Source organism: Camelus dromedarius, chromosome 14 (assembly GCF_036321535.1).
Source record: "Camelus dromedarius isolate mCamDro1 chromosome 14, mCamDro1.pat, whole genome shotgun sequence".
Lineage (NCBI taxonomy): Eukaryota > Metazoa > Chordata > Mammalia > Artiodactyla > Camelidae > Camelus > Camelus dromedarius.
The window spans coordinates 62,599,770-62,888,127 of NC_087449.1; the positions used below are offsets into that span (position 1 = coordinate 62,599,770).

A 288,358-nucleotide genomic window follows, 5' to 3' on the forward strand; every position below is an offset into this window, starting at 1 on the left:
CAGCCTCCGCTTCCACAGTCCTAACAATACTTTCTTACAGGCAATGTTCCCCAGGCTGCTGAACCCAGCGTGTATACCTTACTTGACTTTTCAGCATCACCCAACCCAGCTGACTACGTCCTCTTTCTTGAAAATGGTCTACTTTTCCACCCATGTGTCCACAAGTCTTTCTTTCCAGTCTCCCCCACCAGCTTGCACTCCCACAGGCACCCACTAAATGCTGGTGGTCCCAGAACCTGGTCCAGCCTCCTTCTCCTCTCACTAGAATCGAATGGGCTCCCATCATGCCACACACTGCACGCCCGCAAGCCGCTTTGTCCGGTTCTGAAGTGCCTAGTTACCACCTCCGCTTAACAGGTCACTGACATCGCAAACTGAGTGCCCGTAACCTAAGACAATCATTGATTCATCTGACCTTCAACAAATATGCAACTGTCAGTAAATGGACACCAGCCATACACACCCGGCTCTTCCTCCAGTGTTCTCCCATCATGTAATCACATCACAGGTCACCCGGCTGTTTAAGCCGGAAACCTGGGAACGGCCCTTAACAGCGCCTTTTCCCCTAACCCCTCTACATTAGACCAGTCCTCCTGTCTCACCGACCTTTCCGTGAAAACATACCCCGGTCTACATGCCTCTGCGTCGCCGCTGCCCGCCCCTGGTCCACGCTGCCATCACTTCTCACCTGGACGACTGCGGCAGCCTCCTCCCGTCACTCATTCTTCCCCTCCTCCAATTTGCAGCCAGAGAGGTGTTTGTGGAGATGCCCATCTTACAGTGAAATTCTCGGCTTAAAACTCTTCCTACATAGTTTGCAAAGTCCGACACGACCAGCCCCGGCCCTGGCTCTGCAGCCTCACCTCCATGCACTGCGGCCGGTCTGGGGATTCTGGTCCCCAGTCTGCGGAGCGGCACCTCGCCTCCGGGTGTCACATGTGCACGGCCCCTCCCTCTTTGCCTCACTCATCCTCTCAGCCCTTCTAGAATAGACTACCTGCCCCTTCCCCAGTGAAGCTTTCCTGCCCCACCGAACGTCCAGTAGCCCACTGAGGGCAGTGACAGTTGCCACCCTACTCACTGCGCATCCTTGGCATCCAGTACTGAGCCTGGCTGGCCCCCGGGGATGCTCACGGCAAGGCTGGCTACGCCTCCCTGTTGTCGGAGGGACAGAGGCCTAATGACTCTGGAACCAGAGTCACCCGTGTTTTCTAGGAACACCCAGGGATGGGGGGGTCTCTGTGGACAAACCATGGAGCAGAGTGGAGAGCTGTCTTTCTGCAGGCGTGGCCCAACTCCCCAGAAGTCTCCATGTCCCCCTGAAGTTAAGTGCCTTAGGAAGAAATGCCCCACAGGCAGGCCTCCCCGCCCCCCCCCACCCCGAAAGCTGCCCTGGGAGTCATGTCAGCACCTCCACCCTGGCCTCTCCCCAACTCTTCCTGGGGCTCCCTTGTCCAGGGTTTCCAAGCGTCCAGTTGGTCTAGATCCGCACATTTCCTCCAAAGTAAGACGCACCCGTGACTTTTTTGTGCTTTTGAGTTGGACCAGAATAAGCATGAGGTGTGAAGTTTCACGACCCCCCGGGCACTGTTGACACTGGGCGTGCTGCCTGGGTGAGGACTGTGGGAGAACACGGCCTGGCTCGTCTTAGGAGCACGAAGTGGGCGGGCGAAGGGGCGCAGCTCTGTGGGGCCATTGCTCCAGCACCAAGTCCTTCTAAAGTTCCAACTGGATTACCTGGAGGCCGCTTAATTACGGCGCTGTGTTTTCTTCTCTCTCCTCTGTCCTCACTTCGTTTACTTTAAGCACTTACTGATGCTCCGGAGGACGGAGAAATCGCTGCTCTGGCCACTTGAAGATGCAGGTCAGGGCTCTCTCACAGAAAATAAGTAAACTCACACAGGATTGGATTAACACAGTCTATAAGCTTCTATCTATGAGTCTGTCTGTCTGTCCGTCTGTCCATCTTTCTACCTACCCACCTATCCATCTTTCTTTATGTGCCTGAAAGGGAATACATTTTTGTTTCATAAGCTCATGGAACATTTATAAAAACTAATCAAGTACTTGGACAAAAAGAAAACCACAACAGACTTTTTTTTTAAATGTAGACAAACTTCAGGTTACATTTGCTGATTATAATCCAATAAAATTCAAAATAGCTAATTTAGGGAGGATAAGTGTTTCTTAATATTTAGAAATTACAAACAGATTCCTAGGTAGCTCTTAGATGAAAGAAGAAATCAAAAGTAAAGACTGCGCAAGAGGCAATTAAAGAATACTTAATACCAGAATCTATGGGACAACGCTGTATTTAGGAAAAAAATAACCCTAAAATGTCATCATTATTCAAGAGGAAAGGTGGAAAAAAAAAAAACCCCAAAACACCAAAAACCTAAATACTTTTCTTAGAAAGCAAGAAAAGAACAGTAAAGATAAAACAAGCCAGGTAGGGGGAACAAAAGATTAAAGGTGTAGTCAACCGAATAATAAAAACCAGGAGCAAAGAGAAACAAACCCCAAACTGTTCCTTTGAAAAGAACAATAACTTCCTCAAAAACTTAGTTATGGAAAAAAAAGAAAAGTAAAACTATGCAAGATTAGGAATGAGGAAGGAGAAATAACCAGATACAGGAGGTATTAAAATAATCTTTAAGAGAATACATGCAGATGTGTAGCAACAAATTTTAGAAACCTAAGAGAACTGGAGGATTTTTAAAAACTAAATATGCTACCGAAACCGACCTGTGACGCGCAGGGAGACGTGACTAGCTAGTTCAGTTAGCAGAGGACGAGGCAGGGAGATGGTTAAAGGGAAACACAGAAAAGGATTCTAGAACCCGATGCGTTTGCAGCCTACTTTCATCTCACTTTTAAAAACTAGTGCAGGAAATTCTAATGTAATTTAAGTACTGCAAGCCACAGCAAATGGTGGAAAGTTCCCCAATCCATTGTATGAAGGCAGCGTAATTTTAATTCTAAAATTTGATTTAGATACTATGAAAAGGGAAAATTAGAGACCCCTCTCACTATTAAAGGTGCAAAGACTCAAAACACTGAGAACTAGGAAATGTAGCAAAAGAGTAATTAACAGATGATGAGCAAATAGGGTTTTCTCCAGGGACCGAGGGGTGGTGCTAACGGGGAAATCTATCAACACAACGGATTACACTTTAAAACATTAACGCCTTGGTCACCAGGGCACCCAAATCTGGGTACCAGTTGTGTTTCCTCAGGGGCACCCGATCCACAGGGGGTGATCAACGTGTTAAAGGAGAGGGAACAGTATGGTTATAACAGCGGATGCTGGAAGGGCCTTTGCTGTAATTCAGCAGCCGCTCCTGACTTAAACTCCTCCAAACGAACGAAAAGATGGTCAGATTCACATCCTGCAGCGCTGGGATGGCTTGTCCTCAGACATGTCCCCCTGTCCCAGGGGCCCCGGAAATACTCTAGCTGTGCCCTCATTTAGGGGTGTACGCCTCACCTCGCGGGCCTCGCCCACTCACAAGAGGCACGATCTTCAGATGCTGCGCTTCGGTTTGGAAGATGCAGCCCCTCCCTTTTCTAAGCGGTTGGATTCCTGTTTGACACTTTGTTCTGACTAGCACTTGTTGGGGGCAAATGGGCAATGGTGGATGGAGTATTTGAATGGGGCAGGGGGAGCATTTCCTGATTAAATCTAATTCTCGGCCTATTCCACGGTGAACCGCGCAGCTGAATCTGGCTGGAGAAAACGACCACCGGACGCCTGGTCTCACTTTAAGTTCATGATCACCAACCTCAAATGGGCCCACGTGTTGCCTGGCAGACATCCTGTCCCCCTCTGGTCTGTTCACTTCCCTATTATGCTAAATGACTGTCTTATGCCTTCTCCCTTCTCTCCAAATCTCCATCCCCTCCTGCCCTGGACTCCCTCTCTGCTGAGCTCCCTGGGAAAACAGAAGACACAGAGAATCTCCTGCAGCTTCCACCACATCCGCCCACCTTCTTGGCCAGCAGTATTATCACGCCTTCTCTCTCGGAGCGCTCATCGCTTCCTTCCTTCCGTTTACGGCCAGGTTACTGCAGAGAGTTGTCCACATTCATTTTTCCAACTTCTCTCCATTTTTCTCTTGAATCTACTTCAATCCAGCCTTTACGCTCAGCACCCCAAAACTGCTCTTAGAAAGTTCTCCAGGGACCTTGATGTTATGAATCTAACAATGTAACTGCTGATCCACACCCCACTCACCAGCGGCATCTGAGAGTTACTCTCCCTCCTCTCAGAAACCTTTCTGGACCCGGCGTCCAGGACCCACGTCCTCCTGGTGTCACAGCCGTCTCTGGATGGTGCCACTTTGTCTCCTTTGCTGTTCCTCTCTGTCTGCCTCAACTCTTAAGCTTCGGGGACCTCCAGGACTCGGATCTGGGACCTCTTTTCTTTGCTGCCCCCACTCACTGCTGTGGGGATTTCACGCAGGCTCCAGCTGTCACTTGTGGCCGACTCTCAGGCTTGCATCTTTGGTCAGGACTCATCTCTGGGACTCCAGACTCGAAGGCCCGCCTGCCTGCTTGGCCTGTCCAGTGATATCAAATAGGCACCTTGAACTTAATGTGTCCAAAGTGACTGCCAAACCTGCTGCTCCTGAAGTCCCCTTCTTAGAAGTGACAACCTGCCAGGTGGGCCCTCTGGCCAGGGCCTGGGCCGGTCACCTCAGAGTGGCGGGGTGAGCGCAGCAGCACAAAGCCTGGCCCTGGCGGATGCGCGGGAAGGGCAGCCGGGCCCCGGGTGCAGGGCTGGCAGGGGCGCCTCCCTGGCGTGAGGGGGACGGCGGCGTGCGACTGCGAATGAGGTAATACGTCTGGCATCTGTCATTGGCGGTGGTTCTAGAATCTATGGAACAGCAAGAAACCAGAAGGAAACAACATGTCTGGAAGTCAACAGAGCATTTTATTCCACAGGAAGAAAAATAACGACTCTGATATGAGAAACAGATTCAGGAGTCTCAACAGATCAGCGGCGGGAGCAGTGTAAACGGAGTGGAGACCCAGACATTTCATTTTCAGAATTTTATCAAGCAGCTACTGTGGTATTTTGAGGCACAAAGGATGCCTAAAAACAGGGTGGCCCAGGAACCGTCTGCACACCGAGGCGGGTCCCCGATGTGCGGCGAGGCAGCGACAGGGCCAGCTATGCTGGGCCAGGGGATCGAGATGGCTTGCTTTCTGCTCGCCCAGCTTCTCCTTGTTCAATTTGTTTTAGTTTCCTCAGAGAGGAACTGTGTACTTGAGGCAGCAAGAAAATCGGAAGAAATGATCGTCACAGAGTCTCAAGCCTCACCGGCTAAATACCAACCGAAAAGGAAACGAGGCCTCCGAGGAGCTAGGGCCGGGCCTGCTTCCTCCAGAGCTTTGGCTTTTTTCCTGGCAAACCAGAAAGCCATGTCCAAAGCCCCTGAAACCGTATCACCAGGCGCGGCACGAGGGCTGCTAGCGCAGAGGGGGCCAGAGAAGCTCCTAGCTGGTCCCCACCCCCAACCCCGCCCCACGGGTCTTTGGATCCCATATTACCATCTGCCTCTTCTAAGGCGCAAGTGTCAGAGAGGGGTTGTGCCATCGGGAGATGAGCAACCACTTCGAGAGCGGATCAACCTCAGGAGCCAGAGGCGGGCACCTGAACGCCTGGCTGGAGCACTGTCCACGGCGCGGTCCCCTGCCCACCTCCCACGGGCAGAGCTGCAGAGATGCCGGTGCTGTTGGGTCGAGGGCAGACTTCTATAGTCACACCCTGCTCCTCCGTCCACAACGGCAATTCCACGTGACTTCATTCCGGAAAGTGACGGAAGGCTCACTGATGCATTCAACCCTTCTGAGAGTCCCATCTTTAGGAGATCATGATCTCAGGCAGTGGGCTACTGATGACAAAAACCACGAGCCAAACTTGTGGGGTGCAGGGCGGGGGGCTGGTGAGGACGACGAGGAGGAGGCAGGGAGGCAGCACCTGGCAGCAAGATGACCCACCAGAAATCCATCCCAACCCTTTGAAGCCCAGGTTTCAATCTTGCAATCCATGAACTCAGAGTTCAGTGGAGACCAGACATAAACTCTGGAGTTCAAGATGCTCCTTGAAAACACTGTTTAGCCAAAGCACTAAGCACTTGTGTTAAAGCTCCCTTCCTGCTCCTTTGCACACGCGTGGACACACGTGGAGCAGGAGAGAAAGGCAGACTAGCTTCACTTGTGTCTTGGAAGGATTTGGGTTATGAGTTAGAAACACCACGACCTTCCACATGTGCACTGACCCACTGAGTCCCTTCAGATCTCAGCTGTGTGTGACGTGGTTGTAGAAACTGATTAGCTTTATCGAAATAAGAATTTAAAAATCGCAAGGCTAGTCATTCATTCTAGAGTGAGGCTCCCCCCACCCTCCCCGAGCTTGGTTCTTCCTTACAGAGAAGAGAAACAACAAAACAAGACCCAGAGAGGAGAGGGCGTTCACTCCAGGCCTTGCTACTGGCTGGAATTTAAAACCAAGGACAAGAGATGTTTTGGCCGAATCTTGGTTCCGTGAAAAACTTACAAAAACCGCTTTTTAATACTCAGATTTCATTCCCTTTTCTAAGACTCTCTCCCTTCTCGTGCCGGTGTTACTATCGCTGTGTCCTCAGGGCCGTGGAGCTGGGTGTCTGCCGGTGGCTTTATTAAAAAGGAGAAAGTCCTGGGAGCTTCTCCTTTGCCACTGCTCAGGAGGGAGAACGTTCTTACCGTGGATTTTGGATAAATTTGTGGATTTTTGATTTGTTAAACAGTTCTTCTATGGGATTCTTTTTTTTTTTTCACTTCTAAATTACCAGAGTCTACAAATGTTTCAAACTGACGTCTGTGATGATAACCCCAGAAGAACATACAATGCTGGTGTGTGTGCATGAGATTAACAGGACACACCTCAGAGTTTTACCTCCAAGTCTGGAAAGACTGGGCAGGTGAAAGCTAGATAGACAGACAGAAAATAATCTGTGACACTCTAAGAGCGATCTTGAAAATGGGGGTGAGAAATGAAAGATACATCTGAGCCACTGCCCTGGACCTCTCTAAGGGCCGGCTCTGGTTCTGGAAGCCTCTGTGCGCTGCTCCAGCCTGGACAAACGCAGGGCTCAACGGCACCACTGCTGACGTACCTGGGATCTCGCCTCAGTCCACCTGCCTAGGAACACTCTCCTTTCCAAAATTAGGATGTAACATTCTGCAACTTTCAAAAATCCCTTTTTTGACAGATAGTACCCTGAATTAGACGTGTAGATTTAGTGCAATAGAAGATCCAATATAGTTTTGTATTACTTTACAGTTAACATACCTTTACACACATCACAGGCCCTGCTCAGCAACGCTCCTATATATTTACAAACACACAGTTGTACATATATACATGTTAACAAAATACAGGGCAATCTAAAAATTAGATTAATCTCAGTACACTTTTTTTTAACGTTATTCACCCAATACCTTTTAAAAATTACCTCCCCATAATCTAAAGTAACCCCTGCCCCACAAATGAATATGGTTCCACCTGTGCTCCCTCATCAGTATTTCCTTTCCCTCATTCCTTGATATCATCCTCCAGACCTTCCGGTTTCCTCTAATTTAGGCCAAGCCCTCGGGCCTCTCCTCCAGATTGGTTCGGGGTCTGCGTCAGGGAGCATCTCTCCAGCAGCTGGGGGTTCTCAGGAGTCCATCTCCAACTGGTCTTGGTTTTCACTGAGTCTTAACATAAGTTGCTGTTCATAGTAAAGGCTCTTTGCATAGTTTATCTCTTGTGATAACTTGACGGCGAGGACCTCTGATTTCACGTGGACCTGAAGAGCAGAACAGAATGAGGAACCTGCCCCCAAGGTGCGGAACCAAACAGAATCCCAGGACACGGGCCGCTGATGTTCATCCAGGCGGCAGGTCCCAGCCTGGCTGTGGACCAGACCGTACAGATGCACTTTTAAGAAACGGGACTCCCAGGCCCTACTCCTAGTTGTGCCGATTCGAGGTCTGGCGTGGATCCCTGGAATCTGTACCTTTAAACTTACTCCCCAGGTGACTGCAGCCAACCCACAATCACCTGGCTTTAGGACTCCTTGTAACTGAGAACGGGCTTCAGCTCCAAGGGGGCGACATCAGCTGAGGGGAGACAAACAGCAAAAACAAAGACGGTGCTCTGGGGATTCAGTCTAAGGTCTGGCAAGGGTCAAAGTGGGAGGAAGGATCACACAAACGCCTTGAGGCCTTTCTTATCAAGAGCACTCACTCGCCTTGAAAGGGCGGGAGTGCCGCTGGGCAGGCTCCCCACCTCGGAAAGGAACTTGTGGAAATACTCAGACTTTCGGGTGTTAACTCGATTAGTCTACAGCCCTCACGTAAGCCGATGACCCCAGGGGAGGCTGCACAAGCCAAACCAAACCTAAGCGCATTCCTGGGCAGGGAGAAGGTCAAGGGAGAGAGGCCCAGCGGTCTGGTTGCTGTTTCTGATCGGTAGAAAGACTCACAGACAAGCAGGCCCATCACTCTCAGATGTGGGCTTGGAAATCCTCACGAACCAGGTGAACACGAGCAACACTAACCCCTGGGTTTCATGAAAAAATACCAAGTTAGACTACGGCTGGAGTCGGGGTTTCCTCACACCCACTTCTGCCGAGTCAGCAGTCCCTCTGACCTGCTCTGGGGTCGCACGGCACGTGGCTTTGAACTCCAGCCCCTTCCTTGACCATACAGCCTTGAGCAAGTCACCTGTTCCCGCCAAAACTCCTTACCAGTCAAGTGGGGACCAAGACAGTACCACACCAAACAACGCGTAAGAAGCCCTCAGCATCCAGCCTGGCACGTAGTACACCCTTAAGGAATGTTGGTTATTAATAGGAACGTTGCTATTTAGAAGTCCTGCCATGACAATATCTTGCATCCTTTGGAGGAAAACCATAAATTTATTTTCAAGTATTTATTGAGCTTTTACCCTGGGTGGGGCCTACCCGAAATTGCTTCTTTGTACAGAAAACAAGTCAGCTTCAAGTGTTACGCAGGGGAACAACGAACAGGCCGACGCGCGCTCTGACACCTTCTTAGATTAGACGTGCCAAAGAGTTGTCGAGCCGAAGAGTCAGTCCCCTCCACTGTAGGACCAAGCCCCCCGTGCATCATGTCAGCTGGTCCTCACAACCAACCCGGAGCAAGCACTACTGCCCGCACCATGTGGACGGGCAACTGGGGCACGAGGGCTGAACGAGGAGCGCTGGGGGCGGCATCATCCCTGTGACACACACAGAGCTCCTCTGGAGCTCCTCTGCATGTGGGACTGAGCGGCAGGGCCCTGGGGGTTAATCACAGCCCAGCGTAAGCCTAAAATGCTGAAACCTCTTCCTGCAGAGGAGCGAAGCAGCTAGAGGCGGGCCGCGCGGGACTCACCATGGGCTTCTGGTGGGCCGGGCCGGGGATGGACACGCCGCTGCTTGTGTTCACCGCCTTCTTGGTCACCTGCACGTACACCTTCCCGTGGTCTTTGGAAACCAGGCAGTGGTAGAGGTCGTCGTACTTGACCTCGAGGAAAATGGCCTCTCGGTCCACGTAGTCCCCGCTCTTCAGGAAGTACACGGCCTTGGAGGAGATGAGCACGCAGTAGCTGTCGGTGTTCTCCACGGCGATGAAGCTGCGAGGGAGAGGGCGATGAGACTGGCACCCGGGGCCCGACCAGAGGCCTAACCTCGGGCCCGGGCTCCCTCACTTACTAGGCCGTGGGCAGGAGGCTCACGCGCTCTGAGCCTCCGCCACCTCGTTAGTAAATCGGGAATCAAAGTGACGCTGGCCTCCCAGGGCTGCTGTGAGGTCAGTGGGGTTCCGTAAATGCCACCCCCTGCAGTCACCAGAGAAGGCATTTTATGGTGTTCCTTCCACAGCCTGAGGTTCAGGGAAAAGTGTAACAACGCCTTGTTGGGCAGAACAGAGGAAGAAAATACAACACTTTAAATGCTGACTGAAGTAGGGGCGAGAAGGTTCAGTGGGAAGGTGGATGGGGGAGAGCAGACACTGGGGTGACAGCGGGGGAGGGGGACAGTGGGAAGAAAGGGGTCACCAAACTGGACCATGGGAGAGGGTGGCGTGCGTTCTCGACGCACACACCTAAGTCTCCTCCTTTCCAGCTCAGTCTGCTCAACACCTCCAGGGACAGGGAACAGACGCATGAGGCCACCCTGTATTTTCAGAACTCCAACAGCTAGAAGGTGCCTTGTGAGAGAAAGCTGTAATCTTGATTTTCATAACTCTCAGTCATTACTTCTAGGGGCTTTAGGGCCACTCCGAAAACACTCTCCTCTTCTTCCCAGAGCTCCCAATTTAAAGTGGAAATTTATGCACGTCAAACCTCTCTGCTGGGCTACTGAATGAAGAGCAGTGACCCTTGGAAACCGCGGTGGCGGCTCCCCGGGGCCTGGCTGCCTCCACCGCATCTTGTGACAGCCTCCCACAATGGGGCGGCCACGTCGGGCCGGCGAGAATACTAAGAGCTGATGACAGGCTGGCGGTCCGGCTCCGGCCCCTGGGACTTGACATCCTGAGAGGAACCCAGGGTCAGCGGTCGCAAGATTCCGATGGGACGGAGCAGGCCTGCTCACCTCCGGGCTTAGCCAGCCCCTGTTCAGAACACACCCTGTCTCTCGCCCAGTCTAAATCCTCCCCAGCCCGAGGAGCCACTGGTTCCAAATTCTCTACAAAACGGCCCGGAAACCCTGTCCCTGCTTTTGAATGCTTAATTGCTTACCTTCCAGAGCACTGCCAAGCTCTTATTTGTTCTCTTTTTGTTTCCTGGATAGGTATTCAGCTGACTAAGTTGATGTAAGGGTGGGGTCCACACCCTACACCCCCAGGTCTCCCTGAGCACCCACCGCTGAGTCGGCCACCCCCTCAGTACTCAGTAAAAATCTGCCTGGTTCCAGCTGCCATTTTAATTACAGCCTCACATGACAAAAATTGGGGTTTATTGTTCTATTCTAACTGGTTGGCAATGCCAAGAATGCAGACTTGTAAAGCCTCAATGCCGAAATTAGAAATCCCCAGCAGCTTTTGGTGCTCAGGCCACTTAGCACAGACTTTCCCACATCCCGGGCTCTGACAGTGTCACTTGAGGAAACTGAATGGAATCCAAAATAGCTGGTCCAGGGGAAGAAGAGGTGACAGAGAGACAGAAAGACAGACAGAGATGAAAAAAGCTTCCTGGCAGGGAGGAAGCATCCCAGGGCCAGCTAGCACTTGCTGGGAAACCAGCTTAAAAGCTGAAAATATCCTATGCCTTCTGAGCACAGGTGGACGAGGCACGTGGTCACGGAGGCTGTGATGGGCTCTCGAGGGAGATCCCCAAAGCTGGCCGCTGAAATGAGGGCGAGGGCAGGATGTGCATTAAAAATCCAGTTGAGGCTGCTTTCTTCCCTCCGGTCCAGCACAGGAGGGGCACTTCTAACCCCCACGACCCAGCTCTCGCCCTGTGGGCACCCGCTTACGCACAGCCTCTAAAAGGGCCAAGGCCCTTCCACCCAGGCCGCTGCGTTCACACCCTGGCCGAGTGGCTGACATCATTCACGTCCTTTCCATACTGGATCTCCTTTATAGGCTTTAAAATAGACTCCCTTCCAAGATGCCACAGATGGGGCAAGTCCTCAACTGGGCCAGAACAACTTCCAATCCAGGCGGAAGGGTGGTGGGAGCGGGGAAGCGGGGCTCCAAGCCGAGATGCTCTACTGGAAAATGCTCTGCACGGAGGAGGAAATGCGGGTCAAGCAGGGAGAACCTGTTTAGCTGGGCAAGGGTTGACGGTGTCTCCATGCAACCAAACAGGCAAGCAGCCCGAGAGTCCTCCTCAACCCTCCTTTCACTCAGATTCTGGTCAGTCTAGTGACTGCACGGATGCCACATCCTGACACCTCTCTGCTCTTCCTCTGCACCTGTCTGTGCTCGGGCCTCCCTCCCTGTACCTGGATCACTCCCAGGGCCTCCTAAGTGGTCTCCTGCCTCCAGTCTCCCCAGCTCTGATCCAATTCTCTGTTGTTGTCAAAATCACATTTTTAGCACGTCATTTAGAATGGGATCCTCTTCAGAATCTCACCACTGCCTACAGGAGAAGCAAACCCAGTGTGGTCGTTGAGGCTCTCAGAGTCGGGCCCTGGAACCCACCTTTCCAGTTCTCTGACTCGTTCCTTCCCTCCCACATGTGCCACCACCACACATGACTGACTTGACTCCTCCTGAAACGCCGCCTCCTCTCCTGACCCCACTGGAGCCTCTGCCCAGCGCTCTCCCCACGGACGAGCCTTTCTCTCTTCTCCTCGTCCTGCAGGACCAGGTCAATGGCCCACAGCCTTCCTGGGCTTTCTAGGCACACATTAATCACTTCCCCTCGTGGTCCCCCTAACATACGGCTCACGCTTCTATTTTAAAAGTAATCACATGTATTGTCTGCTTGCCCTGCTAGACTGTGAACTTGTTGAACAAAGAGCAAATTTCTTACTTGTCCTGGCGCATAGTAGGATTCAATAAATTCCTGTATTAGGGAGTCTCAGAAAATAACAATGAATTTAACACTGCAGGGTCCAATGGGATTTGCCAGCACACAAGCACCTCTGGGTGTTGGATGTGTTCTGCCCAGTGGTGAAGTTAGAGAATTCTCTCAGAAGTCTTGATTCAACTTACTAAAGATTTAGCAAGCCATTAACTTTTATCAGAGTAGTCAGATAGTCTACCAAATGAAAGTTTTAATTTAGTGTCATATCAAAGAATGTCCAATTTCCTATGTGTCAATAGTTATTGACAAATTATTTCCTGGTTTAGAAAATGGAAGCCAATAAATTCTATCTCACTCCTTCAAAGGCCTGATCTTTTGTTTCTGTTTTGAGACTGTATATTACCATAGGTTTTTATTTATAATTATATGCTATTAGAATCAACACTATAACCTGTGCTCAAAAATTTTTCTGATTTCTATCTCTATCTGCAATTTCTCAAGAAGGATAGACAAGATATAAAATAGCATAAACAGCTGTTTACAAAGGGGGCAAGAAAGAAGAATTTTACTTTTGATTTTATTTCTTTCTGCATTCTTTGAATTTGCTAACTATGGACATGAGTTTATTTCATCCAAAAGAGAAAGGACTAATCTGGCTGGTGGGTTTATAGTCTATTTTGTTTTCCCTTTTAGACTTTTCTGTATTTAAAAAAAAAAAAACCTCAATAAAGAAAAGAAAGTGGAGGGAGCACATTAGAACAGATGGAGATGAGAACACAACCCAAAGGGACCAGGGAGCCGCCAGGCTCGGCTCAGATCAAGTGGCCCAGGGACCCAGTGAGAGCTTCCAAGATGCTGACTAGACTCAGGTGGCTTCACAGTGGTGACTTTCAACATTCCCCGAAAGGCAAGCATCACCTTCAAAGTCTTGTATAAGGAACCCTGTTGTTTGCAGCCACTTCCCAGGTCCTGCTGCCCCTCAAGGGTTTTTAATTGTTGCTGTTAATTCATTCCTTTTCCTTTCATTTGTAAATATACCAGCATATTTCTCTAAAGGAAAAGGACTCTTCTTGTGTGAGCACTGTCACAATACTAAAAACTAATTAACAATAATGAATATTTTAAAATTTCAAACATCTAGAAAGGCTTCCAATTTCCACTTACAACAGGAGTTCCGGGCTGTTTTTCGATCGTGGACCCCCACTTTGACATTCTTGGGAGGCCCAAATCCCTTTCTAAGAACGCCAACTTTAAACGCATAAAATAAAATGTTTAGGATTTCAAAGGAAATCAATCGTATTTAAATACATTTATTAAATGCATTTAAAGTATTACTTAAAATTGTGATAGAGCTTCTTTATTAAAGCATTAAATAACATCTAAAAAAACCCAGCCCATAAATGTAATATTTTAAAAATACAATCCAATTGTCAAATAAACTCCAGAGAACAGTATGTCAGGGTGGCTAGCTGGATAACACGCCTGGCTCATAAGCACCTCTTTTGAAAAGGTAAAGCAAGAGCCGCCCTCGTGCTTGGTCTGTGATGGTGCACTGAAAATAAAATAGGTATTTTTCTTTTTTTTTTTTAATGAAAAATGACATTCCCGGCTACAGATTAGATATTAGTTACGGAGAAAAGTTAATTTAATGGCTAGAACAAATTTCACTTCAACATCATCTTAACCCAGGATCCATATCAGAACCGAAATGAAGAAAAATGGAAAGCGGTGGTAATTCTGCAACATATCCGAGAAATATTTGATTCATTTGAAACTGAAGCCGTTTCAGCTGCCCAGACCTTTAATCATATGTCAGTAACTATCTTTTTAATACTAATTAATTAAGTACAATGTTAAAAAATGAAACTTGATTTCGGAGAACAAAGTTGAAGTAACCACGGCACTGGGACTTTGTGGGGTTTTCGCTACATCAGGAAGCAATTACACAATATTTTCCAGAAGTGAAACAGTGAGTCTAACTGGAAAAAAATGTGGAAACATTTAGTTAGAACAGTAGAGCAAGGTATTAAAGACCCTTTTAAGGGGTTAACTCTGGAGGAAAATATGCAAATAATTAGGTCTTTAAACATGCTTTTAATTACAACTCCAGGATAAAAGTCAGGGGTATAACATGGCACTCCTGTGCTTTTCCTGAAAACCCCTTTCTTGCAAAGTGATACCTCGAACGTTCACGTCACCGTGAAGACCCAGCCTGACAACTGAGGATACTTCAGAGGAACACTTGCCAGTTCCCCCATCACTTCTTTGTTGTACACTGAGGAAGGCCATGTTCATGTGCCCCCTGCAACATTCACTGACAAGATTTAGCCCACAAACCTGGGTAGAGACACATGGTTTTCATCTTCAGAGTCAAAAGTCATTCATGCCAATATCTTTTCCTAGTTCATGTGAATTTCAAGTTTCATGAAATCTATTTCACTGACTTCTCTTTGATTCTGGTTTTTAGCCTTCTGGCTCTGTTTTCAGGGCAAGTGTTTCATTGGGAGCAACCCTATGTTTAGCTGTGCTACACAATTTCTCCCTGTGTTTCTGGCATGTGTCATGCTGTTGAAAATGAATTTCACAAGGACCAGAGATGGTTCGACTTGAATAGGGTGAGTGTGTAATAAAATTAAACGCACAATATACAGTAACTATCTAACCACCATTCATTCAACAAGTATTTGTTGAGTGCCTAGTGTGTGCCAGGCGCCGTTTCACGTACTGAAGGCTCTCCAGTGAACGGAACCGACAAAACTGGCCCTCGTGGAGCTGCCATCTGAGTAGACCCCTCACCATGCCCTGCTAGACCTGAGGAATGACTCTGGGCCTCTGATCCAAAGGTTAAAAGTTTCATCACCAAAGTGATATAAAGGGCAGTCATGGCACCAAATCTTCACCCCATGGCCGGCAGGAATATGAAGTCCTCCCTGGAGTGAAGCGCTGGGATTCTGGGTATTGGAATGATGGCCACAGCTGAGGCTGGACTAAAAGAGCAGACAGACGTATGCTGTGGACAGAGTTATGTCCCCACCAAATTCCTATGCTGAAGCCCTCACCCCAATGTGGCTATCTGGGGAAAGGAAGTAATTAAGGTTAAACAAGGTCGTGAGAGTGGGGCCTGGTTCTATAGGATTAGTGTCCTTACAGGAGACACCAGAGATCTTGCTCCCTTTCTCTCTCTCTCTGCCATGTTGGGGCACAGTCAGAAGGCGGCCGCCTGCAAGCCAGGAAGAGCGCCTTCACCAGCAGCCAAATCAGCTGGCACCTTGATCTCGGACATCCCAGCCTCAAGACTACGAGAAATAATTTTTCGTCATTTAAGCCACTCAGTCTATGGTGTTTTGTTATGGCAGCCTGAGCTGACTCGACCATGTAATCCACCTCCACCACTGAGAGACCTTCCAATAACATGGCAGGGAGTTTGGGTTGCAAAAAATACACTCAGGAAGATGTCATCCTATGCGGCAAGCAACAAATGAATTCCGGATGTGCCTTCTGATACCCCATTCACATATTGCTACAGAACTGTGAGACGAGGGCAGCTTAGCACGCCCTCCAACAGTCACACCGAAGGCTAACCTGGGATCCACCCTCCACTCAGACACTCCTCCACTGACCAAAACACATTCACGGCCCTCTGAGCCCGCCCTAGCTTGCTTCATCTCAACAAAGATAAATAAGCACTGAAAGAAATTAAACTAGCATTTTGCTACTTACCAGGTGCGACCAAGTGCTTTATGTGGACGGGTGGCTCTAACATCTATTTAGGCTACAGAGCATTCTATGCTAAGAGTCTCTGTAGAATAACCCGAAATAGTGATACACTGAATTCTGCCAGATCAACTAGGAAGGGCTTCACTAGCTGAGAATGTAACAAGAGCCCAGGTGGATAAGGCTCCACATTCAAATGAGTAGCAAAACAACCTTAAGAAACTTGCGCTTCCAAAATTTTCAGCTCCTCGTCATTTGTCGTTTATCTGTTCTGTGTCACTAGCATTCTGCAGCAAACAATACAGCGCCAAAGGTTAGGGAAAATTTACAGGAAAAAAAAACCCTTTCAATTGAATACATTTCATCTACTCTCTTTGAACTGATTAGAAAGAGATTATCAACATGAAGGTCCTGCTACGGAACTCAGTTTGAGAACCACTGTTATATCTAACCTATGAAACATTTGGGCCAAGGGATCTTGACCAGTTCCAGGGTCTGAGAATCAGGGTGATACTCGGATCAGACAGAAACTTCTCAAAGACAGAAAAGACAACGTGGTGAATCGGAAGGGCTGGTTTCCCACGACTCCAACTTACAACTCGTCCTGTATGTCGTCTGTGAGCTTGAAGAGCTGCTCCTGCCCCTCTGCCTGGCTCTCAGAATAGCGGGGGAGCAGGCCCTGGGGCCCTGCGCAGCAACGTGGCTTCCGTACCCTCTGTGCTTGAGTCCTGGGGGCACGCGGACAAAAAGCAGAGGTTAAGTGTAAACATTAAAATGATTTCCCTTCCTTCTTCATCCAAGACGAAAGCACCACTTGACACAGAACATGCTCTAAATCCAATGATCAGAATGAAACCTGCAGTGTTATCTGTGAACACACTAGAAGACAGTGGTTGAAGACTTCAATTTTGAACATAAGCCTTGTCTTTCCCATTTTCTAGCTATGGATCATGGATAAGTCAGTTAATTTCCTCAACCCCTCGGTTCCAGTTTTCTCTGTAGAAGAGGACGATGACACCTACTTCACAGGACTGCTGTGAAAATCAAATAAAATCGTGCCCATCAAGCCTGTGCTTGACAGACAGGCTGGCCCCCAATGGTGGCTCTTGTCAGTGTGTTAACACCAGACTTCCACGTGGCCACACCCTGTTTTTCTAGGAATGTCCTGGGGATGGGCACGTCTGGGTTTGTAAAGGGTCAGGAGGAAGAGTGAGGGATTTTGGGCATTAGTCAGAACACACCGAGCTTCTCAGCTTCTTCTAGGATGAGCTCAGCTGCCTGGGTACAGAGTGAGGGACACAGTAACCGGAGGAGGCAGAAGAAAGACTCCGTGGACTGGTCCCAGGCCGCAGCCTGGGATTCTGCAGCGGCTCTCACTCATGGCCCCCGGCTGTCGGCTGCCCAGAGGAATCTGCTTTGCTGTGGCTTTCAGGGTAGGCTGATGTTGTCTTTTTCCACAAACCATATACAGGGTAGTTGATAAGTACTTTTTGGTGTTTTCCTAGAAACAGGAGTCCATATTTGTTTTGGAAAGGCTGTGCATATTTCAGATGACTGATAAGAGTGTGCCTGCTCTGTCCTCGGCCTTGGACTTGGTGTACTTTTCATTATTTGTTCCTGGATTCCATTGAAGGAAAACACCCCTCTCTAGACATATCTAAAGGAGAGAACGAGGCTCACATACTGAATCAGCACTCCGGAATCACGTGCTCACAGTAGTGAGAGACTTACTTACAAGGGCAGAAAGTGCCTGCTGGGCAAATCAGGGTGGAAATACAGACAGAAACTGTCAGAAACGTGCCACGGGCCACGCCATGGGTTAGCTGCATAACTGGCACGACTGCAAAGCCCTCCCGGACCCACGTCGGTGCTCAGCCCATCGGGCCGTGTTGTCTCGAGCCCCAGACGTGGGCAATGTTTGATAAGGCTAGAAAACCCAGAAATCCAGGGATAATTTTTACAAAGTTCAGTATGCCTTGATTCTTTCTTCAGGACTTCGGTCCACTGCTGGCTATTTGGATCCCAACAACTGACTGACAGTAGGGAGGGCAGGCCTGGATGCCGCTGTTAACCCATCAGCGGAGAAGCTGAACAACTGCTGTTTTAAGGATGCTGGGAGACAAACGAAGGGGAAGCAGCTCGGTGTACTTTTTCCAGGCAGCTGAGCCCTGTTCTTATCTCCTCGTCCAGTGAAACATCTACTCTCATTCCAAACACTGTCCAGGACAGACCAAAAGGGTATCTTTTCCTCAAGGTACTGTTGTGTCACCCATGAAGCCCCTGGAAGAGGCTCGGGCAATGCGGCCGAAGCTCAGGGGCCCCTCCGAGGTTGGGCCAGGCCTGCTCCTCCTTGTCTTTCAACGTCAGGTTCATTCCTGACATCGTCCACAGTCTACTGCGGGGGAGGGGAGTGTCTGTAGGCTCGGCTCCCACATTTACCCCCAGTCCAACTATTTCTCCATCTCCCTTAACTGTGAGTGATTCGTAATGGGTTGTTACAAGTCTTCTAGTTCTTTCTGTTTGCACTCTTATTCATTCTCACAGCAACGAGAATGACCCTTTCAAAAACAAGTTAGATAAAGTTGGTCACATGCTCAAAATACATTTGCTTCACATCCCACTTAGATAAAACCTCTGCTTATTGCTTGGCTCCCCATCTGTAATGTCAGCTCCATGAGAAGAGGAATTTTGCTGCTATCCTGGGTTCGTGGTAGAGAGAATAAATATTAGCTGAATACATGACTGGATGCATTTGGGGCAGGGAGGGAGGCGATATAAAGGCCATTTTGACTATGGAGCTAAAAAGGAAAGGTGATATGCAAACTTTGGTGGAGAGATAATAGACTACAGATCTGAAAGTCAACAAAGTCGAACTAACACGTGAACCAGCCAGCATCCCAGCTTCCTGGCGGAAAGGTCAGGGGTGTGCCTGTCCAGTCCACCGATCAAAACAAAGGAAGGGTCATGGAGGCAAAGACGTGACATTCACGTCTCTGTTGACATGTATTTTCCTGAGAAGTAGTAGCAATCTTTCCATCAGCACCCAATGCGGGAGAAACATGCTCCCAAGTAAGAGAAAACTTCGTAAGAGCCCTAACCTCCTCTGGGGCAATCCAGGGAAGCCAGAGCAGCCGAGGGGGGCGGCTTGCCTCTGGACCCGAGCTCTGGGGAGCCACGTCCGGTAACCACCACGGAACAGCTGCAAGTGTAAGTAAGCGTACCCCACGCTGTCACATCGTCCAAGAGCTCTCTGGTGCACACAGCCATTTCTTGACTCAGAGGCCTCCCTCAAGACCTTCCCTGAAGTTCAGAGATCCAATCTCCCCTCCCAACGCATCATCTTCTAACTTACGGACTACAAGCCCACCCAAACACCAGGGCATACCGGAGCAGAGATGCTCCCTCGTGGGTATGCCCTGCCTATTTGTTAAGTTTCTTTTCTTGTCTGTCTTCCCAATAGACTGCAAACTATCTTCCCATTTCCAAGGTCCTCACTCTGTGATCAAACACACGCCACAGGAAGCCTGGGCACAGTGTTCAGATACTGCTGCCTGGAGGCATTCACTGTGGCATTCAAGGCTCACCGTTCACACAGACACAGCAGACAGCTCAACTCTGCCATAAAAGGAAACGTCGTCTCTCTTGTAGTCTTGTGCTTACAGGGACTACTTCCAGAAGGGGTGATTTAGACATACTCTTATTAGAAACAGAAAGCTGGGTTAAAGGAATTCTCCCCACAATCCCGTACTACTTCAGCACTGTTGGTACCCGAAAGCTGCTTTTCCTTCTCCAAAACTCAACTAAAATGTTAACTTCTGAGGTCCAAGTTGGAGGTTGGGGAGCATGGGGGTGAAAGCCATTGATGTGAACAAATTTAGACCCAAACTTAAGCCAGTAAAAAGTCTAAAGTGATATTCTTCATTGCAGGCCTGTGTGATGGAACTGTTTTCTTCACATACTGATGGCGGCACTAAAAATTCAAACAGCCCTTTGAAACCAGTGTGACTGTATGTGACAGCAACCCTACCTTTGTCACTCTGTGGTTCAGTAACAGAGTGTGACCCCTTTTAAGTGACTGTCCTGAAGCACTGTCACGTGTGTTCCAGCGAGCCTGTGCGCCTCAGGGAGGAAAGGGCTCTTCCTTTCTGTTCTAAACTGGACTTTAGGGCTAGACTCATCATTATCCTCAGTTCAGGGCCCACTATCATCACTGGCCTTCTATTTATTTTAAATGATATAATAAACATCTGTGAAACCACTATCCCTAGCACGAAAACCCCATTGTTTGACCATAACTTGAATCTCTCTGTGTGGTCCTCTGCCGCTCCCCCCTCCCCTCGTCCCTCTTCTGAGATAGCCACTTCTGAATCTCGTATTTATCATCTCCTTACTTTTCTTCTGCACGTAGTCTTATCACATTTCTAAGTATGCTCTGGTATGGTCCTGTTACATTCTTTGGTTTTCACTGTTTGGAGCTTTTGAAAAAGGATGGCACTGCCTTTTTACGTTTTGGGACTTGCTTCTTCCTCCAATATGAAGTCATATTGCTAAGATTCAGCCATTCTTTTGTGTGCTGCTGTAATTCATTTATTGTACTGGCTTAAAATTATTCCAGGGTATGAATATACCATCATTCACTCATCTTCTGTTGCTGGCACGTGGGTTGTTTCCAGGTCTTTCTACTACAAACGATGCTGTGTACATCCCTGTACCTGTCTCCCAGTGACCCTGGGAAAGAGTTTCTTTGGGTACATATCTAGGTGTCTGCTGGATCACAGGGCATGAGTATTCACCTAACGAGATAATTCCAATTGTCTTCAGAGTGGCTGAGCCAATTTATGCTCCCACCAATAATGCATTTCAGAGAGCCTAGTAATCTATATACTTTCCAGCACCTGGTATTGTCCAGGACACAGCCACTGGCCATGTGTGGCTCTTGAGCATTTGAAATGTGGCCAGTGTGCCTAAGGAACTGAATTTTAAAATTTTAATTTAAATTAACTTAGATTTAAATCGGGTATTACATAGCACTGGCCCAGCCTCTTAAATTTTTGCTGCTTGAAGGGGTATAAAACAGCGTCCTGTTCTCTCTTCATGCTTCCCTTGTCCTTTCAACCCAAAGCATAAAGGAGTCTGTCAAAAAAAGTGGGGAAGACGTGGAGCCTGCCCACAGGCGCCAGAGCAGAAAGATCGACTTCCACACTACCCCCACCCATCGCTGCAGACCGTCCTCGGACCATCCTCTGGCTTCCCCAGGCTGCCTTTGGCTCCTTTTCTAATGATCACCTTCACTGTCAAGATGTGCTGCTTCTTGGGCAGGGTCTTGGTACCACAATCCTGGGGACAGCAGATCATTAAACAAGAGGTGGCGAAACCACGCCCACTCACCTCTCATTAGCTGACAGCAACCTTCACTAACACTCAACACAAAGGGGAGTTTACAGCATGAGTCTGTTTAGTGCATATGCAGCAACTCTGCCTCCACAAACCTTTGTTTAGCCAGAGGTCTGTGGTGGACTTAATTGCTGCCAGCTGGGGGCTCGTCGGCCATTTTAAGCCCTCGGCTGCTGCGGTTTATGAATTTCACAGTGTATAGAAAGAAGCAGGCCTTCCAGTCAACCAGCTAATCCAAAATGTCAGCACCAAGCGAACTTGAGCTTTGAACTCCAGGAAAATGTCAGGGAGCCGGCTGTGCAGCGCGGACGGTTCCCCCCGGGGACGGGGCTGCTGATACAGTGGCTGATACACTGCAGATACCCATCCACCTCGCGAGAGCCGCTCAGAACGAGCCCGCATCTGGCCGCTGCCGTCTGACGTGTGCTGGAGGCCCAAACCAGAGGCCGGGGTAATGAAAACAATCTCTGTCATTTTCTTTAAGCAACAATAAATCCAAACAAGGTGACACAGGAGATCTAACCAATTCCATCCACTCGGCTGATCCTGCCTTTCAGCCTGAGGGTCAACGGTTGGCCAGCCACTATTTGTTCTCCGCTTATATGATGAGTAACTATGTCATAGCTCTATTAGTTGAAGACAGATGTTGTACACAGACACACACCCCTGTCCAGAGTGAGTTCAGATATTCGTCGGTGGAGGAATCTGTCATGGCCAGTGTCTATCAACCAAGAGAGGTTCCAAAACAATCGGTAAATGAGGAGAAAGTGTGTGTGTCAAACGTGTGACTTCCTAGGGTAACGGAATGTTTACTCAACTGATGACTGCCATCTTCCGTAGAGGCTGCGTGTACTGACCCCAACAAAGCGATGGGCTGTGCTTGCATTTACTTTATGTGAGTGTTGCAGACTTTTGTTTTAATTAAATATTTTACCAATATCTACTGTGCTCAACTGAGCACAGGCAATTAGGCTGAGAACAGAAGGTCAACCCAGACTCTCTCTTCAAATACTACTTGGTAATGGATGACAGCTAGGAGATACCAGAATTCTTGACTGAATGGTCCAGGCAAACATTTGTCAGTTCTCTAAAAGGAACTCAACAGTCTATCTAAACAGTACCTCCTGCACTAGGGTGTATGAATTGGTTAAAACTTCGTTTGCAGTGCAGTGTGTGGATGTTCACGAAGCCTGCTGGGTTCCGGGCGACACCTGACCTCTGACCTGCAGCCCCCCACTCCACTACTGTTTCCACTTTCAAAGACCAAGTGGAAAAGCATTTCTTTTCCACAGATTTTACTCCTTTCGGCGCAAACTGTGATCAGAGGAGACTCTACTGGAGGATGGAGACCTCTAAAGCTTGGCTCAGTTCGCATGAGACATTCTTCCCTATAGTTCCATGACAAACAGAATTCCACTTTCTAGAACCTACTCACGAGACAGTGTTCCATCCACAGGTTTAATAATAACCACTGAGCTCTGGCTGCGATAAATCTTGAACCAAGAAAATTATACCAAATATCTACTACAATTTGGATTTTGAACACATGGGAAAAAAAAAAAAAAAGGCTGGGCAGAAAGAAACCCTCTGTCAGTAGAGAGGCTGGCTCCTAAATGCAGTTACTGAGGACCCACACGGAGAGCCTAGAGAATCACTTGTGCCTGCCTCTGCTCACCCCCACCCCCACTCCATGTAATGAACTCTCCCGAGCACAGGCCACGCTAGGACTTTAGGAAGACAGAGATGAATCGAGTTTCCAGGGAGCTTCCTGGAGTCTGATGGAGGATAAACAGAAACAGGCAATTATGATGCAGCGGGGGAGCGCTAGGTGGGGGCAGTGTAACGTCACGGCTCAGCTGGGCTGCTGGGTCTGAATCCCATTTCCACCATTTCCAAACTGCGACCTATGGCAAGTTGTGTAGCCTCCTGAAGCCTTGGTATCCTCATCTACAAACGGGTCAGTACGTGTACAGTGCTTATAACGGTGCCTGGTCCATAGCAAGCACTCAGTAAAATGCTACCGAGGATGCTGACGACGGCGTATCTGCAGAGGGTGCCACGGTGCAGAGGGGCCCTAACTTAGCCCGGCCTAGGTGGCTGAGACCCAAGGCGGGCTAGGAGCCAAGATCCAATCTTTCTCACTTAGTTTTCTTGTTGGGGAAACTGCTTCAAACTGCAATATTCTCCTTTCCCTTTTGCTTTCTTGTTAACATTCTACTTACCTCTCCCTAGAGTTCTCAAGTCATGTGTGTAACAACACATAAAATCCCATACTGTACTGCTGCAATGGAAAATGTGGGAAAGATGTTGATTCATGAAATCGTTAGAAATTACATTACTATCGCTGTTAAGTTTTCAGTAATTTGACATCTTGCCGCGCGGACGACATTTCCTGGGCTGGGCTTTCTCCCATCGGTGGGATTCACACCTGACTTGTTTATAGGGGTCAAGGCTTCCTATAACCTAACACATGTTTGGGGGACCCCACGACACTGCAACTGTGACAGCTGGTAGGACTAATGCCAACAGATATGCCTACTGGGATTTAAACTCTAAGAACAAAACTAATTCAGAGCTTTTTTCCCTAGTCAGCTAACTGCCTCAGGGGTGTGACTACCTGTTCACGAAGCTGGGGGGAGGGGTAAAGCAGACTCGCTTCACAAAGAATTCTAATCAAGTGGATAATGTTATATTGAGATTAGAGCCTGATAACCTTGGATTTCCTAAAATGCCTAACTTTTGCATGCATTCTGGGGTTCTCTGCTTTTAAAAAAAAATACTTGACAACTTAAAGAGGTTTGTAGCTTTCAACACCGCTAGAAAAACAAGGCATTTACAAATGCAAGCTTCATTTATGTCCTAAATACAACATTCTGACTCAGAGAGTGTAGTGTTTATAGGAATCTCTCAAGCCATGGTCAGTGTCCTTGCTAACTTGTCACCTCTAATGCCAGTCCCAAGACATTTCACATGGGCTAAAATATACAATTCCTGGTAAACTTATTTTGTAGCCATGAAGTACAAATGCTAATGAGCTGATTAAATTAAATACACCATATTATTTTCGGATTGATCTCTGGCAAATAATTACATCATTTCTTTTTCCCCAATCTTTACATTATCTACTTCCTCCCACAAGTTGATCTCTTTTGAGAGAGAGATGAAATTTAGGAGCATGGTTACAGGGTACAGGGAAGAGCACAGAAATTTGGAAAAAGACTTAAATCCCAGTCCAGTCACTTATTAGCTGACTGACTTTGAAGAAGTTACTGGATTGCTATCAGCCTGTTTCCTTATCAATAAATGGGAATATACTGCTTAGTTGGTTGATAATGTTGAGAGAATGTATGAGAGGCACCCAGCACAGCGCCTGGCACATAGTAGGTACTCATAGAAGCTGTCTCCCTCTCTCCTACTCTTATTCAGAATTACTGGGTGTCAAGTCAATGTGAAATACCAGAACGCAAAACTTTTAAAGCTCAGATTTAACATTTTAGCCTGACAGAACCCTGTGGGAAACATGGTTTAGTGAGTATGTAAGGCTGATTCATGGGGAGCACATCAAATGTCTGGATACAGAGGTGTTTTCTAGAGGAACCAGAGCCTAAGTGTTTACTCACCGGACCTACTCCATCCGCATCTTACTTGCTAGAGCTAATGAACCTAGCAGCCCAGTATATTACACCAAGCGTCAGATTCTTAGAATTGGAATAAGCAGAGTTTTAGAATGCTGCCATTAATGAAATTCACCATAATAGAGGTTTTCGGTGGTAGAACACTTTCTCTAAATGAAGTCTGTACGATCACTGAATATACCAACCCTGAAAGCGGGGCTGCGCTGACTGAAGGTGGGGGGCGGGGGCGCGTCCCCGGCACCCCCAGCCCCGGTTCTCCACACTCTGCCGTGCGCGGGGCCTCCCTTGCGGCCGAAGCTGGCAGGGGTACCGCAGCTCTCAGGGGCCTGCTGTGCGACTTGTTTGCTTTCCCAAGATCACTTGTCCTCTCAGGCTGGAAGATCTATGCAAGGCAAGCTTTTACTATCAAACAGAGAGCATGGTAGAGGTGAGGGGAAAAGGAGAAAGATGCTTCAACAATGGACAAGGACACTGAAAGTGAGCAACTGCCCTGAGAACGAAACTCGTGCACAGCTGCCACCCTCACAGGGAAAAGCAGCATCCGTCTCAGGCCCCGAGGTTAGTGGCAGCCACTGTGACCCTGGAAGGCAGCAGAGCCAGCCAGGGACACATCCTCCTTCCAGCCACCAACCTTTTCCTGGGAGGTGGGTGGGGTGGGGGCGGCTCATGGCCTGGAGAGCGTAGGGGGAGGTGAATGGCAGTTCAGAGGAGCCAGAGCCCTCTGTCTCCTCTAGGGTCGCTGTCCCCCAGCACCTAGGACAGGGCCTGGCACACAGAAGGTGCTCAGTACACAGATGATGAAGGAAGATACTGGCCACAGCCCACAGGCTGCCTCTGAAGCCACGGTTGTGGAGACGGGGCAGTTGTCGCCAGGCTCCTCCTCCGAAACGGAGCCGGGCAGGGCTTGGACTTGGTAACAACCCAGGAACCCCTGGGGCACGGGAATGCTGATCATTCCATGGTGGAGGGACACTAGAAAGTCACCGACCTGAGTCATGTTCTCCCAGGGGGCAACTGGAGAGCTGCCTGGTAGCCTTGGGGGAACACGCACCATCTGCACTTTTCCAGGAACCCTGGAAACAGCTCAGGGGTCTGGCTCCCTCCAGATAGTCCACTCCGGTGTTGACACTCAGCACTTAAGCAGCTCAGAATCTTCCAACCAAGGTGATCAGCTCTCTGAACCCGCTCAAATCCCAGGAGAACTTCTCCAAAGGATTTTTACTGTCTGGCTTTCGTTATTCCAGCCCCAAGTTTTAGGTTCTTTTGACTTAGAAATATAAAGGAATCAACCAATTGCCTCCTCCTCCCCTGCCTCCTTCTGACAAGTTGGTGGTTTTTAAGTGTTTTTCCTCAAATTTAACCTATGGCCACAGCTTTCTCAGAAGCAAAGGCCACCTCTAGGCAAATCTGCCCTCTGCAAACAAGAGACAATACCTTCCCTTTCAACTTGGGTCATACTGGCTCTGGTCCATCGTTCCAATGCCCTCAAGAGTAACCTGGATTTTTCAGGCAAAAGAAGAGACTCCTCTTTGTTCTGGCTCTTGCCATGGTGCCTGCGTGTAAAGCCAAGCAGGAATAAGGCAAAGAGAACATCCATGTGTCTGAATGGGGACTGGGTTCAATGGTGTCCTTTCTCTTTGGACAGGAAGGAAGCAGAACACGGACTGGCAGCTAAGTGATACCGTTTGGTGCCTTGACACAGGGTACCTTTTTGCTTGGTGCCATGACATTCAACCTGGTGATAAAAGATTCTTCTTTATTTGGTGGTAAAAAGGTCAAGCTGCCTTATAATTAAGTGCCGCCTGTGTGAACATGAATGGGACTGATTGCCATAGTCTATCAACCCTTGGCAAACTGGTTTGTTTGGTCTGGACAGCAAACAACATTCCACACTACTGGATTTTCTTTTTTTTCCTCCCAGATCCCCTGCGGCCCCATCACCCCTCAAACCTTTTTTTAAAAAAATTACAATCTGTTCTGCTGTCTCAAGTTACATCCTGTAAATAATAAGCAACACTGATGAGATGCAAAAAGCTGAAAATTTGTAAAGCAGAGAGATCTGCAGTATGTCCTACATCTGTGTCACATTAAACACGCACTCAACAGATTTGCTGATTCCTGTCTAATCAGCACACAAGGGTGACGTGGGCCAGAAGGGCTCTCATGCCACACGCCACAGCAGGGCTGAGCGCCACCAGAGGCAGGCGGGGAGGGGCAGAGCTGGCCTCACGAGATGGAGAGGCTGAGCCCACAATGCAGAGGACACTCGGCTGCCAGTCTGCTTCATTCTGGGGACATGTGCATCGTGGACTGGCGGGTCACAGCTGTGGTTAGGTCATGGGAGAACCACCTCAATGCTGGTGAAGCTGGGCCCATGCAGTTAAACTAAATAACATGTTTCAATGGTAAAATGTCTCATTTGAAGGAGCTGGCTCCCTGTACATTAAAATGACTACAAAATAAAAATAGAACAGAAGGAAACCAATTAAGGTCCATTTGGCAAAATGCCTAAGAGGCTACTAGAGATGGGAGTTGCTGTGCCAGGCAAAATTTTATCCCATCTTTATTTCTTCCAAGCGTTTTACACGCACACACATACACGCACATTTTTGTAAGCATGCGTGCAGGCACTCATATTACCATTTAAGAAAAATTGGCAGAGCATGAGAGAGAAATTGGCATGTTTTAAACTTGTGGCATCATGCTGAGTCCCTGAATGATTATAAGGCTCCGTGTTGGAAAAAACCAGATTCAGGCTCAACACAGTCTTTAAGCGCAGGAGCATGTGAACCCCTAAGGATACTCTTTGGAAAAACAGCATGTGGCCACCTCAGCCAGCTCTCTTACATTGTATTTCCCCATCAGCCTTAGGTAAGAAGACACCAGGACTAAGAGTTCTGGGTCACCAGGGTCCCCTGTATGTCTCTGTAGGTGCGTTTACTGAGTGTGGACTAAACACCGGGCACCCTAAGCTTCACAACATTCTTCTAAGGATGTGTTTTATTAGCACTCCATTTCATGGAAGAGGAAACCACGCCTTAGAGAGATTATAAAGTTTGTTCAAGGCCACCCGGCTGGTAAGTGGCAAAACCAAACTTGATCTTGGGTCTTTCCGATTCTCTTGGACTCAGTAGATTTATCAGCATGACTGTGATGAAAATCTCTTTACTACATACTCTGAGTTAAGCATTCTGAAGTTTCTGGAGGGTTAGTAAAGAAGGCATAACATGACCTCAAGAAGCTTACAGTCCAACTGGGAAGACAGGGTGTTCTCACCCAGACCACATGTCGGTGATGGAAGCTCTAAGGAGGTCTGGCACCACACACTGCAGAGGGCAGAATGGGCTGCCTGGGAGGCCTGGCTTCAGCAGGGCTCTGCCTAAAGGCAGAGCAAGATTTTTACTAGTACAACAATGTATAGCATCAGTACGAATCTGCCAGGTTTTACCACAGGAACTAGTGGTAAACAAATACTAACAAGTAGGAGGAAACAAGTAAGATAAAAGACAGGTAACAGACCACACCACATACGATCTAAGAACATCTGACTGAAGCCTCATTCTTGATGCTAAAGCAGTTGACTGGGCACCTGTAAGCAGCGTCAGCTCTCCTTCAACAGTCATGATGCAGACTTTAACTTCATGAATGGAACCCAACAAGTGGCTAATCTAAGTTTTATTAATATTTGGAAGAAAGAGGTGTACTAATGTGGATGAGAAACTGATAAAAGGACACACCTATTGGAAGGGGAGGACCAACACAGGATGCAAACAAACAAAAACAAACACACTAAAAAAAGAAGACAAGTTCTGACCTCAAGGGTTTACAAAGGATTGGGGTGAAGAATATGCAAAGATAATTCACAAAAGAAGAGCCCCAAGTGGCCAAACGAAATATGAAGATGACGCAACACTCCTAGGTGTGGAGGACATGCCAGGAGGAGCACTGAAACCTCTACTCTCAGACTGGCAGGGGCTCAGAAGAAGGACAAAGCCTTGTTCCCAGTACAGTACCTATTTCATAACTCTGGACTGAATTGAGTAAATGAATGCATTTATCCTTTACCCAGCAATTCTATTTTTAGAAATTTACCCTAAAGAGAGAATTATGCACATGTGGAAAGACGCTTATGATGGCAAAAAAAATGGAAACGTCTATCGATAAAGGACTAGTTAAGTGTATTGCTGTGTATGTGCAATTTAGTATTTATAAATGTTAAAATGATTTACTAGTATAATGTTAAAAATGATTTATTAATGTAATATAATGTTAAAAGTGATTTACTTTTAGGCATCAATAGTCGTGCCTCTATGATTCACGTAAAATCATGTATCTGCACGTATTGGGGGGTGTGTGTGTGCACATGTGTACGTACAAACAGAGGTATCTGGCTGAGTTACCATTATTGACCTTTTGGTGATTATTAACGGCCAGTGGGATTGAGTTCTGTTTACTTTCTTTTTAAAAATAGGAATAATAGTAACTACCTCACTGGCCTGCTGTAAGAATTAAAGAGACGACTTGTGCAAGGTTCTTGGAACAAGGTCTATACACTGTGCGTGCTCATATATTGTTTGAATTTTCAGAGCGGTCCACATCTGTACATATCTTTAAGCTCATACAATAGAACTACTTTTTAAAAAGATGATTCAGGGAGCAGTCAAGCACAAACGCCAAAATGTCTAAGGCACACTTAAGACACAAAGCATGACTGAGGGCAAATTTCTATGATTCCATACTGTATACAAGCACAGGTTGAGTGCACACCAGGAAAGGAGGAGTGAGAATGGCCAGGCTTTGTCTGGAATGGCTTTCTTCCAAGAGGTAGTCTGAGTGACGACTTCTCCAGAGGAAAGGACCATGAATTGACCATTACTGTTACTTCTCCCAAGACCGGGAGGCACGGCCACATGCTACGCTGGATGGCAGTGGGGACCATGGACGCTGCTTTGTTAACCTGAGGGCCCTGTGTAGGAGGCCTGCCCCCAGCCCGTTGTTTTTCCAGTGAGGTGGGAAGCCCCATGAAAAAGATGGCAGGACCCCCAGGCAGGCTACTACCCTCCTGCCAGCACCATCCGGTTCCCTGGCCCTGTGACATTATCTCGCTTTTTAAACTCTGAAATGGCTTACTTCTAGGAAAGTGGAACTTATACCTAAGATTCTATTGGTTCCCTGAGCTAATTCCTGATTGGTCCATTTCCCTCACTCCTGATTGGCCCATTTCTACAAAGCTTGTTCCTAATTAGTCACCTTTGTTATACCTTATTTACATATGATGTTACAAAATGTTGCAAAGTCTAGACTGGTAGCCTATAAAAGCCTGTGTGAACCTACAGACGGGGTCCAGAGCTTGGAATGTTAACTCCTCTGGGCCTGCTGGTGTAATAAACCTGAGTCTCCAACCTTCCGTGTGCTGCCTGGTCTCTCACCCGGATCCAGGTTGCTGTCACAACTGAGCTGTAACACTGAGCTGTAACACACTTTGCTGCAACACCAGCACTGTCTTGCTCTCTGAATCTGAACAGCAGGAGAGGTCCTCTCTTATCGGTGGTAACTGGCCACTTGGAGCGACACATCATGACTGACGAGTGGGAGGTGCCAGGCAGGGCCAAAATGGACCCAGGTGCTCACAGCACATACCCTCAAGAGCCCTGGGAGGCAAGACACAAATTGCAGAAGGGCTACTCCAAGAACGGGTAAAAGCACAAGCCCTCTGCCTCCCAACTTGCCCAAAACCCCCTTCCTGTAACCCAGGGAGAGGGAACATCTGGACCTGGTTTTGAGGCTCTCCAGCTGCAGAGCCACTAGAGTAAAGTTCGTGTTTCACTGGAAATTGCATTTCAGGGGCTTATAGACTGTCCTTTCTGATTCTCATCAGCGTGAAGTACAACCTAGAAGACAAGCTGGTTCACAGACCAAATCAGCTTTGCTTTGAAATGTCCTCCTCTCCAGCCCCTTTTGAAAGTAGAATTAATGGTCCAGGTGGCGAGAAATCAAAAAATGAAAGAAAAGGACTTGGGGTCATCTCAGGTGCATTTCTGTGCCTTCATAAAAACCAGACTCATCCCCTGGGTCAGAGCCGGCACCAAACCTTCAGAGCATGTGTTCTCCTAGGAAACGAGAACCAGTGAGACTGAATCCGTGTGAGTCGTTGGCCTGGGGCTTTCCTCTACAGGAGTAGAAAATCATGTGGACTCAAAATGTGTTAGAACTTGCTGAGAGGCAAGGAGGCCGCAGGGAAGGATGCTAGACCCTGTCAGGCAGAGAGGGCAGCAGAATGAAGCCCCTGCAGACCCGGCGCCAGCCACTGCTCACTCTCTACCTTGTGCTTTTGGCAACTGGCTTCCCCAGGCAACGGGACCCTAGCTTGCAATCAGCACAGACCACCCAGCAGTCGGCACTGGCCCTTCTACCTGGGCCTCACTGTGCCTCTGGGAAAAGCAGGTGCATCTGGGAGTCTGTCAGGTGAAGAGGCCACAGCACCGCTTCCTGCCATGCAGACAGTGAACACGAAACCTCTGCTCTAGCCTCTCCTGTCAGTCGACGGACTGCTCCTCCCTCTGGGCCTGGAGGCAGCGGCAGTTAGGCAGGACGAGCCTGTGGCATTCCAAAGAACAAGTTCCTTGGGGTGGAGAGAAGCAGGGAGGCCTGGGACACCCCTGATGCTGACAAAGGAGGGTGAGTCACACATAAGGCAAGAGGTGACTTGGGAGCTAATGCTCGTCACTGCTCTCTTCCCCAGGGACCAACCGCGTAGACGCAAGCAGCTCAGACCAGACCCCCTTCTGCATATTACATAAAGCACTGGAACTTTCTAGTGCTTTCTGTCTTAAGATCTTTGCAGATAAGAATCTCTATAAATCCGGTTTGGGGATCATCTGGCTACCTCATGGCATCTGTAATCACTGTGGAACAGAACAGAAGTAACTCAGAAGAGAAGCAGAACTTCTTCCTACAATTTAACCACTCACTCCCCGCTAGGGTTTCTCTCTTCACATCCCAAAAGACTAGCCCCAGCATAACTCCTGGATGCCAAATGAGCTCAAGTACATGACAAAAGAGACCCCCAAACAGGTGGCACACTAAAAGATACCCAGGACCAAGGTCTGCTAAACTTTGGGTGTAGTAATCATTTCAGTGCCCAAATCATCCAGGGACTACTAGAATCTATTTTAGGCTTTGAAAGCACCTGGACCGTGGAAGGCTGACTAAATAGAATCCGACTATCTCAGAGGTGGCCAGCCCTTTAGTCTCGTCTCCTACCTCTAGGGCCCTTCTTTCAGGCCCCACAGCATCAAAATAAACAGAAGCTATCCTTGGCCATCAAAAGAAGGTTACAGCATGCTAAGCACACACTTGGACATTCTCTCCCTCTTCCAAGGCTTCCTGTACTGTGTCCCAGTAGGCGTTCCCAGGACAGCAGCTGGTGAAGATGGCCTTGGCTGGATGGCAGAGCAAAGACAAGCTGGAACCTGCATGCGTGTGACTGCTATTTTGTGAAAGTAGAAAATTTTGAACTTAGAAGGATACAGTGGTTCATCACTTGGGGAGGGGTTGGGGTGGGGGATAGGGGGTAGGATACAGCAGAGGGCCCGGGACAGCACAGCCCCTGGACACACCGCTTGGTGGCCTGGTTCTCCAGACCTGCCACCTGCCGCTGCTGCATTAAGCCCGTATGGGTGAGAAGGTGTGATAAGCACCCTTCAGGCTGTGAGGTCCAGAGCTGACAGTACCTCTCCCCAACTTACTGCATTAAGAGTCTTTCCCTAAATCTTCTAGGTCATAGCCAGATAGCCGATTCCCACCTTCCACATCCAAGAATCAAAAGGAAGTGAGACCTGGTAAGAGGCCTCAGGTTTAAATCATGGGCTCTTTTGAAGAGAGAGGCCAAGAGGTGATCCAGAAGTAGTGTAGAAGTTAGCAGTGTGTGCTCTGCTTTCAGATGGCCAGGATTCACATTCTGGTTCCCTTTTTCATTACTTTTGAGTACTCAGACAAGTTATGAACCTCTCTATGCCTCAACTTTCCCATCTGCAAAATGGGGGAAAATACAGCCCCTGCCTCATTGGGTTGTTGGAGGATTACACAGTAATACATATAAGATGCTTAACATAGTGTGCGGCATGTGTAAGCACTCAAAATCTGGCGCAGCACCATCCAGAGCATGGATACCCGCTTAAGACGCCTTGTCCGTTGTAGACAAGTGCTCTTTGGAAGGACAGAAATATATGCCTTGCTGGATGGTACGGACAAAGGACAGGTAGGCCCACAGTGTGGCCCAGCTAGCCGAGGAATAGGACTAAACTACTCCCTTAACCCGCTTTTCTCTCCTGGGGTCCTCTGAAGACAGACAGCCCTTTCCTTCTGACTATATTAATGCCAAAGCCTTGTCTATCTGTCCATGCACGCAACACAGCATTACTGCAAGAACCCGGCTTCCCAGGCCTTGCCCCCAGCCTCCGCCGACGAAGGGGCAGCGGCTCCACAGGGAGGCCTGCCGCGGACCGTCACGGCTTTCCTCAGGCGGCCTCCCACCTGCTCTGGTCTAGCCTTTAGGCTGGGCGGTGGAAAGCCAGAACATGAGGCTATTACTCGCCTCCGAGGAGGAAACAGAGCCATGCTGGGTCTCAGCAACTGGACGAGAACACACCACTGTCGGCATCCAACCACCTCTGCCTCCTCGGAGACGGGTAGGTTTCCTGTTGTGTCAGCCCCGTTTCCTTCAGCAACATTATACTGCAAACAGAGAGCTACTCTGAATAAAGCACCAAGGTGTCCCGTTTCTGGCTGGGGAGGAGGGGAGGAGGCAGACGGCCTTGTTCTCCAGAGGGAAGCATTACCGCGCCTTGACCCTCTCTAGACAGCACCTCTCCCCTCTCCCCAGTCCTGAAAAGCCCGGTTTGAGGACAAGAAACGTGCTGGCTCTCCTTTATGACCTCAGATGGGCAAGTTCTAAATGGCAGCTGGGTCTATTACATGCAGTGTGAGAGGGTTAAACAGGACAGCCTCAACTCTTTATAAACTTTTGCCCTGTGGATATGCGCTCACTGGCGGCAGTACAAGACTCGAGCTGTATTACACGCCTTAACGATATGGTTCAACTGTCGGTCAGGCCTGGGCCTGGCACTGGGCCAGACCGCAATCAATGGGACACAGAACCTCCCCCTTCAGATCATCACGAAGGCTCATATTATCTCCTTTTCGTCGTGCTGGTTAAATTTATGGAGCAGAACCCTGAAGCTGCATTCCTCGGCCTGGGCCGGCCCACGCGGCCCTCCCTCCCTTTGTTCGGTACTGTAAGCGAGCTGTGCTCCGGAGGACAGCAGGGTTGTTAGTTCAGGCACTGACTGTTTGCTCATGACTGAAATGAAAAGAGTTCAGGGGAAGGGCAAAAGGACAGCCCAAGTGTAAAACCCCATCCCGGCAGGCCCTGGGCCCCTACGTACAGGCCCCGAGCTGCTCCTGAATGGACGACTGCACTTTGTTCTCACAAAAGCAAACTCTTCGGTCCAATCTCTAATAAACCTTCTATGAAGCGGCGGCCGAGTCCTCCCGCAGGCACCTCCTGTGAGGCTGTGGGCCCTGGGCACCTCGGGAGGCAGGCTTCCCCGGTACAGCTAAGACGTTAAAGGAGCCACAGTTCTACAGCATCCTTTAGACCTGCCAGTTCCCATGGGGGATGGGAATGGAAACGCTGCTAGTAGCTGTCTTATTTTTAACATTAATACTGAAAAAAGTAAGTGTGTTTTTCAGGCCTTGACTACAAGGGTGAACTCCTGGTGCTTTGTGCACACGTGCCCTGGAGGGGCGGCATCCCTAGGGGACTCGGTCTCCTGGAGTCAGACAGGAGAAGGCCCCGCGGGGCCTGCTCTCACCCGTGATCTTCAGTATCTCTGACTAGTGTACAAAGGGTTAAACAAGCAGCCCGATGGACGGGAGTTGACTTTAGTTTTAGAGTTTAACCCAAGAGAAGAGCACTCCTGCAGTGGCTCCCGAGGCGCGCGCCTGCAGCTCACTCCAGAGGATGCACCTCATGGCTGGAAAGCTGGTACATCGCACAGCTGAACCCAGGCTCTCCCAGGGGCAAGTCGTGAGCCCACAGTTCACCACGTCTGTCTGCTGTGTCTCAGCGGGCCCACCTATAAAACGAGGCTGCTGGGTTGACTTGTGGAAGTCTGGGAGGGTTACTAGGACTCTTCTAACCAAGGTCCAAGTATAACAGAGGAAGGACTAAGAGGAACAGAGAGAAAAGAAACCCAAACCCAATCCAGACCAGAGACATGATGAGAGGGCCAGGCAGGAAAGCCCTTGAGGGGAGTCTCTGCTGCTGACCTGGTGCTTTCCTGCCCCTTGTGTTGTTCCGGCCATTGTGAGGCAGCCCTAGTCTAGGCCCAAGCTTGTTTAAAAATAAAACCAGAAATCTCACACCAGCAACAACACGCACTGAGGCATTTTCCCATTCTGGGTGGAGGTAGGCTTCTCTGATGGAGTCTCGTGAAGCCAGTGGCCTGTTTCAAATCAGATGCGGTTCAATCTGATTCAGATTCAGAGCACACGTATTTCTGAATGGAAACTGTACAGACATTCTTGCATTTTTCTCCCAAAGTTTCCTTATCTACTGTGCTGATGTTCAGAGATGAGCTGCTGAATTTGTCATTCCAAAGCCTCAAGCACCTTTTTTGGGGGTCGATAAGAGGTGCCACGAAATGAATGGGGTCACAGAAAACTGTCTCTTGCTATTGAGAACCCTCTTCTCTATGGTAATTCTTCTACTCTGTACTATCTGTTTTGGTTTGTTAAAAACACAGGTTATAGAGAACCACTTATGTCAGGAAAGAAGAGGCAGGAAAAAGCTAGGCAGATCCATCTTGGGAATCCTCAAGAAAAATGTGCAACCCATCGAATCTATCTCCAGTTGTTCACACAGAGTTGCAGGCTTCAATCAAGGCTTTCGTCATAACACTACCTCACTCCTCCCAGGACAGTCTGCAGTACAAAGCACGTGCACACACGTTATCACAGGTTACACGAATACTCAGAAATGAAGCCAGTCTCCATCAGGCTGCACAACAGAAGGGCTCCTGAAGGCTCAGTTCTGGCCCATTGTGAGCCCAGACGCGTCAAGATTCTCTGATACATTAAACTTTGGAAAACCGGACCCACCTCTGAGAATGAGACTCCGCTGTGGGCCGGGACAGACTTCGAGAACTTACGAACAGTGACCTGGGTGCCCCTACTTCCTGCAGGGCTTTCTCCATCTCGGGGTCCCTCTGATGCCCACATTCCAGGGACAGACAAATCCTAAGCGAACAACGAGGCAGGCTCCAAAAATGCAGGAGCACGAGCTGCTTGCAGAAAGGATGCAGCGGCACTGGCCAGTCCACGTGCCCAGAGCCACGGGCGACGGACTCGCAGCGGCCCGGCGTCTCCCCAGCACGCTTTCCGGCCCACCTCCTCCCCGGGCTCCTCGCCCTTGCCAGCTCCTCCAGCACTGCGGACAGGGCTGCGAAGGGCTAATCTGATACAAGCTGGGGAACTGAAAAGGAAATATGTTTTGAAATTTGCCTTTTCACACCACACAGATCCATTTTTGGTGCAAAATGGCCTCTGTCAAGGGTTTTGTTTTTTGTTAAACACTGATTTCTTGGCCATCAGTTAAAAATCTGCCAACCTTCAGGGACCTCCATGTGACTGAGCACGTGGGAAGTGGTCCATTTACACGGGTTTTTACGTGGGCCATCCTCACATACTCCCCGTGTGACCCAGCTTGTCACATCTGGGGGCACCTCAGTCTCCCCAGAGGTGACATCGGAGGGAGGGTGGAAGCAGAGACAGGGCAGGCTTGGCCACAGATTCCATGCCTCAGGGCAGGAGATGTAACGGCTCAGGCTGGGCCGAGGGCTGCCCAGGGAGACGTTCGGTACAGGCTGCCTCAGACTCACCCATGGCCACTTTATTTTTAGAGAAGGCAATCAGGTTTTCATCTGTCCTCCCTGGACTCTCTTTGTCCCTGCGCCCAAGCTTCCTCCTGACAGCAGAGCCAGCCCTAAGGGAGCCCCATCTGTGCTGTTCCTCCAGGGGTTACACTGTACCCAGGCACACAGATGTGACCGGGGCAAAGACGGTCCTTGCCCACTTTGGGGTGTGAAGACTGACCCGAGGACAGGATGAAGAGCTGTCTGCACGAGGCCACAAAACAAAGTAGTGTCCGGGCTGGAATCAGGGTTCTGGTCTCATGATTTGCAATCTGGTTCTCTTGCCAGAAGGCCACGCTGCCGCCAATACACAAAGGGAACATCCAGATAGGTTATTTTGATCATAGAGACATGAGTCAAGGAGGAACTGATCCTCCAGTGACGCAGTAAAAGACTGTGAGCTGCTGTCACTTCAACACAATAAATCAGATGATGTTCTGGGTGATTCTGTCAGCTCCACCACCGCATTCTGGGAATAAGAATAACATCCCATGAACTCTATCCCAAACTTAAAAAAAATCTGTGGTACATTAGACGTCAATAGCAGTGCCTTAAAAATCTGTCACTAGAGCACTCTGTATTTATCATCCGGTCAACCTAAGTCTTAAATGCACTGCCCAGCTGGCATGTCACCCCCCCATGAGCCACCTCCCTTGCCCAGTGACACCCAGAATTTCCTAAAGGAGCTAAATTTCTGCAAATAGGACAAATGGGAAGATGAGTTTTGAAGTGGATCATGAAATGAACATTTATAATCCAGACAAAGCTCATTTTCAAAGGCTCAAAGCTTTATAATATCAAAGTTATTTCCTACTTTCATTACGTAGAAACCATGAAATAATGAGTGTACAATGAGAGCAATGTTTTAAAGAGCCCATCACACTTAGCTAGAAATGAGAGTCATTCCTTTTAAACCTTAGCCCTGAACCTAAGAGCACTTTTTTTTTTTTTTAAAACAGACATAGGGGACCCCAACCTATGTGATAATGTTGTTGTGAGACTGTCCTGGCAAGAGACAGACAGATAAGCCCTCGATAGTTTCAACAGCCCCACTGAAGGGGGATCTGATTCTCCAACTTAAAACCCTTTAACAATGCTAAACAGTGGACTGTCATGCGTCTGGAAAATATAACCGTTTTTGAAGAATGCTTTCCAAACCACGTAATGCTTTTAAAGCTGTTTATCAGAAGAGCTGGATGAGCAACAGTGGCCTGAAACAGTGTGTCAGCTGTTGTAGGGTCGCATGCCCCATCCTAATTTCCGTAAGCACTTCATCATTCTCGGCTGTCCTACCCTTGGCGGACAACAGATGCCAATGTTTGGAGACATTCGCTACATAACTTTTACCCGACAAACCTGGCTCCAGGACAGATTTCCATGTCATGTGGGGCTTTTGGCTGAACTCTGCTCGAACCCAGAGGCATATCATTTACAGCAGACACTAACAATAGTTTGGGATCACCTGCTCTTCACAAGCGGGTTCAGAGCAAGTTCGTGGCCTCTGCACACCTTTTCCACTGGGGTTCTCGTACACAAAGGCTGAGTGCCCAGGTGAGCTTCTCCACCCGGAATTCCAACCATGTAACCATCACAGGTCTGTAGGCCTGAATTTAACTGCCTGTTTCGTGTGAAGAAAGAGAATGGGACAGACAAGAACCCAGCAAAGCATATGAACTCCTCGTCTTGCACTAGAGCAAGCGGTCAGCAAGTTTTCAGGCACAGAGCGTTAAGTAAGAGGTAAACACGTAATCCCGGTTTCACATACACTCAGCATCCCCTCTTCGGAGAGAATACTGACACAAATGCCATTTCTTGAGCCCTAATTACATGCCACATGTCAGGCTAAGTGCTTTGTATACATTATGTCATCTAATCCCCGTAACCACCCACTGAGGCAGGCGTCATTATTCCTATTCCACATGAGTCAAAGGAATCTCACCTTGGAGATACTACTGGGGAGAACCTTGCAGCAGGGAGATGACTCAGATTCAGGGCTGTCTGACTCCACAGGGGGCCCTCTGCCCTCGTACCACAGACGTGGGAGCCAGGCAGCGCTGCCGGAGCCCCCATCGTCCCTGCAAGGGCTCGGTTTCTTTTCACACTGGCAACCACAGTGCTCTTCTCCTTCAGAGCTGGGGAGACCTGCGATTTTATGTTCTTTCCACATCTCTTTCTGAAACAAGCGCTTCCCTTTGAAGAGAGACCTCTTGCCCTTGGAGTGTCAAGATAAGAAAACTTTCAGCAACTTCCCTTGGAAACTACAAAACACCCATCAGCACCCAGGATCTAAGTACAGTCGCTCACCAGCTGCCGGCCCCTCTGAATAGCTTTTATGGTTCAACGAGGGGTGGTGACAGGGCCATGTCACTGCCGTGGGGTGCGCTATTTCTTTCATGTTCCTGGGATCTGACAAGAGCCTTCCACAACGTGTTTCTTTACAACACTCAGAATGAGAGATTAAAGACCAATACCAGACTGAAAGCTGGGGTTGGGACTAGCAACGACCTCTCTCCAGATGCATTCTAAATCTTCCTGGGAAAGAAGGGTCACTGACTGCTTAAGCAGATGCTGTTCAAAAATTGTCATGATGATTAAATGAGATAATACACGTAAACGACAGAGAACACAGTAAATGTTCATAGTAAATGTTCAACCATGTCAGCAATAATATTATTTATTAATATCACCAAACTTAAAGAATGTTTTAGCAGAAACAATATATATGGATTTCAGTAAAACCACATTAATTCAGAGCTACTAGTTGAATGTGGAGGAGAAGAGACCTCAAGAAAGGATGAATGAACTAGTGAAAAGTCTAAATTATAGGATTTCTGATTAAATGTGACAGATTGAGTCCAGAGACCCCTCTAAAGTGAAAGCAAAGGGATACAAATGGCACGGGTCCAGAAGGATAAAGAGAAGGTGTCAACAATATTTTAGAAGCTGAAAAGCAGATGGAACAGTGGTGCTGAGATGTAAGCCTGAGGGAGTGGAAGCCACAAAGCAGTACGCTAATTAGTCCGCTAACCCGCTGAATTTCTCGAAGATGGAGGCACCAAGCAGCTCTGAAGGCCTGGGGCATCAGGGAGGAACAGGGAGGCCTGTCTGCGAGGTGGTGAAAACAGGAAGACTGCCTAAAAGCCTGCAGAAGCAGCAGCAAGACCTGCAGGTCCCTCCTTCACCCCCAGTCCGCCTGCTCCTCCTCAGGAGAAGACCGGCAGCAACAGGTCCCGCCCGATCCTTTCACGGCAAGGCCCCTGGGCCCCACACAGAGAGCCCTCACCCGCAGATTAGTGCCTCATCCTTAAATGGGAGTAGAACAGACAGTCAAGAATCACCAAACATCCGGAAACTGCCCCTATTCATGAAAGAAAAAGACAAACAAATGGGAGAAGGAGCCTCAGGAGAGGGCAAGGGCACCAGCTGCACAGAGGAGCCCGAGAGCAGGCTGTCCAGACTGCACCCGGGGCATCCTGGAGGAGAACAGCCAAGAAAAGGGCAACGAGAAATTACTAAATGCATGTTTTACCATGTTCAGGAGAGTGTGTCGATGTGTTAGCAATAGGCAGATAGGACAAATCTTTTAAAAAGTTGTTACTAACCTCAGAGTAAAAAGAAGTTGAAAGTAGGTAAGTTTGAGGATAAACTGGGAATATGCATATAGAAAACTAAGCAAACAGTAATAAAAGCATTTACTGACTCCAGGGAGAGAAAACAAACTAAAAAGTTAAACCAAAAAGGAAACATAATCACAGTAACCTACGTGGCTTCGCTGGGAATACTATTTACATAGTCATAATGCAGAAACAAAATACTGATTTACCCGAAAAGGATGATCTAACTACAGTATATTGAAAAATGAGGGGGGGGGGATGTATGTACAGCAATAGGAAGTTAAGTAATATTAAGAAATAGCACTATATTCCTTTTTTCTTTTCTTTTAGAAACATGGAGGTAAATACCTCAAAATTGAAGAACCAGACAAAAGTGCTGAAGGTGGTCTGTCTCTAGGGGAGCAGGAATCAAGAGGCAGGGAAAAATGGGGCAGTTGACAGCTGGTTTTTGATTTCAAATGTGTAGATATCTTTGACTTCTACAAGTGTGGATGTATATTTACTTTGATAAAATAAAATTTAATTTGAAAAGCTAGAAATATTGTTATAGTGAGATAAGGTCAAAATGATAGATTTTTTTTAAAACATTGTTCTTATTAACTGTAAAAACTGAAGAATACTTAGTAAATATGTGTAAGCTAGAATTTAAAAATCATGAGATCATTAGCCAACTGTAAACAATTAGTAAAATGTTAATGATTTGTTTTAAAAGGGTTGTGACGGACCCAATAATGTGGGAAAAATGCTCATTGCTACCAAATATACACCAATACACACCCCCCAATAAACATCACCACCACAAATACAGTTTTGTTGTTTTTCAAGAACAAATAGCAAGTCAAATGACTAGTAAAGGGGTACTTAAAGAAAGCTATAGGAAACTTACTTTAATTAACATATAAGACTAATTTGAGAATATTAACACACAAACAGCTTGATAATTCTCAAGAATCTGGAAGATTCTTCAAAGCAGACAGTATTTAATACCTATTATATACCTGGAATATAGCAGGAGATCAATACTTAATCACTTGAATTTCTACTGTCAATTCGCCTGTACATGAACCAGTGAGCTAACTAAGACTAATCGGGTCTGAATATCACAAGTTCAGAATTGGCTCAGCTGAACTGATGGAGCCCCTCATAGTTTAAACAAAAACATAAAGACTCTCTGAGGTTCACATATTTTCAACAGGGGTATGAAAGCACTCACACATGGTAATTTGGCCTCTGACGCCTTGGAAGGCGGGCAGGTGGCGGTACTCCGACCCTAACTGTGCTGCTGGGGTAGATCAGCAGAGCCTAGCGGACGGTAAGCTCCATCCATCCTGGGAGTAGTTCTCAGTGAGGTTACACTGGATTCAACCAGCCCCAACCTGCCAGGGTTAGCCAGGATCCCTGTGGCCCATCCTCCTCATAATGAGACGTGAAGTTTTGCTCTGCCTCTCCTTTGAAGTTTTCAGCAGTCCCTGGGAGTTTATGATACAGCCTGGGTCACCCCTGCCATTATCTATGTTTGAAGTATGTTTGGGAAAATCTACCAGGAGCTGTCTCTGGTGTTAGCACAGAACAACTGCCTCATAAAAACTGCTTTCCACAAGGAGTTCAAAGGAGCTTAGCCAAATATTGTGGGCTTACCCTGCTCCACCAACTTTGCTAGGGTGGAAAACTGAGGTTTTGCCAAGTCAGCTCCAACAGAGATACACCTTCTTGATTTCCCGAAAGAGCTCAGGGCACTGCTAACACAACCACGTGGCCTTTTGAGAAGGTGGACCTTGCACTTTGAAGTCATCTGCTGTGCACTTACCATGCTGCTGAAGTTAAAATTTATTAGGACAGTAGGTTAAGGTGAAGGACTAAATTAGGTAAATTATTGTGAGAGGTCTTTCTGATATGTGATAAAATCCTTCCAATTGTTACTTTAAGAAACCCAGTAAAAGTCAGGAGCAAACTAGGAGGGCTGACAACTGTTGGCAGGGTGCCAAAGCGAAGCATCCCATCACAGCGGCTACAGTTTAATCCACGCTAATCCACCACTGCCGATACATGCTATTTATCAGCGGGATGATGATCGTCACCATATTTCCCAGTAGAAGAGCTTGTCAAGGAAATTAACCAGGTACAGGTATTTGTTGGCTGGTGGCACATTCGTGAAGTCACAGAAGGTGCAAAGAGTGGCATTGTTTTACATTTTTGCAAATTTCCTCAAGACCTGCTTAACAGAAAACAGCTGCATTCTCCTATCTGCGTCTCCAGCCAACCTGTTACAATATCACACACTGTGTAGCTTCTGGAAGATTCTGCTGTATTCACTAGACAACATTATTACAAAAATAGTTGTTTGTTTATCTATATATCTATATATGTATGAATATATAAGTATATAAAAATAAGTTTGACCTAACAGATCCCTGAAAGGTTTGGGGGTTCCCCCGGGGTCCTTAGACCATATTTTGAGAATCTTTGTTCTAAAAGGACCCATATGTATAAAATTTGTGCTAACTAAAAATCAGTTTCCTCTACATACTAAAGCAGATCCACTAAGAATATAGATTAGTAACACTGTTAACCTGATTTGAGTTATAGAAGCCCAGTATAATAAACTTGTTTCTTTTAGGGTGTACTGTGATTAAAATGTTTTACTAATTCAATCTCACTTTCCCCCCTATTTGACAAATAAATGAGAAACTTAGCAAAAGTCTGGCAAAAGAGTACCAAATAAAGGTATCGGGGCAAGGAAACTCAGGGTTAATCGTAGCGTCCAAACCCACTTTTTCTCCCCCAACAGATGACAAGCCTTTAGTTGTAATACTACAGTCTTCAATTCTTTGCCAGCCTGTATGTCCTCTAGGTATCTCAGAATTCTCTTATCTGTCTAAAGGTCTCTGGGACCAGGGTATATGAACTCAAACCTGGATCCTCTCTTTAAGGGAGATTCCAATTTCATCCTGGGCAAAGAGGGATGATTCTGTAAGGGAACACAGTGAAAGACATAGGATTGCCACCCAAATCTAAAAGTAAATAAACTTAATGTCTCTGCAGAGGAACTCTACCAACAGTAAACGGCTTCTCATTCTTTTCTAATGCAGGGAATACACGTTTTTCTCAAGAAGAAATACACTTCTGTTTCTCTTGAAGTTCAAACCAAAAACCTCAAATGCGTATCTTAAATATGTAAGATCACGTGTCATTCCAGAGTTTTAAAAATCAAGTCACCGAACAAGGAAGGGACTCATGTACAAGGGCTAGACTGATGATTTAATTTTTAAATGGAAAAAAACCAAAATCAGGAAGCAGTCACACTTTCCATTCTATTTTCTTATCTAGGTGCTGCTGGTTGAGATACCAGGATTGTACATCAAAGATGTACATGCCTGAATTCAATTTACTTTTACTTTTGGAAGCAGGATAGTGCAGTTTCCATGAAGTCAGTCATCTCTGCAAGCCAAAAATGGCAAAAAATAGACGCTCTCCTTTCTAGAAACGATTATAATGTACCATGACCAAAAAAGTGGGTTTTTTCCCTAACAGATAATCTTGCATAAAAATGAGTCATAGGATTTCAGAAATGGAAAGGCGTTTCTCAAATATGTGTGTGCAGGAACACACACACACTTTTTTCTTTTCTTCCATGAACAGATTTGAGCTTTCCATAAGTTGTGTTATGAGAATGGCACTGCCTGGAGCCTTTGCGTGAAAGGGGAGTACAGTGTTTCGAGTTCAGCAAGAGGGAAGAAGTCTGTATCAGAAAGTAAGATTTCTCTGCTTGTGTTCCTGTGACAGGAATTTTAACTTATAAGGCAAGAAGGACTGTTAAGATGTTTCTTAAAAATACCTTATCCTGTAACTTCATCAGTTTAATTTCAGACCCGAGTGAGACAGTGCACGTCACGAACACAGCTCTGAACGCTGTTTCTGCTTCCGGGTCTGCGCAGGAAGGCTGAGAGCAATCCATCTGCCCTCAAGCACCCTCGGGGAAGGCCTGGGGCGGCCAGACCTGCAGGCGGGAACGCAGGGCTCTCGCCTCGCACACCCGCACGGGTGAGCAGAAGATGGACAAAGTGGCAGCCCCGCATCCACGGCGCCACTTCTGGACAACAGGAGAGGTATGGACAGTCTCTTCCCTTCAGCCGGAAGCAACAGTAGTTCTCAGTTTCACTGAAGTCTCATTCCTTCTCATGGTAAAACTGACATGCTATCTAATGCACTGGCTGCCCCAGGCAGCAGATGGTCACCAAGCCAACAGACAGATCTGCCCAAAGACGAGAAACAGAGCCCCAGGGTCCAAGCTGCACCACTCTCGCGTTTCATCAATAACTGTATCTTTATATTGATGCCACCAGGGTCTGTGGAACTCATCTGGAAGGGCTGTCTGGTACTTTTTAAACAAGTAAGAGGCGGTTGCTGCCGGATGACTTGGTATTTCTTCCTGAATGGTTAATTTTACTGAGGAGCAATTTTTAAAATTATCTTATTAAAACAAACACACGATAGTTGTACAATTCATTTACAGTTTTAAAATAAAACAGAAACTTTCCAAGAAATGCTGGACTTGCTCTGCCTCCAGATACATGGGGTACCGTCCGGGTACAGTCCGCTCTGTGCTGCCTTCGACAGAACGTTGGTGGGAAAAACTGAGAGCACTGGTATATTCTGACAAACATTTTAATTTTTATTAGATTTTCACCTTTGGAAGATCCCTAAAGGCTTATTAATTCATGCCAGCTCTGCTTGACATGTACTGTGAAACACCGAGGACTGCAGACTGCTGCTCGGGGTAGGACACTGAGAGAATGCTGCCAGACTAAAGCGAGGAGCAGGGGAAGCAGCTCCTAAGTCCCCTTTGCTGACTTTCTTCTAACCTGATGGCATTCAGGCTCTGCGGACTCAAGAGGATCTTAACCCTTTTATCCTGGAAAGTCATAGGTAAGATGCAAACACTGTAACAAAAAGGGCTTTTCCTTAAAAAAAAAATTCCATTTCAGCTTTACATCTAAGAGGTCATTAACGGAAAGTCTCTCTAACGAATTTTGGGTGGTGCCTCGGGAGCGTTTTCACAGAAGTCAAGTATGCCCACCATAAATCTTTTCTGTGAAGTCAACCAAAAGGCTACTCAAAAACTCTCAGAGCAACTGGAATTTACATCTGCGTGCACAACACAAGGGTCCTGGGATTCCAGAACACTATCAGAGACCTGATGGCTATATTCTTACACACTGATCTATCATCATCCTTCAGATTTCCCCTTCCTCCTTATCTAACTTAAATAATGAGATAAGCTCCAACACTCCTGAGCTTTGCTAAATTGGCTTAAATATTTCAAGTTCTGCCAACTCCCACTTCTCCCGTTTTGGGTCTTGACTAAAAAGGTGAAGAAATATTTTGGAGGAAACCTCAGGGCCAAGCTTCATAAATCTTCATCTGCTACTTTCCTGAAATGTCATGAGACCCAAAGTCTACAACATATGGTATTTCGGGAAATAAACAAGCAAATAAATAGTTCAGAGCCGGCCACTCCTCCCTTTCCCATGATGTTTTTGCCTTCTAGTGTGAAACGGCTGCCCCTGGGTCTCTGCAGCTTTCTGCCCACGTATCTTTCCAGATACTACCACCAAGTACCCCCCAAGCCGTGCAACATGCAGAGAACTGGACATGCAGCCCGGCTGGTGCCCTGCTCTCTTGAAGGGTGGGCGGGCTTTTCTACATGGCTTCAATGGCACCACAAGTGTGGCTGCATCTGTGTCACTTCCATGAACTTTACTCAGGAACAGACAAATGCGGCCCAATACACGTAGACTAGAAGATGCAAGCCGAGCCAGCAGAACGCTGCCTTGGAAAAGGCTTCTTAGTTCAGTTCCAAACCACACATACTTGTACAGTTAACAAATGCAGCAGGGGATACTGGTCCACAGCATTCATGTTGAGGCCAAGGCTCTGCTGTCCTCCGCCCTCTCCACTCCCCGACCCCCACCTGCCTTCTCAACGACTGTCAGACTGCACGGACATTTCAGAGAACAGTTAGGTGGCTGCACGCTCCAACAAGGAGAGGAACTTGGAAGTATTTTAATCTTAAAGAACTCAAGGAGGGGGGGGTCCCTATAAATAAAATCATGCTCAAATAAACACAAGAAGGAGCCAATATTTCCTGTAAGGCCACTTTTTAGATGGATTACTGGAAGGAGTATTCTTTCACAGTTTTATGGCTTACTTTGCTATCATCTGCTTAAAATTTGGGTCATTTAAAACATAGATGCTAAGATCTAAGCCTTCACTTGGATGAAATATTACGAAGGAAGCAGAATGCCTCATTCCGAGAGTAGACTCAGAGGCAGAGCCCCTGGACTCCTGGGTTCTGTCCCTGGCTCAGTCCCTGGGCTCAGGTCAGCCCTCGGTCAGAATCTCACTTCTAATCCCTTCAAATCATTTGTTAGTCCCTGTTGTCTAAACAGTGGGGAAAAACCCTGAGTAACACCCCTGGATCCTGTTCAATCAACTGGGATGGTTGGTGATGGTTATAACTCACTTCCAAGAAACCACGGTGATTTATCCCTTGGTAGAACTAGTACGTTCCTAAGAGATCACAGTGTCATCAGAACAAACCCTGAAGGCACTGAAACATTTCTCCACCTGCAAAAACCTCGGTGCTCCTTTAATGTGACTTTCAAAATTAATATCACCCAGCATTTTATAGTTCTTTATAGTTTCCACATAAAAATAACTCTGGTTGGGCTTCAAACCTCTGAGAGAGAGAATAACACAACAAGTATATTTATCCCTAGTTCACAGAGGAAAAGACAGACTTCAGGAGGCAAGGAGGTCTGACCAAGGGCCCAAAGCCAATGAGTAAGGAGTTGGGACCCAGTCCTGTTTTTCAGTTCAAGTGTTCTTTTCTACTTTGCATGGCTGCTCACCAATAACCCAACTTTTGGACCTAGGCTAAGGGACCTTACTAAGGGAAATAGGCCAAAGAGTTTCACAAGACTCTGTAGTGCCTTTTCAGTGCAAGAAAGGGTAAAGGGCCAAATTTCTTTGAGGCCCCCAGTTAGCATGAGTCTAGCACGTGCATGCCCTACTCAACACTGGCAGCGTGGCCCTGGCTCTCCCACTACGGGCTCCTCCAGGGACAGAGAGGAGACACAGCAGCATAACTTCTCTGTCCTCCTTCACCTGGAACATGATTCCTTCTTCTCTTCATCTGGCTGACTCCCACTTACATCGCAGGCTTCATCTCAAACATCGCTTCCCTAGAAAGGCCTTTCTTGACCTCACTGACCGTATGTCAGCAAACATCCTTCTACTCCTTGCCTTCTCGAATTATCCAGTCCCACAGCACTCTGTACATCTCCTGGGTCGTTTATCAGTTTTAGCAAATAATTACCTACATGCTTATTTGTTTTACATTTGCTGTCCCGCCTGACTGTAAGTCCTTTGAGACCAGGGAGAACCTTGCTTTCTGCTATAGTCCCGGCCCTGAGTTCTTAGGCAATTTTCAATCAATATTTACTTACTGAAAATGAATGAGTCACAGACAGACCCTGGCTGACACTAAACAGAACCTTCTGTGGCATCGCTGGACAACTGGTAAAGATGACAACAACACTTTTCCTTCTGTAGCAACCATTTTGTGCTTTTCTTATGCTCCTAAAAAGGATGCAAAACTTTATCAAGACTTCTAAATGGACACTGTATAAAGTACAAGTGATTTCTTTCTGGTCAACATCATTAAAATTTGCAGCACAAAATAATAATATTCTTAAAGTTTAACATATATCTGTCTGTGTATAAACATATATACACACACACACACCCCCTTCGGTCCCTTTTTGGAACAGATCACTTAATCCCTTGACCAATTTGGGATTTTAAGGATAAGGATGGTTCTTTTTGGAATTCTTGGGGTCTTCTGCTTTACTCGTGCTTCATTAGGCGTTAACCGTCCTAACGAAATACTGGAGGCAGGCTTCTTGGGCTTTGAGCAGACATGGAAAAACTAACTGGAAATACTTTTGAAGCCTCCCTACTGCCCCTCCCCCTGACTTCATAAATGCTTCAAAATATACTCAAGGATTGTTTCAGCTCTATATCTGAGAATAGAATGTAACTTAACTAAAGTAAACTCTACAGATCCTTCTTTTTTTTTTTTTTAAAAAAGGCAGCTGCTTCCAGATGGAAGACATTCTGGCAGAACACACCACACGGTCCCGGTCTACAATCTTAAGCATTTCCCCTGCTGCAGTAATGTGTCATCAGTAAGGGTTCCTGGTGACAGAAAATGGATTCATTTTAATTGGGGATGATTTTACTTCAAATCCTATCTGAGGGAGGCGTAGGGTGTGGACATGGCCCAGGCTCTCGGCATTCTGAAAGGGCACACTAATTCACTCAGGGAATATCTATTAGCCAGGCAGCAGCAAAATCCTTCTGGGCTTAAGTGGAGTCCAGCTTGGCTGGGAACTGTACATTCATTATATCCTTTGTTGATAAGATCCCCAATTAGTCACTCTGAAAAGGGGAGGCTAAAATAGGCCACTAACACGAATAGCTAAGTTAAAGTAGTTGGACGCTGAGGGATTTAGAACCATATGGGCTGTCACTGATTTCCTGTCTCAGCTGGTATCAAGGCAAGACATCCCCCTGAAGACTGCCAGTTTCCTTGGGGAGTTTCCTTAGAAGACTGGGAGATCGGCTGGCACTTTCAAGTGGAAGGAGAACTAAGAAGGGACAGACTCACATGATGAACCACAACTGCAGGGCTTCTAGAACCCTGCCATGGAGCCTCGGAGCAAGACACAGCATGTTGCGTGAGAATTTTCTTAATGGGCATGTGGGGGTCTCAGTAGTTTGGTGAACAGGGGAGGTCTATAAGGATGCAGTCATATTTCTGACCCCTCTTATAAAGAAAAACAACATTATACACACAGAGACCCAGTATATGCAGATGAAGATACAGACAGACAGACACAGATATAGATACAGATCTGGTGAAATTTTTGCCAGATTTTTGTGCCTCATTTTCATATAGGCAGGTCAGAAATTTTAGTTCCATGTATTCAAATTTTTTAAAATGACATCATTAAGGCAGAAAGCATATGATTAACTTATCAGTATGGATTAGGAGAGGCAGCAGAACTGGGCTGGAAATTGCAGAAGCCACTCCCCCCACGACCACTGACCTGGGGCCACTAAGTGTGGCTGTGTCTCTCACCGCCTGGGCTGTTTCTGATGCAAAATCCAGGGCGCCTGCCACTGGCTTGGTTACAGTGCCAACAAGCCCCTTCCCAAGGCCAGATATGAAACCGCTGACACCCCCTTCTGTTTTCACACCTTCCACTGTTGAGGTTATAACACTGGTCAGTCCACCAATGATACCTAGCAAAAAAGACAAGGGCTTTTGTAACCTGGCCAACGACAAGAGCAAAAGCATTTAAAGCCAAACCCCTCGATTCCATGCACCTGGCAAGGTAAACTCAGGGGCAGAATGCCAATCTCTTGACAGGCCACGGGCAGGCCAACTCAAGATGGGGGGCCAGCAGATTTGGCCACTATGTTTTAGAGTCAGAGAATACACATTACATATTGGTCAGAAGTAAAGTGCGTTGCAGTTTAAAAACAAATCAAGGAAAAGCTAAGAGGTTAAGAGTGGCTACTTTTTAATTCCAGAGCTTGAATAGCATATGGGCAATAAGGAGACGATGCAGATGTAGGATTCAATCAACAGGCTAGCAAATAGGGCTCTTGGGGAAAGTTGGGATCTCATAAACTATAAGGCAGAGAGATTACTAAATATAAAACCTCAGTTTTCAAAGAACACCGTGTGGCTGGCCAACACCACCCAAAGTCTGAAATGGGGTAAAAGCTAATGGGCACTTTGCTAAAACACGTACAGGCAATCAGAGTAAACGAGGAAGACTTGATGAACGGCACCCCCAAAGCTGCCAGAGCCAGCCAGGACCCTCAGTGGAGTCAGTTCAAAGGACCAACCTAGGTCAAAAAGACATTCCAAACATTTTGCCAAGTTGACAGCAATGGCCTTAAAGAGCCTCAAAAGTGGCCAGAAGTTGGCAAAGGCTGGAGAGGCCACAGGCTTTGCAGGGAAGAAGCAGGGCCCTATCCGGGGAGCAGTCCCAGGATTTGTGCCAGGGACACTCACAGGATGTTTACCCTTTGACGGTGGGGGTCTGAGGATGCTCTCTAGACCCTTCAGCTCTAGTGAGACAAATTGGTAAAGGAAATTCCTTGGGTGAGAATGTACTAACAATTCACAACATTTCTTCTGGATTCTGGGTCCGTTTGCTCCAGCGAGGCAGTACGCCTTTCCTAAGCTTTTGAACAAAGTTCATGGCAGAGACAGAACATCACTGAACCTGGGTCAAGCAGAGCCCACGGAGAGAACTGAGCCTGACTCCCAGTTTTTAAACCAAGAAGATTGAATTCATTCTGGTTCTTGTTATCTTTTAAGGTTTTTTGTTTTGTTTTGTTTTCCCATCCTGAAGGAAGGCTCTCATGCTAGGCTACTGCTTTCATATAACCCAGAGCTTAATGGGTCCTCTTTGGATAAGGCCCCTGGTTGTGGGTCTCAGACAGGCCTAGCTGGCTCCTGGAGGTGTTGTACATATTATCTGAAGGATCTCTGGTTGGAAAGGATTTTGCAGTCTTGAACCAGTCACCCATTTTCTCAGCACACTGGTATGTCCATCTAAAAAGTGAGGACAGCCATGCTTTCTCTCTGCATTTAAGGATGCTGGACAGACACAGGCATCAATACACACAGCAAAGCACTCCATATTCACTAAAAAACAGGCCTCTGATGGTCCAATGCACTATCATTACAGTTACTAGAAAGAATGATTAAATGTTTAACCCCAGATGATTGCCCAACAATCAACTTTTAAAGTCCATAAACAGATTAATTTCAGACAATTTTTACTTCTGGATGGATGTTTCTTTGGGGGCTGCTCACTTTCCAGCTGGGCAGGCTTAGGAAAAGCAGAGGCATATAGATCCAAACCTCACCATTAGGAAACTTGATAAAAATTCTGCCCTAAGCATGAAGACAAATATGATTTTTATAATGTATATTCCTTCTTCTTCCTCCAAATGCAGATAATCAAAACTTAATGAATCTTGATAAAACCTGTGACAGCTTTAGACTACTCCTAAGAATCTGGTACAAACAGCCCAATTTACAACCATTACTAAGCAAGAGCTATATGCCAGGTTACCATGTATAAAGGTGAATACAAAACAGTCTCCTGGCCCTCAGGAGGCAGTCTGACTGTCTAAGTGGGGACCGTGGAGCTGGGCAAACGGCATCTGAGTTGGGACTTGCAGGTGGAGTAGGATTTTGACAGGCAAGGAAGTGAGGCAGAGGAGGGGAGCGCAGAAGAAACGCGAGTCAGCAAGGACTTGGAGGCATGTCTGGGGAGCAGGACGTTGCTCTGGGTGACAGACAAACAGTGTGGCTAGGGGACAGTGGTTGGAAGAGCTGGCTGGGTGACTTTTCTAAGGGCTTTTAATACCACGCTAAGAAGTTGTTGACAACAAAACGCAAATGAGTCAGAATTAAAGCCTTAAAAACCAGAATTCAAACAAATTTAGAGACTTAACACGTTCACGCCATCACCTACGTCTCTTGGGCACATGGATTTACAATCCCTGTGAATGTGCATTTATACAAGACTCAAAAACATCTGGGCCACAAACCTGGCTGCCAGTTTCACACTTCACGTTCTATGGAAGGAGCAAGCAGTAAGCAGAAGGCAAGTCGTGAAGCAGCAGTCCTAAATTCTAAAAAGGAGTTCAGATGGTTACGCTTTCTGACACTTTGGGAACAGAAGCCAGAGAACGGGAAGGAACGGCGATGCGCACAACGTTCTGAACGTGAACGAGGATTTCTCAGAGGTTGTAACATTTCCACTGCTAGGAGGACAGAAGGCTATCAGGCGCACCCAGATACCAAGCTAGGATTTCCGCTTACAGTTGGATGGGCGGAAAGGTATCTCTTAGGAACTGTGGCAGAAGAGCCTGGTATCACATGCCTTACCATGAGCCAGGCCGTGGATGCCAGCTACAAGGTGTTCCCCACTCGTGGCTGCGTGGTATCTGATGTACTCCCGCTCCGACTGATGGCGAGTGTCCATGGTTTTCCCTAGGCCATCTGATAATGTCCCTGCGAACTGGAATGAAGAGAAACAGAAGGAAAAGAGTTTTAAAGCCTCAGCACTCTTTCTTACTATTTTAATTATTTAAAATAAATACCCTCCCTTGCTCCTAGCTGGGATTCAATAAATACTGACTGAGAGAGAGATCAGCTGCTGAATTATATACACCACACGTCCCAGGAGAGTGGTTTTTAAACACTGGACCCATAACGAATTGTGGGACTTATACACCGGTGGACACAAGGCTTGCAAACAACTACTAAAAATCCATAATGACATTTGCCTTCCACAGTCCTATTGCTAACTTAATGAAAAAGGTATAACAAAATGGCCTATGGCCTAGGGGAGGGGAGGGGAGCTTTGGGATTCTATAAAGGTAAGGACAGAGGCTCTCTGCTCTAAGAATCAGTGGGCTCAAAATAGGGAATATGGTAAATTGTTGCCTTAGGATTTGCTATGAAAAGTTTTAGACATATCAACTGCCCAAAAGTAATGCCTTTTCTTTTACTTATTGAAGTTACCAAGTGCCTCGCTGCCCAGCCCCATTTGTGAAAAGTAACAGTGAAGTACATGGAAAGGTTAACAGGTTATGAAGTGGCAGACTTGAACTCAAGACTTCAAATGCAAAATCCTCCCCCACAAATCAGAGAGCTTTTATTTATCCTGGCATACTTTAACCAGAGACGCTGTCTCATCCATCAAAGCTGGATAAAAGGACATAAAACTCTGTTTTGTCACAAGACAATTTGAAAAGGTTTAAAGTGACAGTTAATAAACCACAGGGTACTTATCCTCATCATTCAGGCATAAAAAGGGAAGGATATCAAATATATAATTAACCTTCTCGGGAAGGATTTACCAAAACAAGTGGTTTAAGTGCCAATGACCCAGGACTAACCTTTCAGAAAACTCACAGGAATGTTATTTGGATATAAAGCTCAGTGGAAAGATTCAAGGCAAACAGCCTGCCTTGGAAGCCCCAGTGCACTGGGCAGCCTGGCCACCAGAAGGCTATTTCGTTCTGGTTTGGCAAGGAGAGGTACACAGATCTGCCCTGGAAGCCATCAATACTGAGGCTTCTAACACTAAAGACAAGAGAAGGTGGGTTCTGGGCGCAGAAGAGAGTCTAGAGGAAGAAACAGCCATTTCACGTAAAGCAACGGCTCCCGGAGCAAGATATGGGAGCCCTCATTCCTTTCACTCCGACCAAATGCTTCTAGGATCGAGGGCAGTGGTTGATCCTGGCCTTTCGGGAGAGGCAATCCCTACCATTTTGTGCTTTTTGCATAACCTCCCCTGTCACTCCCTGTCTAATTAGAGAACTAAAGTTAATGAAAATTAATCGTACACTTTCCTTCAGGATGGAGCCCCATGCGCATGGGCTTTTGTATTGAGAGGGGGCTTTCGTCAGGGGCCCCACTTGAAAGCCACTGCGGGCCATGAGCTCAGGTGTCTGACCAAACCAGATTCTAGTCTCAGTCATTCCAGAAGCTGCGTGACCCTGAGCCAGGTGCCCTCCTGCTGCCACTCCCCCAGCCCCCGGCATATGGAGAGTGGAGACAGTCCTGACACTGTCACGTGGCTAAAAGGATTAGTGACACTGGCTCAGGGTATGGGATCTAGCTAGCATTTTTACTGTTGTTATTAGTCAGCTACTAGTCCAAGGAGGAACGGATCCCACACCATCTGAAGAAAGCCTTTCAAGTTCAGAACTACGATCATTTGCACTCGGCTTTCACATAAAAAACAAACAAACAAACAAAAAACCCTCTTTCCAGCAGATAAACACCAGCCTCCAAAGTAAGTTTTTGGAGTGGTACCATCTGTAAAATTAGACTGTTGGACTTGATGGTTTCCAAAATCCTTTCCAGCTCTGACAGCTTGTGATCTACGATCCAAGTTAGAATGTCTTTATTAAGCACTTACTCTGGGTCCAGCACAGATCTAGGTGCTGCTGAGCACACACACAAAGCAGCCCTGGGCCTGTTCTCAAGGAGGACAGTCTCATTAGGAAGGTAACAATCCATACACGAATGGCGAGCAACGAGAACCCGGAACACAAATCGTACACACTTGGGAATCAAGAGAGGAGAGAAAAATGCGACCCTTGTTTTGGAGAGATTCCCCACCGTGTTCTGGAATTACGTGGGTTGCCAGTGGTCTTCTTTCAGGGTCTGGACAAAACTGCCTCCCCCTGATGTCACAAAAGAGGTGAGGAGGTGGTTCGCTCTTACTTCCATGGAGAAGAGATTTTCTTGGAGGAGATATTAAGTTAAGGTCCTGACTACCTATTTCCGGCAGCTGACTTGGGAGAAGTTAAAAAGCTCATAGTACTTTTCCCCACTTAGAGAAAATGGGAGAATAATCTAGGCACACTGCCCAATACCAACCCCTCTCCCTGAACTGCCCCTCATCCATCAATAAAATAAGTTTGGTATCTAAGGTTTATGAACACCCCTACGTTAAAGCTTCACTGCCAACTGACTGTGTGGCAGCAGCCTTGGCACCGCCAGCACCAACTGGTCCTGGGTGTTCTCTGTACAAAAACACCATGTCGACCTCAGGAGGAGAGGACTGCTCCTCCCTCTAAATGCTGGATTCTTCCACATGCCTCTCAGGGGCCTTGCCATTGTGTGGAAAGGTGCCAACACCTACTCAACTGACTCTAGGACTGCCATCTGAGTTCCCACCTGTCTATTAAAAAATTACTGTGCAAACCAACTGGACTTGTCCTTTGTCACTTTGAGTGAAAGTAAAGGATACAAAGATATTGCATTAACAGGAAACGACTGCAAAAGTCTTCATCTCTAGAAATGTGACTTTGAGAACTCAGAAGACTTGGGACGATGTGGAAATCTATGATCCAATCAAACCCGTACTGAGGAGAGGTTACTAAGATTTTACAGGCTGAGACGTTTTATAGGAACTAAACCGAAGCCAGCCAGATGAAGGGTCCAAGGCTGGGCTTTAGGCCAGTCCACTGGGCTTCTGAGTACTGAATCCAGGGCATCCCAAAGCTTGTGGCCTTCTCTCACTGTGGGAGCACTTAGTCATCTTTAATTTCATCCCTCATTCCCCACCGAGGTGGGAAAGTAAATCACACCCTGTATCTTGTTTCTCCCTCAAAGACAGGGTGGGAACACACAGGCTGGAGAGGGAGATGGTTCCAGTAAGCACTCTTAAGGGATGCCCTCTGGAATCGGTCTTCTCTGAGGCTGGGAAGTGTTGTTTCGCCCATGTCCTTGACTTTGAAAATGATCATCAAAACAGAGCAGATACCCAAGAGAGCTACAACATGGTGTGGGAGTGACTGATGCAGGCAGGATTGCCCCGCTCCAGTTCTGCCTCTGCATTTTACAAAGAAATTCCAAATGCGTTGAAAGTCAAATTCACATTGAAACTTTTTCATAGCAGATGTTCCAAATGGGAAATGAAGCCTGGAGGCGAGATTCAGATTATTCAGACAAAGGAAAACTAATCCCAGAGGCACTGGGGGAAAAGCTGAAAATCATCAGGATATGAGCAGGTACAATCCAGCTCTGCACCCAGTCGATCAACTACTCAATCAAACGTGTAAGGAACCCCTGCTGTGTGCCAGGCTCGTGAACGAGGGGCATGAATCAGAAGTGGGGTCTGCCTCCTGCCTTCAAGGGCCTCAGTCAGGAGGTCCGTGTGTGGCGTAACGGAAAGACATCACCCCTGAGTTCGAATTCTGACTGACACTTAATAGCTGCGAGATCATGGACAAGTAACTTCATCTCTGGGAGCCTCTGCTTCCTCATCTTCAAGCGGGAATAAGAATAGCCATCCACAAGGAGGCTGTAACGAATAGATAATGCACGTGAAGTGCTTTAGCCCAGAGCCTGACACTGAGTTATCTGAACTTCAATTTCTTCATATGCAAGATGGGGATAATCAGATTCCACAGGGCTGCTTGGAAGGATTAAATGAGATGGTGCGCATGCAAAGCGTCTGGCAGGGGCATCCCCACTAAGTGGAAGCTGTCGGTGGAGGGGGCGTAAAGGCCCCGGAGCAGGGCGCAGGAACTAGCAGCTGGAGGGTACTCTGCAGACCATTTGCATCTCCGCTCGGTATAAACTATACCTCCACACCAGAAGGAGCGTTTGCAGAGACTTAGTCATTAGGGCTCATTTGGCAGGAATTTCAAGTCCACAAAACACTTAAGGCTTGCAAGTGAATACTGTCTTAGCTAAAATGAAAGCTCCAAGGAACAGAATGTCCTTCAGAAGACCTGCTATTACCCTTGCAAAGACAACACTGACTTCCCCCTTCTTTCACTGAAGGTCAGATGTTTCAGCACACGCCACACTTGTGAATTCTGGCCACAGCCCGAAGTCATTCATTTCTATAGAGCCATATTTGTTTGTTTGCGGGTGGTAATTAGGTTTGTTTGTTTATTATTTTTTTTAATCGAGGTACTGGGGATTGAACCCAGGGCCTCATGCATGCTCAGCACACATTCTACCACTGAGCTGTACTCTCCCCCCCATTAAAAAGCCATATTTTCAGCAAGAGGGTAGAAAATCTCAGAAGTACTTGAAGATGCCAGTTCTACTACCACGTGGCTGACACACACTGCGTGTCAATACCCCGTCTTCCAAAAATAACCCCACCGTCTACAGAAATGGAGCCACTACAAATTAGCCTGGGTTTGGGGCCGGGCTCAGAACAGTTGATTTTATGAAACTGAAATTCAAGTACATGTTGGAATGATGCAAGAGAAAAAAATTCACACTGTGTCCCTCTGTTCCATCCTATCAGTTTTCCTGACCCTTTTAGGATATTTAGCAAGCACAGGATGCCAAAGATATTTGGCCAGTGTAACAGGATCCTGGGCTTGAATTTCTCCCCCTTCTCTGGGGTTCTTCTTTCACAGTTATTTACCTAATGGAAATTTCCTCTTTTGTATCCCTGCTCCACTGAGTAATTGCTGGTGACAGTATCATTCTTGTCACCAGGGCGGATGGGACCGCACGTAACAGCAAGGGGGAGAGAAGCCACGGCATCTGCAGTGTGAGGGACAGTCCTGCCTTCTTCCAATGCAAGACGGTAGGGCTGCCAGTCTCAGCCACCAGCACAGGTCCCATTCTGATCGGCAGTGCTGGCACCAGGCTCTGCTGGAATGTGTAAACTCAGAAACCCTGGCTCTACCGTGTCTGGAGCGGGTCCCCAGGAACTCTGTGGGAGCTGCCACGGTACAGTTAAAAGGCAGGGCAAAGGAGTCAGATTCTTCCTCTGCCACTTACTAAATATGCATCTGGTGAAAGCTGCTTAACTTTCCAGAACTTCAGTTTGGTTCTACAGAAAACCACGCTCAAGGGCTGCTCTGAAGGGTTAAAGAGATAATGCAAAACATAGGGGCATGGCGTCTGGCACACAGGAGGCCACCAGCTTCTACAAGTTTCTCACGAGCAGTCAGAAGGCTTAAACTTCAGAGTCATTTTCAACCCTGCCAGTCCACTAGTACGAAAACCTCCTTCAAGTCATGTAAGGCCTAAGTCACTTCAAAATTAAGGTCTTCACCACTTCACTCTGTTTCGTATTGTTAAATATCCACAGTTAAGGATGATTCTGAGTGTGAATTCTGCCCGGATGTTGGAAAACCCTTCTGTGATACTTGTGACCAGGGCAGAGTTAAAAGAGAATGGGCCTGACAAGCAGCGGGTCTCTGTCCCCGACACGAGGCAGACCGAACAGCTAGTCCTCACTCAGCCAGATGGCGGAGGGCGCGGGCTGGGGCTGGGGACAGGTATTAGAAAAAAGCATGGAACAAGCTGAGGTTTGGCAAGAAAGAGGCACTTCTGGACCCCCGATCTCTATCCGCTAGACATGGAGCAGGTTGGTCTGCTTTCAGTTCTACTTGGTTCTGATTATGTATGGCCTTTAAGGCAGAAAGAGAAAGGGGAAAGAATCTAGAAGAGAGACTCTGAATGAGAATAATAAAGACATTTTAAAGCTAGCGCTGGGGAAAAAAAAAAAAAACAAAAAAACCTAAGACTGGCATTCTACTCCGGCCAACGTGCCCCAGCCCGTGACCTTGCTTTTTTGCGGGGGTGGGAGGGGCGGGGAGGTTTTTGGCCTCTGGAGACCTAAAAGCCCTCCTACCCCAAGAAATACACCATGTTGCTATTTCACGGGTAAACACGCATCAGGCAACAGGCACTCCTTTTCAGTTAAGAAACAAAGTTATCTGAAGCCACCCAGAGTTTCTCAGCACACAAGGTCTAAATCCAAGCACCAAAGCCAGACCTCAAGACTGTCCTGGTTCTTAACCGGCCCAAGACGCACGCCTGCTGAACTGGCAAGTCTCTCCTGCTCTTCTGCAGCTCTGACCCCACTGTGAACTCAGATGTTGTTTCAGATTAATCTAGCTCAGAGTGGTTTGAAGCACTCTCGTAATAGGATTTTACTTTTTCTTTAAAAAGGGTTGGGAGAGTTTGCTCTAAGGCTAAAGCAGAGACACAAACAGAATACACACGCGTCGCATCAGGAAGACCGATTTTCAACAGATGAGTGTCACGGTTTAGTCAAGTCCAATTTTCCCTGTTTTTTTCCCTACACCAATTAAAAGGATCCTGTGGGCAGGACGACTCTAAACCCAGCTGTGACGGGGTGGTGTCCTAGCTTCAGCTCTGCATCAGCGAGGCCTCCGGTAGGCTTTTCCCCAGGAGCGGTAGGGGACCGTGCTGGGGAGCCAGGCATCGCTCGTCTACCGCTGAAAACCCCTTGAGGCCTGTGCAGAGAAGGCAGTGTTGGGTTTGCAGACAATCAGTGCTAGTCAAGGGGAATAAGCATTCCCACCCACAAGACCCCCATCAGCCATGCTAACAAGGTTTCTCAATATGCATAAATGGCGCGTGCCTCAGTATGAACCATGCGAGAGACTGTGATGGGGGAAGAGTCCTCTCTGAGGTGGTCACACCATAGTGCCTGATTTGGCAGATGAATTATTTCAACACTAGAAAAGCACAAAGGCTTAAATAGCAAGGAGCCCTGATCCCAACTCTGTCACTAGTGTCAGCTGGGTGAACATGAGCAAAGCACACAGTCTTTAGGGATCAGGGCCTTCATCCATAAAACAGGGAGGATGCTACCCACAGAGTTGCTGGGTTAATCCATGACACCTTGGTTTTAAAAGTACTTGGGGAAAAAACACAGAGCAATGTGTCAATGCCAAGGGTTATTACTGCAAATCCTATTCTTTCTTCTAATGAGTGCTCCACCCCCTTTCCTCCCCAATTGCATCCTGCATGTCTCATCCTGTAATATAGGAGTTACCTTATACCTGTTCTGGAACAAAGGAAAGCATAAAGAAGTCAATCATAGACTGAAATCTCAAAATGCAGGAATTTAGAAATGAAACAAAACATTTCACAATAGGAAAAAAGCTCAAGCTTATCTCATTCTCACGAGGCTCCATTCTTGTAAAGTACTTTGTATTTCACACAAATAGATATATTCTCTTTAATGCCAAATGCCTGGGAAGAAGGGAGAAGGGCGACATCATGGAGTACGATCACGGGTGCCAGGCGCCAGTCCCAGTGGGGCTGCTTGCTGCACAAGTCAGGTGTGCTCCCAGGCTTTGAAATATCTTGATGACGTTTTTTAGAAAGAAATCTGTGCCCAACTAGTGTCTTCAAATAAATGAAATTTTAAGTGAGTATGTAGCAGAATAGGCAAAGGAGAGCTTCCAACCACTGAAGACCATAGTGTAACTTCTAGAACTATAAACACAGGCCAACCATGTTTACTGCCTATCAGGCGTTATTCTAACGGTCTGACATCTATGAAGTCATTTATTAGTTTAATCCCCACAACAACCCTGTGAAGGGGACCCTATTATTATCCAGTTGTACAGAAGAAACTGGAAAGACCATGGGTGGGGGGATGAATGAAACAGGATAGGGAAGTTAAGAGACACAAGCTTCGAGCTACAAAGTAAATAAGTCACGGGGATAAAATGTTCAGCGTGGGGAATACAGTCAATAATAATGTAATGTTTTTGTATGGTGACAGGTGACAGCTAGACTGGAATGTGCTCATTTTTAAATGCATAGAAATATCAAATCACTAAGCTGTGCACCAAGAAATGTAAATCAATTACACTTCAACAAACAAACAAGCAAACAAATAAACCTGAAGGAAAAGAGATCAGATTTGTGGTTACCAGAGGCAGAGGGCGGGGAAAGGGGGAACTGGGTGAATGAACTTCCAGTTATAACATAAATAAGCACCTGAGCTATAAGGTACAGCGTGATTAATACAGTTACCACTGCTGCATGTTGTATACGAGAGTTGTTAAGAGGGTAAAGCCTAGGGGTTCTCATCACAAGGAAAAGTACTTTTTCTCTCTTTTACTTTGTATCCATATGAGATGATGGATCTTCAGTAAATTTGCGGTGGTCATCATTTCATGTGTGTAATATGTCAGTCAAATCACTAGGCTGTACACCTTACACTGATGGTGTTATATGTCAATTATATCTCGGTAAAACTAGAAGAAAAAAAAAGAAAGAAATTGGAAAGACCATGATCATCTCCAACAGAAGTCTGCTTAGCTGCTAAGCGTCTACTTTCATTTGATACTGGGTAGTCTAGGGGGAGAGCCCAACTGCGCTGTTTGCAGTCAACTCTGCGGACAATTCCTTCCTAAATGCCAGAGAAAATCTTATAGACACACCAGGTAGATGTCTTTCTTTTCCCAAGCAGTGGTGATGACAAAGGAAGGAAGCTGAGAGAAGTGTAAAGGTTTCTGAAAAAATGACATGGAAATCTCTGGATAAGAAAGGTCAGGCTCCAATCCCCTTTCTTGATCAATACCCCAGCTCAGACACCCTGGTCCTTTCCATCACCCACACTTTGCCCTAGGCCATGCTGCCTAACACCCACCTCCTCCTTTCCCCAAAGCTATCACTCTCACATCTGAAAGGGTCCCAGATAAAGAGGAGGGTCTGTGAATGTCCATGACACAGATCACATTACAGCACATCAGATCACGGTGCTAGTGGACCATTTACAGCTGGGAATGAAGATGGAAGCCAAGCTGAGGTGGGGACTGGGACCAGTGATTCAAGAGCTCCTGCCTGCCGAGAAGAGGTCTGCTCCTCCACCCAGCTTCTCACGGAAGGATTTCTGAAGGAGGTGGAACACCAAAACTACAAGATTCACTTCATCAGAGCTGGTCTGGTCACACAAATCTCACTGCAGAAAGAAGCTGCTGCTCAGGCAAGGGCTGTGTTATGTATCCGTAAAGGACACGTGCAGATAGAGATATAAGAGGGGTGGGCGATGGGGGGGGGGGTGAAAGCAAAGAGGATTATGGGGAAAGAATATGCAGAAACCATGCTGTGCCGCTGGGGTAAGATGAATTCATCCAGCTCGGTCTTCATACTTTTTCTCTCCATCTTTGCTGCTCCCCTGCTATCCCCACCCCCAAATCTAAGAGGAGTACAGCACTCAGTAGAAAGTAAGGTGCTGTTTCTTCCAACTAAGTAATGTTTTATGGGGGTGGCGGGATAGAGCTAGATGTACAAGGCCCACACCTCACTTGTTGGGCAGCAGCAAGTGTGATGAATGCTAAGTAAGACCGCAGACGGGGTACTGGCCTTCAGCATCTGGCAGAGCAAGGGAGGCTGAGCCTCTCCTGGGGGGTTGGGATGTGGAAGTCACTCAGCTCCAAGGTACTTAAGTCCTGTCTCATATCTCCTGAGACCTGGTTTGATCCCAGGCGAATGAAAGGCCATAGGAAGGTTGTTTCTAAAACAGACTGAAATGGGGGGAGGGTATAGCTCAGTGGTAGAGTGCTTGCCTGGCACGCACAAGGTCCTGGGTTCAAATCCCAGCACCTCCATTAAAAATAAGTAAGTGAAAAAAAAAAAAAAGTACCTTCCGCCTAAAACAAACCCAAATGTTCTCACTTTTTAGATGGACTAAAATTTGAAAACTGCAATTTAGCTATCTTTGCCTGGAATGTCCCTTGGATTTCTCTGTGGCCTTTCAGAGGGCATTCTTACCTCTACTATCCTTCCCCCTCACAAAAGATGACCTGGGAGAGGACATTTAGAATTCACACCTGTCTGCTTCCTGCAGGTCTGGTGTTTGTGAAGCCTGCTGAATTAGCCATTCCCAGGTTAACAGACTTCAGGCCTAAAAAACAAGTCCTGGAATGAGGAAGAAAACACAATCCATGTGACTCAAAAGCTGCCCCTGCAAAGGTGACTTAATGGGCCTATTCTGATGTTCTGTGTTGCTTTTAATAGAAAACCCTCAATTACTAGAAAGATGGAAAAATAGGGGCTCTGGTTCATTGTACTTTCTACTTAGAGCTAATTAACCCTTATTTGTAAAAAAAAAAAAAAAAAAAATCAGCCATTTTCTTGCCTAAACGGTTTAGAACTGATTCTTCAGGACTAAGCTTTCTTAGGAGCTCTGTTATAATCTCAGGAGTTAAAGCTGATACAGTTTCTACCTCCCACACACATTCCCTTCCACTGTCCATCCTTCCTCAAGATTCTTCTCTTTAAGCACCAGGCTTTGATCTTTACTGAAACAGAAGTCCCTCTGGGAAACTCTTGCTGTTATATACCCTTCACTGCAAATGAAAAGCTCAGAGTATATGTTCTGCAGGGAGGTACACATGAGGGGAAATCAAAGCCCCGAGGATTTGAAAGCAGAAGGAAGAAGAAATGTAAATCCTTTCTGGAGAAAAATACTATCAGGCAGAGTCTCTGAAACTTTTCTTACACAATGCTGAGCATTCAGTAAAAATTGCCAGATATGGAAGTCAAACAAAATGACTGAAAACTAAGAAACAGAACCCAGACAAGATCAGTCACCAGTGATCCAGACATTAGAGTTATTACACACAGAGTTTAAAATAGAATGATAGTAACCTTCAAAAAAATTTATAGAAAGACAGAGAATTTTATCAGAGAACTCAAATTAAGATGTTAAAAGATAGATGAAAACAGTAGAATAGATAGAGCACCAAAAAGAATTAATGAACTAGAAAATAGGTCAGCAGAAAATATCCAGATCAAAGCATGAAGAAAAACAAGAGCATAAAAGACAAATGGGACAGTGCCAGGGTTCAGTAAAATATCTTTCAGAGATATAGGTGAAATAAAGATGTTTTCAGGGGATAAAAGGAGGCAAAGTGTTATTAGGACCTTGCATTATCTGCAAAGAAACAAAGTAAAGATGGGACAAATAAATACTCTGTGACCCAGTAACTCTGCTCCTCAGTGTATAACGGAGAGGCTATACACATGCACCAGATAACATGAACAAGAATGTTAACAGCGACATTGGTCACAATAGCAAAACACTGGAACAATCCAAACGTCTAACAGTAACATAGATAAACTGTGACACATTCATACAGTGGAATACTATATAGCTGTGAAGATGAATGAGCTACAGATACATATACCAACATGGATGGACCTCCAAAATGTACTGCTGAGTTTTAAAAAAGGTCACAAGAGGTATATTTAGTCTGCTTTTGTAGATAAATTTAAAACAGGCAGAATTATAAATACATTATTTGGGGGCACATACAAATATGATAAAAGTATATACAGAAAAGAAAGACGTGATTAACACAAATTTCAGGGCAAAGATTACCTCAGGATGTGAAGTGAAGGAAAGAAATGTAACCATGGAGGCTTCAAAAATAGTAATATATTCTATTGCATTAATGTAACATTCTAGGATAGTCTATTAGTATATGATGTCATTTAAGCTATTCATTTGATTGTCCTTTAAAGTATACACACACTACATAATATTCCATTATTTCATAATTTAAAATTTTTTATGGAATTTGTTTTCTAAACATGCCACCAAAGTCAGAATTCATTTTTAAAAATAAAAATTAACTTCTTAAAAATTATGCCTGTATTTGAAATACCACCATATTATATTCAAAAACATCAAAACCAGAATGTTTTCTAAATTTGCCAAGCAGGCAGCGAAAGAGAAAAAACAGAAAGTACGATCTAAGGGAAAAAGTAATTTGAATAGCCATTTATTAGAATCTTGTATAAAACTTCTCATTGCAATGATGGAGACAAAAGCAAACATGGAAAGATCCTTTCTCCATTCAATACCTTCCTTCTTCCATGAAAAGCAAGGAAAATCTTAGAAATGAACCACTCAGCAAAAGGACGAGAAGCTGACTAAAAAGTAGTGGAGAGAAATGAGTCGAGTCAGCCACAGAGACTTGAACCTCTTCTCTTCAAATACACGCTACAAGTTGGTAACATGTGACTTTCATTTCATTTCTAGTCTAGAGTTGAACTGTCCAATAAGGTGACCACATGCCACAGGAAGCTAAAATGTGCATTTAAAATATGATCAGTACAAGTTATGTGGTATAAATATGAAATACATACTGGAATTCAAAGATTTAAGGTGAAAAGAATGTAAAACACCTCAATTATTTTTACATACTGATTACAAATTGAAAGGATAATATTTCGGACACAATGGGCTAAATAAAAATATTAAAAATAATTTCATCTATTTGTTTTTATTCTTTTAATGTGACTACCAGACTATTTTAAAATTATAATTGTGGTTCACATTGTATCTCACTTGGATAGTGGTGGTTTAGAAGTCTGACTCTAAAATAAAATGTTTAAGGACACAGCTTATGAGATTAAACTCAAAAGGTACCCAAGTCCTAGACTTCAGTTAATTCTTAGATAATAAATAATATCTCGCAAATGATTGCTATTCACTTGAGCACAGAATAATAGATTTAAGAAGAAAGGCCTCTGTTACTCAAGATGGAAATACCCAGTAGGAAGGTGGGGAGAAAGCTGACTACGAGGACACACCCCCATTCCTGCTACTCTTATCGCCCCCCACCCATCAGGAGTGGCTCCAAGTCCACGAGGGTTCAGCTCCAGGTCGGCAGCGCGTATGCACCCTTGCCTATCCCCGCATACAACCTGCAGGGTGACCTCTCCTGTTCCCCTTCTGAGTGGAGCTTTATTAGTATGGGTATCTGATTGTCAGGTAAGCAAGCTGTATCCGGTTTCCTCATGAGGCTAGACGGGCTGCAGCAGGCAATGCTAAAAGGCTCAGACTGCATGCTCCCGGGACACGGAGCCACTGAAGTCTGGTCATCTTTGCACCACTGCCACCTAGACAGTGCCTGGAACACTGTTAGAGCGAAAGATCTGCTTTGCATTCCTTTTCAACTCATTAACACCTAACCCCATTCCCACTATACAGAAACAACAGATTCTACTTAACTAAGGAGAAAATCCCCTCTTTTCTCCTCCTTCACCTTAAATTGAGTAAGTGGGCTGACCATTTCCTAAATCTAGACCCTTCCTCTGTGCTCTCATAAGACCCTGTCTTGGGGTGAGGGTATAGCTCAGTGGTAGAGCACATGCTTACACGAGGTCCTGGGTTCAACCCCTAGCACGTCTGAGACAGACAGATAGACAGACAGATAGATAGATAGATAGGTAGGTAGGTAGATAAAAATGACCCTGTCATGGGTATCACTAAATCAAGCATCTCTTCTCTTGTATCTTCGCTCTTTCTTGCCTCTTCTTTCAGCCTGACAAATACAATTGAATCTGTTCAATCTTAAAAATGTCTTCCTTTAACTTTCCCGTCCCTTCAAGTTATTATTCATCCATTTTCCTCCCTCTGTGGTCCTATCTTCTAAAAGAGTGCTGTACACTTGTTGCCACCACTGTCTCTTTTTCTGTTAAACAAAGGTTCTGAAGGCATGTACCTATAACAAATAACACAGATCTAATGGTGTCCCTCAATACCCTTAAGTTTGGACATAACTGGAACCACAGGGGAACATATTTAGCAGCAGTTGAGGACTGATTTCTTAGCACCTCTCCCAGATCAGCAGGAGTTCAGGTATGTTCCTGGGCCGCAGGTGTTAACACGAGCTTAAGGCTGTATCCCTTAAGAGGCAGCATCTAGAGAAGAAAATAAAAACCATCTGAAGTCCAAGGCAAAAGATGAGAAACAAGACAGAAAGAACTCCCTGAGATGGATGGAACCATTACCATGTCTTTTCACATCGTGCCTGTGGCTTTACAGATGGACAAGAACGGAGTCTTCCAGAGGCTCCTGAACCTTAACGGCGGCTTTTAAGTCTACGCAAGGGTCAGAGAGACAAGAAAACAGGGATTCACTGCCTTGGATGTTTCTTAGTCTTCAGATAAGTGCCTTCAACTTCCTATGCTGGCAAAAGAAGAGTGCCAAATGAACTTCAGAACTTCACAGAACAAGATGAGAAAATAAAATTAGGAGACTGCTCCTTTGGAGGAAAAAAAAATAAACATTCTAGGAATTCACTGAAAGGAGCCCTTTAAGTTCAAAGGAGAGAGAAGCTTGCTGAAGGCACACTCAGTTCTGTGACTGTCTTGTCCTTTGTATCCGTGGGGCAGGGACAGGGCCTGGCACAGGGTATGGATGGGCACGTGACAGTGCCACCTCGGGGACTGACAGGTGCTGCTCCCCCGCATGAACCCAGACTGAACCCACAGGAGCTCTGGGGATAAATGACCACAAAGACCGCTCACCAGTTTGACTAGAAAGTCTGTGTTTCCAAAAATGTGCTCTTTTTCACCCCTGCAGCTCTGTGTGCTAGTAACTTTTCTCATGTTGAATCTCATGTTGCATCTGGTTAAGAACTGTGCTGATCATTTTTTATCTGTTCTATATATTAAGTGCCAGAGGGTATCAAGGAGACCAAGAGATTCTGGCTAAGCATTCTCTTTCAGACATTTTAATGTGTGCATATTGCTGTATCTGTGCACGCAATTCACAGAGTCTATATTTATGACAGCCACAAGTCAGGCAGAGACACCCAGAGGAAAACAGGAGAGGAAACCAGAGGAGTTCTGGAGTCACACATTTGGGTTCAAATTCTGGCTTCATTTACTGCCTCTGTGATTCTAGGCAGCTTCTCAGAGTCCTATCTGTAAACTGAGATCATGCCTAACTCCTGGGGTCAGTCTGTTCCTTCCTCCTTTCATTTCTCCCTTCCTATCAACAAAAGCTTACTTTGGATCAACTATGTGCCAAGCACTGTTCTAAGGACTGGGGATGCAGCAGTGAAAAAACAGACCAACCTTGCGGCCCTCTTGGGATTTATATTCTAGTTGCACAGACCATAAATAATACACACACATAAAATGAAAGCAGTAGTAAATGTTAAGTGAGAAACAAAGCAAGGAGGGAGGATAAGAGGTGCTGCTAGAGGGGGCTGCGATTTTAGATGGGGAGGGGCACCAGGAAGAGCCTCATGACAAAGTGATGTTTGGATACAGAAAATGCAGGCGAAAACCACGTGGTTACAGACCACTCTAGGCAGAGAACTGCGGGTGCAGAGGCACTGAGGCGGCAGTTTTGAGGCAGAGGGCTGAGCAACAGCAAGCAGGCTGGAGTGATGGAGCTGAGTGAGGTGGGGAGTGCCACATGGGTAAGAGACGGGGTCAGAAAGGTACGGGGAGGGGCCAGACCACGTGCCCCTTATAAATCACTGCACAGACTTAAATTTTCTATGCAGAGTGAAGTGGGAAGCCACAGGAGGGGGCTGAGTAGAAGAAGTGACATTTGCTGTACTGAGCGCCGCTGTGAGATGTGGGGAGGGAAGGGTGGACGCAGAAGTCGCTACAATAAACGGGGTGGGGATGAGCACTGGGATGGTGCGGAAGCAGCAGGCGGGCAGGAGGGGGATGTTCCCAGATGGTACAGCTGACAGGATGTGCTGAGTCAAGGATGACTCCAAGGTATCTGAGCAGCTGGAAGACGGGTTAAAAAGGTATAAAGTGCCTAGCATTGTGTCGGGCACACAGGAAATAATCAAAACATTAACACTTTACATTTAAAACTTTCGGTGCCGATTCAGAACACAGGCATCCAAAATGGGGTGAGTAGGCTATGCTAGAGCTAGGAGATATTTGCAGGGAAAAATGTCTGATGAGAATATATTCAGCAGCTGGCTCTATGGTGCTAACACCCCAACACTGGTTAACTTCCACCAAAAGATGGAACACTTCTCATCCACTATTTACCTGTTTGAGATGAGGGGGTGAGATGCCAACATGGACTTCACATGGTCAGTGAGTGATGGATGCAGAACCATGTTTCCCCATCAAACATAAAGGCTCCATGGAAAAGGGCAATAGACTATGTGGTAAGAACACAGGGAAATTTTAAAGAAACAGTATTCCATGTCACATATAAATTTCTCCAAGTCCTATGACCGTGACTCAGTCCACTGAGTCCACCAGGACACAAGTGGCAACTCACAAATGCTCAAGCTCTGGGTGGTCAAACCACCACAGAGCAGGCCCCAAGGTGAGCTGGGAGAGGGACAGGAGATTCCATTCATGATGGACATTTTATCAGGTTTTACTCAAGGAATCTCTTCTTTACCATATTTGCCAAGCAGCCCAACCTAAGTTCAATCTTGAGAGTCAAGGGACCCAATCCTTCTCCCACCCCAAGAGCTGGGGCAGACTCCATCCAGCACCATAACTTTGAGCGTAGGGAAAACACTAAGGCACAGAGTTCCAAGGCGTCAACAGGGGACCTATGTAGCCTTAATCTGAACACCAGTGGAGAAACAGTAGCCATTCCTACCTCAAGATAAAAGTCCCCTTTGAATCCCACATGAAAAACTAAAATTCCAAATCAAAATTTAGTCACGGTTATTTGCCTTGAGTGGAAACAGGAAAGGAGGGATTCTCAGAGGAAAAACCTACTGATTGGAGTGGCTGGGAGCAGGGCAAGGTTGGGGGAATACATTCCTGTATATACTGCGCTCTTCCCTCTCAAACTGAGGCCATGTCTGTGCAGCTTTGTCTAAAGAAAATGGCGAAACAGCTTAATGGACTGATCAAACGGGGTCAGATAAGTTAACTTCCCAAAACATGGTTTGGGGTCAATGACAAACATTCCATCTGTCGCGCTCTAAATTATGCAGAAAAGCATGATTGAAGAAAAGTGCCCATGACCTCCCCTCTTCCTGCCTCTCTAGCCCAGCTGTTTTAACTGAGGTCTAAACGCCTTCTTCCTTTAACAAGGACCCTGAGTTTGTTTGTCTGGGCTTCGGGGAGGTTGCTTTTCTGCTACGTCTAAATGGAGATACTAGGTTAACTGGAAATGCCGGAGGCAGTCCATGACTTAGCACTGGACAGAGTCACTCTGACAAGAAAGAATGGCTTGGCTGGATTTGCAATCTACCTGCTGTGAACGAACGGGCTATGATTTGGTTTTAGCTCTGATTATATAAAAAGCAAGTCAAGTTTGCATTCTTTTTCCAGATGGGGTAGGGCCTGTTGATTTTGTTTTGACCCACCCCTGCCTCAAAGGTGCAAATACTCTACCCACGTACATAATAATACTTGCAAAACATTAACAGTTAACATTATATGTATGCAGATTATGGTCCTATCATGACAACGATACTAGGCTTCAAAAGTGACAAATTCAGTGAGGACTCTACCCCTTGAAATTCACTTATAATCAGTAAGGGAAGAGGAAGGGGAAACAAAGGGGTGTAAAATGGCAGACCAGTCTTTTCCCGAATAAACTGGTTGATGGAGTGGCGTGCTTTCTGGTCCTAGTAGCCTGTAGCCTCAGCACTGGTGCCACTGAGCCACCTCCCCAAGGCCGCTGCTCCACCTCCCTTAGCCCCTCCTGCTTGGGCTGCCCCTGTGTGCCCTCCTGTGCCCACCATTTCCTGGCCACACGGTAAACATCTCCTTGACATCAAGAATCGGGCGAGGGCCTTCCTTCCCAGGTACAAAGGTCCGCCCCACCGTTATCCCCACCCCTCCCCACCCTCCGCCCCGGCCCCGCACAGACGTCCGTCCTGGCACCTGAAGACTTCCACGCACATATTTATTTATGGGACCTTCTCCTGTGCTGGGCCATGACCCAGAAGGGGGAAGACTTTGTTTTATTCATGTTTCTCTCCCCTGTGTTTCACACAAGAGCCTGGCATTTTCAGTTGTTCAGACAGTTGTGAACTTACTGTGTAGACATAACAAATAATAGATTTGCTCATATGAGGGTATGCTTTTGGTTGTGTAGGTCTATATTTAGCCAGCTCTGGGTGTGGGGCTTGGAACAATGTTAAAATGCCTTCAATAAGTGTCTCCGATGGGGTTAGAGTATTTTCTGGCTCTCAGCCACACTGTGGCTGGATGGTGTAACACCTACAAAAGAACTAACCACACAACAGAGGGTCCTACAGGAAAGGACTTTAAGTGGTGATTCAAAATCTCAGCACCACCTTGAGAAAGTAGCTGTATGTGGTTAATTCCTGCAAATACGACACTGTAGACGTGCCCATGAACGAAGCCCACTGAACAGGGTGCGACTTTTGCACTGGGCGGGGCCAGGAGGGTAGGTTCTGAGTCAGAGAACCTGGTTCCCAGCCCAGCTCTCTTCACAGCCTTGGGCAAGTTACGCAATTTCTCTGAGCTTCGATGTCCTCATGTGTAAACAAGTCCATTCGTGTGAAGACTCTGAACAGTACCTGGTACACGGTGAAGCAGTCAGTAAATATTAGCTAGCAGCAATTTTAAAGATACCCATTCAACTACTAGCTCAAATTTAAAACTCCCCTCACCTGTGCAATCTGCATTGCATCTACCTCATATTTACAGCAACACTGAGGAATCGAGGTTGATGGAATTAAAGTTTTAACACTTACGGTAAGAATACACTAACATATTCCACACGGTCAATTTAATTACCCCACTATTTCAAGAGTCGCATGACATTGAACAAGCTCCTGGCCAGTTCTGAGAACAGATTATGTGAGACAAAAGGCAAGGAAATACAAAATTAACATTGCGGTTACTGCTTATCAGAACACAGACAAAGCCAGATACACCAGCAGTCCTCAACCAAGGAAACAGGTTGCTGGCTTCTGATTGGAATTTCCTCAGATTGTTACCATGTAGTACAAGACTAATCTAAATGCCTCTCTGCACACAGTCAAGTTTGTGTGAAATGTATCAGAAGCGATATAATAAAGGCTTGGGTCTGCGTGTGAACAATACTGCTTTCAAGAAATGTATCATTACCAGGCAGATTAAGAAAATAACAGACTTAAAAGGACCCTAGGTCTATAAATACATTAATCTACTGCTTGTTGCCGGAGGGAGGGATATATAAGCTAGATAAACAAAACAGCAGGTAAACTGAACATTTTCAGGTGACTTTTTTCTGAAGTGAGTGTGACTACAAAATGAATTATTATGCTAGTACCCAGCAACATTTTCAAGATGGTGGATGCCCTGACATTTCAAACCATAACACCAACCCCCCACCTAAAATTTAATGAGAGCATTTGCTGCTCTTACTACTTTATATAATTTATAGTTAATTAATTTGCGTAATCTTCCCAGCAGTACTCCCTACAGCTGGCAAGCGGACTTCCCAAGGAAAAGGGGAAGACCTGGAACATGCCACAGCAGGTACTCACTGCCCAGACGAGCCAGACTTGGGGGAAAGGGCAGGATTCAAGCAGTCGACCTACAGTATTTCAAGAGTAGGATGTCTCCAGGGGAAATGTGGCAAAAGATCTTTGATGGTATATGTAATCCCATAGAAACAGCAGCTAAAAGCATTACAGTATCAGGCAGAATGGATTAAGATTTAAGATTAGAAGTAACCAAATGTTCAGACTTTTTAATTTGTTCTCTTCTGCTCTGAGGGATAAGAGACAGGAATAAAGAATGTGCTAGAAATTTGGGGAATGTGCTCCAAAACCGCCTTCCTCCTCCTCTTCTCCTCACACACTCTCCCACTCCCCTCCTCTTTGTAAAAGGCCTTTAATTAGCTCACATCCTATCGGGACCGGGGATCCCTAATACATCCTGACACCAGCCCGCGGGCCGGGCAGTGGGGTCTAAGTGCAGCGCGATTAGCAGGCTCCGAGCGGCCCCCCTGCTGCCCTTATCTCCGCAGATGCCTGAAGTTTGGTCTCTTCCCCCCAAGCCCTCCTGGGAAGCCGCCCCAGCAGGTGCCCATTGGCAATAGTTTTGTGTTACAGGCCTGAATGAATGATCCCCGCAGGAGCTGCCGACTGTTTTCACAGACACAGAAGGCAGTCAAAAGTCCACCGCGTGAACTTGGAATGACCCCAGCTGCAGAGTCACTGGCGGGTTCATCGGGAGGGCAGGCACGCTTTATTAAACAACTAATACTCTTCACAGATAACTTTCCGAAAAAGCAAAAGTGTTAACTCTTTGCAATCTTGCTCCAACCAGCAAGTGGAAGGGCTCCACAGTACGACTGAGGGCTTGGACCCCAGTGAAGACTTTCAGTCGGAAAGACAGGGACTGCAGCTGGCCCGACAAAGGGTCAGGACTCAGGCACCATTTGGTCGGCTGTCTTGTTAAGAGTATTCCAGATTAAAGTAAAAAGGCAAAAAGCGAAGGTTTCAGGCCTCTCCTCTAGTGCAGAGGACGCAGCCCCGACCCAGGCTGACCCGCCACCCCTGCTAGGAGAGGGGGAGCCTGCCCCCCACCCCCAGCTCGCCACTCGCCCACATCCCGCTCAGACATGCAGGAGAGGAAGGGGGCTGGCTGGGGAACTGCGTCACCCGCAGGGTCAGCGTGCAGGTCACCGTGCTCACAGCAGCCAGGGGCCGCACAGTGAGTGCCTTTCTGAAGGAGGATTCAGAAGAGGCACAAGTTCAAGCCAAAGTGTTCTTATAAGCAAGTTCTTCCGGGCTGGCCAGCTGTAGGCCCAGAACCTGGCGGCCGTGGGGCTCACCGTGGGGGATGGCAAGCGGCCGTTCCCTCCCTAGGGTAGACTTAGTAGTCCTGGAGGCTCCCTTTTCTCTCTCTCTTAACTCAGAACTTTAGAGGGAACCCAATGACAATGATCATAATTAATAATGCAGATAAACACAGAAGCATACGGAGAAACTTTAAAAATTCATTTAACCAACAGAGTCACACTCATTTTGGCATTACAAAGATGTGTCTATCAAAGTTTTATCTCTATCTCATCTCAACAATTGCCCTCTAAATCTAATTATGGAGGGGTTCCCTATTTATTTGGGGGGGACGGGGGGTCTTGTTTTGTTTTCAGGTGAGGGGCAGTTTTGCAGGGGTTTACTGGTTGGATGAGGCATAGGTGAAGGACTAGTGAGGTGAGGTCCTTCAAAGGAGCCTAATTTCCCTCCCATTCAGGTGAGCTGACCTTTACACAAAAAAAATCGGTTTTGGTTCAATAACCCCTCGAGGGCCTTCTCCATACCCTGCACAGTGCTTGGGGCTAAAAATACCAAGATGACTGTGACTTAGTCCCTGGTCCTCCAGGAGCTCAGTCTAGTGTGGAGACAGACGGATAAACAGATAAAATCAACAGAAAGAATGCTGAGAAAATGGACACAGCATCAGGGCTCTGGCCCCACTACCTTTCTCTTCCTCCAAAAAGGACAGGAAGCAGGTGCTCAGTTGCTGACCCTGTCTCACAGACAATACCAGATTTGTAGCCAGAAGGCCGGAGTTTTAGAGCAGGCCCTGCGGCTAAAAAGCTGTGAGAACCTTACTGGTCTCAATTTCTGCATCTGTAACTTGAAAGGGTCAAAAGCTGATCTTCAAATTCCTTCCCAGATCTGCGTCCTACGAGTTTCTACGAGAGTATCAGAGGCTGTGTTGAGGGCCCAAACCTGGGAAGAGCTGGCTCTGCCATGTTCATATGGAAAGAGTGAGAAGAGTTTTAGTTTGAGATCTTTCTCCGGAAGAATTCACAATGGGCTTTGATGGAAGGGGAGAGGTGAGAGAGTTAAGTTACCATATGAAACATTATTCAAACGAGGCTTTTCCTAGAATTCATTTTTTTAAAAAAACTGAGGCTAGACATCGTTCACTGCTCTGTTATAAATGTTTTAGAGAAACAAGTGGCGAATTCTTCGTTGTGTTTAGTCCTAAGAATTTCTCTCTCTCTATAACTTACTCACTGAGGCATCTCAAGTTGTCTTGCCACCTGATTTGTAAATAACCGCACCGCAGCAATCCCACCAACTTCACTGGCTGACGCCACTGAACATAAAATCCAAACAGGTGGGGAGTGTGCCCACAAGCAGGCTGATAAGATCGACCTGGCTTTGCCCCTTTTGCTTTGTTTCTCAGTGATCCTATGACGAGAAATCTGCACATCCGATTGAGATGCTTAAAACGGATCATTCACACTCCTGAGCATGGAGGCCAGCAAAGTGAGGCCCTCTCTCTTGGAAGTAAGATTTTTCCATAGCTGTCTCCCCACATCGGAAAGCTCCTCCAGCCCTCAGCTGAGGAGACTTAGTCTGGCAGGAGGAGAAGAGGGCTTAGAGCTGTGAGGCCTGGACACCAACCACTGGTGCCAACACTGGCTGCATGATTCTGGCAAAAGCCATTCAACCTGTGTGACTGAATTTCCCATCACCTGCTCTGCTGGCCCCATAGGGATGTCGCAAGGTTAAGTCATCTCACAGACGGGAAAGTGCTTTAATTCCCGAGGGGGAAAGGGTGCTTTCTAGAGCAGCAATATGGTCTATGAGAAAGAGTCTGGGGCCAGAAAGGAGCCCCGAGTCCTCATCCTCTTCTGCACACTCCCTGTTGACCCTCCACGAGTCAATGACCTCTGCTGTGACTCAATTTCTTCTTCTGTCAAGTGGCAATGATAATACTTGTACTCTTTACCATGTGTTTGTGAAGATCAAACAGTAACAGGATTACAAAGGTTAAATTTCTATAAAACTACAAGGAGCTATTAGCAGCCCTTTTACAACCAACTTTGGCATCATCCTTGCCAGTTTCCAAGTTACCAATAAAGAGAAAATAATCCATCTGGCCAAAATACCCTGCTTTGAAACATAACAAAGGCAACAAAGCTGAAACAATGGGCTGTTTTTGGAAGCACGCTCTGCTTAATTTTCATTGCAGTGAAAGCACTGAAAGTCATTGCTTCCGAACCAATGTGTTGTTAGATACATTCAATAGCCTGCAGGAAATGTTTACTTAGACATTTTCCTTTAATAAAGCAAACAGATATTGCCCATAAATATTATTTTAATTCATTTGATTAAGAGGGACTGGGGTTTCCGCTGTGACAGTTTCCCAAGGCTTCCTGCCACCTTGCAGAGCCTGGGCCTGATCCAATAATGCCCACCTGGCCTCCTTCCATCCAGGTCAGTAACCGAGACCTGAGTGATGGGGAGCAGAGGGGAAGAAACAGGATCCTGAAAGTCAGCAGCATTTTCCTCTCTGCATTTCTATACATAGAGCATGACTGTGCATCTCAGTCAGCTTACAGATATGTCTGAGAGGAAAGTCATAAAGAAATGTTTCCAAAGTTTGTTTATTCCACATAAAAACCATAAAATAGATCATTTAAAAATCCAGGAGGTATTTCACATTTAATGACTATTCGTCAAATGTACACCATGTGAAAATGCTATGCCCGATAAGGGAGAGCCCACAAGGGCACCACCTGGACCACCTCCACTCTTACAACTAACATTTACGACGAGGCAACAATTGACAACAGATAAGATCTCTGCCTTCCAGGAGCTTTAGGTCTACTCCAAGATGCAAAGGGATAAACAGACAAATCCATCACACATTTCGTCTCAAGTCGATCTTATACTTGAGGGACAGAATAAAGTGTTCTTTCCCCTTGGCCCTCACAGCACTTATCTCACCAAACTGCAAATACTTTGCACAGATCCCAGCCGCAAGACTCACTCTCTCTGTAATACACTTGCTTACTTCTCATCTGCCTTACCTGGTTCCATATCCCTGAAAAAAAAAAAAGGGTTTTTTTAAGTCTTACTTTCCTATTTGCCACAGGACCTAGCACCTAACTGACAATGCTAAATGGATGTTTGAGAGACGTGTACAAATGGTTGTTACTTTCCAAGGAAAACTATGGTCACCGTCTTAAAGAAAGCGCAAAGTGCCCTGGGAATTCCGAGCGGGGAGAATCTTACAGGGCACTGGACTGGACCTCACACACCCGGAGCCATTAGGCCAGAGATGGGGAGAAGGGCGTTCCCAACAGAAGCAAAGCTATGAGGGGAAGTACAAAGGCAAGGAGAGAACGAGCACCACTGGGGAAACAGAAAATGGCCCGACGGCCAGCTTTCTGCCACCTTCTCGTCCCTTTTCTTGACTTTCCTCATTTGGCTCCTAGTTTTTAAGCTCATTTCCACCCTCCTCATGTGCCTAAGTAGGAAATTTTCTTGTTCTTACAAATAGCACAGGAGGGCTTCCCTACTGGTATTTAACAGAAAAGAAACGAGAAGCTATCGCTCCCATTTATTTGCCTGTTTGACCTAAGTGTGCAGTGTCTCTGCCACTATTCACTGACCAACTGGGCCTCCAAGTCCCCACCGAGCCTCCCTGAAGAGTCAGGCCAGGACACGCCGTCATCGGGCCACGAGGAAAGCCCAGGCAAAGCCAGACTCTCATCCCTTCTGGAAGGGCCTTCCTTTTTCCTTCCACGGTCTCTCTTATTTCCACTCACCTCCAACAATGTAGAAATTACTTTATGTAAAACCCTGATAGAAGCTTACATTTTTCTCCTACCACCTCCACTCCACAAAAAAACTGCTCTAAGAACTATTCTCACACTTCCTGTTTGTGAGAATATCCCAAATATTTCACATAAACCGCACCATGGTGAATGAATGATTCAATACATCTCTAAAAGGGAAAGATACATTTTTTCTCCACCTGTGTTCTCTGAAACCCACTCTGCCTGGAAGGCACATTAACACAGCTCACACAACACCAACGATGGAAAACCCAAGTCTTCTGTAGAGATGTCAGTTTCTAGAGTCTCAGGTAAGATTCAAGAAGTACTGTCCAGCAATGTTCTAGAATTCAGAGACCAGGGAAGAAGCCCAAAGCTTTACCACTCTCTGGCCGTCTTGCACAAGTGATTTACTTCCATTGGGCCTTGGTTTCTTTATGATGGTGGTGGTGGTGGTGGTAATAACCACCTGCCTGCTTTCAGACTTACAGAAGGGATTAGAGACGAATATATGCTTCATCAATAACTAAAAATCAAGACAAATACAAAGGAATATTACAACAAGGAATGACAGTGTTAGTAAGTTAATTGTCTCCTTTCCTCCAGAAAGCAAACCACAGATTAGGTTAATAGAACTACCATAAAACCCTCAGAAACAGCACACTGTCCCCAGCATTCTCCATCTTCTTAACTGCAGCACTGGTACCACTAAGCATCTGAAAGCCAACGTGCTAGCAGAATGTAGAGACATGAACACCTCTACAAAACTGGGAAGGCTGTACTACAGAGTAAGGGAGGTGAGCAAGGAAAGAAAAGGGCTACTGGAGAGAATGAGCTTATTTTCTGCCATCAGCTGATAGTGAGAAAGCACAAGCCTCCCTACCTTGACGGACAAAGCAGGAGGAAAGAGCCAACTGACTGTGCAACTCAAATTATTTGAATCTGAATAAATCTTGGGTCAAGCACGTCTGGTGTGGGAGAAAGTACAGCCAGCTTCCTCAGACGCTTTTAAGTCATTTTCTGTTTGGATAAAGAAAACTGTTTCAATATTTTTGCCCTATTTCAATCCTTTTACATGAGATTAGGGATTCCCAGATAATAAGGATTAATTCAGAAAGCTTTAGAAATTACAGCTGGAAAATCCTGAGGTCCAACACAGAGGGGAAAAGAAAGTTAGGAATGAATAGGAAACTGAGCTTTACCTTAAAAGACTGTTGTTTCCAACTACCTGTGTTTTAGTTTCTACAATGGTTTGGCTTTGGTAGATGATCGTATCTGAGAAGGCGCATTATGTGGAGGAAAAATACACAGGCAGACTCCCGAATCATTTTTTCCTAAAACTTCTGGCTCCAACACTCATCCATTATTAGACTTTAATCAAGGTAACCAACCATGTGGTCTCATTTTTCTCATCTGTAAAATGGAGATAAGCCTTCCTTCATTTTAGGGTCCATGTGAAAATTAAATGAGCTAGCATTTGTAAAGCTCCCACGCCCTTCCTCACCGACTTACAGAAGCTACGCAGTCAACGATGGCTATAGTATCCACAGCCTTTTCCGATTTTTAAGGATGAGAATCCAAGAAATCCCCTCTTCCTCCTAATAAAACACTTTTGATTTAGCTTTTCTTCAAAATGGAGAGAGACTTACAATAATCACAGAGGAGCAAGAGGTCGAGAAAACAGAAAGGGCCCTTCCAAACAGCGTGAGTGTTCTGATCCTTTACTGCCAAGGATCAGAATTTGATTTGTCCTTCATGTGTTTATAAAAATGGGTTATAGTTGGCCTCACCTTAAGGTTGTCACAATTTTTCAAGAAAGACCAAAATACTGATACGAACAATACTGAAATGCAGAAAAGAGACGAACGACCACATCTCTGGGGTAACCAGTCAACCAAAGAAAAGCTTGAACGTGTTATTCTTTTACTCACCATGTTTATCCTAGGGTAGAAAACCACTACTCTTTGGGGGACACAAATATTTCCTGTCTTTTCAATTTAGCAACTGAACACACTTTTCCACCACCATACACTGCAGTTTTGGAAGACAGAGCGGATTCCTCTGAAACATGAGATGTTCAGTCTAAGAAGGTAACTAAGGGCCTGACTCTTAGCTGAACTACTACTAGGAAATGAAGGCAAGTTTTAAACTTTTCCCAATCTTTCTGTTTCAAAAACAGAGCTTCAACAGTGGTGTCATTCCTGCTACTTCTGGCTACCGAGCTGCCTGATGGGGAGCGGGATGGCGGAGAGAACAGCTAAGCCCCATTCACCAAGCTCCTTCACAAGCAAGGCCACCCGATGGGCAGGTGGGGACTGCCCGGGAATTCTGGTCACTCATGGGATTCTCATGCATCCGCTGCACCCCCGCCCCCCTCCCCCAACACACTTCCAATTCCCATAAACATCTGAGGTTTGACCGAGTTAGGATAGGTCACTGCTGGGTCATTCAGCATCTAAAATTTGCTTCTAACCAAAAAGAGCTCAGACTAAGGGAATCATTTTAGTGTTCAAGGTTATCAGAGGAAAATAAAACAAAAACTCTGTTGCCAAGAATTTGAGTCATTTCTCTATATACAACAACTTGAAGGCACCTCCTCTTGGCTGGAAAATAAATCCCTGGGGTGACTTATTTTGGATCAAAGTCTTTTTGAAAATAGAAAACTCCACATTCTCTAAGGGATAGATCACTGTCTGAAGCGAATTTCATTTAACCTAAAGTTTTGTGCCAACTTAAATACACTAAAACTCCAATGCTTATAAGGAGGCATTCCCCTCTTCTTTGCTTATAGGTACATGGAAAAGCTATTATGGGGATAATCAGCTCAACTATAAAATGGAGTAGTCATACATAATGACAAAAACAGAAACAAGTCATAAATTGCCTTTTCCCCCACAGAATCCATGCAGGCAGGCACTCGGTATGCTCTTTTGTGCAAAGATAAAACTTTTGCCTTGAATAAACAGTGTCTTAGTCTCATTTGAGCTTTATAAATATACTGCCTACAAAACAAATACAAACAAATGCTGTTTATCTTAAACAAAAGGCAAATGGACCCCTCTGCCCTCAATCAGGTCACAGTAGACATGACAGTAGGTTGGCTAGGGGCAAGGGCTGGCTGAGACTCTGGGTGCAGGGACACAAAGTCAGTGTCCACTGGATCACTGCTGTGCCCCAGGTCTGCTTTCCTGGGCACAAAGGGCCAGTGAAGGTTCTCTTGGAAGGGAAGTGGCTCCTCTGTACACTTTACCCCAAAGAACAAAATTATCTAAAGTGCTAGCTAGGTTTTCCACCGAACTATCCAAAAAACAGTCTCAATTTCCCTCTCTCTTTCTCGTCATCATTTAACTTGACTGTATTCATCTTCAGATGGTTTTCCTCAGAGCTACTAAAATGCATTCTGAGTTGAGGTAGGGCTTTTTGTTTATACATTTTGCCTTTCTCAGTGTTGTTTTTATTTTTTAACATACAGAGGCATGTCTAGAACAAATCAAGCAGTTAGCAATATCTCAAAAGTGTTAACTAAAAATAAAAATTGAGATGCTAGTGCAGAAGATCAGGTCCTGGCTCTGCAGTTGCCTGGGACCTTGGGCAAGTCACCTTACTTCCCTGGGCCTCGGTTTCTTCATTTACATATTGGGGCTGATACCATCTGTCCTACTGACTGACTAGATCAAATGGTATCAATGAGTAAAACCACGTTTACAAGCACCAAGGTTCTTACTGTCGGTAAAGAAGATGGTGATGGTCACGACCATTCCATCACAAGAATGACCACAACCAGCATCACTTCCTGAGATCCTGCTTTGTGACATAGCTGATATGACAGCAGTCACCTTACAATCTAACAGAGTGATGTCAAATGATAAGCTTCTGATGGAAAGTTAGTAGTAATTAATTTTTCATATTCTCTTTAGTGCCTGGAAGAAAGCGTTATGCACACAAAGGACAAGCATCATATAGGGAGAAAAATAAGGCCTTTAGAATTAGCAGGACTCGGTTTCATATCATCCCTGTCATTTCTAGTTGTATGATCCTGAAAAAATTATTTAACTTCTCGAATTCTCAGTTTCCTGATTTGAAGAACAGAGATTAACATACAGAAGACAATGTATGTAAAGGGTTTATATCACAAGGCCTGACAAAGAGAAGGTGCTCAAGGAAAGTTTATAAGTTAGTATGTTTTCCATAATGAAGGAGGGTATTTCAACCCTGTTCCTAAATCTTTTTCCTACTAATACCATTTGCATCAAGAAATAATATAAGGTCTTTATCCAATTCATAACAAACAAGACTGATTTAAAACAATGAAACGATGGCTAAAACTACAAAAGATAAAATGTACTCACTAAAAACCAACAGAAAATTCCTATCTCCTTGACAAAAATTTAGGTCTGTAGAATTTGAGCTGGGAAATGTGGGCTTGCTAGAAATAAATGCTCTAAAGCCAAAGAGAAAGAAAGAAACCTACCACACAACTGCAAAAGTTATCAGTAAAAATCAGCATTTAGCTAACAATGAACCATGAATTCTAATCCCTTGCACAACAACTGACTTTGACGAAAAAACTTTTATTTAAAAACAGGGAAATTATTAAAATATTTGCAGTCATAAGTATAGCATCAAAACATATGTGGGATCAAAAGAGTACCCAAGATCAAAAGCATCCTATATTGCCTTGACAAAGACACAAAGAGAGGGATGGAAAGTAGGACAGAACAGAGCAGAGGTTCCATTAGTGATGAGCAAAAGTGCTTCTCTTCTTTGCTGAAGAAATTAAGTATGTTATCGGCTTTCTTCCTTTAGGAAGATGAGATGACAGCTGTACAGAGCAAACGTTGAGCTTCTACAGAGAAGAAAATGGAATCATTTGTTCTACTGTTAATATCTGAGATGTTCTTAGTTTGAAAAGAACTTTTTTTTTGAGAACTCTTCTTTTTTTTCCTATAACTATATGAAAATATTACATAATAATCACAGATAGAAGGGAAATAGAACTCTTTGTAAGAGAGGGAATTTGTTCAATGGGCATCTCTCCAATTCTCTGGCTTTCAAAGAGGTGACAGGATCTTGTAGATATTCAAGTAATACCCAACTAGGGAAAAGAATGTTTTTTTCTGATTCATGCTGCAGAGAAAAATCTGTTCCTTCAACATGGCTTTGGAATTTGAAATGCTATGCACTTTTCTTAAAAAAATCATATTCCTAGAAAAGATTCGAGGAACAATCATCTTGCCATGGCCTTAGGAATGGAATCAGATCTTTAAGGTTCCACTCAAAGGGTAAGAGTCATTTTGCCAAGATCCAGGCAAGGGAGTCATGGGATAGATGCTCACAGCTTGGTGGCCAACCCCTCAATCTCCTCACTTTAGATCTGGACTCCGTAAGCTGATTTCTGGGGGTTGGGGGATCAGAACGAAAGGCTAAGAGAAATACAGGGAATAAAGGGCATAAATTACCTTCTAGTTATATTTCCTGATGCTAATATTAAATAAGTTAAGAAACAGTGAAAAAATGTAATGAGAAATTCCAGAAGTTGATATGACAGACCTGAAATTAAAAATCTGCTGTGAATAATCCACAACATTTACCCAGAGACAAGTAAGACATGTATGTCTGTTACCTTCTTATGTGACAGAATGAATTCCCTTTAAACTTCTCACTGAGTTTTCAGATCTTCATCTTTTGTTCCTCAGGTCAGTGGGATGGGGAAAATGACTATCACCTTCTCATAGGTTAAAAAAAAAATAAATAAAACCAGCCAAAGTCCCTCTCAAGATCAACAGAGAAAAAGATTATTTAAAGGCAGGAATGAGATTAGAACCCAGATACCCTGTCTACCAGCCCTCAACGCATAACCTATGTCTACAATAATGATTTATGATCTTTTGGGAGGCATGAACCTCTCTGTCAATCTAATAAAAACTTTAGATCCTTGCTCCAAGAAAATACACATGTATACAATATTTATAATTAATTTTAAGAGGTTTATGGAGCTTCTCCACTCCATTCAAAGCCTACTGAACCAAGATCAAAGCCCTATGGTCTTTGCAGCCAAATGGGGCTGGCTGGCTGGGGCTCGGCGAGGTGCACTTCTGTCTTGTTTGACCCCTTTCTTTAATCACTGGAACTCAGGCACTCTTTAAATGAACACTTCCCACAGGCCAACAGTTGATTATTGTGGTCATTTGCACTTCCTTAAACTCTTCTTGTGTATACAGAAAAGCAAACAAAACATTACCCCAAAGCTACATTAAAGGTCTGATTTCAACCCATGAAACTACAAGAAAATGGAGATCTTTAGCCAAACTACATACATGCAGTATCACAGATGACCTGAATGGGTATTTAGTAGACAGACCTGGCTTTTGGAGTGACTATTTCCAATATGAAGTGGTAATTTTAAGTTTCTTTGCTTTCTCATGATAGCTATATAGACTAATTGTTGTAACATATCCAGGGTTCCTGGTATCAAAATAGATTACATAGCAATTCATTTGAGTAGCAGTCTGTGGCGCCAATACTGATTAGCTTACAAAAGGCAAGAGAGATGCACATGGCAGGCAGGGTTCCTACTCAAGAGACCTTGGGTCCTGGAAAACAGTACCTTTATGCAAATCTGACAGTATAAAGCATGATATCCAACAAAACACATGATTACTGCCACCCAAGCCTTCACATAGATTTTGGGGGTGCAGGTGGAGTTAAGGAGTATTCTGCCCTTTCTTTCTGCTTAAGTTATAATCTTATGCTGACCCTCAAGCTTCAAAAACAGTTTTCCAGGGGAAACAAGAACCAAGAGACAAATGAGACTTTCACAAACAAGGGAGAATAAAGAAAGGGCCAATCCTTTCACCAGGACATTGCGGAGAAACTTAGAGAGACCCACACAAGGTCTCACCTGTGGAGAGGTCACAGGTGAGCTCCCAGCTTCTTCATTCTCATCCACAAGGTTAACCAGAGGGTCCTAACAGCCAAACTGGCCCAGGCCAGTTTGAATTTCCCACTCTCCAGGTCTGAGATCTTCCTCCTCTGTAGACTGAACTAAATTGGCTTTCATTTCAAGGGAATTAATGGTTTCCTGGTGGCCAAAGTCTGAACATTTTATACTGGTGCAACTATAAGAGTCAAAGTGAAAACTCATTTCTTTTGTTCAGTATATATTTTTCAAAGTTTTCATAATGTCATATCTGATTTTATTCTCACAGTGAGCTATCAAGTCAGTGCCTTTTGATTCCAGATTGAGGAAGGCCTCTCAATAAACAATAATTATTTTTATTTTTCAAATTAAAACCAAAGCCCAGGGGTACAAAAATAAAAAAAGGAATTATAAAACCAAGGAGACTGTTATATGTTATTTAGAATTTAACGAAATTAAGTAAAACCTTTAAACTGGGCATTTACAACTAGATATTTTAAGTGCATCTGTTTACATTAAGTTTAGTAGCTAAAAGAACACTGAGGAATCTGTGCCACTACCGTGATGTTTTATGCCGCTGTCAGGGTAAAGGTCCAAAGGGCAAAATGAGAAATGATTCAAGGCAGAAATGTGCACACTCATTCAGACCTTGACCCTGATTCTGTTTACAAATTATGATTTAGAAAGTCTCTCTCACCTCTCTACCATTACCTTTTCTCTAAAAGTAAGAGTGCTGCCTATTTTGAACCACAAGCCAAATACACCCTTGGTCTGCTGTAAGTCCAGCACAGGTGTACCTCAGAGAGACAGCACGTTCCACTCCAGACCACCATAATAAAGTGAATACCGCAATAATGGGAGTCACATTTTTGGTTTCCCAGTACACATAAAGTTATGTTTACACTATACCGTAGCTGATTAAGTGTGCATTAGTGTAACAGGGAAAAACAAGTAGCTCCATACTGGATCTGTCTCTTTTACTTTAATCTTTATGTTCTGTTGCTTTTTATACAAGTTAAGAATGTTGCCTACAGCCTGAAACATACAGGACAGCCCATTCTCAAGGCTCTGATCCTTAAAGGTATAATACTTTTCTATTCATACAGAGATAAAAAGTTGCAGAACACAGAATAACATTTGTCTTGTTGGAGGTTTATAGGAACACTGTGACAGGACCTGCGTGGACAAGAACAAAGGATTCCGACACCAAGAAGTTTGCAGCAACCAATCATATCCCCTTCCCTTTTAGTATAAAAGAAGTCTCAATTCTAACTCGGGTAAGACAGTTCTTTGGGACACTAGTCCACCATCTTCTTGGCCTACTGGCTTTCCGAATAAAGTCGCCATTCCTTAACCCAACAATTCGTCTCTTGATTTACTGGTCTGTTGTGTGGCAAGCAGTATGTGTGGACTCAATCACAATAGCATTATGTCTAAACAAATAATGTACACCTTAATTTTTAAATCTTATTGCTAAAATATGCTAACCATTATCTGAGTCTTCAGTGAATCATAATCTTTTTGCAACAGAAACATCAAAGATCACTTATCACATATCACCATAACAAATATAATCATGATGAAAAAGACTGAAATATTTCAAGAATTACCAAAATGTGACACAGAGACATGAAGTGAACAAATGTTGCTCGAAAAATGGCACTAATAGACTTGTTCAACACACAGAGTTGCCACAAACATTCAATTTGTAAAAAAACCACAGCATTTATGAAGCACAATAGAATGAGGTGTCTGAAAAAACTAGCCCGACTAAAGAACCGTCATCTCCAGAAAACAGTTTGGAAAATAGAAATAAATTCCCATCTTTCACATGTTATTACCAAGAATGCCATGCAATACAGACATGTTATTACTCAGCTCCATTTTCTTACCTGATCTTCAAGATAAATTCCTACGTGGCACCATGGAAGACCCTACAGTAAGGCCACTTGACATCCTAGCGGCGCCTGTGGCACAAGTGCACCTGTGACCTCACTAAGCAGACGCTCTACGGTAAGCAAGCGGGGGGCACAGGCGCTCCCCCAGTCCTGGTTCATTCACAAAAAGGTCAGTCTCTAGAGGAAAACTTTGTTGAGCTGACAGGAAGGGGAGGAAAACAGTCTTTAGAGAACTTTCGTATGTTGTCAGGTAGAAATCCCCCTTCAACTACCCTGCACCTTTTCCAGCTTCACACACAAAATCAGCTCCTGCCAAAAATTAAATTGTGGAATACCAAAACACCCACCAAACAAGTGGCCAATGAACAAAAAAGCCAACTAGACAGCAAGACACAGGAGAATTACACTGCTGTCCTTCCACAGCTGGACTCAGATGACTTAAAGGGCTGCTTCATTCTTAGAAGGCTGTATTTCTGTTTGGACTTTATCCTGTAAGCTGTGCATAATAACCGGTAGATTTTAGGCAGGAGAATGGCACAAATTCTTTATCTAAAAACGCGAGTTCATTCTGGTGACACTGAACGATGCAAGGAAGTCCAGGTGTAGGAGGCTATGGCACTGGCCCAGGGAAGAGCAAACCAGAGCCCGGACAAGGCAGTGGCGTAACGCAGGGAAGGAAGAAGGTATTTCAGAGGTGCACTTGGTGGACTGGGTGCCAGGTATCGGAGGTGAGGGAAAGGCAGGGCATGTGGGCAATGAAGCAAAGGCCATGTATGTGACTTCTCACAACCTATTAACTATAAAAGAAATTATAGTAAGTATAGACTCTTGAGGCTAATTACAATGGAATCTCACCTCTATCTCCTTACCTTGGCGGCAGAGTTTGATACTCCGTGTGTAACATTTCTGATAAGGCCCCCAACATTTCCATACTTTATCAGTCCAGTAACTCCTTCGGAAACATCATTCAGAAGCCCCATGGGATTGCCAAGAAAGTCCACCGATCCCAGGATCCGAGCTGCCTGGCTGAGGAGCTCCTGTCACACGGAGTGGGGAGAGAAGAAGACCAGTACCTGTTTATATTCACGGACACAGTGTCCCAGCAAACAGGTTTGACATCAGGCTTGTCCTCCATCCCCACCAATGCCAACGCTACCTCTTAATCGTCATCAACTGCAGGCTACTGCCCTTTCATGAGCCCACCCTGAACTTCTCTCCCAATACGCGCATCCCAGAGATGACTTTCAATACTCTTACACTCTTTAAAGCCACTTAGAAGGAGAAAATGCAATGGAACAGAAAAGGTTCTTTACAAATATTTATCAGTGTATACATCACACTTTCCTTTCCATCGTTCTGTAACTAGGGGATTAATCAGCAGCAGGGAGATGTTTACAAGGGAAGGGAAGGAGGGAGGAAGATTTGGAGTTCCCCAGAGTCTACCTGGGGAGGGGCCGGTGCATAGGGAGGGCACGTTCAGACGTTCCAAGCAACCCTCCACTCCCTGTGTCCCTCCACTGTCTGAGTCCAGGGATACCCACTATATCACTCTCCTTACAGTTCAGTGTGAATATCACCAATGAGGAAAGTCAAGGAAGGAAGCAAAGAAAGGAGGGAGATGGGAGGGAGGACGGAGAGAAGGGAACAAGAATAGGATATGTTTTAACTTTAATAGGATATGGTCTAGACCTATTTATTCATGGAAAAGTATGGCCTGGCTTTACATTTTGGTCTTTGCAGTTTGAATAATAAATACAAAATGGAAAGCGTCCAACTTCATAAAAAAATTTTTTTTAAGTTCAACTCTACAGCAGAATCTCATAGACTCTAAGAACACTGGTGTGGCTGCTGAAAGTAGGCCCATGCCTGGTAAATAAGAGTTCACAGGCTTCTGTGTTATCGTTAAGGCATCAATGAAACCCTTAACAGTTGTGACTAATCTAGTGGAAGTCCCTGAGACTAGTCCTGAGAGACAAGCCCAACAGCTCATGAATCAAATGCACTGTTCCATACAGGAGTTTCATGATGTGCAGGGGCTTCACGGGCTCTGACCTGACCCAGAGCACAATAATCTGAGCTGAGATGTTCACCTGGGTTCTCAACAATGATGTCTGAGGAACCAGAATTCCCAACAACTAAAACAAACACTTTGCTTCTGCTCCAGCCACTAAGGACCGCTCCACGGCTCACCTCCTGGAAGTGCTTGAGGACATCGTTGATAATGAACTCCTTGGTCTCATAGGGATGCACCCGAGTGAACGGGTCCAGATTAATCACAGCGTCTTCAAACCGAATCAATGGAAATCCCAAGGTGCTTTTTAGGGCCTCGTCAGGGAAGAAAGGAAATGATAGACTTTAGCTTATACGATGGCCTTCCAAGGTACCTTAATTCTGGATTCCATGAAAGCTACAAGTCATGCCAACTTTCCAATGAGAGTCAAGGTTTACAATATTTAAAAACAAGGATTTTCCTGGTAATTATAAAAGTAAGATATTAGGAATATATATTACTCAACATAACATATATCACACAGAAAAAAAAACACTATTAGCTTCACAGCATAATTCTTTCTGATCTGTTTTCTATCTGTACGCTTGTCATGTTTTATTTTTTGACTAAAGCATACCACCCATATGGAAAAGTATACTAATCAAATGTACAGTTCAATGATTTTTCCCAAAGTAAACACAATCACATAACATCACCCAGTCCCAAAAGTCGGTTTCTATCCCCATCTTGGAAGCACCCCCTCCTACTTGCGAACTCCCCGTCACCACTCCCTCTCCCCCTAAGGCAACCACTAACTTGACTTCTATCTCCACTGATTATTTTTCCCTGCTTTGGACCGTACCTAAACGCAACCATCGGTATGTACTTGGTTGTGTGTGGCTTCTTACAGTGAACATTAGGTCTGGGAGAGTCACCAGGTTGTTGCACACAGCTGCAATTTATTTATTAACTGTCAGGGCTACGTAGTAATCCAACACACGAACAAAACAATGTATTTAACCACTGCTGTTGATGAACAGTTGTGCTGTTTCAAAATTTTTGCTCTTATGAGTAACGCTGCTATGAACATTCTTGGACGTGTCTTTGGGGCACATTTGTATGCATTTTTCTTGAATATCTACCTGGGAGTGGAACTGCTGGGTCATAAAGAATGTACGTGTTCAACTGCAGTCTATGCTGCCAAACAGTCTTCCAAAGCAGTTGAACTGGTTTACGCTCCCTTCAGCGGTCTATGAAATTTCCTGTTATTCTATCTCCTCACAACACCTGGTAAAGTTTTTAAAAGACAAATATTCTGATGAGTGTGTAATGGTAACTGAGTGTGGTTTTAATTTCCATTTTCCTGTTGAAAGATGAGATTAAGCACCTGATAATACACACATCAGCCTTGTGGATATACTTTTCTGTGAAGTGCCTACTCAAGTCTTTTGCTCATTTTTGTAGTGGATTATCTGTTTTTTCCTTATTGTTTTGTAGGAGTTTTTCTTATACATTCTGTACACAAGCCTTCTGTTGAATGAATGTATTGCAAGTATCTTTTCCCATTCTGTGACTTGTCTTATCATTCTCTGGTGTTCTTTGATATCAGATATTCTTAGTTTTAATAAAATTGAACTTAATCTTTCCCTTTATGATAAGAACTTTCTGTGTTGCAGTTAAGAAATTATCTACGTTAAGGTCATAAAGATATTCCATTATGTTTACTTATGGAATCTTTATTGTTTTACTCTTGACGTTTAAATCTACAATCTGCCTAGACATGATTATCATGTATGGTGTGAAGCAGAGATCAAGAAGCATCTTTTCCAGATGAATATCTAATAGACTAAATAATAGTTACTGAAAAGATCATCCTTTATCTTATTGCAGTACAATATTAGAGTACTACAGTGCAAACTTTGTTGTAATTCAAGTGACTGTACTTATGTGACTGTTTCTGGATTCTCTTTTGTGTTTCATTTTGTCCTGCCTTCTGCCAATACCACACTGTCTTAATTACTTTAGTTCTGTAATAATTTTCAAGTCAAACAGTATAGGTGCTCCAACTTTGTTCTTTTTCTTCAAGATTACCTTGGTTATTCTTTGTACTTTTCATTTTCAAATAAATATTAGAATCAGCCTGTCAAACTGCCGCAAAAAAATAAAAGCTAGAATTTTCAACAAGAGTGCATTGAATCTACAGATCAATTCAAGGAGAAACAACTTTACAATACTGAATTTTCCAATGTATTAATATGGCATGTCCCTTTAACTGTTTAGGCCTTTAAATTTTTCTCTCAATAATGTTTGATTGCTTTCTGTGTAGAGGGCTCATACACACTTTGTTGGACTCATTCCTAGGTATCTCCAGTACGTTAAAAATGGCCATGACTTCTTTGCATCTTCTGCCACTAGTGGAGTCTACTTCCCCTCCACCTGAATCTGTACTAACCTGGTAATTTGTTTCAACCAATAAAATGCAGCAGAAGTAACACTGTGAGACCTCTGAGTCCAAAGCTCCAGAGATCTTGGAGCTTCTGCTCTGCCCTTTTTGATGTTTCCACCATGAGAAGCAGCTGAGAGTACCCTGCCTGAAGATGAAAAACCATGTGGAAGAGGGTTCTGTTGACTGCCAGCAAGTGCCTGACATGTGCTAAGGTCATCTTACACCATTCAGTCTCAGTGGACTCCAGATGACTGCAGCTACATGAATAACCACAGGTGAGTCCAGCTGAAAAAGCACCCAGCTAAGTCCAGTCCAAATTGCTGACCCAAAGATTTGTGAACAAATAAAATGGTTGTTTTAAACTGCTAAGTTTTGGGGTGATTCATTACACAGTAATAGATAATGATACTGCATCTGATGTTTCCTTAATGCTATTGTAAATGATATCCTTCAAATTTCCTTTTCTCTGTAATTGTTGCTGACACGTAGAGATGCAATTGATTTCTGTACAATGTCTCTGGTGACCTTGTTAAATTTACTTATTCATTCTAATAACTTAGCTGTACATTCTTTTAGACTTTCTAGGTAATCATGTTCTCTGCAAATAATAGAGTTTTAATTTTCCTGTCCAGTTTTTATACCATTTTTTTCTTTTATTTATTGCACTGGCTACGACCTCCAGCATAACAGCGAACAGAAGTGGTGATGATGGCCATCCTTCCCTCTTTCAATGCATCATCACTGAGTATGATATTTGGAGTCGCTTTTTTACGGAGACGCTCCATCAGTTTAAGGTAATTCCTTTCTATTTTTTTAATACCTGTATTGTGGTATAATTCCTATACAGTAAACTATACATATTTCAGATGTACAATTTGATGAATTTGATAGATGTATACAGCTATGAAACCACCACCACAATCAAGATAGCTAGTATTTCCATCACTCCCCAAGAAGTGCAAATTTCAAACTCTCGATTTATCCCTTCCCACCCCCTTTAGCCCCTGGTAACCATAAGTTTGTTCACTATGTCTGTGAGTCTGTCTCTGTTTTGTAGATAAGTTCATTTGCACCCTGTTTTATAGATAAGTTCATTTGTGTCCTTTATTTTTTTTAGATTCCACGTATAAGTGATATTATGTGGTATTTTCCTTTCTCTTTCTGGCTTACTTCACTTAGAACGACAATCTCCTGGTCCATCCATGTTGCTGCAAATAGCATTAAGCTCCTTTCTATTTTTTGTTTGCTGAGTTCTTACCATAAATGGATGCTGAATTTTGTCAAAAGACTTTGGTGCAACTATTGAGATAATCATGTTTTTTTTTTAATTCTTTCATTTCATCGATATATAGTGAATGACATGATTTACTTGGAATGTAAATTTACACTCCTGGAATAAACCCAATTTGGTTATGATATACAGTTAACCCTTGGGCAACGTGGGGGTTAGGAGTGCCAACCCCACACAGTCAAAAGTCCTTACATAACTTTACAGTCAACCCTCCATATCGATGGTTCCTCATCCACAGATTTGATCAACCACGAACATGCATTGCTGCAGAATGTATTGAAAAATATCCATGTATAAGTGGACAAGTATTTTGAAAAAAATTGGTGTATAAGTGTTCAAGGGTCAACTGCATTTTCCTTTTTATACATTGCTATACTCGATTTGATAGCATTTTGTCCAAATTTCTTTCTTCTATGTTTGTGAAAAAAATTCTAGTCTACAATATTCCTTTATTATTTGATTATGTTCAAAATATAAATTAAAGTTTTCTGGTAAACTTCTTGAACACACTTACAAGTTATTTTAAATTCTGTATCTGATAATGTTATCTGGTTTATCTGTGAGTCTGTTTCTAGTATCTGTTTTTTCTCTTGGTAGGCCTGGTAATTTGTGACTGAATGCTACATTTCGTATAAAACCTTATAGACTTTAAATGAGTTTTTAGTTTCTGGAAGGCAGTTAAAGGGGCTAATCCAGTCAGTGTTTTCAGGGCTGGATTTCAGTCTTAGTAAATCTTGGTCTATATCAGTCTTTCTAAGGTTTGCTCTAGTCCTTCAGCAGTCTTCAGAGTCTGCCTTAAGTTCTTTTGGAACAAGAGTATGTTTAACTGAAATGAAATCATATAATTAAAGAAAAGCTAGGTGAAATTTTCTAAAACCAGAGAGTGGGAAAACTTTTTCGTGACTCAAGGTCCAGACTCAAAAAGGCAAAAGACTGATAAATTTGACAATATAAAATAAAAGTTTTTGTATAATTTTTAAAAAACATACACACAACAAAAGCAAAGTAAAAAGACAAATGAAAAACCAAAGAACAAATACTTGCGACTTATATCAAAGACAAAACTTACATATAGAGTTTCTAAAATTAGAGGAGGTAAAAGACCAATAAAATGGTTTTTTTTAACGGGCAAATGGCATGATCAGACTATTTAGTCCACAGAGGGAAAAAAAAAGTCCCTTTTAAAATAAACATATGGGTTAGGAAAAGAGAAGAACACTGAAAGAGGAGAATCAGAAAGGACAGACATCAAGAACAAGGAGGCAGCAATATCAAATATGGCGGAGGGCCCTACAAAGCTGAGGACAGGAAAAGGCCACTGGATCTAGTGCACTAGGAAGTCACTAGTAAACGCCAACTAAATAATTTCAGAACAAAACATTTCAGAGATTAAGAGCATCCTCAAGTTAATTTAGCCTAAATGCTAATTCAGCCTAACACTCTCATTTCTTTAAATAAATAAAACCAAAGAAATGTGAAGTGGATGGCCTAAACTCCCACAGCTGGTTACCTTAGACTTGCATGTGCTCATTTTCACAACAGCAACTACCTATGAGGCGGAAGGCATGAGGACCAGAATAGAGGACAATTTGTTTCCCCTGAAAAACCTTCTGCTCTGCACTCTTGCCTGCCTCACCCATCCACGTGAGTGGTGAGTGACGATGGGGTGAGCAGGCACTATTCCCTCATGTCACTGACAGAGAAACAGGCCCAGGAGGCCTAACCACTTTGCTCAGAGCCACACAATGAATATGCTGGGAAGGCCAGGTACTGACATCAGTTCGGCAGTTTGTTTTGTCAATACAACTCTGAGCATTACTTTCTTCTCAGAGAAGAGGAAGTGAGATCAAAACAAAGGCCTCAGGCAAAAGCTTTTTACCCCAACTTCCTCACTGCCACCAAACACTAAAGGGGAACCACACATAATACAAAGACTTCTAAAACCTCTACTAAGGTGTCAAAACCTTCATGAGAGACACTCTCCCCTTTCTGAGTGGCTCACATGCTTTGTCTGAACCAAGGAAATATCCTGGCCCTTCAGTAAACATTATCTTTACCTGGGACTGCATTTGGGCCTCCCACATTTGAAAAAGCTGAGATACAGCGTATGGGTATGGATTGCTCTGCCCCCTTCAGGTTGTCCTGGTGAGTCAAAGCAGAAGAGGTGAGAGGGAAAGAGCCAAGGGGGCCTTTCCTTGTAGTCACTAGTGACTAGTCAAGTACAGTAGTATACAAAGCTGATGCTTATTTACTCAAGTAGCCGACGGTTTCCTGTTATAAAATTGATTCTGGAGAAAGCAATCTGTGCTCCTAAGTTCCTAATAAAAATAGGAAACCATCTATTTCTACCTCCACCAGACAAAAACTGCTGCAGTCTTCCAGAAACTTTACAGAGCTGAAAGAAGAAATACCTGTCCATGTGCCCTAAGGTCTCAGATCAAAGCTAGTCCCTGGGCCCTGTCCTTTCCTTTCTGAGTTTATACTGCACTAAACAAAACTGTCTGGAATTCATTCTTTAAAGGTTTATTTATGGTGTATAGAGACTGTTTATGTGAAGCAGGGTATTTGCCCATTTCCCTCTTGGGACAGCGTTTAAAACTACAGGGATATTTCCCTCTCTGGCACTTTCTGAAATACAATTAACAATACTGGATCTTTTTTCCTTTTAACAAATCTGGTTTTTATTTAGGGAGGGGAGGAAAGAAGTAAAGGGTCTGAAGTTTCCCAACAAATTATTTCAAGCCTTTGAGAAGACAGTTTTAGGCTTTTTAAATAGTGTCTTTGTTTGAAATTCCCCCTCACCCCCACCCTCTTGCTCTCTGACCATTAAAATGTGGGTTTTCTTCCAAACTAGATTGCTCAATTAAAGCCCTTCTTTTGTAATACCCCAATGTTCTAAATGGGAAAAGGACTGCTGTAGGCCACCTTGTGAAACCTTTTAAAGGCTCCTGGACTCTTTTGATCTCAAAAAAAAAAAAAAAAGAAAAGAAAAGAAAAGAAAAGAACCCCAAAGGACATATAAACTACCTGGCATTTTCGATATTGCTCTCCTGCTTTCTAACACGCAAACTTGGGAGGATAATGGAGAATGGGGGTGGTGGGGGGACTGCTATGCTTTCGTCTCTGCACTTGTGAGATGGAACTATTATCTCCCCTTTCCATCACAGAGTAAGGAATCCAATTGAGATAGCAGATGTGAAACTGCTTTGAGTCCCTCTGAACAGACACTCTATCTGGCAATAACGTACCCTCAGTGTAAACCTGAAGAGATTTCCCTCTGAGATTTCTGACAGCCTCACTTCTGGCCTGGAGTCAAGAGAATCAAGATAATTATTCCTTCAATACAGAAGACATGGTTACCTTTTAGTCAGACTCTTGTGATTCCTGTTCTGGGACAGGACTCCATTTCCTAAGCACATACTTTTAGCCACTGCATATTCATCTCAAAGAGCACCTTGCTCTTCCTAAGAGCTACTAATAAAGGGATATTACTCTGTTAGAAAACTCTTTGAATAAATGACATTATTTCATGAGTCCCAGACTCCACTAGGAGAACTCAAGGCACAATAAAATGGTGACTTCCACAAGCTGAGATGTTAACTCTGATGCCCCAATTCCCAGCACCCTGTTTGAAACGTTAACGTTCCACATTCAGGGTGCCCCCATCCCACACCACATCACATGGCAGCTCCATCAGATTTAATAATCATTTGATGAACACCCTGAAAATGTTCCTTCAATATAGTGCCAAATGAAACATTCAACTTAAACAATTTCCAGTTTATTGCATGCAGAGCATACACACAAGCATGAATACCACGTAACTGAGGATCTGGAGGTACTTCAACTGTAGAAAATCATAGTGCATTTGTCAGTCTGGGGGGAAGTTCTCTACTGGGAGCAATTTCAAAGGAATAGTTAGGTGTCTGTGTTTCTTAGTAAGATGATTTAAAAAACAAGAAGTCCTTAACTCTCAGGAAATGCTTAACATTGGTTTGTTGGGTGAGTGCCAAGTGTTCTGGGGGAATATATACTTTATCAAACAAACCCATCCCAAAGGGTCACACAAGTCAAGTGGATACTTGTGGATATTAGCAAGATAGTGGTTTTCCCATGGTTTTCCCCCCACTCCCATGCTAATTTTAAGTATCTTCAGTCTCCTGGGAAACATGAAATTAAAGCAAATTAAGCAGACAGGATAACTGTTCTCAGGACGGCTGGAGGAGCAACTACTGCTCCCTGGTCCTGACCAGCTCATCCCATCTGCTGCCTTAATGAAGTAGTCACCCTCACCCTGCCCTTACCCAAATATGATCTGATGCTGACCAGACTCTGTCTTGTTACCTGAAAGTCTATTTTAGAAGTTGTGAGCTGGCAAACCATGGGCTCCATCCATCAGGCCCACACATGTGTTTTGTTAGGCCCACAAGGTTTTAAAAATCAACAACAACAAAAAAACTCAAATTGGCTTGCCAACATTTAAAAACCAGGAGATTCCACATAAAAATCCAGATTTCCGGCTTCACTTTAAAAATCTGAAGATTTAGCAACACTGGGTTCACACTACCCCGCGACAACTGGCTGGCGCTGCGCTGTGCTGCCCCCTTCAGATGAAGCGCGCACACTCCGTGGGCCACGGTCCCCACTGGGCTGCTTCACTTGCTCGTGCTGCTAGCGCAGTCCTGGGAGGCATCTGAATTTATGACTCCAGGTTTACTACTTATTTGTTCACGTCTCTAGCTATTCTTGTTCAGAAAGAGAGACCACCTTGAAGCATCTTAAAGGAGGCAGGATACAGCAGTGGGAAAGTCTTAGACTGGTCGTTAGTGGGGAGATAAGACGCCTTGACAACCATCTTCAAGTGCAACAGAGAAAAGAGCCAGAAGAAATGGGTGCCAGCTGCCGGGAGGCAGATACAGACTCCACCTAAGGAAGGACTGTCCAACAGGCTCCCGGGCTCTGCTCCCGCTCCCATCATTACCTATCCATACAGGCTTCAGGGACAAAACACTCTGAACTCCAAAATCCTTGTTTACCCAGCAAGGGGGTCGTTAAGGGCTCTTAGAGCTCTAAAATTCTCTGATTCCTTATATGCTAAGGGGTGGACAGTATAGGGGGAAAAATATATATATATACATATGGACTTCAGAGTCAGATAGACTTAGATTTGAATTCTAGTCCCATCCCTTAATTTTAATAGATTTTATTGCAGGAAATAAAGATGGTATTCAGACTGGATCTGTCAAGTGCATATCAAGATGCTCCATGGGAGTGTTACATCCTGATGTGGTGGTAGGGGAGGCCACATCTCAGTGGGTATGCGGTCATGTCCTCCTTGAAGGTGGCAGACACTTCTAGTGCCAACCATTGAAGAAGAGGTGACCACTTAGAAAGGAGGAGACAAGGACAGGCAGGTCTTGGCACAAAAGGGAAGATACTGTCTTGGCTGTAGCTTTTCTCGAGTCTTGGGAGCGACCCTAGGAAAGGAGGCTTTTACTTCATTGAGATAAGCCAAGAGCTAAGCAGAAGGCAGATGGGGTTTTATGTAATTCTGTGTTTACTCTCTTTTATTACTCTTTAATCTTCAACAAAGTCATACTTAAACATTAAAAGAGAGAGAGAGAGAGAAATAGACAATTAACCCTTAAACAACACAGGTCTGAACGTCATGATCCACTTACATGTGGATTTATTTTAATATTAAATACTACTTAGTACTATGTGATCCTTGGACGCAGAACCACACATATGGAAGACTGATTATAATTTATATGCAGATTTGACTGCAAGGAGGGTTGATGCTACCAACCCCAGGGCCATTCAAGGATCAACCGTATACACGTACATACACATATACATGTATGAGTTGATAAACTTTCTCAAAAAAACAAAACAAAACAAAACAAAACAAAAACCAAAAAACAAAACCCTGTAAAAATATCTGCCACAAATGATGCTGGGCAGAAAGAGCAAACAGTAAATGTATTCATTCTTTTCCAAGGAAAAGTCATTTTTAAAACTTACCCAGCTGTCAGCTCACCTTGAGATCCAGTGGCAGTTTGTTGGAGGTAAACACACTCAGCTTGATCTGGGGGATGCTGATTTTGAGATTTTCAAAGTAGTATCGAATAGGTGTCCCGCCTTGCTCAACTGTCTTTTCATGGAGGCTTTCATCGTATTTTTCCACCTCTGGTACAAAGGTAGAATTTTTTTTTTTGAAAACTAAATCTCTTGAAGTCTCATGATTCAAACACTTTCATTCACATTGAAAAAAATTCATAGAAAAATGTAAACATCTATCTCTCTAAGTTTAGTTTTCCAGGGTTCAGTAATATGTACAGCATACTGATACATATTTCTTTGTAAAAGCAGATCTGGTTCCTGTTATCAAAAAAGTACAATAGCTTGATCTTTTGATTTGCAACTCTATACCATCTGGCAGATATCATCTCTGGAAAAAATAATCCAGGTGGAAAAGCCAGAGGTCATGGGTGTGTTTGCTGGCAAAGTGTTTTCTAGAAACTGTGTGTTCATTATTAATATTATTATTTTAAGTGACCCAGATTACCTGTATTTATTTCATAAAATGATATCCAGATAAGTACTTGGAGTATAGTTTAACTGAATCATAACCAACAACACAATGATTAAATGTTGAATCTGAGCAAAACATAATGCCTTAAAAAGAAACATGCTGCCGGCTAGGAAGAACCAACATCATGACAAGCGGCACCCTCTCCCACGCGGTGGACACTGCTTAAACAGCACAGTGGAGGCAGACGCCTCACACGTTATCCCATGAAGCAAAAAGGATGATGCGGGCCAAAGCACAGCAGTGCGCTCTTCACCGTGACGCTGCGCCCACACCCGCGTGGGCGGCTTATTTTCATTTGGATTCATGTGCTTTAGAAATGAAACCAAAGAGACCGTGCATACCTACATATAAAACACATTTATAATGTAAAGCTTTTATAGTTCTACTTATAGAAAAAAGGGAATAGGTTTTTAAAAAATGCACCTGCAGCACAGACCAGCTTATCTGCATTCAGAGAGCAGGAATAGCTAGAGAAAGCAGAGGAGAGTCCCTCAGTGAAAGGCAGGCGAGGATTTCACTGTCCACGAGACAGTGCTTGGGAGAAATTTCTTCAGAGCAACTTAGAAGAAAATGCATGTCCAGTCAAATTTAAAGTAAAGCTTCCCAGGAAGGTATCAAAAGAGAACAGCCACCTGGCAGGCAGGCTCAAGTGGCTGCCTGAGCACACACACACTGGCGCTCCAGCCCAAAGCGGGGAACGCAGCACTCGCAGACAGGGTCTTGCTCTTGATCCCAAATACAGTTAAAGCTTAAATTCTAAGTCTGGGATAAAACGCCAAAATATTTTTCTTGCATTGTGTGTATGTATGTGCATATGTACACATGTCCCCCAGGATTTTTTTTTCCCTCACTCTAGCCAACACAGGCCGATAACATTAAAAAAATTTCTATCTTATCATTTCTTCAGGCTTAATATTTAGCTTAGTGTTCAAAAGACTAAGCATTGCTGACTTCTTTCTAAGCTCGCAAAGGCCACAATGAGGAATGTAAAATAAAGAGACAACAGCTAAATTATTTCTGTAGCACGGCTAGAAAATTTAAGTTTTTCAATAGCTTATCTTACTCCCCTCTCCAAAGAAGAATAAAGTAACTAGAAACCTTTGTAATTACATTAAGGCATAAGGGTATGGATGTGAAAAAAAAGTTAAGGGGTTGAGGCTAGCCAATTTTTTTTCCTAAACTAAACCAAAGGAACCGCCAAAGGGATTTCTGATTCTTGGCTCTGAATCTGTTTAATAAACAAAGGTTAAGAAACAAAGTGGTTTGCTAAATGACTAACATCATTTTTGCTATGCTAAAGCAGATGAGTCAAAAAAACAGGAAACAAAGAGGAATCCACGCTGCTTCCTGAAGGCTCGTCCTGGGTATATTCTGGGGTACCAGCAGACCCTCGGAGCAGCTTCCTTCTACAGACACACACTCCAGAACCTGCCCACAAGCAAGACTTGGGAAGAGAACCACTGAACCACACACCTTAGTCTCCCAGCTCAGACTACGAAGTGGAAAGGGAGATTGCTAGGTTCACAAGCAGTCTAAAAAATGCCATCCTGAGGCCAATGCCCAGATTCAAACCTAGAACATTTGATATTACCTGATTCTGCTTGATCGTAGCCGAAGAAACTCAGCAGCTTGAGGAGCAGTTTCTCCTCAATTTGCACCGTGAATCTCTGAGCTGTGACCATCAGATGCTAGAGAGAAAGAAATTCTGATTTACAGTGTGAACGCCGGAGGAACTTTCATCTGCACCATTAAGAAGGTCCCAGTGCCACGACATGGTCTCTTCACTTACATGATTTCGTAATCTTATTGCCAAATTTTTCTGGCTCATCTCTCTCTACATTGTTATAATTAACCCCAAATTCCAGAAAATGTTTAGTAGACGATTCACTGTCCTATTGTTTGGTTCCCAGGGCATCTGGGTCTGGTTAATCAGGATTATACTTTCAAATGCACTGTGGTGGATGAGATTTATGGCACTGAGCTCACACAGATGGCAGCTAGTTTAAGGAGCAGCAGAACTGGGCTTGTGAATTTGAGGGCCACATGCAGGCTTGGCCCCTGCTGGCACTGGTGACAAAGACCAGAAATATGAGAAGCAACCTCTTAGCTCCCACTTTTCCAGAACCTGGTGCTGTAACAGGTAGCTTACACGTGAAGACTTCCCCAAGAAAGCAAGCTTATCGCTTCTGAATGATCCGCTTTTAGTAAACAGTGTGGCAGCTTACAGAGAAGGATGTCTGTCCCAAGGTCAGGCACCCTCTACCCCTTTTCCAGTCTTGGATTATTATTTTAACAATACATCAGATCATGCCTGGTCACGACTGATCTAGAAGATGCTACACTTTCCTGCAGAGACTTCATGCTGATGAATATGGACTCTGGCCCCTGTGGATTTAGTACTATCACCTGTGGGGTCATCGAAAACACAAGAGGAGAATATAAAGTGCTAAGAGGGGTTCTTGTCAATCTCACTTCATAATGTACTGAGTCACGCGTGCCTTACCCCCCAAGCCTGCACTGCTGTGCTGAGACCTGGCTGTGAGAGAAGAAATCAACCTTCCGGGGTGGTATCCAGCCCACCAGCCTACCTTGTAGATGTTGGTCAGTGCGCTCTTACTGGGGAACTTCACTGCGTTCACCTGCACGGCAGGGCCGGTCTCAATGACCTCATTCTCGTTGCTCAGGGGAGTCACATAGAGCATGAAGGGCTGAGTGGTGCCAATGAGCTGATTGTCCACCTGAGACATGAAAAAGCAGCAAAACAGAGACAGACAAGTTGCTTAGTTTTCATTTTTACCTCTGGGATCTCGCAATATGAAGGTCACTCAGAAGGTTCCTTTGGGAAAACACACTCTCACTAAACCCAGCAATAACAATAGTGGTAGTAATAATAACGGGCTAGACTTTCTTTGGTGAGTACTACACGCCAAGCACCAAGCTAGTCACCTCCTGTGCATTAGCTTGTCAAGTCACACAGCAGCCCGGGGATCCAAGACCTTAAACTCAGGGCTCTGCTGCAATCCTCGCCGCCGCCCCGAGGACTACCACTGTCCTCATGTCACAGATGGAGGAGTGAAGGAGAGAGGCCCTTGTTTAGGGTGGTTCCTAGTCAGTGACAGAACAAGAACTTGAATCCAAGTCCGTCTGAACCACTACACTACTGATGCTTCTCTTTTACTCCAAATTCCCTGAAGTAAGACAACCAAAATAGAGAATCAGTAGCAAACGGCTACCAAGAGGGCCTGTCCTAAAGTCAGCTGCCTTCTAGGAATGAGATGATGACATCAGCGGCATCAGGACCCCTCTGCTCACCCTGCCCCACCCCACCCGCCCCCATCAGCACCATAACCAAGCACACACTCCCTACTCTCCTGCAAGCTTAGGGGCGGCTGGAGGCTCGTGGCAGGAAACAACCATCTTCCATCTCTGTCTTACACTAAAGGCCCACACTGGGAAGAGGAAAGAGGAGAGAACGTGTGTTGGGAACCCCGAAGTGTACTTTCCACACGTCCCCTGACATGTTCCTTACCACAGCTCTGAAGGTTAGGTAAGTCTTACTCCTCCCCATTTTACAAGCAAGAAAATAGAAGCTTAGAGAAGCTTAGAAGTTAAATTACTTGCCCACATTCATAAGCTAGTAAGTGGAGGAGCAGGGATTCAAATGCAGGTATTTCCAGCACCAAGCCTTGACCTTTCCATTATGTCACAGGGGTCTCCACACGACCTCACTGTACAATCGCTGCGCATGGTCCTCTTGTTGCTCTCAAGACACGAAGAAGGGCGAGAGACTAAGAGCACGTCTTCCGACTTCCGTTCTGCTTCCTACCACGTGCTCTCTACCCAGCAGCCAACGTGAGCTTTCAAGAGTACAAGTCCTGTCCCTCCTTCCTTGACATGTGCAGTGGCTTGGCTTTCTCTGAGGACGGGACCGCACTTCCTAGCTCAGCCTCCCAGGCCTGCTTGCCCCCTTCTCCAACCTCACCACAGCCCACTCTCCGCCAGGGTCCCTGCCATCCTGACACACAAGCCTCCTAATTGTTTCTCAAAGGTGGGCAAGTCTCTCCTCCCTCAGTCTTTGGATTTTCCAGAACATTTTCCCCTGGTATCCTTCTCTTGACTGTGCTCATTCTCTTCCTCCAAGGTCAGCTCAGCTGTCACTTCCTCAGGAAGATCCTCCCAGGCCACTGGACCTAAAGCAGCACCAGCCCCCTTTACTCCTTCATAGCAGTTATCCCAGCTTGTAATGATCTGTTTGCCTGTGTGCTCATTTACTGGCCAACTTCTTCCCTAGGCTGACTGCTCAGAGAGCAGAAATCTCTTCTTTTGAGTCACAGCAGTATCTTCAGAGCCCGGTACCATGCCCGGCACACAGCTGATACCCAGTAAGAATTCACCAAGTGAATGAATCACCTGTCACATCCAACAGGTGAAATGACAGTAAAGTCTCACCTTATTCTGACCTTTTCTTTGTTCCTTCCCCAAACGCATTTGATACAAGTGAACTAACTGAGAATTTCTAATTCTTATTTTACTCTCCCAATTAGATTAGACACTCCCTAAGGATAGGGCTATACTTTCTGTTTTTAAAAATTCTTCCTCATAGCACAGTAACCATAATAAACTCTCAAATCTGTTTATTTTCTATACTTTACAGCACACATTAAATCAAGAGGTATCACAGGAAGAAATCTTTTTAATTACAGTAAGAAGTTAATGAAATTAATGAACAGCATATGGCTCCTTGGATCTTCTCTGTAAGGTCAAAAGAGAAAAAGAAATAGAGGTATAGGATATTATTTAACTTTCTGCCTTCAAACAAATGGGAAGTGATTAGCCTGAACTCTTTGCTATTTGTGATATATGATAAAAGTAAAAAATTCTTCTGAAAAGAGGTTTTGGCATGGATGGAAGCACCATTTCCTTCTGCCTGAATGATGCCCTTTAACACTTTTTTTTGTAGTGTGGATCTGCGGGAAATGAGTTCTTTTAGTTTCTGAATGTCTAAAAACATCATTAAGTCACCCCTGTTCTTCAAAGATAACGCTTGCTGGACACAGAATGATAGGTTGGCAGTTTTTTTTCCCTTTTAGCATTGAGATGGTGCTTACTGTCTTTTCACTTGCATTGCTGCATAAGAAATCAGCTGTCATTCTCACCTTTGTTCCTTGCAAGTAGCATGGCTCTTTTAATCTGCACACTTTATCATTGGTTTTGAATAATCTAATTATGATGCACTTTGGTGTCGTTTCCTTCATGTTACGTGTGTGGCGAGGTAGCGGAGGGTGTGGGTGTGGTTTTGTGTTTCAGCTTCTGTGAGTTTATAGTTTTCACTAAGTTTGGAAAATTTATGGCCAAAATTTCCTCAAATATTTTTTTTCTGTCCCCTCCTCTCTCTCTCCTCTGAGAACTCTAGTTATCCGTATATCAGGTTGCTTGAAGTTTTCTCATAGGTCACTGATGCTGGTGGGTTCTGGGGGGTGGTTTGTTGGTTTTTTTTGGTGGGGGGATTATTTTTCTCTCAGTATTTCAACTGGGACAATTTCTATTGTTAAGACTTCAAGTTCATTACTCTTTTTCTCTGCACTGTGTCATCTGCTACGGATCAAACCCAGTAATTTTTCATTTCATTTTAATCTTTGAAGTTTGATTTGAGATTTTTGTAACTTTCATGTCTCTACCTAACTTTCTGAACATGCAGAAAAGAGCACAGTTATAATAAATTTTAATGTTCTTCTCTGAAAATTCTAACATCTGTGTTAGCTCTGGGTTGGTTTAGACTGATTATTCTCTTCATTATAGCACTTTTCTGCCCTTTGCACACCTGGTATTTTTTGATAGGATGCCAGATACTGCGATTTTTACTTTGTTGGGTGCTGAATGTTTTCTGTATTCCATTAAATCTTGAGCTTTGTTCAGGGATATAGTTTATTCACTTGGAAACAGATCCATCCTTTCTGAGCTTCCTTTTATATGACTGATATGTTAGGTAGGTCTGGAGCAGTGTTCAGCCTAGGGTTAACAGCTCACCACTGAGGCCCAAGAGTTTCTGGAAGACTCTTCCCAACGTCCCACACATTATTAGTTTTCCCAGTGTGGCTGGGGGAACAAGCACCATCTCCAGGTGTAGGTGAGCAGCAGGCGCTGTCCCTGTGACCCTCTCAGGTGGCAGTTTCCTCACACACATCACTGATCTGTCCTCTGCTGAATCCTCGCAGGGACCCTCTGTAGACCTCCCAAGGTTTTGTTCTGTGCAGCACACTTCTCCCAGGTCTGCTGTCCTATGAACTGTGGCTTCCCTGGTCCTAGGATTCTCAGCTCTGTTTGTTCAGCTCATCCACCCTCCTGGGCTCTGTCTCAGTCTTTCTTCCTGGTGCCACAGCCTGGAAACATTTTCAAGGCAGTAAGCTGGGATGACTGCAGGGCTCACCTCTTTTGTTTCCCAGCACTCAGGGTCACTATCCTTTGCTGCCTGATGTCTAGTGTCTTGAACCTGTTGTCACCTTTTTTATCTGGATTTTGGGGTTGTTTCAGGTAGGAGAGTAGGTCTGGTCCCTGTTACTCCATCTTGGTCAGAAGCACATGTCCAGTTCCCTTGTTTTTCTCCCTGTGGTGAACTTCAGTTTCTCCAAAGGATGGTTAGATGATTTCCTGCTGTTTTTTCTATTGGCAAGACAGGGAACCATGGGTCCCCTTCCTCTGGGCCATCTTGCCTGAATTATCTAAGTTACTGATGTGCTAGTTACTATATTCAGAATTCTGCTATATAGAAAAATTAGACAAATAGAGGTCAAAATAGGAATTTTCATAGGATGATTTTCTGAAGGCCACAAGGTATTTGTGCCAAAGCATTAAGGTTTTTAGAATATCAAACACTGGATCTGGTCGCGTATTCAGCAGGAACACAAGGAGATGAGCAAGCTCTGAGCCTCCCCCACTCACCTGAACATCCTGTATGCTGAGTTCAAGCATGTGACTGGTTGCCAACTGTGTGTAGTGCACATTGATTCCTGTGAGACTTGCAAATACCAGTTCTTCTGGGACTTTATTAATTAAAGACAACCCAATTCCACCTTCTAACTTCACAAGCACCTGAAAGGAAACCAAAATATGGCAGACTGGCAGTTTAAAACAGACCTCAAGGTAGCCAGGAGAGTACAAGTAAATAAATGGCTTTAAATCCTTCTACTTTGTCTCTGAGCAGGTGAAAATCACTTAGGAGAGCTGTACAGGTCACCATGATAGCTCAAATTCCCCCATTTCACTAGAAGCCTTCCTCTCTAGGCACACTCCCCACCCCAAACAGAACCCCAGGGTCACAGGATCATACCTCCACCAGAGCACTGATGACATTCTGCCTTTCATTACAGGAGAATCTTTCTCCCGGTCCAGGGGCCAGCTCTTAATAAGTTATTCACCAAATTTCTATAACATCCAACATAGTGCTTTACATATAGGTGTTTGATTTTTGGAAAAAAAAGTTTTGGATGGGAGGTAATTAGATTGATTGATTGATTTTAATGGTGGTACCAGGGATTGTACCTAGGACCTGCACAAGCTAGAATCACTCTACCACTGCGCTAAACCCATCTCCCTTGATTTTCTTTTTTAAGATCACTGAGTAAATATGGAGTAAGTGTGCTTTTTCACATTCATTCCATGTTCCTTTTCAAACTTTTCACTTTTTTTCCAATGCCCAAACGGGGAGAGAAGAAGGAAGGTGTCAGAGTCAGTTGGGACCCCCTAAAAATCCAATTTTCTTATTCTCAATCTTCAGTCCTGTTTAAATTCAAATAGTTTATCTTTCTTTATTTTCACCCTGTTTTAGCAACATTTATTACATTCTGATCTGATTTTAGCTGTCATTTAACTAACATATTCACACATTCACGTGATAACATTAAGTACTGCGAAGTGACATGTATATTTAGAAGTCACAGAGGGCAGAAAGAAAAGAGAAGGTCTAAACTGAGAAAATCAGGGAGCAAACTTCTAAACAAATTTACAATAAAGAAATGATCTTGCAATAGTTAAAACTTACTTCCAGTTCCTGCTCTGTGTCTGGATTCTTTAATTTCTGCAGCTCTTGCTCAGTAACAGAAAGTTCATCCACTTCATATGATGAACGGTCACTTTTCCGCTGCGAGAAATCTGTTATCTGAAGTCAAAACACTGTCCTTAGTGAGAGGGTTCATACTTTCATGGTGAAACCCAAGCAATACCTACTGTGTAAATCGAAAGTCATTATATGCTCAATAATCCCATGGCAGTAAATGGTCTCCACAGCACCGCCAAGGTAAGATTTATGTAATAATGAAGCAAACTTGGTTTTGAGTCTATGTGACAAACACCAAGCTGTAGACCTTGAGCTTCACATAGTGGGGGTTATGCATCTGCAGGTGATCTAGAATTAGAGCTCGAATCAAGATGTGCAAACCTCAGGATCCTGGCGTTCATTTTTTGCCTTAAGAGAAGGGTGGTTTTTAAAGAGGTTTTATGGATTATGATGTACTATCTTAGAAAGTTCACTGTTACACACCAAAGTCTTTTCTTCTTCCTTAACTCTCTAATTCACCATGACCTGATAAATCCTTATCTCCAGCACATATCTCTCTCTGAGCTACAGACCCATATTTACACTGACTTCTGGACATCTTCGTGTAGATACCATACACTCAATACGACCAAAACATACCTCCTCATTTCCTCCAGCAGTCTGCTCTGTGTACCTCTCTCAGGGAGGTAGCTTCTCGTCCTCCAAGTTGCCCAAATCAAAATCATGAAGGCCACTCTTGACTCCTTCCTTTCTCTCATCCCCACATTTTTAATCAGTCAGTAAATCTGATTGACTCTACTCCTTAATAAGCTTTCATTTCTATTTGTTTCCCTCCATCCTCCTCATGCCCACCCCCTGCCACTTATTCTAGTTTGGGTCATCATAATCTCTCATCAGGGAAGTTCGTCCGTTTGTTTACTAGACTTGGTTCAGTATCCAGAACCGTGCCTGGCTCTAACCGAAGCTCAGTAAATAACTGTCGAGTGGACACCCTCATTTCTAGGGCAGAGCCCCTCCACCTTACCATCTTGGTTTTGCTAATTATTTTCAGTTAACCTTTAGATCCCAGCTCAAGTATTACTTCTCTTAAAAGGCCTCTGCCAGTCTCCAAATCTGGGAATACAAATTCTTTCTCCATATTCCTCACACCACCCTCCACTCCTACTTTAATAACACACTTTAATTGTCTGATGAGACACCTCATGTATCTTATTGTGGTTAATGCTATTAATACATCAATTGTTTAAACATGTAAGTGTGTATATATAATGACTAATAATAATAATATGTACTGTTCTTGGCATTATCGTCTTTAATTCTTAACACTTTTCTCTTTTGTCATCTTTTATTTTACCTATACTTTAATTCTTATAACAACTTGGTGAGGTAGGTCTTATCCCCATTTTATAAATAAAGACACCATATCCTCATAGCCAGCATAAATATTTCAATTAATCTTTGTTGAACGACTAACCATGGGAGGGGAAGCACACTGAGATTCAGGTCAGTTCTTACGATAAATTATCACCTGGAGGGCTCTAGTGGGTCCATCTGGGATGACTCTGATGGATAACATTCCAGAACCAGGCCTCATTTTTTGGTTAGTAAATTGTTGTTCAGGTGGAACTGGCCCCAGAAGCTCCATGGAGGTGTCAGGTCCAAGAACAACTTCAGCTCCATCAAACAAACCAGAAAGTCCTCCTTTGGCCTAAAAGATAGAGTAAAAATGTATAAGAAAAGGCAAAGGCACTGACTTTGACAATTTAACATGTCATCTGAAACAAGTTACCAAATTTAAACTCTCTTCTGAAGGGTCACGGTCAACGTATAGTAAAGTGTTTGCTATTTTTCCAGCTTCATATATGATTGCTTGGGCAAGATGTAAAGCTACGCTACATGAATTTAGGAAACTCTGGGTAAGATAATTCCATGAATACAGTATATTGGTTTAGTAATAACTTCTAGTCATTAAGATAGGCTTTTTTCCAAAAAAAAAAAAAAAAAAAAGTACCAAAAGCCCTGTTTCTCTGAGTACTCTCATTAGTGTTTGCTTAAAAGTCTGAAACATTCTGAAAATAAAGCAATTATCACTATCACTCAGCTTTCCAATAAAAAACAAATTCTAGAGTTGAAAATCTTCCCAAATAGACATATGGCTGGACAATCAACTCAAATATTCAAAAGTTGGTACCTCTTCTAAAATGAAACAGGGAACTGTGAACGTCACCTGATAACCAGTATTCAGGCCTTTGGAGACAAGTACCTTCTCACTATATACACCGAGTGCACTGGAAGTCTGCAGAATGATGCCTCTGGGAGAGTGAATACAGGGCTAGAGAAGACAATGGCTAGAGTGTCTTTATCCCCTTTGTTAGTTTTTAAATACTGAGTAATGAAAAGGAAACTCTGAGCTGGGTTTCTAGGACAGATTTCAACATGGAGAAAGCTTTTATGACTGTTTTTTAAGTTTAGAAAGGAAGTGCATACACAGCCTTATAAGGGCAGTGTCAGAAAATGTTTTTAATGCCTTCAATTACTTTATTCAGAATAATAAGATTGAAGCAAGCTTATTATCCTAACCAAAACACATTTTGCTCTGCTGAATACTGTTATTATAGGTCACTCACAACCAGAGAAACGATGAAATAGATTCAAGAAACAACAAACAGCCAGAAAGGGATTTTTCTTTTCTTTTCTTTTCTTTTTTGGGGGTGGTGGGGAGCTGCTCTAAGAGAATTGGAATTACAAGGGTTTTAGAAACAAACCAGAAGTAAAGTCAGGGTCAGACACAGAACCCAACAATTATAATAAGCCCTCTTTTGCCTCTAGAAGTCTGAATGGTATTGCTAATTGAAAATCACAGATCCATTCCAGATGTGTGCTTCATATAAGTAAGCAGCTTGTCTTTGATGAAAAAGCTCAGGGCAATAGAGATAAAGAAAATAAATCTCACCAAACACCAGTCAGAGGCTACTTATAGATTTGCTCACTGCCCTGGAGAACAATCTCCCATTAAGGAAGGATGGCCTGGTTTCCACCAGGGACAGACACACCGAGAGCTCTCTAGCCTGGGCCTGATGTTCCAGTGTTTACTTTTTGGATAAAACACCACGCCGAGGAAGAAGTGCACACACAGTCACATGTGTTGTTCTGCTGTATGCCCAAACCTCTGAGACACCTGCCCACCTGTTCATCTCAGATCCATGGTCTCACTCCTGGCCTGAAGCCAGAAGGACAGAAAGTCCAAACTTCTGGTAATTTTCCAAACACACATTTGCTTATAAAGTACCTGGGAGTTTATTATGGGGTGGACTGACTGAGTCGAGGGTAGAGGAAATTGACCAGCAATCTTCACTCTGACATTTGCTAGAACAATTAAATGTTTGGTGCACCACTAAGAATGCAGATGTGAGCAGAACCTAGAGCATGCAGAGCCCATGATGATTACTCACCATCTGACGGAACACTTTATACAAGACTGCTTTAACTCCATAGATCTAAAATTGATCCACCTAACTTAGTGGTGGGCTTTTAGCTGACATTTTTCTTTGTTTCTTGCTCTTAAAAATTACATAGGTAATTTATCTCATCAAAGAAAAAAAATCCAGATAAGCCAAGGGGGGTTGGGAAAAACCATCACTCACAGGCACCCATTCCTAACACACTCCTTATGTACCACCTTCTAGAATATTTCCCATGTAAGTATGCACAGATGCACAACCAAAGTTTCTTGACTTTCTTGACTGAAATGAAAGAAGGCTTATTTGCTCTGTAATTATTTTTTCCCATTCAACAACACATCATGTATATCCTAACTGAAATCTGTTTGAAAAAAAGCTCAACCGCCGCTTGCTGCAACTGGGGCTGTCAAACACTACTGACCTGGACAACCAACCCGTGTAACCCGCACGTCAGCCTGCCTTCTCGGAAACTCCATGTCTGAGTCGTACTTCGCCTACGATCAGGCTTTCTTAGCATCAGCGGCTCATATCTGGAAGAAAGGAAAATGCAACGAGTCCGCTGAGTCAAATATTTCAGGCCTGAAGAGCAATCAGGATCACAGTTCTACTCTTCTTCCTCCCAATATTCTCTACCCTTAAAATCTAAAGGGCAGTTAGCTTGAATCCTAGGGCAGCTACATTATCTCTCAATGAGAAAAAAGGAATAAAACAAAATGGAAAGCAATAAGGACACAAGTATTAACACTCTAAAGATTCACAACTTAATACATGTACTATGGGTTCTTGCTTTCTCACAGTGACAAGTTTTATTTTATGCTGGGTTTCAACTTGCAAGTCATCTAAAGTCATTTTGGAAGTCAACAAGGTATAGCGTATTTGTTTTGAAAACAAATACACTGATTTTAGGGAGACATTGAGGCACAGGCAAATAAAATAACTTAAAAAGAGTTGATCTGAACCCAAGGAGTTAGTCGTAAAAACACGTTTGATTATTCTCTTAATAATTTACTCTGCTTTAAAAGAATTCACAAAATTCTTGGATTTAAAAAAACAAACTGTTCACTTGTAGTGAGTAGTGGTGGACAGAAGTTTGGATGAAAAGACCTTCATTTTCGTAACATATCCTTCTCACTGACTGATGTTTTTTAACATCTCCATAAGCATTTCCATAATAACTTTAAAAAATAAAACAGAAGCCTGATACTTATATATTTAGAAATATGGCAGGTTTCCATCATTGAAGAAAAATACAAATTCTTATTTCCTTCACAGACTCTTGCTTCTTGGTGCAAATTTCCTGAATCTGAATTTGAAAGCAGTGAACTTGAATCAAAAGTTGCCTAGAAAATTACCTGTTGTCAGTGACTGCAGCAAGGCCAGCAATATCCAGGATGGGCGACCCCTCGGTGGAGCGGGCAGCTGAGGGCTTACTGGGGTTGTGAGGCACGGAAGAGCCCTCGTGGGCCAGCATGCCTGTTCCAGTCATCCTCCACAGCTGAGAACGCTTCCCTGGTTCCTGGTGGGCAGAGACAGAAAGCGCCATCACATGAGGCCACGGCTTCAAAACAGGGCTTCAAGAGCGTTGTATAAGGGCTGAATGAGTTCTCAGGTAGGAACTGTGCTTAATTCAAACTTTCATTGTTGTTCATCGACCTAGTTAACTTAGGATGAAATATGCTAAACTCTTGAATCAAACAACCAGAAATTACAAATGATATAAATTTTAAAAATTAATTTTTTTCATACACTGAATACTTTCTGAGCAAACTAGTTAGCTGAGGTTCAATCTAATCTCCACTAGCTATACCGCTATGATAACTGCTGTTCCAGATGGTGACCCTCCAGTGCCCTTACCTTAGGGAGTGATCCAATTATATAAAGTATATATGATAGTCTCAGTATTTGATCATTGGTTAGCCTCATAACTGGCAGACAACCAGAATTTACTAGAGTTCTCCTCTTGTCCTATGTTCATAACGGAAGCATACTATATTGATGGTTTCCAATTTGTAAGTTGACTGTTCAATATCAAGTGGACTCTACTCAAAGGTTATACTAAAATGATTGCTATTAATTCTAAATATATTTTCTCCCTAGGAATATTCTGTAAACAGCACTTGGACTTTCAGATCAATCCATGAAAGTCTATACAATTACATACAAGAAGTAATCATAATAGTAATAATGCTTATTGATTATTTACTATGTGCCAGCCACTGATCAGTGTGATTTACATGTAGTAATTCATTTAATCCTCAAAACAATCCAGTGAGGCATATGCTATTATTACCCTTACTTAACATTTAGAAATTAAGTCTCAGTGGATCAAGAAACTTCACCACGGTCACAAAACTAGCAGGTGGTGGACTGAAGATTTGAATCCCCACAGCATGATTTCAGAGCTGACTGCTTAACCACTGTGCTATACTACCTTTTTAACACAATCCATATAATTCCATGTCAGTAACACCTAAGCATTTAGAATACTCTTTCTATGGGAATGTATCCAGACCTGTCAGGATCACATCCACTCTCACCAGATGCAAGCTCCTCTAGAGCAGCAGACCCTTCTGGGTACCACAAACGCATCCACATGCTGCCCTGCATTGGAAAGACAGCTTCTCCATTACATTCTATAAAGTAAAAACTAATAAAGTAATATGAAGGCTGGAGTCAAATCCCAGGCTTGGAAAGCCAGCTGCATCATTTACTATCTAAGTGACCCTGGGTAAGTTACTAAATCTCTCATAGCCTCTGTTTCCTGATCTGTCAAAGGAGAAAATTAAAGCTACCTCTTAGGGTTCTTATGATAAGTGCAATAAATACAAGGTAATTTGGGCACATGCTTGGCACAGCAGAATGCCTCAATAAATGTTTGCTATGTTATTATGATGACATCTCTTTACACCACACATTATGTACATTGTCTTAGCTGATCCCTCTCAGAAACCTGGGAGATCAGTGGGGAAATGCCGCTCAGGTAGGAAAGTGAAACACCAGATATCATGATCTTTAAGCAGCAAAGCCAGAACTCAAACCTCGAAGATATGATGCTCTTTCTCCTGTGTGCTACTGCCTCCTACATCTGTAAAAGGAGAGACCGAGCCGCACTCCTCCACCTGCAATCCCCACATGCTTACTTCTCTATGCACAGTAGAATACATCTACCCATGGCACCAAAACCACATGGGAAAGCACCTCAATTTTCCTGGAGATGTTCCAGGTTGGGAATCACAGCACAGATGCCCAGCTGAAGTCAAGTTTTCATACATGGATTTCTCTATTGCCTGCCCATATATGCACAGGCTCATCAGAGTTGGAAACTACCCAAGCCTCCATTTAAAAATCTGAGATCTACCATTCTCCTTCCAGCTCCCTTCCCTGGCCCTCTTCCCTCACAATTTAGTCCTAAAACCTTCAGATGAGACTGAGGAAGGCAGAAGGCCATGGGGTCTGTGTGAGGGTGGGTGGGTGTACTGTGGTGGCCCAGCCCAGAGTAGGATGTTGAAACCCAATCCATATCATGGGGTTGGGGAGGCAAGCCTAGCGTGGGCTGTCAAAGAGAGGTGAGAAGGGTATTCCTGCAAGGGCTGGGGGTTGAAAGGGGAGCTGTCCAACACATGGAGACCAGAACCCCTGCCATGTAACAGAGTGTATCTACACGGGGGGCAGGGGCACAACTGCGGTGACAGAAGACAGGTTACATTCTGGGGAGCAGATCAAAATAATAAATATATTCTTTGTGCTAACAAGGGAGTTATAAATATGAAAAGGGAAAAAATCAGAATGAACTTTGTGGTGTTAGACTGGAATTAGAACTATTAGTGCAAACTGCTGGTTTTTAATACACAGAGATAAATATGTCTAATATGTAAATACACATATAAGATATATGTATGCATATGCATATATATTATGTACACATGCAGATATATCATAGCACGTGCGTGCCTGTGTGTGTGTGTGTGTGTGTATACATATGTCATGTGTACGTAAAATCCCTCAGGAGAGCCTGGGAACAGCAACACCACAATAGCAACAAGGGTACCTAGTATACATATCTTAAGTTTCTAAATTCCACTCTCTGATAAGAGGGATCAGGGCTCCTTAAAGAAGTGGCAAATCCCAGGAATGCTGCAGGAAGAGCACAAAATGAGCCCTGAATAACTTGCTGTGTCAGACAGTAAGAAAAGTGCTCAAGGAATGAGGGGTCATATGTTAAAAGGACACAGAAGGTTAAAGGCGCTCCCACTGGCCAAATATGAGAATAGAGCATAAAAGCAAAATATTTTTTGGTACCATCCTGATAGTAACAGGTAACACACTGAATAAAACAGGAAGCCACATTGACACACATAAAGCTGCAGACTGAACTGTGACTCTGCAAAATTCTTCTGCTGAAGACCTCACCAGACTTGTGATGGTCTCTGGAAATGGGGCCTCTGGGTGATAATTAGGTTGAGATGAGGTCATGAGGATGGGGCTCTCCTGATGGGGTTAGGGCCCTTAGGTGTCAAAGGCCTTGCTTTCTCCTCTCCCTTCACCCTTGCCCCACCCTCTTTCTCTGCTTTTTGAAGACATAGTAAGAAGGCAGCAGTCTACAAACCAGGAAAGGGGCCTTCACCAGAACTGAACTGGTCAGCACCCTAATCTTGGAGCTCCCAGCCTCCAGAACTATGAGAAATAAATTCCCATTGTACAGTCTGTAGTGTTTTGTTCTGGAGTCCAAGTTAATATATATATGCTTGCATACATACATAGAAAGTCTACTGAGGAAGTTTTACATAGTCTCAAAGTACCTCTCCACAAAATATTAACTAAATACAAGGGAAAAGAAAAACTTCACTCCACAGGAGAAGGCTAGTGGACACTACCTTAAGCAAGTGCTAAAGTTAACGTCACCAGCAACAGGGCACATTAAAACCACAGCACCACCTCCATAGAATTTCTGCCAACTTCTCTGTAAATTTGAGATTCTTTCAAAATAAAAAGTAAAAACACAAAAAACAAAAACCTGAGATGTCAAACTTCTACTCGTGGTTCCTCATTCAAGCACACAGGTCCATTTCCTAAGGCCAATTCAGAGAAACTTGCCTAGTTTAGATGTCAGTGTAACTCACTTATCATCTACCCTTCCATTTACTAGTTTTTAACAACTGTGAAAATGTGTAAAATATAAAATTTTATTTAAAATGTTTTTTGCTATTTAATTAAAAAAAATCTGTTTTTGTCTGCTTAAGAGTCACCCAGCCCTTGGAAATCACATGTATATTTATTATTTGTGTTTTGCTGATCACACCTGGTGATCATATCCACCTGATAAACCATCTTACTCTCGAGTTGGTTTTCATTCACCCTAACATCCTTACAACTTGAACATTCTTTTACAGTCATCTGCAACGTTGTTTCCAAGGGCGCTTCCATTTTTTCCCCCAATTGATTTAATTTGTCAGACTCTTTAAGATTATTGCCTTTCAAAATTTTCTTTTTCAAAATGTTCAATGAAAGTCTAGAAAGTTGTTCACTTTTAATTACTACGCCTCATGGTCTCTTTACTCACCACCATTCCCAAATCTTATTTCTTCTTTTCCTCAAATCTTATTTCTAAAATGCATCTAACATGTAAGCACAGCCTTCTATAACAGAATGTGATAACATTTTAAGCAAATTTGAATTATGTGACTTTCAACTGGTATCATATAAAAATACATGTAGAAGTATTTGTAGATTGATAGATGGATAAACCTTGAACACATAAGGATAAGTGAAAGAAGCCACTGATTAAAGACCACTTATACAGAAGCCCAGAATAGGGGCATCTATAGTAACAGAAAGTAGATTAATGATTGCTTAGGGCTGGGAAGTAAGGGGAATGTGGGGGCGATAGCTAAAGGATACAGGGTTCTTCCTTGAGGTGATGGAAATGTTCTAAAATTAAGTGTGGTTATGGTTGTACATACTGCGGATATACTAAAAACCACTGAATTGTATATTTTAACTGGGTGATTTGCATGGTATATGAATTATATCTCAATAAAGCCGTTAAAAATATAAAACTGAATTAAAAACATGTGTATTAAAGTTGCATTTGACATGCAAATTTTTAAATAATTTGAATCTATCCCCCATTAAAAATGTGGTAAGAGTTGGATGACCTCAAAGCCAAAAGGATCTACATTTATTACTGCCACACGTGACACGACTTCATCATCATTAGGGCCACTCAGGTTGTAAACACATACCCTCTGTCAGGGTTATTTTTGGATTATGTGATTTATATCATGCAAAATTTTCCAGACTATAACCCTCAGGTAAATGTATTTCAAATAATTACAGTTGGTGATCTCCTGTCTCTTTCAGTGATTTCTGCACCTGTGTTCTCAAATATCTTTCATTTTGAAGTCCGAACTATTTACTACCAGTCTTCCTATCATTTATTATATTTCTGGTCGAGGTTTACTCTTTCTCTCAATATCTAGGTCTATTAACATAAAAATTTCCCTAAACTGACCTGAAAAGAATGCTGGCATAAAAATCGAAAAAACTGTCAGTTTGACAATTTTTCTGTTGAGATTAGGGAAGGATAAATTACAACAGAAAAAGAGTAATGAAAATGACAAATCACAAATTTGAAAAAAAATAAATTCAAGGATTAAGTTTTCCAAAAAAGGTATCAAAGATGAGCAGGGCTTGGCATTCCTGGAGCAGGTGTCATGGGGTAGTGGGAACAATACAGATCAGCATGGTCAAGACGCCCAGATTCCTCCTCAGCCTGGACCTCAGCCTCCATTTGCTCATCTGCAAAATGAGGGGCTGGACCAGATGGCTTGCGTCCCTTCCAGGGCTAAAAATCTTTTATTCTAAACTCCAAGTTCTAATCTCTCTTACCTTCTTTTTTAAAATGACTCTCTGTGTCTTCGGTGAGACATCCAAGACAAGCTCTGCACAGGTCATGGCTTTGTTGGAAGCCACAGGCCGCCCTGTCCCTTCCTGCAAACTAGGATTGAGAAAACAGGAACAATCATAATTGTGTGCGCACAGACACATGCACACACACATATACACATGCACTCACATGTGTATTCAAGCATTCTAAGCAAATGCCTAAACCTCCACTATAAAGAAGAAAATTTTTTTAATCATAGAAGAAGAGGTCTGACTCAAGTTGCAGAAAGATCAAGGTTGTGCTGTTTTCCTGCGCAGTTCAAAGAGTCATTTATCAGGAGACATACTCTGACATTTCCTCTCTCCTGATATTTTAAGTGGTTTAACATTCAGGCATAAAAGGATTATTGTATATCTTTAGATGAAAACAAAAAGAAACGAAAGAAAACAAAAACTAAGCCAGATACTCCAAGGGTCCAAGAATTAGCTCTACTCTGCCAGGAAGATGATCAGCATTATTGTGTCTCCACATCTTAGCAAGAAATTAGAAGTCCTTTCAGGATGAAAAGAAAACAAAATCACCTTTGTCCAATTCAACACTGTTGTGTTTCTCTGTTGCTTCAGAATCTTAAGCTTTATGGAATGTTGCAGCCTAGTTAGACTTCAGGGTATTTCAATGAAATTTTATTTAGGTTATTCTGATTCTACTAATCTCTTCATAAATTCAGAGTTAAAAACTAGTTTTCATGACACCAAAAGCACAAATGACTAACAAAAAATTTTTTTTCAACAAAATTGTAAAATTTTGTCCTTTCAGAAGTCATTATTAAGAAAGTAAAAAAACCAACCATAGAATGGGAGAAGATATTTGCAAAGCATGTATCTGATATGGCATTTGTATCCTCATTACATAAGGAGCTTTAACATTCAACAATAAAAAGACAAAAAAAATCATTTAAAAATGGGCAAAGGACTTGAATAGATATTTCTCCAAAGATATACAAGTGGCCAATAAGCACATGACAAGATCTTCAATATCATTAGTTATTATGGAAATGCAAGTCAAAACCACAATGAAAATATCACTATATACCCAGTAGACTAGTTACACTCAAAAAAAAAAAAAAAAGGACAATAACAAGCACTGCTGAGAACGCAGACACTGGAACCCTGACACATCGCTGGTGGGAAGATGAAATGATTCAGCCGCTGCGGAGAACAGTACAGCAGATCCTCACAAAGGTAAAGAGAACTGCTGTAGAACCCAGCAATTCCACTCCTAGGTATACACACAGAAGAATTTTTTAAAGTACATAAACAAGTATATGTGCAGGCATGTTGACAGCAGCACTGTTTACAACATCCAAAAAGTAGAGACAAGACAAATGTCCATGAAAGAGTGAATGGACAAAATGTGGTAGAGACATACTGTGAAATATTACTCAGCCGTTTAACAGGAATGAAGTATTGACATGCTACAATGTGGATAAACCCTGACAACGTTATGTTAAGTGAAAGATGCCAGACGCAAAAGATCACATATTTATGATAATTTATGTGAAGTATCTGGAATAGGTAAATCCTTAGAGACAGAAAGCAGATTGGTGGTTGCCGGTTGCCAGGGGCCGAGAGTAACCATTTAATGGGCTTGGGGTGATGAAAACCTTCTGGAACTCGATAGCTGTGGTGGCTGTACAGCATCCTGAAGACACTAAATGTCACTGAGCTGATCGCTTTAAAATGGTTAATTTTATGTTAAAAGAATTTCACCTCAATTTAATATAAAAAAACAAAACTAGGCTTCTATCTCATCATTAGTTCTCTCCAAAAAGGCAAAGAAATAGGATCTACCACATTCCAAAATACGGTTCAACCTCTTCACACACTAAGATTCCCAGGAAATTTTCTTTTTATCTATCCACGTCCCTTATAAAACTCATAATTCTTCATTAGGATTCTTCAGTTAAAGAGCTTAATGACTACTAGAATTTAACATAAGAAAGTACAGAGAGAAACATGATTAGCAACCAGATTAAGAACTGGTTTTTCAGGCACTAAAACCTAAAGCCAGTCATATTGTTGAGTGCTGTAATCTCTAAAAAGAAACAAGGACAACTGACTTAGACAAGATAAAACCTAGCACCATCACTATCAAAAGAGCACTGCAACAGACAAAGAAAAGAGGGGTATTCTATGCAAAGACGCCCGTTCAACTCATTACTCATGAAATCTGGAGTCCAGGTAGAGGAGAGATTGCACAGACTCAGATTATTCCCTGGACCTCAGGCACATACAAAACAATTTCATAAGCAAAATTATTCAGAACATTTTGGAAAGGAATATGACTTTAAATGTCCTGTTCATCAGGTGCCTTGTATCTGGAATGCTAAAGATTCAGCTATTTTCCCAGTTTCTTCATGGATAAATCTTAAAATTGGCCCTGTAACCAGCACAGAAAACAATAAACTGTATTTATTACACACGTTGGGGGAATGACTACTTTTTGAAAGCCCAGGGTTTTGAATCTCTATGTATCTATCTATGTACCAATAAAACAGAATCAGAACAAGCTCACTACTCCTCCTCTGACTTGTCTACATACTAATTAGTCAGACAACAGTGAAGATTATCATTCCAGGGCAACTGGAGTTACTGTCAAGTTAAACTACTCTGCTTGCTTTCGGTGAATAAGATAGACCCTTAAGTGTCTGCTGGATCAGTATTCGCAATGGGAGAGGTGCATCAGAATGGTGATTTGAATACTTATAGATGAAGATTAGTTCAGTTTCAAATGAGGAAAGTGGTAAAACAAACAAAACTGGCGGTAAGAAGTTTAAAAAATACATAAGAAATATCACCGTAAAGCAAGAGCCACAATGGATTATGGGGGAGGTCTTCAAAAAGAGAAGAATCTTGCCTCTTTGGGTAAATTTTAATCTAGCCAGAAGACAAGGGTTTATGACTAAAGACCTCTCAAGATAGACCCTGAGCCCGGGATTTGGTAAAGAATGAAAGGAATCCTCCTTCTTCCCTCGGCCTCCTGAGAACTGCTTAAAATTAAAACCAGTTAATAATTAGAGCTTTCTGCTTCGCAAGAACAGGAGTCTAACCCAGAATTACCCAGAGAATGTATACGTAGCAGCAATGTATATGAAATTTTCATAGTAAAGCTGTTGGTTGTCCTGGAAGTCATTCATGCTGCAGCTGATCTCAGAGGAGCCCGCCCCTTTAACAGTCAGAGTGATAAAGGGTGGCAGGGTGGGTTCGTCCCAGGCATAATCCAACGAAGTCATGGGCTTCACTTCAGTTCGGAGCCTGGGTTCAGCTACGCCATGCTGAGTGAAGACAACCGGGACCTATGGTAACAGCAGAGAGGAAGAGGACTTTGGCTCAGACTGGTGTTACTGGAAAGTGATTCAGTGCCTCCTGGGTTTAAGTCCTAGATCCTTCCCAAATGACTTCTACACAGCGTATAACCACAAGTGAGGCTCAGCATCTCGCCTCCTCAAGTGCCTTTCTAATCATCTTCAACACTGCAAAAAAGCCCACCGATGAAAGGACACAGGCCCCCGCTGCTGCGTAAAGGGTTCTGAGAAGCAATTCTATCCTTTCAATGGCACCTAGTCCACCCTTACCCCCCAGGACACACTCTGAACAGAGAAAGGTATAAAAATTTTGGAATTCAGCTATGGAAAGTCACATATTGTAAGACACTGCTATTCAAAGGCATAATTTAAAATAGAATCGAATGATTTCCATCTTAGCTTTATTTGGAAGATTCATAAAGAAGCTCACTGTAACTAAGCAACAGTAGAAATGCCCATTCTACTGGACATTTATCAGTCTGATTCTGATTCCTCTCTCTGTTTAAATGGAATGTCTACAGAGGGCACCATGCCAACCGAACTGTCTAGTCAAAGTAAGTTTTGGGGGCTGAGAAGTCACTTCTGCACAAGGCTGCCTAGCAATCAAAATAACCAGCAGAAACCACCTCTCAGTAGCAAGGATTTCTAAGATTCCTGTATAGCTTCTTTTAAACCCAAGTTTAAAATATATTTCATCATTATCTTAAGGGCAGTACATACTCCACTTTCCCACATATGAAACAGCCAAACTGTCTCTCAGCTCCTTTTGATACCTTGGAATAGTTGTCAATTCGGAAAGGAGGGGGTAACTGATCTGTGTCACTAAATGAGATTCTATAGGTAGCTCCTCGAAGAGTAATTTCCACACGCAGGAAGAAGCATTTTCCCAGAGTATCTCTGCAGAAAAAGGAAACAGAAGAGGCTGCATAAAAGGGATGAAACAAGTTCCAGTTCACTTTCTTCCCATATTTCTCATAATCACCACTATGTGTTCCTTGATCACATTTTTTTTTAAAAAGTAGAAATCGACAGTATAATCACCCAGTAAAAAAAGAATTCATTCAAGCAACTTTTGAACAACACACTGTGACTGTACGGGATCTACGCATTTTACTTAGTGGGTTTGTTTTGGTCATAGTGTCAGTACAGCAAATGAGTAAATACTGGTTGAACTACTAAAATTGTTGATATTAGACTACTTTTGACCTAAAAAAGAGAAACTTCATAGGGTTCAAACTAATGTATTGATGTTACTGATAAACAGGGTTTGTTCTGTAGGATGAGAGCAGGAAAGGAAGAATCCTGTGGCATGGAGGTACCAGTACGTGATCATAATTTGTATGTGCTTGTGTGTGTATTCAAATATAGATAAATCACTGGAGAGAATGGAAAGCTCTTCTTTACAGAAGAATATCAGTTAACAAATGTAGAAGAAATGAGAGAATCAGAAAAATCACCATTTTGCAACCACCAATGTAACAACGGATTCAGGTAAGATCCATCAAAATACTGAGTTAAAGGTTTTGGGGAAAGAGAACACACACAGTCTCAAATTATCTCCTAAATGGACTGCTCTCGATTACAAAGAAGAAAAGGTAACAGTACAATACAGAGACCTGGTGGACACCACTTTAACCAAGTGATGATCGAATTTATCAGCAACAGCAGTAATGGGACCTACGGATGTCACAGGCCTCCTGATATGACGCAATGGGAAACACACACCACTGCAGAGGTAGTATTCTTACCAAAAATGTTTGGTCCAAATTTATACATAGAAAACTGTCAGAAAAATCCAGAAAATAGGACATTTTACAAGAAACTGGCTTGGACTCTTTAAAAATGTCAATGTCGAGATCAGTATCACTAATTATCAGAGAAATGCAAATCAAAACTACAATGAGGTATCACCTCACACCAGTCAGAATGGCAATCAGTCAAAAGTCCACAAATGACAAATCCTGGAGAGGCTGTGGAGAAAAGGGAACCCTCCTACACTGCTGGTGGGAATGCAGATTGGTGCAGCCACTGTGGAAAACAGTATGGAGATTCCTCAAAAGATTAGGAATAGACTTACCATATGACCCAGGAATCCTGCTCCTGGGCATATATCCAGAAGGAACCCTACTTCAAAAAGACACCTGCACCCCAATGTTCATAGCAGCACTATTTACAATAGCCAAGACATGGAAACAGCCTAAATGTCCATCAGCAGATGACTGGACAAAGAAGATGTGGTATATTATACAATGGAATACTATTCAGCCATAAAAACTGACAACATAATGCCATTTGCAGCAACACGGATGTTCCTGGAAAATGTCATTTTAAGTGTAGTAAGCCAGAAAGAGAAAGAAAAATACCATATGAGATCGCTCATAGGTGGAATCTAAAAAAACACAAAAAACAAAAAACAAAAACAGAAATACAAAATAGAAACAGACTCATAGACATAGAATACAAACTTGTGGTTGCCAAAGGGGTGTGGGTGGGAAGGGACAGACTGGGATTTCAAAATGTAGAATAGATAAACAAGATTATACTGTATAGCACAGAGAAATATATACAAGATCTCGCGGTAGCTCACAGAGAAAAAAAATGTGACAATGAGTATGTGTATGTGCATGTATAACTGAAAAATTGTGCTCTACACTGGAATTTGACACAACACTGTAAAATGACTATAACTCAATAAAAAAAAGGTAAAAAAAAGAAATGTCAATGTCAATAAAGACAAAAAAGGAAAAGGAGACTATGACTATTCGAGACGAAAGCAGACAAGATATACCAGATCCTAACCTAGACCAAGGGAGGAGGGTTGCTATGAAGGACATTTCAAAGGACTATTCATTTTAAAACATATCAATATTATATATTAAATTTCCTCGGTGTGTGATAATAGGTGATAAATAAAGTTTGTTATGGCCGAAGTATCATGATGACTTCAATTCACTTTCAAGTGGTTTGGAAAAAAAGTATGTATGCGTGCACGTGTAGAGAGAGAGTAACACAGAAAATGTTGAAATGCAGGAAATCTAGGTAAAAGATGAGGGGGTGTCACTGTACTAGTCATAAGTTTTCTGTGGGTTTAAACTGTTTCAAAACGAAAACTGGGGGAAGTAAAAGAAAGAGCTGACACAGTTTTCTGCTCAGTAGTTTAGGGCCACACACTGAAGTTATTTCAAAAGGATTAATAAAGGTAGACGAGTCACCTTCTTCCCCCACCTCCAAACCTCTCTTTCTTTCTTTTTTCTTTCTTTTTTAAGTAACCATGAGTAACTTTTAAAATTCCAAATTGGCTTCCCCTTCTCACACAATAGATCTGGGCTGACTCCATCAAGGCAGTATGCAAACCAGTAGTGGTTTTAGCTGCAGAATTCCTCACCTTTTTCCCCCTGCTAAATGAAACCTTGTGGGAAACACACAATGCTAATGGGTGTTCTGGCTGAAGTAGGGATGAGGGCATTAGAGCCCTGCCAACTCTGCTTCCTTGGCCTGTATATAAAGTTACCTCCTTGGACCCCAACTACTCCTAGGAACACAATTTGAAAACCACTATACCAGATGCAGTTAACTCTAATAGGGGCCAGGGCAAAGGATAATTAAGAAAGGCACATCACTGACCAAAAAAAAGAAAAACCTCAGATAATGCATTCTTTTAAGATAATGCATTTCTTTAAAAGTCACATATAAATACTATTTTGGCTCATCTATTAAACTAGCCATTTTTCTGTTACCTTACAATAGTGTTCTCCATGGAGAACTAACTATAAGGTATAAACGACTAAATTTTGCTTCTAAATGTGTTGAAATAGCACTGATTTCAGTGTCCTTAGCTTCAGAATCATTTGATGAAAGAAACTAAAGAGGACAGAAATAAATGGAAAGGCATCCCAGGTTCATGGATTGGAAGACTTGATATTGTCAAGATATCAATGCTATCCAAAGTGGATATACAGACCTAATGCAATCCCCATCAAAATTCCAAGTGTTTTTTTTTTTTTCCCAGAAAAAGAAAGATTCACCATGAAATTCAGCTGGAATCTCAAGGGAGTCCAAATAGCCAAAATAACCTTGAAAAAGAACAAAGACGGAGGTGTCAACTTCCTAATTTCAAAACTTATTACAAAGATACACTAATCAAAACAGTGTAATCCTGCCATTAAAGACAGAATATGGATGAACAGAACACACAGCCCAGAAGTAAACCCTCACATGTAGGGTCAAATAATTTTTGACAAGAGTGCCAAGACATTCCATGGGGAAAGTCTTTCCAACAAATGATGTTAGGAAAACTAGAAATCTACAAACAAAAGAATGGAGTTGGACCCTTATCCTGTACCACATACAAATATTAATTCAAAATGGATCAAAGACCTACATGTAAGAGGTAAAACTATAAAATTATCAAAAGAAAACAGGGGAAAAGCTTTATGACATTGGATTTGGAAATGATTTCTCAGATAAGACACCAGGAGCACAGTCAATGAAAGTTAAAAAAGGTAAGCCGGATTACACCAAAATTAAAAACACAATCAACAGAGTGAAAAGGCAATGTGTGGAATGAAAGAAAATATATGCAAATTAATTATCTCATAAGGGGTTAATATCTACAATATATAAAAGACTCCAACAACTCAACAACAACAACCAAAAAAAAAAACCAATTCAAAAATGGGCAAGGGACTTGAATAGATATCTCTCCAAAGAAGATGCACAAATGGCCAAAAAGCACATGAAAAGAAGGTCAACATCACAAGTCATTGTGAATCAAAACCATGAGATACCACCTCACACCCGTCAGGATGGCTACTATCAAAAAAACAAAAAACAAAAAAACCCACAAATGTTGGTGAGGATGTGGAGAAACTGGAACCCTTGTGTTGTGTTGACAGGAATGTAAAATGGTGCAGGTACTATGAAAAATAGTACGGCAGTTACTTAAAGAATTAAAAATAAAATGACCATATGATCCAACAATTCTACTTCTGAATATATACCTAAAAGAATTGAAAGCAGGGACTCAAAGAGATATCTGTACATCCAAAAACACAGCAGCACTATTCATAATAGCTTTAGCTCTTATGGGAGGGACAGAGGGTACAGCTCAGTGGTAGTGCACATGCTCAGCATGCACGAGGTACTGGGTTCAATCCCCAGTACCTCCATTAAAACAAATAAACAAACAAACCTAATTACCTCCCCCCACCAAAAAGAGTCTGTCATAATAGCTAAAAGGTAGAAGCAACTCAAGTGTCCATCAATGAATGAACAGATAAGTAAAATGTAGGATGAACATATAATGCAGTATTATTTAGCCTTAAAAAGGAAGAAAGTTTTGACACGTTACAACATGGATCAACCTTGAGGACATTTTGCTACATTTGCTATGTGAAACAAGCCAGTCACAAAAACACAAATGTATGATTTCACTTATCTGGGGTGGCAAGAGTTGTCAAATTCATAGAGAAAGGAGAATAGTGGTTGCGAGGGGTTAGAGAAGGGGAAACTAAGGGGTTATTGTTTACTGGGTACAGAGGGGTCGGTTTTGCAAGGTGAAAGGAGTTTAGGATATTGTTTGCACAACATGAATGTACTTAACACTACTGAAATTAAAAATGGTTAAGACAGTAAATTCCGTTATGTGCCTGAGGCCCACGAAATAATCTCTGGGCCCTTATGTTATCATTCCCATATGACATGTGTATTTTACCACAATCTTTTAAAGTTTAATACTTAAAAAAAAAAAAAGCGTTGATGAAAGCAGTCACCCTGGCTAGCTGAGGTGGAATTTTGCTGATTTCTCTGAGGACCAGAGGGTCACTGAGTTGGGCAAAGAAGGCCAGGTGATTCACTGAAACGGCAGTCACTGAGAGAACAGTTCGTATAGGTGCAAGAATAGACCAAAACATTTACAATCAATGCTACCTTCTAAATGCTGACAGAATTCAGAGCTGTGGGCAATCACGAGCTCCCTGCTACCCCCTGAACATGTGACCTCGGACGACAGCAAAATGCACAGTGGTCAAAAGTGTCAACGTTCCCTTTAACTCATTCCATCAAAATGTTCACCTGGTCTTTGCAGTTTGAAGACCTTTGTCTGAGCCAGAAACATATGTGCTCATTTCATGAAGAGTCTTACTATCTACTACTTACTATTTATAGTTTTATAAATATCTGAAATTTATATGGTATTTACAGCTTACTATTTACGTTACCATACCTCAAACAAGGCTACTTTTTGTCTAAATATTGTCTCTGAACTTACCTCATGTTGATATGGAAGGAATTATTCTTGTTAACTTCAAAGCCTCCAGACCAAATACAATTGGGAACATCCATCAATCTGACACATAAGAGCTGATCATAGTCATTCCGGGGCCAGTGGAACACCACACTGGAACCAGGAAGGGTGGAAATGTAACCTTCAGGATTAGCTGTTCCCTAAAACACACAGGATCACTGGCTTTAGTCAACAAGTCAAGTAAAGACAGCAAATGTTTACTGAGGATCTACTCTGAATCTTGCTCTCTACCAGGAGCTATTTACGGTACCAAAGGCATAAAATGGTTACTCACACCAAAAAACTTAGTGTTGATGGGGGGAGATAAGCCCTGACATTAAAATTCACTGTGCTGTTAGAGAAGCACTAGCCATTCTCCAAAAGCAAACTGCTTACCTGTCCCCTGGCAAATTCCCTCTGTGCAAATGCAAGTTTGTGAGATGACTTATTATCTAACAGGTAACGGGGGGCAAAGATGACCATACAGGTGTCAATATATCGACCTCGGCCTTTCTTGACATCAATACCTACAAATAACAAGAACCACTTCCGTAAATAAATCAGGAGGGAAAAAAATGCGTGGTTTAAATAAATTAAACAGACTTCACAATTGCTTAGTTTCTATGAGAAAACAACTGTAGCACAGAGAGAGGCTGTCAAGCCTTACCAAAAATGGAATGAAAACAGCAATTGCACTCAAAGTATTATTCTTTATTCCCCTTTAGGCCTTTACAAGTCTCCATGGCAACATCAGTATCCCCATAATTCCTAGCTTCTTCACCAAGTGCGTACAATCAGAATAGCAACTAAAACACACAGATGTTTGGTCACAAGATACCTTTGGTTTCCATTTATGAAACTGACTACTATGAGTTTATGTGATACATTTCTGCTTACATATGGGACACAAAATTTCCTCCTCTTATAGCATGTAACAGAAATTTCATATTACTTAGTTGGACTCTGCAACTTCCCTAAACTCAATTAACTCTTCCAGTATTTCTTTCAGCCCACTGTCTAAGAATCCAGCTCAAACATAATGCTAAATATTATAGAATATTATAGAAATACCATAGAATTTATTCCTTCATACGATAAATATTTTCAGCACCAAAACATGTACTGGGAAAAAAAGCAAACAAAACACTTAGGGTGTTACTTAATATAAGACTTCACATGTCTTAAAACAGCTAAAAGACTGAGCAAATCAAAAAAACAAAAATCACTGAAATTCTGTGCTTCAGAAATGCAAAGTAATGCTGGACTAGGAAGATAAACCCTACACTTTTCTGTACCATACAGAAAAGCATCGATTGTCAGAAATGAACATTATCATAGCTAGCTGATCTCAACTAATCAAAGTCCACCTATAAAAGATATGTTTGATATTATAAAAAGAGTCTACAGTATCAAGACTCAATTTTTGGGAAAAAAGTAGGTTTTTTAATTTCCTTTTTCATTTTAGATTGCCCTGGCAAACCCCTAATAAATGAATAGCTTGATAAGATCAAAATGTACAAAATCCTTCTTGTTGGAGTTACATGTGACGTTAACTGGCAAGGCCCTGCCTGGATTTTCTGCTTGGGACGATGCTTGAAACTTTCCCGATAGGGAGCTAGTTATCCATCCAATTCTTCAAAAATATTCATGTAAGAGATCCCACAAATTCCCTTGATTATACATGCCAAGATCTCATGATCCTTAAGAATTATAAAATCCTACCGGAGCCCGCTCTCTCTATTCCTTTCTTTGGTTTAACAACAAAATTCAAGTCACACTCTTATATCTAAACACAAAAGTAGTAAGTTTTAATGAATGCACCTAGCACCTAAGCTTACATGTGCACTCACTGTATATTTCCACTGGACAGCTCAATTTGCCTCCCTGCAAGAATTGTGCGGTTCCTTAGTGCCAGCTGCTTTAAAAAGCACAAGTACCATTTTCCCTCCAATCCGTACCAACCACAGCTCCCAGACAACCTGCAGCGTCTTGCTTTCATAGTTTATCAAGGACAGATACTCCAGCAGAAAACCAAACTCAGTATGAAGCAGAACTTTGCCTACTCAAGGGGTGGAGCAAACAAATGTGAGAAAAAGTAACAAAAATGGTCCTCAGCTGGAGGATCAGATAAAGTTTATTTTTTCTATTAAAAAAACTTAATGTCAACTTTAAAGGAGACACCTTCATGTCAAGGGAGAATACATGCAAATTCATATTTTAAAAAACATAAAAAGCAAACTGTACTTGGAAGAGACTCTTTTACTAATAAGCCCTCAAACGCTTAAACATATCACTGACTCCACAGGATTCAGGGAAAACAGCTTAATGATACCACCTCGATTTTTCCTTCTAGAACATGATTCTCTATACCTACACTGCCCAAAACAGTAGCCATTAGTCATACAGCACGACTTATCTTCACTAAAATGAAATAAAATGAAAACTTCAATTCCCTTGTCACATTCACATTTCTTAGTAATGTACTGTGGAGCGCACGGCAGCCACTTGCGGCCAGCGTTAACCATACTGGACGGTACAGGACAGAACATTCCTATCATCGTAGAGTGAAAATAAACGGTTCCAGGTGGCTTCCCAACATTCAGTCCTAAACAGTGCTTTGAGATCCTTGCAAATTATATACTAAAGGAAGGATACATTGCTAACATTTCAAACCTGAGACATATTTAAATGAAATTTGTCTTAACCCTTCGGACAATCTTTCCAGTGTTTCAGGCACAGCATCTTCCCTTTCACTCACCACCCACCACCTCCATAAGCTAAGCTGGCTTAGGGGCTTCTAATGACGAAAAACACCCTGTGCATTTTATTATATTTTTTGCCTCAAATGTGGACACTCAAGTCATAATTCTAATTCTAACCCAGATTTCCCCCTTATATCTGGACCAGTCACTTAACCTCTCTGCTTCGGTTTCAAGGAGAACAATGCTTCTTACCCTCTTGGGGTTTGCAAGTTTTAATGAATGCGTGGGAAATGCATGGAGGATGAAAAGCATTCTAAGTGTTCCTATTATTCCCATGAAAAGCAAGGATTCAAGCCAAACTGATCCTTCTCTGACACAGGTGAGTCTGAAATGAAACAGAGCCCCAGACCTCAAAGGGGCGGTGTTTAGGTGGCTCCTTAGATCCCCAGGAGAATAGGTCTGTGTTGATATCAGTCTAGCAGTCAAAGAACAGACACCTGACTGAACGCCAAACAAGAAAATCAGCGCCTGCAGTGAGGCCAAAATGTATGGCCAGCTTATCCCTCCAAGCCTGAAGTCATTGACCAATGGTTCTGGTTCTCCCGTTGCCCCAGATATAACCCACCAATGTTATAGATCAGCCCTGGTCGGTTTCCTTGCTGGATGACTCTCAAAGCTCGGACACCACTACCACCATCCAGTGAGAAGCCCTGACACCAGCCCGGCATGCCTTCTGGATGAATCCCCCTTCCGACTCTCATCGTGCAGCTGTGGGCAGAAAAGCAAAAATGAACACATTCATCCATAAGAAAGTCTTCTCTCCCTGTCTAATCAGGAATCACTGCTGCGGCTAGCACCCAGAATTAGAACTCTAACAGTGACTCTTCCTCACTTGCATGTGATCCCCAAACCCAGCAAGGCAATTAGTCGGTGGTCAAAACTCTATCTTAGAGGTAGCCACGTTCAGCACTGTGTGAAATGTACTGACTTCTACAACTAACCACTTTAGGAGAAAACATTATGATTCTATGAACATAAGACATGAGGAAAATGTATAGTATCTATCATTCCTCTGAAAAACAAGGATCCAGAGCAAACTGATACTTTCCTGACTCAGGTGCTTCAAGAGTTCGTGAAATACCCTGAACATATGAGAAAAGTATGTACAGAAGATGCAGCTAATGGCCCATTCTTTCAAAGACCTGGTACCACTATAAAGGCAAAGCACCATCTAGCTGGCCAGTGTCCTGTCACGGATCCTGGAATCGTTAACTCATGCTTGTGTGTTTCAGCTCTACCACTAACAAGCAATGTAGCCTTGGGCAGGTAACTCTCTCTGAGCCTCAGTTTCCTCATCTGAAAACAAAACAAGATTTCCTGCCCTGTCTAATCCATTGGGACATTGGGAGAATCTATGTGGAAATGCTTTGGGAACTATGAATTCCCTGGATAAAATAAACTGTGTTAACAAATATCAAGTCCTAAATCTAAAACTGTCAAAATCCTTTCAGAAAAATAGTGAGTCTGGGCTTGCTGACCACGTCAAGTGGCTGTGTATCTCCCACGTGGCCAGCACCCTAGTCAACCCTCTCCTGATTCCAGCACCAACCAAAAGTCCAGCCCTCCCTGGTAGACACATCTGCATCCACTGGCGTGTAAGGTCCCCTACGCCCTCCGGGAAGTCTGTAGCATAGTTCTGCAGATAACGGGGCATGGCATTTTAGCAGAGTCAGATATGCCTACGTACTTCGGCATTAAGGCTATAAACTAGAAGATGCCTGTGAAAAGCAGAATGTAAAAACCAAGAACAAACATGAATGAAAGCCCCGACCATACGTTAAAAGGATATGCCATCTAATCCTCACAACTGCTGCTCTTCCTGCCTTTAAACGTGCAATGAGCGCTCTGAGATCTTGAAATGGCACATTTGATTTCGATGGGAAAAAAAGGGATGGATTTCAAAACCTTACACAAAATGAGCTGGACCGGATTAATGAGGTGGAGGCTTTACCAAAGGGCCAGCCTATCTCCCCTCTGACACCAGCTCCTCTGCCTGCGCTGAGAGCTTCCAGGGGGATAGAAGCCATGCAGAGAAGAGAACATTAGGGTCTCTCTTCATAGGCAGAGTTACGAATAGAACTACTTCAATGCACGTAAAATAAAACTAGCTTTCGTTATAAACCAACCAAATGGTTTATTTTCAATATCAAATAACACAGAAATTAGATCCGAAAAAATCCCATTAAGTCACGGTCCTATTCCCCTGCCAAGTCAGGATGTTATCTGCAGTATATTTCTACTTACACGGATATACTATAGCCTTTGCTAATTCTTCCCTTCCCGAGGAGCTTACTTCCCCTTCCCATAAATAACTGTACTCACAGGTTTGGCTGCTCTTTGTCGGCGTAGCAGAACAAGAGTGGGCTCAGGCTCCGGGCCAGCTCATGCTCCTCAAACTGGCCTGCAGCGTCTGTCTTTGCATTGTCCTGTCTGAAGATCAGTGGTAGCCCTTCATGAAGGAGGGGAAAGTTCACATCAGTCCTACCCAGTCTGTCCAAGACAGATGCAAGTAAAGAAAGGAAAAGTAACTCATCAAGGGGTAAGCAGAGAAAACTGAATTTATTTGGTGGGCTCAGTTGTTGTCCGAAAGGACACTCTTGACCATGATTAAGCACTTCTTATGGAAGCAGGGAAGTTTCAGCAGCGTATACTGCTGAGGTAATCTGTTTGCATTGGCTCCATTTAGTTGGCTGAGCAAACAAATCCGAATTCCCATGACCAACTCCAAAGGCCTACTGGAGGCCTGTATACATACCTGTTTTGTTAATTAACCAATACGGAGCAGAAATGAAGATCTTTAAAGATCCCTCTGCTCGACACACAATCCGGATGGTGAGGTTCAGCTGCCGCCGGTTGATGTCATAGAGTCTCATTCTCACCATGTAGTTCTGGGTTCCAGGTGGAATGAGCAATTCTTTACAGAGTGGAAAATTCTCCAGGGATACCCCTAAGGAAGACACAAGCTATTGTCTTTTGAGGTTCTCGCTTCAGTTTGTCAAAACAGCCCACAGCCAAACTAAATTGGATTCCTTCCGGAAAAATCAGTATCTATGTATTCAACTGGCAAAAATCTCATTAGAATGGCCATCTTCCTTTAGCAGGAGTGAGAATAAATATGAAGCAAACCAGATGGTCTGGAAGTCACACTAGGGAGTCTGAACTGCATAATAATTAGAAGAATGAAAGTACCAAAAAGTTATCGATGATAGCTCTTAATAGTATTAAGAGTTTACTATACATCACGTCCTCAGCTGGGTCCCAGAAACCCAGTAAAGGCAAGTATAGGGTAAGGGTGAAGGTTTTCTGCAGCCTCACTGCCTGGCTTCAGATTCCCAGTCTGTCCTCACAGCTGAGTGATATGGGGCAAGCTATTTAACCTCGCTGTCTCATCTGCCAAATGGGTGTAACCACAGAATCTACTTCGTGGGCTTCCTGTTAAAAGTGATGATCCGCGTAAAGCATGAATGTGAAGATGAGGAGTCCTCGGTGTGCACACAGTGATGGGGGGTGAGAGGACACTTCCATTATACACAGGGGCTCAGTAAATATTTGTTGAAGAACTAATTAAACGTCAGAGCAAAGACCTATTTTCTTTAAAACAGACAACTAGGACTGCACTATTTTTCTTTTCTAAATTAAGCTCAAGGGTTTACATATTCAAAAACGTAAGCTTATCACTGTGGGACACATTACTGAAGTTCAATGAGTTTCAGGTTCCTCATCTATAAAATGGGGATAATGCTGTGTCTCTGCCTCAAACATCCATTGTTGTGAAAACTGAATGAGATGATGTAGTGAAATCACTTACAAACTGTAAAAAGGTAAATATCTAAGTCCTTATTATTTCAACATGACTGCAACAGCCTTAAACAGGATAATGACTCTCTACCTTGACTTCACTCATCCCTGCAACTGAAAATTACTTGATGCATTATCTGTCCCACCCCTCAACTTCTTCATCAGTAAAGTGGGACAAATAACAACTGCTGTAAGGATTACATGAGATCACGTGTGTGAAAGTATTTGACATAACGCCTGGAGTACAGCGTGTACTTAGCAAACATTTTTCCCTTCCCTGAAAAGAAGAGAGACATATGATTCCACTCATTTTACAGCTGGTAAAAAGCGTCATTTGAAGAGATGAAATGACTTCCTTTAGTTACACACCAAGTGAGCAACATAAGAGAAAAGGCTATGTTGAGTGCTTGCTGTGTAAATCTTTTGGTTTTGTTCAGTTTTTTTGTTTCGATGATTTTCCAAATTGTAAGTTTTGCTTTTTCCTTTAACTGCATAAATCCCTTGAGCTGGCTTACTGAGATGTTATATGTGCTACAACTACTCAAAAATGTTCGCCAAATAATCACAAAATATCCACTGACACTTTCACAGAATTATTATAGATAATTATTTGACTAAATCCTTACCCAGTTCAATGTTCTGGGATGTATCAGCTGTGTGGAGAGCCACTTCCTTGCCAGGTTTTAGTGTCCCATTAATTGGCATGCCTTTCACATAAAAATCAAGTTCACAAGGTAGCAAGTTGCAGATTACCACCGTTGGCAGGAGATATATGGTATGCCCAGGCTGTCTGAAAATCTGTTTTGCACTGTCAGAAAATATGTTTGAAGGCATGTAATCTGGATAATTCTCTTTCTTTATGGCCACACAAAACCTATGAAGACAAAGTGGTGTAATCAGCCTGAATGAAGACCCTGAACTTTTTCTTCTTAGCTAAGTAGGAGATAGCATAACATTAAAATGGTTCAATAATTTACTAAGAGATCTGCAGTTTTCAATCCAAACGCATTTACTAACACATAATCAAATCACAATAAAATGTACAGATTTTAAACGTTTAGTTTGATGAATCTTGACAATTACATACGCCTTTATAAATACCACCCAAAGCCAATTATAGAATATTTCTCTCACTCCAGAAAGTTCTCTCATATCCCTTTCCAATCAGTATCCTCTCCCATCATTCAAGCAACCACTTTCCGACATTTATCATCATAAGGTAATTAATTGTACCTGTTCTTGAACTGCTTGTAAACAGAATGATACAGTATGTACTACTCTCTGTGTTTGGGTTTTTTTTGCATAGCATTAAGTTTAAACAAGACTCAGCCATGTTATTGTATGCATCAGTATTTGATTCATATGCAATTGTGTGAATATACCATTTTTTAAAAATTCATGGTCCTGCTGATAATCAATTGCATCGGGTTGTATCTCCAGATCAATTTCGTGAGAACGGAAATCCTAACAATACTGAGTCTTCCAATCCACGAACTTGCTTATATCTTTCCACTTAGTAATCACGTTTTCTTTAGTATCTTTCAGCAAGGTTTTGTAATTTCTAGGGTAGAAGACTGGTACATCATTCCTTAGACTGATTCCTGAATTTTTTTTCCTGATGCTCTTGTAAGTGATATTTTAAATCATATTCTCTAATTTTTCACAGCTAGAATATAAGCATATAACTGATTTCTATAGGTTGACCTTGAATCCTGAAATCTGGATAAATTTATTAGGTCTCACAATTTTTTTTTTTGCATTTATGAAGCTGATCTGATGCCTTTTATCTTCAGTTTGTTAATATGATGAATTAGACACATTCATCGATCTTCAAATGTTAAGCTAATCTTATATTACTGGAATAAACCTCACGTGCTGGAGTTTATTTGGTAATATTTCGTTAAGAATTTTTGCATATCTTCATGGAGGAATGTTGGCTTATAGCTTTTTTATTTAGTATTAAATTTATTTATTTTTTAATTGAGGTATATGATTTTCAATGTTGTGCTTCAGGTGTACAGCAAAGTGATTCAGTTATACACACACATGTATCTTTATTCTTTTTTGACTTTCTTTTTTTCGTAATAAGTATATCAGTTTTGGCATCAGGGATATGCTGAACTCATAAAATAAGTCAGAACTGTTCTATTCTCCTCTACTTTCTGAGTGTGCATTGAGCTGGTATTTCTTCCTTAAAATGCCTGGTAGAATTCACTAGTGAAGTTATATGGTCCTAGAATGTTCTTTGTAAAGACTTTCTATTACAAATTAAATTTCTTTTATAGATATTGGGTTATTTGGATTTTCTATTCTTTGTGTTAGTTTTGGCAGCGTTTTTCAAGAAATTTGCCATTCCAGTGTGGAATTTATTTGCATAAAACTGCTCATGACATCTTCCACGCCTTTGAAAAAATCTGTAGGATCTATAATAATGTCTCCCTTTTTCATTCCTTATAATGGTCGTTTGCTTTTTCTCTCTTTTCACCATGACTGGTCTTATTAGAGGTTTATTAAAATTATGAATCTTTTCAAAAAGCCCATTTTGACATTATTAATTTTTTCCTATTATTTATTTTCTACTTCCTTGATTTCCATATTTATTTATCCTTCCCCATTTCTCTGTATTTAGCTTGTTCTTCTACCTTAACATAGAATTTTAGATCAGTGATTTTACATCTTCCTTATTCTCTAACATGAGCATTAAAAGCTATCTATTTCCTTTTAGAATGGCTTTTACTGCATCCCCCACATTTTAATATGTCTGGTTTTTATTATTAATCATTTTGAAATATTATTTCCTTTGTGATTTCTTTTTTGACCCATGGGTTATTTAGAAATGTATCATTTAATTTCCAAATATTTGGGTTTTGTAAGCATCTTATTGTTACTGGTTTCTGGTTTAATTCTATTGTAATCATAAAATACACTGTGTGGGGTTTCAATTCTTTAACATTTACTGAACTTTCTTTTATGGCCCAGTAGATGGTCTCTCTTGATGAATGTTTCACAAACACTTGAAATAAATGTGCAACCTGGAGTTGTTAGTTAAAGTGCTTTATAAACACCAATTGTGATAAGCTGGATTAATAATAATAACACTGTTCAAATCCTTTTTATATCTTTATTGTTTTCATTTGTTTGTTTTATAAACTACTGAGAGGGAAGTGTTAACGTCACTAATTATGTCTGTGTATTTTTGTCTATTTCTCCCTCTAGTCTGTTAACAACTGGCGAATCTGGATAAAGGGTATCCTGGAATTTAAGTTCTTCGTGTACCTCCTCTATAAGTGTAAACTAAATGAATGCCTGCCTTTGTTATAAAGGAAACTAAAGCTGATCATCTCGAATCTCAAAAGTTTAAAGTCTAAGTTTAGAAGGATCTGACAAGTGCAATCCAGTAATTTTCCTAACATTGAATCTAGTAACATATTACTTACACTCTTCAGAAGGGGAAAACAGGAGTCTAAATGATTAATTTTGTCAAAGTCCCCAGGAGAAGTCAGAACCAGGTGCATGACCCTTCATCCAAAGTCCTTTGCAATCTGTCATTTGAAAAACTCCCAACCCCAGGATTTTCCTGCTTCCCAATTTAGGAATGGGAACTGGTAATATTTTTTTCTCCCCTCCCTGCATGTCTCCTCTTTATGCTGATGCAGGCAGACATGTTTCTAATCGTACAGTGTGAGTAGTGGGTTTGTGGTTGTTCCTCCCATCAACATTAGATGACAAGCAACAACCACACTCCCACCAAGGGTTACCCCTTGAATTCTTACGAACTCTTAACACAAGAACGTAAGGAATAAGAAATTTAGGGTTTTAAACAAGCACAATTGAATTACTCAGGGTCCTTAGGGAAAGAATGAAGAACAAAAATGGCAAAATTTACATGCCACTGCTGCACCACGCATACCTGAAGAATCGGCTTTTCTCCGTGTCCATGGAGTGGCACTCTCGTTTGCTGCTACTAACCTCTGCAGTCTTCACCACATTGGTCCAATGAATAGGAGCCTTACAGAAAAACACACCCAACCCTTTAGGCCTGGCCTGCAGCCGCCAAGAAGTGAGGTGTAAAGGCACAGCGAATGAGTCGCCTGGCATGACAGCGGGAAGCACCACGGGCTCTGCCACAGAAATCAGTGTTAGTGCTTTCAGGCGTGGTCCCCGCCCCAAAGTCCGTCTCAGGGTAAAAGGAAGATGATGTCCAAACTTACTGTCTGGAGCTGATGGGCTGTCCAGTCTTAGCTCCATGGGAGTCTCAAGCCTGTTCTTCACAATGAGGGCCGATCGGACAGTGATCACTTTCCGAGCGCTGCCTTCCATAGTCACCGCGAAGACGACTCGGACGGGCGGGAGCGAAGAGAACTGTGAAAGAGAGAAGTGAAAAGAGAGTAACTGTGCTTTTGAAACACACGCAAAATACAACACTGCCGACTGGAAGGCCTAAATCAAAAGCATCTTATTACTGCCATAGCTCCTCAGTGAAAGGAGTCATTAAGCCCTAAAACCACTCCACTTTAACAGGAGTGAATATCCTGTAAGTACACACTATTGTAACAGCCAGTTCTAAAGAGTTGCTTGTATCGGTCGGCGTTTCACAGGAAGGACAACTTTTTTTCTAAACGTCATAAAACGTAGTCAATATGCCCATACACTATTGTTTGACTGCCTATAAGAAACATTGTATCTCTAAGAGCTTTAAAAACAAACCTCTTCTTCTTCTGTTCTGTTAAATAATCCTTTTTTTTTTTTTTTAATGAAGAGAACACCAAAGTTCAGAAACTCAAGATATGGAGGGAAATCATTTATTTCTGGTCTTGGGTGCAGCCACTACTGTCTTTATCACCATATGTTCATTCACACATTCAACACATTTTGAACTACTACCATGGGACAGGAATTTTCTTTTTTTAAGTAAAAAAATTCCACCTTAGGTATACTAAAAAGATTTCCAAAAATACTGTTCTTAGAACAAGTATCCAGAACATACTGATGATGCTTCTTTTCGCTTTTTTTTTTTAATTAGAATTCTCAGTTTTTGTTTTTTTTCAAGTTGAAGTACAATTACAATGTGTCCTAACCCTAATGCTTTTTTATTGGAAAAACAAATGACACAACAACCCAAGCTTTCCACACTGCCAACTTTTTAATTAAAACTAACAGTATGCAAAAACCAACCTATAAACAATCAAATGAAGAGCTCCATGTTTTGAACCAAAGCTTCTAGAAGTCTCAGTGAAAAGGCACACTACAGTCTTCTAGAGTTTTTTTAGAGGGACACACTCATCACCAAAGCTTCCACAGACCCAGCTCAGCAAAGCCCCAGAAGAGCCGAGGCCCAATAACAATTGTTTTAAATCTTGATCTTGTCGTCTCCAAGCTCAACTGAATTTCACATTTTAAAACTTGCTATCCTCAGCGAGAAGAAATTATAAGCAAAAACCTGAAAATAGCTTTTTAATGTCATCTTGTAGTGATGTTTCAAAAGCCAAATGGGGGGAAAAAATCTGACTAGTTTTTCATTCTTATTTACTTTCATAACCTTTGGACCAAAACCTATGAAATATTTATAGCCATACAAAGGTTAATTTATATTTAACTTAGAAAGAAAAGGAGGCCTTGGACCAAAACAATTGCCTTTTCTCTTCCTTCCCTATAATATTCAGTCTCACATACCAAGTTAGGGGAAAACATTTTCTTGCAGGTTCTTATAAACGGAAGGTAATCATTCATAGAAAAAGAAAACAATAATTCCAAACACAGAGTCCAGTGATTGTCAAGAACTATACATCCATGTATGGTTCAGGCACAGTGTGTAAACTCAATAAACACAGTGACACGGGAAAGTCATACTCACATAAACCTGGGGATGAATAATATTTGTTCTGCTGCTTGGGCTGCCAATCTAAGAAAAATTCCAAAAGTCAGAGAGTCAGTACAGTCCTAACATTACAGGCATCATTAAATTCAGTGACAATGTAATTTGCTTGAAAGGTGTTTATAAATAATCTTAGGTAAAGTGTGGTCTACTATGAAGAGAAAATATCTTAGAAGGTAAGGGAAAAGCAATATTCATCTCACAACCATTTAATATATACAGATTTTCTCCAGAATGCATCAACACAATAAAAAGGTATCTCTCAGGGGCTTAGTCCTTTTATTACTGGACATGAACTTAGGCAGAAAAGTAATCTTGAAAGAAAATTTATTTTTCTAAGAAACCTGGGCACAACAGAGGAAAAGCGGAAAGAACAGTGCTCTCCAAAAATATTTTTCTTGAAGCAAGCAAGCATGAGGAAAGCTACATTATCTCTGCAGATCTGTGTTTTCCCACTCATCACTGGCTACCCACAAATGAGTGGTTACCTATGAAGTACGGCTGAGACCCAGGCGAGAGCATCCACAGTGGCTGATACAGCGGCTGGCACGCTAGCCCCCACCTGCACAGTCTAGTCAGGCATGCCACCTGCTAGCACTCCCCAGGCTGGCCCTCCAGCCCCTAGAACCACAGGCTGCGTAAAATCGGGTGAAAGGACGTGTGATCAGAAAATAAACAACAATGGACATCTGTCTCTATGCCAGAGAGGAGGATTTGGAGACACAGAGCTAGAAGGATCAAGGAGCAGCATCATAAGGAGTATAAAGAAGACACTATATAAAGAAAGGGTAAAAATAAAGCCAATACGTGTTTGGCAGACTCATAACCTGCTGGGTGGTCCAGGTGAGTATAAAACCAATCTGTACGGGGAGGGTATTATGTGTTAATGCTAATTTTACATCTTATTTTTCTACTAAAACTAACCATTGGCTGGCTTGTCTATATAGTTGTAGGCATTGATAACCCAAAATAATCTTAGGTATTCTTCCCAGTGCTAGGAGAAATAAAGAACAAGAAAATTTCACTAGAGCAAGGCTATTACAGGCCTGTCTGCCTGCCTGGTTTCTTTAAGGGGGCGCGGCCACCGAACACCCTTTCCACAGCCACACACCATAGAGGAAGATGAATTCTTATCTGGCGCCGCATATCGGAAAAAGGTCCCGACTTTGTCCACAGAAACTGGGCTCACTTGCTCCCAGCCATTCACTCTAACTTGCAGTTGATGAATCCGGAGGTCATGGGTGTGTCTGTCAGGCAGAACACAGAAAAAGACCTTAAGCACAATCCAAGCAAGAGAGGGGAAGCAGACGCAAAGACTGGAATCGGATTTACTGTATAATGACATTAAAAACCCGGCTGGCTAATAAGCCTTTTGGTGGTTACCTAATGCAAGGGAAATCAAGAGAACATTTTAACTGAGTCTTATACTTAAAACAAAACTGCAAGATCTATAAAGCCCAAGCAAGAGTGGCATCAGCCCTCCTTTGGTGCAAACCAAGTGAATCTTGAGAACTAGCTCAGGTCTCTCCCCCACTAACCTCTACCTCAACCTTTATGAAATGATGACGTCAGCTAACAGTGTTTCAGTGGGGTAGTAAAAAGGCTACACTGGCAATTTAATAACGTAACCATACTCTTGGAAATGCATAAAACAGCACTTTCTCCTTGGTTCTTTTGTGGAATCTCCTACTTCTCTCAGGACACACTCAGTCACTCAGCTTCAGTCCTATAAGAACACAGGCAGGTTAATGAGAGACAGAGCCCTCAGTCCCGGGGCTGAAACGCTCAGCTGACACCACAGTAGAAGGCAGCGGGCAGACCAGGAGGAACAGGAGGAAATTGCACATTTAATTCTATTTTAGATTTTGCCTAATTCAAGCCAGAAGCCTGAAATGGGGAACTGGATTTGAGGCTGACAGGAACGGGGAAGGGAGGAGGGAGGCAGGGAGTGGGGTACAGTATGCCAGAGGGGGAAAAGCCAGAGAAGGCATTTATTTTGAGAAATTCAAGCAGAACAGTGGGACTTGAAATGGGTTACAGAACACAGAAACTAAAATGGAAACGACAAAAAAAGGCCAAACCCCTTCTGATACAAGAAGCAGTGCTTACTAAGAAATCCAGTCACAGCTCTATAATGAGCTTCTCGGGGAACTTTGTGGAACACCACTCACCACTCATCCTTGGAAATTCTAATGTGGCTTCCAGGCACATGTGCCCAGTACTGCAGTTCTTTAAACTATTTTTCTCCTGAAAAATCACTGGAGGCCCACAAGTTCAGAATTCTTGGTGCTAGGGAGTATGTGCACTGATGCGGAGCAAGGCAGAAGGGAGAAGTGTCTGACTCAGGAGCAGGTTTGCACACACACAGACTTAAAGCACCATGAGCATGTATGACCACAGAAGGCTGAAGCCAATCTCTTGAATTTCAGATCATAAGGCTCAAACACTAAAATCTTAACCCATTCACTATCCACTGGACAGCCCTTCCACTTCAAAATGTTTGCAAATAAAAGAACATTTTATTACACATTTTAAGATATCTCAGTAACCAGACACAGCGTTCTTTCACATTTATTCCCGTCCTTCGGCTGGCTACTTTAAGAGTGCCAGCAGCTAGCGGTCTGCCCAGATGAGTTATTCGTACTTAGAATCAGAATATCTTCTCACTACTGGCTCTGCTTGCTGAAACTGCTATGTGGCACATATCTTAAAACTGAAACCAACATGCTTTGATAGCTTTTAAGAATGCCATGGCACCACAACATCACGAAAGCCAGGCTAGGATGCAGTGAACTGGAGTGTTATGATCTGTCTACGCTTCAACCAAATTACTTCTATGGAACACACAGGTTATCACCTCACCTGTCTAACAAAGGGATAATTAAAATGGAAAGAAATGTATTTCCAAGATAGCAGGACAGTCATATTTTTTTAAAGGAAACACTGATTTTCCAAATACCTTTTAATAATAAAACATTAAAATCATTAACAAAGGAAAAGTGGAAAGGCAAGACACTAGGGACAATTATTTATACCATAAGAATAATTGTTCCTAGGGTTTTGCCTCTAATGTATATATACATATTGAGGCAAACAATGAACCATGTTTTACCTGTGTCTTAACTTTCCTCTTGCTTCAAATTCAAAGGGAATCTCTTCACCTGTAAGGACTTCCCGCCACTCGCTAACATTGTGAGCATCATCAAGAAATGTTCCGGTCCCTTCTGGAACTACGCCTGGACTCCCACTGTGAGACAGCGCAGCCCTGGAACCAAATCAGATGACACCAGCTAGGCTCTCTTTCTCTCTACCTCCCTCTCACACAGAACTCAATTCATAGCAACAGGCCACGTAACCTGGCTGTCAAAGATGACCTGAAAGGTCAATAACACAAGTTATCTTTGTGATCAATCACAACTTACTTGAAACTTTAGAAACAGCTCAAAGCTATCGCCACATGGTCACGTGCCTCCAGCAGCAGAGTCTGGCACACAGGGGGCTACATAAACTAAGTCATGGCTTTTAACAGTAGTATTTACGTGACTATTTAGAATTTAACAGATGTGAATTGTTTTCAAAAAAGCAAAAATGTCTCCTCTAGAGTGTTATCATACATACTTGGTGGAGGCAGGAGAAATACGGTCTCAAATCAGTTGATCCTGTTACTCATTTCATACACTTCATTACCTAAATTGGAAAGGTCAGCCTGCATTTGGAAAGTTGAGCCAAGGTCTGAACAGGCAGAAAGCTGTTAGAGAATGTTCTCACTTGGCTTAGGTAAATTCTCATTTGTTCCCCTAACTCCACCCAATTCCATCTGGACTTAAGTATGTTTAAGGTTTGGAAGATAATTCTTATATGGTGGGGGGGGGGTAGAGGAAGGATTTGAGAGGTGTTTTCAAAGCAGTTTTGGAAGAAAAATGGGAAAAACATTTGGTTTAATAACCACACAAAGCTTATTTTAAAAGGGGGAATGGAATGGGGACCAAGAAGAAAGGATGGAGTGAGTTTTCTTTCACATCCTTAATTTGCTCAACTTTTACTTTAAAAACAATGGACACCAAGATCAAAATCACAATTTGGATATTTCAGACTCAAGACTTGTTTCTCTGACTGCAGACTCTACACAGAACCAGAATTCCCATCATAAATCTCAGCAAGACAGCAAGTTATTGATTCAAACAGAATCAACCTCGAGAGCCTCAAGAAGGGCCCGCCTTGCTGTGCTGGGCTGGAACACAGGAGCCCCTGGTGGCAGACTCAGTGCTCCTTACCTGGTGGGCGTGGTGGTCAGCGTGGCAAACCACAAAGTGCAGCCTGTGTGATTCCTCAGAGCGAAAGGGACAAAAGGCTGCCGGCGTTTGGGGGCCTTCACCTCTGCTGTGAGCAAACACAAGGCCGTTAGCATGTGCCTCTACCTGTGTGGCAGACAGCCTCCCCAAACCTGGAGACAGTGCCCCAAACTGCCTCTTGTGCAAAGGGGCTGAAGGTGGAGAGAAAGAGGAACCACCACAGGTGTGTTGACAGGAGTGGGGTATCACTGTGTATTCCAGTGCCTTAGGTGACTTAGTCCCCTGACAATGGGCTGTGCCGTGTGACCACTCCCACCCAGCAGCTGTCCCACAACTCCACAGGCCTCATCTTAGAAGGAGTCGCCAGACCTCATACGGCTGGCATTAGACAAGAAAGAGTAATGAATCCCCACTACTCCCAAGAAATACATTCTAAACAGATAACCCAAATTGTAACAACACAAACGTATCGCAGGCACTTGCTTACACTTTGTCTGAAATACCTGTACTTTAAGGAAGCCTCCCTTTATATGAGCTACGTTGGAATCATATTATGCATATTATAACAAAATAAAAACATTCTTCCCTATCTCTTATAGGAATAGCTGTGGTTTTTTTCCTCCCTGGAAGATCAGAAATACACTATCCCAAAGCTTTTTAAATGAAACTTTTAGCTCATTTTTTTTTGCACAGATATCACCACCCTCTGCTGTAAGGCAGGGACCACTATGGAGACTACAGAAGGAGGACAAAATATAACTTCTTTCACAAAATAGCTTCTAATCGAGGAAACTGGAAAGAAACAGTGATCAATATAAGTAATCAGATTCCAGGGAGAGTCTGACCTGACTCCAGACCCTGTCAGAAATCAGACTGAGGAACAGTCTCCCGGGCCCGGGCTGCCTGGGGACCCACGTGCCCGTCTCGCAGCCTGCTGCTCGCTCCGGCTCCTCCCAGGGCTTGCACTTCCTCTACCAGCCACACACACAAAGGGGGAGGTGGCACTGGGACCACAAAGGCAGCGGCCACCCGGTGGCCAGAGCCTCCTGGCTGATGTGCTCACAGGTCACAACCACACACGCTCCACCAAGAAAAAAGGGCGCGGCCCAGTCTCACTATGTGTCCAGCTTTACAGCACAGAGTCAGCCTAAGAAAGCCCAGGACCCGCATGGTCTGCAGCTGTGGAGAAAATGACATCTAGAAGTGACTGCAACTGCCCATTGAGAACGCCACATTCAAAATTCAGTTCACTCCCCAGGAGCACGTGTTTCCTGCCAGCACAGCCGAGAAGGCGAACTGCACCAGGGCCCGCCTCTCCGGCCTCTCGAGTCCGGCACAGGGAAGCGTCCTGACAGCGCCAGGCCTCTTCAAGAGTCATTGCTTTTTTTGTTTTCCCTTTGTAGCTTCTAAAGTTTTCACAAGTTAGTGCTCTAAACACTGCAAAACAAGCCATTTCAGGATAAGGCAAGTTCTTCTTTTTGGTGAGGACAACGGCTCAGGGGAGTCTAAATACATGAGTAGTCTCCAGAGTGTTCCTACAATTTCGTGGTTGGTTTTCAGATACTCCAAATACTTCTTAAGATAATCTCAGGCTAGACTATGCCCATTTCTCATCCTAATGGCCTCACTTAGTTCCCAAGGTTTGCTTAAAAAACCAGTGTTCATTAAGTTGAAAATTAAGGAGTAGCTGTGAGGCTGCTGACAAGAGCAGAGGGGGAGTAAAAAATTTAAGAGCTGTCTGCAGGGTAAACAGCACTCACTGTGGCACCTTGAAAGGCACCTCCCTCTCCATGAGTGAGAGAGCTGCTTTATTACAGCAGATAAAGGACCCAGGAGGAAAAGAAGCCAGATGTGCTTTCATATCCCACTGTGCGCCAGACTCTGAGTTTCCATTTGCAAATTAGATTTAAAAAGAACAGGTGGCAAATGGCTTTGATCACGTTGTAACACAGAATAAAGTGCTAGGAATCCATATAAAGACATTCACGAGTATATTGCTTTGTAATTAAATCGCCTCCATAGGCACACTGCTAAGGTCCCCAAGCTTCTTGTCCTGATTACACAAACCAGCGCAGACTTCAGCAACCTACCTCTCTGAGGATAAAAATACATGGAATGCCCACAAATCTAAACCCAGCTCCAGGGGACAGACTTGACATCTTCCACACTGGGGTCCAAATCAACTGTGTACTTGCCTGAGAAGGAAATTCCCAAGTCCATCAAAGGAACAGTACTCCCTGGTGGCCTCAGAAAACCTCCTCTAGTGACCAGACCTAATTGATTCATAGGCTGAAAGAACCCAAAGTTCCTCACGTCCAAGTTTAGCTTAAATGGCTCCAGCTGAGGAAATGGCTACCCCTGTGGACTCGCTACCCAGGGTAACCTGGCCCTTATGAACAGTGTGGGGTTTCATGCTGTATGAACAGCTCAGTCTATCAGAAAGAACCTGGTTTATTAACCATAAGAAATAAAGTCCCAGGTCTGCTACTAGCTAGTCATGTGAATAAAGGCAAATTACTTAGTCTCTCTGAGCCTCTGTCCTCACCAGCTAAACAAGGATAATGCTGTACTGAGGAGGGTGGTGGTATAGCTCATTGGCAGGGCAAGTGCTTAGTGTGCACAAGGTCCTGGGCTCAATCCCTAGTACCTCCATTAAGGGGGCAGGGAGGACTAACACTCTGCTCAGCCCAAAAGATTAAATAACAGAGAAAAGCTTATAAGTATAAATCCACGAATAAGTGAAGATTCAATCATAGGCTTCATGAGCCCTCCCCACAAACATCCATCCTGGTAAAACCTTCCAGGAAAAACAACAGTACTATCCCCACACATTAATATCTCTGTTCTGAACTCCTAGCAGAAGCAGCTCAAAAGGCCATTTTTATAAAATATATCATGACCCATGATCTGGTGGTGTTAGCCAAGTAAACATAAATCATTCAGATTAAATTGCACTCCTTCAAACAAATGAAGGACTGGACATCTTGGGATTCTAATTCCTTGATGCTATGATGTTTTCCTTTCATATTTACTTACCACTTAAATTCTCAAGGAAACTTAAAGGGTCAGAGACAGAAATAACATCCCCTTTTCTACTTCCTAAGCACTTCGCTTCTTAAGAAAGTAAGATTTGTATCTAAGCAATTATTTACCGGAAACATTTCTCTTAGCTCTATTCCTGATCGTCACAGCTCCGACAGAGCCCCCTGCATTACCACAGGACTAAATACTCTCCGAGCATTCTGTAAACAAGGACTTGCAGGACTGCCTGATGGAGGATGGTTTTCTTCCATTTATTTGCTTTTCAATATGAGACATCACCTCTAACTGACACTGGATGTTTCTGCATCATACATTGTGGAGTTGATTCCATTTCCACTAAGGGTTAAAGCAAGTGGAAGACACAGAATAAGAATCAGCACATCACTTCCTTCTGATACAAGATGCCGCTCTGTCCATTAGCTGGAAATGATCTTTCCTGCTACTAAAGCAAAGTTCTCAAAACTGGGTATACCCCCATTCAGCTCCCACAGTCACAGAAAACCGGTGTACAAGGCAGTTCTTAAAACAGGAAAATAAAGCAAGCCCTCGCTTGGCTATACTGTACCTCTAGCATAGATCTGGTGCTCTAGGTTAGTCAGACTGGCTGTACTCCTAGTTCTAAGGTAGACAAGGGGGAGGCCTGGTAGACAGGAGAGACAAAGTTAGAGGGTAAGAATAAATACAGTGAAAAAGAAGACTCATCTCCAAAACATAAGCACAAACAGAGTACATTACAAACAGAGCAAGCATCATGCAATTATAGGATCATTCCTCCAGTGATTACTAAGAGCTAAGAGGGTACTTGACAAGGTGAGCGAGACAGTTTTTACACTGGCCTCTATCGTGGAGGCTGTGTTAACATAGCATGCTCCTTTTTTTCTCAACTGGGGAAAGAAAATGTACTCACGTTCACTTGAACAGAATGGTAAGTCTTTTGAGGATTTTTAATTTAAAGCATGTATGTTCTTAAATGGCATAGAAAAGTTACCAAGAACAATCAGCACAGATTTTAGTGGGAGTCGTTCGTTCCAACTGGAAAAGGCAGTAGCAGTAGAATGCTAATCCCCCACGGGTCTCAAAAATTCAAGGGAAAGAGTCAGTCTGTGTCCCAAGTTAAAACAATCTCTAGTAAGGAGTTACCTCCTGATTTTATTTCTATCTTAAACATGGACGTTTTTAGAATATTTATTTTTGTGTTTCCATAAATTGTCTTTGAATATAAAACTAATGAACTGAATAAGGAGCCATGCCATCCAGGTTCACCTGCAGAATCTCAGCCCTTACAAAGCCAACAATTATGTCAAAAATGAAGCCATTATTTTCTTTTCCCTGTTAAAGAAACAGTGAAAAATCAGCAGCTCCCTTAGGCTGAATTTCATATTAAAAACCTCCCCTTTTAAGGGCTCATTTTGAAGCTGGCCTGAATAAAATGCACAAATGTGGGGGGAGAATGTGACTAAATATTCTTGAGTAAGAGCTGAAAGTTTGTGATCAGTTGAACAAGATTCAAACCCGACTGTCAAAAGGAATGCCCAGCAATTGTATCGGTAGGTCTAGTAAGAGAATACAATCCCATCTGCTATTCTACTATCTAGGAATTTCCAGTAAGAAAAGAGGTTTGGAAATTGAGGTATATTTGTTTATGTCTAATTAAAAAGATACACACTTTTATAAGCCTAAGCAACCACAAAAATCTGTAAGTAAATAAAAATCCAGCTTTAATTTAGCACAGGCATTTAACACAGATAAGGTAGCTTATTAACTACAGAGAAAGAGGAGAACACAAAAATAAAGGGGGAGGGGAGCAGGGGGAGAGGGACAAAAGAAAAGTCCTTCATCAGAACCCTGAAGATTAGGCCTTCCTAGTGTTTGCACTGAGTCTGGATTTAAGATCCCTCTGCATGAATAATGTCTTTAGAAACACACTCTCTAGGACACATTACATATTACAGAGATGATTTAGAGTCTTCTGGGTAGACTGCATTACAGTCTCTGGACACACAAACTGGGCAGGTTAGAGGAGGAGCCAGGATTGAAGCTGATGATATCTGAAAGGCCCTGGCTCCTAAGCAATGGCCTTGAGACTGAGAAGCAGCAGCCTGGGACACAGAGAGCAAGCAGAGCTGACAAGTCCTCGTCCCTCCTTCCTGAAGTACAAGGCAGACAGAAAGTCCATTTATACACCCTGAGGAGAGACGAACCAGTTCAAATGCTTCATACACTAAGAAAATCCATCTTCCCAGGACACGTTTGCAGACCAGATGGAATAGTTAAGTATTCATGAGCTATGTAAAGTCCAGCCAAGACTCCCCAAAGAAACCACACTGAAAGAGCTGGGGCTGAGTTGAATTTGGATGACAATGGCTTGTGGAACAACTAAGGACCGTGTAGTTGGCCATCACAATCTCCCCAGCTCTGAGGAAATCAGAGCTCCATGGTGAAGCGTTAAATAAGGAAAGAAAACATTGTTAACAGAACAAACTGACTCCTCTTTCTTCAAGAGGCTGGGTATTCAATGCATTTATACTTTACAAACAGCACAGGGCCTCCCTTTAAACAATTATTTCCACATGGGTGCCTGCCCTCCCTCTCTTCAAGAATATAACCAAACTCTCTGTCTCTAGATATAGGAAACTGAAAAGACGTTCTTTAAAATCCGGTCCAAAAGTCCAACCAACTGGAATGTTCAGCTGAGTAACACAAACTGACGGATGGCTGATCCTGATGCATTTTCAGATGCACCAGTTCACCTGCAATGTGACCAGAATGTAGGAATAGTACATTGCACTTTCTTCCTCTCCCACAACAGTGAAATTAGAGCTCATATTAAAAGATCAGCATCTTTTGCCAGAAAAATGTCCCCGGCAAAGACTAAAACAGCTATAGAAGATAGAATTTCCTGTACGTTTCTCCATAGAAAGGATGATTCTATTTGAATTTCTCAATGAAACATGGCTCTGTGGATCAAATGTGATTTAGTCAAACATTTGTAGGAAAAAAATCTTACTTTGTCCAAAGCATGGAGGATCCACCGAAGAGCCCATCCAGTCTTCTGATGTAGTTGAAACTATTTCCTTGTCCTGTTTACAGTAATCTGCCATCCATGATTCCTTAGTACTTACATATTGGTCTAGAAAAAATTACCCAAAGATATTAAGAATAGAAGTAGAAAAGATTGAGGGTTTAAAACAGATAATTTCAATTCAGCAAAACAAGCTTTTATTGAATGCCTCACTAAATGCTCGACACTATGCTAGATTCTGAGAAAGTCTGTCCCCTGGAGAACCTCATACTCCACTGGAAGAAATTAACGTTTAACAAAAAACCGTCACCACAAAACTATCCAACAGTGTGAAAGGAGCTAAAACAAAGACCCAAATAAAATGGTACGGGAGCCCGTGACAGGGGGAGATTTACTATGCTTTGGCAGAAGTGGAGGAATACACACAAAAGCCCATGGGAGTCTACAGAGAGGTGAGGACCTTTGCTCTGGGTCTTGAAGAATAGGTAAGGTGCCCGATGGGATTAGAGGCACACAACCATTCCAGACAGAGAGAAGAGCACATACAAAGACTTCAGGACATGGAAGTGCACGACACACTGAGGGATCGGTGTGACTCCGGCACGGCATCCTAGAGCACAGGGACGTGGCGAAGAAGTCTAGAAAAGAGAACAGCTTGCTCTGTGAAGAGCATGGCATGCCAAGCTAAGGCCCAGGGTACGGACAGAAAGACCAGTCACAAGGCTTCTAAAAAACCACCAAACTCAGGAGACTGAAATCCAGCTGACAATTCTCTAGGAGTGCTTTTACTTTTTTAAGAGGAGAATTATTATGGGGAGAGCAGATTAACAAAGTAATCATGATGCACCACACCTGGATAAAGACTTTTTATTCTAATTAAAGTATTATCTTATTTTAAAACAAGAACTATTAGTTTCTGGTTTTCAACTCCAATATTTGGCTACAAAAAGAATATTTAAACACTACCAAGTCACAGCAATGTTTCTGGGTTTCAGCACAATATTCGGAATAAGGAATTAAAGGTCAAAAAAACCCACTTTATGACCGACAAGAATACCTACCTTTTGTTCTTTTCTTTCCTTTTAAATGGAGGTACTGCAGATTGAACTCAAGACCCTGTGCATGCTAAGCATGCGCTCTACCACTGAGCTACATCTATCCCCCTAACAAGAATGCCTCTTGGAAGATATTTTTAATAGACAGATACTCATCAGAAATACCAACAGAACTCTTCTGTTTGAGGTAAGTTCCTGTTTATTGTAGCTTTTCAAAGCTCTGCCCCAAACTTTATCTAAACTTCCAGATGAACAGATTACACAAGAATATAGGAGTCAAAATAACAGAGAAGAATCATGAGATCAATTTACTATTCCACAGATGATATTTAATATCCAGGCAAATTTTTTTAATTGAAGTATAGTTGATTTACAATGTTGTGCTAGTTTCTGGTGTACAGCAAAGTGATTCGGTTTTATGTATACAAACACATATTCTTTTTTATATTCTTTTCCATTATAGTTTACTACAAACTATTAAATACAGCTCCTTGTGCTATATAGTAGGATCTAACTGTTTATCTATTTTATATATAGTAGTTTGTATCTCCTAATCCCAAACTCCCAGTTAATCCCTCCCCGCTTTCCTTTCCCCTTTGGTAACCACAAGTTTGTTTTCTATGTCTGTGTGGGTCTGTTTCTGTTTTGTAAATAAGTTCATTTTATCATACTTTAGATTCCACATGTAAGTGATATCCTGTGAATATCCAGGCAAATTAGTGAATGAAATCTGCAAATGTAAAACACTGGTTTTAAAATTTGGAGATCAATAAACTTAAGAGTCTTATTTCACTATATATTCTCCATCCTACTCTGACATGGAATAAACCAATAGATAGCTTATGAGCCTCAATCCAACACATAAACTCAAGGAAATTCATAGATTTGCACTACAATCTGCCCTCCGTATCTGTGGGGTCTGCAAGTGGGATGTAAAACCCACAGATACCGAGAGCCAACCGTGGTCACTGTACTAGGTCATTTTATGTAAGGGTCTTGAGCATCCACAGATTCTGGTGCCTCTGGTGGGGTGGAGGTGGGAGTGCAGTGCTAGAAACAATCCCTTTGGATACCAAGGCACAACTGTAGTACGTGTTACCTATCACTCAGAGGTAACTACAGTGGTACCAAAAATCAGATCGTGTAGATCAGTAACTTAAAGGGTGAGTGCAGTTTTCATAGTCAAAGTAGGCACTACCTGACTGGATGATGTAACTCTTCTTTTGATATAAAAACAAGCATAGAGTGATTCTGACACACTACATTGAATCCAGGAATGTACATTTCAGTGTTGTCAAAAAAAACTATCAGAACACACGCTATTAGCTTGGCAACTCTTTAGCCCAGTGATTTTCAGAGTCAGGTCACATGATCTTTGATGGGAAACAGCATAGGCGACTTATCCTGCTATAAAGACAGTTAAAATTACACCGTTTAAGAATTATTCTATGACTAGCCTGAGAGAAGTGAATCTAAACTCACTTTGAGGACATTTAATAAATCCCAGTGACCAAGCATCACAGGGAGAAAGTTCATCATGGACACTGATGTTCCCCATGTGGTCTAAGCTCTTACTTGCTCACTGGCAGCATTACTGCCGGATGCCACCTCTGGAGCAGCAGGTTAAGAAGCATCATGAGGCCAGGTTAGGGTTAATCAGGAAAGCAGCCATGATGAGTAAGTGACATCTGCTATGGGCCCAAGTATTTGCTAAACCAGGATTAATGGTCTTCCAGACAAGAGTCTTATGCACAGAAAGGTACCAATGTTCTAAAGACAACTTTCCACTCACCAATTAATACAGAAGTGATATTGATATCCAAACGGTGTTTGGCCTTGACTTCCAGCTTCAGTCGAGGAGGATGGAGACGACTAGCTGCCTGTTGTTGCCAGGATACAGAGCATGGCCATGGCTCAATAAATGGCTCCCAGCCTAAAAGAACACAGGAAATAAGACATCTGTTCAGCAGATACCAAGAGTTTATAGGGGAACACCATTCACAAATGCTCAGCAAGGACATGCTATGGCTAATAGCTTTGTACTGCCAACGTGACTTCATAATAAAAGCACCACCTTTAGCTGCAGGTCCCCCTCCAGGCGTCTGTAAGGTCTAAGGGACATGCGTAGAAGAGCACATGTGTACCCCAACCACGGTCGTCCAAAGATGGGAGGAAGGAAGGTAGGGAGTATGTGCCCTCTTCTATTAAAGAGCAGGCAGGATCTGTTTTTGATATACTCAAGATGGGAAAAGAGCATCTCAGACTCATGTTGAAGAAGTCATGTCAGTGGCTGAAGTAACTATTAAATTTGACTATCCTGCTTACATCAAGAAGCCAGTGGTTGAATAAACAGGTATTCTTGGAAATCCATTAACTTAAGTTTTCCAAATTTATCTTAAAATGTCGTATGTACAAAAGATATAAACAACATATATGTATGGTTTAAAGAATAAACTGCTATAGGCACTCATGCACCCACTATTCAGCTTAAGAAAAAGTATACGTGCCTTTGAAGTACACCACTCCCCACCAACCTCTCCCACCCAACTCCAAGTAACCATGAGCTTGAGTTGTTAATCATTTCCTCCCTCTTTATTATAGCTTTACCACACATGTATGCATTTCTTAAGAATATGTAGATTAGTTTGTCCTACTGAGAATCTTTACACAAACAGAATCCAACTGGATGTACTCTTTTGCAGGTTTTATTTCAGCTCAATGACATGTCTTTGAGATTCACTCATACTGATGACATACAGCTGCGGTACTTTCTTTCCCCCACTGAACTGTGATCTAGCCATGAACAGACCACACTTTATTCACCCATTCTACTGCTAAGAGACACTTCACGCGATTCCAGCTATTTGGAAGACCACTACTATCAGCGGTCTCACACTTGTGTCCTCGTACACACAGACAAGAGCTTCTCTAGGGTACAGACCTAGAAGAAGCATATTGCTGGAGTGGCTGAGTAAGCTTACAGGTCCTGTCACTTGTTTCCCCAAGTGGCTGCCTCAGTTTACAATTCTGACAGAAGGAAGTAAGCGTTCTACAGCTCATATCTTCACATACGTAGTAGGGTCATGCTTCCACTTTGCCCATTTGTTAAGTGAGAAAAATGGTACCTCACTGTGGTTTTAAAGACTCAACTTTTCAAGGGCAGTTAATTTTTAACAGTTTTCTAAATATACTCAATCAGCCATCGATGAGGAGATTTACCAATACAAGTCCAATCTAACATGTAACATAATGTAGGAACATTCATCTTCTCATACCTTTTAGTACTTAGTGACCTGGACGTGTTCACACAACTTTAAAGTAAGCAATATTTGCTCTGGGAAAATAAATGAGTTTCAAAAAAATAGCTACCATATGCCCTGTAAAAGTTTCTCTCAACTAGCAAGACTTGGACCATTATTCTAAAGTTAAACATTTTGACCAATTAGGAAATAAGAGTGTTACCTTTAAGTGAATCCAGAACAGGGAGGGGAAAACGTTAACTAACAAATAAAATTGAATGTGACGTGTACTCTAGAACAATCAGCAGCAGCAGCACAACACACTGAAGCTTAATTTTCCATTAACATCAAAGGGAGGAGTCACTCTTTGGCCTAAGCCTGAGATTACACAGCACTACTGGGCTTACTTTGTCCACACCTAAGAAAAATTCTCTTAGCCGGCTCGGCCCTGGTATAGGATGGTTCCTGACTGTCCATCTGCACAGGCCCTTACCGTGGTCTTTCCAATGGAAGAAAAGAAGCCGGAATGTGCCTCGCGGTATCCCCGGGCTTTATGTCTTTGGAAGAACAGCTTGCCCTGATCAACCATGTTCTGCTTTGGGGAGCAGGTAGGGCAGATCATACAGTGTCACTGACTCAGTGCTCTTCTAGTGAAACACACACGTCCAGTAAGGAGTGGTAAGGCTTCAAGTTTAAAATGCTTATGGGCTAAAACCTCACATGGAATTTAACTACCCTCAGGGCCAAATGATCCTTCACTATTGAGGAATTTCATGTTCTGAAATGGGTCAAACTCCAGGATCAAAAAGAATTGACTAAGAAACCTTTTAAATAATTCAGTTGCAACACATCAAATATATTTTTAGAAAAAAGAAAAATCTTTGTGTTTTGTGTTTTTGCTATCATTTATTTTTCATCTTTTCCTGTCCTGTCCCACTCACTTTCCCTCATATAAAATTTATGTAGAAATAGGCCCAGGCAAATGTTGAAGTGTATTTTTTAAATCACGTGATAATTATACTGACCTGACAGAGCACGGTTATAATAATCTCCAGAAAGGGTGAAGTGGGCGTAGCCTTCAGGGCTAGTTCTTACACGCTGCAGAAAATTCAGGCCTGCAATGAAAGTAAATCTTACTGCAGTGGTGGGGCAGGACCAACCAAAACCTTCTTTTGCTGACAAATCGTATTAAAGAGATGTTAGAAAAATGAACACATAGATACAGAGAACAGAGCAGTGGTTACCAGAGGGGAAGGGATGAGAGTGGGCGCAGGAGGGACCAACTGTACAGTAATGGATAGAAACTAAATTTTTGGTGGTGAGCAAGCATGCTGCAGTGTACACAGAACCAGAAATACAATGTCGCACACGTGAAATTTACATAGTATTATAAACTGATATTACCTTAGTAAAAATAAAATAGAGAGATGCTAGTTATAGCTAATATTGATGATCTTATAGGAGAGCATACGAAAAAATTTGATGTTTTGTTCATCGTGGGCTTTTTTGGCATAAATTCTGATTTTTAAAAACACAGCATTAAAATATCATTTATCTTAATTATGGAGTTTTTTGGCACCCCTTTAAAGGGTGTGAATGAGGTAACTGCCTCATTTGCCTCCCTGTAGTCCCAGGCCCAGATCCAGGTGTATCTGAAGCCTGTAAGAACATAAAAAACACACTTCTACCCCAATATCTAAAAAGAAGGTAGAGTGATGAGAACATGTCCTAATAAATATTAGCTCGAAATTTCAAGATTACCATAGCAAAATAAGAAATAATTCTCTGCAGAAAAGATACTCATAGAAACAGTCAAAATTCCAGATGTTAGTTTTAATCAAGTGGCCTTTGTGGTGCCAGAAGCACAGGGAAAAGGAAAACCTCTACAACGTGTAAAAGGTCGAATTAAATCCCCAGAACTGAATTTCCCTTGAAGGGGAGAAGGCTAGAAAGATCAAAACCATGGGAAATTAAAAGTAAACACAGCAGTGAAACTTTCATTTACTCTCCTCAGAAGCCTCATCGACACTGCTTGCAATAACACGATTTAGGATCAAGTACTTCTACCCTGGTCTCCACTCTGCTGAAGGACAGCTCTCAGATGAACAGTGTTTCACCTCTTAGCCAGCCCTACAGAGGAGACTCTGGGGGGAGCTTTCTGATAAGTCTCTGTGTTTTTTAATTTTCAAAAGATACATAGCGTGGAAATATTATTTTCTAAGTTTATCTTTTATATTCCTTTAATAACAGTCCTCCCTACAATCTTTAGATATAAGAAAAGATAAACAAAATAGAGAGATCAGGAATTATTTAACTAGAGCTGATAATAGAACAGAAATTTCATCAGTGACAATTTTTATTATTCCCAAGCCATAGTCTGAAGGCCACATATGGCAAATGAATACACATTTCTTTAAAATACAAATAATGGAAAACATATGTAAAACCATTATCTAAATTTCACCCACACTACTAAGTACGGGAGAGCACGAATAACACAAAGGACAGCAGTCACTGAAGACCTCCGCGCTGCCACCAGGAATCAGGGGCACTCACGGGAGAAGGTGAGCTCGGCCAGGGGCACGTCGCAGTCCATGCAGTCATCGATGAAGCAGATGCACACGCTCTCGGCTCTAAGCTCCACGCCTGAGACCCACTGCGCCGGTGCAGCCCCCTGGCTGTCGCGGCTGCTAGAGGCCGGGGAAAGGGACCTCAGAGGTTCAGCATTCTTGAACAACCAACTTGCTGCCTTTTTCAGTTGACCTTCAAAGAAATTAAAAGGTGATCGGTTCAACCAGTTCCCACAGCTACTTAAGCAACTCACAGAGGAAACAGAGAAACACACTTGATGAGGACCTACTGGACAGCCCAAGAGAACCTTGGTGCCAGATGTAGTCTCAAACATAAAAAGGGGAAAAAAAGCACAATAACAGGAATTCTGCTTTTAAGCAACTAGAACAAGGCCCTCTTTGTTGCACACCTCCACTCAAGTCTACCACACCTTTCAAGATCTGGCTCAAAAGGCCTCCAGGAAGCCACCCTTCCTCTCCTGTGACATCTGTTGAAGGAGACGAGAGAAGAGGGAAGAAGAGGATCCAAATCCTAGGCGCCCCTCAGTACTAAAGCACTTCATCACTAAGCAGTTTTGCATATGCTGATGTGCTGTTTTGTGACTGCTCTCAAATGTCTTACTTTGTACATTCTTTGTCTTCTCAACCACGTGTGTAATATGAAACTGTTAGGTAACAGCTCCCTGAACGCAACCAGACTGCTAAAGCTATAAAAGAAAAGACTACAGCAGAAAAGAAAAGAAAAGAAAAGAAAAGAAAAGAAAAGAAAAGAAAAGAAAAGAAAAGCAAAGAAAAGCAAAGCAAAGCAAAGCAAAGCAAAGCAAAGCAAAGCAAAGCAAAGCAAAGCAAAGCAACCCCATACTTAATAAATTATTAGAGGCCACTGCGTGTGACAGTGGTCAGTCGTGAAGGGCTCTGGAGCAGCCGGGCTTCTGATCCTGGCACTTACTAGAGGCTGAATCCTGGGGAAGGGACCTGATCTCTCTGTGCCCAACGCACCACGTACAGGACTGACATGAGGGGGAAACAGATGCATATGTGGGAAGTTCTCAGACCAGAACCTGGCATACAACAAAGAATTTATCAACATTAGTTGGTATTATTATCTTTATTACTGATAGAACTAAACCTTAGTTACCAAAAAAAAAAAATTACAAAAATCTAAAAACTTTTAGAAAAAATTTTAACGTGTTTGAATTGTTAAAGAGTAAAAAAAAAAAAAAGGAAATGTAAACATTAAGGAGTATAAAGTTAATTAAACCAAAAAGCAACAATGGCTAGCGAAAAACAAAGCTAAAGAACACACGATAACTTGGTCTACCTTCATTTTTTTCAGAGGAAAAAGACAGGTAATGCAAACAACTATGTGATGAGACCACACATATGGTCAGAATTTAGCCTGGTACAATCTTTTTAGAAAAAGATTTGTCAAGTGAAGAGCCTCAAAAATGTATCTGTATCTTCTCATTCAGTTTTTACAATACTAAGTCTCTCTACCAAAGAAGTACTTAAAAGATGACGACAAAAGTTCATACACAAAAATATTTATTACAGAATTGTGTATAATAATGAATGAACGAAAAAATACTGAAGAATGATTAAATAAATTGTAATATATCCCCAGGTCAATGTAAAAAAAAAAAAATCAATGTTTACAAATAACTTTAATGACATGGAAAGATGTTGCTGATATTAAGTATATTATAATACAATAATTGTAATTCTATAAAATTGTATTTGCAATACAATCTACCAATATGTAAAATATTACATACATATATATACTGGATACAAGGGCACATATCATTTTATTTCTCTTTGCTGATATTGTGTTTTCATAAACTGAAGATTTGTGATTGTAAAATGACTGTAACTCAATAAAAAAATGTTTAAAAAAAAATCTGTGGCAACCCTGTGTTGAGCAGGTCTACTGGCACCATTTTTCTAATACCATCATTTAATTAAGATATGTACATTGCTTTTTTAGGCATAATGCTATTGCACACTCAACAGACTACAGTGTAAACATAACTTTTATATGCACTAGGAAACAAATTCGTGTGACTCGCTCTATTACAGTATTTCCTTTATTGTGGTGCTCTGGAACGAACCCCCAGTGTCTCCAAGGTGTGCCTGTATACAGTACATGGAGAAATAAAAAGAGAGAATATACACACAAGTATCAAGACTGGGAAAAAATACAGCTTTTGCTGTATCTCTGTTTTTTAAGAGGAAGGGGAACACAGAGGGAGGTGGAGAGGTAGTGTGCACAGTATAAAGAACACAGGCACACCTGGCTTTAAATCCATCCTAGCCCCTCACTAACAGGTGAGCTGAGACAAGTTTACTTAACCTATCTGAGCCAGTTTCCCCATCTGAAGTGAGGATCATAATGCCTACCTCCAAGGGCTATGAGGACGGAACAAGGAAACACAGGACTAGGCACACAGGAGCTCAATAAATGGCCATGACCCTCAGTATCACCACTATTACCACTCCCACTAGAAATGGTGCTAACATCTGCAGGGCACGTGCTGTGTACCAGGCACCTGCTTAGGTGCTCTGCATACAGTGACTTCTTCACATCAAACCTCCGAGGGAAGTCCTCTTCTCATTGTACAGATAAGGGAGCACTGGTACAGTGAGGTCAGACCTGCCCAAGTCACTAACAAGCAGCCAGAAGGCGGCAGAGTGAGGATCTGATGCCATGCAGTCTGGTGCAGAGCCCGAATTCACATCCACTATCAAGCACTATTCCTCATTACTACTTGCCCAAGATTAAATCCAGCCCACAGAGAACCATAGAGGGTTTTCCAGCTCACGAAGTCTCCCTGCAGAAGTTGCGGAGGAAATGGAAAGGAAGCATATTATCAAGATTAACAACAGAAAATGAAAAGCCTTATTCAAATTACCTTGACACACCAAAAGAGCTTTGCGGCAGTCATCCATGCTGAACCCCAGCTCTTGCAGTCTAGCCAGCTGCAACTCTAGGGGAAAAAATGGTATCTATTTTTTATAAATAATCTAATGTAAACTAACCCATAGACTAACTTAAGGAGAAAAAAAAGAAATTTGGAAACTAGTGACTCAAACATTTCATTTCTGTTCACAGCGATAAAAAATGTGACAATGAAAATATGTATGTTCATGTATAACTGAAAAATTGTGCTCTACACAACATTGTAAAATGACTATAACTCAATAAAAAATGTTAAAAAAAAAAAAGAAAAGCATTTCATTTCTACAGGCGAAAATAAGCTCCTAATTAGAAACCTGTTATCAAGTGTACCCTGAAATTTTTAAGTCTTTTCTCTGTATCGGCCATGTTTTTAAAAGCTTAAAAGCTTAAAACTTAGTATTATCCATATAACTTTGGAGAAAAACTCAAAGTTAAAACTAAACCTTAGCATTATCCTTATCTCTGGAAGAAACTGTAAAAGGAAAAAAAAGTGTAGGCTAGAACAGTTGGTTTGGGGTGTTTATTTTTAAACTTAAAAAAATTAGACAGTCATACTGATGACTTACTTAATGACTTACAATTACACGCTGAACAATGTAATTATGCAAAAGAAAATCTTAAAAGTTAAAAAGAAGGGGAGTTATTGGAAGACTGAGTGGGTTTTATAGTTAAATACCTACCCAAGACAGGGTCTAAGGTATGTCTCGCCCCTTCTCTGACTTCCCCTCCAGCTCGGGATGCATCGGGAAGGCAGCTGCTGGAGGAAGTGGCCTGCAGGGCCGCCGCGTCTGGCACTGCAGCGTTAGCTTGCTCTGGGATGGATTTTGCGATGGCAAGAAACAGCCGAACATCATTATAGGAGAGTCTGATATCCAGGGCTTGTAACTGAATCTAACAAAATTTAAAAGGTGGCAGTTTTTAAAGTTGCATTTGCTTTTGTGTCCAAACCTCTCACAGGTATCATTCTTCTTCAAGTTCTAGAAGGCCAACAGACGTTACACTAAATTTCTCATTTTGAAGACTGGGAAGATCTTGAAAATGAAACACTAATAGCCATGAGGTAAGATGTCTGAGTTACGAGGTCAAATGTCACAAAGCAGTACCAAATAAAAAACATTAAGCTAGGGAAAATTACTAGAGCAATTAATACTTCAGTAGAGCGATTTTCACACAAGTGTATTAGTCATCAGGAGGACGGGAGAACGGCTCTGGAGGAGACAGGATCGCCTATCAGCAACACTGTTAATCCACTACTCTTTGATCTATTTAATTTTTTAAATCTCTGACGCAAACTGACCACCCAGCAAAATTTATCTCTTTATTCATGTATAACCTTAAATGAGTCAAGTTCTCCACTAATATTTCTGAAAATCTGGTCCTCTTCAGATAATAGCAACTCAGCTACCACTACCACTGGGAAAAGCAGACACTAACACAAGACCACCCGAAAATGAGATGTCTGTCTGAATGTCTGGCTGTGGTGCCTTATTTATTACATTTTTTTTAAGCCTGAAAATTAGAATCACTTTTCTCTCTGTTTCAAATCTCCTACAGTTCAAACGGATAACTAATTAACAGCTTCGCCGCGACCAAAGAAATACAGCGCCTTAGTCTTGGGCTTTCCTGTCCTGGCTTCCCCGCCTCTCCTTCCCTCCTCTTCGCTTCTCTTTACAACTCTTTCTCCTAGGGAGACCTCCTCGGTCTCAGGTCTGCTGAGCCATTTCGGCCCCGACTTTGCTGCTTCCCAACTGGAATGCTCTCCTTCTCTACTCTTCTACATCCCGCCCCTCTGCTTAGACTCACCTTGAGTTTCACTCACAATCAACATTCCTACCTGCGTTGAGTTCTGCCTTCTGTAAAGTTTTACAGAACTCCAAGACTATACCAGACAATTAAAAAGTCTTTTCTCCTCCATAAGACTGAAAGTTCTAGGGCAGAGACAATGTCATATTTATTTTATATTTGCTGAAGTAACTAAAATGTTGTTGAGGCTGGCAGAGTAAATAAGTAGTTCAGGAAAGTGCTGAGAGAGTATCAATGTGTTATACAGATTTGTCAACATTACCTCTAGGATAGGTGGAAAATCTTCACTATTGAATGCATCCATCAATCCTGAACTATTCTGGTAAGAAGAATTTCCCACCAGCTCCACTTGAATTTGTACTGGATCAACAATTGAAAGAGCTGTATCTTGTTCATTCCCTAGTCGGCATGAAAACACCTAGAGGATGAAATGCAACACGGCACGGATTAAGGTGTGACTTAGGAGGAGTCTGACCAATAGGAGAAAAAGAGACCACCTCAGAAGCAATCAGCCCTGTAATATCAAAAGAGCCATCACAATTGCTAACATCAACACTGCGAAGAGTGAGGCTGGTGCGCTCACCCGCTGCCCAGAGCGCGGTGGTTCATCTGTGGGAGAGGCAGTTCTGCAACACATAACAAGAGGCTTAAAAAGCTCGTGTCTTTTGATCCACTAATCCTACTTCTTGCTGGAAACTAGCCTAAGGAAATAATGCAAAATACAGAAAAATTCACTGAACCATTTTACTTAACAGTTACTTTAAAAAATTAAGAACAACCAAAGTTTTACCACATCTACTCAATGGAATATTTTGCAACCATTTAAAAGTAAAAGTTTAATGGACCATATGGAATGTAGGAAGATAGTTACAACATAGGTTATACGAAAGAGCAGCACAACCAAAATAATATTACACTGTAACCTTAAAGAAAGAAACACATCAAAATGCCAAGAGAGATGACAGAAGGTGTGACAGGTGATTTTTTCCCTCCCCTAATTTTATGTAAGATAGTTGTTACTTTCATAATTGAAAATAAATACATTAATCATTGAAGCTAGGTGAAAAGTACACAGGGGTTTATTATACCACTGTTTACTTTGTATATGTTTGAAATGTTCTGTAATAAAAAGTTTACAAGTAAATATGTTTATGGGGAGAGAGAAGGGAGGGAAGACCGCCAGGCTAGGACCAGATTATGTTGCATGCATAGGAAGGGTACAGGACAAGGAAGAGAGCATTTGCTTTGCTCCTTTCCCACCCCACCTCCTTTTTTTTTTTTTTGGTTATTTTCTAGTGCTATTGAAAAACACATGACACCAAGGTCCTCTGCTATATTCAAAATAAACTCATGTTGTTTCTCTATACATTCTCCCCAACGATGTATGAGAGTTGTCTTAAAATTCAGATCCAATTGTGCTGCCTAAGGAGTAAGACTAAAAGGAGTTTCTAGGAATCTCAAATATTTTGCTGTTTAGTTTTTCTAAGACTCTGGAGCAGGAAAGTTTCATTTTCCTTTTTCCTTCAGGGGCTTCTGCCACACAAAACCCAACCGTACCTGACAGTTCATTAATCAATCACCAAACTTTTCCATTCAAACCTGGCAGTGTGGTGGCATGGAAAGTGGCTGAATGGCAGTTTCATGACCAACTCACATCACGCCAGCGTGCAAATCCTTCCTCTCACACTAAGGTTTCTTTACATGAGAGAAACAAGTGGTAGCAAAGTAAAATCTCTACAGGTTCTATTCAGCTACTTCTGACCAGAGAAAAAAAAAGTACCGTATGCTGCTGACAGTGAAAATAAGTTTTACTCGTTCAACCTCTGAAATACCACTGGAAAGAAAAGGCATGAAAAAGCTTAATCATAAATGAGAAGGAAGTGATGAGTGACCCTGACCAAATATTCTCATATTATAACAAGAGCAATGTTGGCTGAGACCAGTGAATGAAGAACATTTAACAGAGACATTCATCTGCCTCGTTTCTCCGTCTCCGCATATTCTGGCTTCAAAAGAGGCAGAGAAGTTTTTTCTTAATATTGTATAATGTGATTTTCCAAACACAAAAGCCATCCCAGTGCAAATTACTTCCTTCATGAGATTACGTCAGAGCCCCAAGCATCGCTACCAGAGAGTCACTCCTTTAGGTTAGGCCTGACTCTCTAAGAGCTGCCCTTACGTAGATCAGATATTCCCAGAAGGGTAACATGGAAAATCCTTAACACTTTTTATACACGGTTTCCATGATCACAAAGCCCAAGGTCTTCACAGGGACAAGCACTCCATGTGGGGAAGGGATGCAGAAGAAATGAGGACCCCTTCCTCACCTTCACAAATTCTCAGAGGCCTAGACCTGCTGGAGAACACGACAAAGAGCCTGACAGGTAACGGGCACCAAAAGAGTTTCCTTGAACATTTTGAGGACAGGAGGGTCTAAAAGAGGTAGGTCCCTCTGCACATTCACAGCCTGACACTGGGGGACTGAATTCACACACCAGAATAACCTGGTAGATCTGAGGAGAAAATGAAGAGAAGAGGGCAAGGGTCCTCCAATCCCATCAGTTATTTCCCTGAATGAAAGTTCAGGAGGTATGATTCTCTTCCAGCTGCTATTCTCTCGAGCCAAACATTCAGTGTTCCAATCAACACACAGACTGCTTACCTCAATGCCAAACAAACTTCCTGAAAAGGGGCGATCGACAAACCGGGGCTTATAGGTGAGCACCGTGGTGCCTTTGAGAATGATGGCATTGGTATCGAAGCAGGACACATCTTCAACGACCACAAACTCCGTGCCTGGAAAGGACAGTATTGTTAACTAAGTCACAGCTGGGATCTCTGCTGACATTCTGCTTCCCTGCCATCCTGAACAAGTTCTCTGTATCTGGCCAGGCACAGCTGAGCCGACAGAGCACTGCACAGGCAGCAGAGACTGGGATGCAGTTTCTCTCTTTAGAGTGTATTTTAAGCTAGGTCTCCTGGGAGGCATAATAGATATTCAGAACCTCGGGAAATCATCCCTTCTCCAAGCACTGACCTGTTTCTAAAACCCCAGGAAGAAAATTCAGATACTAATGTTGGTCAGGCAGCATTAAGCACTAGGTCATCCATTAACAGTTCAAGTTGTTTACAAAGAGCACGGACCAGTTCAATGTAGATTTTTTTTTGAAATTAGTAGATGCAGACAGTTTCCTACTCAACTGTACATGGCAAATTTACTCTTTGTTTTCATCAAAAACATGGATAAACTGAACTTCTGGAACTAAATCCATTTAAAACGCACTGTGCTATCCAGCTGCTGTCAAACCACTGAGTGGCACACAGGGGATATCACCAACATAACGATAAATACACAAGCACCTGCAGATGTACTATAGGAAGGAGTCTAGCAGCTAACAAAAACCACAGTAAATCTGTTTGTAAAGGAAAATATTCTTTTTGTTAAGAAAGTAACAATCCCCTCACTCATTTATCTTCTAAACTGAGATTCTCACACACCACATTTGCCTAAACTCAGTAAGGCACATCTGTTGGGGCGCTAGAGATCAAAGAGAAAATTGAAGCCAGATTTAACACTGGGAAAAAAGACCACTGCCCAGGCAGTACCCAGCTGGGCATATGCATCAGGCGGGCAGAGGAAAGGGACTAGATCCTGGAGCCCTCAGTGTGGGCTAGGCAATTCATACCTGAAAACAGAGGTCAAGAACTTCCGACACTCGGTCTGCACAAGATGCAAATGCGTAACTGCTCGTGTTGAAATACAGAGGCAACAGAAAAGTCATCCTGCGAGACACATACTGAGCCTAACATCCAAACTAAGATTCAGGGACTCACAACTACATATACTTACCTGTTACATTGACCTTGACCTCCAGGTGCCTTTCAGTGGACACAGGAAGGGAAGACCGCTTGGTAACTACTCCACTTTTCACAGTTTTGGGAATTACAGCAGATTCACTGCCAGAGTTACGGTGGCGAGAAGGAGTAACTTTAGTTTGCTTCTTAATATCACTGGGAGTGTGGAGAAAATCATGGACTAACAGCAGCCAGTCAAATATGAGAAACACTCGGAGATTATTGAGAACTACTGTGAAACAGGAGGAATCCTTGGTAGACCTACAAGAAAGCAGATCCTAAAAATAAAACAGGAAAGGAGAAATCTGATATTTCATTAACTTGCAAACGTATTACTGTGTTTGGGCAGGTGGTATTCCAGCATTTTCTACATGGACAGCTTTGAGTATCAGTGAAGACTGAACACTGGTTTAATAAAACATTCAGTATATGTTTTCAAAAGTCAATGAGACTTAAACAAGAAGGAAGACGCTATGAGAAAGCAGTAGAGTGTATGGTGTCCAGCAGTTCTCAACCAGGGGTGATTCTGTCTCCGAGGAGACAGTTAGCAACGTAGGAGAGACATTTTTAATTGTCACAACCGAAGAGGTTACTGTAGGCATCTCGCGGGCAGAAACCAGGGACGCAGCTAAACATCCCACAGTGTACAGGACGGCCCCGACAGCATGGAGTCATCTGACCCGAAATGTCAGCAGTGCTGAGGCTGAGAAATCCCGGTGTAGTACAAAGGGCACAGGCTTGAAGCCTGCCACTTAGAAGTTGTGTTATCTTGGATAAGTTGCCTACCTTCCCTGAGCCTGTTTCCTCACTTTTAAAATGAGAAATTTGGGGGTCAGGGGCAGGAATCACTCAGACACCAGGACTGGCCATAAAATGAGGAACATTAACACCATAAGAGATAAAGCACCAGGCACATAACAGGTTTGATAAACGTCAGTTCCCTCCCCTACAGGCTGTTTCTACTAGAAGATCAATGAGGCACTCTTTCTCTGATGTCTAGGATCACTTTATAAAACATCAAATTTACATACTCGTACTAGATGGCTTCTCTAGCTGGAACTGACCTGAGAGCCCAGATCTTTTAGCCTAAGAAGGAGGACAAATAAGATGACATTTACTGAGGGTATCACCCCAAGCACCCTAGAAGTTGAGTGGGGGAAGGAACATTAGTTTTATTGCTCTCTCAGGCCGGGCCTCAAACCATATGTTCGGGGCTTATCCAGGCCTTGTTAGTGTATGAGCTGGCGGAGGTGGGTAAGACAGAAGAAAGATGGGAAAGGGACACTCCTACAGGGATTTCTGGGTTGAACTTTGTTCTATGAGCCCAAGATCAACTCTGGACTCTAACTACATGTACCAGGTTCCCCACCCGAAAAGGGGCTTCTATTCAGAAAAAGCTGATTCAGAGATATTTTTAAGGCTGGCTTCTCTAGTCTCTTGTTTCTCCTAAACCTGGCTCATTGCCTCCAGAAAAAGGGCACAACGGCGCATGTCTCCTTCACACAGACACAGCATTTTTCACAGAAACACTTCACCCTTTTGTAATAGAGAAAAAATGTTGCCCTCAGTAAAATTTTTCCACCCCATTTTGAACACAGATCATCAGAGCTATGGACTAACTGGAAAGTTAGAGTGTGTCTGATTCCTTTTCTGGAAAATATTTCAAGCCTTTAAACACTGTGAAGTGATTTATATTTGACACACAAAATCCCAACAGAAGAGCAATTCTTCTTGAGACACAGAAAGTTTTCAAAAGTTCCAATCAAGAGAACATTTTAACCCTCTCACTAACAATGGCATTTCTGTTAGCAAGAGCTAAGGTGTAGGATTTTATTATTAGACTCCAAGAAATTACACACCTTTAGCATGTAAATATAATAATATTTTAAGGCTTACTGTGTATTAAAAAAATATGACAGGTGGGAGAACTAGCTAATGTTTAGGAAGCCAGATCAATAGCACGGCAAATCCCCCCAGAAACTGTTTCTGCGGATGGACCAAATACATGCAAGCCTCCCGTTCAAATAAACATCATCTTCAAACAAAGGAACTGCAAATCACAGCCAGCCTATCATCTGACTGCAGTCAGCCCAATCACTAATGTGGTGGGCCTGACAACTGTCAGAAAAGACAGGGGCTTTGAAATCAGAGGCAAGGCTGAGCTCTGACTACTGCACTTACTGGCTGTGTGAGAAGAGGTACTTAACCGCCTCCCAGCTTCCATTTCTGTATCTGTAAAACCGGGAAGAAGCCACCCACTGTACAGACTTGGGAGAATTACGTTAAAGGCTGGTAAACTGCCTAGCCCCTGGTACAGCTCAACAAGAGGCAGCTGGCACTCCTATTACTGAACTTTTTAAAAGTTCATGCACAAGTTTAAACTACTTTCCTAAAGGCATATAGAGACTGCAACCTCTCCCTAAAAGAAAAATCTCAAACCTAAGGAATTCACTGAACAGCACACTGAAATGTCAGGCATATTTAAACATATAAGTACAAGAATAATCTTGATAATTTTTTTTTACCTTTTTTGCTTAACCAAGTTTTTCCCAGCCTTTTTACTTACTGGTTTATATCTACAACATATCTGATGACACTAAGCACTAACAGAAAGAAACTGATGTCAGTTCCAAAGGTCTCCTTTTGAATTTCTTTCAATCAGACCTAATTTTTCAGTTTTCAGGTCTATGCCCACTTAAGTCATAAAATTTTATTACAGTAGTGCATCATAAAATAACACAAGCTACATGGGGAATAATAATAACAACTCCCATCTGTGCCAACAGTATGCCAGAATCATCTTATATCATTATTACCTCCACCCCATGTGGTGGACATCGTTATTCCTCCCTATTTTGTAGAAGATAAAAATGTGGCTCAAAGAGATTAATTAAGCAACTTGCCCTAGGATGCATGACTAGAAAGTGGTAGATTAAGGTTTTGAGTACAAGTCTATATGATTCCAAAACATACACTAAAGCGTATGTCACATACAACACTGCCTCCCATACTACTAGGAAGAAAAACATAATATAGTTCAAACAGGCTAAAGCTTTTTTTACATGAAGTCACTCATTACAACCTGCATAGATAAATCGATAATGCAAGTCAAAACCACCTTCTCTTCTACCATTTCTGCAGACCAAAAGACTTTTTTTTCCCCTTAAACAAGCATAATTTCTTCCTTCCCCAAGTCATTTTACATACTAAAACATTCTCCAGCTGATAGGGAAGTTGATGTTAAGAACCTTGTTTAAGTCTAAGCTACTTTTTTTTTTTTAAGGCAACAGAGACATCTTCTGGCCAATAAATGAAACTGCATGGTTCAGGAATACCACGTTAACATACAGTACACAGCACTGATAAGCCATTATCTATTTACCTTTTCAATGATTCGTTGGTCCTTTGACCAAGGTCCTTTGATCAGTCTAAAGCCGATATGGCCTTGGCCCACTGGCCACAAAAGGAAACATATTGATAAAGAAAGGCAAAGTCAGGGTCTGGAGCTACTACCTGAAATGCAGTTCAATCTGAATGGATCCTTGGGCAGTGCTGCTGTTCTTAGAAGGCTGAAAGATACAGGTGAATACGTTTGTCATGCCAGGGCTGGTCTTCTGCCCAGCAGAACGGGTGTCAAAAGCCATCATGGAATGGGAAACCAAGTTAACGGACTTGGTTTGGTTGGAAAAGCTCTCATAGAGCAGTTTACATTTCTTGAAGTCAAATCTAAGGGAGAAAGCAGACAGGATGTTAAACTCTTCCACTTTACAAAATTACATATGTTTAAGATAAAAGAACAAAGTCATAAACGTGCCTTAGTTCTATAAAGGAGAGTAACATTCCTCCTAACAGCTTTCACTGACTTTGACTCACTGATTTTAAGTCTCCTCGAAATGGGTTTAGTGTCATTGTGTCTTGCATCTTACTTGCCACTTCCAAGGAGATGACCTTGTTCATAGGCACTTCGTGAGGAATAACAATATCACATATTTATTATTTCCTTGGTTCATTAACATTCTCATTTCTTACCTAACTCTAAAAAGGCTATATATTTTTAATGATCCCCAAGGGATACTGAGAGTCCCTTTAGTCCTTCATCTGTCAACTCTCAGCCTTCCTGGAGGTCTCTCCCTCCAGAATCTGCCAAATTTTTAATGTAAGATGACTAGCACTTACTGGGAACCACTACAATAAATAATACTTTTCATGTAGACAAATAATGCAGTTGATCTACCAACAGGAAATGTATTTGGGATTGCCTGTTGTTTTTAAATAACAGAGAAAGCTGCAATGGGTAATTCTTAATTACTCAGTACAATCATGATAATCCATACAGAATTACTTCATCCTGGAAAACACTAAGGGCATAACCAGTCATTAGGGAGAAATGCTCGCTCACAAGATAATCAGTCCAGGATCCAAGCCTGACTATACCATGTTCTCACCAGCTAAATTAGACAGAAACCTAGATGAATTTTCAAGGGAAAGACAAAACAGAAGACAGAGTGCTTCAGTGGAAAAACTACTAGACTTGAAGTCCTGTTTTCAAATACCGAATCACTTTTCCAGCCATATGATTTTACACACTAGTTAAAAATTCTGTCTATCAAGCAGGAGTAATATCTGCCCAACTTTGCATGGCTGTCAAGAGATGAAAATGAAAAAGGTTATCAAGTGTGAAAATACAATGCACTCTTGAGAGTTTTATACCAGTAATCACAAATTCCTGGCCTATGTTAACCAAGAAAATGACATAAGTGAACTGCTGGGTAAGCACATGCCTTATCTAAAGGTTGCCAGGTTGCTACTCAATTTCCAGATGCTTCCAACTGAGAACATGGGCCCAATATTGCCAAAGCTTCTGATTTTTCAAAAGAAGCTGAAATCCAAAATTTTTATGTGAAATTCCCCAATTTTCAAGTGCTGGCCAGTGAGGCAGTCATCACTGCTGGTCACTAGATAGTTCTGGGTCTTGCCCTATGGAGACACACAGCAAGCCTGCTTCCTGTTTCCTCTGTGCTTATGTGGGATGGTGTTCTAGCCCCACGGGGTTTCCCAGAGAATTTAATTGCCATTCAAGACCACTCCAGAGCTCTTATTTTTCTCGCTGGCACAAAGAGATGCTCTGTCAGCCAGGGTAACTGTAGTGAGCGGAGCAACCCAAGACCCATAGCAGACACAAAACATGAGACCAAAACCGTCGCTGTTCTATGTCACCAGTATTTTGGTGTGTCTGTTACTACAGAATAAACTCAGCTAACCGGACTGACAGAGGATGGATTTAAACCTTTAAAAAGCACTGTGCAGACCAACCAAAAAGCATTCTGCAGGCAGACCACATTTAGCTGTGAACCACCACTCTGCACCCTCTGCTGCATGCTAGAGCAAAATGTGTGTATTGTTTGTATTACGTTACTAACAGGAAAACAATATAATTAAAGCCATACCTGGCTAGGGACCCAGCACCTTCTTTCCCTTTTGGATCTTTCAGCTCCAGACTTACATTCACCATATCAATGAGGAAACACATGCACGTGTATACTTCTCCACTCAGAACAGTCTGGAAAGGAAAATGCCGATCAACCCAGAGCTGACGTCAATCTAAAACTGGAGTTAATGTCATGAAACCTAATTTGCTTGTTGTCCCATCTTCTTTCCCCAGGTGACTCTGAGGAACAGATACACAGGGTGACCATCCGCTGAGGCTACGAGTGTTACAGGAGAACCCAACACCTCACTCACGTGAATCCTTGGGTCTTGTAAGTCATACGGCCGCATGAACTCCTCTATGGGCTCTCCGAGGTTGTTCTCTAACAAACCCCGGATCAGCTTGTATTTGTACAGATCCAGGGAGCAGTGGACTGAGGAGAGGTTGCCATGGATAGATATGTCTGGCACAGTATGACTTATTTCTCTACAAAGAAAGAAAAAAAGTCACTTCCACAAACAAATCACTAACTTAACATTAACACAGCTCACATCCAAATATAAGTGTTAAAATGTACCCACCTACATTATCGATCAATTTATTCCCAATTTCCAATTACAAAAATTTCACATACATGCAAATAAAGCAAGTTAGTACAACTGAGTATCATGTTTCAGCTATAAAAGGCCGCTTTTTTCCAAAAATATACATTTAGAAACTCCCCAAATCTGAGTTAACTAAGTAATCTATTAATAAGGAAAAAAAATGTCATGAGACTCAGAAATAGCTTAAAACATTATAGTCGGGAAAGCAATAAAGAAAGGATGAGAGGGGATGGTATAGCTCAGTGGTAGAACACACGCTTAGCATGCACGAGGTCCTGGGTTCAATCCCCAGTCCCTCCATTAAAAAAATAAATAAATAAAATAAGTAAATAAAACTGGGGTGGGGGCTATAGCTCAGTGGTAGAGCTCATGCTTAGCATGCACAAGGTCCTGGGTTCAATCCCCAGTCCCTCCATAAAAACAACAAGCAAACAAAAAACCTAACTTCCTCTCTCACCCAGAAATAAAATAAATGAACAAAATATACATTTTTTAAAAAAAAGAATGACAAAACACAAGGGAAACAGACTCAAAAATACAGAGACAAACAGGTAGTTGCCAGAGGAGGGGGTGGGTGGGATGAAATAGGTGAAGGGGATTAAGAGGCACAAACCTCCAGTTATACGATAAATAAGCCACAAGGATGTACTCCACAGCACAAGGAATATGGTTGATAATATTGTTAACTTTGGATGGAAACAGACTGTTACTAGATTTATCATGGTGATCGTATCATAACGTACGCAAGTGTCAGATCACTATGTCGTACACCCGAGAGTAACATAAGATTGTACCACAACTGTATTTCAATAAAAAAGAAAAGAAAAGATGACAAGCTCTTTATTTACTTAATGATAACTAAAGGAAGAAACCAGTGTTCACAATGAGTCCAGATGGACATTAGAATAAACCCTGAATCAGTCACTCGTTTCAGCTGAGATGGGCGGGAGTAAGTTGAAAATGCCCAGGTCAGGGGAATATATCTCATCCCAACACTGAAGAGCTTTTTCTCTCCCCTCCCAGGGGTAAAGCGGGCATCATGGATCCTGCAGACACTATGCTCTGAGTATATAAAGTAGAGGGTTAGGATCTGAAGTGGAAGAGGAATATAAAAAACTACTTTGTCTATGAAGATACAATAAGGTGAAAAAAGACCAGCTATGCAACTGACAAAGAAAAGCTGGGAAGGATTACCAAGAACCTCTTTGGTCCCTGTGTCTGCGGCTTAAGAAGCTGACAGGACACCTTGTGTTCAGTTATCACCTTCTATCTGGACTAACAGTATAATTGTCTGCACATAAACACTGATGGAAGTGGGCAAAGTTTAGATAAGCAGAGTAGCAAAGCACATTTTTTGGGAAAGCATTACTTGAAAAGAAAACAAAGTGTTCGATTTCTAAATAATGAAGCTCCTCTTAAGACTTCTAAGCCAGCAAAATTAAATACAGCCCATGCCAACCATAACTGAACGCCTGCCAGGGAGCACTTGAATAACAAGTCAGAATGAAACGCAAAAATCCCAGTGAGAGCGGCTAAACTGTACCATTAATCCAGAGAGAAACAAAAAAGTGACACTAAATGACTTGCCCATGCCCAAGAGCTGCAAAGGGAGTGGTGACCAAAGAGGGATTAAAATCACACTCTGGACAAGCTGTGACAGTGCTTTTTGAAGTGCTACAAATGAAAATCTCTTTTATTACTTTCCAGCCACGCCCCATCTTTCCCTGGAGTTGAGATGCAAATGCTGCTTTCTCCAAAATTAATGCCCCAAACTGAAAGGCATCACTCACTGTAACCAGCAGTTCCCAGTCCATGCACAGGGGTCAGGTAAGCGTCAGCACCGTGTTAATATACACTTGAGGCTCGGCCCTGGGAGCCAGGTTCTGGCAGCCTCAGGCAGGGTCTGGGAATGTTTGTTTTCAGTAAGTTTCCCAGGCAGATGGGGAACTAATGACAACAGAAGCCATGCTCTAAACTACAGAAATTAAGAATCCTGTGTTTTGAGGCCAATTAAAAGATAAATCACAGTCAGTTCATGAGTCTTTATGGAGTACTTTCAGATGGCTTAATGGAGTGAAATGGGCGAAACTGCATCTAGTTACTCTAAACGGAGCTCCAGGGTCAACAGCAACAGTAGGTCCAGAATCTGTGTACTTGGAACATACAATTCAAATGTCACTTCCTCCAAAATACTTCCCCTGCCGTCACTATGTCCCTACCTCCACCACAATCTGTGTTAAATTCATGTCTCTTCCTCTTTGCTTCCAAGGCACCTGTTGCCATCCTACAACATAATTTGTAACACTGAATCAAACGCTAAATCACAATCATCTACTCTCTTTCCTCAATCCGCCAACAAAACGCAAGCTCCATGAGGGCAGAAGTTTCTTCTTCCATCATAGGAGTCCTCATGAATAGCAAACAGTAGGGACTTAAAAAATATTTGTTACATAGATGAAAAAATACTATGAATACTATGAATACCTATGCCCTTCCAGACTTAACAGCATTGATTTCCAAGCTGATTATGATTCTACTTGTAATAGACAGTTATTTGGATATAAAACACTCACTTGTCCAAATTCCTTTCCACCTGCAATTTCAGCCTACAAGGCTCCGTCAAGAGACTTCCTCCTGTCTGTCGCACAAAATAAGAGGGGAAGATCAGGTCTCCACTGTTGTCCTCCGAGGCCTTTGAATACTCCCGTGGATGTCTCTCCGCAGCAAAGATGTCCATGTCTTGTAGATCCACGACAATGCAGTCCAGCAGGCAGACATGGTCTTCTGCAAGGACCCAAGGAAAGAGAGACAATGAAGAAACTGGGCTGGACCTGAAAGGGCTGGACCAGAACAAAACTAAAAAGCCAAAAGAAAGTTCATCGTGTCTTTGGAAAATGTTTACAGAGCTACCTGCTTCAGAGAACTGAGTGACTGGAAGTCCCCACTCTGGCACCAAGACCTCCCTCCACAGTGCTCCACGTGCCAGACACCTCCTGCTCAGCCCCTGCACACAAGTGCATACTGTGCCTCATCCCCTCAGTGTCTCACCGTTGTCCCGAGACACTGACTGAGGCTAAAGCGTTTATGGCTAAAAGGCTTTGATGTGCATCTCTGCCAAGGATACCCCACAAGGGTCTCGTGTAGAGATAATGTTACCCAAAGGTTTACAAAATTTTCCAGAAGCAAAATTCTTTTTCCAAACAAACATCACGTACAACCATTTCCACTACCACTGATCTAATTCAAACTACCTCCATTCTTGCCGAGACCACCACAAACTCCCCTCCAATACACCTGTACCATGCCGGTCTGCCCTCACAAAACCATTCTGCCCACAAAATACCTCAGTAATCCTTAAAAAAAAATGAGACCAAAACATTCTCTTCCTTTACACACTTCGACGGCTATGTTTAACCCAAAGCTCCTCCTGGGGAAACCCCCCTAAATCCCTCTAAGGCCCTGCGTAAGCCCACTGCCTGTACCTCCAGCTCATCTCACGACACCGTCCACCGGCCCACGGAGCCTCAGGCTCACTGGCCTTTGTTTCCCTGGAACGCCAAGCTCTTCGCTGTGTGGCAGTCTTACATATGGCGTCACCCTCCTCTCTCGATCTCAAATGGGACTGGGTCCTCTCTATTCTTTCTTTCTATGCCATTCTGTCTTTCCCATAACATTTAACTTAATCTGTCAACATTGAGATGCTTATTTAATAGCTTTCTCATGTCATTCACGCGGTAGCAGGAACTATGTCTAATAGCATGTTAACCCACAGGAGAACAAAATGTTGTAACACCTGGATTAGACAGGCACTAAATAAGTTAGCTCTTGCCTTTTTACTATATTGATAAACTTGTGAAGCAGACAAAAGTGGAGCTGATCCAGTAGAAGGGGATGAGGGATGGGAATGAAGGGCTTCAGAGATTCCCCAGGGTTTTCCGGGAATCCTAGGGATACACAGAAGCAGTTTGAGAACCACTACTTTAATCCAATCTTAATCACATAAGAAGAATTCCAGAAACAAACAGCAAATCAGGAGGAGAAACAATGCCAGGAAAGAGACCGTTCTATAAAACATCCCAAATCACTTTGTATTGGCTTTCACGTATTTATAAAGTTGACCTTATTCCCAACCATCATTGCTATCCTAACAACAGCAGCAGCAGCAGCAGAAGATAACAGGTACTGAGTGACCCTATGGGCGCGCCCACCCCACCCCGCCTGTGCCAGAGACATTCGTTACGTATACAGGGCGGTAGGCAAGGACATCACGTAAGTTAAGACTTCGGGTTCTGGAGTCAGGCTGCCTAAACTGATGGTCCAACTCTCCCACTTACTGTCTACATCTACACTACTATGGGCGAGCTACTTCATCTCTCTAAGCCTCTGTCCCTTCATCTATAAAATGGGGACAAAAATAAAACTCTATGGGTATTACTAGGATAAAATGCAAACATTTACAAAAGAATGTGCCACAATGTCTGCCACACAGTTAAGTGTTCAGCAATCAGTCTTTTGATGAGGATTACAATAATTTCTTTTCATCATCAGTGTAACCATAAACCACTTTCCTGTCACCTCCAGGACTGGAGGTACCACAGCGAGTTAACCACTCCTTGCATCTCTCTAACAAAAGACATCCAGCAGCCTCCCTCGGCTCCTGTCCCTCATCAGCCACACTGGGCTGATTCTCATCTGCTGCCTTTTGTGTCTAAAACCATATTCTGCTTCCCCAGCTACTTGGAGCAACACCTCACTTATCCAATCCTGAACCACCCATTCAGAACACATTTAAAAACTAAAAGGCCAAAATGAGACTCTCATCTGGAATGACTCGTTCTTACTCTCTAGAGAAGAGCACTAATAATCGGGTGGTTCATGTCTTTTAAAAATTGTTACAGTATTTCTGTTGTTACCTAATTCACTCTAATATTTTTTCAGAGTTCTTTTTTACTGCTCTGGAATTAAATAGTGACTTGCAAGGATGTCTAAGGACACAGTAACTGTTCTAATTATATTATCACCATCTGGTGACAACTATCTTGATATATAAGTCCTAACAGACGATATAAATCTCTTTATTTACTCTGTGCCTTGCTAACTTCACTCTCCTTTAAACATCACCCAATGCTAAATCCATACGCTAAAATTCGTAAGCCTTCTAAATCAGTATCAAAATCAGATTACCATTAAAGATGTGCTACCACTTTGTCGGCATCTGCATGTACAGGATGCACACCCGTTCGGTTCCCGCAATGGTCCCATGAATTTCCCCACCTCCACCACGCAGCTCTTTCTCCTCTGTTACCTGGACTACTGGATGCCTGGCGGACAGAGGGTGTGGCTTGTGGCCCCTGCTGCTTTGTCGAGGTCCTCGGCACAGACTCACTCTTCAGGCTGCCTAGACTCACCCCAACAGGAGGCGGCATGAACAGCCCCTCGAGGTGGGTCCCTATCAGGTCTTCGGAGCTTGTCATTTTCCTCATACTGTGTTTGGGAGTGCCAGTTGGGGAAGCTGAAGGCACAGACTCCTGGGAAGAAACAAAAGGAAACTAGAAGGCAGGAATAGGGGGTGACTATATCTACTATCCTGGAAGTCTCGTCCCAGTCCCTGGACTCTTCAAAGACTCTGTACCACTTGGTACTTCTCAGCTCCCAGATCGCATACACAAAAGGGTAACAGGGTCAAGATACTTTTCTGCCACATGTAATTATTTGCAGAGATGTTACGTATAATTATTCAGTACCTATTGAAAACTACAGTAATTCTGCAGGAACATATTTTATCTTTTGGCTTCAGAGCAAATGTCAAGATACTAATTGCTTGGTGGTTTAATACAGGTCAAATACAACAAAAGCCAATCTCTCAGCCATATGACGTATTGCTGCTTTGCTGGAGAGGAGGGGCTTATTGTTCTAAAAAAAATGTACCCAAGAGCAGTATGGAATTAAGCCATTGTAATGGGGCTGCACTCTCCAGAAGTCTCCCTTCCTGGGTTTACATTTCTCATCTCTTCAAGTAAACACAGATGAAAACAAAATGGAAAACATAGATTAGCCATTCTTATTACATTTCTGTTCAAGGGCAAAAACAGTAAAATTAATTCTGCAATTCTACTGAAGGTACTATACGCTTCTCTTACATACATAGTACCTTCAGTTAATTGCTAATAGGAGTAAATCTTTTTCACCAGAATGGTTCAATAACTGGCATTTAAACCTCCCATGGTTTCTTCACCCAAGCCCCAGAGCTATTACTCCTGCATGGCTTCTGCCCCGTCGGTTTGTTCTCATCTATCCCTTCTCACCAGCAAGTTGGAAGGAGGAAAAGAATGGGAATTTCCCTCCAGCATGTGTGTTCCTCTGAGCATTGGAAACAGAGATGATAACACTGCCTTCGCAGTTATCTTGAGTAGTAATTATATGTTAACGGTGAAAGAAACTAGTTCTTATTTTTTGCAATTCTTTCTTGCAAGGCAAATTACTAGGCAAATGCTGTTATTTAAGTATTTGGACATTAAAAACCTTCCCTCTTGCTTAGTTTATTTAAACTCTAGAGAGAATTTGTTGCTCTTTCATTTGATTCCTCTCTCCATCCTCTCTGTAGTTGGTTTCAATAAATCAATGGCTTGAGGAGATTAACTCAAAGCTTTTGAAAGACTTAGAAATTATGGTTTAAGCACAAGCTGTGGTTGAGAAAAATGAAAGGAAAAGCATATGTAAAAAATTCAGACCTGAGCTCATTAAGACATGGATTTACGTCAATTCCAAACACACAGGAGTCGTAGACCTCAAAGGCAAATAACCCCTTTGCAAGCTTTGAGTTCAGGACTATTTTCTGTTCTTTAACCACTGGAATGCATACTACACAAACCTCATACGTGCAAATGCAATAAAGGGCAAACATAAATGCAAAGTGATTTTTGGACAAGAAAGTAATCATTCATTTCAAGTAGGCCTAGGTCAGTGGGACCTGACTGTACGTGTGGAGAGCTACGTTTCACAGGATAAGTTTATCTGAATACAAATACCATAACAAGCGATGCACTCCAAGCAGCCCTTATGGAATTCTACAGAACAACCACTGGCATGTAACCAGATCAAGTTTTTCTAGGATTTAAGAAAATAAAGTAAGATAATCAAGAAAGTACTACCTAGGGCTAAAAAAAAAAAAAAAAAAAAAAAAAATCACTTTTGATGATCCTTAAGGACTTCTCTACACAGGAGGAAAGTGATTCACCAAAATGGGGGAAAAAGTGATAGGCAGGCTTTCTCAAGTAATGAAAATATTTTAAAGGATCGTTTTTAGATTTTTCTTTTTTAAGCATATGAATGTGAATTGACTGCTGAATCCCGTAAGGTTTTTCTGAATAACCAGGAGGCAAACAAACACATTATACCTTGAAGGAAAAGGGATCCTTATATGCACCGGTGCTTAAAATCAAATCCTCAAAAACAAATACAGGAAAACACTTTGATTACAATGCTACAAACTATGTGCTGTTATTTGGCTTAATTAACAAAACAGAAACCCTTCTGTAAAAATTTCTTGAAATATATTGGCAATTTTTCTGAATTAGAAGCTAACTTCAGAATCAGCTCATAAGCCCATATTCAGATACATCTGATAAAGAAAATAAGTCCTTCACCTTTTCAGGAAGGGAAGAGAAACAAAAATGGTATTATTGAACTTGAGCACCCTTCTGGCTCTAACTGATCTCTTCCTAAAAATCTAGGCCTCAAAACAAAGATCTATCACAAACACATTCCAAAGAACTTACTATACGCTCAGGAGACGGTTCCCAAGGAAGAACGAACTCCCCCTTGGGCGGCCTGGCAGCAGAGTTGGAACAAGGATGCAGCATCCTGAGGTGACAATGGGGACAATATTCATGTGCAAACACAAGCTCTGACACATTTGTTTAACGTCTAATCATGTTAATTATAAACACCTCATAGTAAGGAAAAGTGAGTCAAAAAATTTAGAAGCAGTTACCAATCTTTATAAATGGATCTTTCTTCTATTTTCTTTAAGACTCTAGTCAGTAAGCAGCAAAATGCTTATCGCTCAACTATGTAAAGAGATTTTCTTCATTAAGACCAAGGTTACCAGTTCTCTACTAGGCCTACTGTGGAAAACCAACGGTGATTTATTTTACTTTTAACTGTCTAAAACAATATGTAAGTGGAGGCTTATTTCTCACTCTGGCAGGAAGGCCTACTATTCCAACAGGACGGATTCCACAGCAAGGTGAACAAGCAAGTTCTCAAGCATCAGCCATCTGAAGACACAGCTACCAGGCATGAGTGAAGCTGGTGACCCTCTTCTGCACCACTGAACACTGCTGCTTCAGTTTCACCCTGTGCTCTCATCACCAAATCTAGTTTATTTGAGCGGCTGTACATGAGGTGATGTACGGACAACCTGCCCTCTAACCTTTAGTCCAAACACCTCCACTCTGGGCCCTGAGCCCAAGGCTGACACATGAACATGGGTCCTGTGGTTCTCACTGCCTCGCCTTCGCTCTTCCCCTTACTCCCTCGATTCCCACTCCATGAATCAAGTATTTTCAGTTTAGGATGTTTAGGTTAGTAATAGTGAGTAAATGGATGAGGGAGAAGTAAAACAAATGAAAGAAACTGAAGAAATAGTCATTTGAAAATAATAACATTGAGTTTAGGCATTACCAACAAATACGGTCTTCCTATTTTTTACTTTCTGACCTGAGCTGAGGTCTTTCGCAAAGGCCTGGCAAGACTAGCACCCTGGTCACTCTCTTTCAGTTTCTTGTCTTCCTACGCTTAGAGAGGTGAACAGTAACTACTCAAATTTACAACTTTTCTGTAATAACCTCTGGATTTCTTCCATCCAAGTGATTTGAAAATTCAAAAGAGCTACAGCTATTTGGGAAAGGGCCAATTAAGACAGGAATAGCCTTTGGCAGTTTATTTTCCGCACATAAACCTAATCCTAACACTGAGAGGTAAAATTGTATATTGCGGTTAAGCGCATGGAGTACTAAAGGCAGACACACCAAGTCTGAGATCCACATTGTACTCCTCCCTCAATGTTTAATTCAGAACACATTACTTAACCTACCTAAGTCTCAATTTCTTCACCTGGAAAAATGGTATGAATAATGGTATGAATGGTATGAAAATGGTACCTCTTAGGCTGCTAGTGAGAACAAAATGAACAAATTATGTAAAGAGCTTAGCACAGGCTGGTGTATAATAGGCATTCAACAAATGTCAGCTATCTGCATTGCTGTTACTGTCGGCTGCCATGGAGTCCAGCAAAGCTCCATTAAAACACACCTGGAATGTGGAGACAAGGGAACTCCCCTCACACACTGTTGCTGGGAGTGTAAACTGGTGCAGCCACTGTGGAAAACAGTATGGAGGGTTCTCTAAAAACGGAAAATAGAACTATCATATGACTCAGCAATTCCATTCCTGGTTACATATCCGAAAAATGCAAAAACACTAATTCAAAAAGATACATGCACCTCAATGATCATAGCATATTATTACAAATGCCAAGATATAGAAGCACCTAAGTATCCACCCAATAGATGAATGGATAAAGATGTGGTGTGTATATATATATATATATATATATATATATATATATATATATATATAATGGAATACTATTCAGCCATAAAAAAAGAATGAAATCTTGCCATTTGTAGTAATATAGGTGGACTTGGAGGGCATTATGCTAAGTGAAGTAAGCCAGACAGAGAAAGACAAACACTGTATGATATCACTTATATGTGGAATCTAAAAAACACAACAAACTAGTGAATATAACAAAAAAAGAAGCAGACTACAGACGTAGAGAACAAACTAGTGGCTACCAGTGGTGAGGGGTGGGAGGGGCAATACAGGGGTGGGAGAGTGGAAGGTACAAACCACTGAGTGTAAGACAGGCGACAAGGATGTATGTACAACCCGGGGAATCTAGTAAAAACTGTAAATGGAGTGTAACCTTTAAAAATTGTAAACACAACATACTTCAACTATACTTCAATTTTTTAAATTGTAAAATCAATCAATCAATCAACCAATCACCTAGAACACAAGACCTCTCGTTTTAGCAATACTACTCAATCTCCTCAACTGCAAAAATGGGCAAGACCCCCTTCAAGGTCCTATCGGTGCTAAGTCTGTGATTTACTAGGGTTTACCAGGGTTTCCCGTTTTCATCATTTATTCTCAATGACTCCCAGTTTTTCCAAATGTAAGATAAAAACACAATTCTCATCCCAATTACCTCCAAACATCATGTAAGAAACAAGTGCTACTGTAGTTTTAAACTGCAAAGCAACATATTCTATAAGATTTTATTATTAAGACATTTTAAAACAGCTTCAGATATACCTTGGGCCAAATTATGTCTTCCTTACATTTACACATAATGTAAAAAAGTTAATTACTATGAGTTCAGCCTGTGAGGAAAGCATTACAAAGGTGGGTCTGTTGGTTTGTTTGCTAAAATAAGTCACTACATACAGTTAATAAGGGTTATAATTTACACTGTCTCTGAAAGCAAAAATACTATATTGCTATTTTACCACCTTTGTTAAGGTGGCAGTTTCCAGAGTATTATATTTGATTTTTTCCTGACTTAAAAAAAAAAAATCAATACACAGTTTCAACAAGTTGGTGCATTTTTCCTTCCCAATTTTCAAGAGTAAAAGGTTAATTCAAATGTTAATGTCAAAAAATATTCTTCAAGCCACAAAAGCAACAGCAGTTGGGAATCATATTATTGCAACATAGGAACTTTTCCACTGGTATTGCGATGCCAGGTGAACTGAGAAGGGAATGGGCGCTGACTGCTCACCTTATCTTGTAAGGTGAAGGTCCCAGGAAAACCGGCAAAGAGAAACTTGTTCTTGACTTTCAACTTCCCCAAATTTGCTACAATCAGGTTATTTGACCTGGAACTTTCCGGGATAAGAAGGACAGGAGCACCAGCCTCAATATCTAGGAGAACCCGTGAACAGCGCTGGGCTTGATCCCTCACCTGAAGGAGGAAGGAAAACTGAATTAGGGACGGAATTAATTCCCTAACTTTACAATCAAATAACCTCAATTTCCCAAAAGTTTCATGAATTTATAAACCTAAAACAACTAAAATCACACAGAGTATATTTTATGACCACCACGGGGTTAAATTAGAAATCAGTAACACAAAGATAATGGAAAACCCCCAAATATCTGGAAATTAGACTACACACTTATAAATAACCCATGGGTTACAGAAGAAATTACAAGGGAAATAAACAACATTTTGACCTTACTGATAAAGAAACCATAGCACATTAAAAATTCATGGAATGCACTGAGGGGAGGGAGTAGCTCAGTGGTAGGGCGCATGCTTAGCATGTAAGAGGTCCTGGGTTCAATCCCTAGCACTTCCATTAAAAAAATAAATAAATGAAACTTTAAAAATAAATAAACCTAATTACCTTCCCCCACCAAAAAAGAAAAAAGAAAAAAATTCATGGAATGCATTTAAAAAGGTACTTTAAAATGTTTAGCATTAAATGCTTACTTATATAAAAGAAGATGTAAAATGAATAATTAAAGCATCCCGCTTAAGAAAGGAAAAGCAAAATATACCTAAGTAAGGAAACGGAAATATTAAAGAGCAGAAACCAGTTATTTAGAAAATAGATAAGCAAGAGAAAAATCAATTAAACATTTATAGAACACTCTACCCAGCAAACACTCTACATTCTTTTCAAGTGCACATGGCATAGCTGTTAAGAGTTTGCATGGGCCATAATACAGACCTCAATAAGTCAGTTATTTTAAAAGATTAATGAAAGTGATAAACGTCTACCTATACTAATCAAGAAAAAAATAAGGAAACAAAAATCACCACTATCAGGTAGGTGTCAGAGACGTTGTTACAGAACTTAAAAATATTAAAAGATATGGGAACCTATGAACTAGTTCATGCCAACAAACTGACTGTTCAGATGAAGTAAACAGATTCCTTAAAAAAAACACACAAAGTATCTACAGCTAATATTGTATTAGTTCACCTCTGTGGAAGACAGAATGAAGACAAGGCATGGATACCCACTCTCACCATTTCTATTTAACATTGTATTGGAAGTCTTAGTCCACACAAAAGAGTATGCAGGTTGGAAAGCACTCTCTTATTCACAGACAACATAATCATCTACGCAGAAAACTCCAGAGAATCTAAAGGAACTAGAATAAGCAAGTTTCACAAGACTGCAGGACATGAGGTCAACATGTCACTATACAAGAGTCAATTATATTTCTTAAACTTTCAATAAACAAGTGGACATTGAAATTTTTTACTTGATATGATTTACAATAGCATCAAAATTTGGAAATACCTAGGGATAAATTTAACAAGACGTTTTAAACGATGTGTAAGAACGGTGCACCCAAACCATTGCTGAGAGAAACTGAAGACCTAATTAAATGGAGACATATCACACTCAAGGATTCAAAGACTCGATTTTGTTAAGATGTCATTTCTCTAGGTACATGGATTCAATGCAGTCCCAATCAGAATGCTAGCTGACTTTGCTGTAGAAACAGACAAGCTGATTCTAAAATTCATATAGAAAAACAAAAGACCTAGAATAGTCAAAACAACTTTGGAAAAGAAGTTAAAGGACTTAACACTATCTGATTTCAGAACATATTATAAAAGAACAGCTATCAAGACAAGGTGGTATTGTATACAGTTAAATATAAATCAATGGAACAGAAGAGAGAATGAAGAAATACATACATGATCAATGGATTCTCAACAGAGGTGTCAAGGTAATTCAACGGAAAAAGGATAGTCCGGATATGTATGTGTAAAAAAAAAAAATCTTAACCCTCACTTCACAAAATACACAAAAATTAACTCAAAATGGAAGAGATCTAAATTATAAAACTTCCAAAAGAGGAAACAGGAGAAAATTTTCACCACCTTGTGGTAAGCAGATTTCTTTGACAAGAGACAAAAAGCACTAACCATAAAAGAAAAAAATTCTACTTCATCAAAATGAAAGACTTCTGCTTTTCAAAAAACAGTATTAAGAAAATGGGGAGAAGGGGGAAGCCACAGACTGGGGGAAAATATCCACAATACATGTATCAAAGGGCTTGTATCCAGAATATACAAAGGAAGAAATAATGTCGATTCTACACAAACTATTCTGAAAACACTTCCCAATTCCTTCTACAGGGTCAGCTCTGCCCAGTTACCAAAAACCAGAAAAAGGCATTCTTTTATTTTCAAGAAAACTACAAACTAATATCCCTCAGGAGCATAGATACAAAAATTCATACTTAATAGGAGCAAATCAAAAAAACTGTTAAGAGCATCCATAGACAATAAGTAAATGAATGAATATGGCCGTATTCTGTTGTGAAAGGAAGCTGACTAATGGCTACCAGGACGCAGGGATTAGGGCTAGGCGCCTACAGCACAGAGATGCAAACAAGTTTTTCAAAAGAGAAAAGTTCTAAACCTTGACTGTGGTTGTGGTTATAAGACCATGCAACTGTTCAAATTCCTTGAACTGTACACTTTAAAATGGTTAATTTTATTGTAAATTATGGTAACACAATAAAGCTGACAAAAAGAATAATGTGCTAATATGTTTCTTATATATTGATCAGTGAAAAATATAGATTACAAAACAGTGAGAACAAGACAGTTTCAATTCTCTACTTACTCATATTTGTATTGATATGTTTTCTATTGCCTATAAACATGTATTACTATTTAAAAAGAAAAAAAATATAGCCTTTACAATGTAAAAGGCTCTTTTTTTCAGTGTTAAATACCCAAGTCAGGAGAATTTACACACAATACTGCTTTCACTTGCTAACTCTACACAATTTGATATTGTCTACCAACCCATGACTACTGCCTGTTTGCTTCATTTTTAAGTAAATTTCAGAATTACAAATTAATTCATAGTCACTGTAGAAAACTTCAAAGGGAAAGACAGAAGAAAACTGATATCATCCATACTCTCACCTCCAGTGATAAACACTGTCACCATTTTGGTGTTTAGTGTAGGAATCAGGAGTAGGAACTCTGGTCCTGACTATCTGGTCTGAACCCCGATTCTGGCCACTGATTAGTTTGGTGATCTGTTAAATTATTAGATCTCTGTGTCTCACTTTCCTCATCTGCTAATAATAGGCCCTACCTGACAGAGCTGCTGTACGAATTAAATGAGACAACACACCTAAAACATTTACAGTGACTGTCTAGTTGCCATCATTGGCACATCAGCACAGTACCCTTTCCACCTTTTCTCCTATACGCATGCACACAAAGCACATGTATAGGAAAAAAAATCTTTTAAAAAATGTTTTAAAGTCTAATATATTAACTTACAGACTCAAAAATAATAAGCCACCACTGGCATACTGTAAAGCACTTACTTTTTTAACATGCCTTATCAATTACATGCTGACAGGGAAAGCACTGCATCAAGAGTTAACCAGGGTTGAGTCCCAGACAACCAGAACTAGGAGTTCCTGTGTATCTTAGCCTATAAAATAGCAATAACACACCTGCCCATCACTATCTCATTGGGCACCAGTGTAACTATCTTTTTTTCTTGTTTCTATCTTCCCACTAGTCTACAAGCTCCATGAGGACAATGAACTTGTCTTTCTTCTCTGCCGTTATGTGCCTAGCTCTCAGCACACTGTGTGACACACTGTTCACATAATTGAAAAAATGAACAAGGTTGCTCATAAGGATCAAATGAGACAGTATGCATGAAAGCACTCTGAACACTCCAGAGCATCTCTACTCTAAGTAAGTATTAACCCAACACACAACATACTTATTTTTGCTATCTCCATTTTCCTCCTACATGAGTCAAAAGAACAGCAAGAAAAGTAACTTGCAACTGGTCACAATGCTTATAGTGGCAACACTCAGACCCCGGACTCTTATCCCAAGATTTCTATATTGCACATCTTAGAGCCACCAAAAATCCCACTTGCTCAGTGAATAAAGAAGCTTAATATAAGAGACTATGCATAAAGTTAAAAGCTATGTACTTCTGGGGTAAAAGATAAAGGAAATAATTTATATTTCACCCAAATTAGGTACACTGATTTTTTTTAATGTTTAAGTTTATTTTTTTATTGAAGTATAGTTGATTTACAATGTGTGAGTTTCAGATGTACACACTGACATTTTTCTCATTTCAAACATCAAGATTAAAAAGAAATTTAAAGTCCCAATGGAATGTATAACTGAGACAGCCATTCTGGAAAAGTCTGGCATTATCTTCTAAAGAGAAATATGTGCATACCCCATGGCCCAGGAATTCCACCCCTAAGTATCTCAGAAAAACTCTTACACCTTTGCATTAGTGAGACCTAGCACTGTAAACAATTCAAATGTTCCACAGGAAAATGGATAAATCATCTGTGTAATGCACAATGAAATATAACAGTGAAAAGAAATGAAATGTAATCACATTTAACAACCTGAATGAATCTTATTAACACACTAAGATTAAAAAAAAAAGCAAGTTACAGAACATGAAATACAGCTTAATGCCATTTTTATAAAGGTCAAACAGGCAAAACAAAGCATACTGTATAGAAAATTTTCTTTTAATTTTAAAGGGACTAGAAGACCCAAGAATCAGCAGAGTGGTTACCTGAGGCATTAACAGAATGAGACAGGGAAGGACCACATGCAGCAGTCTCAGTAATGGTTTAATTTTTACTTTGGTGGTGGGTTCATGGATGTTCCTTCTATACATGCTACAGATATTCTTTTATATGTATCAAATACTAAACTGTCTTTTTAAGTTTCTAAAGAGAGAAAAAATGATTATATATTCCATAATTATAACCATGGAAACATGTATAGAAAAAAAAACAATTGACAATAAATTAAAACATACCTATGGTGCTAGAAGATTGATAAGATTGATTCTTTTTTCCAGATTCCCTATAATTTGATCATACGGCTTTTATATTAAAAAAAAAATTCTCTATAAGATACACAGGAAACCAGTAACCTTGGTTGCTTCTAGGGATAGAAATTGGGTGGCTGAGGAAAAGTAACTGAGAAGGAGACTTTTCTCCAAATGTCCTTTTTTTGATTTTGTACTAAAACAATATATAACATATTCAAAGTTTTTACATTTAAATTAAAACATTAAAGATTTTTCAATATTGTCACTATAAAGCTTAAATTATAATCTTTTACCTAATAAAGCTTAAAAATAAATAACAAGTTTTACAAAGAACTACACTGTAACTGTTTCCTGTGGTTCCCAAACCGTGTGCCAAGACACGGCAAGAGGCTGCCTCACACTCACGGGGGCATGGCCAGGACATTTACATTTTCCAGGGAACACATCATCTGTTGGACACTGCACAGACCAACAGCTTGAGGTGGGTTCTATTCAACGTCAGATCATGCTATGTTCCTTTCAATGATGTCACATCTTTGTGAAGGTGGGCCTTAAGCAGTTGCTATGATAAAAAGCAAGTGCCATGAGAAAATAAAAGTGGAACAGGAAATGAGGGTCGTGGTGTCCAACCTGATACCAAGTTTGAGAAGCTGTTCCATGCTCAAGGGACACATACCTCCTACTAGGAAGTAATTATGATTATTTAAGAATGAAATAAAAATATCACCTTTCACTTATATGTTACTATTTTTCAAACAGCTACCATTTTCAAACTATTTTTCAAGATAAGCTGTTAGGACACACGTACTTATTAAGTTGTTTAGACTTAATTACTTTGGAAATAGAAAGACCATCAGATGTTTCCTTTAGCCTAGGACGTATTACAGAAAAACTCCAAGACATTAAGGGAGCCAGGAACGAAGAAGTTTGAGAACTATGTTTGAAAAAAACCCTCTTTTTATAATAGATATGTTCTTTGGGACTACTTTTCAGGAGAAGTGTCCCCAATGAAGTCCTAAAAGGGACCAGAACTCTTAAGTGTTATCCATAAATTTTGTTTATCTTTTTTAGAGCTAGCTAAACTAAACTTTAAAGGTAATTAAAACATGGTATGATGAATAAGGAATGTAAGCTCTCTGATTATAGTAAGATTTCTATAGATGATCAGCTACATGGAGGACATCAGTAAGCTTAAGATTACCAAATTAACTTTCTCCAGTGAAATTTTCCAGATTTCTATCTAGAGTTTTAGAAGTTCTACTGATCAGTCAAACTGGAAAAGTGTCTTGGATCAAGAAAACTACCTACCGTCTGCCCCTCAATGGCAGCTCGCTGGCGCCCTAACACGTCTTGCAGCTGAGTGAAATGCTGGATGAAGGCCACCACCTCCGCCTGGAAGCGCTGAGTGTGCACATACTGCACGGAGGCCATCTGGAGGCTCACGCGAACGTCGTGCTCTCTCCGGAGCAGAGGGTCGGGCCGGCCATATCTAGGAGTTAGGGCAAAAATGTGACTCAGACAGCAGCAAGATGCAAATCAAAATCTGAAGAAAACTTGGGCTGACTTAGGGGTTTCCCTAAACAACAGCTTTAACTATTAAAATGGAAATCCACAATCGGTTTTACAAAGCAAACTCCAGTAACTACTCCCTTTCTAAGCTTCTGTGATGTACTGAGGATGTTAAATAAAAGTACTGCTAATCATATACCCATAAAGTTCTTCTAAAGCAAAAAACCAAAAAAACAAAAAAAAAGTCTGTGCATTCGCCAAGGCTGTACACGGGGACAGCTCTGGGCACTGAACTCACTCCTGATTCCAGAACTCACTCAGAAGCCAGCTGTGGGTCAGACCTTCCACCTGGCCTCTTTTTCCCTGTCTTTAAGGAAAAGTGATTATTTCTGTTCACTCTGTTCCAGCAAAGACTGTAACAATATGGACTTGAAAAATAATAAACACAAGACTATGAAACAATTGATAAAGAAAATTAGGCAAGAGAACCAATGTTTCTGGGGAAATCCATCTTCTGGAAGCAGAAAGAAGTCTTCTCTTTACTAGTGAAATGTGGGCCAAAGAGTTTTAGCATCTACATTCACAGACAAATTAGAAAACTTTTAGAAATAGTTTTAAATTTAATGGAACATGGTGACATAATAATTAACTATTATACAGGACATAGTCACTGGGGAAAGGAACTCACATTAGCTGAGCATCTACCTTGTGCCAGGCAGAGTTAAGAGTTTTATATTATCTCATTTATTACAGAACCATGCCACTAGGGTAGGTAATGATACAAACAAATCAATCTAAATTCTCAGTAGAGTATGATATACACCCTCCAGGAATGAAAGAAAAAGTTCTCAGACATCTTTAGGGACTGTTTTTTCTCAACTCTGATTGAACATTAGAATCACTTTGGCAAGCTGAAAAAACAAGACTAAGCACTACCACAGAACATTTGGGGGCAGAGGTAGCTATCTACACTTTCTAACAGTTCCTCGAAAGGTTGAAAAACCACCATTTTAAACTTCCTGCCCTCTGAGAAAACCATTCTTTAATAACTACATAGGCCTAAAGATGTCTTCTAAATTCAAAAATAGAAGGGATTCAATACAGATTGTGTTTATACAAGAAAAAATGCACAATGTAACTCAAAACCCTATCTTCAATTTTCTCAGGCTGAAATCATTTCAGAACATTTAGAGCTAGATGAAAATTGATCTACCTTATTCCCTTCAATATTCAGATAGGAAAACCGATGCATGGATATTAAGTGGCTTGCTCAAAGTCACATGACAAGTTGGTGTGAAACTGGACTACAATGATAATCAGAATTATTTCAATCATACCCCATTTGTTTATAAAGCCTGAGTGGCCCACTTCAATGTAGATCCATTTTAATATAAATCAAGATTCCTCACAACTAGATCAAATCAATCTTACATAAGAGGTTAAGATTTCTGAAAACTTTTCTTCACTGTTTAGCCAACAAGTATTTGAAACAGCAAGCAATTATGACAAAATGTTAAGTAAGAAAAGAGTGGTATTTTTACTTAAAAGTCTGGAAGATGAGTGCTTCTTCCCCACTTGTAGTGAACCGTTCTCTGTAGAACTCTCCATGGGACGTCAGGTCACTTAGAGACAGGCTCCCAATGCTTCCCTGTAAGGCCAGGTCTCCCTCTAGGAATGTCAAAAATTAGAACACATACTTATGCATCTTTTTTTGTCACACACCTTAAATTTGTCTGGAACAAAAACTGCTATACATGTGCCTCAGATTTTACACTATTTAATAAAACTAAATGGAAAAAGCAAATTTTCATAATCCAATAACCCAGAAAAATACTTTATGTACTATTTCCAACAGTCAGTGCAGAAGCCCAAAGTGGATTGAAATAAATACAGCAACATCACACTTTAACACTTATAAGGGGAAAGAAATTAAATTAAATGCATACACAATTTAAAGGATAAAACATTTATAGATACAGATAGAAATGTGATCCCTTCTGAGATCAGACCACTAATTAGAATTAGTAAAATCTCGTAAGATCTATTTTGTACTGTGGGTAAAAGAATAAAGGAAAAGTGTCAGAGATATGTCAGTTAAGCAGCATTAAATGGGTTTTCGTCTGATTTAATTAAAAGACAAAAATTAATGAGACAGAGACTGGAGATGTAGATTTGAAACTACTCTGGTATTACGTAAGTGAAGCCCCTAGAAGGTGGGTAGATCAAAGAAGAAATGTTGAAACATGAACGCCTGGGATGTGAATCTATGATAAATCATTCTCAACAGGGTGTGAATACTACAAAGAAATATTCTGAACTGTTGCTTCTGTAAAACACATTTTATCATCATAGTTAGCATTACACAGCGATGACTGAGGTGTGTGTATTTGGCAGGCTAGTCTGCTCCCAGTGAACTGAAGACACGTGCTTATTTGTGACTCCTAACGTCCTCTAACAAAAATACCCACACTTCTCCCAACTCTGAAGACCCAACTCTTCTAGGAACCTTTTTATAAACTAATTTATATCAGGCATGAAACCTTAACTTAATTCATTACTTCCCCAAAAGACATTCTTATTTTACTACACAGTCAACATTTGAGCATTTGTAATCTTCCTTATTTCATTACCAGTTGCTTAAGGAAGGAACAGTATTATAAAAAATCTATAGAAGTCTATAAATCACACACTTTGTAAATCTCTCTGACTTAGGACTTGATGTAGCTCATTACTTGTGTTCTACTAAGAATTTCAACCTAGAGAGATTAGAGAGAATGTCAGCTTTGCTACAATATCCCCCTGCCTAAAACCACGCCACCTACTGGTGGCTCCCCCTATTTATGGCAACAAAGTAAACCTATGCCCTGGTTTCCCAGAGATAGTCCTGTGGTATGCCTGTTTCCCAGCTGTATTTATTAATAATGTCCCCTTTCACTCTCAAAAAATGTCCCAATTTTGGACAGAGAAATTATATAGTCACCCCAGATAGTTTTTTAAAAATACAGATAGATGCCAGGGCGCCATCCCAACCTACAGAATCAGATGGTTGGGATGGGAAGGGAGTTGTGTCAGACATCTGCATTTTTAAGAAGCTATCCAAATGATTCTGATCCATAAACCAGTATTTGGGAACCACCACCACCAGTCACGGCCAGACCAATAACCATCATCAAGCCACTGATCCACACCTTCCCGAGCAAGTGAGGACAATTAGATTTTGTGAGCAGGATGTTCAAATTCTTGCCAGATTTTGCAAGTTTGATTTTCCCCACTTACCAATCATTTCCAGATGTGCCACTAGTTTGGACACGTTCGCCTTCGCAAGCTCACTGGTGGTCTTATTCAGCACAAGAGAGAGTGAATGAACCTAAGAACACAGGAGGTAAAGCAAGGCAAATATTACTGGGGGAAAAAGGTATCTTTCAGGCAAACAGTATCAAGTAAGATGCTGGAAGTCTCGGGAAATTTGAAAGTAAAGCTTTTATTTTACTGATGCCAATTTCATTTCAGCTCTTCTTAGCCAGCCAAATCATAATAAGAGGAGAGAGGTGATAAGAAAGGAACTCAGCTGAGCAAAACCCAGGCTCTGTGGTGTCTTCTCTGTGGCTGCCTTGTCTACTCTTTGTTATTGAAGTGTTTTACATTATAAAACAATTTTTCTCATTTTTGCATCCATCTTTAATACTGTATTATTCTGTAATCACTCATACAGATTCATTAAGTCAAGTCAACCCTAAGAAATCTGTCAAAGCAAAATGATAAATATGCTTAATCCTTAATGTCTTTGACAAATATCTAACAGAAGCCCCTATTGATCAACTGGGACTTCACTTACGAACCACAATCAAAAATTTTCTTTCCCAGAGACAACGATAAATAGAAGAAAGCCAAAATCCTCTGCCTTGGGAATGGCATTCTTTGAAACAAATAAATCATGTATGGTAATACCGTCATTTTCACTACAAAAAGGACTCTATGTCTATGATTTATTGAGGCAGTACTCTTTCAGTGCCATTGCTGGGGATAAATCATTAGCTGAAGAGAAGAAGGAGAGAAGAGGAGATGCAGAGGAGATCAAACCCCAGCTCAGATTCTCTGCTCCTGAGGGGCAGAGCCCAGAGACACTCGCCCCTTATCTTTAATGCCTACCACAAAGTAGGTGCTCAGTAAACGTCAGATGAATGAAGGATTTAGGAGAAAAAAAGTGGAAAGAGAAAGAAAGAAAATAATAGGAGGAAAGGAAGGAGAAAAACCATCTGTAGAGGAAGGCAGAGAAAAAGGAGGGGACTATTACAGATGGAGCAATGACCCTGGGGTCCATTCCAGTGCCACGGAGGTTCCCTGCAGTAAATTTCTGACACAGACAACAGAAGGGTCTCAAGGGAATGACATTATCATGAAGGGGGAAGTAAAAAACCTCTAGTCACTTAATCACAAAAATAACATGTATAATGGGTCTAAAAGTGCTTTGTTTGGAGGAATCTGGCTGACACCCCTTCAGCCCACTATTAGTGTCACTAAAAGTGGGATGATCAGATGTTGCACACCTCCTGGTATAAGGCAACGGGAGGCACTCAACACCACCTATGAAGCGTTCTTACCAAAAAGTCGAACCTGAATCTGATCAAGTTTCTAGAGCTAACTTCCATCTCTAAACTAGAAGGTAAAAGAAGTCAAATGGCACCACAAGGAAACAAAGAGACAAATCCAGAAAGTGAGATGCTCCAGGGGACACTAACTCAGTTCCTACAAGACAACTGCATGGGAGGAGAAAAGGAGAGGCAGGGATTGGGGGGGGGGGGGGGTCTGGCTTAATTAACAGAGATTTAACAGAGATGACAGCAAACTAACACGTGAACCCTATTTGGGTCCCCATCAAAAGATTCATACATCATTTTATTTCATTCTGCTCATTTTGTAGATGAGGAAACTATGGTTCAGAAAAGCAAGTATTCCACTGAATTGTAGAGATCAACGAAAAGACATGAAGTTTCTTAAACCATTCGTTCCTCTACAATCCACCAATAAAAGGGCATTTTTGAGACAATCAGGGAACTCTGGTTACAGATTGGTGAGGGCTACATAAAATAACATATCTGGAATTTGCTTTAAAATGCTTTAGCAAAGAAAAAAAGGAGTAGATAAACTAAACATGATGAATCTCACAGGTTGGGGATTCAGGAGTTCATTATATCATTCTATTTGTGGTATGTTTGACATTTTTCACAATAAAAATGTTTTCAAAAATTCTTATTTTAAAAAAGGGTGTTGTTGATGAGCATTTATCGAGTCCTCATCTCTTGTGAAACCAGCTGTATCTACCTATGCAGAACCCCCTGGGGGGACTCCACATCCAACACCAAAGGGTTCCTGAGGCACCACAAGAATATAGTTACAAACACATGCAGTCCCTAAGAATGGGGAAAGCCTCTCCAGCTCCCCAGCATTTTGCCAGATACAGGACCAGGGGCCTCAGGTACCACAAAGGCACTGAGCAAGCAAGGCAAAACTGGTTCTTGCCCAACTCTCTCTTGCAAAATGCTATCATTCTACATGATGGAAGATGAAGAAATGGAGGCTTAGAGAAGCTGAATAATTCCATTAATTTATATACCCAAAGGAAAGAGAAGAAGTTACTGAAACCATTTATTTCCCCTGCCTCCAGATGGGATTAATGTTAAATTTTTTTCTAAAATATTAATGTCTACCCTTTTATAACAGACATTCAGAAGACTATACAGCTCCCCTGCCAATAAGATCTATTTTCTAGAGTAAATATATACTGATAGCATTTAAGTAAACAAGACCAAATCCATTCTTAGAACTTATAGGAACCAAAGGGAACTGATACCTTGAGATCCAGTTTGGTGTTAATGGGATCCTGAAGTTCAGACTCCAGTAAAGCACTTGACTCTGACTTCATATTCTGTAGGATGTCCTCAGGTGGTACCTTCATTGCATGGTTGTCTGCAGTGGACCCAATTCCAAAAAAATCTAGTATCACGACCCAGGTTTGCAGTGTGATCAGCACATCCAAGCAGTTAAAATCAACATCAATGCTCCGGTTAACTTGACTATAACTGGAAGAGAATTCTGGATGTTTCTTATCCACCAAGAATATGTTGATATGGACCAAGGAATCATCAAATTTGCTCTTTCCAGCAAGTATCTTTGGCTCATCTACTGTTGGGGAAGGAGGCGGGGTCAAGGGATAGTCCTGGTCTTGGACTTCCTTTTGCTTCTTTCGGGATGCCGAGGTGGGTCTTTGATACAGCTGGAAGACATTAGGGGCTTCTTCCATGTGGGAAGGGAGAGACCGAGGCATATCTGGATACTCCACATTGGACACTGAAGGGCAGGACTGAGAAAGATACTCTTTTTGTGCTAAACTAGATGGCTTAGGGGCTCCCCGAGACACCATCAGGTTCTTATATTTGGAATCCGGATTTTTTTCCAGTAAGTCTTCCATCAGCAGAGAGTGCAGGGCAATCTGAATGGATAAAGTCTGAGGATGGTCTTTACTGAATTCCACCTCAAAATCCTGAAACTTTAAGCTCACAAGACCCTGGGCCCCCAAAGTCAGATCTCCACTTAGCTGAACTTGAAGCTCTGATATACAAAAGGTGGCTTGAACCTGGGTAAAGGATTTGACTTCCTTCACAGACAAGGATTTCTGAGAAGAGTTAGAAAGGCTGGAGTGGCTGAACAAACCATTCTCCTTCCTTTCAATGGAAGGTTCTCCACAGGTACTGAGGGAAGGCAGAGGAGAATTAGGGCAAGGTGAGGAGGTAGCACTGACTGGAAACTTATTCAGATCTTCACTATACACGAGATTGTCCAGCGTTTGTAAAACCTGCTCGTATACATGCTTTGCTAACACCACCTGCATTCAAAGAGAAAAATTCAGTTACTCCACTACTATTGTCAATTGCACTCATATGCACTGCCCACAGTTTTTTTACGGGCTTCCCCAAGAGGTTATTATTAGTTGACAGCAAAGACTGTCTCTTTTGTTTCTTTTCTGTCCTTACCTCTCCCTAACCCATGTCCATTCACGAGGCCCTCCCCAAGTACCTCACAGAATATCTCCACGCAATAAATGTTCAATAAAGTGCTATTAGTTGTAGGTCTGAATCAGCAAAATCACTCTTTCTAACCTCACAAAAATAACTACAGAAACTGAAGAGAACACTGCCGAAAGTCTAATGTGGTTACACCACAGGACTGAGAAACAAGGCAGGGTTCTCACTGACCATCAGCAACTAGTGGAACAACCTAAGTTCAGTACCGCCAGACAAACAGCTAGTATTTTTCACAGTAAGAACGATGATCCATGATTACTTATGTTACTTCCTAACTTTGTTTTTAATTACAATTCTTATTAAAATTTTTTCAAGGAAGTTTACTTACATAAGGACAATTTTGTAAACAGAGGAATTCCAAACATATAGAAGACAGAATTGGAAAGTGATCATTTTGTAACCCTAAGCAAATAATGTATCCCATCACAGCCTCTCAGTGGAATAAGTCCTTCTATGAATGACTAACAGGGAGTTTTACTACGGAGGGATCATATTCTTGCCACCTGAACACAATCAACAATTTTAGCATCACTAATAGAGAGTCAGACATTAGGTGCCTCCTGACATAATACAGCATCAAGTACACTGCACCACCTCTGAAGTGCTCTGGCCACCAAAAAAAAAATAAAAGAGCCTGTATCATCCAAATGCAATGTACAGATCTTATTTAGATCCTGATTCAAACAAACCAGAAGTGAGAAGTCATTTTTGATTGTTTTAAAAATCTCAAATCTGAAAATGAATTAAAATTTAGGTGATCTCAAAAAATCCTCAGTAATTTTGTAAGGAGTGATAATACCATTGTAGTTATTTTTTTTAAATTCATGTCGTTTGTAGTGATACATTCTAAATATACAGGGTTTAAAATGACATGAAGTCTGCAATTTGCTTAAAATATTTCACCAAAAGGGGGAAAAAAGATGGAGGAGACAAATGTAGCAAAATCTTGATAACTATTGAATCTGAGTAATGGGTACATGAGGTTTATTAGACTATTCTACTTTCACTATTTTTAAATTTTTTCCTAATAAAATATTTTTAATTATTTAAATTGCCAAATTAAATTATTACATACTAATTTAAAGAATTATTTAAAATAATTTTTTAAAGATTATCATCAAAAACAACAGTAAGTCATTGGCAACCAAAAGAAAATAAGTCAACATAATCCAATAGAATTCACACTATGTGCTAGACTTAAGGTGAAAAATTCATCCTAAGCAGCCACTACTGATGAGGCAAAAGCTTAAAAGCTGAAAAGGGAAAGCTTTCAGGAAAGTTCTCTCACCCAGAGGCCCATATCCAGGAATCACTGATGTCAAAAGGCACACATTCTGTTAACAGCGCTCCTGGGTCACTCCAGAGCAGCTGCCAGACAGTGACCAACTACTATCCAGGGCTAGGGCCCACCATCCCAAGAGCCTGCCTATCCTTGCTGTTTTATAATGTTATGCTTTTTGCTGTCATCCCTGTGAAAGCAGGAAAAATGCCACTTTTGAAGGAAAAAGGATGACATGTATACACACATATTCACATACTCACCACACACACACACCAAATCCCTATCCTGGACCATTTCATTTCAATGAAGGCAAGACTAATTCTCCCTTGAAATGATCTGTCAACAGCTCAGACAGTCAGAATGTTTTATAGGCTGGGCCAAGTATGTCAAAAGTGTGACAAGAATTATTTTCTCCTGGAAAAGAGAGACTGACTTTTTAACCAATAATTTTCCTCGTGTCTGAATAGCAATGGAATTAAGGATTTGCCTTCTTCCTCTGTATAATTCACCCCTCCCTCCTCCACATGAAGAAGGCTAACAAGGCTTGAGTCCCCAGTGATAAAAGGACACAATAAAAGGATTCTATGTTTATTGGAACAAATGATCAACAATAATATGCTTGAATGATCTCTCTCTGAATTTCTGTATTTTTCCCTCCAACATTTTATATATATATATAACAAAATATAGATATATAAATATAAAATAATTATACAATTTCAACTGTCCTGACATAAAAATCAATAGGGGGTTTACCTGAACGGGATTGACAAATTTTCCTTCGATCTTCATGATGCTGGACGTTGCCAGGTCATCGGGACTAAGGGAGAAAGCCAGCTCCGACTCTCTCTCTATAGGAATCTTCTCTAGTTTAAACTGAATGGTCGTGTTGTTCAGGATGTGAAAAGCTGGCATAAGAGAGAGGAAATGACAGACTGGAAACACTCATATTTACCATGTAACTGCTAATTAAGTGAAGGGTATATAAAACAAAACCTTAGGCCAAGAGAGCAGGTTAGCCTGGCACCTGGGGTCTATGATTGAGCACAAACTTTGATGACTAAACTCAAGATGAAAACTCATAGCAAGCAGAGATATAAAATAAATTTATACAGAAAAAGAAACTATTTTCATGACATGCTCTATTTGGTGGCTTCCAAATATATGGTGAACATTAATCCAGGCCAGGGTCTACATGAAGTTTCTCTTAAGCTCCCAAGCTGGCTCTTTCCAAATCAAACTGCTCATCCATACCCAGCTTTCAGACATAGATTGATCCCTCTTATTGGGCCTAAATCAGAATTAAGGACGATACAAGGTTCTAAGTGAACAACTTTTATCCCAAGAAGAGAAAGCAATCTTTTACTAAGTATGGAAATGAATCAGTGAATTAACATCTGAGAACCCAAGGAGAGGTCCTCGAAGGCATTAATTTCCTCACCAATCAATAAAGCCATCTGTGGCTTACCTGACTTCTGCAGATGCCAAAACTAACAGATTGAACTGTTCGGTTTTAGCAGATGAGATTGAGTACATAAATACAGGCATTTTATTCCCAGAACCCTGGACCAAACCATTATAGAGATGGCAGAAAACTCAAAGAAGAATATAACGTCCAGAGACTAAATTTCACATTCTGTTTGTTAATCTCTCCAGCTGTCCTGACTATGATATTTAACTAGGAAGATCTATAGCTTAGGAATGAAGAAAGTCTAATGTATATGGCCAAATTAAATAATTCTCTAACAGAATCCACCCACTGAAGCATCCCTGTAAATCAGCACTCACCCAAGGGGGCCACTTAAAAAAAAAAAACCTCATTTTGCCAAACATGGTATTCAGTGGAAAAAGTTGAAAACACACCAACGTAACAGCAAGCATTCTATTAAAATTCCATTTTGATTTCTTAAATATTAACTGGGGATAATTCCAAAAGAAAGGTTTTGTTGTTATTTTAAACAAAGTACTGCACAGGCTGGGCTTGGAATCTTTAACAAAATGAGACAAAAGATACACATGCCTCACCTTGACCTCTATGTACAGATTCAAAGAAATCATGTCGCGTGAAATGAGCTTCCTCCTGACTGTTGGCACTGGCAGACCCAGAAGGAGGGCAAAAAGCCCGGCTTACTTCAGGCCCAGGACCCTCTCTGCCTGCCAACTGGGTGCAGTTCAAAGAATATAATTTAATGTCTTTGATTTCCACTTGCAGACGGTCACTTCTGGATTCATCATCTCCTGCCACAAAATTCTGGATGAAAATCTGTCCCAAGTGTCCTACCAACAACTCAGGACTCCCAGGCTTCCGAGGGATAGAAACAACGGGTGATTCAATGTTGATGTTCAAGATTAGCTTTACCGTGTCGGAATGAGATGCACCTGTGCCAAACCCGTATATTTCATCTTCTTCTAAGATAAAACAGTCCCGTGCCTTCCTTGGAGTTTCAAAGAGTGATACCATCTCACTGTACTCGGCCGTCTTGGTGGCCAAGACTGTGGTGACTTTGGTGGCTGCGCTTTTCAGCATACTTCGAAAATTTTCTTCCAGTTCATCCATGGACAACGTCAACTCCTTCAAAAATTTAGCAGAGTGGTTGTAATGCAAGGAAGCCATACTGAGGTTGAGGAAACATTCCTGTTTAGCTCTCTCAACAAAGGTGAAACTCAGCGCTTCGGTGAGGGCTGCATCCTCCATTCTGACAAACACAGATTCAAAGTAGCCAATATCACTGATGATGTTTTCATAGCCTGTGGAATTCCCAATGCTGACCACATACTGGTTCTTAGCATTATCCTGTGTCAAATCCATAAGCTGCAAACAGCCAAGAGAACCATTCATGTCAAACCTGGTGCCCATTGAGACGTTTACTTTGGTGCCTCCTATACTTGCAGTTGCAATTTTCCTGCCGTATTTCTCTCCGTTTGCCATTCCCACTGTCCGAAGTAGCAGCAGGTTAAGTCTGTGGATTTCAACGGCGACCTCCGTGTTTTGTTCATATGTAGATTGGTAAATTCCTTGTTCCCTAAAGCTTCTTTCAAAATCAGTCATTAAAGGTTGAGGACTCAAATCATCTTTCTCCTTAGGAAAGGATTTCTGAAGAAAACCAATCAGCTCCACAATTGTCTCTGGATTTAGGATAATATCCAGATTATTCACTTGTAAGGAAATCACCTGAAGAGTGCTGTCCAGATTCATCGATGGGCACTCTGAGCTCACAAACTGATATTCCAGTTTAATGAGGGACTCTTGTTCTTTGGTGAGAATTCTGTCAAGGGAAACAGCAGTAGCGGATCGGTTATTCAGTGTGGCAGCATTAGTGAAGTGGGCCGCGTTGGATCCAGAGACAGGAGACTGGGCCCTGCTATCCCGGAGGCTTCCCGTTGGGATATCAAAGCTCAAGTTCTTATGTGAAGCCATCAAAAGGTCAAAGTCTGCACCATACGTCTGCATGGTGTCCACCAGAAGCAAACCATGAACAGTGAGGGAGACTTCAGCATCATAAGGCCTCTTCACAAAGTGAGCGTTGGTACCAAATACCTTGAGCACAGAAATGTACCGGCCATTGCTCTCAACACCCAGCTGCATACAGTTCACTTTAAACTCAGCCAGGAGGAGCTGTGACTCCACCAGAACCTCCCGGGTATGCTGCTCCAACATCACGATGCTCTGGGTTAAATTCATCACTGAGTCTTGCAAACTTCCCCGCTGTCCCCCTTGGGGAAAAATCTTCTCTTTAATCTTAGTGTCAAAAGTCTTCATTTCTGGGGTGGTCAGGAGAGCAAAGCAATTCTTTAGAGCAGATATCTTATCTTCATTGATGTGGATCTTTAGGTCTGGTAGGCTGCCTGAGAGCACAGCCCCAGGGTACTTGGGATCCGAAGTATAAATCAATCGCCGTTCTAACTGTAAGTGAACATTGAATTTCTCCACCACGTGGGTCGGCCCCACATCAATATCCTGGATGTGCTTCCAGTTGTCCTTCACTCGTCCAACCATGATCTGGAGGTCCATGAATGACAGCGAGTACCTCTCATACATCTTCGAGCTCATTAAATGTGCCTGAAGCTGCTCTTCACTGAATTCAACTCCAGAAAACGGAGGTGTTTTCTCCCCGTTACTGCTGCTTGTCTCGGGGGGCGGCGTGTTAGGCGGTGTGGCAAGGGGGGTCTTATATTCATCATCACTAAACTGATTCTCTTCAGATGCTGGCCCGTCCCCATTCTTCCTCTTGGAGTCATCTGCAGAATGAAAAAAGAGAAGATTCAATGTATGTCTGCTCTTTCTTTCCTCCTGCTTTTAACATAACAATTTAGAAAAGCAGAGAGTCAACCAACACCACTTTAAAAAACTAAATGGATGAAAACTCAAGCATAATATTCGGTATTCACCATTCATTCAGCCTGAACTTACCTACTGGTCTGGAAATCAAAACACAAAGAGGAAAAGTCTAAGAACATGAGAAAAGATGGAGACCCGCTAACACAAGAACACATGTCAGGGTGCAGAAACCAGCAACCTGCTGCCTGAAACCACGTCCCCACCATCTGAGCTGCATGAGCTGCTACCACCAACCCTTCTGACATCACTCTCCATATTTCCTTTTTCCTGTATTCATTTATGTGTTCACTTTGTTCCCCCAACTAGAATGTTCCAAAAGAACAGAGGTCTCCTCTGTCCTCCTCAACAAAATACCCCGAGTACCTAGATCAGGGCTTGACAAGCAGTAACTGCACAATGTCATGTTCCAGCCGCAGAGTTCATACTCCTAACCTCGCTCCTGCAGCTGAGCAATGTCAACACAACTACAAAGATACATCATTGGGTTTGGTCACCTATGTCTCTGTTCCATGTCTGTGTTTTATAAATTCAATTAGGTGCTCTCTGTGCTTGCATGATCTTTTTCTTCAGATGCAATTCCCCTTAGGGCCAAACTTTTCCACTCCTGCTCAAATCCTCTACCCTCTTCTCTTCTGGGTCTTTCAGTGAAATAAGATAAGACTAAGACTGTTTGATAAGCTTCCAGCCAAGCTACCCTCCCATTTCAAGGTAAACAATGAATATTTTTTGGATCTTATAACAGTAATGAAATTACTTTCCAAGAGTCCTTTTATATATGTCCCTAATATCCCTAAATAGATTAAATGTCTATTCCTGAAATTATGTACTGAGAAATAATGTTTATTAAAATATAAAATGGTAAGAAACACAATAAAAACCACAGTAAGATACTACTTCATGGTCATAAAAATGGCTATAATCCAAAAGACGGACAAAAACAAGTGTTGACAAGGATGTAGAGAAGCTGGAACCTTCATACAATGCTGGTAAGACAGTAAAATGCTGCAGCCATTTTAGAAAACAATCTGGCAGTTCCTGAAAACGTTAAACATAAAGTCACCATATGATCCAGCAATTCTACACTGAAACAACCCAAGAGACTGAAAATACATGTCTATACAAAAGCCTATGCATGAACGTTCATGCCAGTACCATTCATGACAGCTAAAAAGTGGGAACAACCCAAATGTCCACCACCTGATGAACGGAGAAATAAACAGCAGTATATTCACACAAGGGAATACTATTCAGCCACAAATAGGAATGCAGCGCTGAACCATGCTACAACATGGATGAACCTTGAAAACATTATGCTAAGTGAAAGAAGTCAGACATAAAAGGCCACACACTGTGTGATTCCATTCATATGAACAGCTCAGAATAGGCATATCCACAGATAGAAAGATTCGTGGTTAGCAAGGGCTGAGAGAGGTGGTAATGGAGAGTAACCGCGTATGGCTTTAGAATTTCTTCTCTTCTCGGGATGATGAAAGTGCTCTGGAATTAGACAACAGTGAGCACTGCACAATTTCATCAATAGACCAAAAGCAACTGAACTGTACATTTTCAGATGTATCTCAATCAAGTTATTATTAAACAAGTAACAAGTGAACTTTGGAGTTTAAAAAATGTTAAATAAACCTTTTTCTAAGCTTTACTTGGTTCAGCACAGAAAGGCAGATCAATCTACCAAAATATGTCACTATTTCACATTCACACTGTACCTTGGGTATTTGTCAATAGCATTCTTCCTAGATCTATAACAACTAACACGGGATTCGTGAATTTGAAATCATCAGGAAATATCACTTGAGGGGCAGAAATATCTAGCCGCACAGTCCACCGTTTACTCTCCTCCTGTAAAGATAAAATAAATGACAATTAAATAACCTTTAACTGCAACTGCTGAGAGTGAACAGCTTTATCAGCTGGGGCTCAAGCCTTTCTGAAAGCCACACCGAGGGTCACAGCATGACCTAATGGTCTATGGTATTAGAACAAAACTTTTAAGACAAAAGTAGACCCAAATGCTTGAGGATTCGAAACATTACCACAGGCAAATGTCTGAAGTGAGAGAAAAAAATTCACAAATTACTAGTTTGGGGGGTTGTCTGCTCTTTGATTTTGATGATCGGTGATTTAAGAAAGGTCTTATTTTTAAATTCATAGGATTTAATATTTTACTGCAGAAATTATGGAATTCGAATAAATGTAGAAATCCAAATATCTTTATTTATTCATGGACATTACTAACTATGAACTTTGATGCCAAAATACATTACTGAAAAACATAAGTTCCAGTATTTGTAATATAAAAAGTACTCCAAGTCATGAAGTTGTTAATGGTTGTTCCCTGCAACTAAAATTAGCCTCAATTATATGTATGTAGTAAAAGCTAATTTATATAAATGTTATCGAAAAAGAAACCTTTTGGTCTAAGATAGTAACACAATACTAATTGTTGAAACACACACGAAAAAACAAAAAAACAGACTAATTCTCCATCCCATGCTATATCCCCCTAAGTATTTCACTCTGAACATTTCTGCCATCCCTCACACTTCCACTGGCGCTGCACTCGAAAGAAGCCACACCCTAACTGTCCACCCGCCACTGCACCTCAGCCGCGCACCTCCACACCACACTGTCAGAGACCCAGTTCTGTGGGGCTGCTGAGGTGTCTCTTGGCTCTTCTTGTCTATGGTATCATCCTGTCAGCTCATCACTTAGCATCACAAAGTGACCATCACTCCCAGAAGTCAAAACTGGAGCATCATTCCAGTTGTTTGTCTTCTGATAACAGTAAGCAAAAAGGGATGTTCTTAAATGAAACATTTACAAAATGTCAGGGCTAGAAAACGGAACAAAGATGAGTCTTGAGAGTGTTCCAAAATGGGTACAAATAAGAAACATGATCTAGTCCCAGTCATTTGTTTTTATTTATTAAACCCTGACTGTCAAAGACATGGAATTCCATTTTTCACTAGCTACTATTTTATAGCTTCAGTTTACTTAATCAGTATAATTGATACAAGCATGTCTATCTACAGTAGGTAAAGAACTGGACAGAAAGAATGCCTTTCTCTTCCCTCGCCCCCCTAAAGAGCGTTTATGTGTGCACTTACAATGAAATCACCCACTAGCAAACGATCGAGAGTTTGTCGGATTTCCGCCTTGGTCTGCATCTTCAGTCTGTTATACTGTCTTCGGGCAGCTTCAGCCACTCTCAGCTCAAGTTCAGACTGATAACCAAAACCTGCAAGGTTGGAAATACACAGGAGAGTCAGCATTTTCAAAAGGCTGGGTGAAGGAAGTGCCACAACACCTATTCTCACCAGGAATTCCCACCGAAGCTAAAAAACAATCTGTACAACAGTTCCTAACTCCAACCTGACCTGGCACTACACAAGGGAACAGGAATGAGGCAAAGGTGGCTGAGGGGCAGCCGTGGGGAAACAGGCAGGACATGAGGGAAGGATACCTAAGTTACTAGAATTTCTCGAACCATTTTCTTAAAGATTCTAAACGATTATATTTCAAAATCCTTACAAGTGCGACATTACATTGAAAGAGGAAATGGAATTTAGAAGGATATGCCTTCTATATTCTATCACACTGACAGAGCAATGAAGCCAAGATATTTATGGCCACTGCTTACATGAAAAGACTCAAAACCTGGACCAAAAACTAAAACAACTTAATTGTTATGAAGAGGGAGAGATGGTATACTTTTTAGGAAAGTACTACTGTTTTATCAACTTCTCTGTCAACAAAAGTGCTTCTTCTGCACATACTGTCTCAAATCTTTTTTGTGAACAAAGGAAAGCATAATAAATCAATGATGATACAGGAGAGTGCAGTGATGAACTCTGCAGTATTTGATGCTGCACCAAGCACGTAAAACAGACCACTGACCCTGTCATCTAGAAGGAAATTCTTATGCATTCTTCCTAAATTCACTGGCCTAAAATATCCTGAGTAGCCAAGGAAACCACTGTCTTAATGGAATGGGAAGTATTTTTAAATGATGCTAAACGAAGGCAAAGAAAGAAAATATTAAGGATATTGATTCCTCTTGGAAGAGTAAGCTTCCAAGGAAATCTACCTCGATTTGGTAACTAAGGAAACCCTATCCACCTCCTCTGCAGGCCTCTTCTACCACTACCAGGTCTCTTGACCCTTGGGTCACATAATAACACTTATCCACTAAAAATGACAAGACTGATGCCTTTAGAAAGTAACATAAGATCAAACAAACAAAAAAGTTAACCTGAGGTATGAACCTTTCCCTTGTAGAAAAAGTCTGCTACTTTTTTAATAGCCTGGGGGTTATAGATGATGTTCAAGGGCCTCGTGCTGACATTCAGCCGCCTCTCAAAATGGCTGTGCACTGGATTTCTCTCATACAGCATCTCAAAAACTGGGTCATCTGGGTCCGCAGCTAAAGGAAAGAACCAGAGAAAGAAAATGGAACACAGCAAAACAATCATCTTATTCTTGATAACCTGTAAGGAATTCCGGGGGAAAAAAGGCACTTTCCAAATTACTTTCCAAATAGTTCTCACTTACGAAAATTTTATAAAATAGAGAACCTAACAAGGATTGGCTCTAATTTTCAACAGGACTTCTCAAGACTGGGTTGTTACATTTGCTCCCATTATGGAACCCAGGACCCAGAGCCCCGGAGAGCTGACCCAGTCACACACGGGCCAAGGGAGAGCTCAAGGCAGTGTTCAAGTCAGACCCAGAGCCACACAGCAAACCACCAGGCACAAGGCAGGACATGCTCCCTCTCTGACTGCTGACCAAGATTACTGACCTGTAATCATCATGTTTTTAAGGATGAGTTTAAAAACATATGACAATTTACCAGGGTAACAATCACTTCCGTCTGCAGATGTTTGGAGACCAAAGGACTGTGAGACTCTGCCAACTTCTTTATGCTGATAAACAGACACAAAACACATAAAGGTCAGGGCAAGAGGAGACAAGTTACTGTGCAGACACTCTCACGTTTTACCCTATGGCATCACCCTTTCTTAGCACAATCGAGTTTGACATGAGGTGACCGCGGACTGGCAGGCCGATCCCTCCAGCCGTGCCTTTTTCCCAGCCTAGTAAGGACAGTGTGCACCTCTACACTCAGTGCATTTGATGAATACTTGCTAAATGAGTACTGAACATGCTCAGCTTTTCAAACTTTCACTCTGCCCTCCCACCCTCTCGACAATCCCCCACGCCCCCCAAATTACGGAAAGAATATGACACTAAAAAGTCAACTCTTCTGACCATACCTTTGCCAACTTAAGATCAAAGATCTTCTAATTTAAAAAGAATACTACATATAAAAAATTACACATATATAGAAAATTTGAAGTGGTTCTTTTAGAACTCTGGAAAGATGGGACAACTTAGCAGTGACTAAGGGCCAGACAGCATGAAAATCAGTCAGATACATTGGAAATTCAAACACTGGCCTTGAAATGCAGAAAACAGTGGTGCTTACGGCATATTCTTCCAAATCAGAGCAAACTATTCCAAGGTGGCTATAACCCAGGAAGGGAAGAAGGCATTGCCCACCCAGATCCCACTCACACCCACTCTCTAACAAATTCCAAAAACTCATCTAACTCCAGCTTGATTTAATCAGCCTACTGTCTCAGAATGACCAACTGTCAGAACGAATCAAGTTAACATTACTTATTGCTTGCCTGAAACAGATCACAATTCACCCACCCTCTGGATGGATTAGCCATCCCACTGCTATACGTACTGGGTTAGGGAAGACCAGAAGAGGAAACATAGTTCCTTCTGTGGCCAGGTCTCGAAGAAACAGTCCACCCAACCGAACTAAAAGCAAGGAGGAATTTCTTCGAGGAAGAGATTCTGCTAGAAGTTTTACACCTACAAAAAATAAATGGTAAGAGTTGACACTATGCCATCACAGCCCAAAGTATTTTTAAAGTATCAGACATAATGTTTTACAGAAGACTGTCAGATATCACGAACGATTTTCCTTGAAATTAGAACCAAATAACCCTATCTATGTATCTACATATCTATCTATATAAATACATAAGGAATATTAGAAGCTTTCCAACAGAATGAATTTTACACTTGATCTTAGCCAAAAGGCCGAGAAATGATCAGAATGAATTTTAAACAGAGTACTTCACAATTAAGTTCAAGCAATCTACTAGTTCACATTAAGTTTAGGATTTCTCACTCAAGATTATAAAGTCAAAAACAAACTGGCTTTTTTTGGCTATTTGCCTTTAAACTACTGACAAACCTCAGATAAGTGACTTTTATGAACTGCAATAAAACTATTTGTGAGAAGAGAAAACCAACAACTGGGTATTTACACAGTTTTAATTCGAATTCACACAAAGAAGTAAAATACAGTCAGTCTTCATCACTTGCGGATTCCGTATTGGCAAATTCGCCTGCTCGCTAAAATTCATCTGTAAGCCCAAAATAAATACTCGGGAGCTTTGAGGACGCAAGCAGAGCAGCATGAAATCTGAGTGCATATTCCCAGCTGAAGCTGAACAAGGCAATGCTCTGCCTTCTTGTTTCAGTTCACACAAGTGCCTTTTTTGTGATTTATTTAGTGCCAAGTTTTTTGCATTTTTGTGCTTTTCATTGGTGATTTCGCTGTTTAAAATGGTCCCCAACCATTGTGCTGAAGTGCTGTGCCTTACAGAGAAAATACGTGTAGTAGATAAGCTTCACTCAGGCATGAGTTACAGTGCCGCTGGTCCTGAGAACAATATTAATCAATCAACTATATATATTTTAAAAGGTGTCTTTGAGCACAAACACATAAAACAAGGTTACGTATTCATCTGTTAGTGAATGTGATGACCAGAGGCTTGCAGGCACCTAACCTTGTGTCTTCCTTAGGGGCCATGATTCAGAATTCAACAGTCCAGTGTTCACGGCAACTTTCTAGGAAACTCAAGTGGACAGATACCCAGAGAGATTTAGAACATCAGGGAGCTCTTTGAGGGCGGTTACCTGAAAACTCAAGCTGCATGAAAGCGCTCTGACTCGTCTGAGGCGCTCCCTGCTCCTGGTGTAACAGGGTCACGGTCCCTCGCTGCAACTGCAAGTTCAGTTTGGCAAAGACATGGTCCCGCTTTGTGTATGTGTTCATACAAGAGGCGTCTGCAGTGGGGTCAAAAAACTCCTCAGAGCCTGAACGTGAGGAAGAAAAGACTTTAAGAAAACACATGAGAAAATTTAAAAAGCACTAATCACAGTCATGATGACATTACTTAACTCCTTTTCCCTTTTTTAGGGACAAACTCCAAAGTCACAGGCAACTGTTCTATTTATTAATATAAAACGATCCAAACTGTTTTATAAGGGCTCTTACCAACTTATCATCAAATGAGGGGCAATGTTAAGTTCACGACAAAGTACAGCATAAGGCAGCACCACCCAGTGGGGTGAGGCATTCTGCACCGCACTATCCAGTACCCCAGGCATTAACCACAGGTGGGTTTGAGCACTGTGGCTAATGCAGCTAGTCAGCTGAGGAAGTGAATTTTCTATTTTATTTTAATAAATTTAAACAGCCATCTGTGACTACAGCCACCATACTGGACAACCTGGGTCTAAAGAGTAGCTCTGGACTGGTATTTGAGCCTTGGAGTTTAAAACTTTAGAACTTGCTCAAGTTTAGTTCTTTTACGATCGCTGCCACTCAGACCTATATGAAGCTGTACCAGTATTCAAATTTAGTAATGGAGTTACAAATGAAGAATCTCTCAAAACCTCCTCTCTCAGCCTCTGTGAACATAAGACAAACTGTTTTACAAATGTCTTTTTTTTTTTTTTTGGAAAATACTCTAGGCTGTTTCACAAATAAGAGATGAATTATGACCCAAGTGTCTCCCTTCACTACAGCCAAGAAGGGCAAGTGAAGGCCAGCTCCTCCTTACCCAGGATCTCCTTGGGAGTCCACTGTTCCTGCTGCTCTGGCGTCAGCCCCTCGACTGGCTTCCCTTCAGGGCTCTGCTGCCCGTACCAGCCACCCCAGCCAGGAAACCAGGACTGAAGATACTGCAGCATCCCGCTGCCTCCACCGGTGTCTGGGTCTGCAGGAGAGTCTCCTGGAGAATCAAACTGAGGCTCTCGCAGGCTCTGTGTCAATCAAAACGAGCACACATGAGTTCCCAAAGAGAGGACGCAGGAGTGATATACGCTGCTTATTCTCTGTCCCCCACGTAAGCACACAGAGTGTGCTGGGTCTGAACACATCTTCTCACAGAGGATCTCCTACCTCTGCCAGTTCTTCCTGTTTGTGAAATCGTTCATGAACCAGTTCACGCAAAATCTTCAATTCCTCAAAGCTCTGTTCCTCTTCAATCCGACATATTTCCTCCTGTTTGGGTGAAAACAAAAACAAGCAAACAAAACAGGTATTACAGCTCCAGAGAAACTGGACACCTTCACAAACCACTCCAGTACCATGAAGGAACCTATCTGGCCCCCAACGTTTCTGACATTTCAAAGGCCAAGAAACAATGAGTATCTTCCTTGTTTCATGTTGCTGTGTTTCTGGCTTAGACAGCTTTTCCACTTAATCCCAACAGATTCCAGTTGGTCTCTGAAACTAATGTAAGTACAGAGGGAGCAGAGAACAGTACTGCGTTGAAAATGGGTGACTGAAGAACACATGCCGCGGGAGTATCCCGTGTTTGCATAGCAACGACGGTTCACAAAGTGCCTTCACATGCGTCACCTCACCTGATTCAAGTAGGTGGCTAGGTCCTATTCTCCCCACTTAGATGAAGAAACTGAGGACCAAGTTTACCGTGTGTAGCCCTCCAGCTCCTTTACATTTCATATGTGACATTAGCAAGGAAGTGGTCATTTTCATGTTTCATGCTAGTTAGGAAAGAACAATGGCGGCCCGCTACACGCAAAGATGCAAAAGAAAGTGGCGTTAGCTCTCCCAAGCTGTTTCCTATACCAAACCATTGAGAAAAAGGAGATCAGATGTGTTTATTTGCTCACCTCAGCTGAAGTTTAGATTTTTCTCTCCCTCTATGTCTTTGCCTGTGCCTTTAAGAAAACCATCTAAAACAAAAGGTCCGATTTATCCCATCCTTTTCATAAGGTTTCTACGTCAGTAACCATGCCCAACCCTGGTGAAAAAAAGCATTAGCAAAGTGAATGGGCCGTATTACAGGGCACCAGCGGGAGAAGTGAGAACACCGAGGGACTCAGCACCGCCAGTGGTTACCACAGCAGGGTGCTCTCATGGCTGAATGTGTTCCCCAAAATTCGTATGTTAAGCCCTAACTCCCAGTGTGACAGGATTTGAAGGTGGGGCTCTGGGAGGGGGACAGGTTTAGATGTGGTGAGGAGAATGGAACCATCATGGTGGGATTAGATCCCTTAGAAGAAGAGGAAGGCCGATCTCTCGACCCAGGAAAGGCCACACAAGCGCACAGTGAGAAGGCAATTGTCACAAGCCAGGAAGACGGTCTTCCCCAAGAACCGAATCTGCTGGCACCTTGATCATACTTTTCAGCCTCCAGATCTGTGAGAAATAAATGTCTATTGTTTAAGCCCCCAGTCTGTGGAATTTTACTACAGTAGCCCAAGTGACTAAGGCAAGTGCTAAAGGGAAGCTTAGAAGAGTTTACTAAAGAAATAATTCATTGATAGTACCCAAGCCAAAATATGTGAAATAGTCTAAACTGCTATTGCAAAAACTGATGCTCATAAAACCTAAACAAGGGTGGTGGGAATAGCTCAGTGGCAGAGCACATGCTTAGCATGCACGAGGTCCTGGGTTCAGTTCCCAGTACCTTCACTAAAAAGAAAAGAAAAGAAAAAGAAAAAGCTGAAACAAATCAAGGAGGAAGCACTCCCCACTGCCTTCCCCTGGGAGACAGAGGCAGAGACTAGAGGTGGGGCGGAGTTCCACGCCAAGACCCCAGGACTGGTGGTTCTAAGGGTCTCTAGTTGGGCAGTGAACTGTAACAGGAGCTGGCCTTCACCTTCTACTTCACACCCTCTGCCTAGACTCTTCCCCCAAAACCCCAAGGTCAATCAAGTCAATTGGGATTAGGGAAAATGTAGGCCAAAGGCCATAGAGATTAGTTCCAAACTTTGGAGGAGGCTTTGAAGAGACACAAGTGACTAGATGGAAAGTCTCTCCAGGCCCAGCACAGAGAGCTGGGGACAGGGAGTGAGCACAAAGGCCTGGCAGGACCACGGCCCTCTTTTCTTCCTCCCACCCCATGGCTTGGCTCCTCTCAAGCAACAGAAGGTGAAGGATGCTTCCTGCCAAGGCAAAGCCAAGCCTTCCAAGAAGCTCTCACTTGAGTAAGACCAACTCTGTCCTGTAACATAATGATCCCTAACAAAGACTTTATTTCTTCACAGATTCCATTTTCTTTATTTAGCCTTTGAGAGACATTTTTATGCTCTGAATGGAGGCAAGAAATGCAAGACAACAGTCCCCTCACCTTGTCGTCTGCAGACAGCAAGCCTCCTTTTAACTTGGTGAAGTACTTGTCAGTGTAAGACACAGCATCGCGGGCCCGCTGCAACAAGAAGGCCCACGTCCAGCGCTTCCTCTGCTCTCGGATCTCGTGCAGGTTGGCGTTCAAAGCAAAACACCACCATTCTCGGCAGCTGAAACATTTCATAACAACGTAATTACTTCTCACAATAAAAGTAACAAAAATGCTATCGATCCAGGGCAATCCACAACACACCACTCCTCTTCTGAGACATCTCTTCTCCTGTCAGCTATCAGTCTATGCCTCAAACTAAAATAATACTAGGCTAACCTCAACATGTGGGAAAGTTAATCTACCGGCAAAGCACTATCTATCAAATAATAGATCCTTAATTAATATACCAATAATAATACATTACTCAGTTGGTTTGAACTACCCATAACACGAGCCCCTCCCAATGACAGAAAATCAAGTGGTGACTATACCATAAATACCATCATAAGATAATTAGCGAGGATCTGACTATTAAAGATTTTAAATGGAATATTTCAAGAAAGACATGGAAATACACAGCATCTAAAAGAAGTTTGAATGTATTGACTGATCAAGTTTATCACATCAACATGAAAAGATTCATTTTTGCTATAGATATTATAAAGCATACAATACAAATGCTGATCGAACAACTTGGGAGAAAAGACACAGGGAAGTAGGTTCAAGAGGGCAGGAAATATTTACTACACAATCAGATTCCAGCAGAGCAACACCAGTCTCCTAACTGAGACCTAGAGGACCTTCTGAATTCCCCTACACTCAACCTAAGAGTAAACCTGTGGCACCAAATAAATATATAGCAAGAAAGCCAATCATGACAACAGAAATGGCGTTTTAAGACCAGAAAAATCAACTGTATTTTTATCTCCAACCATGTGTAAAAGACAGTGAGACATACTTCTGATCTAAGCACAAAAAAAGAATATGCTATAAATGCATTTCACACACAGCTCGTAACTGACAAGCCTTACTTCTTTGATACGGCCACTTTGGGTTTCCATTTTCGGAACTTCACCTGCCTCTCCTTTCGTTCCAGCTCCTTGAGGAATTCCATGATTTGCCGGTATTGCAGCTTTTTATTAGAGGTTAAGAGATACTAGGTTAGAACTGGTTTGTTCCTTTTGCTCAGTTAAGACATCCACCTCACAGGAATAATTCATATCGGTCAACCCATGGAGCTAAAATCCAGTGCAAACTGAAAGACCAAATTCCAGCCCCGAGTGGCATTTCTCTCCGACCACTGTCAGTTAAGTATTAACATTTACTGCCTCTCTTGTACTCTTTGCTCAGCACTTAAAACATCAAGTCAAAAGTAACCTGACACCCACCCAATCCGACCGTAGAAAGACAGTGGGTCCTGCACCCACCACAGCTTGGTCTCACATGCACTTTCCCACTGAGGGGCACTGGGAAGTGTCCAGATGCTTCCATCAACATGCCTCCTTCACCCCAGTCACAGTCCAACGGAGCAGAAACCACCGGGAGAAAGGGTACCTGAGAGAGCTTTAAGGGAATGGTCTCCAGATGAATATCACATTCGATACGGGGAGTGTGCCGAGACCGCAGAGGCTCTTTGGAGCAGTTTCTCTTCAAAAGAGCAGACGCACACACAGGCTCCAAGATGTAGTGATGATCGCGGCTCTCCATGCTCTGGTCCATGGCCTCCTGAGAGTCACAAGAACGTCTGTCATTACAGCAAATGTTTTTAGGATCAAGTCACGAGTGGGAACACTATCTAATCTGTAGCGTATTACACCAGAATTCAAAAGCAGGATAAAATTAGGAATCTAAAGCTCTCTACAGCATTTTAACATTTTTATTTATATTTCTTATTAAGCAATACATTCACACGGTTTAAAATTTAAAAGGCAAAAGGCTGAAATCTCTCCTTCCTACTCCCATCCTCCAGCCACCATTAACCCTACTCAGAGGCAACCAATGACACCAGAGTTTCTTAAGTGTTCCACCAGAAGCATTCTGTATATATTCAGGTAAATCCACAATGTTCTGGTTTTTTAACAATTCTTACACATATGGTATATATTCTATTTTGCCTTGGTTTTTTTAAACTTAATACTATATCTTAGAGACATTATGTATTCATCATAAAGATCTTTGCCTTTATTTTTGATAGCTGCATACTGTTCTACTGTATGGATATACAGTATTTATTTAATCAAATTAGCAGAACAAAAACCATTCTGTACAAGAGCATGCAAGCCAAAGAAAATTGTGTCCGGGAGGAAAAATGAGTCCTTTTTCTCCATTTCACTTAAACCACCTAAAATTTCTTTACAAAAAGATTAAACAGATTTTTTGTTATCTATCTTTCACAAACAGTAATACTTTATATCCAGTGATTTATAATGACTTCTAAGTATTTCTTAAAGGAATGCCACCAAAGGTGAAATTTCAACATAAACATGATGAGAAAGCTCTTCCTTAAGAATCAGATCTGGTACTTTGTTCGTGGAAAATCTGGGTGTCTAGTACAAAGGCAGCTAAGAGAATGAAGAATTCTAATATGTTCAATGCAGACAGTGGAATACCACGCAGCAGTCAGTGAACTAGAAGTATAAACAGCAACACTCATCAGGCTCTAAAAAAATTGCTTTAAGTGGAAAAAAGAAAACAAAGAAACCTATAACACACTATAAGTGTAAAACCCACTCAAAACCCTGGACATTGTTCAGGAGTTATATACCTTGTGAGCACCTCAAGCAAACATACGCAAGTGTGGATGCATGAGGGGTGAGGAGTAGGGGACTGGGGGGCTGGGGATGGGAAGAGACATGCAGAGAACAAAGCCAGACGTGGCAGGGATGCCACCTCACTGTACTGCCGCACTGTGGTAACGAAGCCCTGTGAGAATCATACCTGTAACTCTGCCTGAGGCAAATCCCCCAATAAAGTGCAGTCGACATCCCAATAGACGCTAAACTCTGCCACATCTAATTGCTTTTTCCGCATTAATTTCTGTACCTGAGGGAAGATAGAGAAGAAAAGAAAATGATTCTCTATTCACAAAATTATTCATCCATTCAACAGGCCATTTGTGAAGAATCATGCATCGGGCATTTTGCAAGGTGCTGAGGACATAAAATTGAATTAAGATATGGTTGTGTTCTTATAGAGTTCAGAATCTAGCTAGCTGGAAATACAAACATGCAAACAATTTTAATTAAGCAGAGGAAGACTATATAGATGCTATAAGCAAACAGAGAAAATGTCACTGTGCAGATGAGTTTCAAAAGCTGTGTATGTTTCAGGCAAAGGGCAGGATAGGAGGGAAAGACTGGGACACATTGCAGAGAGTGGGGCCAATGATACCAAAGCCCTGAGAAGGCAAATACCCCTGTGAAACTGGAGCACTTACTCACGGTGCAGGGGCAGCACTGGGACACGCGTATGAACACGAATTTGGGGTAGGGAGTTAGTTAAGTGTTAAGAAAAGTAGCTTGAAACGTTACTAGGTATATTGGGTGGAACAGTTCCCTGCGCCCCCAAATTCATGTCATCCCAGAAACTGCGAATGAGACATTAACCAGAAAAAGGGTCTTTGCGATGTAATCAAATTAAAATGAGGTTACACTGGATTAGGGTGGGCCCTAATCTAATCACTAGTATCCTTGTAAGACGAGATAACAGACACACAGGGCAGAAGGCCATGTGAAGATGGAGGCAGAGACTGGAGTGATATGTCCACAAGACAAGGATGGCCAAGGCAGCCACCAGAAGGAAGGATGGGACATGGGACAGTGTCACCCTCACAGCCTCCAGGAGGAACCAACCCTGCCAACACCTTGATTTTGGACTCTGGCCTCCAGAATTAAAGAAAATAAATTTCTGTGGTTTTAAGCCATCTAGTTTGTGGTAATTTGTTATCATAGCCCTAGGAAAGTAATACACTAAGAAGTCTGTCATACTAAGAAGGCTGGATGTCACACTCCAAGGGACACGGAGGCGCTGAGGGTTTTGGTAGAGGGAGGCACCAGGATCAAGTATGTGTTTTAGAAATGGAACTCTGGCAACAGACCAAGGTAGAGCTTCTCCCCATGGAGTCATGAGTGTGTCAAAACAGAGAGCATGTTTATAGGACTGAGTTACATTTTGGGAATACAGTGACCCTTGAACAAATTGTAGGTTAGGGGCACCAACCCTCCTGACAGCCAAAAATCTGCAGTGATGGCAAACTTGCTCTGTGAAGGGCCAGACAGCAAATTTTTAGGTTTTGTGGGTCATATGGTTTCTGTTGTAGCTTCTCAACCATGCCACTGTAGCACAAAAGTAGTCTCAACAGTATTTGAATGGATGGGCATGTAAAATAAAGCTTTACAAAAACAGATGGGGCCAAATTTGGCCCACAGGCCAATTTGCCAACCCCTGATCTAGAGCTGGTCCACCTGGGTTCAAGTGGTCCCCCTGCTCCACCACTCGCTTCATCCTTCCGCTCCTCAGCATCCTCGGCTGCGGTACAAGGATAACAGTGGTGGTGAAAAGTAACAATTCAATGAGGTAGATCACGTCAAGCACTAAGAACAGTGCCTGGTACATAAAAGGGTTCTAAGATGTCAGTTTTCATGTGTTCTTTTTAACATTTAGTAACATGTTAGAGAATAAAGGAAAAAGGTTGGTTTCAGGGGAGCAACATGAGCAGATCGAATATAATGGTTATGACAAGCCTAAAATACCACTGAGGCGTCCCATAGGGGGTTAGAGACCTTGAATATGAGGTCAGAAGAGGGGTGGAGAATGAAGTTCAAGACGTGGACGCCATCGGAAAATCTTCCTAGGTGGCAGCTGAAACTATGAAACAGCAGAGCCCGAGAGTGCACACGGCGTGGGAAGAAAATCAAAGATGAAATCCTTTCTGTATGTCAGTATCTTTGTGTATAAAACGCACCAGCATTTAGCGGATGAGTGAAATGATGACAGGTCAGAGGAAATTAACTGTTTCTCTATTACAGCAAATGAGACAAGAGACATTCACGTTCGCCAAAGAACAGGTGGAAAAGAACGTGATCTCATTTACATAACACAAAAGGACAAAAGGCAGAGCTCCAGATGCCCCAGGCCCAGCACCTTCTTGCCGGTTTGCAGTCATAGTTCATACTCACAGGCTCATTTACAGCATTTTGCACGGACACATTCTTAATGCAGATGCCAAATGCAAAAGGATGGGAAGGATTGGTGACACCATCTTCAAAGCGCAAATGGACATCTTGAATTTTTAACTGCAGAGGGGAAAAAAACCACATTTAGAACACTGCCACAGATAGAATATTATAGGCAGGGGTCACACTACCCTTGAGCCACTTAAGTAAAACACAGCAAGCAGTTTACGCAAATGCTTACATCATATACATATCCAACACTAAAAAGTTATAATCGCCAACTGGATATGAATGACTTTTCTTTGTGATTAGTGCTATCTCAAGAAGAGAGTTATGATACTTAACATTAAATCATTTCGAAACACATTTTAAACACTGAAAGAAAGTAGTACTATTGTATCTAGACAACTGCCCCCACCTCTGATGATATCCTAATGTCGCCTGGGTCCCCAAACCTGGACAGAGGAACACCACTGGGGCATTTCCACTCTGTACTTATTTATTTCCCCTTGCCCTGGTAGTAGGCTCAGAAAAGGCATTCTGCTTCATTGAATTAAAATATAATAACAGAAAGTGAAAAGACAACCCATAGAATGGGAGAAAATATTTGGGAATCATATATCTGATAAAGGACTAGAATCCAGAATACATAAAGAACTCTTACAATGCAACAGTTAAAATAAATAAATAAATAAATCTTTAAAGGGAAAAGGTGTTTGGATAGACATTTCTCCAAAAAAAAAAAAAAAAACAAATAACCAACAAGCCTGTGAAAAGATGCTCAAGATTAACCATTAAGGAAATGCAAATCAAAACCACACTGAGATTGAACCTCATACCCACTAGGGTGGCTATTACTAAAAGAGAGACAATGACAAGTGCTGATGAGGATGTGGAAAAACTGAAATGTTCACCCATCGCTGGTGAAACTGTAAAACAGTACAGCCTCTCTAGAAAAGTCTGACAGTTCCTCAAAACATTACGCACAGTTATCACATGACTCAGCAATTCCACTCTTAGGTATGTACTCATGAGAACTGAAAACATGTTCATACAAAATGAATGTTTATTGCAGCAATATTCCTAATAGCCAAAAAGTAAAAGCAACCCAAATGCCCATCAACTGATAAATGGATAAACAAAATGTGGTATATCCTGGGAACTGCAAAAACTCTAGGTATGAAAACTCCATTCAAACCCCTACACTAAGGACCTGACTAGACTTTAATGGGGCTCCCAGCAGCCTAAGGCTGTGTCCCTGGAACATTCCATCCCCTTCCAGAGTTCCTGTCTGGAAAAGCTCAAGGTGGTTTGTTATAGCCAACACCGGACGGTAGCCACTCCCTCTCCCCCAACAACTTCCCTTTCTTAAAGCAGTTAACAAAAGGACCTACAACTGTGAATCCTTTCTCGGTCCCCATGTGCCAACCCTTTGTAATTTTTCACCTGAGCCCTCCCTACCCATACACACTCTCACTTTCCCTTTAAAAGGCCTGGTCACTTCTGTACAAATTGGAAGGGAGCTCTGCTCTTTCCCCTACTGTCAGCGGTCACTGAATAAAATTTGTTTTCACCACTTAAACTTCACTCCAGCTTTGTTTATCTTTGGCAGTTCATACAATGCAATATATTATTCAGAAATAAAAAGGAATAAGTATTGATACATGCTACAACATAAATGAAACTTAAGAGCATTATGCTAAGAGGCCAGACACAAGAGGCCACATAGCATACAACCCTGTTGATATGAAATGTCCAGAACAGGCAGATGCATAGAGAAAATAGGTTAGTGGCTGCAGGGGCTGGAAGGACAGGGGAAAGGGAAGTGGCGACTAATTGGACATGGATCTTCTTTTCAGGGTGATGAAAAAGTTCTCGAATTAGATGCGGTGATCCATGCCTAACTCTGTAAATACACCAAGAAACACTAGATTGTACACTTTAAAGTGTGAACTTTATGGTATGTGAACTAACTCTCAGTAATGCTATTATTAAAAATAAAATTAAAATAATGAGGAATTTTTTTTAAAAATTGATGACAGCGAATATAAGTATCTGCCTGAAAAAGAATTCAAAGCAGTCACCTCAAATGTGCTGACGTTTTTAATAACCTTATGAAAGTTCTGAAACCACCAACCTCAGATCGTATTTTTTTGAGGAAGTGGGATACCTTAAAAACATGGGGTCCGTATCACATTGGCACTGCAAGAAAACCCTGGAGGTAGTTAAGTACAGCTTAACTCTTATGACAGTCATGGAAATTAGTGTCAACCCTGATCTAACTTTTGAGGACAAAACAAAACAGTAATTAAAGCAGAAAATATGACCAACTGCCCTGGCACTGTAACTCATCAAACTGTCCCTGGATATATCAGTGTGAGATTAAATATCTTAGCGGGCTGTTCACAATGCCGTATGGAACCAACTAGAAACCATACATCCAACCTCTCTTGTTTTACGGACAAAGAAACTGAGACCTCAGAGATTAAGTGATTTGCCCTGAAACAATACAGGCATGAGGACTCAGGTGACCTGGCTCCTTAGGAGGCAAATCCTTCAGCAGGTAGGATTCCCATATTCAAAAGGAAAATGAAGCCAAATATAAGTGGAACGAAAACTCCTACTCATGCTAACTGAAGCAAGAGAAACCTGTGTCTGCCCAGAGCTGGACTGGCTTTTCCAGTTTCCCCTCTGGCACCACCTAGGAAAAGGCACAACGTGCAGACACCTTGTGATCATTAAACCCACAAGTAACAAGCAACTAAGATGCAAAAATGCACTTCAGCCTGAGCAATCCCTTCTGTGTTCATACTGTACAAAAGTCAGTAGGACTTACTTCAATATTCTCCACAATTCTCGTAACGACTGAGGCAGTGACCGAATACCAGTAGGACTCCCCTTTCTGCTGGCGTTCGTTCTACAAAGGAAAGAGCCGCTGTTATCAGAATCTAGTGCTCCGCTCTCAGGAGTCTCACCACCACTTCTTATGGCCCAAAGGATTTCTGCCTTGCCTTCCATTTTTCCTCCAGGGCTTGAAGGAGAGCTTTCTTGCGTTCCCTTTCCAACAGCTTCTCCTTTTCATCATTGAAATCCTGTATTTTTTCGGGGGCTCCAATTAAGTGAAGGCTGGAGATGGAGATCACCCAAGGGTCCACATGGGGGCGATAAAAGGGAATCTGAAGGGTTACTTTCCCAATTAAGCCTGGAAAAAGGAAAGTCTTATTAAATCCCCAAACACATTTTTAATTCTTTCTGTCTTCCTGTATTATTCTTGTTTTCTTTAAGGAGTATTACTATTTTTACCATTTATTTTTTAATTTAAGAAAACAATCAGCAGGTTTTCCTATATGTGAAACAAATGTTAGTAGGCTGAGATCTGTAAGAATGAAGCATAATAAATTAGAAGCTGGAAAAAGTTCAGTGTGACTTTACCACATCAAATGCAACCTCTCCCCTCTGGAAACTACCTCCTTCCCAACAGGACCACATCTTCAACTTCCCAGGGCTGTCTTTCTTCCCATGACACCAACACGAGCCTGTGGGAGCAAAACTCATTTCTTGTTCATTATTAATTAGCTGGCTGATAGATCTTTATTAGGAGTTACCAGACTTAGAATATGTCCAGTCTTGAACACAGCAACTGAAACACAGGTGACGCTGTGGTGGCACTCCACTGAGAAAGAACTCCGAGTCTTTGCGGGCTGATGGAAAAGCTAAATGGCCTGGTAGGACTGTGATATTTACTTTCCAAGTTCTACCACTTGCAGCCAAGCCTTCTAGAACACAAGCATTCTTTAAATTCAATTAGTAAGAGGCAAGTCACCTCTAGGGAATAATGCATAAAATATGTGAACTGTCCTAATGGACCTCTCAAAGATCCACACAGCCCAAGCAGCAGTCTACCTCTGAAAGCATCACATCTTATCAGAATGTGATCATTACCATCTGAGATCTAGAATTCAAACAGGATCCATCTGTTATGTTTAAGACAACAGAGTATCATTAACACCAAGTGATCGACTGTGTAATCCAACAATAAATGAAGAAACCTTACAACAAATAATGAAAAAACATTTTAATTGTTACTTTTTCTAGAAAAATGAAAGTACATTTTCTATATCTAATAAAATTTACATTACAAATGAAACCACACACCAGCTTTCACAACACAATAATCAGGGCACAGTTGCAATTCTCACCTAAATTAATTGGGGGTAAATTTATATGACAGCAAAATATAACTTGTTATATTTCATTTAATTTTTGCAGAACACAGAAAAAGGTTCATTTTTGCAAAAATATTAGAAAATATCAATTTTCCCCAAGAGCCTCTCTTAATCCTTTGATACTCAAGTACGACCCTTTTGGAAGTGTCCAGTGTCATCATCCTTGAGTCTCTTCAAGGTTCTGATTTGTCGGTGCCTTTGCTTGTGTTTCTGGCAGTTCATCCATCACCTGAACTGACTTCCAGAAAGCCTAGATCCCTCACAAGGTTTCGACTTTATTTCACCTAGCAACTGATTTGTATTGTACTTGAATTTTACTGTTAAGTACCCTCAAAATAAGGGAAAGACTGACTGACATCAACAGGCTATTGTTGAAGGATGAGGGGTGTCTAAAGAGGGACTAATTTTATAAGTGATCACTTGATAGAGAATATTTTTACTCTGGGATATTCTTTTTTTTTTAACATTTTTTATTGATTTATAATCATTTTACAATGTTGTGTCAAATTCCAGTGTTCAGCACAATTTTTCAGTCATACATGGACATATACACCCTCATTGTCACATTTTTTTCTCTGTTAGTTACCATAACGTTTTGTGTAAATTTCCCTATGCTATACAGTATAATCTTGTTTATCTATTCTACAGTTTTGAAATCCCAGTCTATCCAGGATATTCTTGTTTCCTTACCAAATCTAGTAATTGCAAGGCTCCTATAAAGCCTGTAAATATCTACCGAGTGTGTTGAGCACTGTTCTGAGTAATTTTAATGCATTAACTCATGTGCTCCTCTCAATAACCCTACGATGTAGATATTATTATTATCCCATCTTAAAGATAAGCACACACAGAGTGGTTAGGGAACTTCCCCAAGGTCACACAACCAAAAAATGGCAGATATGGAACAGAAACACAAACACACTGTTCCAGAGCCTACCTTTCATTCAACAGAATAAACTGTCTCTTGGTGACATTTATAGTGAATTCTCTGAAAATAAGAACCTCCTGTATCTAGAACAGAAGTTCTCAGATTTTAGTAAACATAAGAATTGTCTGGGGTGCTTATTAAAGCTACAGGTTCAAAAAAAAAAAAAGGGATGCAGGTTCAACGACACTCCCTCAGAGATTCTGATTCAGTAGGTGTGGGGGTCACCTGGCCTCCCCACCACCATGCCCCCCGACTCCCATCATCCTGATACTAGCGGCCTGGAGACCACACTTGAAGACTGATCTAAACTCTCCCCTTCCTAGCCTGCCTTCTCCTGGTCAAACAGAGCCAAACACAAGGGCTCTCAGTTTTCATGTCCCAAATAATGAAAGACTCGAAACTGCCTCCCTTTCCCTTGTTCCACATACCAGCTTTGACTTCAAATGGTAATTCCAGTTCTTTCAAGGCATCCTTCTTTAAAGGCAAATTTTCTAATTCAACAGCACCTAAAAAAATAAAGACACCATGACATGTTTATCCAACAAATGAGGGGGGTGCCTACCGTGTGCAAATCAGTGAAGGTTAAATGGAGAATTTCACATCTAGGCCCAGGCTACACCAACGTGCTTTCTCTGAACTAATTTCCTGACCAGCCCACTCTGACAGGTAAGTAACGGCTGCTGAAGCTTACAAGCAGATAAAGGATTTAGGCAGGGATCTAATTTGGGCCCCTAATGAGCCAGATAGTAAGAATTTCAGGCCTTAGAGTGTCTGTTGTATATTCACTTCTTGTTTTGTTTTCTTTTTCTTATGAGCCTATAAAAATGGAAAAGCCAGGTAGAGGGTAGAGCAGTGGTAGAGCACGTGCTTAGCATGCACAAGGTCCTGGGTTCCATCCCCGGGACCTCTATTTCAAAAAATAAAAATAAAAATAAAGAAAGAAATAGAAATGAAAAAGCTATTCTCAGCTTGCAGGAGGATCTGGTCAAGCTGGCCCATTTACAGACCCCTAGTTTAGGCTAATAGTCACCATTACTATCTGAATCACCTGGGCTGAAATGCCAGTTCCTGGGGCCCCTTTCCAGACATCTCTGGGATTGAAACACAGAAATTTGAGATTTTTAACAAGCTCTCCTTACCCACTGCCTATCCCCACCACACACACACAAAATGGGTGTCTTCCACACAACATCTGAGAGCCCATGAGAGTTCAATAAAGTTGAACATCAAAAAGAATTCTACTCTTTCTTCTGGAGAGATCACCCCATGTTCTCCTGTGCACCTCCACTGGCAGGTGTAATACCAGTCAGAGAGCAGAGGCGTGAAGAGGACCATCACTGAAGGTCTTTTTCAGACCCAGCTTTTACAATCACTTAAACCTAAAAGAGCAAGATGTCTCCACGGCAGTTTGAAGGAACAGTCAAGAAGGTGCAGCTAGATCTCCAGCTCTCCCAGCTATGGACTCATTCCTTCACACACAGATACTGATCCCTACTCGGTTTTAGGCACTGTGCTGCCCACTGGGAATATTAAAAAAAAAAAAAAGAGGCAGGCAGGGTCACCATCCTCAAAGAGCTGGGGAGACAGCCATCATTTTATAAAACTGTATAACACAAGTCAATTTCTGAGTCACTTAAACCTTTCTGAAATATATTTTCAGGAACAGGGAGCACAGATAGTAACCACCCAGCAACTATTAGCTTGTAAGAGAACCCAGAAGAAAGGAAAGCAAGTCTTCCTCCAAAGACAAACTAATACAAGAAACTTGACTATTTTCCCTTTGAATGACTGTTTAAGACTTGTGCGCCACTGGCTTCTAAAGAAGTATTCAAAGCTAGCATTTTGGCAGCTTTTGAGCAAATGCACCCAACTTATTTTTCAGACTTTTGCAGGAACATCTGTCCACATGGGACTCCATATACCTTAAGACCAACCAAAAGGAGAAGTTCATAATCCCAGAGAACCCAGAAGCAACCCTGTATCCATGTCTGGGGACAAAACGATCACTGAAAAAAACACGAGACATGTTCCTAATCAGCTGAAACTGACTTAAAGGGAGGAAAGTATACAGATTCTCTTCTTTTGAAGAACAACATTTGCAATTTGAATCATTTGCCCTATTTTCCAATACCCGAATCTGTCACAAAGTAGGATGGCCCTAGGTTTCCTGGGTTGCTGTTTGGCATGGAGAAGTGGAAAGAATGGGAGGCAATCCAGGCAATGAAAAATTAAAGAAGCTGAAGCACAGAGAGCAAAGGAGGTGGTCTAGAAAGGTCTAGAAAGGAGAGGAGGCCCCGGAGGAAAGAACGAAGGAAAGAATGAGAAGCGGCAGCCTACACAAGTGAAAAACAAGGGGGTCAGGCAGAACAGCAGCAGTCATGGTTCAAGACCAAAGGCTTCCTTCCTACCTCTCTACCCCCTCACATGCACCCACAGCCGGCCCTGCTGGGAAAGGTCCCTCCAAGGGACCAAGTCACAAAGCCTCAGCACAGGTGAGCAATAATGTTCACTGATTACTAGGCAGATAATTTGCAGGCTTAATGTGTGGATGTCTTTCTCTCATACAGAAATTCCTCACCTCGGAGTAACAAGAAATCTAGTCACTAGAACTGGGGTGACTTCAGAGGTTGGTCACTTTAAGTAATAGCTAATAATTACTTCACTCTCCGCCCTAGGCTTCAGGTCATTTAAAGGGCCAAATCTAGGTTCAGAGCTTATAAAAAGAAAAAGGAGGGGGAATCTAAATGCCCAAAGTCCAGACTCCTTGACACGGCACCGGCAGCCACTACCTTCTGGCCTCAAACTACCCCAAACACGCCCTGCGGGTCCTCAGCCTTCTGCCTCTGCTCACACACTTAGTTTGGCCTGGAATGTGGTCACTCACCCCGGGGACACCGACCAAAACCCGGCTAAGACGCACTTAAAAACCACCTCCAGAACAGTTTTGCCAGAGTCCTAGAGACAGATGAATGGTTCCCCTCCCACTGCATTATGCGTGCACCTCCAGTTTAACAATGCAATATACACACTGCCTTGTATGACTGTACACTTATTTCTGTCTCCCGGACAGGCTAATGGCTCTCTGAGGGCAGGGACTACAGAGGTGGATCTGGGATGACGATGGTGATGGTAACACTAATAATAAAACTAACACTAATAAATACTAATACTAATAATAATAGCATTTAATGAGAACTTACTACGTGCCAAGCACTTCATATGCATTTCTTCATTTGATCCTCACAAAAATAAGAGGAAATACTATTATTTTCTCCATTTTTACAATAAGAAAAATAAGGCTTAGAGAAAGTATTTTTCTATTCTGCAGAGAAACATTCCTCAAATTCCACAGGTTCATTAAAAGCCATAGAGAATACATTTTAAAAAGAAATAATCACAAAAAAGCGGTAGAAAGCTTCAGAGACAAACACAGTTGTCATTACAAAGGTATATTGTCTAAAATTGCTGAGATTAGAAATCTATTGTTAGTATAGACTCCATAACTTATCAGACACTACAAATTTCTATTTATTCATTTCTTTAGCAAATATCCTTCCTCTTACTGTAGCACTCTCGAGAAAGCCAGCTCTGTTATTAGCAACGCTGCGGTGTGCAGCTCTCTTTCTAGGCCCTGTTACCTGCCCTGTATAACCTGGTTAGCTTCACAGTGTGTCTGAGGACTTCAGTAAGTGACCAAAGAGATGAGCTTGAAACTACTATTGTACTTTTAACACACCCCTTCCCTGAGAGCCGGCCACTTTCTCTCTGATAAGCAGCTCCCTTCCAGGAAAGGGCAGGAGGAAAAGCAGGAGAAGAACACGAAAGAACCCACTTCTGTTCCCAGCACAACGAAGGAAGCCGGGAGGTATGATAGCCAGAGCTCCCCACGGCCTGTCGCTGCCACAATCATTTCACTGGTTTCGAAGGGTCAGAACAACCTGGAGAATGCCACTGCTGGAGCAAGTAAGTCACCGGCACCCTGCGCTCAGACTGCACAAACATCTGCCGCACTGCCAGCCCCGCTAGCTTGCCCTGGTCCACCTGCCGAAATCCACACTCCTGGGAAGCCCATGAGGTTCCCGCTATTTTGAGGTCTCCTTTCCACTTTCTATGATTTTACATGTTTGCAAATTGACTTCATCATCTTTCTCTAGATTTGTGAAAGGATTCTATTTTGAGCTGGGCAAAGAGACCTTAAGTGAAAACAAGGAGAAGAAAGCGGTTTTCCAATCAGCCCATCAAACCACTGGGCCGCATTTACCAAGTACAGGCCTAGAAAAGCTAAACTGTCTTGAGCTTTAGGTTCTTTTCTACTCAGCAAGACAAGACCTCAGAAATTCTGTTGGAAGACCTCACAATAACATATTTAAAAACTCCTACTGGGTGTCTCCTGTACGCCAGCAGGATAGGAGTTTTAACAGACACTCCACCTAACCTTACAGCAATCCTGTAGAGGGTAATATACCTCTCAGTTTTCTAAAGAAACTGAGGTTCAGAATTCCAATGACTTGTTCATACAGCTTACAAGTAACACAGAAGGATTTGAAGCCAAAGCCAGTGCCATTGTCACTAGACCCTGGCTGCTTCCATAAAGCTTCATAAAACCAAAAAAAAAAAAAAAAAAAAAAAAAAACTGGAGCAAAGCACAGTCACCAATAGTATGGTCTTTTTTTCCTTTTAATATTTAACAGTTCCCTAAAATCTACAACAATACAGCTGCTTACTTCAGTCACCCTGTAATAATAAATGGTGTCATATGGGAGAACATTTTACACATATTTAGTACAAAGCCATCTGGCCGTTAGGGTTTATGATTCTCAATACGACAAAAAGAATATAAAAAACAGAAATGCCATCTGCAAATCCTGCTTCACCAAAAAGAGAGACATGTACTCACCTTTCAGAAGTGCAACAGAAAGCTGGTCGGTGTTCAGGTTGTTGACGTATTTCCCCAGATAGGTATTGAGAACCCAGGCTACAAGCCCTTCCAACATGACTATATCCTCAAGACAAGGTGTTTAAAAATCATGGATCATTCTTTGTTCCTCTCTCTCATGGTCACAGAAAAATCTATGAAAGAGAAAAAAAAGAAAATGAACAGGAAAACCAGATTTTTCCAAGCTGATTTCCCACTCTACCTCCCCTCCAGGTGGATGGATGTGAAGCACAGATTTAAGAAAAGATGGGGTAAGACGCCCCGGCTAGTAAAGGGAGGGCCCAACAAATACACCTGTATTTTAAAGAAGCTGCAAGTAAGAGCCACTTATAAATTTACCAAAAGTTGCATACAATTCAAAGTTATGTATCTTTTCGATGTAACTGATCATTAAACTGCTTGCTTTTGGTGATTCATCTGGGGACTAGACTGTCCTGATCAGATGTTCTCATCCAGATGTGATTTGGCAATGTCCAGAGACATTTTGATTATCATGACTGGGAGGGGGGTGCTACTGGTATCTTGTGAGTAGACTACAGAAGCTGCTAAAGTTCCTACCCTGCACAAGACAGTCCCCCACAGCAGAGTTATCCAGCCCAATATGCCAACAGTGCCAAGGCTGAGAAATGCTGTCCTAGATTAAGGCAAAAACAGCCTAAGAAACTGTATCATACCAGAATATGTATCAATTTCATATTCTGCACCAATCCTTTAAGCCTTCCTGAAGTCAATTTTGCAAATTTGTTCATCAGGATCATTCATAAAATAATATAAATGGAAGGGAGACAGCAGTGGTTTATCACTGTTTTTAAATGTCCCAGAACTGGTACCTGGACACCAGATGATGCTGATACAATAAACTACCTTAGTCAGTGATTACAAACACCAGAAATCATCTGGTTCCAGCCACAGTAATTACACTGACTACTGAATTACTATTACCCGTTTTAACTGGTGTTTATTAGTATTATAAAAAATGCAGAGATTATTTTTATTACAAAAAGTTAACATGAGGGAACTTGAAACGCAAAAGTTTAAATGGGTTCTAAGATTGCTCAGCCAGTAGACCCTACTTAGAACTGGGGGCTCCAAATCTTGCTCTGAGCCAGGCATGTCGGACACCAGCCCACCAAGCCTGACACTTCGGGTTTGCTATGGCAGGCATCCCACTTGGAACCAGCCCTTTCAGGATCTTTTCCAAGCACTCTGCCCCACCTCCAGTGATTCATTTTAGTGCCAGTAGATACTCGTATCCCAACTGAAAGGCCTCCACCCAACAAAAACCCAAAACACAAGACTCTACAGAAGTTAACATCCAGGAGAAATTGGCTTTTATTTGTCAACAGTGTCTTGCATTTCCAAACAAAATTAATTTTTATTTGTCAACAATGACAGTAAAAACATGTAAGTAAATAAGTAGCATTTGGCAAATACAAATTTCTTTCCAAAGATCTTTTTTTAAGCTACCTTTTGTGTAATCTGCTAAAGATTATTGGGCACATTTATTTAAAGAAGAGGTGAAATAACAAATTCCTCAAAATAATAAAGGTTTAACAGCCTGAGTAAAGAAACATTTCTTTATTATAACTTTAAACGAGGAAATCCGTGAAAACAAAACGTGAACCCAGCTAATCTTGTCTTATTATATAGACTCCAAACACACTGAGGCAAAGAACCAAAATCGGAGTACTCTTAATTTTTTAAGTTACTGCCATTGATTCTGGCCCTAAATGCCAACAAACTCTCTCGGAAGTGCCAACTACAAGTGCTCGTCCAGGAGAGGGAAACAACTGTCAGTCTGTACACAAGATCACACCCTACCCTACTTCTCCTGAAAGCACAGATTAAAAGATGAGGTGAGAAGCCTTGTGTAAAATGCCCTGGGCGGTACACTGAGGCCCAAGACAGACAGCATCCATTAGCTCTGCTAAGCATCTAGACCAGGCTTGAGGCCACTTCAAGGATTCCCTCAAGGAATCCGGTGTCAGGAAGGGCCGCCAGACTGGCCAGAATCCCAAAGTGTTTACACTCCGGTCCATCGGGCTTCTAGGCAGCTGTCTGGCACTCACCCCTACCTGGCCTCCCCTAATCGGTGGGACAGGTGACACTGGGGATCAGTGCTCAGCCCACAGAGGGGCAGACAGCCTGGCATGACCTTGAGCCAGGCCCCACCCTCGACCGGCAGCTGGAACCCTGAGTAGGAAGGGCTGGCAACAGGGCGCGGGCGCGGAGGCTGCGGGGCTGAGGGCTGCGGGAACCAGAGAACTCTGAGATCCGAGGCCGGAGAAGGGCAAGGGCCAGGCCCGGAGCCCCGCAGGGACGAGACTCCCAGGAGCCGAGACTCCCAGTGCCCAGGCTCCCACAGCCCGCCCGCCGCCCCTCTGCTCTCAGAACCCTACGCCCCGCTTCAGGGGACGGAGACCCCCGGAGCGGGAGATCCCAGACACGGAAGGAAAGGCTTAGCCAGGGCTTGACCCCGGCTGGCGAGGGGTAAAGAGAAGTTTGAGGCCTGCTATCCCCAACCCACAACATGACCCCAGAAGCTGGAGAAGAGAGTGGTGAAGACACTGGAGCGCTGACCGAAGCCCCATTCTTGGGCATAAGGTCGGGGGGCTCATACACCGGGCTCCCGCCGTAAGACCGGGGCTCCGGTGGGGAGACGCGGGCTGACACCCCCTCAATTCCACGGCACCTGGCTGCCCGTAACCTGGAAAAGGGTGCCGGGTCCGGCAGGGACTCGGACTCCCCAGAACACGGACGCCAGAGCCCCGGGAGGCTCCGGACGCCCAAGCCTGTGGCTGGGATGCCCGCGGGGGCTCGGCGCCGGGGGCTCGGACGCAGTAGGACTTCCCTGAGGAGCTTGGACCAGGGAAGGGCCGGACGCCGGCGTCCCCGGGCTCCCAGCGCCGCGCTCCCCGCAGGCGGGCCCGGGCCCTCAGTTCAGAAGCGGAGCCGGAGCGGCCGACCGCGGGCCCACGCCCGCCCTGCGGCCCCCGGCCCTGCCCGCCGCCCGGCACCGCCCGGCCTCGGCCTGTACCTGTCGCTGTCCCGGACTGCCCGCCCCAGCCCGGCACTGCGCGGCGCTTCCTCTCCGCGGCTCCTCAATGGCGCTGGCCGCCGGCGCTGAGGCCCGCCCCGACCCGACCAATCGAGCGGGCGCCGCGCCGGCGCCTGGCCAGCCGAGCACCGAATCATCGAGGAGGCGCCCTCTGGCTTCGACAGCCGCTCCTGCAGGACTGCCGGCCCCTCCAGGGCTCTGGAATACTGGGGCTGAAGTGGGAGAAAGGCCCCAAAAGCCCCACTTTACAGAAGGGGCAACCAAGTCCCAGGGGAAAGCTACAGGTTGCGATGATAATATTTAGGACATGTTGGCTCGGACAGTGTTGCAATTCTTCTTTCTGCAACGGTCCGTCCACAGTCAGTTTTCCACTTAGCAGCCTCAGGAGTCTGTTAAAACATCATGCTGACCACGCCACTTCCCTGCTTAAAACCGCTTCCCCATTACACTTAAATTAAAACCCACTTCCTCAGAGAGCTGACGCCAAGATCCTACTGGATTTGGTCCATTACTATTTCTGCCACTCTTGCCCCCACCCTGGCCCACTCTCCAGTCCCTGCCTCAGGACCTTTGAATTTGCATTTCTCTCTACCTAGGATGTTTTTCCCCTAAACCACTGCTGTCCAAAAGAAACACAATGCAAGTTGCAGAGTAATTTTAAATTTACCTAGTTGGTACATTTTTTTAAAGGAGAAATAAAGGGGTGAAATTAATATTTTTTATTTAATCGGATATGTCCTAAATATTATCATCTCAACCTGTAGCCAACACGAAAAAATTATTAGACATTTTAGGGGGGTTATAGTAATTTTTTAAAATCCAGTGTGTATTTTACACTTACAGCACATCTCAGTAAAAACTAACCACATTTCAAGTGCTCCAAAGGCATATGGTTACGAGACAGCTCTGGACAGTCATATAGATGACTTCTTGCTTTGGCTATTCCACCTCAAAGAAGATTTCCCTGCTGCCCTGTCTAAAGCTTCCCTCATCCGTTACCCTGTTGTATTATCTTCACAGAACTTAATGCTACCTGAGCTGAGATTATCTGATTAATTTACTTATACCTATGTTATCTTTCCTCAGCCTGAAAGCAGAAATTTTATCTTTTTCACAAATGTTTTTTCAGTCCCTAGACATTGTGTCACAAAGAAAAGACTCAGTGAAGGTGCTGTGAAAAAATTCACAAGTGAACGCTTCATCTTGGATTATAACCAGAAGGGCAGGAAGAACACCTTAGGCTCATAAAAAGTCAGATCAGGTTGCAGATCAGCAAGGTTGCCAGAGTATATATTTATACTAATAATTACTAGCCTCCCTGATGCTAAGCTAATAAAGGTGGCTGTGGGCTGACTCACTCCTAAACAAGGCCTGGGTTTCTCCGAGGCAGGATCAACCCATTAGAATCTCAACACTGGGTCCCCTCAGAGGCTGAGGTTTGGGCTTAAAACCCCAGACTCCACAGACGGAAGGCAGAAGGAAAGCAGCTCATCAGAGCCGAAGAATCTCGAGGTCCAGATCCTCCAGCACATAGCACCTGACCGTACCTGGGGAGTTTATTGAAAATGCAGAGGCCAGGACACAGTTCCTTCAACCCGAACCACTTAGAGTCTCTGGGCCTCAGTTCCTTATCAATCTAGACATGCATTTACCACATAGCTATCCCACTCCCAGGTAGCTGCCCAAGAGAAGTGAAAACACATGTGCACACAGTCTTATACATGAATGTTCATTACAGCTTCATTCATAATAGCCCAAAACAGGACATAATCAAAATGTTCATCAACATAGAGTTGGTGATCATCATTTTAAGTGAAGTAAGTCAGAAAGAGAAAGAAAAATACCATATGATATCACTTATATGTGGAAACTAAAAAAAGGATACAAATGAACTTACCTATGAAATAGAGACAGACTCACAGACATAGAGAACAAACTTATGGTTACCAGCAGGGTAAAGGGGTTGGGAAGGGATAAATTAGGAATTTGAAATTTGTACCTCTTGGGGAGTGATGGAAATGTTAGCCATCTTGATTGTTGTGGTGGTTTCTTGAGTGTATACATCGACCAAAATTCATCAAATTATACATCTGAAATATGCGTAGTTTACTGTACAGGAATCATACCACAATAAAAGTGTTAAAAAATGTCCATCAACAGAAGAATGGATAAAGAGATTACAATGTACCCATGCAACGGAACACTACTCAGCAATAAAAAAGAATAAACTACTGATACAGACACCTCAGGAGTATTAGCTTTGTGAAAATACCCAGATCACACCAGACCAGGTACTATAATAATTTCATTTCTGTGATATTCCAGAAGAAACCAAACTAGAATGGCACAAGCAGATCAGTGGTGGCCAGGAGTGAGGGCTGGAGGGAGGGGATTGACTCAGGAGGGGCAGGAGGGAAATTTTCGGGGTGAGGAAACCATTCTATATCTTTTTCTTTGTTTTGGGGAGGAGGTAATTAGGTTTGTTTGTTTGTTTGTTTGTTTAATGGAGGTACTGGGGATTGAACCCAGGACCTCGTGCATGCTAAACACGCACTCTGCCACTGAGCTATACCCTTCCCCTTCTCTATATCTTGACTGTTGAAGTCACGAGGCAGTATACAGTTGTCAAAATTCATTGAAGTATGCACTTGAAATTGGTGAACTATGTTTTCTGTAAATTATTCCCCAATAAAGCAGATATTAAAAAAAAAATCCCTGCCCTCCTGGGACTTCCATACCAGCAGGGAAGGAGAGACAGAAAATAAGCAAAGTCAGTATAAAATACAGAGTGCACTGTGCCGTGATAGGTGCCACAGAGAAAAAATAAGGCAGGGAAGCAAGGTAGGAAGGAGGGGTGTACAATTTTAGATGGAGGCCTCACTAGGGAAAACCTGGCCCCAAAGATTCAAATGGAAGGAGTCTGCAGGGGGACCCAGGTCCCCAGATGATGGGTTCGGAAATGCAGAGCTGGTTGAAAGCCCTCAGTGTACAGAAGGGGAAACTGAGGACTAGGAGGGGGAAGGAACTCACTCAAGGTCATACAGAAAGACCACAGGACAAGGCAGGACTCTGCCACAAGCCTGGAGCCCTCTCCAATACAGCATCAGCCCTTCCTGCACCAGCCCACTGCCCTGAGTTTCAACTATTACAGCAAAAATGTATCTGTTGTAGGGGAGGGTATAGCTCAGTGGTAGAGCACATGCTTAGCGTGCATGAGGTCCTGGATTCAATCCCCAGTACCTCCACTAAAAGAAAAAAATTAGTCACATTAAACAATCCATTCTTTAAACACACACACACACACACAGACACACACACACACACACACAAACACACACACACACACACACACACACACACATATACATACTGTTGTGAGGAAACCAAGGAACAAAGAAGTTGGCCTGACAGAGGGGAAGGGGTTGTGTTGGCCACAGGGGAGGTCCGCCCTTGGTCCCCGCACTCAGGCTGTGGTCCCCGAAGCTGCAGGTTTTGGGCACACAACAGGTGAAGGGCTGCAGGAGATGGGGGCGTCCCTTAATTACCACCCATACTAGACCTTGAAATGCGTGTTGGCCTAGGTGGGGCCAAGTTTTCTAGGGCAGGCAGATTTGAGGGCCCCTGCTCAGTACTCCCCGCTATCAGGCCCCTCCCTACCTGGCCTCCAGATCATCTAGACTAGAGTGGGTTTAGACAGGTAGCCAGAACTGCAGAGAAGTGTTCCTTTTGGCCCACACAAAACTTTAAACTAATTAAAATTAGTTACATTTTAGAAGTTGGAGATCACATGTGAAAATCTGTATTTGGAGCTTCTCTAGAAAAAACTGGAAGACTGGGCAACCGGGAAACTCCCTACCCTCCCTTTGCTTACATTCGTTCATTCATTCACCATCCACTGAGCACCTACTATATGCCTGGCACTGTTCTAAGCACTTGGGACTACATCACTGAGTGAAATAGACATGTTTTTGTAAAAAAGCCCTATTGGAGTTTGCATTCTAGCAGGAGGAGAAGACAGCAGGCAATAAATATAACAAATATGTAAATTACACAATATTTGAGAAGGTGATAAGTACTGTTAAGAGTCCCATGGGAGAGGTAGGGACTCTCAGGGGAGAGGGAGCTGTCATTTTCAATGTGAATTAACTCAATCAGATCTGGAAGGCATTTTGCTTTCCAGAGCAGCGCTGTCCTATAGAAATATAATAAAAGCCATATACAGAATTCTAAATTTTCTAGTGGCCTCATTAAGAAGAGTGAAAAGAAACTGGTGAAATTAATGTTGATATTTTATTTAACCTAATATCTCCAAACTATTATCATTTCAACATGTAATCAATAGAAATATTTTTACTGAGATATTTTATGTATTTTTAATTGTCTTTATTTTTTATTATTTTTAATTGAAGTATAGTCAGTTAAAATGTGTCAATTTCTGGTGTACAGCACAATGTCCCAGTCATGCATATACATATGTATATTCATTTTCATATTCTTTTTCATTAAAGGTTACTACAAGATATTGAATATAGTTCCCTGTGCTATGCAGAAGAAATTTGGGGTTTTTTAAAATCTGTTTTTATACATAGTGGTTAACATTTGCAAATCTCAAACTCCCAGATTTATCCCTTCCCATCTGTCCTCCCTTCCCTGTAACCATAAGTTTGTTTACTATGTCTGCAAGTCTGTTTCTGTTTTATAGAAGAGTTCATTAGTGTCCTCTTTTTTTTAGATTCCACACATGAGTGATATCATATGGTATTTTTCTTTCTCTTTCTGGCTTACTTCAGTTAGAATGATTATCTCTAGGTCCATCCATGTTGCTGCAAATGGCATTATTTTATTCTTTTTTATGGCTGAATAGTATTCCATTGTATAAATATATCACAGCTTCTTTATCCAGTCATCTGTCAATGGACATTTAGTTTGCTTCCATGTCTTGGCTATTGCATATGCTCTTGGATTGGAAGAATCAATAATGTTCAAATGGCCATACTGCCCAAGGCAATCTACAGATTTAATGTGATCCCTATCAAATTACCAATGACATTTTTCACAGAACTAGAACAAATAATCCTAAAATTTATACAGAATCACAAAAGACCCAGAATTTATATTCATTTTGTACTCAGTCTTCAGAATTCAGGAGTTCGAATCCTGTTACACTTCACTCATCTCCGTCTGGACCAGCCATAGTTCAAGTGCCCAGTGGCTTCTGTATTTGACAGTATGGGTCCAGAGTCTCTCGTGAAAATGCAGACACCTGGAGCAGGGGTGGTACTGTCACCCTGTGGGAAGAAGGACAAAGGACCAAGGATAGACCACAGTTGAGGGGGTCAGCCTCATCATCTCACAGAGGGAGTCTGAGCTCCAGAGAGGGACAGCGGCTGCTCCAAGTTCACACAGCAGGTTCTGGATGGAGTCAGAGTGCAATCCCAGGATTCCTAACCTTTGGGTTTGTCCCCAGGCAGCCTCTCAGCCCAAACTCCCAGCTTTCCAGGTGCTGCCCTGGTGGCTGGTTTCTGAATATGAATGAAGCTCCAGGTGGGGCAGAGGAGTCTGGGGTGGGCTGAGGGAAGGGGTATGGGTGGTGGGGTGGAGGGGAGCACTTCCCCTTTAAATCCGGGCTTCACTGACCTTGTGTGAAATTCTAAGGAACTGGTTATCAGGAGCCTCTCACAGTAAACTGTCCATCCTTAGACAAATATCAAACCCAGCCAGCCCCGCCCCTCCACTGCACAGCACGGATAATGGGTACCTTGACTATCTACCAGGGCAGTTATGGAGATAATATAACCGAAGCTCAGGTTCCCAACAACAACAACAGCAACCGGACAATGCTGTGGAACTTCTCACACTCCCTGGCTCGGACCATCCCCTCATGCAGGAAATAAAACCCAACATCCCTCCCCTGGCTTCTGAAGCCACCCTCCCAACCTCACGTCCTGTCCCCGGGGTCCCAAGTCTGTCCCCCCTCCCTTCAAAGCCTCTGCTCAAATGCCAGCTCCTCAGAGAAGCCTTCCTGAATCCCGCTTGCAAACCAGCAGCACCTACACTCCTGTCTGTCCCCTTACGTTGCTCTATTTTTCTTCTTAGCATTTTGCACTGGCATAGCATGCACGACCTTCTGGCTCCAGCAGAGTCTGTGCCCACCTTGCATTCTGTTGCATCCTTAGAACACACACACACACACACACACACACACACACACACATCACAGCAACTAATATTGAGCACTTACTATGAGCCGGGCACAGTTTCAAGTAGCTCACACATAGTAATTTGTGTAATCCCTCACTCTGGAGGAGGTACTGTTTTAACTCCATTTTAGAGATAAGGAGAGTGAGGCACAGAGAAGCTCGTTAACTTGCCTGAGGTCACACAGACAGGAAGTAGTGGCACCAGGATTCACACCTAGGCAGGTGGGTTCCGAGGGCCCACAACTCTTGACTTCGGTGCCAGTCCATCAGGGCACGTGCTGACAATGATGCGTGAATGAAAAGCAGGTGAAGGGGGATCCAAAAGTGGCTCCCTCCTACCCAAGCTGGCCCAGCCTTAGTGAAACTCCGTGTTCTGTCTCAGTTAAAGAACAGAAAGAGGCAGGAGGGGCTTCATCTGGCACATTTTGACTGGTTAACCCAACAGGCAGGTGGTTGCCTTCAGTTGTTCCAGATTTACCCGCTGTGATATTGTGATTTATAATAAGAAACAGATGTTTGATTTCCATCCTCTATTCCTGGCTCACAACTCCTAAAATCCTTGGAATTTCCCGAGAGAAGAGCAACGGGAGCATCTTTTGTTCTAACATTTATTCTCGTGTCCTTAGTTCTGAAATAGCTCCAGAGCCATAAGGGTAAAACCAGTGTCTTGTTATTTCTATCAAACTCCACGTCTAAGTTTGTTAATAGGTGGCTTTTGGAACGCCCCAGAGGATAGGGGCTGGTTGCCAGGGGAATGAGCCACGTAATTAGAGGGTTGGAATTTTCAGCCCCACCACCTTACCTCTGGGTTGGTAAGAGGGGCTGGAGGTTGAATCAATCACCAATGGCCAATGATCCAATCAATCACGTCTATTAATGAAGCCTCCATAATACCCAAAGAGGACGGGGTTCAGAAAGCTTCCAGGTTGCTGAACAAGTGAAGGTGCTGGAAAGCTCTTTCCCAGAAAGAACACGGGAGTGCCAGCCTTTCCCACACAAGCCTGGCTGTTCCTGAATCTGAGCTGTATCCCTTGTGGTAACCTCGTGAATAAATGGTTTTCCTGAGGCCTAAGAGCCTCTCTAGCAAATTAATCAAACCCGTTAGTGGTCGTATAAGAGGTCGGTCAGAAGCACAGGTAACAACCTGGACCTGAGATTGGTGTGTGAAAAGGAGGCAGTCTCGTGGGACTGAGCCCTTAACCTGTGGGATCTGATGCTACCACCAGGGAGACCATGTCAGAATTTGGTTAAATTGTAGCACACCCAGCGGCTGTCACAGAATTGCTTGGTGTGGTGACCAGAAGTGTCAGAAGTATGGAGAGTAGAGGAGACACGTGGGAAGAGTTTCCTCTACACCCCCTCACACCCAGTCGCCTGTCTTCACCCCCACTGTATAGATGGTGAAACTGAGCCGGGGATGGGAGCTTGGCAACTTCAGAAGCCCCGGTCCCTGCAGACTGGGTGCTCAGGACATGTGTAGTGACAGCTGAGCCGTCAGGGCTGCACTGCTTCCTGGAAGGAAACTGGAGGGAAGCATTAAGAGAATCTATATTAGCTGGCAAAGCTCACAGAGAGAAGCCACGGAGGTGAGCTGTGGAGGCAAAGGAGGGAGTGGCAGCAGCTGAGCTGGGCAAGAGAAGGGGTACAAATACAAGCCACTGGAAAGGCAGTAACAAGAGGGCATGAGAGCCAAGGACAAGATTAGCATCCCTGTCCCCACAGCCCCCCCCCTCCCCAACGTACCCTCCCCGCAGCACCTGGAGACATCTTTCCAAAGGACAGATCTGGTCCTGTCTCTCCACCGGTCACAAGTTTTCCATGATCACCTTTGCCCCCTGCCCACCCTAGCTGGACAGTGGGAGCCCTTTGGACCTGGCCCCTCTCTTTCCCTCTCACTGCGCCCCACCCTGGTCCCAGGTTATGCTCAGCTCCTCCCTCTGTTCCTTAGGCTTCTGCTCCTCTGGTCCCTTTCCTGACTTCCTTTTTTTTTTTTTTTTAACTGAACTACAGTCAGTTACAATGTGTCAATTGCTGGTGTACAGCACAATGTCCCAGTCATGCATAAACATATATATATTCATTTTCATATTTTTTTATTAAAGGTTATTACAAGATATTGAATATAGTTCCCTGGGCTACACAGAAGAAACTTTTTTAAAATCTATTTTTATATATAGTAAGTAACATTTGCAAATCTCAAACTCCCAGATTTATCCCCTCCCACCGTAATCATAAGATTGTTTACTATGTCTGTGAGTCTGTTTCTGTTTTGTAGATGTAGATGTGTTCATAGCGTCCTTTTTTTTTTTTTTTCAAATTCCACATATGGGTGATACTAAATGGTATTTTTCTTTCTCTTTCTGGCTTACTTCACTTAGAATGACTATCTCTAGGTCCATCTATGTTGCTGCAAATGGCACTATTTTGTTCTTTTTTATGGCTGAGCAGTATTCCATTGTATAAATATACCACAACTTCTTTATCCAGTCATCTGTCAGTGGACATTTAGGTTGCTTCCATGTCTTGGCTATTGTATATAGTGTTGCTATGAATATTGGGGTGCATGTATCTTTTCAAATTAGAGTTCCCTCTGCATATATACCCAGAAGAGGGATTGCTATATCATATGGTCAGTCTATTTCTAGTTTTTTGAGGAATCTCCATAGTGTTTTCCATAATGCTGCACCAAACTACATTCCCACTAGCATTGTAGGAGGGTTCCCTTCTCTCCACACCCTCTTCAACATTTATCATTCTTGGGCTTTTGCATGATGGCCATTCTGACTCCTTCCCTGACTTCCTGATCCAGAAGGGGGATCCCCCGTCCCTTTGTCCTCTGTGTCCAGAGTCATTTTCTTCATACAGAAAGGAAACAGACTTTGCACGGACTCTCAGTTGAAATTGTAATGTGGCTTGGATGTGCGCATGAATCCATTTTTTGAAAAGACTACTACCCATTAATCATGGCCCAGCCATGAGTCAGGCGTACTGTGCCTAAGAGCGGTAACTCCATGAACGTGCATGGGAATGAGCTCTATCCTGAGATGCCATCTGGTGCAAAGAAAACGTGGATTAGATGCCATTAAGAAGCATCTAATGCTCCTAATTCAATACCTGTGCCATCTGCCATAAGCTGTGTGCTTTCTTACTGTCTCTCCCCCTATCCACTTTGTTTTAGGACCTGCTGTATCCCATCACCTAGCACAGCGCCTGACGTGAAATAAGAGCACAGTCACTACTTGTCCGTTCACATACTCGGTGCAGAAGGGGAAGAACGTATAGCTCAGTGGTAGAGCGTGTGCTTAGCATGCATGAGGTCCTGGGTTCAATCCCCAGTACCTCCATTAAAAATAATAAATAAATAAACAAATAAATAAGCCTAATTACCTATCCCCCACCAAAAATATTGGGAGCTGCTGGCAGGATGCATTTGCAGTTCTTAAAGCCATGAAGCTGGATGAGACTCGCAGGGGAGAGAGTGGGAAATGAAATTCACTAGGGCCAAGATGAGGAGGAAGCAGCGAAGAGGCAGAGGGACCAGCCGCCCCCCCACCAAAAGATGGCAAGAGAGCCAGGGGCCAGGTGAAGAACCTGCTTCAGAGAGGAGGCTGGTCACTCGGGTCAAATGCTGCCCCCAGGGGAGTGAGAGTGGCCCTGAGAGCCTCTGTAGCGGAGAGGTGGACACAGACTTACTGGAATGAGGTCAAGAGAAAACAGGAGAAGACAACTTACAGACAGTGGGCGTCCATAAACAACACCTTGTAAGTGTTTTGCTGTTAAGAGTAGCTGACAGTAACTGGCGGGAGAATTGTTTTCAAGGAGGTTTGTGCCATTGTTTGTAATTGTAGTGAAACGCTCGTAACATAGAATCTGCCATCTTAATCATTCCTGAGTGAGCAGTCCGGTACCTCCAGGCCAGGCACAGCACATTTTACTGCACTCTGCCTTATTGTGTGTCGCACATAGTGCGTTTTTCACAAATTGGAGGTTTGTGGCCACCATGCATCCAACAAGTTTATCGGTGCCATTTTTCCAACAACATTTGTTCACTTCATGTCTCTGTGTTACATTTTGGTAATTCTTGCAATATTTCAAACTTTTTCATTGTTACTGTATTTTTAATAGTGATCTGTGATCAGTAATCTTTCATGTCACTCTTATAACTGTTTCGCGAAGCCACGAACCATGCCCGTAGAAGATGGTGACATTAATCCATGTTGTGTGTGTTTTTACTGCTCCCCCAACCAAACAGTCCCCCTTCTCTCTCCCTCTCCTTGGGCCTCCCTATTCCCTGAGACACAACAATATTGAAATTACGCCAGTTAATAACCCTACAATGACCTCTAAGTGTTCAAGTGAAAGGAAGAGTTGCATGTCTCTTACACTAAATCAAAAGCTAGAAATGATTAAGCTTTAGTGAGGAAGGCAAGTCAAAAGCTGTGATAGGCTAAAGGCTAGACCTCTTGTGCCAAGCAGTTAGCCACACTGTAAACACAAAGGTAAGTTCTTGAAGGAAATTAAAAGCGCTACTCCAGTGAGCACATGAATGACGAGAGATTGAAACAGCCTTACTGCTGACATGGAGAAAGTTTGAGTGGTGTGGATAGAAGATCAAATGAGCCACAACATTCCCTTAAGTCAAAGCCTAACCCAGAGCAAGGCCCCTCTTCTCATCTATTCTTGGAAGGCTGAGACGTGAGGAAGCCGCAGAAAAAAAGGTGAAGCTAGCAGAGGTTGGTTCACAAGGCTGAAGGAAAGAAGCCGTCTCCGTAACATGAAAGTAAAAGGGAAGAGCAAGTGCTGACGCAGAGGGTGCAGCAGATTATCCAGAAGATTGAGCGAAGGTAATACACGAAGGTGGCTACACTGAACAGCAGATTTTCAACGTAGACAAAACAACCTTCTACTGAAAGAAGATGCTGTCTAGGACACTCATAGCATCTTTCCTTCTTTCTTTCTTTCTTTCTTTCTTTCTTTCTTTCTTTCTTTCTTTCTTTCTTTCTTTCTTTTCCTTTTCCCTTTTCTTTTCTTTTCTTTTTTTCTTTTCCTTTTCCTTTTCTCTCTTTCTTCCTTCCTTCCTTCCTCCCTTCCTCCCTTTCTTCCTTTCTTCCTTTCTTTCTTTTCCTTTTCCCTTTTCTTTTATTTTCTTTTTTCCTTTTCCTTTTCTCTCTTTCTTTCTTTCTTTTTTTCTTTCTTCCTTCCTTCCTTCCTCCCTTCCTCCCTTTCTTCCTTTCTTCCTTTCTTTCTTTTCCTTTTCCCTTTTCTTTTATTTTCTTTTTTCCTTTTCCTTTTCTCTCTTTCTTTCTTTCTTTTTTTCTTTCTTCCTTCCTTCCTTCCTCCCTTCCTCCCTTCCTTCCTATCTTTCTTTCTTTCTGCCATTTTAATGGGTGTAAGATAGTATGTTGTTTTTTAAGTGGGAGAACCGTCAGTATGTTTGCATGCAGACAGGAAACATGTAGGAGACCAGGAAGATAATGCTGAAGGAGGGAGGGAGGAGAGATGCTGGAGCAACATCCTTGATTTAGGAGAGATGCTAAGATCCTGAACAGAGAGGAGCGTGCCCTTAGCCAGCAGCCCAGGTGTTTATCCATAGTCGTAGTTATTCCATACTCAGGGAGAAGGCTGAGGCCCTGGGCACAGGTGCAGGTGGGAGGTTGGATGTGGTGAGAGGGCCTCAGGATGTTCTCTTGGGTGATGTTTATTCTATTTTCTCAGCTACAGACAAGGATGGAGTGAGGTCAGAGGTTTGAGGAGGAAGACTGGGTGTGAATGGTCTGTCTAAAGAGTATGTGGGTGGTGGGGGTTGGTAGGCTGGATAAGGGCTTCTACAAAGACGTCTAACCTGAAATCCGGGAATGTGTTCCCTGGCAGGATCTTGAGATGGGGAGGTTACCTGGATTACCTGGGTGGGCCCAACATAATCACATGTGGGAGGCAGAGGGAGAGCTGACTACAGAAGCTCTTATACCGCCAGCTTTGAAAATGGAGGAAGGAGCCACAACCCTAGGAATGAAATTACTTCTAGAAGCTGAAGGCAAGGAAACAAATTCTCCCCTAGAGCCCCCAGAAACAGACTCCTCTAGAGCCTAGTCTCCCTGGTGACACCTTGATTTTCAAGGAGATGTTCAGAACTATAAGAGAATGAATTTATGTTGTTTTTAGCCACTAAATTGGCCTCATTTGTTCCAGCAGCAATAAGAAATTAATACACCAGGAAAGTGGGAAGGGGACACACTGTGACTGCTGAGAGGTACCAAGGACATAGTTAGAGTTTAATGATCATGCATTTGAAGTGAGACCAGCCCACATGCTTGACTATTTTCAATCCTGCCCTGTACAGGTGCACAGGTGCAGGTGTGGCATGCACAGAAAGTTGGCTTTAATTCAGAATGAGAACACTAAAGCAGGAGAAAGTCCAGGGAGTTGAGGTTATATGCACGGGACAAAATGATTGACCATAATGGTTATGGCAGATAAGACAGGAGAGGATGAAGAGTGGTAGGATGAATGGATTGCAGGTCCCAGTGAGGCAAAAAGATGGAGGACAGACACAGAAAACAAACTATGGTTATGAAATGGGGAAGGGGGGCAGGGATAAATTAGGAGTTTGGGATTAACAGATACACATTGCTACATATAAAATAGATAAACAACAAGGCCCTGCTGTAGAGCACAGGGAACTATATTCAATTTCTTATAATAAGCTATAATGGAAAAGAATCTGAAACATATATATGTGTGTGTGTGTACATTTATAACTGAATGGCTTTGCTGTACCCTTGAAGCTAACATTGTAGATCAACTATACTTCCATAAAAAATAAAATTAAAAAAAAAAAGACAGAGGACAGTGTTGGGGTTGGGGCTGGGGTGAGGGAGAGTGGGATGCCTGAAACTGGGATTGTGGCTGTGGTTATCCATAATGACAAAGTCTAGGGCAGGAGTTGGCAAACCACAGACCACGGGCCCAAACCACCAGCTGCCTGTTGGTATAAAGTTTTATTGGAATATGGTCACACTTGTGGTATAATGACAGATATACTTGGTCTTGGTCCAGGTCCTGGCACAGAGCTCCTAAAACTCTTAGAATTTCCTGCGTGTTGGAGTATCTTCTGTCATTCATAAGGACCCCCTTTTGAACAGCCCTGAGTTTATACTAACGAGGTGACTCAGGGTGGTGCCCCCAGAGAGCCTCAGGTTAGGGCTGGTCACCAGAAAGGTGAAGTGGCTAGAGGGATGGAACTTTCAGCCCCAGCCACCGGCCTCTGGAAGGAAGGAGGCGGCTGCAGATTAAGCTCTATGGGATACAATGGGATTCCACATTGGTACCCAGGTGGGAGGGCAGTGCATCCCCAGTTCCACAGTGACAGAAGCTCCTGGGCTCAGGACCCTTCAGACCTCACCGTGGGTACCTCTTTATCTGCTTGTTTGCCTGTATCCTTTATTGCATCCTTTATAATAAACTGGGAAACATAAGTAAATGTGTACCTGAGCTTTGGAAGCTGTTCTAACTAATGATTGAATCCAAAGAGGCAGCCATGGAAACCTCTGATTTGTAGCCCATAGGACAGAAGCACAGGTGACAACCTGGACTTGAGATTGGCATTTGCTGTGGGGGTATCTTGTGGGGCTGAGGCCTTAACCTGTGGGATCTGGTGCTACCTATAGGTAGATAGTGCCAGAATTGAGTTTAATTTGTAGGACACCTCATCAGTGTCCACTGAGAATTGGGGACTGCTTGGTGGTGTGGAAAACCTTCCACACACCCCTTCTTTGATGCACTGTCTGTGACAACTGTCACGCTTCAGCAGCAGAGTTGAATACTTGAGACCGAAACCTTAAACCCTCCCAAGCCTCAAATATGTACCATGTGGCTCTTTACAGGAAAAGCTTGCCAAGCCCCGTCTTAGGGTATGAGTGGCCGAGACGGGGTAGCGGGCCCGACTACGGGAGGATAGGAGGTCCAGGAAATCACTGAGAACAAAGACAGATCCGCTGAGGGATTTGCAATGCCACCTGGTGCCCGCCGAGGTCCTGCGGCCCCCTAACTTCCAGCCCTTAGGCGTCTGCCTGCTCCTCTTTGGAAGATAAACTCCTGACAGGCGTTTGCCTTACTTAGCAGAATTAACAGCCTTGGGAAACGACTAGCCTCACCATAGCTCAGGCTGACTTGTTCCAGCCCACGTCTCCTTATCGGAATCATAAATTCCACCACCTTCCTTGTGTCAGCCCACGTCTCCATCTTACTGGAGTCATAAGTCCACTATCCTCCCATATACCAAAGCCCCTTACCTCACTTATAGCCCAAAAAACACCTCTGTTCCCCTATCTCTTTGTGTCCACAGCCCCTTCCTCAGTAAAAGACCCTGCACTTTCACACTCGGTGGACACGCAGACACCTCTTGCCTGTGTGGCCCACTGTTGCCTGTAGCAGTGAACTTATTTAACTTTCCGTTTGTTCTTAAACTTCTCTTGGTTTCTGGTAAATTCTTTTTACCAACCCGTGACACTGGCCCGCCACCAAGTGTTCCCCCAACAGGAGTCACAGTGAGCAGGGAAGGAAGCTGACTGAATTCACGGGCCAGGGTCTCTCTCCCCTCCAGGCCTTGACATGAGGAACTCCCTTCGCTGGAAACCTCTTCCAGACTTGTTATTCTGGAAAACTCCTGCTCATGCCTTAGGAACAGGTCAGAGATCATCTCTAGAACCCTTCCCCTGACCCCCTGGCCGTGACCAGGGCATTTCTCTGCTCCTATGCTCATCCTGTTACCCGAAAAACTGGACTTGCCCCCTGGTGGGTGTCAGACCAAAAGACACAACCAAGCCAAAGATCAGGAGAAGAAATGATTTATTATTACTTGCAGCGCGTAAGGAGAACTCAGGGGATCATTTCCAAAGCAGTGTCTCCCCAAACAGCAAAATTAGGGAAGTTTTGAACTAAGGGTACATGCATACTCGTGAAGGAGCTTGGACAGTGGAAAGAGTCCAAGCTTTAGTTGACTGAAGTCACGAGGGTCAGAAAAATCGAACATCATCACCCTTTAGGTTCCAGCTGATCTGATGGTTGACAGCTTCACGCTAACCTTTGCCACTGAAACAGAACTGGGAGCCTTTACAACTGACATATTATCTTTGCTATCGTTACTTCTCTTGCCCTGTAACAGTCCTTTGTTTCTGCATCCTTTTGTTCCCTTAAGATCATTAAATGCTGATACCTGTTCAAGACCACGCATTGTGGCCAGGCTTAGATCACAAAATGGCTCAGGCCAAAAATGGCTTCTCTTCTGTCAAGAAAGCCATGCCTGATTTTATTTTCCCTGGGGACCCCTTACCTTATCTGCTTATAATCTGAGCACCTAGTGATGAACCTCAGAGGTGTCCCCAAGACTGGGGCCTCCTGGAGGCCAGAGTCTTGCTTCCCCGAATGAGAAGGGGGCTGCACATGAAGGAACAGATCTGCAGAGACCACTCCCACCCCAAGCTTCAGCTGAGGAGACCGAGGCGGCGGGGCATGTGATGAGGGCGTATCTGGAGGTCAGCTGGGTGGTTCTGGGCAAAAAACCACCTTCCTACTGTTCACAGGCCTGAGGGAGTGGTCAGGCTCTCAGCAAGGGCAGCTGTAATGGGGGTGCTTCTAGGGTCCAGCCACACCATGGGCTTGTCAGAATTCAGTGGCCATGGCCTGTTCTCCCCCACACGCTGGTGGCAGGGACCAGGACCACAGGCATACCACAACTCAGACCTGATGACAGAGCCAGTAGTCAGTGTGTGAAAAAACAAAGTGTTTATTTATAAGCAGGAATGCTGTCTGGGATACATACAGTGCAAACTCTTCTTGTCTTGGGACCAACACAAGCCCACAGACTGGGAAACTGTTACTGAATTAGGCTGTATGAACCCTGACTTGGGTCCTTGGCGGAGAAGGTTCTTTTTCCCACTCAGGTTCACGCAACCGAAAACAAAACCGAAGCTGAGATCAAAGCAGTGCAAGCTTAATTCAATGACCAGAGTATGGACACATGGGACTTAATTCATAGATCAACTTCTGGCCTTAATGTTAAGAGGGACTTACTTTTAAGGAGTAAGGATGATGGGGGAGGAGTGAGACTAATGATGGGGAGGCATTTGCGTTAGTTTTCTGGGAAAGATCCAGGGCTTTCCTGGAAAGGGGGTGTCACTCTTTTTCTGTCCTTTTATGGTCAGTGATTTCCAGTCACGGCCACCAATAAGTATGTCATTTAGTAGCTAATGTAGTAAAATCTGCGTAGAATGAGACTCAGTCTGTTGGAGGTCAGATTCATCGCCATGTTGGTTTCAGCGGGTTCCATCCAGTTTTTGTTTTTCTCTTCCTATTGCTTCCTTTCTTTGTGTCCAGACCCTGTGACTTAAAGATATATGTTAGGTCCTGTTCCAAGGAGGGGTTGGTGGATTTTGAGCAAGAGTCTGGTGGCAACTCTGGTTACAAAATAAGGCCACACCCCAAAAGGGTCTCCTTCCAATTCATCCCTGCTCTGCTGGGGTGATGGCAGGGAGGCTGATCTGAGGTCCTCCACCAGGGGGCAGAAGTGCTCCACAGCCATAAAGGGTCCAATGTGGCCGGAGACCCTGGCCAGTCCAGGCAGCGAGACATCTGGATTCCAGGGTGGGAAACCTTTCTTCACTTCATGATAATGGCTGGACTTCTCCTACCCTCCAAAAGTTCAGCCGCCAAGTTCAAGTCCAGTGGAACTTTTCAATAAGGGATCCAAGCATCTGGGACCCAACTGTCTTCTCAAGGAGGCCCCCATCCACCTTCCTTCTAGAATCCAGTTAAGGCCACATTTGTCCACCATCTGCAGGGATGGCCTGGGCATGTGATCATGGGGAGCGGGCTGACTCCTTAATTGGGAAGACTCTCTCGGCAAACATGTTGGCTTCAGCTGCTTCCGGCAGGCCTGAACACCACGGGCCACACAGAACCACAACACGCGACACAGACACGCAGACCCAAGACGGGCTCTCACCACCTCCTGTCCATTCAGGATCTCGGCAGGCACAGTGCTACAGTGGTTCCGAGGCTCCACCGGGACCTGGGACTCCAGGAACAGTGGGGCTGGAGAAACAGGAGCATCCCCTCGGGAGGCAAAGGAGGAAGGTCCAGGCTGAGGTAGGAGGAGACGGCTGCAGGGCCTCAGTCATCTCCAGTTCCGGCAACTCCCTGATAGGAAAAGGCGTGGCCTTGGAGCCCCACACCAGACAGTGGTGGGGGGAGGGTAGGCTGCAGCTGTGGGTAAATCACAGTGAAGGTCAAAGGCAGAGGATGCAAACTCTGAAAGTTTGGCTTTGTTACTTTGTTGGCTTGTTTGTCTGCATGATGCTTACTTTATTTTTTTAATTGCCACACGTTAAAACTGGAAGGTTTCTGGTTAGAGGTTTGCCATCTTAACCAGGCCACAGCACTCATTCAGGCTGTCTGCCCAGGCCCTCTGGGCATCTGGTTTTCACCTCATGGTATAAGAGATGGAGGCAGCAGGAGTGGATCTGGAGGTGGTGTTTCCAAAGGGTCCTGAGCAAAACTGAGGGACTCCCATCTCCTGCAGGGGTTGCTACCCCCTCTCTGCACAGAACCATCTGATTGATGACACACCGCTCCCCCCCCACCGTCCTGCAGCCTCGCATTCAGGCTAAAGCCCCGCCCCTTCTCCACGAATGATGCACACAGCATCCCCACTCCCCAGCAGGAAGCCAGAGCCAGGTAGAGCCCAAGGGTTGAAATAAACAAACAAACAAAAAAAAACCAAAAACAAAAAAAAAACCCAAAAACAAAAAAACAAGGGCTCCAGAAGCCAAGCCGACAGGGCCGGCGATGGGGCAGCTCTCAGAGAGGCAGGGGCTTGCCCCGGGCTGCCCGGCACATCTGTGTCCACCAGCCTTCCAAGAAAGACGCACGTCAGGACAAGACACACATGACTCTCCCAGCCTCATTCTTCTGCCTGCAGGTGACAGGAAGGCTGAGGCTGTGGAAATCACAAAAGGAATTCGGCCCAGAAAGAGCCAGAGTCCTGGAGGTGAGGGGCCTAGAAGGACCAGGGATCAGCCCAGATCGGCTGTGAGACAGCCCACACCAGCCTGGTTAACTGGACTTCATCCCGGCATCAGGCACGCCGAGGGGCAGGGGCTTCTCCTCTGGGCTCTGCAGCAGAGTCTCTGGAACTCCCAGCTGGGACTGAAGAGGGCATTCCTCCTTGGAGAAGGGGACCTGCTCATCTTTCGGGGAGCCCGAGGGGCTGGTGTCTGTGTCTCCTGTTGTGGAACTGGCCTGGGAAGGGCATTGAAAGCCATGGTCCGAGCTGCTGCAAACGTTGACAATGCAGGTGACATTGACCTGGGTTCCGTGGCCGCCAGAAGATGGCTCTGCTAAACAAAAGACAGGAGAGGGCGGTCAGTCCGGATCTTGGATTGAGGGGCGTCGTCACAGCCGGTCGTCTGCCCAAGAGGCAGGTCAAGACAACTGGGGAAAGAGCACTGGGCCAGGAGCCAAGAGGCCCCGTTTCTAGCCCAGCTCTGCTGTGTAACCTTGGGTCAGTCCCTTAAACCTTCGTGTGTCTCACCTGTCAAACAAGGATACCCCACCCCATTCACCCCATAGACAGGAGGAGCCAATTATACAAAGCATATGAAGGTGTTCCAAGAACAAAACACGCTGCCCACAAAGAACCAGAGAAGTGAGCCGGGACAGGAAGTACATATTACAGAATACTCGTCAAGCAGTGAAGATGGAATACTTTCCAGTGAAGATGGAATACTTTCCTGTAACTGCAGGAAGGCGTCAGCAGCCCCAGCCACACCAACTATGAAAGGGTGAGAAGCCTGTCACTGGTCCATCATCTCTGTGCCAAGGAATCAGCACCAAAGGGCTTGAAAATTGCTCCTTTATGGAAATTAAACATCGACCCTGAGCTTGTCTTTATTTACAGCAAATCTTTTTCTTCCATGCAGAGCTGCCTCTAAGATTTCGTAAATCTGGGATTCCAGGATGGGGTAGGGGTTGGTAGTTTGTCTGTATCACTGAGGCCAGGATGCCTTGAGCTCTGCAGCCTGACAATCTGGGTTTGACTCCCTGCTCTGCCTTCATAAACTTGGCCAAGTCACTTAACCTCTTGGAGCCTCAGTTTGCCCAGCTATAAATTGAATCTAAGGACCCTTGCCATGGGTGACTTTGCCCTGTTCATTGCTGTATCTCAGGAGCCTGCATGGCCCCTCAAGGCAAGCTCAATGAAGCAGGAGCTGAACACTGGGTCCATATATCCAACCGCCTCTTCTGTACCTCAACTCGATCCCACCCGTCTCCCATCCAACCTGCTCTTCCTCATCTCAGTTCCCATGGATGCCATTCCACCCTGATGCTCAGTCCCAAAGCCCTCAGACTCATCCTTCCCTAACCCCTACATCCAATAGACCAGCAATTCCTACCAGGTCCACCTTCCAAAGATTCTTCAAGTTCACCACCTCCTGCATACCACCATTCACTCCCACCTGGACTAGTGTGAACAGCCTCCACCTGCCTCCTGGCTTCTACCCAGCCCCTCTGCAGTCTGTTCTCCACCAGCAGCCAGAGCTAGCCCTTTTAAACCTGGCAGATCACTTTTTTAGCTGCTCAAAACACCTATGAGGCCGTGCATGACCTGGTGCCTGCCTTCTCCTGCCCCATCTCCTGCCGCTCTGAGATCTTGGCTGGGTTTCTTCTAGCCAGACCCACCTCCCTGCAGCTCCTTGAGCCCCCTCAAGCCTCAGGGCCTTTGCACATGCTGCTCCCTTAGCCTGGAACACTCCTCCTTATTCCCACAGCTCATTCCTTCCTCTACTCAGGCCTCAGTCCAAAGGCCACCACCTCCAAGAAACCTCCGTGGCCCAGGATGGCAGGGCCTTTCTGATCATTCCCCGCTGTGGTCCTATGTGAATGAATAAAACCCAGCTCACAGGCATGTTCTGTTCTTATAGGTAGTAGTGTTTCTAAGTGAATTGGCTGTCAACATTTAAAATTCAGGAGTTTACATTTTAAAAACATGAATGTGTAGCTTCCCTTGGGAGCCAGACCAGGGAGGCCTGGCTACACAGGACCCACAGACAGGCAGGAAGGGCTCCAGGTCACAGGTTCAGCCCCACCTGCCCTCCCAGCCATGCGGGCATCTAGGTGTCCTGAGTTGGTGAGGGACTGGGTGATGGATAAGCTGAGGAGAGCAGAGTAAGGGCTGGACACATAAGCGCCCCTCAAAAACTAACAGCTACTGCTCCTGTTTCTATAGGGACCCGCTGAGTGTCCCGGGGGCGCAGGGAGGGCTGGCTGTTTGTATTCCAGTCTAGTTTATTTTCAGACTCCAGGGAAGCCTGGGAGGAGGATGGAGCCAGCAAGTGCTTGGCTCAGAACAGCCCCAAACAGGCCCAGAGGAGGGAGGACTGAAATTACCGAGCTGGGAGGAAATTTCCACCTTGTGCCTCCACAGCACCCAAATGTCACCCAGAGTCACCACGGCCTTTGCACATCGTGAACAAGACAGTGCGGGGGCAGACAGGAGACCACGAAGGGGCAAAGACCTGAGGTTTACCCGTTCCCACAGTGGAGAGAGGTGTTGGGGTGGGAGGGAGAGAAGGGGAGGGCAGATGCCAGAGAGACAGCTGGGGAAGGAGCAGAGAAGTGAGGGTAGAGGGGGTGGGCAGACAAGTTCAGGGGTCCACATGGGGGCCACACCAGGATGGGTGTGGGAGAGGTGTCACCCAGAAAGCAGAAAGAGGAGTCTCAGAGTTGGATGAAGACCAAGAGTCTATATTTGAATCTCACTCATTCATTTGACAAACGTTTAGGGCCACCTGCTGCTCCAGCCACTGACCCTATCCCCTCCTCGGGGAGTTTTTAGGCTGGGGCAGGGGCCACTGACAAGACATCACACTGATGAGGGCAGGCTATGGTGGGAATATAAAAGCGGGACACCCCAGTCCACTTCCTGAGTCCGGTGGCAGGTAGGAAAGGGTGCTGCAGCCCTGCCAAGGAGCTGCCACACTTATCTGCAGACCGGGAAACTGAGGCTCGATGGGGTTAAGGAGACTGCTCAGATCCTCATGGCACCAGAGCAGCGAGGAGGGCATCACAGAATGATGGTCACTGCCTTGACCCACCAGCCAGCACTGCCAGATGGGAGGGAGAGATGCAGGCCAGTGGACTTGGCCACTCACTACAAAGCACACCCAAGGAAGCCCCAGGCTTTCTGGGGGATCCCTGCAGGGGCCCCCTCCAATGTGGGCACTGCAGATGTTCACCAGGGGTGACCCTGGTCACAGACCAAGTGCAGGGCAAAATGCAGACGGTGTAAACAGGGCATGGGCTTCTCCAGACCCCACAACCCGATGCCCCAAGCCCAAAAAGATCGGGTAACAGGCCACAGGGAGTGAAGCCCCAGAGACATCACTTAACTCATTCAGCTTTCTAGCCACAGGCTCTGGACCCCGACCCTGAGAGCCCAAAGGTGATTCCTGGCTCTTCTGTTTACTAGCTGTGACCTTGAAAAAGCTGTTTAACCTCTCTAGGCCTTAGTTTCTTCATCTGATAGGATGAGGAAATATAATAGGAATTAATATAATAAGATTGTATTATAAAAACATGTAATAATGTACAATAAACATAATTATGATATATTATGTTAATTATATTATGTTATGGTACATATAATATTAATATATTATTCATGTAGTGACTTATAATATTGACATATAATACTGTTATATGCTATAATGCATTATATGTTATATGTAACATTAATGTATATAATGTTATTAATATATCAATATATACTATTTTTAATACAATATACTATTAATATGTACTATTATGTTATATGCTATTTTATATATAATATATTATATATATTATAATATGGAGGAAAACTCCCTGCTTGGGTATGGAGGACTCAGAGGACAAGTTGAGTCAGTCTAGAAGGAAAGATGTTCCTGGTGAGAGAACCCACAGGGCAAAGGTGGGAGGGAGGTGGTGACTTCAGAGAACAGAAAGAAGCCTGTGGCTCAGGTGCACCTGAGGGGTGGGGGGAGGCAGGGCTGAGGGGAGCCAAGGCTGGTGGCACAGGGTCCCAGTGTCCTACCAGGAGCTCAGGCCTCGTCCTGCAGGGGAGGCCCCGGATGAGACGGCTTATATGGAAACCAGGGGCGGGGGGCGGGGGGATGAAGCCAGGTGGGCTCCTGCCTCTTACCTGAACCGCCGGAGCCAGCCTGGGCCTCCCCAGCCCCGCCGGCCGTCTCTGCACCCGGCGCCTGCAGCTGGGACCTGGTGGGCGCCCTCCGGTCTGTGGCGCTGGCCGAGCTCTCCAGGGAGCTGCTGCTGGAGCTTGGCGCCGTGGTCAGCAGGTGCTGCTGCTCGGGGCCTGGGGCATCTCGGGCCTTGTCGGCGGACAGGTGCGGCTGGATGGGGAGGAGAGGACGGAGGGCAGTCGGCCCCTGCCCCAGCCCCTCGGCCCCTCTTCCTTCTCACCGCCGTCAGCACTTCACAGTTTACATGGCACTTCCGCCCACGCCTACACACTCTTCCCCTGCACAGCACGTCTAGGATGTGTGATTGTCCATGGCTTCCATGATTAGCATCTGCCTTCCCCACCGGAGTGTGAGCCCTAAGAGGGCAGGGGCCATGTGGCCCTGTGCACCAAAGAGTCTTAGAGGTGGGCCAGGATATTCATCCTCATTTTGCATTAGGAAGCAGAGGCCCAGAGAAGAAGAGCGACTTTCCTAAGGTTACCCCAACAGCCCAGAGTGAGGTGGCTCAGCTTAGCAGCCGAGGAGCTGGATTCTGGAACCAGATCACATGCATACAAATCATGACTCCATCACTCACTAGCTCTGCAACCTTGGACAATTCACTCAACCTCTCTGTGCCTCTGTTTTTTCATCTATGAAGGGAAAATAACCTACCCCCGAGGCGGTTGTGAAGATTAAATGGCTGAGTTTTGTAAAGCACTCAGAATACTGCCTGTTGCACAGCAAGCGCCAGTCAAGGGTTGGTTAATTCAGGGCTATGCAAACTACTGTCCAAGCTACTGTCCTGGGCAAAGTCCAGCCTGTCGCTGTTTCTGTACAGACTGTGAGCTAAAAATGGTTTTTACAGTTTCGGACGGTTGAAAAAATATTTAAAGAATAATATTTCATGACCTGAAGTTATGTGAAGTTCAAATTTTAGTGTCCATAAATACAGTTTTATTGGAACACAGCTGCTCCCATCTGTTTATGTAGCGTCTGTGGCTGCTTTCCCACAACAATGGCAGGTTTGAGCAGCTATGACCGAACCCAGATGATCCAAAAAGCCTAAGTGTTGACTGTCTGGACTTTTATGAATCACAACAACAATAATAAAATATTAGCCAACACTTGAATCCATCCAGTGCCAAGCACTGTGCTGAAGCCCTTCCAGACACCATCTGTACCCATCCTTTCAGGAGCCCAGTGTGTCCTCACTTTGCAAACGTGGAAACCGAAGCCCAGAGAGATTGAGTTTGCCTGCCCAAGTTCACACAGTTAGGACGGGGTGCCTCTGGGCTGGAACCTACCAGCCCTTCCTGAGTGTCTGGGGTTTCAGCCCTGGAGGCTCGAGACAAAGTGCCCTGTTTCCGGACACCCGTGCTGGGAGCACCTGGGAATTTCACTCTGAGGCGGTTGCTCGTCAGCACTAACTAAACAGGCACACAAGCCCTCGCCGTGGGGTTTTGGGAGATCATTGGATTCCAGAAAGAAAGAAGACAGAGGGGCCACATTCTCACCCGCTGCCCTGGTCTGCCCAGGACGAGAGGGTCCAAGGTGAGTGAGATGCTGGAGGGACCTAGCCTAGCACGGTTAGGGGAGGGGAGGGTCAGAGGTGCAGGACACAGGGAGGGCTGAGGCCCACCCCGGCCTCATTCCTGAGGGAACTACAATTCCAGGCATGCTCTGAGCACTGGCAGATGGGAGTACCTTCCCTGGACTGATGGAGCAGCTCTGCCGATCCCCGCAGCCCCGGGCCCCCAGCCCTGCCTGAGCCCTCCCTGAGTCCTCTGTGTCCTGAGGCCAGCTCACAGAGTCTCACTGCAGGCTGGATGGATCCTTCGCAAGCAGTCCCCATGAGGCCACGGAGGCCCAGAGAGGGCGAGTCTCCTGCTCAGTATCACACAGCTGGTCTCTGGCAGGGACAGGAGCCCAGATCAGTGTACCAGTGCTGTGTGCTTCCCACTGAGTCCTGCCTCTCTGGTTCACTGCCCCCGACTCTGGAGGAACGGAGGGCATTTCAAGTTCATGCTGAACCTTCGCTCAGATGGTCTGACCTTGGTATTGGACCCCACCCCCAAGCCCTGCTCTGAGCTTAGACAGGCGGGGGAGAGGGAGGGGGAGGGGGAGGAGAAGCATCCAAATGTCATTCCTCACAACCTCCAGAGAAGGGGCTTTTCTGTCTGTGTCCCGCTTTTATGCTGGTGGCTAGGGCGGTGCAGAACAGAAACCCACAAAGGTCACAGCCTGTCTCCCTCCCCCAAAGCCACAAGTGGCCAAGTTCAGGCAGGCTCTGAGAGGGGCAGTTGCATTCTGAGTCCTGTTCCTTGGGCTGGGACCCCAGTTGGGGGAGCACTGAGGGGCTCATTCAACAAACATGATGCTGCAAGTCTGCCCCCCTCACTTACTAGCCAGGCCCAGGCACAGGCAGAAGCAGAGACGCTGACAAAGCCGCTGGCTGGGTCTGCTTCCGTGACACATGTCAGCCCATGTTCCCGAGGCTCACACACCTGTCTATGCAGGTATGCGGGTGTATGAAGCCTGCACACTCATCTGCCTACATGTGGTGGGGCATGTGTGCACATCTGTGTGTGGTGCAATGAGTGTGCTGGAGGTGGTGAAGAGAGGCTCTCCTAGGTTTGTGCCTCAGGCCACTCTCATTAGCTGTGTGACCTCGGGAAAGTTACTTCACTTCTCTGAGCCTAAGATTCCTGCGCTGTAAAATTGGGACAATACTCACATTGCCTGTGTCGGGCATAGCACAGCTGGGAGACTAAGTAACGCCCAGTACTGTGCCTGACCCATGTTCAGCGCCTCAAAACATTCTCCCTCTCTATGAATTAAGGACGTGCATATGAATGTGTGTGTCTGTGGGGGTGACTGTGGGTGAGCTCACACACATGGATTCACTGGCCTTTTCTGAACAAAGGGAAGCCACTGTCCCGCCATGCCTTGGCATTATTTCTATAGCAGGAGGGACAGGGCGGTGCTGAGACACCGTCTTCTCAACCCCAGCAGCCTAGGCAGGAGGGTGACTACGCAGCCATTAGTGGGGACCACCGCCAGCCAGCTGAGGAGCAGAGTGGGGCACAGGCTGAGTGCGGGGATGAGGGCAGAGCTGGGAGCCCGGGCACTGATGGGCAGCTGGGCAGGTGACCAACCTTTGAGGCCAGGCCCTGCTGGGGATGGGGATGCTGGGAACAACTGTGAAAGTCTGCCCTGGGCGAACAGCATGGTGGTAAAAACAAGGCCTGCAAATTCAGACTTAGTTTCAAACCTGGGCTCTGCCACTCCCTGAGTCTAACCTTCCCTGAGTAACTGAATCTCCCTGAGTCTCAGTTTCTCCCTCTGTGAAATGGGGATGATGCTACTGTGTACCTCACAGGGGGTGTGTGAGGATACACAGCTTGGCCAGGGGCTCAGCCAGTGTGGTGCTGGACCAGCTCAGACCTGTGTGTGTTTCTTCCCAGCTCCACATTCAGTAAGGTCTGGGTAGCTTAAAATTGGCCACAGTGGGAGTTTATAACACAGAAACGAGCAAACAGCACAAATCAGGGGTTTGGGGGTTTTTCCCACCTGGAGGGCCAGTGACCAACATGTCATTGGGCTCCAAACACAACAGCACTCAACAAACAGTAGTTTACATTCATGAACATAAACCTGAATGAAGCGAAAGGGGAGTCGGGGCTACAGGCCACACCTGGGACAGCTTTACTGCACGGAATATTGAAAAACACTAGATCGGGAAAGACGAAGTGGCAGCTGGGCTGCCGGGGTGGAGCTGAGACGGCGCACCTGGTCTATGTGCTGCCAGGCAGCAGCTGTCAGCACCACTGGACTGAAGCCAGAAAAAGGAAGGCGTAGCATTCACACGCTGGGGGAATGAGAAACGGTTTGAACTCCCAAACCAGTGTTCCTGTCTGCTGAAGTACCAGAGGGCAGGTCAAAGAGCACTGGGCCAGGAGTCCAGAGACATACTGCTGTGTGCCCTTGGGCAAGTCGCCTTCCCTCTCTGCACTGCTTTTCTCATCAGCACAGTTGGGAGATGAAATCAGTCTCTGGTTCCTACCACATCCAAAACCCTGTGTAACCCTCAGGCACTGGTTCCCAACCAGGGGCGGTTCTGTCCTCCAGGGAACCTTTGACAATGCCTGGAGACATTTTGGTTCTCACTCCTGGGAGGCGATGCTACCGGCATCTGTGAGGGAGAGGCCAGCGACATTGCCGAGCAGCCTGCAATGCACCGGACAGCCCCTCAAGACAAAGAATTATCAGGCCCCAAACATGAATACAGCTGAGGCAGAAAAACCCTGTCCCAGCAGGACAGGGGACATGGATGGAAGGCTTTGGACTCTTGTTTCCTCATCTGTAAAACTGGGTAAAAAAAACCTGCCCTGCCTACTGGGTGTGGGGTTGCAGCAGACACAGTGCATTACATCACCCCACACTCATTTCCAAGCCCTCTCCCAGGTCCTCCTCCACTGTAAAGGCTAGGAAAGCAAAGCACCCCGTTTCCCAGCCTCCCTTGCACCATCTGGCCAGAGACATAAGACAAAGAAATAAAAGGAGAAGTCTACCCAGGGCTTCTAGGAAAGCATGTAGTTCCCTGTAAAAGGGAGCATGGCTGTCCTGGATGTTTTCCCCTCTTCTTCCTGCCTCAAACCTGGAGGTCACGTTTGCAGTGGTGATCACCATCTTACGACGACATAGATCAAAAGCAAGAAAACAAAGGACAACACACTAAAGATGGCAGAGCCTGGGGTCCTGCTGGCCTCATGGAAGAGTGCAACTCAACCACTCCAGCTGCTGTCGGCCCCTTGACTTCATGGTATGAGAGAAAATAAAGCCCTTTTAGGTCACCCTTAAGTTTTTGGTTACTTGCTGCCAAATGCCTTCCTGACGGCGAACTGATAAAATACTACATCAGTGTTTTGTTGCTAGCAAAAATCCTGCACAGACCCTGCTTCATAAAAAAGATCAGAGGTGAGCTGCTGTGGCTGAAGTTGGGGGAGGACTCAGGGCCCTGGCCTCCACCTCAACCCTAGAGATGACCCCCAGCCAGGGCCCTTTGGGGAACGCCAGGTTACCCCAGCACTCAGTTTGAAAACCACGGCTCCGTGAGGAAGTGCTTTGTTAAACATCACGGAGCTGCTGAGAACCGGTGCCAGCTGGGTGAAAAGCACCACCTCGCAAGCTGGGCTGAGGAGACACTGTCCCCATTGAATGGTGAGGAAACAGAGCCATGAGCAATTTCACGTCCGCCCAAGGTCACACCGTGCGTCCGTGACCACATGCCTACCACTGACAGCACTAGCCCCCTGCTCCCTGATGTGGCCTTTCACACTCACAGTCTCCTTTATTAGCCCATGGAGGGTGTGGCCGGCCTTTCCTCAGCCTCCTAGGGCTCTGCACCCTCCCTGAAACTGGACAGACCATCCGATAGAACTCACTGCTTCCCATGGGACAACCCAGCCCAGCAGGAAGGGGACCAGGGGAGGAGGAGGGGGAAGGCAGAGGGGCACTCACCACCTTGGCGTCTCCTTGCAGGCAGAAGGGCTTCTCTGCAAAGAGAGGGGGAAAGTCAGAGAGTGACTTCCTCAGGCCATGTCTGTTCTTACTAGGAGGGAGCATGGGGCCCAAAGAGAAGCAGCCCCAAGGGAAGCAATTATCTCCCGACAAGGTACACAGAAGCCCCTATACCTGAGTCTCCAGCTGGCCCGACACTGCTCCACTCCCCCCCGCCGCCCCCCACCATTCTTCAGCCCCTGCCCCGCTTTGCTCAGACCATGCCCTCTGCTTTGCATGCCTTTTCTTTCCTGCTCTCCTGTCCCCACCAAAATCTTGCCCAGCTCATATGTCACCTGCTAGGGAAGGCCTGAATCCCCCAGGATTCCCAGACAAGAATCTTGGACTCCTGCCCTCTGGGATAAGCCTTGATGGTGTCCTGCCTTTCAGGAGGTAAGTCATGGGAAGTGCCTTCCGCCCCAGGCTCTATGCTCCTAAGAACAGGGACTACCATGCCCAGCTCTGTCCCACCCAGAAGGCTGTGCCCAGTGCTGGACGCACAGGAGGTGCCCCAGAAAAGCTTCCTGAACCAATGAGTGAATAAACGGATGAAAGAAGGAAGGAACGGAATCTTACTTTTCTTCTGGGTCATGATGACACAGTTCACGACGACTAATATTAGCACACCCAAGGCTGTCACACCCACAATCAGTCCTGGAAGGAAAAGAAAAGCTTGAAACAGCTGCAAAATGCAAACTGAAGTGTACCAGGGGTTCCAGGTCCAGTCAGGTCAGGGCAGGTCATTCAACAACCAAAGATGACTGGGGCTGTTGCAGGCGAGGGGCAAGCCCCATCCAGAGGCTCTCAAATTCAATTACAAAGCAGACAAACCAGAATCCGTGGACCAAACAAAATACGTCTGTGGGCCACACTCAGCTGAGGGCCACGAGTCTGAGACTTCTAGGCTGAGGTAGTCCTAACCCCCGAAGGAAGGCCCATGAGGTGACCTGGCCTAGGCCACTGTCTTTACAGCTTAATGGGTTTGTCAGAAATAGCAACCAGGAGACCATCTCCACTTTCAAATAAAACGCTGACCCTACCTCTCCCCACCCAGGAACTCGCAGTGGCATTACCAAGTCTTGGGAGAAGGAGATTTCAACGCCACGTGCACCCCTGGCTGCAGCACAGGATCCAGCCCCTAGCAGGCTCTCGGTAAGACTCCGAGAGAGGAGGGAGGAAGGGAGGAAGAGAGGAAGAAAAAAAGGATGAAAGGGCCCTCCTGTGACTCACCAATTGGAAGAGAGATGTTCCCGGCGTTCTGCCCTTCAACTGGGGAACTTGGATGACTTGGGACCATCAGGAGTGGGAGGGAGGTACTTGGGGCTGTGCTGGGCCCTGGAGTTGGCTCCGCGTGTTGGGATCTCGTGGGGGCTGGGCCGGGGACCACTTTCTGGGTAGGGAGCACAGACGTGCAGACAGCATCCATCCTTGCGGTGCCAGGGATGACTCCCGAGCTACAGCTGACGGGGAGGAGGCTTGGTCAGGGGGCAACAGAGGACCGAGGGGCTCAGGGTAGCTGGGCTCACTCGCAGGAGCCAGGCCAGCGCGCAGGAAGCCCGGCAGCTGGGCTAGGGGAGTGAGTTCCTGTGCCACGCCCTCTTTCAAGACTGTCCCTTCCCTTCCTGTCCCCACCCGACTTTTCCCAATGCCTCCCACCCAGTCTTGACTTCCAAGGCAAGGCTCCTGTTCACTGTGCTGTCTGTCCAGGGACCAACCCACTGTCAGATAAACCAGTCCTGGTGTTGAACAGGGCTCAGCAATGCCTCAACCCAAGGGAGTAACTGGGGGGATTCCAGGCATGGTGGCGCGGCTGCTTTGCGCTCCAGGCCTCATGATCGTCCAGGGACAGCACCCCCACCCCACCTCTGTTCCTCCAGAAGCAAAGGACTCAGCTACTCACATCTGGTGGGGCCTGCAAGTATCTGTGGACGATGTGGTGTTGGAGAATGTCCCCGGGGCACAGGGAGCGCACAGGACATCTGATGTTGCCGTTCCTTCAGGGAGAAATCGGAAACTGTCACCAACTCAGATACTCCATGGAACAGGTGGGCCCTGGCTCCAGGGGAACTGGACCAGGGAAGTCTCAGGGGCCCGCGGGGTTCCGTCTGCACCTCTACCCCATGAAACACACACGCATGCGCGCACACACACCCACACACAGACACACCCACACACACACACACACACAGAGCTGGGCAGCTTGCCCTTAACTAATTGTAGTGACTTCATCTTCCACCTCATTTCCCCATAGCTTGGGGCTTAATGTGATCCATCTCGGACTCCCCAGGGCCTAGCACGCAGTAGGTGCCTAACCAGAAGTGCTGGAGGGAAGAGTGAATTGGGACGGGTGGACAGATGGGTAACAGGCACCTGGCCGCCACTGACGTTCCCAGGAAGGAGAGGCCTAAGGGGGTCCCCAAGGACCACTGGCCCCGTACCCGGTTTGGCCACGCCGAAGCCAGGGCCACATTTGCGCAGCGGCACGCACAGCCGGCACCCCTCCTGCCTCCCCAGTGTGCAGTACCAGCCCGGTTTGCAGGTGCAGATGCGGTTCTGTTTTGGAGTGCAGGCTTGAGTTTCTGTCTGGTCTACAGGAGCAAGAAGACAGCCAAGGGTCATTCCTGCCTCCACCGGCCCTGCCCGCCACCATGCCCACCCCATCTCCCCAACCAGCCCCACCAACCACAGAGAGCTCTGATCTCCAGCAGACAGGTGAACTGCCCTCAGCACGGGGCAAAAAGACAATCTGTCACAGGGTCTCCATCCCAGCATGAGCGAGCATGCCTGCTTTCCGAGGCCCAACCTCCTCAACCCTACAACAGGGGGCACAGTTTTCCCACTGCTGCCCTTGGCCGGCCTGCCCCCTGCCGAGATAGAGGATGAGGATGCCTTTAATAAACAATAAAGCGCTGTGCATGCACTCTCAGGCAAAGGGGCTGGAGGGCATGGTGGCCAGGGAAGGATGCCAGGACCACCACCCCTCTCTCTGGGCGACTCACCGGAGCTGCAGCGGGAGTTACAACTAAAGCACGCGGGAACCAAGTTCCAGAGCTGGGTGTATGTGCTCTTCTCGCAGGGTTCACACACCGTGTCTGTGGTCTTGTTGCATAAGGATTGCACGCGGTGGCCTGAGAAAGCAAGGCCAGGAGTCTCAGTGGGGTGGTGGCGGGGAGGGTTTGGGGCTCATCCTCTGTCCCTCAGAGCCCCAGGGTTCTGGGTCCGCCTGGGAAGGATGGGAGCTTTTGACTTCTGCATCAACTGATCTCCCATCAAGCGTGGACCAGCTGTCACTCCATCTCTGAACCCCTCAGTGCTCATAAAATATCTTCCCCTCTGCTCTCTTCGGATGCCTGGGATTCCACCATTGGACCTGTCCTATTAGTCAATGACACTTTAGTGAGAACTGGTTTGTCAGCTCCTTTCTTCTTTATAGTAGGCTAAAATTCTCCAGCTGGGAAAGGTTAAAAAAAAAAAGTGGGGGTGGGCACGAGTAGCCATCCCTGGTATCCTATCAAGAATGAAGACACAGGACTCCCGAAGGCCTGCAAAGAAGGCATGCCAGTGGCTGGTAGAACACGAAGGCAAACCTTTAAGAAGTTTCTCTTCTGAGCATCTGCCCCCATTTTCATCCTGCCATCTTCACTGCTGGGCCAATCTAGTAACTTCTTACCAAGACCTTGCCAGTTAAGAGAAAAAAGAAGAGTCACTCCCTCTGGGGCCTCTTTAAATGGCCATGGGAGGTGTTAGGTACGTATGTGCCTATCCACGTCTCAGGCTAATGCCTCAAAGCTCTCCAATGGTTTTCTGGATCCTGCAGAATAAAATCTAAATCCCTTACTGTGTTCCCTGCTTACTTATCCACTCTGGGCCACACAGTGGCCTCACTGTCCTCCAAGTTCACCAAACAGGCTAACACCACAGGGCCTTTGCACATGCTGTTTCTGGTATATTTGCGTGACTCACTCTCTCACCTCTCTACCCACCTGTCAGCTCCTCAGAAAGGCCTTCCAGGACCACTCCATATAACACAGCATGTCTTCCTTTGTCTGTCTCTACCTGCCTTCCCCTACCTTGTTTCCTTCACAGAACTTGCTCTCTGATAGGACCACATGTCTATTTCCTCTATTGGCCTGTTTGTCTATGCCTCTATTAGAATGCAAAGTCCATGAGGGTGAGAATTTCATCTGCCTTGCTCTCTGCTGTATTCTCAGCATTCAGAACAGTGCTTGACTCCTAGCAGATGCTTTATAATATTATAGGAATGAACATATAAATGAATGAATGGATGGACAGCACCAGGACGTGGGCCACCTGGCTTTCCCAACTGGGGTTAGGCCTCAGGTCCACCATCTGTGAAATGAGTAATCTAGTCATTGATTCAGTCAAATATGCACTGAACACCCAGTACATGCCAGGCATTGTCCAGGTACTGGGGATTCAGTGGAAACAAACCACAGACCCTGCTCTGAGGAGCACATAGTGGGGGTGACACAAGATAGGCAGACCATGATCACAGTGAGAAAAGAGCTGCTGCCATGGGGGATGCCAAGGGCTAGTGGGCACTCAGAGGAGGAGGCAAATCTGGCCAGGCAGTGCAGGCAGGCCTCCTGGAGGAGGGGGACATCTAAGCAGAGGTCTAAAGGATAGGCAGGAGTGAACCAGGGGAAGAGAGCTGGGAAGGGCACCAGGGAGAGGGAACAGCATGTGCAAAGGCCCAGAAGAAAGAGGGAGCATGGGGTGGAAAGGAAGCGTCAAAGGCCATGACCCTGACCCCGTAACCCCTGTACGCAGCCACTCCCTTCAAGGCACCAGCCCCCAGGCACCCAGCCAGTCTCAGGGTGAGAGCCCCAGCGCCTGCCCCTCACCAGGTGGACACTTGCTGCAGCACATCTGGACCCTTGTGTCGTAGTATTCTTGCAGCCGGCACAGGCTTCCAGGCTCCGGCACGTAGGGGAGAAACACAGCCTGGAAGGGGGAAGGAAAGGACAACCATCAGCAGGGCCACTCACGGTTCCAACACACCTGATGCCCAGATCCCCATCCTGTGTCCTTGACCTTCTCCCTGATGGGATTCCACCGTCAAGGGGACTTCTTCCTTCGGTGGGAGAGCAGGTAGAGGTAGAAGAAGGGATAGTCCCAGCCTTCTTTCACCTCCTCCTCCTCCTTCCTCAGTGTAGCACACGTATGTCTGCAGGTGGAGATGTGGAGCCAGCTGGCTGGAGGGTGGGGCCAGCTCCTACAGCTACACAGGGCAGGTGGGGTCTTGAAGCCTCCCAGAGGGCGGTGGCCTCTGTCACAGAGAACCCCAGAGCTCAGCACAGAGCAGCCCGTGACCAGGTTTTCTCCCCTTCCTCCCTGCACCTGGTAATCGCCTCCTCGTCCTTCCAGCTGAGTGCTGCCTTCTCTGGGAAGCCTTCCCAGACTCCCCCAGGCTGCTTCAGGTTCCTCCTCCCCTGGGCTCTCTCTCTAAACACCGGAAATGCCCTTTCTAACAGTCATCTTATTGTGCTGGAATCAGGTACCTTCTTGTCCTCCCACCCTGTGGGGGTGTACGTGCACAAACACGTGTATATCCATGCATGCGCACAGGCACACACCCACATCTGCAATGCAAAGGGCAGGAATGAAAGCCTCATCATCTCTGGACCCTCAGCCTCCAACACAGGGCCCACAGCAAAGTGTGGGCTCAGCAGACGAATATTTGCTGATGACAAGAGTTCTATCTCTTGAGCACTAATGGGTGCCAGGTGCCGTTTGATGTGTCCCAGGTGCCCTAGTCAGTGGATGTCGTTGCCCCCTACTCAGACCCCCTATACCAGCAGGGCACCCATCTCCCAGCTGTCTTGAGTGTTGCCCCATAATGGCTCCCAGCCCTCAGGCAGGACCAACACTGTGGCACAGTGCACGCTCCAGAGCCCCCCTCCCTACCCGTGGGGGCCTGGGTGCATGAACTGGAGGGAGGCAGCTCTCCCTGTGCCTTCCCCCTCCCCTTCCACAGCATCACCCGGGAGTCGTGACTGCCGGAGCCGGGGCAGCCGGGCCCTTGGTTGGTCCCTGCATCAAGGACAAGTGAGCCCAGAAACCCAGACACCTCCCCGACTCGGCCTGGCAGATCCACCCTGGCAGCACATGATTCGGTGTCAACAGCTGGAAGCATCAGGGGGACGACCCCAAGGGGCTGTGGAGCCACCTGTGGCTCTTCTTAGCCCCACACCCTTGGCCAAGCTGCCTCCAACGCCTGGAAGAGCCCTCTGCTTCCTCTGACAGCAGCCTCCCCCGGAGGCCTCCCGGCCCACACCCCACCCTGAATACACTCCCTCAGACCCAGAACCCCCAACTTCCTCCCTCAGGACTCCTGGCCCACAGGGCTGTGCCCCCCATGAGATGGGTGCCCTCTGAGGCTGCAGGCTCGGGGGGACTTTTTACTGACACCCCAGAGCCTGGTACGTAGGAGGTGCTCAGGGGTGGCCAATCTCAGCAGGGGACTTCAAAAGAATGTCATTTCTTTCAGGGGTCCAACCCCGGCACCAGGGCCACGAAGCCCCAATACAGGTGCACCCTCCTTGCTGATCGGCCCCTAAAGCCTCTCCCCAACTCCCACCCACCCCAGGCCTGGTCCCAAACCCCAGGAAGTCAGCTCTAGGAAGGTTGGGAGAGATACAGGTGGCCAGCAAAGGAGGGAAGTGAGGAACCATTCTGCATCACACAGAGCCTGAAAAAGTAACTTTCATTCCCACCTGAACTGTAAGCTGGTGCACACACATGCACACGCACACGCACACGCACAAGCATGCACACACACATTCAGTCCTGGTCTTTCTTCCCGCGCGCACACACACATACACACACAGTCACACACTCAGCCCTGGTCCTTCTTCCCTCGCTGTTTGGTCCTGGAGCAAAGCCCCTTTTTAGGGCTCCTCACAGTTGGAGAGGGGGTTCCAAAGCACCTGGGGATGTGTCACAATGCCGACTCCCTCCCCAGCAAAGAAGCAGAGGCTCCGAGCGAGCGTGGGTCGAGGAAGCTGTACTGTCAAGGAAAAAAGGAAAAGAAGAAAACCTGTCCAGGTGATTCTGATGGCCCACTGCTGAGCAAACCTGCCCGACTGGCACCACGGCCAGAGCAAGATGGCCTGGGCGGGGCACACAGAGGAGACACAGCGATCGAGCGAAGGCTAGGGGAGCCCCAAAACCAGAGAAATCAGGCTTTCTGCAGCACCCCCTGGCACCACCGTTCAGCTGTTACATCACCAGTAACTGCAGCCGAGGCCCTGACCATCCCCGCCATTCACAGCCCCCGCAGTGGGCCTTCCCTGTGCTTCCTGTGCTTCCGGCCCTCTGGGCAGCAGCCTCTTGCCTCAGACACTCAGAGAGTGCCCTGAGGGCCGGAAGGCTCCGCGCTTCCCTCCCTGGAGCCCCTGCCCCCCAGGGGCCGGCACAGGTCTCAGGGACCCTCCTCCCCACTAGTCCCTTCGGCCACCACGGGGCGGGGCAGCTCCCAGCAGGAGAGGAATTCGCTCCCCTCTTGGGGGCAGCCCCCCGTGGAGCAGCCCAGGGCAGCCTGCCCTGCCTCGGGGAGGATTTCCTGTCAGGGCCCAAAGGACCTGACGGGAAAGGGCCTTGCCTTGGCCAAGTCTGGGCTCTCTCTCCACCCATGGGCCAAGGGTTCCAAGACAAAGGCAGCTGGCTGGACCCCTGTGACCCCAAGTCACTGCCCGGCATCCTCCCTGTGGCCTCCCCTCCAGGGTCTTTTCCTGGCTGCATCTTGTCGCGAACCCCTTCCCCGCACCTCCTGCTGCTCTGTGACTCCAGCCCTGAGCTACTGGCAGCGGGCAGGAAGGGTCAGCCCTCCCTTAAGCAATCTTGAGGCCTGTTTATCCTTTGGGAAAAAAAAAAAACCCAAACCACAGCACTGTCACGGCTAAACAATGAGGAACAGAAAGCCCCTTGCAGAGCAGGACAAAAGGTCACTCCCTCCGCTGCCCTGCTCACCAGAGCAGAGGCCAGGCAGAGGCAAAGCCCCGGGAGCCGGGCCTCCGTTCAGCAAAGGAGCCACACAGGCCAGGGGTCGGCTGAGGTCCCCAGAACACAGCGGGCAGCCACTGGGAAACGCGGGGCCATGGAAGCTTCCATTTCTTTTATCTGGCCTCGGGGAGGCTCAGATCCACACACCACCCACCCACAGGGGAGCTCTGACTGACATTTAAAAATGAGGAAATGCACTGGGTAGTACTGGATTCGCTCAGCATGCTTAGCAGAACCAACCTTTCAAAACACAGCGTCCCTCTGTACAAACTTGGAAATCACTGATAAGCATTAACCACCCATTTGAAAGGTGGGAAATCTGTGACCCAGTGTTTGTGTGTGTGTGTTGGGGAAAGGGGGGGATTGGAGAAGACAGATCATGGATGGATAGATGGATGGATGGGTGGGTGGATGGATGGGTGGATGGATGGTGCATGGATGGATGGATAGATAGGTGTGGATATTAGATGATGGATGGATGAATGATGGTGATCGATGGATGGATGGCTGGAGAAATAGACAGACAGACAGACAGATAAGAGAGGGAGAGATGATAATAGATGAAAGGAAGGCAGAGGGAGAAAGGGAAGGAAGGACCAATTTAACACCCAATTTATGAGGCACGTCTGATTGTGCCCATTTCACAGATGAGGCAATGGAGATGAAAAAAAGCAAACCCACCTCCCTGGGTCTCCCAAAGGCTCTGGGCCATGCCCGGGCCTGGCTGGGGGCAGGCTGACGCAGGGCTGTGCACAAGGGGCCTTCAGAGCTGCTTCACATCAGGGTCCACAGCTCCATGTCCTCTCCTCAACTCCGCCTCCCTCCTCTTGGGGCAGAAGGAACGCGCCTTAGGAGCAGGTAACGTGTACAAGCATCTGCTCCACCCCAGGAGCAACTGTACGTGCTAGAGCCATCGTCAGACAGACTTGTCAGCAGCATGTCACCGCTTGGGGAGGTGAAGTGACACAGCCAAGGCTACACCAGGAGAGCCACACGCCTACTGCCCCATCCTGCCTCCCTCCTTCTGGGGGCCCAAGCTCCCCTTCCCTTGACATAGACCCTGAGCATCTCCCAAACTCAGCCCCCACCCCCCCATGTGGCCTCCATCACTACCCAGTTCTCATCTTTGGCCCTTCGGAGGGAAGGAAAAAAATGAGCTATTCATTAAGCACCTGCTATTTGCCAGGCCAGGCTGCAGCCACTTTATAGAACCCTACTCCACCCTCAAAAGCAGGTGGGCATGTGCCCACTTCACAGCTTAGGGAGATCAAGGCACTTGTCTGAGGTCCTCTGGAAGGGAGGAGGTGCAGCTGGGATGTGACTCTTGCCCTGGTCCCATTGAAGAAATCTTTGGTCCCCTCCTCAAGACAGCTGAAGGGGTCAGCTCCTAGGATCCACCCTCCGCCCTAAGTCACTGCCACACCACCAGCCCCCGTCCATCCACCCCCAGGCTGAGGGGGGACTGGGGCACTGGCTCAGGTGGGCACACATGATCTCTCAGTCTCTCTCTTACACACACACACAAACACACACACACTCACCAGTGCAGGGGACCCCTCTCAGCCTCATGCCAACATCCTCTGACCTCAGCTCCAACAGGTTTCCCAGGTGACCAGCCAGGAATCTCAGAAGAGCCCACCTCCCGCAGCAGACAGGGACACCGAGCACCTGAGAGCCGGCTCTTCCCAGAGCTGCCTGTGTCACCGAGCTCCCGAGAGGACCCACCCTCAGGCTGGCAGCAGGCAGGAGAGGGTCAGCAAAGGCTTACAGGTAGGAGTCTGTGAGCAGGGAGGGTCGGCCCAGATGATTGGCAGCTATGCCAAGTGCCTGAGGTATGCGTGGGAGCCAATGACAAGGAGAATGAGGCCCAGAAGTGGGGGCAGGATTGAGGCGCAGCAGCTCGGGGCTGGCAGGAACCTTAGAGATCATCTCAGACCACCTCCCATACCATGAGGGAGAAAGATGGGGGCAGAGGTGGAAACATTCATTCATTCATTCAACAAACATACTGAGCATCTGCGGTTTGAGATGCTGGGCCTTCAGCATCAAATGCCTGCAAGTCCCTGGCCTGAGAGGCTGAGCTCTCATAGGGGAGACACAGCCACACACGGTGGAAAATGGGAGGTGGCAGCAGAAGCTAAGAAAAAGGGAAAAGCAAGATGGGGTGGGAGGATGCGCTCCACGTGTTCTGTGCACCATCAGGCCAGGGCAGCCAGGCCAGAGGGGCGGGAAGCGGGGTGCTAGGAGACTGAAACGGCAGCACCTTCTCCTAACAGCCTGCTCCAAGCCAGGCAGTGCGCAGAGCTGTTCACACACTACTGTCTCTCTGACTCCCCACCCCAGCACTGTGAGGTCGGTACTGTTCTCATTCCCAAGTCACGGATGAGAAAACTGAGCCTCAGAAAGGTCCCCTCATCTCCAGCCATGTGTTTCTTCCCTGCCCCAGAAAGACTGGACTTCAGCCCCCCTCAGGCCCACCCAAAGGTCCTCCCTCCCTTACTCAGGCACCCCCTCTACTGTGGGCGGTAACTGGCTTCTCTGTGCCTCAGTTTCCTCGTCTGTAGAATGGCGGTGTGGGCCTGGTTGAGGCTCTAAGCCCCTTCCAGCTCTGGCTTCTTAAGGATGAATGTCAAAAAGCTCAGCCCCCTCCCAAGACCTCAGGAGAACCCACATGAGAGGTGGAAAAACTGAATGACCTGGGAGGTGGGGGCTGGGGTGTGAGACAAGGCTGAAGGTGGGTGTGGAGTGGAGCTTCCCTGTCCCAGCTCTGCCCCTCAAACCCTCTCCCCAGGTGAGGACAGCCTGAGCTGGTGGCTTCTGGGAGGAGACGGCCCAGAGATGTCCAGCCTCCCAGGCACCCGGACATCCGGCATCACCGGAGGAGCCCTAGACTTAGTTCAGAGGATCTGGGTGCACGTGCTGGTCTGAGGTGACTTGGGGACATTGCTTACTCTGAGTCTCAACACTGTCCCCTGTAAAATGGTGGCATAACACCTTGCCCAGTCTCCTCCTCGGGTTATCGTAGGTACAAAGGCAGTGGAGAGTTTTAAACTTGGGTCCCTCATCTTCTCCCAGAATCCCTGGGGACCCGGAGGAGGGAGCTCTAAGGGTCTGCAAAGGCCCTGACACTAGCGTGGGCTTCTGTCATATGCAACATTAGAACCGGGCTCTTTCTGCCTTGGTTTTAGCTGAGAACAGGTGCGGTGAGGACAGGAGCCTGGGAGCAGGTTGTGCAGTTCGGGGGAGGCAGCAGATGGCCATGGAGGCCTTGCAAAGGAGGGGCTTCCCCTCCCACCTAGAGGGCAAGTCTGGGGAGGCTGACCTGTAACCCCTGGAGTCATGGGTCACTCTCGGGCTGGCCCCAGGCTCTTTCCTCAAGAAGCCTAAGGTCAAGAGACCATGGCAGGCCAGCTGGAGGGACAGCGGAGTGGGACCTCGCTGGGGCAGGAGGAGGGGAGATGCCTGCAGGTCAGATGTGGGCTGTCTGGGGTAGTGGCCTTGGGGTTGTCTTCAAGGGACTTTGCTCAAGAGGCACACCTAGAAGGGACCCCAAAATGAAGAGTCCAGGCAAGGGGCCAAAATCCAGGAGCTGGGGGTCCACCAAGAGGCCAGAGGACATGGTGTCCAGGACAACGGACAGGGATGTGGCTGTAAGTACCGGAAAGAAGGTAAGCCTCAGAGGCCTGCGGGGGCAAAGCTCGAGCCAGACCAGGCTTACCTGGTGAGCCAAGCAAGAGTCTTCCGTCTTCCCCATCCTTCCCCACCCTCACCCTGGAGGACCAGAGATCACAGCCGGCAGTGGGGGCTGGGGGAGGGAGACAAGTTCAAGGTGGGTACTTCACTGTGTGCACCCCCCATCCCCCAGTGAGCAGCAAGGCCAGGGCACCAGACAGGTCCCCCGGATTCTGCAGCCTGAGTCAGCGTGCTCTCTCGGGGAGTTGGGCAATCCTACACCAGCTGACTTTCTGTCTCCCTGCTCCCCAACTGAGACCCTGCACACTCTCCAAGCTGGGGGCCCTGGGTCCCTTCCCCTATTTATAAATAGACTGTGAGAGGGGAAGGCAAAGAAGGACTGGCCTGGGGAAGGAGGAAGAAGTGGCCGCCACCAAGACGGTATCATCTGAAAGCACTAAAACTTCGGAGCTCTCCGCCCTTCCTGCCAGTGTTGACTCAGCACTTTGGGGGTCTCCGATGCTTTTCCATTTTTTGGAGACAACCCCCCTTAGATGCCAGTACCCTTGCACAGGGGTCCTCCCAGGCTCCCCGAGGAGCACAGCTGGGCAAGGAGAGCAGGAAGAGGACGTGGTCAGAAGGAGGCCACAGGGGGACACTTCAAGCTTGGGGAGGAGCACATGCCTCTCAACTCTACCCTTTTCACAGAGCCAGAAAGAGATACTGCTCAGACCCAGCAGAAGCACCTGCTGTGTGCAGACAGGTCTGGGCACACTCACGGGCATGCTCTCATTTTATCTCTGCACCAACACAATGGGGTCAGCATCACCCCATCTCTAAAAAGAGATGCAGAAACGGAGGCTTCCGGAGATTCGATACCGTATCGAGCCCACATAGTGGCAGACAGGAACTCATCCCAGCTACATTTGCCTCGGTGGCCTAGGCAGTCTTCGACCCTGCGATCGTCTCTTAAGCCCTCATTTCACAGAGGAAGGGCCCAGAGAGGGAGAGTGACTCCCTGGAGAACACACAGCGAGCACGATGTGGGTGGATTCAGTGACTCTCCCGGGCAAAAGGGTCTCCAAGATCCCAGGGGCAGATGCTGTAGCTGCGGACAGGAACAGAGGGACCCCCGGAACAGGCAGAAACCGGATTCGAGCAATAGAGAAACCACATCATTTCCATGGCAGGCCCCTGGGGCTCTGGTGCACAGTGGGAGGCAGCAGAGCCATGTGGGCCTGGATCTTTGGGGGTTCTTGGGAGCCCTGTGGACTGTGGGGTGCAGCCGACATGGCGATGACACCGGGGCCAGGTGGTGGAGGCTCGTCTGTCGTCACGGAGAGGGGCAGCAACTGCGTCAGGAGGACCGACCACATCATAGGCGGCGGCCCCGGGTGACACATCCCACTCCTGGCCCACTGCCTGTGATGTTGCTTTAGAAGTGAGCTGGGGGCAGACAGGAAGCCTGAGCTGGTATCCGGTTCTGGAGGCCCGGCTTTGTGCTGAGCACTGGGGTACAAAGATACCAGGGTGTGGTCCCTGCCCCCAAGGAACCCTCAGTCTTGTTGCAGAAAACACCCCAACCCTTTCCACTCCCCCAACACCCCCACCAAGGCCTGTCCACATCACCTCCTCAAATCTCTCATGCCCCACCTCTCACCCTTGGCATCTCTCACCACCTACAGCCTCCTCACTCTTGGTCCCCAGGGTTTCCAGACAGACCCGAAGCCGCCTTTCTACACCATAATCTGGCCCTCAGGCCCGAGCTCAATGACCCAGGCCTTGACAGCATCTACACCCCATCTTCATTTCACCGCATGTGGTCTGCACCCTCTGGTTCCCTCACCCTCCTCCACACCTCCTCCGCTGTTCCCTCTGCCCAAATATCCTTGCAGAGCTAACTCAGGCTTCTTTCAAAAGTTCCCTCCAGTAGCATATCAAGAAAACCTTCTCTGAACGCCCCAGAGGGTCCAGTGACAACCTGAGTATATCCCTCTACTGCCCAGACCACTTTTGGGTTAATTATTTGCTCCCCTGTATCTCCCTGTCTCCCCCTTCTAGTGTGAGCTCTGAGCCAGACACTGGGTTTCAGTCCCAGCTCTGCCATTGCCCAGCCTCAGTTTTGCCATCTATAGAACAGGGACAAAAGCAGTGCCCACCTCCGGGGGCCATTATGATTCACTGGGCCGAGGCGTGTGGTGTGCTCAGCGCCGTGCTTGGCAGCAGTGAGAGCCAAGTGTTACCCGTTGGGTTTTTATTACTCATGACTCTACCCGGCCCAGTGCACTGCCCACGGCGGGTGCCTAATAGATGCTGAATTGTTTCACAGAAGCAAAAGTTTTCATTTCCATTTAGCTGAAATGAGCTGGGGCCAGCCTGAGAACTGGGCAGGAAATGGGCTTATAAAGAGGGTGGCGTCCCCAGACTGGCGGCTTTCAGGTAATAGTCCCTCATAGCCACTGCAACCACCCTGACGCCCGGGTGATGGTTCGCGCACAGAGCTTGGAGCCGGCTGCCTGGCGTGGAATCTTGGCTCTGCCTCTAGTGAGCTGAGAGCCTGAGCCCCAAGCTTAACCCCTCTGCGTCAACTGCTTTTCCTATAAAATGGGGATGATCACGGTACCCCATCCCCAGGTGGCTGTGAGGACTCGGTGCATGTAATGCAACAGACCCTTGTCTGGTACCCATGAAGCATCCCCTGGACATCCGTCCTAGCTCTCGGTTCGCTGCACTCCCCCAGCCCCCAAAGGAAAGTGACAGAGAGGGACACTTTTATCCCCACCTTACCAGTGAAAGCTCACAGAGAAGGTCCCAAGGTCCTGGCAGCAGAGTCTGGCGGGGCCCCCAGGAATCCTGCCTCTCTGCCCTTGCGAGCTCATCGCATTTCACGCCTGAGATGCGCAGGCCAGCCCTGCCCAGCCTCACACCTGCCCCCGCAGCAGCCAGGGTGACTGAGGCCAGGCTCACCCTTTGGCTGACCACAAGAGCTCCAGGAACACACAGGGCTGACACTGACCACAAGCAAGCAGCAGGGGCAGGGCTGAGGCCAGAGGGACCTCATGTTGCAAGATGGGGTGGAGAGAGACAGCTCCTCTTTCTCCCGAGTGCCTCTGTCCCCACCCTGGGTCTTTGGTCACATCCAAAGCCCACTGCTTCTCCCTGAAGCCTTTGATCCTTCCTTCCTATTCTGCTGCTACTCCCTCAGCCCAGAGCTCTTGCCTAAACTGTTGCAACTGTCTCTTCACCTCAGTTGTCCTTCCCATGGAGGATGGAATTATCTTCCTAATACACTCTCTGCTCTGGTCACTCCCTCGCTCAAAAACTATCAGTGGCTCCCCATTGCCTCAATTCCTGATAGGAAATGAATATGGTAGCCAAAAGCACAGAAACTGGAATAAAGATGCCAGGCTTTGCATTCAGACTCTTACCTTATTGGTGGGCAGAATCAAAGGAGTTTTGGGTTGTTTTTTGGTTTGGGGAGGGGTGTTCGTTTGTTTGTCTCCATCTTCTGAATCTGTGAGCTATTTTATTAGAGAGCATTGCAGAGGCACCAGGCTCACCTGTAGGTTTTTCTTCCATTCCAGTCCTAGGCAGCCTTCCTTGGGCCTTTTTCTTTGTTTTTCTTTGTTTGTTTGTTTCTTTCTAAATTAGTTTATTTTTATCGAAGTATAATTGATTTACAATGTTGGGTTACTTTCAGGTGTACAGCAAAGTGATTCAGTTACACATGTACACATAAATATTCTTTTTTGGATTCTTTTCCATTACAGGTTATTACAAGATACTGAATATGGTTTACTGTGCTATACAGTAGGTCCCTGCTTTGTTTTTTTAAAATAAATGAGGCTGAAAAAATCTCAATCTTCTCATCAGTAAAATGGAACTGATAGCAGCGTATACCTCGTGGGACTGTAAGGATTAAATGAGATAACATGTGTAAAGTGTTTAGCAAACGCTCCCAAAATTACAGTTGCTACAAATTTTTTATTCAATTTAAAATTTTTTTTCTACTTCTAGAAATTGGTCCTAAACAGTTTTAGCCTCAAGTGCCATCACTGCCCCTAAGCAGCCTTTTGCTCCAGCTCAGACGGTCCAGCCACTGTCTCCTGCTCTTCCTCCTCCTGGCATCCACTCTGCCCAATCCTGCCCACTGTCAGGGCTCAGCTTTTAGAAAGACCCCTGTGTGGTCACCGTAGGAAGAGGAATGTGGGGGACAGAGTCAGGAAGGTGACAAGAAGAGATGAGGGGGGAGCTAAGGGGCCATGCCAGGAAGAGAGTGAAGCCATGGGGTGTCAGGGGAGGGCTAGGAGGGCGAGGGGTCAGGCTGTGAGGTAGGGGAGGGGGCTCGAGAGAGCTGGGAGGACAGGACAAGAAGGAGCCGGATTCGGGACTTGTGATTCCAAAGCAGCAGGTGACAGGCTAGACGGTGACAGGCTAGCCAGGGACAAGCTGAACCTGGAGCCCCTGCACACGGCTTCAGAAGTGGGGCTGTGGGTCCACAGGAGGGAGGACAAGGAGGGGTCCCCAGGATGCTGGCAGGAGTCCTGCTAACTAAGGCCAAGTTCTGGGAGCCCTTCCTCAAGAGTCACGGGCAAGTCCAGACCTGGGTCTTCTGAGCCGGAGCCCAGCAGAGGCCAGAGCTGCAAACCACCCCCACCCCCGAAGTCACCAACCTTCTCCACCTCCTCCCCCAGTCTTACATTTGAGGGGAAGAGCCTCTAAAGTGGGGGTGGGCCAGGCCTCTGCCGACCTCCACTTCCGGCTGGGGCAGCAGAGGGTCAGAGGGAAGAGAACTGGCCAAGCCTTCTGGGCCAGAGGCCGAGCCAGGACTGGGCAAGGGACCCGGACTCCCAGCCCCACGCTTCGGTCACTTTCACAGCCTCTGGCATCTCTCCCGAATGGCAATCGAGAAGGCTTTCCAGGGACGGCCCGGAAGATGCCCAGACACAGCCTCCCTGCCCCAAATCCCTTCCCGCGCCACTCTCCCCTTCAGGCCCACTCAGTTCCCTGAATCTGTGGCCACAGCAGCACAGCCACCTCAGGGCCAGGCTCAGACCCACACAGACAGGTGGGCCCTTGTCTGGATGGCCAAAACAAACAAACAAAAGCCCCTGGGGATTTCTGCCTTGTCTCTAGTCTGAGCCGCGGATCAACCCAGGGCCCAGGCTCCAAAGCTGGGGACAAAGCACAGGTCTGCTGGCTCTCCATGCCCCTCAAAGTCACTCCACACTGCCCCCCCCAACACGCCCACTTCATGTCTGCTACCCAGGGTGGGAGGGCAGCTGGCCCACCTGGGGCCTGGGAAGTCAGAGCTTCCTGAGCTTGGAGCAAGAATCCACGGGCTTGTGACCCTCAACCTCCACGGACGACAGCTGAGATGCAGCCTGTCCTCCCCTCCTCCTCTGCAAAAGGGGACAACGGAGGCTCAGAGAGGCAGGTGCTGTGTCACGGTCAACAGGACACCAGGCAGAGGCAGACCAGAGCTGGAGTCTCGGGCCTCCTGGACAGCTGCCCCCACCCCCAACTCCCCCCAGCCCGCTCACACTCAGGGAGACGGAAATCTACTCTTTCAAACCTCCGTCAGTGAACAGACACTTCCTCTTCCTGGGTGCGCACCCAAGTGCCCCAAACCACAGTGATGTCACCAACCACCTGTGACCTCACAACGCAACCTGGTGGAAAATGACCGTGGGCCTCAGAGGGGTGGGCCCCGGAGTCCCAGCCCCACAGTCAACATCTCAGCAGAGACATGCAAAGGCCCAAATCCCTGGGCCTCAGAACCAGGTGGAGGGGTGTTGTCTGCCCATCATGGATGCCAAAGACTTCTTCACGGAGCCTCCCCACCCAACTCAAGGCTTCCCCGAACCTGTGGGATCCCAGGCAGCAGGCCCTGCAATGATGCCCACAGCACAGACTTTCCTGTGGTTTGGTGCCCCCAAAGAATCCGGCTTCTGAGTTTTAAGAGGCACTAACTAGGTCATAGGGAGCAAGGAGGTGGGAAATTTGTGAATCCTGTTCTATCTGAGGGTTCTGTATCTTGTCTTGGATGCAAGCTGACAGGCAGCCAGGAATTCTTGATGCTACTGGGGCCTGAGTCAAGGAAATCATTCCAGCCAAAGCAAGTGGGATTGAGGTTAGCAAGAAGAGGAACTGGGAAGTAAAGATATTGAGGAGTGGTAGACTCTCCTTCCCAGGAAAACTCCTAGACCCCCCTCGCCCCCAAGTCTGTGGCTTTTGTCAAGTACACACAAAGCTGATACTTCCCCAATGTTCCAAGAGAGTGCTGTTAGGTATTACAGATAGGGGTACTTAGGCCCAGCGAGGTTAAGTAACCTAAGCACGGTCACACAGGAAGCCAGTGACCACAGTGCACAGATAGGAACTCTGGTCTCCTGACATCCAGGCCAGTGTGCTTTCCTCTCAGGGCCCTGCTGTCTTATAAGTTATTTGGAGGCTGGGGCATGGGCATTCTGACCTCAGAAGAGCCTTCACAGGGCCTCCTCTTCTTAGGGTTACAAGCAAACAGAACCTCTGAGATCACAGAAGTCAGAGATGGAAGAAATTTTAGAGCCAGCCTGGAATCAGCCCACACCCATCTTGCAGGTGGGAAAGTCAAGATCTTCTGCACCCCCTTCACGGAGCAGGTCACAAGACTCCTCTATACCACATGTACCCCATGCTCGCCTGCAGACGATACACAACACCTGTCACTTACTGAATGGAGTTGGGGGGGGGAGGACTTCCTGACCCTGCAACCTCGGCCACATGGCAGGCTCCTAAGGCCGGGCAGCTGGGCAGGAAGTGTGAGGCCCCAGGGAGGGGACCTTGGAGCAGGAAGCATAGCCAGAAGAAGGCGGGCAGGAGGGAAGCTGTTCCCAGGGATGCTGGGCAGGTGCTCTAGGCAATTGGAGGGCTGCCACCCCCACCTCCAGGTCCCGAGGCTCAGAGACAGGGAATCAGGCTCCATGGTGATTCCCGGGCCCCGCAAAGCCCCGGATACTCAAATAGCCGCCAACAGGCTGCTCAGCCTACAGAGCACTGTCAATCCTGACAACCAGCCAGTGTAGTGGGGATTGTTCCCATTTCACAGGCTCCCCGAGACAGAAAGACCTGCCAAGGTCACATGGCCTATCAACAGCAAAGTAAGGACTTGAACCAAGGTCTGTCTGGCTCTGAGGTCTGGGCCCTTCTTCTAAGTCATCAACACCGCTTCCTGCGGGCCTGGCGGAATGTCCGGAACTAGGAGCCACGCCACTGCGATTTCATTCTTGTCCTCTGGTAGCACCCCTCCTTCCACCCTAACCCCCAACTTCCCTCTCTACCAGCTTCCGGGCAAATCACATGCTTACTGGGGTCCTGAGTCACTGTCAGTGGGTGGCCCTGTCACGAGCCGGGACGGGGACGTGGGTGGGTGAGCACTTTGGGGAGAGCACCGTTAGCCTCAGCAGACCCAATACAGCAGAGGAAGAACCCAGAGAAATATCCTGGAGACAGCCCTGCCACACTGGCTTTTCAAACTCTCCCTCTTATCCACAAGACAGAGTCATTATAAAGGTCAGACAGATATTTTTGGACAATTAATTCAATATTTTTTAGCACCTACCACATGCCATGCACTGTTCTAAGCCAACGGTTCTCGACTAGAGCAATTTCCTACCCTCCTCCCCCGGCTCCACGGGATATTTAGCAATATTTGCAGATACTTTTCATTGTCACCGCTGAAGGGCAAGTGCTACTGGCACCTGGTGGGTAGAAGCCAGGGACCCTGCTGAACATCCTCTGACTCCCAGGACAGCCCCCACGACAACCATGTGGGCCCAATGTCAAGAGTACTAAGCACAAGAAAACCTATTCTAGACTATGAGTCTGTGGCCGTGAACAAGTCCCTGCCCTCACCAGGCTTACATCCCAGTAAGAAGACACAATACAAGTGAAAGAAATAAAACAGGTCATGAGAGTTACAGGAGAAATACGGGAAAACAAAGCAGGCCAGGGGAGGGAGAGCACCTGGAGGGGAGCTTTGTAGGCAGGAGGGTCAGAAAAGGCTGCCCTGAGAAGAATTCATTTGAGCAGAAGGAGGTGAGGGAATGAGACCAGAGGACAGTGGCAGGAGGAGCATTCAAAGTGAAGGGGAGAGCAAATGCAAAGGCCCTGAGGCAGTTGTGCGTGTGGCATGTTTGAGGAACAGAAAAGCAGCCAGCATGGCATAAAACTGGGAACTAAGCTGACACGTACAGTTGAATGTAACACACACACACACACACACACACACACACACACACACACACACACACACACGGCTGGCATCAAAACTCTCCCCACCCCTAGCCTTCTCGGCTATTCCTCCAGGAAGCATTGGATGATCAGGGCCGTAAAATGTCTCCCTGCCTGGGAAAGGACAGTACACCAGGAGCCACTGGGCCAGGCCCCAGGACAACAGCGACGGCCACATCCTCAGTCAGCAAGCAGGCTCCCCACTGAGCTCTCAGCCAGGGGGGCCAAGGGATAGCCCAGGACTGCAGGTACCCTGGATCACCCATCCCCACTAAAGGACAATGTCCCCAGGTTAAGCTGGGAGCCCCCAACGTCTCCCCTCACTTGAGCTGGCCCCAGGCCCCTGGGTAATGAGGAGGCAGACAGCGGCCCCTCAGCCTCAGGACTTCCAGGAGTAGGTAGGCCAGACCCAGCGGGTAAGCATTCCCTCAGACCCTCTCCAGCAAGAACAGAAAGCCAGATTGCCGGGGCCCTGCCACCCTCAGCACACGAGACCAGATGCTCCCCTATCCTGTCAGCTCTACCAGCATACATTTGTCGAATGAATGGACGACTAGGTGAATGAATAATGTACTCCATATACTAGCCAGCAAGTACAGCTGTTAAAGGAGGCAAAAGTCCTGACGGCACAGTGAGTCTGCCACACCCGCAGCCAGCTCAGGTCTGCCTGGGGCTCCTTCTGCAACTCTATTACATTCAACATAACTGAGCATCCACTGTGGGCGAGGGACCAGGGACCTGGCAGGCGGCCAGAGGGGGATACAGGCTCGGGGAAGGTACAGTGAAAAGAGCTTTGGAATCAAGCAGACCTGCATTCAAATCTCCCCACCTCCTACAATCATGGGAAACGTCATAACCTCTCTGGGCCTCAGTTTCCACATCTCTAACTGGGAACAACCACCTTTTAGGAGTTGCTCTAAGGGAGGTTCTACAGTAAAGTCCTAGCACAGTGCCTGGCACTTGGCAGGTATTCAGAAAACAGGAGCTATTGTGGTGCTAATGATAAGGAAGAAGATCCCACAGTCCCTGCCCTCAAGGAACTTTCCATCTATTGAGGTGGATAAAACACAACTAGATTAAAAAGCAGAATGGAGTCCGTCTTCGAGAGGGATGAAGGGCTGAGTTCTAAGAGCAGGTGCTCAAATGCAACTGGGCGAGCAGGGAAAGGCTTTCCTGAGGAGATGGCGGGGTGAGATGTGCAAAAGGCCCTGAAGGATGGGGGAAGGGGTGCACCACGCAGGGGATTAGCACAGGGTGAGCAGATACACAATGGCTGTGTTTCACAGGGTACGGGACACGCAGGCAGAGAGGTGGCAGCAAGTACCCGCACACCTCACTCGCTCTGGCCTGGGACACCTGGGGGAGATTCTGTCTTGGCCACTGGGAGCCTTTTGCTTCCCAGGCAGAGAGAGAGGCACTCTGATTTGAGGAGGGCCACTCCAGCAATGCCACCAAGGAGGATCTGTGGGAGAGGGGTCAGGGGCCAGGAGGTCAGCTAAGAGGCTGTGGAGACAACCCCAGGGAGGACGTAACCTCTGCCGACACGGGAGCTGGTAAGGAAGGTGAGAGACTCAGGGAAAGCCCTCAAACAGCGCCCGGACTAGGAGCTGGTCTTGTCCCGAAGAGAAGCCCCATACCTCCCCTGCCCCAGGGGCTCACATGCCCCCAGGTTCACCAAGGCACAGTGGTGCCCCTAGTCCTCGCATGACCCTGCAGTCAGGCTGGGGACCACAGTCGTCGGCATCCACATTCGGGTCTCAGAGCTAGGACTCTCCTGACCTCCTCTGTTTCCAGGACAACCTCTAGGGCAGCTCCCCGAGGACCCACCCTGGTACCCACTGTGGGTGAGTCAATTCTGCTCTGACAGCCTCCATTCTCTGCCCTCGAGAACTGGACTCTAAAGGTGTCTTTAGCTTTGGCCAGTGAGTCACCTCACATGAGTCAATGCCACCTCCCACCTTCCTCTCCGGTCAAGATGTCCAGACGGGTCAGTTCACAAGCATCCATCTGTCAGGGTAAGATCATGAGGAAAGGATGAAGGCACACTTCCTCCTCAGCCAAGGAGGGAAAGGAAGAGATTTCCCCTTGGAAGGAAGAGCATCTCTCATGCCCTTCCATGAAACACAAAGAGTTCACTGAGCCTCAGTTTTCCTTCTCTGTAAAATAGGGTGACTGTCTTCTGAGACCACAGAGACGGCCACAAGAGGCAAAGGAAGAGCAATCTTTGTAGACTCTCTCTTGCTATTGTGGTGGGTGCAGTGAGTACTGAATAACAGCTCTGGGGTCTCTGCTCTCTCCACCTTCCTGGAGCCCCTCAGAGATCATATGAGCTCTGATAACCACCCCAGAAGGCCTCCCTCTCCTCCCCTGTCCCCAGAGCTGAAGCACAGACTCTCAGGGAGGTCAGCCCAGGGGAGCCTGAGGACACTGTCTCCTCCCCATGACTCCAGAGTCCATAGACAGCAGGCTCTGAAGTGGTCACCGGACACATCAGGTGGGTCCTGGGGAAGGAGTCTGGGCAAACCGCACGGAAGACAGCCTACAGTCTGACTGTGCCCTTATTAGGCACTTACTGCACACCTGGCCGTTCTTTCAGCTATGCAGCCCCAGTATTTCTAAGAAAGAGGAGGAAGTCTTCTAAAGAAAAGTGCCCAGCATCAGCAGCGGGGAAAGAGCCCCCATACAGATCACCCCGTATTGTCACCCTCAAGCCACCTCCGAGAGGGCAGGCTTGGTGGCGGCAGTCAGTCGCAGGGATAAGAGAATTGGGGTCCGGGGTTTGGCTGGGATCTGCCCAGGGCCCGCCGGCCGGCTACCGACGCCCTGGCCTGCGCTGGCAGAGGGACCGGGGTGCGCCCCCCGGCCGCGGTCGCCAGAGTTCCTGGCCCCCGGCGCACGTGCGCCAAATCCAGGGTCCCCAGGGGGTCTCCAGCGGCGCGCGCGCCTGATTGGTGTCGGGGGCGCGGCGCCTCGGTGGCCTCGAGCCCCGTGCGCCTGTCACGGCTCCCCGGGAGCGCGCGGCCCCGGCACCCCGGACGGGGGGCGCGCTCCAGCCAGGGTGACTGGGTGGGCGGACACGCCCCGCGGGGTTGCGCGAGTCACCCACCTGGGCGGGCACGGCGCGCCCGCTGGCCCAGAGCTGCAGTCCGAGGGCCAGTGCGGCCCAGAGGGCGGCGAGCGCCATGGGTGCGGGCGGGTCCGGCCGGCCCTCGCCCTCGCGCCTCCGCTCCGGCTCCGCTACCTCGGGCGCCGCCGACTGAAAGCGAAAGCCAACCCGCGGCGGGAGAAAGGCCAGGGGGCGGGGCGGGGCGGGGACACAACCCTCCCTCCCCGCCCGCCGCCCCGCCCCGCCCCCCACCCCGCGTGGCCGAGCCAGGCCCCTGCTCTGCGCATCCAGCGCTGGGGCCGCACCTCCAGCGCCAACCCCTCCCAGCCCTCCGCGACGCTTCAACCTCCTTCTGATGTCTCCTCCCCTTCAAGTCACCCTTCCCAATGGAGGGGGCAAGAGACCTGCACTGGGACGGGCTCCCACCCGTTTGTGGCTGCCCCATCGGCCGCCCTGCGTCCACCTACCTCTCCGACCTCCCTCAGGCTCCCCACTTCGCGAGGAGAGGGCACGAATTTGGGAAAATCTCCCACAGAGCTGACACCGGGTCACAGACAGTCTAGATTATTCACTCATTTAGACTTTACAGCCAGACTACCTGGGTCTGAATCTCTGCATTAACCACACAAAGATATTCTGAAGATTGAAAGATGTACTATACACATAATACAGTATGTTTTATGTGTGTATGTATACTTACAAAGTAAGTATATAACTTAAGCTCTGTCTACATATTAGCTGTCATTACTATTATTTATTTGTTCATTTATTCCTAGACATTCTTCATGTCCTTCTCAAAGTGAGCCAGACCCTGCCCTGAATTCCTTCTTGAGTTTCCTGTCCAGGTGGCTGGCAAATAAACAGAGGTTAGGACAGAAAGCCACCTAGAAAGTTGTGGGGGCCCAGAGTGGGGGTGACCCAGACCAAGGGCCATGAGGGCTTGTTTCCCTGGAGTTTACTTCGTGACTGAGCGCACACTCTAGCTGCCATCTGCACCCCCTTCACTTTGAGTGCCAACCCTAATATCAGGGCCAGCCCTGCGTGTCCAGAACATGTTCCTCCAGCCCTGGGGGGTCCTTGCCCCCAGCACACAGGGCATTTCAGAGGGGTGTCATGGGTGGGCTGGCAGGTGGCTATCCTGTTCCCTCACTGCAGGCTGCCCCAAGAGGTCCAGGGACACCTGCTCTGGGTCACCAACCTGTGATGGAGACAGCAAGGGTGATGCTTCTAGGCGCTGAGTGAGAAACTGGGAAGTGGTCCTTGGAGGATGGAAAATCCCACCTCCTGATCAGGAGACTGGGAAATCACCTGGTTCCCACACGTTCCTGAGACACGGGCTGTGCCGAGGGCGAGGCTGGCGCAGTGCATAACTTTGACTCTGCAGAGAGGGTCAGCCTCTAAAACTAGCATGAAAATTTCTTCTGTCCCTTACAAGTCTTGTCTGGGAGCAGTTTTGAGGGCTCTCTGATCCATAAGAGAGAGCCACAGGCCAGGATGGGGTGTCATCCAATGGAAACAGGAGCAAACAGTTCTCCATGGATGTCCCCTACACACCTCAGACCCAGAGGGTCGCAGTGACTCGTTCCCTCCAACAGCTCCCGATCCCAGTGAATGGCACGGCCACCACCCAGGCATGGAGATCTTCCTGGGGTCTCACCTTCCATCCCAACTCCACCAACTGGACTCCAAGATGTGGGTGACAGCCAAGCCAACAGAAAAGCAAACCCTCTGTCTACTGACTCTATACAAGGTATTTCATACAGAAGAAAGGGTTGTAAAGATGTTAGAGAAATTAAAAGAACAATTAGGGGAAAGGGAGACAACTCTGAGATTAGCAACTTCAAAAAGCCGCCACCACCTCTGAGGCTGGAGGTGATGTTACCAAAGCCAGGACCGGGGCATGTGTGGGTATCTGGAACCGAGGAGGAGACAGAGCCACTGTTAGAGACACCGCGTTGAAGCAGAGAGGAGGGAAATATCCTGGCTTCTCCCTTCCAACCTCCAATCTCTCGCCAGTGTCTCCCATTGGCCAAACCTAAGACAGGAGCCATTTAGCAAAGGAACCTGGGAACTGTAGTTTGTAGGGGTCCACCCACTGCAGTGGGAGAGGGGGACGATGGCTGGGCCTGGAGCTGAGAGCACAGGCAGATAACAGACAAGGGTCTAAGGAGAAAAATCTCATTCCCCATTAAGCTTGCTTTGGGGACCCGTCCTTTCCCAGGCTCTGCGCGAAATCCTGGGCAGGTCCTGCAGATTTTCCAGGCACACTCAGGCAAGAAACAACCCTCTGGTTTCTCAGATAAGAGTCCAGTCTTGCCCTGGGAACACAATAGAACTCCAATCTCTCATCTAGGGTGGAGCCTCTCCCCTTCAAGTGGACCCAGGCTGGAACCTGCTTTGGAAGGGGAGGACCTGGTGACTCCTCTCTTGACTCTGCCGGGTATGGTTGGGGAGAGGGTTTTGGGAGAAAGGGGCACAGTGTTCCACAGCAGCTACAATTGTCACCCCCCACCACCACCGTGGGGCCTCTGGGAGGCAGCTTCTGGCTCATTCTCTCTCAGGGCACTTTGGCAGGTGTCTGGGAAACTTTCTTGCTGATTCCTAAGACCGTGGCTTCCCAGCGCCAAGGATGCCTGAGCCTCCTGCTGGCCACAGCTTACCATATCTGCTTTGTCTCCTCCAAAAGTGGTGGTCTTCCAGGCTTCTCCTGTCAAGGGATTCCCACCCACACCCCCATAGGAAGAAGCACTGTGTGTCAGAGGAGGCCCAAGGCTGGCATCCTCCGTGGAGTCCACGGTTGCCCTTTGCCCTTTCAGAGCTGGACTCTGCAACCCACCTGCTTGGCCCGAGGAACGGGGAAGCACCTCACCTCTCGCCCGAGAGGCAGCAGAGGGCGCTCAGCACCATGGCGACTCCTTTCCCCAAATCCTTTGTCCTGTCTTCTCCAGCCCGACATCTTATTTAGGCCAGGGGTGGGCCATGCCAAATTCTGGCTGAGCTATTTGACGTTCAGTCTCTTAGCATGATCTGTGTAGGTGGCCCCAGACTCTCTCTTCAAGATGGCTTTGATCTTAGAACTCACCGTATTCTACTTGCTCTTGGGGAATCAGCGATCGCGTATCCCAGTCTGGATCGCCTGGCCTCTCTCCACCTGCCCCACAGCCCAGCCCTGGCTTTAGCCTTGGCCATTTCTCATTTGTGATGCTCCGATGGCCTCCAAACTGGTCTCCTGGCCTGCAGGCTCTGTCCCTCTAATCTGTTCTCCATGGTGTGGCCAGGGCCAGTTCTCAAAAGCATAAGGCAGTCATATTATTCCCCCTTGGCCAGTAGTTCTCAACCAAGGCATGACTTTGCCCCTTCCTCCAAAGGACATTTGGTGATGCCTGGAGAGATTCTGGGTTGTCACAGTTGCAGGGGGCAAATGCTACTGGCATCTTGTGGCTAAAGAACAGAGATGCTGCTAAATATCCTACTATGCACAGCACAGTGCCCACCAGAGAGTTATCCAGCCCAAAATGTTGATGGTGCTGAAGCTGAGAATCCACGTCCCCACCCATGGCTCCCTGCAGCCTGCAGAATAGAGCTCAGCCTCCTCAGCGAGATGCTAGAGGCCTTCCTGTCCCGGCCCAGCCTGCCTGCCAGGCGGATCTCCTGCACAATGATCCCCACCTCCACACTCTCACCGCCCTGGACCCCCTGAAGAATCTTGAGGTCCCTCCTCCATGCCTGTGTCCACACAGGTCCCCCTACCCGGGACGTCTTTCCCTCCTGTTTGCTCAAGAATCACCTACTTGTCCTTCAAGTCAAAGCCCAGCTCTCTCTCCTGGGTAAAACTTGCTCTTAACCACACCCCACCAACCGAAGCAGGGGTGGGGATGTCCACAGACCTTCAGCATAATACTCACCTCCGCATGGTTGGTCGCTTACACGTTCCTCTCCTCTCTTAGTAATTGTGATACTAGCGGTTATTGGAAAGACCTCTAGATGAGATGACTTACAGGTGTTGTCTTGCAACACAGAGGTCAAGCTTATATGGCCAGTAAGGGGTACTTACTCTATCCCTTTGTCTCCTCCAAGAGTGGTGGTCCTCCAGGCTTCTCCTGCCGGGGGCTTCCCACTGCCCTCTCCATAGGAAGGAAGCACTGCGGGTCAGAGATGACCCAAGGCTGGCTTCCTCCCTGGAGTCCACAGTTGCCCTTTGCCCTGCACCTGTAGCAGCCCGGCTCACACCCACATGCCCTGTCTTGCTCCAGCTCTGCCACATCAGGCCCATCTCCCCACTGGCTCCAGCTCACATCACGACCTTTATGTAGCACCTACTGTGTGCCAGCCCTGGGGTTCTGGGTGCCTACTAGCTCACCAGCAGATGAGACTGTCCCTTCAGTCTTGTGGTCCCTAAACTCCTGCGATATCAAGCAAAGGGATACAAACACATAGCCAAGGAGCTCAGCTCAGCTGACTGCCTCTCACTGCTGGACTGTGTGGTCCTCAAGAGCAGAGGAACTCTGTCATGGTCCCCTCTGTTTCCCTTGTGACCAGGTGATACCCAGAGTGGGGGCTCAGTAAAGTTGTAGTGACTGCACACAGGATGAGTGTCTGCAGGAGGCAAGAAAGGGGTGAAGAAGTGAGTGAAGTGAATGAATGAGTGAGTGAATGTCAGGGTCAAGGCCCGGGCAAACAGTCCAGCCCAGTTTCCCAGGTCTTCCAGGCCGTGCATCTCTTAGGCCCCTAGCTCCACAGCACAGAGAAAATCCACCTGCTCCTCGGTCATGAGTACCAGGCAGGCAGGCAGGACCATGGCCCTCTGGTCCCCAACTCAGGGGCTGCATGAACGGTATCTCAACCCTCAGCCTGGGGGCCTCTGGAGCCTTTCCTCACTCACTTCCCAGAGCAGTGCATGGTCCTCAGAGAGCCCCCGCCACTTCGCGCACACCACCCCCGAAAGCGGGTGCCCGTGCTTTGCAGGCTGGTGCAGAGGAAAGCTCAGCCACAGCAGGCATCGTACACAAGAACAGCCAGGCTGCTTATCAGTATTTACTGAACACCTTCTATGTGCTGGGTGTTGTAGCAGACCATTTGGAGGAATGGCTCTCCAACTTCAGCCAGCACTGGAATCATCTGGAAGGCTTGTTAAACATGCAGATTCCTGGGCCTCCCTCCCATGTCTGTTGAGGGCCTGACAATCTAGCTTTTTAATGAGCCCCCAGGTGGCTGATGGACGTCCTTTGGGAAACGCTGTGCAGACGGTCGAGCTGCTACAGGTGCAGTGGATGAGGGTGGTTTGGGAGGCATAGCCGTGGTTGTGCTGGGAAGGGCGGTTTACGTGCTGGGGGAGGGTTCAGAACCGGCCAGAAAACCTCGTGAACTGGCCAGTGGGATCCTGTCTTGCAGGCACTGTAGGGGCAGTAGGACCCCCTCCCCAACCCCACCGCTCCTGGCCCACAGTCAGGGCCAGCAGCCTGCCGCCACCTTACCACCTGCTTATCTCAGCGCCCAGAGTGCGCTGGGCCAGCCCCTTGATGACTCATGTCCGAAAGTCACGAACAGGAAGTAGCACTCGGTGTGAGCCTCAGCCCTGCAACTGCCTCCTTCATCTGACCCTCCCACCTGCCCTCTCCCTCCCCAGGGTCACATCTTGGGCTGAGCTGACCATACCAAGCTGGTGGCTGGGGGCGCTGGATCAAGCAATACTCCCCAGCTCCCGTCGCCAGTCCCCATTTCCTTCCAAAGAAGAGATGGGCAGCTCTCCCTCCCCCTAATCCCAAAAGAAGACCCCAGGCAATTTGGGGAAGGGAGCCTAGAGATTCTCCGGGTCTCCCTGGGTCCCCCTACTTCCTGCCCCACCAAACCCTTCGCGTTCTGGGTTGCCTCTTTCCAGGAACCAATCCCCAAACCTTCTGAAGACCCTCGGTTTCTAGGCCCAGCAAGTGGGGCCAGCTCAGACTCAGAGGAATTCCCAGCCCAGCCCCCTCCCCGCATGAGGGCCAGTGCCCTCATCTGTAACAGGCGGTGGGTGGATTCGATTAAGGGAGGCAGGGTGTAGCCTAAATGCCAACTCCGCTTGGTGACGGCTGCCTAGGGCTTAGTGTTGAAAAGGGTTCTGAGTCTGCATGAGGGCTCTACCAGGAAGGGTGCTTGACCAAATAGCCAGGCGTGCCCTGGGTGGGAAGGGGGCAGGCACAGCGGATCACCTGGCCTCTGTGATCTCTGGGGTAGGTCCAAGTACCCCTTCTGTCCTGACCTTCAAGGATTCTGACTTCCATGTGATGTGGGGGAATGGGGATGGAGCTGGACTGGGCTTCATTCTAAACTCCTGCCTTTAAGCGTACAGAAGGGATGTGCCTGTCCTGCAGGAATGGTGGTCCTTCATACCAGGCAGGACCTTTCATGGTGGGTAGTCCTTCCTTTCATCCTCCTGGCAAATCATGCTGCTGCATTTTACAGCCATCTGTCTTTTCACCTTACATTGTCTTTATTTCGACTTTAAAATTAAAATAGAATTCGAAGCATAATATAAGAAACACCCATATTCCCACTTCCCAGCATTGACCAGTATTAGCCTGGGCTTCCCTCCTTCCTCTCTCCTCGCCTGTCCTCTGTCTTCCCAGCGGGTCGTGAACATGCCAAGCACCAGGATCATCCTGACTCCAGACACCCACATGACTCACCCCTCACTCCAGTCCAGTCTGCTCAGGCGTCACCTCCCCAGAGAGGCTTCTCTGACCCTCCTAACTAAGGTTACTTTTCTTCATAGCAGTATCATTTCTCTATTTGTTTGTCTTTCTCTCCCATTGTGGCAGGAACCTTGTTCTCCGCTCAGTCCCCATCATCTAAAAAACCCCATGGGCATCGATTCGATTTTTTTTTAATGGTAAGTTCTCAGTAAATATTTGTTAAATTTTTCATTTTAGAATTAAATTCCAAAGAAAGAATTCTCTTTCTTCCCAAAGGCAACTATTACTCTTGAGTTTACCCGAGTTTCTCTCAAATCCATTTCCTACCTTTACATATAAGAGAACAGAAGGGGGTATTATTATCCACGTGCTTCTGTGTTTATATAAATATACCAGGCAGGCTCTTCTGCCCCTGGGTTTCCACCCTGCCCCCCACCCCTCATCCCTGCGCCCGGACTCCCCGCCCCGCTGCTGAGTTTCTGAGAAGTTTCCGTGTTGTTGAGCTGAGACCCGGTGCTGCCCCGCACGCCTGCCCCGCACGCCTGCCCCGCGCTGTTTA

The 288,358-nt window shown here is 44.6% G+C and overlaps 2 protein-coding genes across 12 annotated transcripts; both read right to left on the minus strand.

Annotated features, from left to right (window-relative positions):
- Window positions 1–4,912: 4,912 nt before the first annotated feature.
- VPS13D (vacuolar protein sorting 13 homolog D) lies at window positions 4,913–230,087 on the minus strand. 10 transcript variants are annotated; one of them, XM_031464087.2, is made up of 70 exons: window positions 229,992–230,087; window positions 226,916–227,088; window positions 222,447–222,524; window positions 219,876–220,066; window positions 219,701–219,781; window positions 216,868–216,984; window positions 214,628–214,732; window positions 213,245–213,415; window positions 212,722–212,822; window positions 211,700–211,868; window positions 209,500–209,601; window positions 209,159–209,360; window positions 208,230–208,409; window positions 206,983–207,113; window positions 206,080–206,152; window positions 205,480–205,650; window positions 204,335–204,465; window positions 202,934–203,066; window positions 198,896–201,109; window positions 197,627–197,778; window positions 194,358–195,389; window positions 191,783–191,873; window positions 190,048–190,174; window positions 188,306–188,486; window positions 181,897–182,079; window positions 176,353–176,575; window positions 173,621–173,831; window positions 170,757–170,928; window positions 170,462–170,574; window positions 168,528–168,740; window positions 165,010–165,275; window positions 163,822–163,955; window positions 161,422–161,577; window positions 160,037–160,247; window positions 159,310–159,384; window positions 156,384–156,590; window positions 154,853–154,942; window positions 152,381–152,521; window positions 149,519–149,641; window positions 147,077–147,151; window positions 143,452–143,554; window positions 142,290–142,442; window positions 140,289–140,424; window positions 139,157–139,204; window positions 137,514–137,664; window positions 137,213–137,423; window positions 133,929–134,176; window positions 132,260–132,451; window positions 131,827–131,953; window positions 130,070–130,212; window positions 127,139–127,269; window positions 126,728–126,903; window positions 121,233–121,356; window positions 120,215–120,450; window positions 117,098–117,206; window positions 111,562–111,725; window positions 110,631–110,739; window positions 108,277–108,456; window positions 106,734–106,850; window positions 105,635–105,784; window positions 101,284–101,433; window positions 100,287–100,383; window positions 98,141–98,289; window positions 88,564–88,698; window positions 87,243–87,410; window positions 52,884–53,016; window positions 50,014–50,209; window positions 16,819–16,950; window positions 9,427–9,667; window positions 4,913–7,835 (listed from the first exon to the last, which is right to left on the minus strand). In XM_031464087.2, the coding sequence occupies exons 2-70, from the start codon at window positions 227,010–227,012 to the stop codon at window positions 7,704–7,706; spliced, it is 13,164 nt and encodes a 4,387-aa protein (XP_031319947.2). In that variant the 5' UTR covers window positions 227,013–227,088; window positions 229,992–230,087; the 3' UTR covers window positions 4,913–7,703. The 10 variants fall into 10 exon arrangements, 9 of the variants coding, with proteins under 9 accessions (XP_031319947.2, XP_031319946.2, XP_064350116.1 ...); XM_031464086.2 differs by having other exon boundaries at window positions 143,452–143,557; XM_064494046.1 differs by lacking the exon at window positions 147,077–147,151.
- Window positions 230,088–245,972: 15,885 nt separating this feature from the next.
- TNFRSF1B (TNF receptor superfamily member 1B) lies at window positions 245,973–281,267 on the minus strand. Of its 2 annotated transcripts, none has more exons than XM_031464083.2 (10): window positions 281,126–281,267; window positions 262,914–263,013; window positions 261,048–261,176; window positions 260,487–260,636; window positions 259,949–260,042; window positions 259,279–259,508; window positions 258,625–258,702; window positions 258,010–258,044; window positions 252,450–252,657; window positions 245,973–248,604 (listed from the first exon to the last, which is right to left on the minus strand). In XM_031464083.2, exons 1-10 carry the CDS (start codon window positions 281,201–281,203, stop codon window positions 248,324–248,326), a joined length of 1,383 nt encoding a protein of 460 aa, XP_031319943.1. In that variant the 5' UTR covers window positions 281,204–281,267; the 3' UTR covers window positions 245,973–248,323. The 2 variants fall into 2 exon arrangements, with proteins under 2 accessions (XP_031319943.1, XP_031319942.1); XM_031464082.2 differs by having other exon boundaries at window positions 245,973–248,607.
- Window positions 281,268–288,358: the final 7,091 nt, after the last annotated feature.

What these genes read in the sequence shown, in the direction of transcription:
- TNFRSF1B (XM_031464082.2), bottom strand. Translation starts at nt 281,203, where the DNA reads ATGGCGCTCGCCGCCCTCTGGGCCGCACTGGCCCTCGGACTGCAGCTC. An exon ending in CTGCAGCAAGTGTCCACCTG is followed by an intron (nt 261,177 to 262,913) that starts GTGAGGGGCAGG and finishes TTGCTTTCTCAG; the next exon opens with GCCACCGCGTGCAATCCTTA. An exon ending in GAACATCTCTCTTCCAATTG is followed by an intron (nt 258,703 to 259,278) that starts GTGAGTCACAGG and finishes TTTTCCTTCCAG; the next exon opens with GACTGATTGTGGGTGTGACA.
- VPS13D (XM_031464086.2), bottom strand. Translation starts at nt 227,012, where the DNA reads ATGTTGGAAGGGCTTGTAGCCTGGGTTCTCAATACCTATCTGGGGAAA. An exon ending in TTATTCATCCCCAGGTTTAT is followed by an intron (nt 137,665 to 139,156) that starts GTGAGTATGACT and finishes TCTCTTTCACAG; the next exon opens with TTCTCTTCGCTCCCGCCCGT. An exon ending in TCCTCAAGCACTTCCAGGAG is followed by an intron (nt 87,411 to 88,563) that starts GTGAGCCGTGGA and finishes TCCGTGTGACAG; the next exon opens with GAGCTCCTCAGCCAGGCAGC.